This window comes from Bactrocera dorsalis, chromosome 1 (assembly GCF_023373825.1).
Source record: "Bactrocera dorsalis isolate Fly_Bdor chromosome 1, ASM2337382v1, whole genome shotgun sequence".
In the NCBI taxonomy this organism is placed as follows: Eukaryota; Metazoa; Arthropoda; class Insecta; order Diptera; family Tephritidae; genus Bactrocera; species Bactrocera dorsalis.
The window spans coordinates 60545961-60834318 of NC_064303.1; the positions used below are offsets into that span (position 1 = coordinate 60545961).

At 36.6% G+C, this 288358-nt stretch overlaps 4 protein-coding genes and 3 long non-coding RNA genes across 11 annotated transcripts; 2 read left to right on the top strand and 5 right to left on the bottom strand.

Annotated features, from left to right (window-relative positions):
- Positions 1-24508: 24508 nt before the first annotated feature.
- Positions 24509-25165, bottom strand: LOC125777807 (uncharacterized). Its single transcript, XM_049453532.1, has one exon. It carries the CDS (start codon positions 25163-25165, stop codon positions 24509-24511), a length of 657 nt encoding a protein of 218 aa, XP_049309489.1.
- Positions 25166-26415: 1250 nt separating this feature from the next.
- LOC125777809 (uncharacterized) lies at positions 26416-27981 on the bottom strand. The gene has a single exon (XM_049453542.1). The coding sequence runs from the start codon at positions 27979-27981 to the stop codon at positions 26416-26418; it is 1566 nt and encodes a 521-aa protein (XP_049309499.1).
- Positions 27982-116629: 88648 nt separating this feature from the next.
- LOC125775637 (uncharacterized) lies at positions 116630-155135 on the bottom strand. The gene is made up of 2 exons (XR_007421215.1): positions 154967-155135; positions 116630-118397 (listed from the first exon to the last, which is right to left on the bottom strand). It is a non-coding gene; the product is annotated as an uncharacterized LOC125775637 (long non-coding RNA).
- A 351-nt stretch (positions 155136-155486) lies between these two features.
- LOC105222656 (uncharacterized) lies at positions 155487-238500 on the top strand. 4 transcript variants are annotated; one of them, XR_007421253.1, is made up of 5 exons: positions 155487-155753; positions 155842-156426; positions 165993-166412; positions 233083-233456; positions 233552-238498. It is a non-coding gene; the product is annotated as an uncharacterized LOC105222656 (long non-coding RNA). The 4 variants fall into 4 exon arrangements; XR_007421252.1 differs by lacking the exon at positions 165993-166412 and having other exon boundaries at positions 155842-156693; positions 233512-238500; XR_007421254.1 differs by lacking the exon at positions 165993-166412 and having other exon boundaries at positions 233552-238500.
- LOC115065945 (uncharacterized) lies at positions 156850-158101 on the bottom strand. The gene is made up of 2 exons (XR_003845619.2): positions 157320-158101; positions 156850-157000 (listed from the first exon to the last, which is right to left on the bottom strand). It is a non-coding gene; the product is annotated as an uncharacterized LOC115065945 (long non-coding RNA).
- LOC125780325 (trichohyalin-like) lies at positions 179180-186865 on the top strand. Of its 2 annotated transcripts, none has more exons than XM_049462338.1 (2): positions 179180-180643; positions 180833-186865. In XM_049462338.1, the coding sequence occupies exon 2, from the start codon at positions 181790-181792 to the stop codon at positions 186614-186616; it is 4827 nt and encodes a 1608-aa protein (XP_049318295.1). In that variant the 5' UTR covers positions 179180-180643; positions 180833-181789; the 3' UTR covers positions 186617-186865. The 2 variants fall into 2 exon arrangements, with proteins under 2 accessions (XP_049318295.1, XP_049318296.1); XM_049462339.1 differs by having other exon boundaries at positions 180833-186854.
- On the bottom strand, positions 188838-196606 carry LOC125780253 (uncharacterized). The gene is made up of 2 exons (XM_049462186.1): positions 195109-196606; positions 188838-195045 (listed from the first exon to the last, which is right to left on the bottom strand). Exons 1-2 carry the CDS (start codon positions 195546-195548, stop codon positions 189087-189089), a joined length of 6399 nt encoding a protein of 2132 aa, XP_049318143.1. The 5' UTR covers positions 195549-196606; the 3' UTR covers positions 188838-189086.
- Positions 238501-288358: the final 49858 nt, after the last annotated feature.

The window sequence follows — 288358 nt, forward strand, 5'->3', positions numbered from 1 at the left end:
GGAGGAGCGCCTACGGGAAGCTCTCATAGGCAAATATTGTGTTAATTGCCTTGCGATAAACCACAGGTCAGCGAATTGCCCCAGCGACGCACGGTGCCGGCGCTCCAACGAAAAGCACCACACAATGCTCCATATCGGGGAAAATACGCGTCGCCGCCCCACAGTGCCTCAAAACCCGTCGTGGAGCGAACAAATGAGCTCCGACGATGCTCTATCTATCTATGCGTCAGACGCTGGAACGGAGACTAGGCCTCTCCAACCAGCACCGGAGGGAGAATCATTGGAAACTGGAGCGGAAACACGGCCTTTCCGCCCATCCCAGCGAGGGGAAACGGAAACCCGGACTTTCCGCCCCTTCTGCGACATGAACGTCGCTCCCACCAACGCCGTCTGCACCGTCGCCAAGCGCACAACCCGGCAAGACTGGAGACCAGGTCTCTCCAGCTTTACCGGGCTAGCTCCTTTAGAGCCGGGCTAGCGGATCGAGCCAGCATAGCGACTCCTTCCTTGCTGCCAACGACAGCCATTCTACCGACGGCGGTGGTAAAGATTGAGGCAAGCGGACGTCTACACTTGGTCAGGGCTCTGATAGACGCATGCGCCCCTACGTCGCTGATTGCACACGACCTTGCAAGGGAACTCCAACTTGTGCAGACCCATATCGGTGGTCAACGCGGCTGCCTCGTAGTACTGCGAGGCAGACATGGGACAAATACCCGAATATCGACGCATGTAAGGGTAATGAATGATTATATGCGCATCAGCCCGACCACTACGTTGGACTCGGCCATAGCAGCTCCATACGCTCACATCAAATTGGCGGATCCAAACTTCCACAAGTCATCGCCGATACGCTTGGTGCTCGGCGCGGATGTCTACTCACGCATTATGACCCAACAGGTCATGCCACTGACGTTTGGGCAGCTCCTCGCTCAGGGCTCCATATTCGGTTGGGTGCTTTCGGGTACGGCCCGTTACTAAGTTAAGTCATGGCTGTCGTTTTTTATTTGTATTTTTAAAATAATTATAATAATAAATAAATGAATTTATAACATATTTCCTATATTTATACATTTTCTATTTAGCTACTAAGATTGTACATTTGTATATCGTTATGGTGGTCGATGGACATTTAATTTTTTTTTTGTGTTGCTCACCGCAAGGGGGCCGGTATGTTTAGGCCAGCGCCTAATTTCTTTTTACCACCCCCTAGTGAGTATATAACAAACCATTGCCAGTTAGCTGTTAATAGCTTTCACTCAACTGGCAATGGTTTCGCTGAAAACTCCCACTTAGCAAGCGATTCTGCTAGTGAGGCTGAAGTACTTTTGTTTAGAGAGCGAGGCGAGGCAAGACGTTTTTCCACCGGCCTCCGCAACAAGCATCACCACAAGCACAAACCATAAATGGAAGTAATTTTTGGTAATCACAAATTAATAAAATAAAAATCTCAAACATTTTAATTTGTTATATGAAACACAAACTTTGTGGTTTTATTCACTAATACACTTCTGTTTTCCCGTTTTTCATATTCTCAACGATCGACGCATCGTCCATAAATTGACTCGTCGAACGTTCGAGAAATATTCATGGTCCTTCGAGCCGGATTAAAACAAATATATTTTTCAAACAAGTTTTTGGCACTGTACACCAGCGGACAATTAACACCGATCTCTGTTGCACAAACACAAACGAGGCGCTGCACACCAACGGACAATTAACACCGATTCTTGTTGCACAAATACAAACGAGGCGCTGCACACCAACGGACAATTAACACCGATTCTTGTTTCACTTCACAGCAACGCAGGCAAACCAGGTACGTGATTGATTTAATATCACTGGGTTACAAATCGTTTTAAAAGAAAAAAAATAAAATAAAAATAGTTGGTTTTAATCGCATTTATTGGTGACAAATCGTTTATAAAAGTGACAAAGTGACTAGTGTTTTTAGTGTTTCAGTGGGATAATTACAAAAGCAAAATCATCCGTAAGTGCACGGTTACGTTTACCGGATTTTGTGCGGTAATATTTTTGCTCGTATATTTTTTCATATACATATCAATTACGGCACTAATTTTTTTGATTTTTATCATTTTTTCGATTGCCGAATGCGGTAATACTTTTTCACATATTTTCACATATCACTTACGGCACTAATTTTCGATTTTTTCAATTTTTTGATTTTGTGCGGTACTATTTTTTTTGACATATCGCTCACCGCACTGATTTTTTGATTTTTTCTCTATTTTGTTCAAGAAATTTCTGTTTTTGTTTCTTTTTTTTCACTGAGACACTGCACTTTTTTCACTTTCAAACACTTTCTTTCACAAATTGATTTGCGTTGGCGTATCTTGGGTGGCGAGCCATATAAGGTGGCATATTTATACATACGTACGTACGACAACATATATATATTCTCGTTTTTTGTTGGCAGTGGTGTGCTGCAACTCACATTTATATTAAATAAAGTACCAAAGCCAGATATACTGCGATATCGGCTACTATAGTTAAAAATTTTGTTTGCTAAAATATATCCAATAAATTAAATATTATTGATCAGCCAGATATACTGCGATATCGGCTACTATAGTTAAAAATTTTGTTTGCTAAAATATATCCAATAAATTAAATATTATTGACCAGCCAGATATATTGCGATATCGGCTAAAACAGTCAAAAAATTTTCTTTTTCCTATTTTCTTGTTTGGTTGGCAGTGGTGTGCTGCAAATAAAAATTTACAATAGTGGGGAATTATTTCCAAAACGATTCCCATATTCTTTAGATCAAAGTCTGCTCAGTCTTGAGTATTACTCTATTCCTTTAAACTTAAATTTGAATTTTCAATTCTTCTTGTCACTTATATCGAAACCATGGAAGCTTTCATGCGCTTAGTAGGCTACGTTGTCGAATACGAGTCTGAATTCAGTGCTGCATCAAAGGACATCTCGAAGAACGCTCTTGTGATGCAACAAGACGAGCTGAGAGAGATGTGGTGCAAAGCGAAAGCTGCCCATGACGACCTCAACAGCAAAGGGGACATGTCCTCAAAGGACTATGCCCTTATTAAAAAAAAAATCAAGCTAGGTGGGCAATGCTACATACGTTGCATGGGGGCAATGAAGGATATGTCTGAGATCCTCTCAACCCCCAAAGACACCGAAAAATCTGTTGAGGTAGACAGTAACCACTCCCTTCCGCCTTGCGATACGGATGTTTTCAAAGGGGACTACCTTTCATGGCCAACATTCCGGGATATGTTCACGGCCGTATACATCAAAAGCAAGCGCCTGTCACCTGTTGTGAAATTATACCATCTCAACAAAAAGACACAAGGGGAGGCGAAGGTTATTGTATCAAAATGCCCGCTAACAAATGATTGCTTTGCAATGGCGTGGAAGGGATTGACTGATATGTACGAGAATGAGCGAATTCTTGTCGAAACCCAAGTCGACATACTGCTCGACTTACCGTCAATCGACAAGGAGTGCTCAAGCTCGATAAAGTGGCTACAGCGGGAGATCAACAGCTGCATCTCCTGCCTGACAGCCAATAAAGTGGACATTGGGAACTGGGACCCAATCATAATCCGCATTTGTTCTAAGAGACTGCCACAGGCAACATTGGCCCTATGGGAACAGTCTGTAAAGAACAAGACCAAGACATCGAAGTGGGAGGAATTGGACAACTTCCTCACGGGTAGATACCGTGATTTGGAGGCAATAGAACGTGCCAAGAAATCGTCCAATTCCGTAAAGCCTGTCAGTGCACCCACACAGAATAAATACAACAACAATAGCCATCAGAACAGAGTCGGCGCCTTCCAAGTAAGCGTTGAGAAATCAACATGTCTGATGTGCAAAAGTGCAGATCACAAATTAAGATCTTGCCCCATGTTTCTTAACATGGCACCAGCGGACAGGATCAAGTTCGCTAAGCGCAACAATCGCTGCATCAATTGCCTCGGCTTTGGGCATTTAGTGTCGCAATGCACCAGTGCATTCAACTGCAGCACGTGCCACGCGAGGCATCACACACTCCTACATTTGAGGACAGTGCAGCCTAGCAGCCAAAGAGGCTTATCTACGCCATCGGACGAGATTCCGTCTACGTCCAGGCAAGCGCAGCAGAAGCGCAACTTCAACAAGTCGAAAGACAAGCCAACGACTCAAGTACAGTCGTGCTTCGCTAACAGCGACAAAGGTGTCTTTTTAGGAACGGCACAAATAAATATAAATTACAGCGGCGTTACCTATGCCGCAAGAGCACTCATCGACTCCGGGTCAGAGTGCTCTTTCATCACAGAAAGGCTGAAGCGTAGAATCAACTTGCCAGTGAGGAAGATAAATGCCCAGGTGTCCGGCATCAACAACACCGTATCTGCGCAAGTGAAGGAAGCATGTTGTGTCGAGTTGCGGTCACCAATTGACCCACTTGTATCAATCACAACGAACATGATAGTTCTGCCGAAATTAACGGGAAACTTGCCGACTTGCCATATTAGCGCACTAACTCGGCAGGCTTTCCCAGATCTCACGTTGGCGGATAAGAGGTTCTTCGTCAATGAACCCGTGGACGTCATACTCGGTGGTGACGTCTATCCCCAGATTATGCTGGATGGTATACGCAAGAACGTGCTGGGATAACTCCTTGCGCAAGAGACCGTGTTCGGTTGGATAGTCACAGGGCTTGCTAATACAATTAAGCCAACCAACACTTGCGTCTCGTATTACAACGAAATATCGCTGGAAAAGCGGTTAGCTTCGTTCTGGGAGTTGGAAGAGATGTCCAAGGAGAGGAAGTTAAGCGAGGAGGACAGGTATTGCGAAGAGCTCTATAAGAACACAACGAAGCGAAATGAAGACGGGAAGTACGTTGTATCGCTACCATTCAGGAAAGACTATCCGGTCAACATTAGTCTAGGTAGTTCCTTAAAGATTGCGTACTCCCAGTTTTATCGCAATGAAGCTCGGTTGTCAAGAGACGAAAACCTGAAAAAAAGAATACATCAGGGTATTAAACGAATATGTTGAGCTGGGTCATATGGCAAGGATACATACCAATCAAACGGCCGACTCTAGTAACAACTATTACCTGCCTCACCACGCCGTAAAGAAGGAAGAGAGCACATCGACAAAGGTGCGTGTGGTGTTCAATGCATCGCAAGCGACTTCAAACGGCACTTCGCTGAATGACATCCTTCTCCCCGGTCCAGTTCTTCAAGCAGATCTGACCATCTTAATTCTGCGATGGCGTTTATTTAAATACGTCTTCAATAGCGATATTGAGAAGATGTATCGCCAAATCCTGTTGAAAGCTGATCAAACGAAGTACCAGCGAATCGTTTTCCGCAACCATCCGACCGAACAAACCAATATTTTTGAATTGAAGACGGTGACGTTCGGAATCAACTGCGCTCCTTATCTGGCAATAAGGACGTTACTCCAATTAGCTGACGACGTTGAAAGCTCACTACCAGTAGCCTCAAACATCCTCAGGAAATGCATGTATGTTGATGATGTCTTAGCAGGTGGACACTCTATAGAAGCTGCAATTAAAGCTAGGAATGAGATTAGAACAGCATTGGAGTCAGCAGGTTTCCCATTAAGAAAATGGACAGCCAACTGTGGAGGAATTTTACAAGGCCTTCCAAACGACCACTTGCTAAACAAAGAGTTTTTAGACTTCGAAAACACAAGTGATGTCAAGGCTCTTGGGATAAGGTGGAATGCGCACACAGACTTCTTCTATTTTAAAACAAAACGTATACTCAGCCCAGAATCATATACAAAGAGAGCTATCCTCTCAGATATCGCCAAACTGTTTGACCCATTAGGATGGCTGGCACCGATAATAGTCACAGCCAAAATGATAATGCAACATATTTGGTTAGAAGGAACACAATGGGACGAGGTTGCATCTCCTACCACATTGGATCGTTGGCACACATTCTTGGATAACCACAAGTACATAAACAACATTAAAATTCCACGATGGGTCCACTTCTCGCCAACGAACGATGTCTCCATTCATGGTTTCTGCGATGCATCAGAGAAAGCATACGCAGCAACGGTCTACCTGCGCGTAAGGACAAGCAACGAAGTTTTCGTCAGCCTACTATTGGCAAAAACCAGATAGTCAAAACTATCTCTTTACCGCGTCTGGAACTGTGCGGCGCCGTATTACTGGCCGAAACAGTTGAATCTGTCGTCAACAACCTGGAGCTGAATCATCTTAAACTTAAACTATGGACGGATTCGACCATCGTTCTCGCATGGATTCGCAAGCCACCATGTTCATGGTCAACGTTTGTATCCCATCGAGTGACAAAGATTATAGAAAAGGTTGGCAACGCAAATTGGAATCATGTCGATTCAGGATCTAACCCTGCAGACTTAGCCAGTCGGGGACTTATGGCACAGGATTTGGTGGAAAACACCTTGTGGTGGCAGGGACCTTCTTGGCTGCAAGAAGATCAATCCAAATGGCCATTACGACAAAATGACTACGAGACGACAATAGATTAAAAACAGGTACGTGTACATGCTTGTACAACAATACAGGGGAATTCTAACGACATTCTTGACCGTTTTTCTAGTTTGCCGAGAGCTTTGAGAGTGTTATCATATGTTATGAGATTCTCTCGAAGAACTCATCCAAACACAAAGGCTTCTTTTCAACAAAAGTCTTGCTTAATTTCATCCGAAGAAATTAAAGCAACGACAAGACGTTTGATAATAAATACGCAGAAGTAGAAATATGGTCAAGAGTATGGTTGTTTGAAATCCGGTAAGCCCATCGATGTAAAAAGTGAAATCCTCTCTCTTAATCCATTCCTCGATAAAGATCAAGTGATGAGAACTGGTGGCCGTCTCGGTGCGTCTCTCGACTTGTCATACAATGAGCGCCATCCAATTATCCTTCCATACAACTGCGTATTGTCTCGTCTAATAATCCAGTTTATTCATCAAGTCTCCTTACATGGAGAAAATCAGCTGATGTTACGGCTAACGCGGGCTCAGTATTGGATTCCAAGGGTGAAAAACTTGATCCGATCCATCATCCATAACTGCAAGACGTGCACGATCTTCAAAAAACGCGCTCAGACGCAACTTATGGATGCACTTCCGTCCGAACGATCCACATTTTCACGCGCTTTTACGAATACGGGGGTAGATTTCGCGGGTCCGTTCGAAATAAAAAGCTACCGTGGAAGAGGATGCCGTGTATCCAAAGGGTATGTCTGTCTGTTTGTCTGTTTTACAACAAGGGCCATACACCTGGAGGCCACTACCGATTTATCAACACAGTCATTTTTAGCAGCTCTCTCTATATTCGTTTCTAGAAGAGGTTGCCCTAAGAATATTTATTCTGACAATGGTACAAACTTCGTTGGAGCATCGAGATCCCTAAGGTCCGAATTAACGAAAATTTTCGTTTATTATTAACTACGTTAAAAAATAATAGAGTGAAATTAAAAGCAATAATTGATTGTAATGAGAAAAAAGTGCGCGAAAAAGTTAAGAATATTGAAAAAAATATTAAAATTTGTTTTTGTTAATATACTTGCACTTATTTAATTAGCAATATAAAACTACTTAGCTTTGATGCTGTAAACACAAAGGAGGCGGCAGACTTCAAGCGACATCTGTCAAAAAATAGCAAAAATCGGCCAACTTTGAGCAGTGTTCCCTACTCAAATTTGGTAAATTCAGCTAAATGAACGAAATTCTTGTTCATTACAAATTTGCATTAACATGGGTCAAATGCGCAAATAAATGTAAATTAATAGCCTTGACCGACGAGCAAAATTAATAGGCATTAAGCAACGCTAATGCGCATTGCAATTTTATGGTGACAGACGGCAGACTTGTGCATTTAGACAGCTGATTGTGAAATTTGTTTATTTATTTAAAAAAAGTGAAGTAAAAATTAATAAGAGAAATTATTAATAGAAATTTCAGTATTTTTAGAAAACCGATATAAATTTAACGAAAACATTCGTTTATTATTAACTACGTTCAAAGATAATAGAGTGAAATTAAAAGCAATAATTGATTGTAATGCGAAAAAAGTGTGCGAAAAAGTTAAGAATGTTGGAAAAATGGATAGCAAACTGTGCGTTGTTTATTTTCTGCCATCTAAAAATATTAAAATTGTTTTTTGTTGATATACTTGTACATAATTTATTTAGCAATATAAAACTTCTTACCTCTGATGCTGTAAACGCAAAAGAGTCAGCAGACTTGTGCATTTAGACAGCTGATTATGAAATTTGTTTATTTATTAAAAAAAAAAGTGGAATAAAAATAAATAAGAGAAATTATTAATAGAAATTTTGGTATTTTTTGGAAAATCAATATAAATTTAACAAAAATATTCGTTTATTATTAGCTACGTTCAAAGATAAGAGAGTGAAATGAAAAGCAATAATTTGTTGTAATACGAAAAGGTTAAGAATGTTGGAAAAATTGATAGCAAACTGTGCGTTGTTTATTTTCTGCCATCTAAAAATATTAAAATTTTTTTTTGTTATTATACCTACACATAATTTGATTAGCAATATAAAACTGTTTACCTCTGATGCTGTAAACGCAAAGGAGGCGGCAGATTTCCAGCGACATCTGTCAAAAAATAACAAAAATCGGACATTTTTGAGCAGTGTTGCCTACTCTAATTTGGTAAATTCAGCTAAATGCACGAAATTCTTGTGCATTAACATGGGTCAAATGCGCAAGTAACTGTAAATTAATGTCGCTAATGCCAATTAGCGCTTTCGTCTGTCAGGGTTATAAATCCCAACCGTTATATTCTTAATCGAGCAAACATTCACAATCCCCCAATCCCATTTGAATCCATATTCAATGACGGGCTTTCTAAAACTTTGCATATTTACGAGTATATATACTTTTTTTTATATTTTTTCACACATACGTTGTTAGAAAAACAAATCAACAAAACAAGTGTCTATCTAAATATATGCTTATTTACCATTATTTCGATTAATTTCACCATCATTTATGACAAACTCAATACGCTTCCCTTTATGGTCTTCAGATTTTGCTATGTCCATTTTAATAATTTCTTTAATTTTACACTTTATACACTAACCAGAGATAAAAGGATGTCCAACTTTCTCCAGTGTGAAAGCGCCTCAAATTTAGCTTTTTGCATATTGTTGTGTATCCATTTATTCACCACACCTTATACATTATATTTTATACGCTTTCCAACACTTAACCTCTCTCTATTTCTGATTATTCCTTTTTCTTAAATATTTTTTTATCTCGCACAGCACCCGAAAAGTTGTAATTTGATTTCGTCAGTTTTTCAATAAAGTCAATTACAACTCAACAAACGTAGTCGACATTTTTTCCGAACCACGCAAAATAAAGACCCGTGTGGCAATATTTTGTAAAGAAAGAAAATTTCTTTAACATTAACATTTTTTCCGAACCACGCGTTTAAGAAAATTAGCTTGAATCAATAAAATACATTTAATAAACAAATTAAAACTGTTCAAAACTTAAAGAATTTGACCAAAAATCGGGTGGGGCTGTGCCGGGGCACACGGCCGTTGGTTTCAACGTGAAACGTGTATGTTAGCGAATCGCTTAAGTATTTTAATAAATAATCTATACCAAATTTCGTGAATATAACTTGTCAAATGTGAAAGTTTTCCATACAAGAACTTGATTCCGATCGTTCAATTTGTATGGCAGCTATATGCTATAGTTAACCGATGTGAACCATTTCTTCGAATATTACATTGTTGTTTTAGAAAATAAGCTATACCAAATTTCGTGAATATATCTTGTTAAATGTGAAAGTTTTCCAGACAAGAACTTGATTCCGATCGTTCAGTTTATATGGCAGATACTGTTTTGTTCGTTGAACGCCAATGATTTTGCATTGCTTCACTTCTACTGATATTGACATCTCTCAGTTCTGGGCAGATACAATATATCGATCGTCTGCTCATTCGTTATGTCCATAAGTATAGGTATTCCTATGGTAGAGGTACTCGCGAGGTCGGCAGCAGCAGCTTTGCGACGTTCCCGAAACCGTTTTGCTCTCTCGACGCCGGACATTGGGTTACCTATGCGTGGCCCATATCCCCTCTTTGTAACGATAGTCGTAATTTATATTTCTGGTTGGCTCTTGTACGAGCTGAGGCCGACATACCATGCTTTCTGGTTATTTTAAATATAAATACTGTCCAACTTACACTTATTTTTGTATAAATCAATCGGTTTAAATAAACTTGACAAACACACGAAAGAATCACCGCGTTATATAGTCGGAGTCACGAGTTACACTGAATAGAAACAAGCGAGAGAGACGGTTTCGCACAGTTAACGCAGTATGCCTTCCCCGCCGCCCATCTCGACCCCGACACCACAGTATATACAGTAATAAACCTTTACATTATCTACATACATATACTCAACTCTAGAAAATCTTAGGTTGTTGTGTAACACGTTTTTTTCCACTTTCATGGTAATCAGGGTGTTGCATTGTTTTGAAGCTACATACAAATTTAAAATTTTGATGAGCAACACTTTAAAAGATATTAAATAATGCAAGTGTTAACGCTATTTATAATCACTTAAATGAATTACTTTGCATATCAGTTCACTTTTATCGGGAAATTATTTGTTGTTTAATGTTAAATCAATTGTTTTTTTGTGCAATTTTTGAACACGCTTCAAGTATTTCTAAATTTTTTGCATGCAATAGGATACAATCCTGGGTGGTAACTTGTCGTTTGACATATACAAATTGACAAATCGTTAGCCGTTATATGAAAACATCAATTGGAATTATAATCCATATTAGTGTTGTTGCTGAAATAAAGCAAGATTGTTAAGGTAAGATGTATAAATATTTTTTTAAATATGTCGAAAATTTTAATAAGTTTGTGTTTATAGCAGAATGCTGAAATATTGTGTGCGGGAGCTGAATCCTTTTGTAAATTCCCATCGGAAAGAAAACTAGCATCTATAGTGGGAGCTTAGGAATCTCTATTAATTATTAAATTCTTTAGTGCAATGTTTTTGTTTATATAATTTTTATTTAAATTTTTATGTAAATTTTTAATTCTTCTTCTTAATTGGCGTAGACACCGCTTAGACGATTATAGCCGAGTTAACAAACGCGCGCCAGTCGTTTCTTCTTTTCACTATGTGGCGCTAATTGGATATTACAAGCGAAGCCAGGTCCTTCTCCACTTTGTCCTTCCAACGGAGTGGAGGTCTTCCTCTTCCTCTCCTTCCCCAGGCGGGTACTGCGTCGAATACTTTCAGAGCTGGAGTGTTTTCGTCCGTCCGGACAACATGACCTAGCCAGCGTATCCGATGTCTTTTAATTCGCTGAACTATGTCAATATCGCCGTATATCTCGTACAGCTCATCGTTTTATCGAATGCGATATTCGTCGTGGCCAACGCGCAAAGGATCATAAATCTTTCGCAGAATTTTTCTCTGGAAAACTCGCAACGTCGACTCATCCGTTGTTGACATCGTCCAATTATGAACGACTTATAGATTTTGGTTTTTGTTCGTCGAGAGAGGACGTGTTGGCAAGAGTAATCCTGCGGCGGATTTCCAGGCTGACATTGTTGGTGGTGTTAATACTGTTTCCTAAATTGACGAAATTATCTACAACTTCACAGTTATGACTGTCAACAGTGACGTGAGAGCCAAGTTGCGAGTGCGACGACGGTTTATTTGATGACAGGACATATTTCGTCTTGCCCTCGTTCACTGCAGACCCTTTTGCTTTGCTTCCTTGTCCAGTCTGGAGAAAGCAGAGCTAACGGCGCGGGTGTTGAGACCGATGATATCAATATCATCGGCATATGCCAGCAGTTGTACACTCTTACCTTCTCTATTTAGTTCTGCAGCTTGAACTATTTCTCCAGAAGCAGGTTGAAAAAGTCGCACGGTTGGGAATCGCCTTGTCTGAAAAGTCGTTTGGTATCGATCGGCTCGGAGAGTCCTTCCCGATTCTTACGGAGCTTTTGGTATTGCTCAACGTCAGCTTACATAGCCGTACTAGTTTTGCGGGGATACCAAATTCAGACATCGCGGCATAAAGGTAGTTCCGTTTCGTGCTGTCGAAAGCAGCTTTGAAATCGACGAATAGGTGGTGTGTGTCGATTCTCCTTTCACAGGTCTTTTCCAAGACTTGGCGCATGGTGAATATTTGGTCGGTTGTTGGTTTGCCAGGTCTAATGTCACACTGATAAGGTCCAATCAGTTTGTTGACGGTGGGCTTTAATCTTTCACTCAATACGATCGATAGAACCTTATATACGATATTAAGGAGGCTAATCCCACGGTAGTTGGCGCAGATTGTGGGGTCTCCTTTTTTATGGATTGGGCATAGCACACTTAATTTCCAATCGTTGCGCATGCTTTCGTAGGACCATATTTTACAAAGAAGCTAATGCATGCTCCTTATCAGCTCTTCGCCGCCGTTTTTGAATAGCTCGGCCGGCAATCCGTCAGCCCCTGCCGCTTTGTTGTTCTTCAGGCGGCCAATTGCTATTCGAGCTGCTTCATGGTCGGGTAATGGAACGTCTGCTCCATCGTCATCGATTGGGGAATCGGGTTCGCCTTCTCCAGGCGTTGTGCGTTAACTGCCATTCAGCAGGCTGGAGAAGTGTTCCCTCCATAATTTAAGTATGCTCTGGGCATCGGTGACTAGATCATCTTTGGGGGTTATACAAGAGTATGCTCCGGTGTTGAAACCTTCTGTTAGCCGCCGCATTTTTTCGTAGAATTTTCGAGGATTACCCCTGTCGGCCAGCTTATCAAGCTCTTCGTACTGACGCATTTCGGCCTCTTTCTTTTTCTGTCTGCAAATACGTCTCGCTTCCCTTTTCAATTCACGGTATCTATCTTATCCCGCACGTATTGTGGTCGATCGTAACGTTGCGAGGTAGGCAGCCTGTTTTCTCTCCGCTGCGACACGGCACTCCTCGTCGTACCAGCTGTTCTTTTGCACTTTCCGAAAACCAATGGTTTCGGTTGCAGCTGTACGTAAAGAGTTCCCTTATACCGAGTTGTTGACGAGTGCTCTCAGAGAGCAGGAGTGCAAGCCGAGTAGAAAACGTTCGGCTGTCTGTTGTGTTTGTTGACGTGCGTTTTTTGCTGCACAGAGGCGTGTGCGAATTTTGGCTGCAACAAAATAGTGGTCGGAGACGGCAGTGATATTAGTCTTTATCTTTACGAGAACTTCTACCAGCTGGGCAGCGGCACCTTCCCAATTAAGGGAGCGGACATTCCAAGTGCATGCCCTCAAATCATAGTCCTTATTTCGTTTGCCATTGTCGTCATCAAAAGGGTGGTCTCTCATCCGAGGCTGTTGTTGGTTTTCCATTGGGAGTGTTTTTTGTTTACATGGCGGGTTCCAAACCCAGCGCACAACCCTACGCAGGGGATGTTTCGCCTTCTCACTTTAGCTCGCCTTCAAACGGATGTTCTTAGGCTACCCAGAGGATACTTGGTCAAAGACCGGAAGTCGTAAGCTGCTTGAGTCATATGCAAAAGAATCGTTTCTGGCCACTCCCAAGTGAATGGCGATCAGAGAACTTTCCTCACTTGCGTGAACTTCTACACGTGACTCCATCCTCCACACATGACTCCATCCTCCTATTAAATATACATCATTAATAAATAATTTCTTTTTATATTCCCGACGAGAGTTTAATGCACACGGGTAGCTGTTCTTCGTTTGAGTCACATAAAAGTTTAAACGCGTTTTTCTAGAAACTAATTTTCCCGGCACGTTCTGCGTGATAACTCAAACAGTTTTCAACATTTTTTGATACGATTTTTTTTAAATATGTGTTCGAAAATGTTTTCTCTATAGTCTATCGAGGCGGATTTTCGATACTTTTATTAAAAACTTTTATAAACATAATTAAAGTGTGATATTTATGACGCATACTTTTTTTTCTAAATTCCGTAAATTGGAAAATTTTTCGAAATTAAAAAAATCGGCTCGACAGACTATAACCACAACTTCATTTTACAAGACTTTTTTTATTATTTTTACATATCCATCAACATTTCAAGGATAAATGATGCAGACCGTGGAGCAACATTTTTTTCATTGTACTGTGGGTCACATGATATTTTATGTACTAATTTTTGTAAAGAAAAATTAAAATACATTTTTTTTATAAACTTTAAGTACCAATAAACATTGCATAAAATATATTTATATTTTTTTCTATTGTTATCCCTTCTGAAAAAAGTTTTTCTTTTAGAGCATTTTTGGTGCTGCTGGACGTATGTGACCCCTTAACATACAATGGTAGTTTCAGAAAAGCAGGATTTGTAAAAGTTGGCACCACAACGAACAACAGTGTGCCTTGGCACGAAGAAAACTTTCTACCATTATCCCACTTCACCTTTTTAGGGTCTTCATTTCAAACAGTTGCTAATATTAATGCATCATTTAAAGACTAGAACAATGTTGACTGTGATGTCATTACTACACACAACCCTTCTGTTCAAAATTGAACATGTTCATTGCTGCCAAAGGACGGACAACAACATTATATTTAAAAACTTTTATATATTTCACATTTGTTAAATCTTACTATTGATACAGTCCACTAATACAATACACTAATACAATATTAGATATAATATATTGAACATACGTGCATACCAGAGACCTGCACGAGTAATTAAAAAAGTAACATGTTAGCAAGCAGCGATGCCGATGCGGCGAGTACACGCTACGTAACGGTACTTTGGCATCGTAGACATCGGCATCGTGGGTATCGGCATCGCGGTATCGCCGATTACTAACAAGTTACTCAATTAGTATTGTGCGCGAAGAAAAGAACTGGCATTTTCGCATTAGCAAAGTTTTTGCATTTGTGCTATTATGTAAATCTATATAATGGAATATCTATATATGGGAGGATGGAGTCATGTGTAGAAGTTCACGTAAGTGAGGAAAGTTCTTTGATCGCCATTCACTTGGGAGTGGCCAGAAACGATTCTTTTGCATATGACTCAAGCAGCTCACGACTTCCGGTCTTTGACCAAGTATCCACTGGGTAGCCTAAGAACATCCGTTTGAAGGCGAGCTAAAGTGAGAAGGCGAAACATCCCCTGCATAGGGTTGTGCGCTGGGTTTGGGACCCGCAACGTAAAAAAAACACTCCCAATGAAAAGAAACAACAAGCCTCGGATGAGTGACCCCCCTTTTGATGACGACCATGGCAAACGAAATAAGGACTACGAATTGAGGGCATGCACCTGGAATGTCCGGTCCCTTAATTGGGAAGGTGCCGCTGCCCAGCTGGTTGATGTCCTCGTGAAAATAAAGGCTGACATCACCGCCGTCCAAGAAATGCGATGGACGGGACAAGGACAGAAACGAGTAGGTCCTTGTGACATTTACTACAGTGGCCATATAAACGAGCGCAAGTTTGGTGTTGGATTCGTGGTGGGAGAGAGACTCCGTCGCCGAGTATTATCATTCACTGCGGTGAATGTACGTCTAGCCACAATCCGCATCAAAGCGAGGTTCCTCAACATATCGCTGATTTGCGCCCACGCCCCGACGGAAGAGAAGGACGATGTGACCAAAGATGCCTTTTCTGAGTGCTTGGAGCGCACTTATGAGAGATGCCCCGCCACGATGTCAAAATCGTGCTTGGCGACTTTAACGCCAGGGTGGGCAGAGAAGGTATCTTTGGCACTACGGTCGGTAAATTCAGCCTCCACGAGGAAACATCCCCAAATGGGTTGAGGCTGATCGACTTCGCCGGGGCCCGAAATATGGTTATCTGTAGTACTAGATTCCAGCATAAGAAGATACATCAAGCTACCTGGCTGTCTCCGGATCGAAAAACCACTAACCAGATCGATCATGTTGTGATAGACGGAAGACACGTCTCCAGTGTTTTAGATGTGCCTGCGCTCCGAGGTCCTAACATCGACTCGGACCACTATATTGTTGCAGCCAAAATTCGCACCCGCCTCTGTGGAGCAAAAAATGCACGCCAACAAACACAAGGAAGGTTCGACGTCGAGAAGCTGCAATCACAACAGACAGCCGAACGTTTTTCTACTCGGCTTGCACTCCTGCTCTCTGAGAGCACTCGTCAACAACTCGGTATAAGGGAACTTTGGGACGGCATTTCAAACTCTTTACGTACAGCTGCAACCGAAAGCATTGGTTTTCGGAAAGTGCAAAAGAACAGCTAGTACGACGAGGAGTGCCGTGTCGCAGCGGAGAGAAAACAGGCTGCCTACCACGCAACGTTACGATCGACCACAACACGTGCGGGATGGGATAGATACCGAGAGTTGAAGAGGGAAGCGAGACGCATTTGCAGACAGAAACAGAAAGAGGCCGAAATGCGTCAGTACGAAGAGCTTGATAAGCTGGCCGACAGGGGTAATGCTCGAAAATTCTACGAAAAAATGCGGCGGCTTACAGAAGGTTTCAAGACAAGACTCTTGTAGAACCCCCAAAGATGATCTAGTCACCGATGCCCAGAGCATACTTAAATTATGGAGGGTACACTTCTCCAGCCTGCTGAATGGCAGTGAAAGCACAACACCGGGAGAAGGCGAACCCGATTCCCCAATCGATGACGATGGAGCAGACGTTCCATTACCCGACCATGAAGAAGCTCGAATAGCAATTGGCCGCCTGAAGAACAACAAAGCGGCAGGGGCTGACGGATTGCCGGCCGAGCTATTCAAAAACGGCGGCGAAGAGATGATAAGGAGAATGCATTAGCTTCTTTGTAAAATATGGTCCTACGAAAGCATGCGCAACGATTGGAAAATAAGTGTGCTAAGCCCAATCCATAAAAAAGGAGACCCCACAATCTGCGCCAACTACCGTGGGATTAGCCTCCTTAATATCGCATATAAGGTTCTATCGAGCGAGTTAATTTATTTACTCGTTATGAATAAAATAAATATATAATTTTAAGTCAGCCAATGAGATTGGTTCTGACTGATCCTTTATTTGTATAATATTTCAACGTATACACATGTACTACAATATTGAATATATTACACTTATCTGTACAAGTGTTAGAAGTAGTAACTTGTTACTCGGCAGTCGATAATGGTAAAGTGACCTCGAGGCTATTGTTCCAGTTGCTTATAGAGGCTATGCTTATCGCTGCTCATACTATTGAGATGCTAGTTGTTTACTAGTAAATAACTATTTGGGTTGTTATTGTTTTTTGTACTGATAGTGCGCTTCTATTGTTCTAAGATAAAGTTGTTTTGATGATTTTTCTTTAATGTTTACTAAAAGATAAGGTTGTGGTTAAAGGTTAAAGTATTAACTCTCCCCTCTCTTGTGAAAAATAGATCTCGTGATCTATACTTGAGTCTTGAGTAGATGAGTCATTCCTACACGTTCTATGGTAGCGTTGTAATTTCTTAGATATACAGTTGTTTGATAAATTATATATAGTTTGAATATTACAAATATACTTAATCCTAGGACTACAAGTACTCCTATAGTTATGAACATATTCTTGATTGGGTGTTCTTCAAATGGTATTAAAAATTTGTTTAATTTTTTAATGTTGTCAAATTGATATGCGTTTTCTGATTTCAATATTTCAAGAATGTGAATTCTTTCGTTTCCATTAGCTATAATATAATCTTTAATTTCTTGTTCCTGGTTGTGGAATACTTCTGAGTCAATAATAATTGTTTTTAAATTGTATTAAATTCAATCCTTCAATTGATTTTCCGTTTAAAATATGTTTTCCTTGTAATACGACATTACCATGTCCGAAATCTATAATAGGTGCGTTATTTTCTTGGATAACATTACAATGGGCTTCGTAACCGTTGATCATTGGTATTGTACAATTGTCATTAGGTTCTTGTTTACAAATATATTTACTTAAATTACTTTTACATTTAGATGCTAATATTATTTTATCTCCACATTTACTTACGATTTTATTCATATCCAAAATGCCTTGACGATAGGATAATGGAGTAACTTTGTATGTTGTGCATTTCTTTTCAATGACTGGATATTTATAAATTACAATGAAAGTGTCGTCTAATCTACCTACATGCGTGTCTGCATATTCGAGTATGTCAATAAACTAGTATGTTTGTCCCTTTCCTAATATCCTTTCAATCTCGTCCGTATTTATTGCTGCTGAATAAAAATTTCCCGTCTTCGCGAAATTAATTGTCATAGTTAAGTCAAATAACTCCTTGTATAATTCCTGCAATACAACTTTTTGTTTAATTGTCTTAATATTAAATGTTTTCATCATTATTTCAAAGTTGGAATTAATTTGTCTTTGTTTGTTATTATTTTCAATTATGTCGTTGAGTATTGTTTTAATTTCAATCAGGTCGACGTGGTCTGGGACTCCTGTGATAAATTTCAAAATCGATCCTAAGAAATCAAGAGATCTTGAGCGTCTGGCTCGTCCATTATTCAGTAGTGTTTTCTGAGGATTTCTATTCTGTTGAACAATGCTGTTTCTGTTGCGTCTTCACTAGGCATCTCTCCTTTATGTTCGGCGATTTTGTAGTATGGTTTAAGTATTTTGCTTAAGTTCGTCATATGGAATAGGTACTCATGTTCTTGATACAAAAATTATGGGTCAGTCTCGGTTAACACCTACTTGCGATCTTGTAAGTCGGTTATTTCCTGAGCTAAGGATGTTGCTAGGATTAATGTTAGCGTTATCATCATCATTGTTTCTGAGGTTGTCCTTGTGTACGATCTTCCCCTCCGTTGTTAAAATTGTGTCCTCACGATTCTCTTGTACGGTTTTCTTTAAATAGTGTGGATTTGTTTTATTTCGTTGGTTTTGTTTCACATAAACTGTTTGTCCTGTTTTATATTCCTTTTGTGTTCGTTTTTTATTGTGGTATGATAGCATATACTCCTGCTTATTTTCGATCAGTTCTTTTATTCCTTCAGTCTTGCTCCTTTCAAAAAATAATTCGATAGGTTTCCTTTTTGTGGCGGAATGTATTGTCCTATTGTATTCCTTGATTGCGTTGAATAGTTCTTCAGTCGCAGTTGATTTATTTTGTTTAATGCGAATTCTAGTAATTTCCAGTATGGTTGAATGCAGCCGTTCAACTTGAGCGTTCGATGTTGAATGGTTTGCTGCGGTCATTGAATGTTCAATATATAGCCGTTGGAATAGAGCTTTTGCTGCTATGCTATTAAATATAGTCTCGTTAACAGTCATTAGTTTATTACAAAATGGGAATATTTGTATGAGTACTTCCTGTAATATTTTGTAGAATTCTCTTTTGTCGTTTAATTTTCTCATATATGCGTATTTTGAGAATCTATCTATACATGAGAGATACATTGTTTTATCGATTTCAAATATGTCCATTTGTATTTGTGTGCCTATACCTTCAGGTATGGGTGTTTTTGCATAAACTTGTTTTGTCGGGTGGCGTTCGTATTTGTTCTCTTTACAAATGCTACAATTTCTAGTTAGTCGGATTACATCATTTTTTATATTTGGCCAATAGCAAGTTTCTAGTATCTCTAATGTATTATTTTTTGCGTTTCTATGTGCTCTTTCATGCGTATGTTTAATTATATTTTCTCTATCCTCTTCACTCGTAATGTCCTTTAATAGATTTTGACAAAAAACCTTTTTCTCTATATTAAATGAAAAGTTTACAATATCATGAATTTCATACCAGGTTTCTAGTGTAGTGTGAAATGCGGTCGTGATATTGGGTTTGATAATTTTCGTTAGTGTATCTATCAAGTCTTGTGATGTGACGTAATTAACATAAAATCTCTCGTGGTTTGCAAAAATTGTTGCTCTTTCTAATGCATTTTGTTCACATTTTTTTATCACAATTTGTGTTTTAAATTGGTTCAGTGGAGCGCTGACATCTTTAATTCTGATTGACGAGGATGATTCCTGCGAGTGTATTGAGTCGTTCGTTGTTACGTTTACTTGACGGCTGAGTGCGTCGGCTACTACATTTAAATCTCCTTTAATATATTTAATTTTTGCTCCGTATTCTTCTATAAAATGTTTCCATCGTTTTAATTTTGAATTTGGGTTGTCCTCTGATATTGAAAAAATTAGAGATTGATGATCGGTGTAAATAGTAGTATTACTAGTGAGACCATACAGATAATTCCTAAGTTTCTTCAGGGCCCAAACGATTGCTAACATTTCTTTTTCGTTTGTTGAGTAATTCTGTTCAGTTCGCGTTAATGTACGTGAAATGAATGCTATAGGTTTCTTGCCTTGTGACAATACAGCTCCAATCGCATGATTGCTTGCGTCTGTAGTCAAATCAAATCCTTTTCCAAAATCTGGTTGGAATAATTCTATTTGTTCTTTTAGTTTATTTTTTTAGTGTTTCAACTGCTTTAAGTGCTTCGTCATCTAATTTTACATGTACTGAGCTACTTTTATTCTTTGAAATATTACCATTCTCTCCTCGTAGGTAGAGTCTTAATAGTTTCGTTATGGATGCAAATCCTTTTATAAATTTTCTATAATATGAGGTCATTCCCAAGAAAGATCTTAAGTCTTTCAAATTTGTAAAGGTTTTGTACCTATCCATAGCTTCAATTTTTCCTGGATCTACTGTAATTCTACCGTTTTTAATTATATGTCCTAAAAATTCTGTCTGTCTTTGAAAAAATTTTGACTTTTCATCCGAGATTTTCATATTGGCTGCGTGTAAAGTGTGTATTATATTGGTGATATCTTTCATATGTTGTTCAGGGTTAGCTGAATATATTAGGACATCATCTATATACACGTATGCGCATACTCCTATGAATGGTCTGAGGATGTCGTCAACGCATCTTTGAAAGATCGACGGTGCGTTTTTCGGTCCAAATGGTAGTCGTAGAAATTCATATTTGGCGTTATTTATTGAAAATGCTGTTTTTTCCCTGTCTTCTTTTTTTATTTTAATTTGATGAAATCCTGATTCTAAATCTAACGTCGTGAAGTATTGTGCTTCTCCTAGGTTTTGGAGCATAATGGTGATGTCCGGAATGGGATATCTATCAGCGATTGTTTGCGCATTTAACTTCTGGAAGTCAATAACCATGCGTCTTTTTGGGTTGCCTTGCTCGTCATTCCCTTTTTTAGAAACTGTCCATATGGGTGAATTGTACGGGCTTTTGCTTGGCTGTATTATTTCATTATCTAATAATTTTTTTATTTCAGTTTCTACAAATGCTCTATCCGCTTGGGAGTATGGATAATGTCTGACCCAAATAGGATTATTGGTTTCTGTTCTGATTTCTGCCTCTACTGTAGTTACGTAGGGTAATGTTTTACTCTTGTCATTCCTTTTCATTAATTCAGTTATTTCTTTTTTATACATTTCTTCTCCTATCATATAATTTATTCTTGTTAATTTATTCTTTTTCACAATTAATACATTTCTTTCTGTATCTATCATTGCTTTCATTTGCTTTAAACCTTTAATTCCTATCAAGAAATCGAAATCTTGTAAGGTATCGAGTTCTAAAAATTCCATACTGAATCCTATTATATTCATTTTCTTTTTATATTTAATTAATGATTTACCGTGTAAAGTAGCGGCTTGTTTTTTACTTTCTACTTCTATCCTTTCTGCGTGAGGGAATTTTGGATTAACATAATTTTCTTCTGCACCACTATCAATTAAAATATACACTGAGTTACCTTCTTCTGTGGTCCTTACAAGCGTTGGTAACCCATGCCTTAGAATAAAAAATATTCTTCATGTTCGTATTCTGTATTTGATTGTTGATCGTGTGTAATTTGGTTGATCCGTTGATTTTTCGGTTGTATATTAGCTTGACTTGTATTATCTCGTTCTCGTTTGTATCCCAATGCACCTGCTACTTTCTTAAATGGATTTTGATAATTCTGTCGAGGCTGCGGATTTCGTGGTGGTTGTTGCTGATTCTTGTTGTAACCTTGTCTCGTTGGTCTACGGAATATGGTAGATGAATCGATATCCATTGGTTCAACTGGGGGTTGTTGTTGATAAGAATAATTATTCTGATGATGATTGCTGAAATTATGATTCTGATGATGGTTGTATCGTGGAATGTACTCGAGGTTCTGATGGCGTGAATCATGTTGCATTGTACGGGCGATACTGTAGGCATCTGCTAATGTTGTGCAGGCTCGTGCATAGATGGCATTCTTCATAGCTACACTTCTCAGTCCAGTGACGAATGTTCTGATTGCTTTAGCTTGGATTTCTTGTGTCAATACTTGGATTATTCGTTCTTCCTTGTGTGTCATCTTAATCTTGGATAGCACTACATTCAATGCTTGGTTCAGATTGTCATAATATACATGCAGTGGTAGTTCTTTTTGTTGTATTTTCATCATATCTTCCTCCAGAACGTATATTGGTCGTTTGTCGGCATAGGAATCGTCTAGCCTATCGATGATGTCTTGGAAGTTTCTCTTTACGTTGTGGTTGATCAGGATCTGTGCTGCTTTGCCAGTAATTTTTCCTCTGATCATTATTAATGCTTGGGCATATATATTATGTCCTTCGAATTGTCGTATGTCTTCCATTAATGTGGTTGCTACTTTCCTCCAATTCCTGTATTCGTTGTAATCACCATTAAATTGTGTTAGTGTTTTAAACATATTCAGATCCACTTCTTCTGGTCTGGTGTAAGGACATATTTGTTCGTTGTGGAATGGTTGCACTTCTTCCTAATTGTAGTTCGGATAACTGTCGTTGCAGATCGGCGACTACGTGGGTTAATGCAATTAAATTTGCTTGTTCTGTCATCTTGCTGGTTTATTTGTTGATTTATTTTACTAAAAATCGGTCTCCAGTTGTATTCTTGGAGCGCTGCTTGATATGGTATTCTTTCTATGAAAGCGTGTTGTTTGCTAAGGATGGTATATTGATCCTTTACTTTCAATTTGTTGTCGTATTAGGATTTTTATGTGAATCCCTTTTGATTGACGTTGTGTGGGATGATGCACTGGTAAACTTCTTGGATGGTTTAAAATAATCCTTTTTTTGTTTCCAGGGACTAGGTTCTTCCCTTTCAGGCAGACTGACTAAGGATATTATTGATGATCCTTTTTTGTTGCTGCCCCACGTTGGGCGCCAGTTAACTTATTTACTCGTTATGAATAAAATAAATATATAATTTTAAGTCAGCCAATGAGATTGGTTCTGACTGATCCTTTATTTGTATAATATTTCAACGTATACACATGTACTACAATATTGAATATATTACACTTATCTGTACAAGTGTTACAAGTGGTAACTTGTTACTCGGCAGTCGATAATGGTAAAGTGACCTCGAGGCTATTGTTCCAGTTGCTTATATAGGCTATGCTTATCGCTGCTCATACTATTGAGATGCTAGTTGTTTACTAGTAAATAACTATTTGGGTTGTTATTGTTTGTTGTACTGATAGTGCGCTTCTATTGTTCTAAGATAAAGTTGTTTTGATGATTTTTCTTTAATGTTTACTGAAAGATAAGGTTGTGGTTAAAGGTTAAAGTATTAACTAGCGTATTGTGTGATAAAGCCCACCGTCAACGAACTGATTGGACCTTATCAGTGTGGCTTTAGACCTGGCAAATCAACAACCGACCAGATATTCACCATGCGTCAAATCTTGGAAAAGACCCGTGAAAGGAGAATCGAGACACACCACCTCTTCGTCGATTTCAAAGCTGCTTTCGACAGCACGAAAAGGAGCTGCCTTATGCCGCGATGTCTGAATTTGGTATCCCCGCAAAACTGATACGGCTGTGTAAACTGACGTTGAGCGGCACCAAAAGCTCCGTCAGGATCGGGAAGAACCTCTCCGAGCCGTTCGGTACCAAACGAGGTTTCAGACAAGGCGACTCCCTATCGTGCGACTTTTTCAATCTGCTGCTGGAGAAAATAGTTCGAGCTGCAGAACTTAATCGAGCAGGTACAATCTTTTATAAGAGTGTACTGCTGCTGGCGTATGCCGATGATATTGATATCAGCGAAAAGAAGAAACGACTGGCGCGCGGTTGTTAACTCGGCTATAATCGCGTAAGCGGTGTCTACGCCAATTAAGAAGAAGATATTGTTAAATAATTTAATTTTACCAGCGGGTAGAGTTCTCAACGCTTTATTAAGATGAGTACCATCTGCACTAAGTTACAATCAGAGAAGAGTTCTTACATACATGTCCTCCGGTATTTATAGGAGTACAAAGGAATTTCAAATACCGTAACTTCGAAATATTAACAAACAAAGATAATAACAAACAGAAATGTATGATAAAAGAGAGATGAGAAATAGAAAGCTTAGATAAAACAGTATTGCCAGATCAGACTTAACATTATTAGAAAAGAAACTTAAAACTAACGTAAATAATCCTAAACATCCTGCCCGGTCGAGTCGGTCGACTCGAAATCCTCCTTCTCAAGCAACAGACATAGTTTCTGGACGGCTCGTTTTATGTATCCTCTAGCGGTTTTCAACGTGACATTGCGGACCACTCCATCAGCTCCGGGATGTACTATTGTCACTCGACCCAGACACCAGTGGGTTGGAGACAGGTTCCCTTATATTCTTCGTGCGCCGAAGCCATTTGTTTCGTCTCTGCAGAATGGTTAGATACTCCTCACTCCATCGCTTCCAAAATCCTTGTTGTATTTGACGTACCAATTGCCATTGCTTCAGACGATTGCTCGGGATTTGTTTGATATCTGGTTCGGGAACCGCCAGTAGTGGAGACCCAATCAGAAAATCACCAGGCGTTAACGCAAGTTTCTCCTCAGGATCGTCGTAAAGTGGTGTAATAGGACGGGAGTTGAGACAGGCTTCTATTCTTACAGCCAACGTCTGCAGTTGACTGTACCACATGACCTGCGTACCTACGCAGCGTACCAAATGGTGCTTAGCGGATTTCACTGCCGCCTCCCAGAGGCCTCCTTGATGCGGAGCACTGGGTGTTATAAAATGCCAATGTGTGCCCGAATTTGCTAACGATCGCTGGTTATTCTCACCCTGCCATGCCGCAAGGTCTTCCTTCAAGAGTCGGTTGGCACCAACAAACGCTGTACCGTTATCACTATATAAATCCCGACAGGGACCGCGTCGGCTGACGAAACGAGTGAAGGCATCTAAAAAGGCTTGTGCCGATAGATCATCAACCATCTCAATATGTACAGCCTTGGTGACCATGCAAATGAAAATTGCGAGATACGTTTTGATAAGCGTTCACAATAATCGACACCAGATGAGATGAACGGTCTAGCGGCTCTAATCCTCTGCCCGGGTAAGGAAGCCATTTGCTGCTTCAGGACTTCCCCTCTATGACGCCGACACACTACACAGTTATGGATGAAACCCTTGACTGCTTGCCTGGAACTCAGAATCCAGAAGCGGCGACGAAGAGTGTGCAGCATGAGTTGTGTTCCTCCATGCAGTGTAGATTCATGTGCCTGATGTAGTAAAAGCTTGACCAACAGCGTCGATTTCGGCAGAATAATAGGGAATCGTTGATCATGTCCTAGTTCGGCCTTGTGAATGCGTCCTCCAACACGTAGGATTCGGTTTTTATCTATAAAGGGATTTAAAGGCCTTATTCGACTGGAAGATGCCAAACCTAAACTAGACTTCAATTGACGGATTTCATCTGCAAAATGCTCCTCTTGCTCTAAACGGATTATAGTGTATAGTGCGTCGTCTAGTTCCTGAGCACTGATAACCGGTTGGCGAAGGTGTCGACGGTTTCTTAACCAACGTAGAATAATGGCCACCGTTCCCAACAATCGAGTGATATTACTGAACCGTTCAGTTAACAGAATAGCATGTCCGTTTGGACGACGAGTATATAACGGATGTGACACGAGTGTAATCAACTTGTACGTATTTCGGTTTTCGGTGAGTAATATATCTGACTCATCCTTGCTGAGAGGAACGTCACCGCTGTCCAAATAGATCATCTCTGCTTCCTTAGGTCCATGCCACCAGAGTGGATGTGCTAGTAGCTCTCCAGGGGTGATGCCTCTACTGGCACAATCAGCTGGGTTATGAGCAGAACGAATGTGATTCCATCGCGTGGGGGATTTCAGCTCCTGTATTCTACGAATACGATTTGATATGAATGGTTTTAATGTTGTTGGATCCTTTCTCAACCAACATTATACGATAGCTGAGTCCGACCATAGATAGTAGGGAACGTCAACTAGTCCCAAAGAGTCCCGCACGTTCTGGAATGTGTTAGTAAGAAGTAGCGCTGCCGCAAGTTTTAGGCGTGGGATGGTAGTAGCTTTAAGTGGTGCTACCCTGGTACGTGCCGTCAGAAGAGTGAAACGTACAGAACCGTCTGTGTGCAACGTCTTCGCATAAATCACCGCTGCATACGCATGTGAGCTAGCATCGCAAAACCCGTGAAATGATGTTTAAATGCGTGGAATCATGCCCATCCACCGCTCGATTCGTATTTGATTAAGCTCTGGAAGCTGTGCCCGATACTTCAGCCATTCGCGGCAAAGATCGTCCGGTAATGGTGAGTCCCAAGATAGACCGGCAGACCATAGTCTCTGAATGAATATTTTCCCAGTTACGATAACAGGCGCTAACAATCCAGTAGGATCAAAAAGTCGTGCCACCTCGCTGAGTACACGGCGCTTCGTGGGTATCTCTCCTCTTTGACGTAGATCGACGCGAAAGAATAACTGATCCGACAGTGCGTCCCATCTTAAACCCAAAACGGAAGCCTCACCAGGATGGAAGATATAACTAGAAAGATATTGCTCATTAGATAAACGCATCATCACCTGACCATCGTTCGAGTTCCATTTTCTTAGGGTGAACTTTCCCGCGGATAAAATGGCGTCCACATTTTTAGCCAGCTTCACTGCATCGATAACGCTGTCACAACTTGTCAAGAAGTCGTCCACATAAAACGAAGTTAATATCGCAGTTCGAGCGCGAGCCGCCTGTTGTACGTCAGGAACCACAGCGGAATTGTCACGAGCACATTGTTGTAAAGTTCGTACTGAATTGTAAGGACTGCATTCCATACCATATGTTATAGTCTTCAGGCGATATACTCGGATATCGTCTGCAGGAGACTCACGCCATATAATTCGTTGATAGTCGCGATGTTCAGGTACAACCAGCACTTGCCAGAACATCTTCTCTATATCTGCTGTTATCGCCACTCGATAGCGACGGAAACGTAAAAGAATACTACTCAACGAATCCTGAAGCGTTGGACCTACCAGTTGGACATCGTTCAGTGAGATTCCAGTGCTGGTAGGTGCCGATGCGTTGAACACTACGCGAAACTTAGCTGTGACCGCATGATGTGGAATGTAGTAGCAATTGGTGTGATTACAAGGTGGTTGTACTGTCTCCATGTGACCAAGTGCTGCATACTCCCTTATAAACGAAATGTAGTTTTCTCTAAGGACTGGATCCGCAACCATACGACGCTCTAGTCTATGAAATTGCTGTAGTGCCAGTGTGTACGAGTCACCCAGTTCCGTTGCCTTTTGCCGCAAGGGTAACTGTACCATATAACGGCCGTCTGGGGTACGGCTATGAGTGGTATCGAAAATCTGCTCACACTCGTTCTCTGGCAGATTGTCAACCACCGCTATTTCCTCCATTTGCCAGAACTTTGACACCAGTCCCTCCAACCGGTGGTCCTCCCTGTCTAGCGAAGTGGTGAGTGTGAGCAATGATTCCTTTGCAGGAAGGGTCACTGCTGCTGGACCAAACACCACCCATCCGAAGCGGGTACGCTGGGCAAAAGGTTCGTCTGGTCTTCCACCGATGACTTCACCCTCTATGAGACGCCCCCACACGTCCGCGGAAATAAGAACGTCGATAATTCCAGGCGTACCAAACTGGTTGTCCGCCAAACCTATGCCTCTCAAGTATGGCCATTTATTCATGTCAATCTTCACTGCTGGAGTCGGTGAAGTAATGGACGATAAAACCAAGGCGTCAATTCGCATTTCAAAATTAGATGTTGTTGATCTCAGAGTGAACGTAACGCTCCCTTTCACTCGAGTATTGATGGTCGCACCTACACCTTCTACCATCAAGTCACATTTTCGTCGATATAGCTGCAAACAGTTTGCTAGACGATCCGTTATAAAGCTAACCTGTGATCCGGGATCACACAGAACACGTGCCACTCGCTGCACCGATGCTTTTCCAAAGGCATATGCACGCGCTGTTGCTAAAAGAGTTATCGGCTTTGAATTGGCAGCGAGAGGCTTTGCTGGTGCGGCTAGTCATGCTGTTGTGGCTGTCGGCACCTCCGCAGGTACCTCATTGCATACGGCTGACGTAGTTGTAGAAGAAAGCGTTGACGTGTTGTTGACCTTGTCTCGACATAGGATTGTGTTGTGCTTGCGTCCACAATTTCGACAATTACCAGACGAACACTGACGATAGGAATGACTCGAACGTAAACAGTTGTAACACAATTTCAATCTCTTAAGGGCTTCAAATCGTTGCTCGATACTAAGAGCCAATATTGCTGGACACTTGGCAAGCCGATGCGCTAACCCGCAATGAGCACACAGAGCGGCATCCGTGGTAGCTACATGCGCCCTTAGTGGTCGTTGCTGACGGCAAGCCGTTAGTGAGACCGATGGTTCAGGAGCTAGGCTATGAGCACGTCTTTCCAGAAACTTCAATAGATCTTCTAGCTGGGGTATCTCTGTAGTTGAGCACCTCATACACCAGTCACGCTTAGTTACCGCTGGAAGCTTAGCCACCACGATTGGTACAGCCAATGCGTCCCACTGATCTATAGGGATGTCCATAACACGCAATGCACGCAGCGACTCATGAACCGTATCCACAATACTCAGTAACGACTGCGATGACTCGTGGGTAGCTGTTTTGAGGTTAAGAAAACGGGATACGTGTATTTCCGCTAGCTGCTTTTTGTTGTCATAGCGGTCCTTGAGAGCCTTCCAAATCTCCTGATAGCCACCTGAATATATTCCACCAATTAAAGGAACAGTAGCCGCATTTACCGCCTGCCGGAGTTTTCCCAACTTAAACGCTTCTGGATATGTAGAATTGTGTACCAGTGTTTCAAAGGCATCTTTGAACGCTAACCAATTACACATGTCTCCATCAAACAAGGGGATAGCTAACGGGTCCAATTTGAGGTCAACTAAATGCCCATCCAGAGATGTCGTGGGGCAATTCCGCGTTCCGTCAGCGACATTAGACTCAACCCTTGACGATGCGATGAGACGATTAAGTCTGCTGCATGCCGCAGTATACAGCTCCTCTACTGATTCCATAAGTGCATCATGTGGCCCCATCTCGGTGGACGTAGCTCCTCCAACCAAACGATTATGGTTCTCCATGAAACGTTCAAAATGTGATTCAAGCGACTTAAGCTCTTGTTGGAGATGAAATACATCACGGCTTTCCATGGCACCTTCCGAGACACGTGCATGTATGCGCTTTATTGCTTTCACCGCCGATGATCGCCAATTAAGTTCCGCCATGAAACCACACAACCGCAATAACAAACAATTACAAAATAAATTTAAAAATATTTGTCCTCACAGGAGGCACCAAAATGTTAAATAATTTAATTTTACCAGCGGGTAGAGTTCTCAACGCTTTATTAAGATGAGTACCATCTGCACTAAGTTACAATCAGAGAAGAGTTCTTACATACATGTCCTCCGGTATTTATAGGAGTTCAAAGGAATTTCAAATACCGTAACTTCGAAATATGAATAAACAAAGATAATAACAAACAGAAATGTATGATAAAAGAGAGATGAGAAATAGGAAGCTTAGATAAAACAGTATTGCCAGATCAGACGTAACATTATTAGAAAAGAAACTTAAAACTAACGTAAATAATCCTAAACAGATATAATTGAAATTTTACAACGTATTAAAAGTGGTGTTTATGAAATTAGTGATGCATCGGTTTCAAGTGACATCTGGAAGTTGTACAATAAAATTGTGGATACCAAAACGGGGGAGAATGTACCCTATGTTATATGTTCAAATTGTGAAAAATATTCAAATTTGGTAAAGGGGCTAGTTCTTCATATTTGAAAAAGCACACATGCTACAAACGCCAATCCACAGAAGAAAGTGATTCAGTTCCAATGAAACGGTAACCAGTTAATATCAGTGACCAATTACGGGAAGAAGTCCTACAGAATTGTTTAAAATTCACTTGCCGTGATTTACGATTTTTTGAAGCTGTTAATGGCGAAGGATTCAAGGAATTGGCACGTTGCTTAGTGGAAGTTGGTGTTAAAATCGGCACGAAAAACTTTTCAATAGAAGACATTTTGCCTCACATTTGCACCTTAGCGAACGTGAAAAGTTTATCGGTGATATACGTCCATTCATTGAGAAAGGTTGGTAAATCTCTCGGTATATTTAGATGTATTATTACTTGTCTGAAAAATTTTTACAAAATCCTTAGGCATGTGTGCGTCTACGGTGGATATGTGGACAGATAATAAAATACAAAGAAATTTTATTGCTTTTACTGTGCATTATATGGATGATAAATGGCAGCTTAAGAAGTATGTTAAATTGTGTGTTCAACAAGCACAACTGTACTACATATAGTGTGTTTGTTTATGTTTATATTTTTAGCCGTATTTTGTTTACCTCCGAATTAGAATATTGTGATGACAATGGGATTGCTGTGAAGAAAACTGCGGAAAATAATTGGACTCAAGTTTGACGAACTGAACTTAGATAGAAATTTGTTGGAAAAAATTACTTTTACTACAGATCAGGGTTCAAATATCAAAAAGGCTCTACAACATCATTCAAGAGTAAATTGCGTAGTACATGTGCTCAACATTATTTTGAAGCACACATTCGATAAAGAAACACTTAAAAGTTGTGCTCCTAATGTTATCTAATCTAAAGCGAACAAGCAGAAACCAAATGCTTGAAACTACCGTGAAGCAAGAGTGCTCTTCCAGATGGAACACTAAATTTGAAATATTGTGCTCTATTCGCAAAAATTTCAATGCTATTGAAGATATTTTAGAGAAATCTGGTGAAACACATCGTTTGTTCGGAATTGAAAAGTATTTATTGGACAGGATAATAAACGTATAGAACCATTCAAAAATCTAACATTGTTGTTGGAAGGTGAGAAAAATTCAACTATCATATGCATATCCTAAAAGAAAAGTTGTTTAAATTGCTACATGAAGAAAGTAACAATGAAATCCGATCTATACTTACAAACTGTTTAGATAATATTTTTGATACGAAATTCTGTCCAGACAAAATTCATAAGATTGCTGCTTTTCTATGGCCAGAATATAAGCAGATGCGATACTTAAGCGAGTTTGAACGTGATGAGGTGTATAATTTAGTGAAAGTGGAATTGAACAAAATCTTAATGAGCATGTCTGCGTAAATTCCTCAAGATTCTCAATCTGAAAGTGTAGAAATGGAGCATTGTATCGGGGATGATATGCTTTCAAAATACAAAGACGTTCATTTGCTGACTGGCTGTGAAAGCCAAATAAATATGCAGATTGAAATATACAAAAATGCATGTTATACAGAAAATTGCGTTTTGAATTGGTGGCGGCGTCATGAAGATGAGTTTCCATTGATGGCTAGACTAGCACGACAAATTTTATGTATTCCGGCGTCTAGTGCAGCAAGCGAAAGATGCTTTAGTTTGGCAAACCGTATATTAGAAGAAAGAAGAACAAATTTGAAAGGAGAAAATCTGGACGCCATTTTATTTTTGCATTCACAACAAAATATTAAGTTCATATTAAATATAACCAAATATATTTAATTTATTTTTATTTATTGAACTAATTTATGTTGTGTTATGTTATGTTATATTGAATTAATTTATGTTTAAATGAAGAGAATTTTTTCCTAATAGTTATAAGGTATATACGAAAGAAAAATCACAAGAATTTGCTTTTATGTATGTACTTCGTTTCATTTGCCATTGACGATACCAGATAGTAATCGTACGATGCCACGATGCCGCGATGCCGGTGCGCAATGTTACCTTCGCATCGTGGTAATCGTCAGAAGTCAGTGTTACTTAGTAACGTAATCGTACGATGCCTACCTTAATCGTGCAGGTCTCTGGTGCATACACATATACATAAACATACTTAAAATGCATTGTCATGCAAAACAATAGCATTCAATAGACAATAACACAAACATTACTAAGGATAAAATGTTTACATATGATAACCCATGGTTTCTTAGAATACATTTTAGCAACTGTCTGTAAATGTACTCACATTAACAGCCCTATTCTCATGCCCTCACAAAAGTCACCAACCTCACTACAGTGATGTTTCTCACTATAGTGAGGGTTACTTTATTCTGGCGAAAATTCAAAAGCTCAAATGCTCACTATTACACTATTACTATTACAAATATCTGTGACGTGTGAAAGCAGCCATCATAATACAAAACATCTGTGTTTGTTTTTATACTCTCGTAACAAAGTTGCTAAAGAGAGTATTATAGTTTTGCTCACATAACGGTTGTTTGTAAGTCCTAAAACTAAAAGAGTCAGATATAGGGTTATATATACCAAAGTGATCAGGGTGACGAGTAGAGTTGAAATTCGGATGTCTGTCTGTCCGTCCGTCCGTCCGTGCAAGCTGTAACTTGAGTAAAAATTGAGATATCATGATGAAACTTGGTACACGTATTTCTTGGCTCCATAAGAAGGTCAAGTTCGAAGATGGGCAAAATCGGCCTACTACCACGCCCACAAAATGGCGGAAACCGAAAACCTATAAAGTGTCATAACTAAGGCATAAATAAAGATATTAAAGTGAAATTTGGCACAAAGGATCACATTAGGGAGGAGCATATTTGGAAGTAATTTTTTTGGAAAAGTGGGCGTGGCCCCGCCCCCTATTAAGTTTTTTGTACATATCTCGGAAACTACTATAGCTATGTCAACCAAACTCTATAGAGTCGTTTCCTTCAGGCATTTCCATATACAGTTCAAAAATGGAAGAAATCGGATAATAACCACGACCACCTCCCATACAAAGGTTATGTTGAAAATCACTAAAAGTGCGTTAACCGACTAACAAAAAACGTCAGAAACACTAAATTTTACGGAAGGAATGGCAGAAGGAAGCTGTACCCAGGCTTTTTTTTTAAATTGAAAATGGGCGTGGCGTCGCCCACTTATGGACCAAAAACCATATCTCAGGAACTACTCGACCGATTTCAGTGAAACTCGGTTTATAATATTTTTTTAACACCCTGATGACATGTACGAAATATGGGCGAAATCGGTTCACAACCACGCCTTCTTCCAATATAACGTTATTTTGAAATCCATCTGATGCCTTCTCTGTATAATACGAGTATGTATACACATTAGGAACCAAAATAAAAAAAATATGTAAATGACGGATAATGAAATCTCGATTATCACCTTATCATGCGAGAGTATAAAATGTTCGGTGACACCCGAACTTAGCCCTTCCTTACTTGTTACATCAATATTTGACATTTAAAAAAAAAATGAGAATTGAGTGTTATAATTATGTACTATAAATATATATATATAAATATATATACATAGATACATATAAGTAAGTTACTTACTGTCTCTGTACATTTTACTTCTTCTAAGAATGAATAAAAAGACATCTACATATGTTTAAATAATTCATTTTATTTTATTTCATTTTAGTATTTTTTTTTACATTTTTATTTCATTTTTTTTTATTTTTTTACATTTTTATTATTACTTATTTAATTTTTCTGACAATTTAGCTATAACCTCAATGACTAGGGAAACATATGTATTTTAATAATGTGAAGCATACACAAGCATTTATGAACTTACCTCCCTCCACTTGGCTTAAATGCCTCTTAAAGCATTTAAATTATCTGCTAACTCCGACCAAAGTACTTGCAACTCTTGAGGGTTGGTCGGAGTTAGCTTCCCGCTGCTTGCAAAACATTATGTAATGTTGCAGCTGCTCCTGAATTGTCCTTTCCGTTTTTGTTCGCCTAGGAATATATGAAATTATTGTATATATATGTATATATATATTTAAAATTTGCAAAATTACTTACATATGCTGATTATCCATTTGTGTGTCCATTTTTGTTTGCTTAGTTTTATTAAAACAGCTGTTTGACAGCAAAAAGCTTTTTACCTCACCTGGTGACTTTTTTAAGGTTTTTTCGTATGAGGTTTGAGCAAGAATAACCTCACAAAATATGCCTCACAAGAAATCTCTCAAATTTTTCCTCTCAACTCAGTTGAGAGGTTTTTTCAGAATAGGGCTGTAAAACAACCCCAAGGTCACACAACATGTGCACTTGAAAACAATATCATACCATGTAGCATAAACAATATGCTACATACATATGAGCATACACACATACACTTATATTAAGTTGGTTCTTAAAATTATATATAAATACGTGAAATTACTAAATAAAATCAGGCTAATAGGGGGATTCTGTAACGAGTCTCTAGTCTCTATTTGAGTCATTTTGAGGCAAAATCTCAATTTGTGACTAGTTATTATTCACTAAACAGTCTCTAGCGTTAGTCACAAAATATTGAGACCTGGAAGTTAGCAGGTCACAAAACTAAAAAGAGCTCTTGTCTACCATTTTGAATATACTGAATAGAGATCATTATGTTTTTTGACTTAGTTATAGAAAATTTAATGTTTGTTATCGACATATTTATTTTCATTCAAGTGTAAAAACAACGCACAGTTTGCTATCCATTTTTCCAACATTCTTAACTTTTTCGCACACTTTTTTCGCATTACAATCAATTATTGCTTTTAATTTCACTCTATTATCTTTGAACGTAGTTAATAATAAACGAATGTTTTCGTTAAATTTATATCGGTTTTATAAAAATACTGAAATTTCTATTAATAATTTCTCTTATTAATTTTTATTTCACTTTTTTTAAATAAATAAACAAATTTCACAATCAGCTGTCTAAATGCACAAGTCTGTCTGTCACCATAAAATTGCAATGCGCATTAGCGTTGCTTAATGCCTGACTTCATAATACAACGCTTCAAACAGATGCGTTTACGTGGCAAAGTGCTTCACTGCAACACTGTTTTGTAAAATAATTCAATGACATTTTAAACGTTTATGAACGCAAAATTGGTTCGCCGAACATCGTTTGTTGTATTTAATTAAATTATTGTGAAGTGAATTTTTCAGCAGTCCTGCGCTTTTGTTTTACAAAGCGCTTTAGAATTGGCTGAAACAAAAAATACAAGCAACCCCACGTTAATTAAAATATATTATATAAAAGAAAACGCCGGGCTATTACATTATTAATGAATCGCGATTCAAAAAGAAGGATTCCTAAAACCTCAAATTTTTGCAAAACCATTGAAATTATGCAAGATGACGGGTTTTTACTCGCACTTTCGTATGACGAAGATCACATTTAAAATATTTGCTACTAAATGCTATTATTTATAAAAAATAATTCATATTTTTGGGTTAATGATATTACAGAGCATGATAAATCCTTGGTGGCCTCCGCACAGAACAGGTCGAATTAGAATTTCATTGGAAAAATCATTACAAATAATGATTTGGAAGCTGGGCAACAATTGCTCTTTTAGAGACGTCAGCGATCGTTTTGGTGTAGCAATTGGCCTAGCATATAAAATTTTTGTTAAAATAATTAAGATGATCTGCCGCTTAAAAGGAGATGTTATAAAATTTCCAAAGACTGCAGCTAAAAGCAAATCAGTGAAGAATTTTCAATTCTGCGTTTCAATCCATTCCCCTTTGTTCTAGGGTGCGTCGATGGAACACGTGTTCCAATTTCACAACCAATCAAAAATGAAATCAGTTAACGCAACCGAAAGGGAACATACTCAATCCTTGCTCAAGTAAATATTTGAAGTTTTTTACCCTAACTTATAATTTTTTAAGTTGAATATTTTTTTTTGCTGGCTATTGAGAGACTGTCGCATGGAATTCATAGATGTATTTATTGGTTGCCCTGGTGCATGCCATGACACATCGGTATGGCAAATGAGTTCTATCAGGAAGGCCATAATTAATAAAGAAATTAATATTTATTTCAATTACTTATTTATTTCATTACCATTATCAATGGATGAAGGTTAACCGTTGGAAAAGTTGATTATACTTAGTACCTTATCGTGATAACGGGTTCTTAACACCAATGCAAATGAAGTATAATCTAATTCTAAGCTCAACTCGGGTTATTGTGGAATAGGGTGGGTCGATTCCGGACTTTTTTCGATTCGGGATTTCTAATAGTGCGGAAAAGTTGCCTTAGTACTTCCTGATTCCAATGCAACTTTTTGTTTTGAGATCGGATTGCATCTTCAACCCCAACTCCGGCCTTGAAATTTCGGAAATTCGCCTAAAATCGTGAAATTGTCTACCTAGCGCCTGAAATACGCATCTCATGGCAAAATGTATAAAGCAAAAGTTATTTGTCACGTCATTTGCTACCGAAATGGCCGTGGGACGAACCGTTCCCGAGATACGAGCGAAAATGCGGCGCGCCACAGCGCAAGGTGAAAATCGGCTTGCGGCCACACTTCTTAACGTTGATTTCGCCGAGTGCTATCACTCACATTCATTCACCTACGCCAAAGGACACGTTCGGATAGGTCTCTACCAAAATATTTTTTCATCGAGTTCCTTCACTCTTGTCGGTGATTTCGAGTTTCCGAGTTCTATCACTTACATTCATTTCCCTGCACCATACGACACGTTCGGACTGGTCTCCACATAAATAGTTTTTCATCGAGTTCCTTCACTCTTGTCGTTGATTTCGCCGAGTGCTATCACTTATAATCTCTCAACAGAACACAGAACTCAAAATTAAATTAAATTTAAATTTAGATAGAAATGTCCTGTGTTTGGCATTTGGCTTACCAGGATGTTCTTTTGTGTTATCAGTTTGAAAGATTTCGTATAGGGCGACTCCGAGGCGACAACTAAGAACCTAGGAGTAAAGAGGTTACGGAAATAGTTGCAAAAAAAATTGAAAATACTTTCAAAAAGTCATCTATTCCGATAGTTTCACAAACCAAAGTTGTACAAATGCTCACCACATACCATAAGAAATTTCTGACTCTTAAACAAATGTTTTAAAGGAACCCAATAGGTTTGAGCTCTAAAAGAGACGAATTTGTCTCCTCTGCCGGAAAATTATTTGACATCGCTGCTTGTAAATGCATTTATTTTTCTTCTTGCACTTGTCCAAAGGAAAGGAAAGTTCCTATCAATGAACAACCATTTCTCTTGGACCGGAGAGCCAGAAGAATTGGCATTGGAAGTGTTGATCTACGTGAAACAAAAAAGATTACAAAGAAAAATGAACGTAAAGGAAAGCTTTCAAAACGTCATTCAACATCAACACTTACCAGAAAAGTATCAGCTAGAACACGTGACCATTCAGATCAGCCAGACTCTCATACAGACGACAACAATGTAGGTGCGTCGCACATGGATTCTTCCAAAAAAATGCTGATGATGAATTTTCTCTTCCATCCTCTAAAACCAAACAAAACACACTATTATTAGAACACACTGCTTTAGCTGCCCAAAGATTTGGAGTAAGTGATAGAGCAGCGGCCTTGATTGTTTCATCTGCTTTTCTGGATGCCAAAAAAGCAGGTTTGATAACAGAGGATCAAGCTAGCTTTGTCACTGACAAATGCAAGATTAGTCGGGCCAAAAAAGTGTTGGAGTTAAGCTCCAAAACACCGAAAGTATTGACTCTGTATATGGGCTGTATTTTGACGGCCGCAAAGACAATACACTTACACAAGTCAGCGAAGGTGAAAAGTACTACTGCGACACTGTCAAAGAGGAACATATTTCTCTTATAGCGGAACCTGGTTGTCATTACTTTGGCCACGTCACCTCTCCTTCAGGGTCAGCTGAGGATGAAACGCAAGCTATATGGCCACATTTACAAGACAATTCAGTTGATGTGGAACATCTAGAAGTTGTCGGTGCTGCTGGCACCAACACGAACAAAGGTTGGAATGGTGGAATCATTCGGAGACTAGAAGGAAGAATAGGTAGGCCATTACAGTGGGTTGTTTGTCTTCTACATTTCAACGAACTTCCATTTCGTGTTCTTTTCGAACACATAGATGGTGTCACAAAGAGTCCAAATACATTCTCTGGCGACATAGGTAAACTGACCCTGATTGTGAGAAGTTGCCTGTTGTCAAATTTGAAAGTTTTCCATCCTGCCAATTACCTTCTGAGGTTATTAATCCGACCCAAATTAGCACAGACCAAGCTTATCTCTATAAAATATCAGAAGTTGTTATTTCCGGTCAATGATCCTCAGATTTAGCGTCGATGCATCCAGGTAACATGTCAAATCTCGCTGGCTCACCTGTGCAAATAGAATTCTGAGATTATACATTTCTACTGACAAACCAAAAAAGGAAATAAAGATTCTGGTCAAGTACATACTTTCAGTTTACTCACCTTTGTGGTTCTCAATAAGATTCAACAGTTCACTCAAAGATGGCTCGCGCCATCTCTGTGCTGCAATTCAAAGGTCGAGATCCTTACCTGCTAAACTGCGCAAGGTTGTCGATTCATCCATTCAACAGAATGCTTTCTTTGCTCTTCCAGAAAACATTCTCCTTAGTATGATGACTGACGAACGGATAGAAGTCAGAAAGTTGGCCCTTGACCGTCTTCTGGCAGCCAGAGAAGCAGAGTCTGACACTGTAAATGGAAGGGTTAGATGTAATAAAGTGCCAAAGCTGAATTTCAAATCTAATAATTATTACGGTACGATTAACTGGAAGACTATTACCTTGACGGTTCCACCAGTTCTTTGTTCAGTTTCTAACGAAGAACTCATAAAAGGGCTGTCGTGAGACACTGCAGAGGTATGGAAATTTAGTGAATTCCCCTCTCACACCGTGGCAGTCGAGAGAACCGTCAAACTGGTGACAGAGGCATCTTCTAAAGTTATTGGCCCCCAATCTCGTGATCGTTTTATACACTCTATGTACACTGAAATCTAGGCAACAAGTGCTAAAGTTTAGTACAAAATCTGATTTTATCAATAAATTAGACACAGATTCAGACTAAAACAAGCCTGACATATGGTTGGTTGGTTGGGTTGGGCTTGGGAGGAACCCGAAGAGCAGCCACATCCCCGCGGTGGGTTCTGGGTGACCAATACAGGATAGCTGAGAGCTGCAACAATTTTCACCTTGCTCTGTGGCGCGCCGCCTTTTCGCTCGTATCTCGGGAACGGTTCGTCCTACGGCCATGATCACATATACCATTTCGGTAGCAAATGACGTGACAAATAACTTTTGCCATGATATGCGTATTTCTGGAGCTAGGTAGGCAATTTCACGATTTTAGGCGAATTGCCGAAATTTCAAGGCCGGAGTTGGGGTTGAAGATGCAATCCGATCTCAAAACAAAAAGTTGCATTGGAATCAGAAAGTACTAAGGCAACTTTTCCGCACTGGCGTTTTAAAAAAGAAATTTAGAATAAAAAATAAACTGAAGTTCAACGTTCATATATGCCAAAATTAATAACAATGGCATGTATGATAATTCATAATATAACTTAAAAAGACGTCAGCCTATTAGAGTAAACAAATTAAGAATTATTGTGAATTTTCTACAATTCTCTGGAATAAGGTACGAATTTCCTTTAACTCAGCTACTTTCTCTTTTTCCACCTCAATTTTTTCTGTTTCCATGTCCAGCAGTTTCTTCATAATTTTGGCATCTGCCTCAGATTCTATGTTCAAAAAATCCAGAACTTCGCAACGTTCTCGTTTTATTACACACCGTGGAGTTGTGATATCTGCAGGTGTCACATCTGAGTTCATTGTCGAGTGGCTATCGGTCGGTGTCGAAGGGCCATCACTTGTTAAATCTTCCATTAAATTATGAAGTGAACTTTCGACCATTTCACTTGGCACTAGAACGCTACTGAGGCTGCCGAAGACCTCGTCTAAGGCATCGAAAAATTTCCAGTTTGTAGAACTCCCACCAGATGTGTTGTTACGTTTCTTGATTATTTTATATGCGGCCATTATGTTGATAAAAGTCGCTTCATCTTTAGAAAATCGAAATGTGCTATCAACATCCCAATTCTCCCGCATTATTTATAGGGGTGCAAACATCGTGAAATGAAACATCGATGTATCGAGACATCGATGGATTTTTGAACTTTTTAACGTATTTTATAAGTGAGCATATAAAGCTTATTTCCGAACTATAAATAAGTGAAATACAGTAGTACGCCCTTAATTGATATATATTTTAGCTAAGCAGAAGCAGACGTCTTATATCAGTTAAATATGTTAGAACAATCATATAATTACGGCCCAGATATGATTCTCTAATGCTTTCCTAAGAAATGTGCCAAATATATGTATATACCAACTCCCAACAAAACTATTTAATTCATCTCTCATGCAAGGCTTATTTCCATCCATATGGAAAAAGTCATTTATAATTCTTTTACATAAGAGTGGATTAAGGTCATCTATTGAAAACTATAGGGGAATAGCAAAGTTGTCAGCAACACCTAAACTTGTTGAAGAAATTGTAACAGTTGACATAACTTCCGGATCTCTCCACTAATTTTTCGTAATGGAAAATCTACAATAACTAATTTGTTGAATTTGTATCACATGTATCAACGGGCTTTAGGGAGAATAAGAATACTGATGTTATATACACAGATTTTAGTAAAGCTTTTGATAAAGTAAACCATTCAATTGTTTTGAATAAACTTGATCTTCTTGATTTTCAACCAATATTTCTAAAATGGGTTACTTCTAGGAATGCAAACATCGTGAAATGAAACATCGTTGGTTCGATTGTTCGATGTTTCTTCAAATAACATCGAAATCAAAAACATCGGCCATTGAAACATCAATGGATTTTTGAACTTTTTTAACGTATTTTATTAGTGAGCATAAAAAGCTTATTTCAGAACCATAAATAAGTGAAATACAGTAGTACGCCCTTAATTGATATATATTTTAGCTACCTATTAAAACCTTTTCTCAATAAATAAAGGATGTAAATAGTTTTTGAACAAACAACAAATTATTAATTTAAAACAGAATTTAAAATAACAATTTGGAAAGTCTTTTCCCTGTCAAGGATTTCTTTGCTGTGTGATCGTTGCTCCAGCTTTAGAAAACAGTCGTTCACTAGGGGCTGAAGTGGCCACAATGGATAAATATTTGGAAGCTTGTTTATACAATTCAGGAAATACATTTTTCATATTATCCCATATTGCTGTTGGATTCTTATTGATAGAAGCAACAGCTGATCCAAGATACATTTGCACTTCAACTTCCGTTGTTGTAATAGCAGAAAAATTGGAAAACTTAAATTTCATATTTTGGTGGGCCAACTGTTTATGATGGCTCCAAATATCAAACGGGTTTTCTGTTGCCCACTCATCCGAAGATTCCGACGTACTAACGCCATTATTTGCATCCTTTATGAAACTATTTAAATACAAAATTTTAATCTCGGATCCAATACAGTAGCCAACGCCAGAACTGAATTAAATTAAAGTTTGTCAAATCTCTTACTCATGTTCTTTTGCAGTTCACTTTTTAGCTCCCCTCCAATAGCGTCTTCAGCTGAAATTTTTGTCAGAGCTTCAGTTAAACAGCTTACTAAAGGTATAACCTTGCTAATGGTAACGTAGGTATCAACCGAAATCTCCTTGGTCACAATTTCAAAACACTTTAATAATTCAATCACCTCCTTAATTTTGTTCAGCTCCGAGGCATTAACCATAGAGAGTGCTTCTGGGCGAGTGAGCAGTACCTCACTTAAAATAGGGGCTAACTGGACAAATCTCTCTAACATATAAAAACATGAATTCCATTGTGTTCTTACGTCAAGAATCATTTTCTTGGTATTACTTGTAGAAACCCCGGTGTCTATTTGTTTCTTCCGCAATTTATCACTGGCATTAACACTTCTTTTAATAAACTTAACAATGTCGCGCACCTTAGTTATCAAAGCTGATACTTCCGTGGACTTATCTATTGATTGCGTTACAACCAAATTAAGCGTGTGTGCGAAGCAGGGTATTATTTTTTTTCGCCAAACAAGCTTCTATTTAATTTCATCATGGTTGAATCATTATCAGTTACAAAAGCAGAAACTTTATTTATGGAAACGTTCCACTCGTTGAAAAGTTTAAACATAGTTTCTTCTAAGTAAGCAGATGTATGTCTTTCGTGCAGTTCGATTACTCCTAACGTCCCACACAAACAAACGTAAATTGTCCAAAAAATGAATTGTTACCCCAAGGAACGACTGGTTTTTCATTGTCTTCGTCCCTTTGTCATACGTTAGGCAATAACTGTCGCACTTACGAATATACTCTTTGAAAATTGAAGATAGCGCTTCATATTTTTCATCCACCAGTAATTTTATTGCTTCTCTACTTGAAACTTTAAAAATCGGAACCCGTTCTTTCATCATCTGCAGAAAACCTTTTCCTTCTACAGTGGAAAATCGCTTGTTGTCCATTATAATATATTTTATAATTGCTTCAGTAATTTTCATTGATTTAGGGCCATCTTGGTAAGAAATACTTTTGACCTGCTCAAAAAAGTCTTTCACATTAGGTTGGATTAGCGCTGGCAACTGACCCGATTTATTTTGCAGTACTGACGGAGTACATGTACTAGGAGACGATTCAATACATGCAGTCTTTTTATTACCATTGTCGGATAACTCACTTGACGCTGTCGTCCCAGCGCACATAGGAGCATTTACCCTCAAAAACCGGACACAATTATTTTAAGTGATTTTATGAATGAAAATGCATGATTGAATAAAATAATGCAATATATTAAAATAAAACAAGTAAGGAAGGGCTAATTTCGGGTGCAACCGAACATTTTATATTAAATATGTATTAAAATAAAATGATAAAATAAAATTATAATAAAAAAATAAGAACTCCCCCCTGCGTGTTGTTACAAAGCCTCTTCTGATTCATCAGAATGTTCAGGCAACCCTGTTTCAGTGTCGACGTGGACCTCTGGTTCCTGTGACTCGAAGAGCTTTATAGTTTCACTCAAGGAGGGTTGGCTTTTACTTCGTTGGCGTTTTCGCTCGCAACTTAAAAATGGATCAGATGTGAGAAGAAGCCTGTTTAAAACATCTTCTTTGCACTGAACCCGTGAAAATTTTCTTGCAAAGTCTTGTCGATATAGACGATAATGCTTGTTTCAAGCCTCTGCTGCCTCTTCTGAGAGCTGACCGATAGGTAAGATAGCGTATTTTATGATTGTTGGGCCATGTGCAAGTATTGGGTTGTCAAAAAAGTCTTGCGGTATTTTTATTGAATTTTATATATTTTTATTTTATTTTTTTTCTACTATGCCGGTCTCTTTCAACCAATTCAGCGATTTTATCGCCTTCCGGAGCGTGGCGCATCTTCGACCACCTCTACACCAGAACGAAAACGTTGAAACCATCGTTGTGCGGTAGAAATGGAAACTGTATCGGGTCCGTAAACTGCACAAATTTTATTGGCGGCTTGAGATGCATTTTTGCCTTCATCGTACTGTAAAATATGCCGTATTTTCTCTTTATTTTGCTCCATGTTTGCGTCGCTATAACTCACGAACGACTTAAAAGAAACGACAATCAATCAAACACGTGTTAGCGGGTGAAATGAGCTTTCCAAAAATGTATAGCATGACCCGATGCGACGAATAAAACTAGAACTACTCGCTTTCACCGCCAACTAGCGAAAATACCGCAATACTTTTTTGACAACCCAATATTTTATGAAGAGTGGGCGTCATTGGATGCCAGGAGTAGTTCTCTACGTACAGTTTTGCTGTATCTTTGCAAAATATTTGAAATTTCATTACATTAATTTTATGGCCAGATGACATTGCTTCTATAATGACCCTAAGTTTGATTATGAAATCTTTTTTTATTCCTGTAATTTCAGCAGCTAAATCTGGATCGCTGAAGCATCTTCGAGATGTGTTACCCGAATTAGAATTTCCGAAACCAGCTTTTGGCATGTCTATTAATAGTCCAGTCCTTTCCCAGTATGCTTTTTGGATTCTTTCCTTATTTTCTATCAAAAGTTTTTTCTCTTCTGTGGTTCGGACTTGCCATTTCTTCAAAGGAAGTTTAAGCAAGGTGTAATATGGTTTCAAATAAACGGATTCTAGCGTGAAGAATTGACAAACCAAATTTTAATGACTTGGGATCTTCCTCATTAGTACTTTCAAAGTTATTTAAACTTTTTGACGTTTTCCCACATATGTAACATATCATGGTAACGGATGATTTTTTTGAGGTTAGGATTTTCATGCATTAGTATTTGACAGATCACGTGGGATTTCAGACATGGTGTCAAAGAGAAAGATGCTCAGTATGCTTTGACATTTCATCATGAATAGACTTACTAACGAGCAACGCTTGCAAATCATTGAATTTTATTACCAAAATCAGTGTTCGGTTCGAAATGTGTTTCGCGCGCGTGTTTTGTTCAGCGATGAGGCTCATTTCTGGTTGAATGGCTACGTAAATAAGCAAAATTGCCGCATTTGGGGTGAAGAGCAACCAGAAGCCGTTCAAGAACTGCCCATGCATCCCGAAAAATGCACTGTTTGGTGTGGTTTGTACGCTGGTGGAATCATTGGACCGTATTTTTTCAAAGATGCTGTTGGACGCAACGTTACGGTGAATGGCGATCGCTATCGTTCGATGCTAACAAACTTTTTGTTGCCAAAAATGGAAGAACTGAACTTGGTTGACATGTGGTTTCAACAAGATGGCGCTACATGCCACACAGCTCGCGATTCTATGGCCATTTTGAGGGAAAACTTCGGACAACAATTCATCTCAAGAAATGGACCCGTAAGTTGGCCACCAAGATCATGCGATTTAACGCCTTTAGACTATTTTTTGTGGGGCTACGTCAAGTCTAAAGTCTACAGAAATAAGCCAGCAACTATTCCAGCTTTGGAAGACAACATTTCCGAAGAAATTCGGGCTATTCCGGCCGAAATGCTCGAAAAAGTTGCCCAAAATTGGACTTTCCGAATGGACCACCTAAGACGCAGCCGCGGTCAACATTTAAATGAAATTATCTTCAAAAAGTAAATGTCATGAACCAATCTAACGTTTCAAATAAAGAACCGATGAGATTTTGCAAATTTTATGCGTTTTTTTTTAAAAAAAGTTATCAAGCTCTTAAAAATCACCCTTTAGAAGTGGTATCGGTAGCCGCATTGCAAACTTTTGCGTCAACCATTGTTGAAAGCAATGTATGCCGCACGAAAATATCTCGTATTGGATTAGGTATTTTGGTCACCTATTGCCTGATTCTCTATGTAATATATCTTCTGTTGTGACATTGACAGTTTCATGCAAAAATCGAATTCGAATTGTCCGGCAGAAACGAATAGATGAAGGTGCAGGATTTTGCCACAGAACTTTTTTGGTGTCACCTATATGTGACTGCAACCTCAAGGGAACCAATGAGCGAGTATTTTTGTTGATATACAACTTGATGTGAACCATCGCAACCCCATTTCGAAATAAGTTCAAGATTCTCTAATTCGGCTACCGTGCAGTTTTGAAGAACGTCCTCAGTATAAAGACATAGCCTTATAGTAGTGTGGTTGAGTAAATCTTGGAGCACAACTTCAGCACATCTCTCTGTAACTCGTATTGAATCTTGTTTTGGATAAAAGCTTTTCTTTCCTTCTCTAATAAGCGTATAACAAGGAAAAATACCCTTGTTTGATTCTTGTAATAACTCCCACTGTTTTCTTGTAAAATCACCTTCAACAGAGATTTGTAATGCTTCTGAGCTTCTATTATTTTTTTGTATTTTATGACTCTTGTAGGTGTAGAAGTTACGTCTATTATAGGTTTAGACGCAGCAACATTACCTGACATCCTTTGACTAACGCTAGCAGCGTAAGTAAGCTCCTGGACAGGTATCTGCTCGCGAAGGTCTTCAGTTTTCCGGCGTTGACTACGATCAGACAACTCTCGGAATTGTATGCTTGGGCGCCCAGAGTTAGTATTCGGCGTCCAGTTGTTTACTAAAATGGAAGCGTTAAGCCATTCTTCGTATTTTTTGACAAATCTCTTTTCAGTATAACTGGACAACACCCATTTCTTTTTTAAATCCCATATGAAATACTTTAAATCATTACTTAAAGTTTGAAATTCGCCTTCTGGACACTTCATCATTTCTTGAAGCTTTCCCTACTATTTATGCGAGTAATATTATATAAACACATGTATTTATTTTTACAAGTAAATCGTATATTCTTACAGGTGAACCGTTTATTGTTACAAATGAATTGAATATGTTTACAAAGGAGTTGCATAGGTTTACAAATGAATGATATATGTTTAAAAATGAATTATATCTGTTTTAAAAATGAATTGTATATTTTTGCACTTTATGGTAGTTTAGATGATAATTAATGTATCAAAAACCAAAGTTAAATGAATATAAACCGGGTAGAAGCCAAATAACAAACGAATGATCTCTATATAAAGTGACCGGAGGGTGCAAAAGATGCAAAGTTAAAAAAGTTTTAAATAGACGGTGCGGTGCGCGTGTGGTTCGGCGAACGTGACTTCTAGAACTGTGTAGAACAAAAAACGGCACAGCGTCACCTTCTCGTTGGTATAAAATGAAAAATGGAACAAAACCAGTTTGGTGTGGAGATGATCAATGATGCCCTGTTTTTCTAATTAACATGTTGATGTGGAGAGTGTTGTATTCACTGATCAGTGATGCCCTTTAGTTAAATTAGTTCCGGCGACTGGAGTTCATTTCAACACCTACAAAGCAAATATAATGTTTTTAGAGACATCTCTATAACTTCTGATTTTGAACCTGAAAAAAAACGAAATAATAGAACAAATTCCTAACGTACATAGTTCTTGCACATTTTCAATTCCAGTAATTTTGGGTACTACTCGAAAAATGTATACCCTCTCCCCACCCGTCTAGACTAATTTATCAGGATTTCAGTATTCAATTAAAAAAGTAGTACAGTGAAACTTCGATAAGTCGTAACCTCGATAAGCGAAAAACCTTGATATTTCATAGTATTTCTTCGGTCCCTAGAAAAATTTGCGAAAAATGCATGTATTTCGGTCCCTTTGATAACTCGTATTTTTCTTGAGACAAAAATTGAAAAATGTGTATCAAAAGCCTCTACAACTCGTATTTTTTTCACAAAATTATTATTAGATTATTCCATTTCGATTAATGATGCAATGAATATTGCTCATAAAGCCTGGACAAATATCAGTAAATCGACTATTAAAAACGGTTTTCGAGCTTGCGGTTTTGTTAAGGATCAAAATGTAGTCATAATCAGCGAAGATGTACTTCACATCGCAGAGTGGGCTCGTGTTCCACAAAATGCACGTGTTTCTGTAAGCTTTGATGACTACATTCATGTTGATGATGAGTTAGTGATTACTGGAAGCCTCAATGATGATGAAATTCTGGGTTTCGAAAACATCGACGATGAAAACGATGAAACTTTTGAAATTCCCTCAGTTTCCACAAAGGTTGCAAAAGCTTCAATTGAAAATTTGCGTCTTTTTTTCACGGCATCAAATGTTGAAGACACTATTTTTTATGACATTGTAAATATTGATAATGCCATAGATAAAATACGCCAAAATAAGGTCCGTCAAAAACATATTACGGATTTCTTTAAAATGAACACTTTTCCTAATTTTTTTGTACAATTTTTCAAAATACATACATACATAACATATGTACTTTATATTTTAAAATTTAAATATGTACAATCATTTCTTGTTTTTTATGTAAAATTGAAAAAATAAATAAAAAAAACTCTATAATTCGTATATTCTGTATGTTGCATCTATAAGTTGTATAACTTGATAACTTGAAAAACTCCATAACTCGTATTCAAATTGTGGTCCCTTGCAAATACGAGTTATCGAAAATTCACTGTATTTTTAATTTCTTGTTGCAGAGTTGCATGCGCCGGAAGTTGTGATTGACAACAGATGAATTCGAAATAAAACTTATATTAAACGCTCAAAAACAACTTCTAACACACATAGCACGAAAGAAACTGTCACACAAAATGAATTTTCGATTTTTTGTAAAACTTATTTCGCATTAATTCATAAGCGAATTCTCAGTAATATTAAAGTGAACGTTCAACCAACGAATTCTCCGTATTTTACAACAAAACACATGAGAGTTTGCTAAAGCGTTTCGAAGCAGATGTTTTCGCAAATGTCTCTGCAAAATTTGAAAAAACATTGACATAAAACATCGATCCAGGCAACATCGATGTATTAATATTTTTAGGATCACAACATCGATGGCAAACATCGATGCTTTTGTTTCTGAAACATCGATGCATCGTTTGCATCCCTAATTATTTGTTCCCAAATTGTATTCCCTTTCTTATTCTTTGCAGTAAATTCTGGTTCATGTCGCAAACGTACTTCTATAAGGAGCCTCTCGTGACTCCACTTCTTTTCGCTATAAGTATACATTTCATCACATAACTTCAATTATTATAATTTTATGTGAATTAAGACTTAAATAGATATTTCTTGTATAAAAATTTAACTTACCATAATATGTCCGTCATTTCAACCGCCAAAAAAACCATAAGCATCACAAGCGAAAACAATGCACAAATTCGACATCTGTTGCGCATTGAAAACAGTTGCCATGCAATAATGAACTCAAGGCATTGCCAAAAATAAGGCAAAGGCATTTGTGAACTCTATGCATTCCAGTGTTGCATTGAAAACTGCGTTTGTGCAGTCAGCCCTTGTTACAGGCAATGCGACACTACCAATTTATTTTAGTGAAGAAGAAGAATACGAAGTAGAGAAATGTTTCTAAAATGAAGATTTGCAGGTATTTAGTTGTCAAAACGAATTACGCGTTAGTGCATTTAATAGCACATTTGTAAAACATTTAAATTCAAGGGATGAAGCGACATTAAAAGAGATACTGAACGATTACCAAGACAGATTTTATGAAGAAGGAAGCAATTTACCGTTTACTAGTGTTATACAATACAACATAGGATTAGAACTAGGACGGATTCACCGATTTATAGCAAACTTACCCAATAGACAAACAACTTGACACAACCCAGATGTACATCGGGCTGAAGTAGACGGACAAATAAATGCAATGTTAAACCAAAATATAATAGGTCAGAGCAATTGTCCTTATAATTGCCTTTTATAGTTCGTACCAAAGAAAATTGGCGACGGCGGCGAACAAAAATGGCGACTAGTAATAGGCTACAGAAAACTACACGAACAGACGAATGATGACAAATTTCCAAATTCAAAATATGGAAGACATATTTGACAAACTAGAAAAATGTAGCTAATGTAGTACAATAGACCTTGCTGAAGCTTCCATCAAATCGAGGTACATCCACGTACATTCGACAGCAAGTGGCTACTCCGAGTTTAATCGTATGCCCTTTGGGCTAAAAACAGCTCCCGCAACGTTCCAAAAACTCATAAATCGTGTTTTAAGAGATTACATTAATAAAATTTGTGTCGTATATCATTGTGGAAGATTTTTGAGATTATTGTCTGGGGGGTGAGAAATTCCAAGTCAGGGTGATGGTACTAGGTCAGTATAGTAAAACCCTCAAAGGGTTTGGCGTTCGTATGTGTCAGTTTTTTTTATAACCTTTTAAATTTTTTCCTTATCTTGATGTTTTTTGCGAACCACTTGTCCGATTTTGATGAAACAAATTTAGAAAAATTAAGAATTACAATTTCTATTTGTTTTTATTTGTTTTTATTCAAAAAGTGTCGTTTATCGCCTTTTTTATAAATTTTCCCCAATAACTTCAGACTTCTGGCCATAAACTACTAAAAAACTAAAGTAAACACTTTTATAATTTTTTATTTTTATTTTATTTATTTATTTTTATTTATTTTAATAAATATTGCCTAAAAAAATGATAAAAAAGGCTATAAATGACACTTTTTTAAATAAAAACAAATAGAAATTGTAATTCTTAATTTTTCTAAATTTGTGTCATCAAAATCGTACAAGTGGTTCGCGACACATACGAACGCCAAACCCTTTGAAGGTTTTACTATACTGACCTAGTACCATCACCCTGACTTGGAATTTCTCACCCCCCAGATTAGTTGTTGTACTGTGTATGTGGACGATATTTTAATTTTTTTCTACTAGCTTCATACCACATATCGACTCCATAATGAAAATTTTTAAGAAATTAAGAAAATCAAACTTAAAAATTCAAGGCGAAAAGTGCTATTTCGCAGCATTTACAACGAAATTATTAGGTGATGTCGAAAATTAAAGCAATCGCAGCGATGTTACCGCCATCCAACACGAAAGAAAATAAACAATTCCTGGGCATTAAAAGATATTATCGGAAATTCTTGCGTGATTATGCAACGGCTGCCTATGTAATGATTTGGTATTAAAAAAAACATTGCGCTGTTAACAATAAAGATAGTAAACTTTTAAGTTAATGTGAGCCGGTTTTCAACTACCAGTTTTCAATAAAAATTTATGCTAACAACTCACGCATCTCAGTACGCCATTGGGTCAGTTCTTAGCCAAAGCGGCCATCCAATTTGCTGTGCATCACGTACTTTAGTTTACCACGAGATTCGTTATTCGTCTATAGAAAAAGAAATGCTGCTGTAGTTTTGTCAAAAAACACTTCTGAACCAATCTATACGGTCGTAAATTTGTATTTCAAACCGATCATAAACCATTGACGTGGTTAAATAATATTATATCAAAGAACCTAACATGAAACAGCAAAGGTGTAAAATTTTCCTTAATGAGTATGATTTTGATTTAACCGATAACTTAAGCAGGTACATAAAGAATGAGGACTGCAAAACCTCAGTCGTATTTAATAATGAAAATTCTTTAAACGATAACGGTGAAGAAAAAGGAGAGACGTGTACAAGAAGATAACTTAACAATACAGAAAATTCGGTTGACTTTTACAAAAATCAAGAAGAATACATTGAGACTCATGTAATCGCCCCATGGCATAAAACTGGTAACTCTGACATCGAACGCCTAAACGGTACATTAAATGAACATTTGAGAATAGTAGAAACAGATAAAAGCAATAGGATAGAAAATTTAAATTTTCAAACATTTCAAAATATTTAACTCCTATAATAATACAATACATTCAACAGCAAAAATAAGGCCCATTGGTTTTATAATTAAAAATTATTCAGAATTTATCTAGAAAATACGAAAACGATTGCTTAACTTAACCAAAAAATTAACAGAAAAACTAAAAAAAAATTAACCTAAATATTTATAAGCAATTAAATACACAAGAGCGTAACGGTAATTTTGTGGTCGACATATCAAACAAAAGAAGAACAAAATATTATAAAACGCAATTAAAGTGCAGGTACAAATTCCAAACGAAATAAAAAAATTAAAAAAAAAAAATTATTAATTAATTTAAGAAGCTTATGAAAAATAATTTAAGAATGTTTAAAACAATCAATAATTAGTTTAAAAAACGTATGAAGAATTAATCAGAATAATGTTAATCACGGTTATTAATTAATTATGAAACTTATGAAAAATTATTTAAAAATTTTACATAAAGAATTTGCAGAGACCCAAATTTCTTGAGGGTGGAGGTGTTATGTATCCATTTATTCATCATACCTTATACATTATTTTTCATACGCTTTCCAAAACTTAACCTATATAATCTCTATTTCTCATTATCATATTTATTCTTTTTCCTTAAACATTATTTTTTCTCGTACTCCATCCGCCATTGGGTTGTATTATGTTATAAGCTTTACATTGCGATTAAATTGGACGCCCAAATTAGGGGGAAACATCCACCACTTAATTTTTAATTTAGTAAGCACCCAGTAATTACGCATAAGTGAACACAATATTTTATTATTAAGTATTAAACACTTTAAGGATTAACTTTATTGCATTTTAGTGAAAAGAAGTTGTAAAGTTGTACGAAATGATTGCACGATAACGACAGCGATTTCGCGCAGGATCGCTGAGAATTTAGTTGTATCTCCGATGCGCACAGGATCGGTGTTGATCGAAGTAGAGTAACGTAGGTGTCGACACGGCGTAGTGTATATGTTAACGTGCGAATTGTGTCGAACGAATTGTGTCTGCTATCTCGTTGTCCATCCTTTTTATTTAATGAGTTGGTGTACAAGTCTGGTGAGTTGTGTTGGTTTTGTTTAGTGTTAAAGTGTCATCGGTTGTGGTTATTAGCTGGGTAGAGTGGGTGGATGCTTAACACATTTAAACATCCTGGGCCCCTAGGCGAATATTCTCCCTCGTATTACAGGTATATTCGGTTGCATGTATTTCGGCGTACTAATGGTAGAGTTGCCGAGGGTGCAGAATATATGCTGTAAATCTTGAAGTGCCTTTGGTTTAAACATAGTATGTGGTATGTATTTACTTTTAGGTGCGTATGGCAAGGTACGAGTGTATGCGTTGTTTGCTTTTTTTAATTTCATTAAGAGCGAACTGTTTTATTGTGACGCCTGCTTGACAATTTTTGTGCTTTTGATAGTTCTGGATAGTTGTTGTAAACGACGGTAAACATGTCCCGAAAAGACGGCCATTCCTCATAACATCCATAGAGGTCACATGCGGGGACCTCGAGGTGGATGCCTGAGCTTGCCTCTTGATATTGTTGCATTTGTGGCAGCTCTACTCTCGGATGTGGAGTAGGTGCAATTGCCTTTATTAGCTTTAATGGATGGCAGATCATAGCTTTCGTTTCTTCATATTGGTGTAAGCAGTTTTCGTATATTGTGTCTGAATCGTCAGATTCTACTATGGCGTCATGAGCCGCTTGGAGACGATTTTGTATTTTTTTTTTTGTTTTGGATTTTATATCTAAATTCAGAGTTTTCATGAATTGGTAAAGAAGCAAATCTAGTGCGGTATCTTAAAAAACTGTCACTTTGTGAAATGAATTTAATAGCCTGTTTTGAGCGTGTAGCTCCTGCAGGTGTATTTTGATTTTTGTTGTTACTAACCAGTTTTATTACATTATGTATTAACATATTTGTCGAAACGAATGAAATTTGTCTCAGTGTAAACTGAATAATAGAATCTGTATGCAACGATAAAGTATAATACTCGTAAAGTTAATGCTTTTTTTCGGATTATATCGGTTAAAAACGTATTTTTTATTAATATCGTTTTGTATATGGTTGCAACGATGTTATTTTTATTTATATTTTATTTTGAATATACATATGTTTCATTTTCTTTTGTATTTAGATACACCCTAATACGTGGACTTGTATAGTACGTATAGTACGTATATGCGTATGTACTTATGTTTTGTGCAATTGAGAGCTCGTTGAAGAGATGAGTTATACCTTTTTACCTAAGCACGCACGAATTGTTTGTGTGTTTATGATTATGATTTCTTATTCTTGCCCAATTGAGAGCTTGATAGAAAGATCCTTTCTCCGTTTGTATGCAATCTTGCTTGTTTTTGTTTGCCTAATAGCAAAAACAGCCAAAAACGTAGAATCGTGGTCCGTGTCAGCTGATACGACCTATCTTATGGGCGCACAATGTAATTGAACAGCGAAAAACGCTACTCCTTTCTCTCTTTGCCGTAGGATGCCGTAGGAATCCACGGAATTTTGTTTTTTTCCGTAGAAACGTGTCAGCTGATTGCTCTCTCACAATGCAGGATTATCAATCTCGATATACTGTAGTAATTATAAAAGTTGTCATCAATATGTTTGAAATTTTCTTAAAATAATTCAAAATCAGAGTCGAATGCTATTATTTATAAATATATAAACTATTTTTAATACTTTGTTGTCAGTTTTGATATTTTATATTATGAAAAATTATAATTGAAAACTTAGATGTGTACAAAACTATATATGCGTATTGAGCAATGGCAACATTGTTCAAATGGAAACAAATAAATATGGCTGATTTCTGCGTTTTTATCACGGGCTCAACTTTTAACATATTTTCCTAAGGAAGGAAAACGAAGACAGGGAGTGGCCTTTGTGGCTGTTTCTGCTATAAGAACAAGGGGTATTGCCAGATAGTTACCAATATGGACTATGGAATATGTGTTAATATGTAATATGTTGACATTTTGTTTAGTGTCACATGCAGATTCTTTGCCGTATGTTTGTATACACATACATATGTAAATGATATAATATTTTTTTTTTTGAAAAAGTGAGAGAGAGATTTAAAACGGAATTGAAACAAGAAAAAACGGTTACTTCGGCTGCACAGAAGCTAATATACCCTTCACAGGTGCATTTCATTTAGTAGCTATGTGTCCAGTTTGTATGGAAGCTATGTGCTATAGTAATCCGATCTGAAAAATTTTGTCGGATATTATGTTATTACCTTTAGTAGTATTCCATGTAAAATTTCGTGAAGATAGCACGTTAAATGCGAAAGTTTTCCATGCAAGCCCTTGATTCCGATAGTTCGGTTCGTATGAAAACTATATGCTATAGTGAGCCGATCTGAACAATTTCTTCCAAAATTACATTATTTATATAGAAAATAACTCATACCAAATTTTGTGAAGATATTTCGTTAAATGAGGAAGTTTCCCAAGCAAGCATTTGATTCCGATCATTCAGTTTGTATGACAGCTACATATATGCTATAGTTAACCGATCTGAACAATCTTTATTACATTGTTATCTTAGAAAATACCCTGTGCCAACTTTTGTGAAAATACATTGTCAAATGTGAAAGTTTTCCATACAAGAACTTGATTCTGATCATTCAGTTTGTATGTTATAGTGGTCCGATATCGGCAGTTCCGACAAACAGCTTTTTGAAGAGAAAATGACGTTTACAAAATTTCAAAACGATATCTTAAAAACTGAGGGACTAGTTCGTATGTATACAGACAGACGGACAGACAGACAGACAGACGGCCTGGGGGGTTATTTGTAATTTTATTTAGCTAGGAGGCCTCTGAGACAACGACTACAAGTCGAGCTGATGTAGCGCATGCTTTGAGCTTTTGAAAAATTTATTTTATCACTTGCGACATGACGTCGGGTGGGTAGCTGATGTAGCGCACGTTTTGAGCTTTTGAACTCCTTAAATCTTTTATGTGGAAAATAAAAAAAGGATAAAGATCCTTTTTTTTACAAATGTATTGCTGGGAAAAATAAGATAATACGAAAAGGAGAAAGATCCTTTTTTTTACAAATGTATTTCTAGGAAAAATAAGAATTCATATTTTTGGACTACTATATAATAATTGTGTTTAAGCATTCCTACATAAACAATGTAATATTTATTTTATATTCATTTGTGGATTTACGCGCAATAGATGAGCATTACTTACGCCTACACAACTCGCGAAGTTAAACGTATTTTTCAAAGCAATGTCGGAAGTAAAAAAGAAGAGACGGAATACATTAAATTCGGATTCATTGAAAATCCCACAAACCCTTTATGTCTTCTATGTTTAAAAACATATTCGAATGAAGCAATGAAGCCTTCAAGACTGCAAGATCATTTGAATAAAATGCATCCAGATAAGAGAGACAAGAATGTAGCATATTTTCAAGACCTAGAGAAGAGGCATTATACTCAGCCAAGTGTAGCAAACTTATTTTCGGCGGCTGCTAAGCAAGATGACGACGGACTTCGAGCTTTGTACAATATCTCTTTGTTAATTGCTCAAAAAGGCAAACCACATAACATCGGAGAAGAGTTAATATTGCCAGCAATAAATGAAGTAATAACTAACGTGCTTCATAAATCGGCCGCAGATATTATTCGAAAAATTCCTTTGAGTAATAATTCTTGGCAAAGACGAATTGATGAAATGGCTGAAAACATTGAAGAATCATTGTGCGATCACCTGAGGACAAGCCAATTCTCAATTCAGCTCGATGAGTCCACTTTACCAACTAATAAGGCATTGTTGTTGTATTACGTGAGGTTTATTAAAAATGAGAAAATGCATATGTATGTGAAGAACTATTATTTGCTAGAAATTTAGAGACCGATATAAAAGGCGAAACCATATTCAATATGATAGGGTGCCATAAAGGCTTAATAGCGCACTTAAAAAATAAAATTCCAGATGTCCTTGGTGTACATTGTGTTATTCGTATACAACATTTAGAAACTTAAGTGAAAAACTATTTCAATCACTGCAATATGTCATCAAAGCAGTCAATAAAATCCGCAACAGCTCTTTGAATGATAGATTATTTCATTAGCTTTGTGTTACTAATGACGAGGATTTCAATCGTTTGTTGCTTCATGTTCATTGGCTATCAAGAGGCAATTGTCTGCCTCGATTCTACAACCTGTTTGACTCTGTTATAGAGTTCTTGGAAACTAAAGATACAGAATTTCAAGACAAGCTCATAACATCAAAGAATGATATAGCTTACATGACAGACCTGTATAAATTGTTCAACGACATGAATCTCCAACTGCAAGGCGATAAACTAAATTTAATTAAAACAAAAAACGTCGTTGCTGCTTTCGCAGCCAAACTGCTTCTAAACAAAAAGAATCTGGGCAGACGTGAGTTTCACAATTTTCCAAATTTATCAGTATCATGCAGTAACGACGAATTGTTTGCCTACTGCCAACATTTGGAAAACCTTCACATTGACTTCACCGAACGATACCAGGACATTTTTAATTTGGAAATACCAGACTGGGTGTTGGATCCGTTTCCAAATGTCAACACAGCAATGTCACCTCAGCTGGAAGAAGAACTTATAGAATTGACAACAAACGAGGAAATAAAAATCAAGTTCAAAAATGGTTACCAAGAATTTTGGCTAAAAAACCGACCTCGCAATTGTACCCTGGATTGTGGTCAATCGTTCAACGATTCTTGATAGCATTTCCATCGTCATATTTGTGTGAACGTAGATTTAATGCTGTGACAACACTGCTTACTAAAAATAGAAATCGTTTGCTTGTTACCGAACGTGACGACTTGGGACTGTTCTTGAGTAAATTGGAACCTGATATTAACAAAGTCATTAAACAGCATCAGATTCATCCTTCACATTAGTTTTTATATATGGATCGATTATTTTAGTTTTATTTTTAATAATACTATAAAGTTGTGTTTTAATAATCATTCTTATTGGCAGGTGGAGCCCGTAAGAGCTAACTTGAGACCTAAGCGCCGTTGTATGTTACCTACTGCGCTCAGGTATCAAGTTGCTGGTTATAGTAAAAGTTTCGTTTAGAATTCTCCGTTAATATACATATATAGGTAACAATGATTAATTTGAAGTTATAGTAGTTTTTAAATAGGTGAAAAAATGGGGGCAGTAAAAAAATATTTATTCTCAAAGTGGGCGGTAGAAAAATAAGTTTGAGAACCACTGCTTTACAGGGTCTCCGACGCTTACTTCTGGGTTTTACAAACTTCGTGACAAACTTAATATACCTTCTTCAGGGTATAAAAAGGGTGCACTTTTTTATATGTGAATATGCACTTTGTAAATATATGTATCTTCTTCTTCTTCTTTACTGGCGTAAACACCGCTTACGTGATTATAGTCGAGATAACAACAGCGCGCCAGTCGTTTCTTCTTTTTGCTACGTGGCGCTAATTAAATATTCCAAGTGAAGCCAGGTCCTTCTGCATTTGGTCCTTCCAACGGAGTGGAGGTCTTCCTCTTCCTCTGCTTCCCGCGGCGGGTACTGCGTCGAATAGTTTCAGAGCTGGAGTATTTTCGTCCATCCAGACAACATGACCTAGCCAACGTAGCCGCTGTCTTTTAATTCGCTGAACTATGTAAATGTCGTCGTATATCTCGTACAGCTCATCGTTCCATCGAATGCGATATTCGCCGTGGCCAACGCGCAAAGCACCATAAATCTTTCACAGAACTTTTCTCTCGAAAACTCGCAACGTCGACTCATCGGTTGTTGTCATCGTCCAAGCCTCTGCACCATATAGCAGGACGGGAATTATGAGTGACTTATAGAGTTTGGTTTTTGGTTCGTCGAGAGAGGACTTTGTTTCTCAATTGCCTACTCAGTCCGAAGTAGCACCTGTTGGCAAGAGCTATCCTGCGTTGAATTTCCTAGCTAACATTGTTGGTGGTGTTTACGCTGGTTCCAAAATAGATGAAATTATCTACAACTTCAAAGTTATGATTGTCAACAGGGACGTGAGAACCAAGTCGCGAGTGCGACGACTGTTTGTTTGAAGATAGGAGATATTTTGTCTTGCCCTCGTTCACTGCTTGACCCATTTGTTTTGATTCCTTGTCTAGTCTGGAGGAAGCAGAACTAACGGCGCGGGTGTTGAGGCCGATGATTGCAATATCATCAGCTTTAATCTTTCAGACAATACGCTCGATAGAACCTTATATGTGATGTTGAGGAGACTTATCCCACGGTAGTTGGCGCAGATTGTGGGGTCTCCCTTTTTGTGGATTCGGCAGAGCACACTTAAACTCCAAGCGTTAGGCATGCCGTGTTTGAATAGCTCGGGCGGCAATCCATCGGCTCTCGCCGCTTTGTTGTTCTTCAGGCGGGTAATTGCTATTCGAACTTCTTCATGGTCGGGTAATGGAACGTCTGCTCCATCGTCATCGATTGAGGAATCGGGTTCGCCTTTTCCTGGCATTGTACCTTCACTGCCATTCAGCAGGCTGGACAAGTGTCCCCTCCATAATTTAAGTATGCTCTGTGTATCGGTGACTAGATCACTTTTGGGGGTTCTGCAAGAATATGCTCCGGTGTTGAAACCTTCTGAAAGCCACCGCATTTTTTCGTAGAATTTTAGAGCTTTACCCCTCCATATTCTCCATATTCACGCATATCAGCTTCTTTCTTCTTTCTTTGAAATGCCGTTCCACAGTTTCCTTATACCGAGTTGTTGACGAGTGCTCTCAGAGAACACGAGTGCAAGCCGAGTAGAAAATCGTTCGGCTGTCTGTTATGATTGCAGCTTCTCGACGTCGAACTTTCCTTGTGCTTGTTGACGTGCGCGTTTTGCTGCACAGAGGCGGGTGATTATCTTGCCTCCAACTAGAAAGTGGTCCGAGTCGATGTTAAGACCTCAGAGCGTACGCTCGTCTATAACACTGGTCACATCGTCCTTCTCTTCCGTCGGGACGTGGGCGCAAATCAGCGATATGGTGAAGAACCTCGCTTTGATGCGGATTGTGGCTAGACGTTTATTCACTGGAGTGAATGATAGTATTCGATGACGGAGTCTCTCTCCCACCACGAATCCCACACCAAACTTGCGCTCCTTTATATGGCCACTGTAGTAAATGCCACTAGGACCTACTTGTCTCAGTCCTTGTCCCGTCCATCGCATTTCTTGGACGGCGGTGATATCAGCCTTTATTTTCGTGAGGACATCAACGAGCTGCGCAGCGGCACCTTTCCAATTAAAGGACCGGACATTCCAGGTGCATGCCCTCAATTCGTAGTCCTTATTTCGTTTGCCATGTTCGTCATCAAAAGTCTCAGACTTTTCATTGGGGATTTTTTTTTACGTGGCGATTCCCAAATCCAGCGCACAACCCTATGTAGGGGATGTTTCGCCTTCTCACTTTAGCTCGCCTTCAAACGGATGTTCTTAGACTACCCAGAGGATAATTGGTCAAAGACCGGAAGTCGTGAGCTGCTTGAGTCATATGTAAAATAATCGTTTCTGGCCACTTCCAAGTGAATGGCAATCAGAGAACTTTAATCAGTTGCGTAAATATATGTATTTGCCGATATAATTGGGGTACTTACAACATGTCATAAAGCATCGTAAAATCATAAAATTATAAATTTTGATACGAGTTTAAAAAATTTGTTGTTGCATTGCATACAAAAATAAGTTTACGGAAATACAACTCTGAACGCTATGTATTCGGTTCGTTATAACTGATCAGCAGATTTCTGTTTACATCAGTTTGCTTTTGTGTTGTGGTTACATTTGTGTTAAAATTTTAATTTCTTTCAATTTTCTATTGTCGAGGGTTTTTGGAAAAGTGGAGCAATATAATGTTTTACAGATAATATAAAAACACATAATAAATAGGATTTAACTAATTAAATGTGCTTTTAGACAAAAGCAAAGCGGGTGTGTTTCAACCCAACCAGAAAGTGGCTGTTTGAAGAAGAGAAATCATTGAATAAAATTTTGACACAAAGCAGGGATTTTGAGGTATATCTATTAATTAAAATTCAACTTAGAAGTAATCTATTATAATTTTTATTTTAGAAGCCAACGTGTCAAATGTATTATAAACGATTTGCAAAGGAGAATAACATTGCGTTGGACTGAAAGGTGGCACGTTCGATGGTTCGTTAAACCATAAAATAAAGCGTGTTTACTTACTTCTTTTTAGCCACCACTCACCTTGGAACTCGGTACTGGTTATTTCACCGGCAATAAGTATTTAAATTAGAAAAATATACAGTTTGGGTTTTTTTGTTTGATTCAATGACGCTGCGTGACACGTTCGCTCGATGCGAGATCGACGAAAAAAAGGGGCCTCGTCCTCTGGAGCGGTCGCTTTTGATGTTTGGGTAGTGTAGAGTTGTGGTGTGATGTTCGCACGTGTGGTATATATTCGTGTGTGTAGTAGTGTGTGGTGTCTTCATTTGGAATGTCTGCATGTGTAGTGTCTTCATATGTGGATCGCGTTGGTGTGGTGTGTTGTCGTGTGGTCGTTCAGTGCCGTGTGTTGAGAAGGGAGAGCTAACTCATCTAGCGAAAGCGGAATGACTAGTAAATCGCATCAGAGCTTGAGAATTTAAATATTATTCATTCTTCTAGTGTTACTAGAATAACTAGACTTTTTTATTTCAGCCGCTTTACTTAAAATTTGTACGTTTTTTTTTTATGAAATGGATAAAATTTTCGGCGGTAGAGTGGTTGAGTCAGCAGTGATCAACAACAGTTTGGATAACAACGAAAACTATTCAGAAGTAGACCTACACGAGTCAGCGTCTTTTGCGGCTATATGCGAAGGCGAATGTATAAATAAGACGATTCGTAAAGGAATATATTCCAGAACTGCGGAATCAGATATTCTGCCATTTCAGTTTGAAATGATACAGCTGAAAAAGCAGAAAATTGAATAAGAAATGAGTTTTAAGGAGAAGGAGATGGAATTAAGAAGAAGGGTGTTTAAATGAGTTAAGCATCCACCCACTCTACTGGGAAAAACGGGCGCACACTAATAAGAAAGCTTAGTTCCCCACAGCTGACGACATTATAATACAACTCACCACATCAATCAAACCACTCAACAAAAAGGATGGGCAGAAGGGAAAGCGCACGATTTGATCTACATAAGCCGCACATTACAATTCGTTTACTCACTATCCGCATACGTACATTCGTTCGACACACTGCGCACATCAACCTTCGTCCTAAACAATTCGCCAGGATAATTCGACCCTCAACTTTTTCGATTTCTACGCGCCACATCAATATCTTCTATCATCGCTCAGCGGTCCGGTTTGCGAATCATATTCACTCGCTTCATACATTCGGTTTTCGAATATAACTTTATATTTTGTATACATACATACGTCTTAAGTAGACAATAAATTAAAATGATTATACATTTAAAACGTGTGTGCATCTTTATTTAAGTGCGAAAGTGGTTAGTATTATTATCAACTTAAATATGGTCCTTCGAGCCATAGTGAGAGGCACTATGGATTATTAAAATAAGAAAAAACAATAAATTGTGTGGTGAACAAAAACCAAAAAAGGAGCTGCTGTGCAATGACTCAAACAAAAAACAAAAAAAAAAAAAAGCAATCAAACAAAAAGAGCGCAGGGTGCAAGAATTAAAAACCAAAAAGTGCAGTGAGCCAAACAAACAAGAAAAAATATATATTATATATAATAACAATAACAATATACACATATAATAGTGTGGCGACCAAATAAAAAACGAAGTAATAAAATTTAAAAAAAAAAAAAAAAAAAGCAACCCAGCGAACAAAGCAATGTGCTAAGTGTAAAAAACGAAGAGTGTCCCAAACAGGAAAAAACCTATATACTTATACAAAGACAAATAGAAATAAAAAAACAAAAAACTAAGAAAAACACAAAACTGTGACATAAAACATAAACTTACAAAACCAAAATTTACAAAAGTTTAGAACACAAAAACAATAAAATAAATATAAAAAAAGTGGGCGCGAAATCAAACCATAAAACAAAACATAAATAAAAACAAAGTTAAACAAGAAACGGGCGCGAAAAACTAAAGCACCTTAATATAAAACAAAACCAAATATTCGGGCGCGAACAAAAAAAAGATAATAAAACAAATATAAAGCAACAAAACTACAAAGCCATTGTTGTATCCAGCAGACTGCAAGGAACTGGGTGGAAATAAGGAAGGAGGAATTGGTGACAAAAGGGGCACATACATATATACATACATGCAAACATACATAAAAGTGCAGTGCAAAACAATAAAACTATAATAAAAGAGCGGGCGCGAAATGCAAAACTAAAATAATATTTTGCGCGCGCGAATCGCAAGAAAAACCAACAAATACATAACTGCAAAGAGCGGGCGCGAAATAATCATACAGAAACTGAGAACATCAAGCAACAACAAGCACAGCAAAGGACTGGAAGAGAAAACCAAAAGCACAAGCACAAGCACACGCACGTACAATATCCACATACAGACATACCCTCATAGTCCCCTGGCGGAGAGTGAGTTGTATTGATTCCCTTTAGTATTTATATATTGTAATATCTATATATATTTACATACAATAATATATACAAAGTGCATACGGGAGAATACTCGTACGTGCACTTTATTTATTTCGCCTTCGCGCTCTCTTCGTAGTGCGAACATAGTATATGTATATAGACGGCAAACAATCAGCCGGTGACATTACACCCTACAGTGGGTATTGAAAAAAAAAAAAGAAAAAAATTCAAAACACGGTAAAAGCAAAAAACCAATACCGCTTAACGCATTAAATATGTATATACATTTATGTATAATTTAATAAATATTAATTGAATGCCTATATATGTACATAAGTACGATTGACTTCGTGTGGTCTTAACACAATTAACCCTCCAACAATACTTGATTAAGTAATAAGCAGGATTGCTTTAAATTATTAAGCGAAGACAAAAATTAAAATCAAAGCATAAAAAGCAACACAAAAAACAGGCATACATACATATCTTTCCATATACTTATATTCTAAATTTAATAACAAAAATATATATGTACATACTTACTTACATAAGTGCATAAGCATAACTCTATAAAACAATTGCGAAAAGAAATATTTGAAAATATAAAAACAGAAACAAAATATATATAACCTACGCGGTTATATATGTACCAGAGGCCTGCACGATTAAGGTAGGCATCGTACGATTCCGTTACTAAGTAACACTTCTGACGATTACCACGATGCGAAGGTAACATTGCGCATCGGCATCGCGGCATCGTGGCATCGTACGATTACTATCTGGTATCGTCAATGGCAAATGAAACGCTATAGTCTTGCATGATGTTAATTCGTTGCTGGCTCGACAACGACTGAACGATAGAGCGTAAGCGTACGTGTGAAGTTAGTTTCCACAATTGTTTTAAGAAATGCCGACCACTGGTAACATGTTAGTAATCGGCGATGCCACGATGCCGATACCCACGATGCCGATGGCCACGATGCCAAAGTACCGTTACGTAGCGTGTACTCGCCGCATCGGCATCGCCGCTTGCTAACATGTTACTTTTTTAATTACTCGTGCAGGTCTCTGATATGTACATACATATGTATATCTATATTGCATATTAGACGCCGGGTCTAATACATAAGAGCAGAACGAAAAAAAAGGAAAAACACTTTTTTTTCAATTCCGTTTTAAATCTCGCTCTCATTTTTTCAAACAAATATATTTACATTTATATACAAACACACGGCAAAGAATCTGCCTGTGACACATATTAGTACAAACAAATATCCAAAGTCCAGTTTGGCAACTATACGGCAATACCTCTTGTTCTTTGGCAAACAAAAACAAGCAGGATTGCGTACAAAAAGCGAATTGATCTCTCTACCAGCTCTCAATTGCTTAAGAATATAAGAAAAAGCATAAGTACAAAGCATATTGATCTCTTCGACGAGCTCTCAATTGCACAAAAACAAGTACAAACAAGCCAATTATTAGGGTGTACCTAAAAATAAAATCATTCGGACATCAAAAATTTTGATAAATAAAAAACTAAAATATAAAAACTAAAATATAAACAAAAAAAAATTATTATTTCGCAAAAATGGTTAATAACGACACCAATCAAAATACACCTGCAGGAGCTACACGCTCAAATCAGGTTGCTAAATTCATTTCACAAAGTGACAGTTTAATAAGATACTGCACTAGATTTGCCTCCTCACCGATTCACGAAAACTCGGAATCGTTACTAGAAATCAAAATTATAAATCTTAATAATTTTTGGACACGACTCCAAGCGGCTCATGACGCCATAGTAGAATCTGACGATTCAGAACTACCTCAAAATTTTAAATCATCGGCTTACGATATTTACGAAAACTGCTTAGACCAGTATGAAGAAACAAAAGCGATGATCTTCGATCAATTAAAACTCATTAAAGCAATTGCACCTACTCCCCACAGTGGAGTAGAGCTGCCACAAATAGAAAGTCAAAAGGCAAGTTCCGGCATCCACCTCGAGTTGCCGCCATGTGACACAGAAACATTCTATGGAGGTTATGAAGAATGGCCGTCCTTCCGGGACATGTTTACAGCCGTTTACATCAACCATCCAGAACTATCAAAAGCACAAAAATTGTATCACCTCCGATACAAGACAAAAGGTCAAGCAGGCGTTATAGTAAAACAGTTCGCTCTTAATGACGATAATTTCAATTTGGCTTGGGAAGCTCTAAAAGCTAGATACGAAAATGAAAGAATACTGGTCGATAAACAAGTAACGACACTACTAAACTTGCCTAAAATCAAGAAAAGAACAAGTGAAGAATTTGTAACACTACAATCCACTGTTTCTAATTGTTTGTCGACTCTGTCGACACAAAATATTCCCACAGACAGCTGGGACCCAATTCTGGTAAACATTTGCAACGCCGCATTACCAGAAAAGTCGTTACTTCTATGGGAGCAATCGCTCTCATCTCGAAAAAAGTGCCCAACGTGGCAACAAATGAAAGATTTTCTCACCACCCAGTACGAAATTGCGGAGAGGTTAGAAGAAAACATAATAAAAAATAAGAACATTAAACACGACTTAAATGCAAGCTTCAATAGACCCCAAGCTAGAAGCAAAAGCAAATAATCATAATTTTTAACAAAACACAATCGTTCACATCTGAACAACGAAAACATACGTCATGCGAACTATGTAAAAGAGGGCATAAACTTAAATCTTGCGAGAGGTTTAAAAACTTAAATATTAACGAAAGGAATACTTTTGTCAGGTCAAAAAGACTTTGCACAAATTGCCTGTCATATGCGCATACTTATAAAAATTGTAAAAGCAAATTTAATTGCTTACATTGTCACAAAAGACACCATTCGATGGTTCACTACAGCACAATTCCTAGCTCACCTCAAAGAAGCTCTTATGCACAAAGAACCACAGATTTAATTGCAAAAGCAAATCCTGAAACACAAAACACTAAAAATTGCCAAGAGACACCATGCTGCTCAAAGGCACAAAAATCTCAAACGCTGCACAGCGAAGCACAAAATGGACTAGTCACAGAACTAGTCACCACCATACCAACTCAAGTTGAGTATCATAGAAATAAATACCTTAATTCACAATTAAGGAAATGTGAAAAGTTAAGGAAACTTCCCCCCATAACTACTCAATCAAATAATGGCCGGTACGTCGTACGACAACCACTAGAGCCACAATTTTGCAAGACCATACATAAAGGTAGAAAAAGCAAGGTCAGATTCCTTCTGACAACCTCATAAAAAACACAAATATATGTTCGTAACCTTTCGACCCCGCAGGATGGCTTTCGCCAATAATGATACATAAATCCTGATCAAAAAAACACAACGCCAAATTAGTGTATAGGCACTAAAACATAACAAAATTATCTAAAAAAAAAAAGAAAAGCGACACTTTTCTTACAATATTGCCCCACAGAAGCTTAAATTTTCAAAAACAAATAAAATTTTAAAAGCAAGTTAAGGGATCACCATACCCCCAATGCGATACATGGACGCACCTACTCTTACAAAGCTAAGGTTGCTCTTATCGCTCCTTATATGGGTGGTCTATGTGAATCAGTTATACAAAGCATTAACTTTGTTAAGAAGAATTTTCTACTTTATGAATCGAAGCCGTTCTCCATTCACGGCCATTCTCTCGCAAGACCCCTCTAATGCCACAGTCCTAACTCCAGGGCTAAGGAGTACCCATTCTGGCCATATCTGACCAGGCGTGGAGTAACTATCCTTCATAACGCGAGAATAAATAAAGTCCAAACATTGCCGATAATACAGAAAAGGCATATAATAAAATACCGGTATGCCAAACCGATATAAATTAATAAAAGCAAACAACGTTTTTGGTATAGTAACACAATAAGTCGTCAAAGCACGCCAAATCAATTATTACCTCAAGTACCAATATTACACAAAATACAATTGGCTATTAAAACCAAAAACCGATTTACAGCATTTATTCTGCGCCCTCGGCAACTCTACCAGCAGTACGCCGAAATACATGCAACAGCATATACATACGCAATACTAGGCAAAATATTCGCCTAGGGGGCCCAGGATGTTTAAATGAGTTAAGCATCCACCCACTCTACTGGGAAAAACGGGCGCACACTAATAAGAAAGCTTAGTTCACCACAGCTGATGACATTATAATACAACTCACCACATCAATCAAACCACTCAACAAAAAGGATGGGCAGAAGGGAAAGCGCACGATTTGATCTACATAAGCCGCACATCACAATTCGTTTACTCACTATCCGCATACGTACATTCGTTCGACACACTGCGCACATCAACCTTCGTCCTAAACAATTCGCCAGGATAATTCGACCCTCAACTTTTTCGATTTCTACGCGCCACATCAATATCTTCTATCATCGCTCAGCGGTCCGGTTTGCGATTCATATTCACTCGCTTCATACATTCGGTTTTCGAATATAACTTAATATTTTGTATACATACATACGTCTTAAGTAGACAATAAATTAAAATGATTATACATTTAAAACGTGTGTGCATCTTTATTTAAGTGCGAAAGTGGTTAGTATTATTATCAACTTAAATAAAGGGAATTGATGATTAAAGAAAAAGAAGTAGAGCTAAGCGAAAAACAAGAATTATTACTAAAAGGCAAAGAAATGGAGATGAAACTAAAAGAATTGGAAAGTCATGAAAAATTAAAAATAATGGAAATACAAATGAAAGAAAGATTGGCAATTTAGGAATTGAAACACAAATACAAATAAGTGAGAGATAATATAGTGGTGCAAGTGAATTTTAAATTACCTGAAGTGAATTAATGTACCTGAAGTTTTTTTTAATAATTACTTTTTATTTTAACTTTTAAATAAAAAAAAAAACATTTATATATATGTATTAATTAAAATAATATTTTTCAGCATTTCTTTACACCAATCCACAAGAGCCTTTTTTTGAGCGATTGTCAAATTGGCCAGGATCCAACGAGAACAAACCTTTTTTACGGCCAGGTGTTCATGCAATATCGAATGTATTGGGGGGAGAAATGCAAAGGCATTCCTCTATCTGAAGGTATGTTACATGACGGTCTTGCGTTATCAGTTCACGTACGGCATCGATGTTTTCTGGCACAACGGCTGTTTTTGGACGACCTTCACGGAATTCGTCTTTGAGCGAGCGTCGGCCACGATTGAATTCGTTGTAACAGTTTTTCACAGCGCTATTGGATAGTGCTTCATAGCCATGCAAAGATTTTAGTTCATCGATGCACTCTTGTCGTGATAATCCACATTGAAAGTTGTAAAAAATGATCGCAATAAAATATTCACGAGTTAATTCCATTTTTTGGCCGAGATGATTTTTTTAATTCCCTGTAAATAAAACAATTCACGATTAAATGACAAAACGTTCTGAGTGATGTTATGCTAAAAAATTTCAAACTTTCCAATGGAAATGTCAGATTGCACCTGGCAACACTTAGTGTTGCCTAGTCCAGAAATATATATAGCAGCCTATGTATATGATTTTGTATGAAGTCAAGAAGGCTGGATCTTGTGATACTTCCTGGTGGTAAGCTATATAGAGGTGGGTTAATTTCAACCCTTTTCAATTTGGAAATTGCTTTATTTTGCTCATTTTCATTCTAAACTTCAATTCCTACCAAAGCTACCGAATTTTTCTTTTAAAGTGCCAAAACATTTCTCAATTCGCACACGATATTTTGAAAAAAAGTTATTGAAACTTTCTCTTTCTTCCGTAGTGTAATCCATACAATTTTGCCTGAACGGTGTCAATAAAAATTGCTTAGGTGAATAAGCGCTATCTCCAGCAATTCACTGAGAGATAGATAAAAATCGTTGAGGATATTTTGCCTATTGTCACAAACAGCTTTCATTTTAATAGGATATTGGCGTTTTCGTGAATAAAAAAGTGCATGTTTTTTGTCTTACGCTTCAGCCAAATTTAATTCGGATCCATCAACATATCCTATACAACCCGGCACCTCTTTCTGCGTTGCAGTAACAATTCAACCCTTCATTTTCATTTGGCCAAAACGGAAACTTCTCTTTTAACCTCAATATTTCTTTAAATACGCGCTTAGTTATATTTTGAATAGCACCCACATCACCCACGCGCAACAATGAAGCCACCTTTCGTATAGATAACACCGGCCGACATCATTTTCCTTGTTCAAGTTCTAATTATTTTTTTCTACTAATTCGGTAGTGCTGATCACGAAATTATACTTCATTATATCGTATCACATCAGGTTTTTTTCTTCCAGATTTAAGTTCTTTGGAATGCAGTCCTGCGCATAATTAGTAAAAATCTGATGTGATAGGGAAAATATGTAGGTGTTTTCGTGTTTACATTGTAAAAATTGGTGATATTTGTGGCTCAAATGCAAACAAAGTTCAAAACAATTTCATTTGTCGGCCGGTGTAATCCATCTCCGGAAGATCCCAACCTAAATAGCACTATTTTTAATTGCATATCTAAAGAAAGTTGTGCTGAATTTGTGTTAAATACACTATCGTCCTTTATACCCTTTATATAATCTAAAATGCGGCGAAATTCGTCCGGGGGAATACGAATCATTTCGTTGAAACGGCTGCCATCAAAGTTTCTAAGTACATCATGTCGCCATTGGGATGACTTTGGTATTCCGAGATGAATACTTCTACGAGTCTTTAATAAGCAAAGTAAGCTCAATGAAAAATTTTGAAACATTTCGTAGGCACCTTCGTCGTCGCCTGGAAAGTAATTTTTACGTAAATAAATATGAAAGTGAGACTTGTTTATAATAGTAAAATTCACTTGAGTCACGTATCATCAGGTTTAATGATTTTTGCACAGCGCATCCATTATTTTAAAATTCTATTCATTTCACTTCTTCTTGGCATTTTGACTGCGAAATATTTATATTTGCAAATATTGTAATTTATGTTTTTTCCAATCAGCTGATTAATAAATGATTTGCGACAACAAATTTATAACGACGAGTTCACAACCATTGTGGTTTTTTTAAATTTTGTTTATGACTATATGAAATCCCTAAATATATTTATTTTTTCCGTTTTTGTATTTTATTATATATTTTCGACTGCTTTGACCGAAAATATGTTGCAAGTAAATATTTGATTGTTGTTTTTTTTTTGATCATTTAGCGTGTTTTGAGAACACAAAGTTATTATTTTTTTTGATAAAATTTTAATAGCCTTTGAAGCGGATTTTAATCACAAGTATAATATTAACTACGACTGTAATTTTAGGCATAGACATGCATATGTGCATAAATTAAAGTTTTCGGGGATAATGCGGCTGTAAATATTTATGTAAGTATATCTGTCTGCGTTTATTCGAGCATCTGATGTCAATTCCTTCTACTCCGCTTCCAGTTGGTTGTCTTTAGTTTTATCGTTTTCTTTTTGTTTATTTTAAGTTGTTTTAGACTCGCGCCCGTTTAATTTGTTAGTTTATATTTTGTGTTTAGGTTTCGCGCGAATTACGTGTTGAGTCGCGGTGAACGGATTTTTAAAAAAAGTCAAAAAAAATCAAAGTGAATTGCAACGAGGTGAAGTTGTTGGCGATCAAGAACAGACTACTTTATTTCATAAAATTGACTTAAAATTAAGCTTATTCAAATTACAACTTGCTTATTAATAATATTCACTTACTTTTAACATATTATTGCTGAATTAGTATACTTTTATTAATTCCAATAATTCTTATTAATTTCGCTTGTTAAATTATATTTTGGTTACTTCATTTGTTTAAGCAAATTGCAAAAGCCGGAAGTGTTGTTATGTTGCAATTTGCTTTATATCGGTATTCTGCGTGAGACGATTGTCTCATGTCTCTAATTGTCACAATAGTAATTTAGTGACCCTGTTAGTCAGGAGTCTCATTTTGGTATTCTGGCAGACACAGTAAAGTAGTACACTGTATAGTAATAAACTGTATCTGCCAGAATACCAAAATGAGACTCCTGACTAACAGAGTCACTAAATGAAGATTGTGAAAATTAGAGACATGAGACAATCGTCTCAAGCAGAATACCGATATTAATCGTATTTGTCAAATGCATTGTCAGGTGTTTTTACATACGTACTCGTACATCCCCCCTTTATAGTAGAATTCTCCTGAATTCTTTTATTTAATGTTATTTTTATATATTTGTGTTTTTTGATAATGACAATAGCTACTAATATGATTGTAATTATGCTTAATATGTTGCAAATATGAGATATTTTCGTATGTATTTTCAATTTAAAAATGTTTTCTATATTTGATTTATGTTCTTCTACTATTTCGTCAAAAGTAATTTTTTTCGTGAATTTCTGTCTTTGTATTTTAATGTTACAATATTTTCTTTTATATCTTCGACAAAATTTGAAAAATAATAGTCATTAATTTTAATTGAACAGTTATTAAACCTTATTACATAGTTTCCACTTATTAATGGTAATTCTTGATTACATGTATTATTAATTTTTAAAGTGTTTGCATTTTTAATAAGTAAGAACTGTTTTTACATTTAATGGTATTATTTCGAGTTCTTTACATTTTACAAGATTACAATTATTTCTTAAAATACAATGTTTGCTTATTTTCATTTGTTCTAATGATTTATTATCTTCAAATATTAATGTTTTATTTTTGTAGGTAAATATTTCTTCTATTTTTGCAACTATTTCATTATTTCCTCTGTTAGGTATTGGGATAATTTTTGCTATTTTTATTCCAAATACTAGAAATGTATTATTAACAATTACTGTTCCTAGTTGTAGATATTTTAGCTTATTATAATCGATGTTATATTTGATAATTTCTTCATTAGTTAAAATATTCGGGTGTATTATCTATATAATTTAGAATTTATTTGCTCTTCTGTAGTAGTTTTTATTTCGTGTTGAATTTCCGTAGTACTTGTTAATTTTTCTCCTTCTTTAAATAAAAGGTTTTCGAATTTTTTCAATAATTTCGTGATTTCTCTAAACTCTTCTGCATTTAGATGATCTAATTTAATTTCTTTTAATTTCTCATTTGTTGCTTCTAGGGTACATATTTCACTGAAATTGAATGGTTTATTTAAAAATTCTGATTCTTTTTTATTTAGTGAAAATTTTCCATCTATTAGATTTATCATCGTGTTTAAATGATTTAATAAATCAATTCCTATTATGAAATTATATTTTCTATTTTTTAATTATGTCGATCTCCATCTTATATACGCATTTTCAGGTAAATTGAATTCTTTTGGTGCTTCCGTATGCACTTCATGGGTAACTGTTTCCTTGCTTGTTAGCTGATTGTTATCTTATTTTTAAGTGGAATTTTTCGAAATTCGTTCAATTCAGAATCCACTAAACTTATATTCGCTCCCGTATCTATTAACGCAATGTATTTTTTATTTTTAATTGTTATTACTCTTCGTCGTAAGCTCTCCGAGGCCTCCTAGTAAAAAAGATTGATTCATTAACTTCCCTATAATCTTCAAATTCTTTATAGCTTTGCCTAGCCGTTTGCAAGCGACTTGGCTGCTACTACTGCTAGGGTGTCCTGCTATTCGGGATCTCTCTTGATCTGAATTATTAGCTTCTCTATAACCTTCAAGTTCTCTATAGCTTTGCCTAGGCGTTTGCCAGCGATTTTGGCTGCTCCTGCTACTAGGGTGTCCTGCCATTTGAGATCTCTTTTGATCGAATTCTATACTATCTACTTCCATAGGCTCTCCTCTATCTAGCCTTAATTGGTGTGAGTTTATATTTCTCCTCTCTCTACCTGAATTATTATCTCTATATGTTGGGAATCTTTGCCCATATTGGTGAGAATTATTATCTCGACTTCCTCTCTGTTGGAAATTCTGCCTAAATTGATGAGAATTGTTATCAACATTTCCCTTATTTTGTGAAAAATTTGGAACATTTAGCCTAACTTGACCTGGTCTATCATCTTTGCCTATATATTTCTCATTACTATTATTATAGTATTTTTTATTGTTGTTGTGTTGTCCGTACTGTCCATATGCTAGTTTGATTTTTTTAAATTCTGGCCTAATACATGTATCCTCATATCTTCTTTTTGTCATTATCTCTATAATATTATAAAGGTCAAGTTCCTCGTAAATTTTGTCTAATAATGTCCCTGTGTCATTTCTTTAATTGTGTTCACTAAAAGATTGTCCACGTTGCTCATGTCTATCCCTACATCGTCCTTATAATATATTGTAAGTTCATCAGCTTTGTATTTGATATTTTGTATAAGTATTGCTAACTCACTCACCGTGTTTGCCTTTATACTGCATATTCTTCTGTAGACTTCATGGGGTTCCAGATCAGGTTTATATCTTAACTTCAGCGCTTTCTTGATTTCCGTCCAGTTGTCCGGGTTCGGAAGATTTATTATAACGTCCTTTGCCTCCCCTTGTATCATCCTATAATATATTGCCCTTCCTTTTTGACCTCTTCTTCTCTTATATTTGACAGCATATATTCAATGCTGCTCATAAAAGAATTTATTGTTATTTCACCTTTTCCCGTGAATGTGGGTATATGCTGAATATTTTTTATAATTCGTTGTAGTTCATTTTCCTTGGTTGTTAGACGATGTTGGAGTTCGACACACGCTTGTCGAAGTTGCTCCAACTGTTGCTCTCTTCTACTCAGCTGCTCGGTGAGCTCTACGTTGGGTATCTGAATCTGCTCCTGTTCCATTATTCTGTTGTTATCGAATATTTTTTGCCGCCTCGATGATGATGACTCCACGCTTTGTTTTTTTTTTCTCCTTGCTCACTGCAAAGCTTGTTTTTTCGGTTATTCTCGGTGGGTTAACGCCTATATATGGTCGTTTCCACTGCGAAAATCAAAAGGTTTTTTTTGGTTATCTTCGGTGGGTTAACGCCTTTAATTAAGGTCGTTTTCACTGCGAAAAATTATTTTATTATTTTTGTTATATCCTGAAGGGTCTGGTCAACTTCCGGAGTTGGCTACAGATTCGCAGGATTTGTTTGGGGTTACGTTTATCACTATCCTTGTAAGGATACCGACTGCGCTAATTACGTGTTGAGTCGCGGTGAACGGGTTTTTAAAAAAAGTCAAAAAAATCAAAGTGAATTGCAACGAGGTGACGTTGTTGGCGATCAAGAACAGACTACTTTATTTCATAAAATTGACTTGAAATGGAGCTTATTCTAATTACAACTTGCTTATTAATAATATTCACTTACTTTTAACATATTATTGCTGAATAAGTATACTTTTATTAACTCCAATAATTCTTATTAATTTCGCTTGTTAAATTATATTTTGGTTACTTTATTTGTTTAAGCAAATTGCAAAAGCCGGAAATGTTGTTATGTTGCAATTTGCTTTAACAGTTCATCGTATTTGTCAAATGAAGTGTCAGCTGTTTTTACATACGTACTCGTACATGTAACTCGCGCGTTTAATTTGTTCGTAACGGGTGATTTTTTTGAGGTTAGGATTTTCATGCATTAGTATTTGACAGATCACGTGGGATTTCAGACATGGTGTCAAAGAGAAAGATGCTCAGTATGCTTTGACATTTCATCATGAATAGACTTACTAACGAGCAACGCTTGCAAATCATTGAATTTTATTACCAAAATCAGTGTTCGGTTCGAAATGTGTTTCGCGCTTTACGTCCGACAAATTTTGTTGAGCGATGAGGCTCATTTCTGGTTGAATGGCTACGTAAATAAGCAAAATTGCCGCATTTGGGGTGAAGAGCAACCAGAAGCCGTTCAAGAACTGCCCATGCATCCCGAAAAATGCACTGTTTGGTGTGGTTTGTACGCTGGTGGAATCATTGGACCGTATTTTTTCAAAGATGCTGTTGGACGCAACGTTACGGTGAATGGCGATCGCTATCGTTCGATGCTAACAAACTTTTTGTTGCCAAAAATGGAAGAACTGAACTTGGTTGACATGTGGTTTCAACAAGATGGCGCTACATGCCACACAGCTCGCGATTCTATGGCCATTTTGAGGGAAAACTTCGGACAACAATTCATCTCAAGAAATGGACCCGTAAGTTGGCCACCAAGATCATGCGATTTAACGCCTTTAGACTATTTTTTGTGGGGCTACGTCAAGTCTAAAGTCTACAGAAATAAGCCAGCAACTATTCCAGCTTTGGAAGACAACATTTCCGAAGAAATTCGGGCTATTCCGGCCGAAATGCTCGAAAAAGTTGCCCAAAATTGGACTTTCCGAATGGACCACCTAAGACGCAGCCGCGGTCAACATTTAAATGAAATTATCTTCAAAAAGTAAATGTCATGAACCAATCTAACGTTTCAAATAAAGAACCGATGAGATTTTGCAAATTTTATGCGTTTTTTTTTAAAAAAAAGTTATCAAGCTCTTAAAAAATCACCCTTTATATACATATATACATATGTATATTTTACTGCTGAGTTTCGCGCCCAGTGTTTTTTGTATGCAAATTAATATTCACGCGAGATTCTCGTGAGCAACTGCCTCGTTTTCTTTATTTTGTATTCTTATATACAATATTTTGCTTAATCCTAGATACAAAGATTAATTTTACATTCTAGGAAGTAGAAGTAGAAGACAGACCATATGTTATAAGTGGAACGGCCCATCTTACAATCTACGAATTACATCAAGTCCACTTAAGGCTCACCGTATTGGGAAATTGGGCACCGTATCCAATCCACTTCAGGCGGACCATATGGGTCGTAAGTGCCATGTTACATATTTATGACAAACTAATAGATATGTTCATATCACATATAACTGGTGGTATTAACTCCCTCACCTCTAAGTAGAAGCGTCCCGATTCAAAGAGATATAGTACGATATTCTATAGACTAATTTATTAATTTGAACGGTACCATTTTCAAATTTTAATTTATATTTACAATTTATTTTAATTTGACTCTTAAATGTATATTCGATAAATTTTATATTATCTTAGACTTCTGTTATTTTTTGCTGGAAGCCTTTTTATATGTGACATCATTTAGACAAAAAATTTCTTTTTCTTGTATATTGAAGGTAAAGGATTTAAGATTTGATACTATCTTTATGAATTATTCTGTTTCTGTTTTGTATTTTAATTGTATTTCCTCAATTTTCTATTACTACTTGTTTTTTGTATTTGGGGTTTAATTTATTTCTTTTCTATTTCTATTTCTATTTTTTCATATATAATATATCTTTTTTTGAAGCCTTTTCTTGTTATGATGCTCTAGCATTGTTTTGTGCATTTTACAACAAATTTTTCATATTTTCGTGAGGTTCTTTATTAAATAAAATCTTTCAATGTTGTTTACCGGTTACAGAATGAATTGTTTTATTGTACTGTTGAGCTGCTTTCATAATCGATTCAATATTACTAATTAAGCTGTGTTCTTTCTTTAAACATCTAGAAATTTCAAACAGTGTTGAATGTACGCTTTCTATTTGGCCATTATTTGTACTGTGACGTGGTGTACAATAGTAAATTTGTACATTTATCATTTCCATTAAAGACGTGAACTGTATCGTACTTAAGTTTAGTTCATTATCAATAACTATGCTTTTAACATCTGGAAATATTTGTAACAGTTTCTTTTTCTTCCAAGTTTTATTTATCTTCTGTATGTTTTACGATTACAAATATGGAATATGAATCGGTACATGTAAGAAATGTAAGCTTTTGTGCGAAAAAAATATCTATATGGATTTGTTCTTCCTCTTTTTTTGGTATTGGTGCTTCCCCTATTGGAATTAGTTTCAGAAGGCTTTCATATTTATTACTATTACATATGCTACAATTTTTTACATACTGTTTAAATTGTTTTACATTATAGGCCAATCAGGAAAAGTCCTCTAACTCGTAAAAGCCCTCCATCTTTTCATTTTAACATTCGGATTTTGCAAATCGGACATTGCAAATGCTAATGGTTGATGATCCGTGTGAACTTCTAAATTTTTTACTGCATACAGATAATGGCGTAATTTCTTCAATGCCCAAACTATGGCGAATAATTCTTTTTCGTTTGTTGCGTAATTTTGCTTGATAGAGTTCAGTGTCTTTGAAATATATGTCATTGGTCTTCCTTCTTGGAATAAAAATGCACCTACAGTAACATTAGATGTATCAGCAGTTAGAAATAATTCTTTCTCAAAGTTTGGTTGAACTAATTCGACTTATTCTTGTAACGCTATTTTTAAGGTTTCACAAGCAACTATTCCTTCTTGATCAAGATTAATAATTGTTTTTTTTTTTTTTTGGAATTATAGTGCAATATGTATTTTACCATTTTCTTCCTTTAAGAGTTTTGTTAGTGGTTTAGCTATTATTGCAGAGTTTCCTATAGTATCCCATTAATCCTAAAAAAAAAAATAGAATTTCGTAACGTCTTTTGGGATCAGTTTTTATAATCTTATGGGAAACAACGTATCCTAAAAATTCCACCTCGGTTTCTATAAATTTAGATTTTTCTATAGATATTTTCATATGGGCTTTTTGGAGGGCATGTACTACATATTTCAAATGAAATATATGTATGTTCTTCTAGAGTTTTTGAATATACTATTATGTCGTTAACATATACGTGACAGAATTTTCTTAAAAGCCGTGTAAATAGGTATTTTGACTTTTTTCTTTGCAAGTAGTGTTGCCTGCACTAAAAACTTTACTTTTTTGAAGCACTAAATGTAAATTATTTTTGTGTAATGGCAACACTAAAACAAAATATCAGTTTATGAAGCAAATACGCGTCGAATTTGCCTCATAGTTTTATACGAAACGCGTAAACTTCTTTTCATAAAAATTTTGACAGCTCATTTATAAGGCACAGAATTTTACGTGTTTAAGAACTTTATGAGGCATTTACGAGTTTGCTGGAATACCCTAAATATACTTGGAGCATTTTTAAGTCCAAATGGCATTCTTAGGTGTTCATATTTTCCGTTATTTACAGAAAATGCTGTTTTTTCTATGTCGTTTTCATCCATCAATATCTGATGAAATCCAGACTCTAAATCTATTGTGGAAAAATATTTTTATTCTCCCGAATTAAAAAGTATCACCTCGTGGTTATTCATTGGGTACCTGTCGGTTATTGTATTCTCATTTATTTTTTTAAAGTCAATGACCATTCTCGATTTCGGACTACCAACTTCATTTATTCCTTTTTTAGGAACAACCCAAACAGGAGAATTATACGGAATTTTACTATGGCGTATAATACCTTTTCCAAGTAAATTTCCTTATTAACGAAATTATTTGCAGATATAAAGTAAAGATATTGTTTGGGATCATATAGTTTTGTCATTCTCAGTTCTAATTTCTGCTTTAATATCTGTTATAAAAGGTAAATCCATGTTCACGTTTTGATGAGCTTTATTTATTACTCGTATTTTAATAACATCCTCTCTTAGCAATGGAATGTTGATATCTTTTGATTCATTATTATTATATTTATACATATCAACAAGTTCGTTAGACATTTCAACATTATTTATTTAAAAAAAATTATGAGCAATTGCTTCATTTATTTCTCTAGGAAATTTAGGAAATTAATTCCAATTAAAATATCGCTCTCTAAATTGTCAATTTCATAAAAACGTTTCTGTATACCCAACAGATTGATATTATGAAAATGTTTTATTGTGGTCGAACCATGAATGGTTCTAACCCTCTTCTTAATTACTAAAATGTTTTTATTATTATAGATACCAGCCCGTATATATTTGTTACATTTGTTACATTTGTTACTGGTTGCTCCCGTATCTATTAGAATTCTAAAGATTTTCCCAGTTTTTGTATCGGTTGTAATAACATACGGCAAATCGGAGTTTACCGTAAAAAATAGTTCTCACCAACATTATTGATTCTTTGAATTTTTGAATTGAGGTTGTGTGCTTATTTGTGCACTGTCAGTTGACCTTTTTGTTATATTTGTTGGTTGATAATTGGTTTGCCAATTATACCTGTTACTCCTAATATGTGGTTGATTTCTTTGCACAGGACTGCGTTTATTTATTAATTGGATTGATTGATCCCTTTCCATGGGTTCTGTATGATTGAAATACATTTGGTATGCATTATTATTCGTTTGGAGGTACCTTAAGTTATTCTGAAAATTCGGATATCTTCGGTTAGCTTGAGGCTGGTTTTGTGAATCAAGTTTATGGTAGTTTTTAGTAAATTACAAAGAAAATTGTCATCGTATTTGATTTGAATGAAGTTCTTGCGCTTTAGCAAGAGCATTTGGCAAATCGGTGGGTGTTAATGTAAATAGTATTCGGTTTCTTCTTCTTCTTTACTGACGTAGACACCGCTTACGCGATTATAACCGAGTCAACAACAGTGCGCCAGTCGTTTCTTCTCTTCGCTACGTGGCGCCAATTGGATATTCCAAGCGAGGCCAGGTCTTTCTCCACTTGGTCCTTCCACCGGAGTGGAGGTCTTCCTCTTCCTCTGCTTCCCGCGGCGGGTACTGCGTCGAATACTTTCAGAGCTGGAGTTTTTTCATCCATCCGGACAACATGATCTAGCCAGCGTAGCCGCTGTCTTTTAATTCACTGAACTATGTCAATGTCGTCGTATATCTCGTACAGCTCATCGTTCCATCGAATGCGATATTCGCCGTGGCCAACGCGCAAAGGACCATAAATCTTTCGCAGAACTTTTCTCTCGAAAACTCGCAACGTCGACTCATCGGTTGTTGTCATCGTCCAGGGCTCTGCACCATATAGCAGGACGGAAATTATGAGTGACTTATAGACTTTGGCTTTTGTTCGTCGAGAGAGGACTTTACTTTTCAATTGCCTACTCAGTCCGAAGTAGCAGCTTTTGGCAAGAGTAATCCTGCGTTGGATTTCCAGGCTGACATTGTTGGTGGTGTTTACGCTGGTTCCAAGATAGACGAAATTATCTACAACTTCAAAGTTATGACTGTCAACAGTGACGTGAGAGCCAAGTCGCGAGTGCGACGACTGTTTGTTTGATGACAGGAGATATTTCGTCTTGCCCTCGTTCACTGCCAGACCCATTTGCGTTGCTTCCTTGTTCAGTCTGGAGGAAGCAGAACTAACGGCGCGGGTGTTGAGACCGATGATATCAATATCATCGGCATACGCCAGCAGCTGTACACTCTTATAAAAGATTGTACCTGCTCGATTCAGTTCTGCAGCTCTAATAATTTTCTCCAGCAGCAGATTGAAAAAGTCGCACGATAGGGAGTCGCCTTGTCTGAAACCTCGTTTGGTATTGAACGGCTCGGAGAGGTCCTTCTCGATCCTGACGGAGCTTTTCGTGTTGCTCAACGTCAGTTTACACAGCCGTATTAGTTTTGCGGAGATACCAAATTCTGACATCGCGGCATAAAGGCAGCTCCTGAAATCGACGAATAGGTGGTGAGTGTCGATTCTCCTTTCACGAGTCTTTTCCAAGATTTGGCGCATGGTGAATATCTGGTCGGCTGTTGATTTACCAGGTCTGAAGCCACACTGATAAGGTCCAATCGGTTTGTTGACGGTGGGCTTTAATCTTTCACACAATACGCTCGATAGAACCTTGTACGCGATGTTGAGGAGGCTTATCCCACGGTAGTTGGCGCAGATTGTGGAGTCTCCGTTTTTTTGGATTGGGCATAGAACACTTAAATTCCAATCGTTGGGCATGCTTTCATCCGACCATATTCTGCAAAGAAGCTGATGCAGAAGCTTATCAGTTCTTCGCCGCCAAGTTCGAATAGCTCGGCCGGCAATCCGTCGGCCCCTGCCGCTTTGTTGTTCTTCAGGCGGGCAACTGCTATTCGAACTTCTTCATGGCCGGGTAATGGAACGTCTGCTCCATCGTCATCGATTGGGGAATCGGGTTCGCCTTCTCCTGGTGTTATGTGTTCACTGCCATTCAGCAGGCTGGAGAAGTGTTCCCTCCATAATCTAAGTATGCTCTGGACATCGGTGGCTAGATCACCTTTGGGGTTCTACAGGAGAAAGCTCCGGTCTTGAAACTTTCTTCAAGCCGCCGCAATTTTTCGTAGAATTTTCGAGCATTACTCCTGTCGGCCAGCTTATCAAGCTGTTCGTACTCACGCATTTCGGCCTCTTTCTTCTTCTGTCTGCAAATGCGTCTCGCTTCCCTTTTCAACTTTCAGTATCTATCCCATCCTGCACGTGTTCTGGTCGATCGTAACGTTGCGAGGTAGCCAGCCTGTTTTCTCTCCGCTGCGACACGGCACTCCTCGTCGTACCAGCTGTTCTTTTGCACTTTCCGAAAACCAATGGTTTCGGTTGCAGCTGTACGTAAGGAGTTTGAAATGCCGTCCCACAGTTCCCCTATACCGAGTTGTTGACGAGTGCTCTCAGAGAGCAGGAGTGCAAGCCGAGTGGAAAATCTTTCGGCTGTCTGTTGTGATTGCAGTTTCTCGACGTCGAATCTTCCTTGTGTTTGTTGGCGTGCGTTTTTTGCTGCACAGAGGCGGGTGCGAATTTTGGCTGCAACAATATAATGGTCCGAGTCGACGTTAGGACCTCGGAGCGCACGCACATATAAAACATTGGAGACGTGTCTTTCGTCTATCACAAGATGATCGATCTGGTTGGTGGTTTTTCAATCCGGAGACAGCCAGGTAGCTTGATGGATCTTCTTATGCTGGAATCTAGTACTACAGATAACCATATTTCGGGCCCCGGCGAAGTCGATCAGCCTCAACCCATTTGGGGATGTTTCCTCGTGGAGGCTGAATTTACCGACCGTAGTGCCAAAGATACCTTCTTTGCCCACCCTGGCGTTGAAGTCGCCAAGCACGAGTTTGACATCGTGGCGGGGGCATCTCTCATAAGTGCGCTCCAAGCACTCATAAAAAGCATCTTTGGTCACATCGTCCTTCTCTTCCGTCGGGGCGTGGGCGCAAATCAGCGATATGTTGAAGAACCTCGCTTTGATGCGGATTGTGACTAGACGTTCATTCTCCGGAGTGAATGATAGTACTCGGCGACGAAGTCTCTCTCCCACCACGAATCCTACACCAAACTTGCGGTCCTTTATATGGCAACTGTAGTAAATGTCACAACGGCCTACTCGTTTCTGTCCTTGTCCCGTCCATCGCTTTCGAGGACAGCGGTGATGTCAGCCTTTATTTTTACGATTACATCAACCAGCTTTGCAGCGGCACCTTCCCAATTAAAGACCGCACATTCCAGGTGCATGCCCTCAAATCATAATACTTATTTCGTTTGCCATGGTCGTCATCAAAAGGGGGTCTATAAGTGGAAAGGCTCATCTTACAATCTAAGAATTCCATCTTGAGTCCACTTAAGGCGCACCGTATTGGCAAAGTACTGTGTTTCATCTCACATTCTAAAAACTATATATCCAACCCATTTAAGATGGACCATATGGGTCGTAAGTGTCATGTTACCTATTTATGACAAACTAATAGATATGTCCATATTACATATCACTTGTGGTATTAACTTGCATGAATTTTTAATTTGGCGATTTCACGCCCGCCTTATGTTTTTTAGTTTATTTCTACTGTTTTTATATAATTTTGGTTTTGTTCCACACACTTTTAATATGTGTTAATGTTTTTCTTTTTTGTTTAATTAGGATTTTTTTCCTACACTTTTGAATTTGTTTTGATATATGTACATATGTACATACAAGTATGTGTATATGTAGAAAAGCACTATTTTTCTGCTTGTTTTTTTTGGTTTTTTCGACACCACTTTGGTTAAGTAATATACAGATCTGTGTGTAAATATATACATTTTTTTTGCGATGCACTGTTTTTTGTTTTGTTTTAATTTTGTGGTTTGTCTTTCTATTTAAAATGTTGTCATCACAATTTTAAAGCATTAGTTTCTTGGACGAAACCAATAGTGCCATTCGGTATGATTAAAATGGATACCCAATTTGGGAAACATCCACCACTTAATTTTTAGTTTAATAAGCACCCAGTAATTGCCAAAACAAAAGAAACTTGGGGTACTCACAACGTGTCATAGAGCATCGTAAAATCATACATTTTTATACTAGTTTGAAAAATTTGTTATTGGATTGCATACTAAAATAAGTTTACGGAAATACTACTCTGAACGCTATGTTTTCGGATCGTTAGCAGTTATATAACTTTATGAGACTATCTGAAACCCTTAACTATTTTCTTATTAAGTATTAAACATTTTAAGGGTCAACTTTATTGCGTTTTAGTGAAAAGAAGTTGTAAAGTCGTAAGAAATGATTGCACAAGATATGGTCGTCATATCGCGCAGGTTCGCTGAGAATTTAGTTGTATCTCCGAAGCGCACAGGATGTATATGTTAACGTGCGAATTGTGTAGAACGAATTGTGTCTACTATCCCGTTGTCCATCCTTTTTGTTTAGTGGGTTATTGTACAGATGTGGTGAGTTGTGTTGGTGTTGTGTAGTACAATATAATGGTGTCATCGGCTATGGTATATTAGCTGGGTTTTGCTAGGGTGCGCCAGTTTTTCGAGGGTAGAATGGGTGGTTGCTTAACTGTTTTAAACACATTGTGACGGCAGAAGTTGTAGTATGACTTCGGTAGTGTTCCAATAAAGTCGATTATAACTTAACTATATCATTTTCCATTGTAGTCAGATCAGACAAAATAATAATTTTTGGGCATTTAAATTAAAACTCCCAAATTTTTTACGATTAAAAATTATTATATATTGGACGTTTAATATATGGCGAAACAATTAAAACTTTTTTTATGATTTTATAGTCTATTAACAACTGACTTTTGAACTTTCAATTCTTAATAAAGTGAATTAAGAATGTTAACTTTCAACAGAGAAAGGGAATTATGGAGAAGGTTCAATTTCGGACAGGCATGCGAATTTTCAAGAGCTTTGTATTTTCTATTAGTGGATTTCACCACTATCGGCTTGGAAGGAGAAATATTAACAGAAATGAGTGAACAGAGCTGAATATTCTATCATTAAATGTTGACCCAATTTATTCGGTATTAAGTGTTTCAATTTGTATTCATCTCGCGCGAGGGTTTAAAAAAATCGGGTGGGGCTGTGCCGGGGAACACGGCCGTTGGTTTTAACGTGAAACGTCTATGTTAGCGAATCGCTTTTAAAGTAAAAGATTGAAATGAAAACAAATTGACGTTGTTTTAAGTATTTTAATAAAAAAGAACAGGTACATAATAGAAACATAAATTACTTATTATTACGATTAATATTCGACAACAACTTTATTTAACATAGGTCTATGATATGTGAAATAAGCAACATACGGCATAATGTCAACATGAATATTTCTAGTGAATGTACAGTCTATAGTGGTATTGCCTAATGTTGTCGGTGATGTTTGAGTAGTTGAGGCCGAATTCATTCCTCATTAACTCAACGTTCTGTTGTGGATCGCAATTGAAATCGCCGCATAGAAAAATTGGGGTCTCCAAGTCTGGCTGTGAGTTCGGTATTAATTTTGTTAAGTTTGCTGAATATGGTCACATTTCCATCGGGTAATTTTGTTTGAAGGAAAGAAATGTTGCGATGACATCTCTCGGATATATCTATCGTCTGTTCATTCGTTATGTCCATAAGTATAGGTATTTCAGTGGTAGAGGTACTCGCGAGATCGGCGGCAGCAGCTTTGCGACGTTCCGGAACCCTCTCGCTCGCTCGGCGCCGGACATTGGGGTATCTATGCGTGGCCCATAGCCCCCTCTTTGTAACGATCTGATGCCGACATAGCAAAATTTATATATTTATTATCACTTTATGGTTATTTTAAATATAAATGCTGTCCATATTACACTTATTTTTGTATAAATCAATCGGTTAAAATAACTTGACAAACACACGAAGGAATCACCGCGCTATAAAGTCGGAGTCACACGTTACACTGAATAGAAACAAGCGAGAGCGCCGCTTTCGCAGAGTTAACGCAGTATGCCTCCCCCGCCACCCCGCTCGACCCAGACACGAACTCAATGTCATAACAGCGAGCTGACTATACGAGGTGTGTTCAAAAAGTATCGCGAATTTTGTGTTTTTTCAAAAATTATTTATTTATTCATGAATATCTATTTTGTCCCCTTCAAAGTAATCCCCATGAGATATTATACACTTGTGCCAACGGTTTTTCTAATCTTCGAAGCACTTCAAAATCGGCATCATTAGTGTGTTGTTTTTGGCCAAAAAGTCGCGCACAAACAACGATGTGTGAGCAGGGGCGTTATCGTGGTGCAATTTTTTTGATAGGTAAAAATCGAAGACGATCCAAAACACGTGCAAGCAAAGCAGCTGTCAACAATTAAATGAGCATTCAAAATGCCGAGCTTGTCGGTATAAGTGAGAGACATGAGTACCAACATAACGCCACTAAAAATTCGAAATTCGAATATACGTAATCCGCGAAAATTCAGAATTCGCGATACTTTTTGAACACACCTCGTATACGCGTAATATTTAAATCACTTTTTTGTTTCTAAGACTAATAGTTTTTTAATTATTAAGGTACAATGATACAGACCTTTTCGTTTCAGTCCACTTTTTTAACCTGGTACCCGTATGTTTTGGATCGATTTTAAAGACGTTTTACGTCAAAAGAAAAAGCAGTGTATTTATGAAAAGCACAATATATTTATAATTATCTTTTATTTATTCAAATGGTTCTGTGTGATATTATTATATAAAATTGTATTGGAATCGAATTACTCTTCAATGTTTTGGATCGCTATAAGTCGGCGCGGGCGGAACGCTGTCGATCGGAGCCAAAGGCAGTGTTGACGCAGCGCAGGATGTATAGAATCGAAGGTTCATGGTCGAGTTGTGAGGAACGAATTGTGTTGAAAGGTGTCGACGCGTTGCAGTGTATCCAATCCAATCCTTTTGATAGTTGACATCTTCTGTGGTGAAATCCAATGTGTCCCAAGGTGAGGTGTATTGGTGTTGTGTTGTGTCTAGCTCATTTAAACATGCTATGAAAATTATTCTCAGAAATGTTGGACCTTTTGGCTAATATTTTTATACATTTACATGCTATATGAATGTCATTTTCCGATTTTTTATGAATACATTCGAAACTAGATTATAATTAAATTATGATCTTATGTTTTATAATTTAATATAATTTCAAATAATATGTATAAATTACAAATAACCGTCTTGTTTTTGTTATATTGCTTTATTGATCAGACAGACCATCCTGTCTGATGAGTTCTCTGTTTAAAAACTAAACTTACATTCTAAATGTCTTAAACCTGCACCTTGTCTCATTTGTTGTGGAGTTATTGCAGCGGATACGACGCCGACGCTTGCGTTGGCAGTTTGCCGCTACCGCTGTGCCTTACCTGTCAGCGTGGGAATGTGAATTCGCTGACTCAGGCCACGTGTGGACTTTGTTCTTGACGAAATGCTGCTTATGTTGACTGCTAGCTGCCAGCGTGAGAATGTGAATTCGCTGACTTAGGCCACGCGCGGACTTTATTGTTGATAAAGGGCAGCTTATGTTAACTCCTCCCCTTCTAAATGAAGGCCGTCCACGGATTTCTTAAGATTGTTTATGACGTTCTGAAGATTCTGGGATTTGAGTCTTCTTTTTCGCTCTCGGTATAGTTTAATTAGACCGTAACAGGTAATTAGTATGACAATGCTAGTGAGACCTGATATTGTTGGTCCCATCATAGTCCTCCCTTCGATTCTCCCGATAAAACGCACGTTTTCCATACTTATCTTGTGAAGGTATGGAAGACTCAAAATCTCTTGATGATTGGTGATATTGAGGAGCGCCGTCGTTGCTGATCCTGGTAATTTTTTAAACATGCCGTTTACGTTTTTGAAGTAGGATCCATTAATTTGAATCTCATTTTCGAAGGAAAGTAAATAAGTTCCCTTTATGGTCTTCTCGGTGTCTGCGGTAGTCTTGACTAAAGCGGTATTATCGTTAATGATGATTATGCCATCATCGACCACCATAATTGGTTCAAGGTGGCTAGGGCGAGTGCTGCAGTGGGCAAAATTACCAGAATGAAGCTGCTGCGCGCACGTTGGATGTTGTAATTTTTTGCAAAACGTTGATGTGAGCGTTGCGCTGCAATTTCCAATCGCCAAAATTTGATTATGACAATCGGCAACATTGTTGTCATTCCCAAGGTGCAGGATTGTTCCGTTGTGTTGGACAGGAAAAATAATAATTCTCTTACAGACTAGTACTGGCTTGGGATATTTGATAATAAAATGTAGAAGATTACCATCTAATAGAACCTTAATATATGATACCTCCATTAAATCAGTGATAGTTGTGTTTGTAGAGTGCATTTCAATAATGTTTTTTATATCATTTGAGTTTAACAACATGGGATTTATTATCCCTATCTTTGCAAGGGTAGTAGTTGAAATTAAAGTTTCAATTTCATTTATAATGATCCTATTTCTTGCAAGCAACATTTCATACAAGTGACCAGTGTCAATCTGTCCAGCTTTTGAGTTTTTAATGATGTGGTTAACCGTTTCCGTCAGTTAATTTATCTTTTCTTGTATCCTTGTGTTTATTTCTACCTGATGTCGCTCTGAGTCTACGAGTTCCTGTTGTCGGAACTTTAAGTTTTCAAAATCGTCAAAGTCAGGCGTACCTGCGATAACCTTTAGGGCAGTACCCAAAACGTTAATGCTCCTAGCCTGCCTGTGATGGATGTCCAGTGTTGTCAGAAGCACCTTTATATGTGCAATGTCTGCGTCGAGTAACATTCTCATATGGGATAGAGGGAATTGCGTTGTTAAGCCTTTGGTTTCCTCAACTATTCCCTTGTATACTGTAAGATTAGTTGTATGTCTTAGATAGCCAAATTCCTCCCAAATAGTCGCGTCACCAACCTGAATCGATATGTAGTCGGAAGTCGAATAGTCGGTCAATTTTGCCGCCGTCGTTTGAATAAGAAGTATCGCAATCAGTATCCTGAAAGATAGTGTGAAAGAAGCTTAAATAATTTACCCTATGCTATTTAAAGAATTCTAAAATATGCTAAGAATTTTCCCTTACTTTAGGTTGTCCTTGTGGACCACTCTCCTTTTTATGAGAACCGTGGTTCCCAAGTCTGCTTCAACTTCCTCCTCAACATATAAAGGGGTTAATTTATTTCCGAGTCGTCTGTTAGTCTTTACCAATACTCTTTCCCCCACGTCGAATACTCTATTCCGTCTGGAGGGGTTATTCCTGTCCATTTGTACTTGTTGGGCCTTCATTATTTTCATGGTTATCTCATTCCTCAGTTCGGGTGGGTTAGCGTGAAGTATTTCGATTGGTTTCATGTTGGTCTTTGGGAAATAGTAATCGCAGAGGATTTGTTTAGTATTCTCCTGGGCTGCTCTGTGAGCTCGATTGTGCTCAGCAACAACAATCTCCCTCCGCTGGTTTTTGTTGACAATATCAGACACCATGTTTTTGCAGTGCCAAAATTTTGTTGACGGAAAACTCCTTACCAATTCATCTTGTATGCTGGCCAATGTTGGTAGATCGCAATGTATGGCATTAACCACATTTGGGTTTACAGCTATTTTTATCTCCTCAATAAGGTGCTTCCTATTTGTAAATTGAATTATATGACGAGTTTTATTGCCAAAGTATATGAAATTCCGTCTTAAAGTCATGTCTGCTTCTTCTAAAACGATTTGGTTTCGGAAGCAATTTAATGGTTTCTCAGTTCCTTCTATCGTATAGGATAGTGACATTTCGCTGTGGACTGTAGCCAAATCTGATTGGGCATCCTCCTCTAGAGCGTGGATGTTCTGTCGTGACAGCGCGTCAGCAACATGATTTTCCTTACCCGGTTTGTAAAAAATTTTAGCGTTGTGCTCGTCGATAAACGCTTTCCAGCGTTTAATTATGGCATTTGGGTTTCGGTCTGAAACCGCAAACGTAAGTGGCTGATAGTCTGTAAAAATGCTTAAATTTTTAACGCCATAGAGATAGATTCTAAGGGTTTTTAGGGCCCAGACTATGGCAAGTAACTCGCGTTCGTTAGTTGCGAAGTTTTGCTCACGATCTTTCAAAGTCCTTGAAATAAAGGTGATTGGCCTATTGTCTTGTGACAGTACTGCCCCTATACCCAAAGATGAAGCGTCTGTCGTTAGATCAAATGGCTTCCTGAAGTCTGGGTAGAGTAACATAACATCCTCCGATGTAAGGACTTCCTTCAATTTGTTAAAAGCAAGTGATTGTTTTTCGTCTAATTCCACTTTAATCTTTTTCGATTGTGTGGCGCTAACCTTGCCGTTTTCTCCTTTCAAAATATCTGTTAAAGACTTTGCTATTGCCGCAAAGTCCTTAATAAAGCAACGATAGTAGCTTGCTAAACCTAGAAAGGATCTGACATTGAAAAGAGTGGCGGGCTTCTCGTAGTTATGTATAGCATCTACTTTGCTGCGGCTCGTTTTAATGCCTTCCTTAGACACAACAAAGCCTAAGTATTCAATGCTTTCCTTAAAAAATTGTGATTTCTCGCGCGAAATTCTCATATTAGCTTCATGTAACCTCTTTAACACCCACTCGATATGCTCGACATGTTTTTCTTCGGTTTCTGAAAAGATAATAACGTCATCGACGTAAACGTAACAGGACTTTCCTATTTGTTCTCTCAGTACGTCGTCGATAGCCCTTTGAAAAATGCTGGGCGCATTCTTCAATCCAAAAGGAAGCCTGCAGAATTCGTATTTTCCGTTGCCTACCGAGAAAGCGGTCTTTTCCCTATCGGATTCTGCGAGAGTTATTTGGTGGAAGCCCGATTTCAGGTCGAGTGTTGTGAAATACTTGGCCTTTCCTAGATTTGATAGTATTACGGTTACATTGGGGATGGGATATTTGTCATCGATGGTTTTTTCGTTTAATTTTCTGAAGTCTATTACAAGACGTTTCTTCACATTGCCTTGTTTGTTCATTCCTTTTTTATCTACAACCCATATTGGGTTGTTGTATGGTGACCTAGACGGTCGAATAATACCATTTTTTAGTAAATCGCGAATTTCAGTATTCACGAATTCCGCTACACCCATTGGATAAGGGTATAGCTTAGAATACACCGGGTCGTCACTTTCGGTGCGAATAGTGGCGACAATATTTGTGTTAAATGGTAGGGCCTCATTAGGATCAGAAAAAACGCGTAATAAATTTTTCACCATTTTCTGAAATTTGCCCTTTACAACCTCGGGGACTTCTATGTCCTCTACTCGTGTGAAATTCACATTTGCACACTTTAAAAACTTTATTTCTTCTGAGCCATTATTAGTTATTATTCTTTTTGATTTTAGATCTATTGTTGCGTTTGTTTGCGTTAGCAAATCCAGACCTACTATTCCGTCGAACGTTGAAAGAGACGGGAGAATAAAAAAGGTACTGTTTGTGTCAAAAAGGTTTACCGTGCATTTTTCTTTAATGTGAGTAAAGCCATGGATTGACTTTACCAAGAAAGAATTCTCGACAGGTGCTATGTGCTTAAGCACTTTTAGAGGCTTTATATAGTTCTTTGATGCCCCCGTATCAATCAATAATTTTAGTTTTCTCCCTGCAACTGTTCTTTCAATGAACGGTAGCAAGGAGTCCTGTCTAAAAAATTTAACTGGTTAGGTTCAGTAAGGTCGTCTTCGATTGATGAGGCCTCTGAGTTTGCTACCTCATGATACGTCGTATCTTCTTGATTAGAAGTAGAATTTACGTTTGGCAGGTAGTTAACCCGTTGTTGTTTTGGTCCTGTGAATTTTGCAGAATCATTACTTGGTCTCTTCACTCTCTGTCCGTATTTTTGATTTTGATTATTAGGATATCGAGATGAGTATCCACTATTTTTCTGTTGTGCTGAAGGTTCTCTGAAGCGTTGCGAGGTATCAACGTCCATTGGCTGTACTGGCTCTAGTTTCGGCGGAGTCCTGCTGTTGAAGTCCCGCGTTCTGTTAAAATGGGGATTTTTCGCAAGATACGTGTCATTCGTCTGATATCTACTACTTGTACCTTTTTGCCTAGATTGCTCTATATTTAGCCTTTGGGATTTGTCTTCCAGGCTCCTGGCATATGTGCTTGCGAACTGGTATCGCTCATGGTTAGATTCCACCTCCTGTGCTAACGCTAGAGCCGAAGGTAGATCTTTAGGCCGGGCTGAGAATAACACATCAATAAGGGGTTTCTTAGTCCCTGAAATAAATACGCGTAATGCATCCATTCTGTATTTTTCGTTCAGTGATGCAGCAATTGATTTTTCGTAAGTCATTATCGTTTTGTTAGTTAAAAGGGTTAACTTTTTCTCTACCTCGTCGTAATATTGTAGTAGTGACAAACTTCCTTGGCGGAGAGTTGACATCTCCTGTTCGATCAAGTAAATTGGTCGTTTGTCGGAATAACTAAAATCGAGTCGATTAATTATGGCCTTAAAATTTAGAACGGTATTAAATGAGGCCAGAACCATGTCGGCCGGGCCTTTAACTTTATTCCTAATGATAGCAACAGCCTGATAATGTTTGCTGCTACCCTCATAGCCCTCAAAAACTTTGAAGGCGGTGTGTGCCGCCTGCCGCCACGATACATAATTCTCCTGCTTACCGTCGAAGACCGGTAAGGACTTTACAATATCGAGTGGCTCCTCACAACTAATCCCGGGTACAATTTCTGTTTCCCTATATGTTTCTATGTTCGGTGTGTCAATTTTAACGTCATTTAGTCGTTTATTAATAATTGCAAGCTTTTGTTCGAAATTTTCTCTTTGTGTGGCAAGTGCACTACAAACTGCACTTTCCACTAATGCCCTTAATTGGTCTGGTTCCAGCGCCATTTCTTGTCTTTTGTCTGCCACTCTGTATTCTGTCCACCAATTTTCAGTATTATCCCTATTGTTGCACTGTTTTTTACTAACTTCTATTCCGTTAAGTCTCTCAAATATTTTGTCCAGGTCCTGATCACTCATGAGCTTGAAGTAAAACCGATACCAATAAGCTGGCCTGCGCAAAATTTATTTCTCAAAAACTCGTGCAAAGATTTACAGTTATATTTAACACAAGTTTTCTTTTTTATCTACTTTTTTTTATTAGAGCAATTCAACATACTATATTTTTTGCACTCTACTTACATATTTTTGAATCTTAATTCTATTGTCTAATTTTTGTAGAAATTTTCGATCCCCTCTGGTCCGTGATTCCTTTTTTTGTGACGTCTCCTCCTTGATGGTCCGTACAATTATTCCCGAATAGTTTTTTTCTATTTTTTATCGAACTTTAATTTTTGTTCCCGAATAGTTTTTACTATTTTTTAACGAACTTTAATTTCTTTTATTCCCATATAGTTGGGCGCCAATTACAAATAACCGTCTTGTTTTTGTTATATTGCTTTATTGATCAGACAGACCATCCTGTCTGATGAGTTCTCTGTTTAAAAACTAAACTTACATTCTAAATGTCTTAAACCTGCACCTTGTCTCAGTTGTTGTGGAGTTAATGCAGCGGATACGACGCCGACGCTTGCGTTGGCAGTTTGCCGCTACCGCTGTGCCTTACCTGTCAGCGTGGGAATGTGAATTCGCTGACTCAGGCCACGCGTGGACTTTGTTGTTGACGAAATGCTGCTTATGTTGACTGCTAGCTGCCAGCGTGAGAATGTGAATTCGCTGACTTAGGCCACGCGCGGACTTTATTGTTGATAAAGGGCAGCTTATGTTAACTTATACAGTGAATCAACAAAGTTTACATACACCTAGCTCTATTAAATTACGACACGTTTATTTGTTTTATAAATAATAAATTTCACAATATCCGGAAATAATACTAGTGGGGAGCATGCGTCGACGTCTAGGTACAATAATTGCAACAAAATGTAGGCAAAAAACCTATTGTAATTACTTTTGATTTATATAAATAATAATTGGTGTACGTAAACTTTGTTTTTATGAATTAGGCTAATTTTAAGCTTTAGCATTGATTATTTTTGTTTGTGTAAAAAAAAATATTTGTATATGCTAAATTTAATGTTAAATATACAATTTTTAGATGGGTAGAAAAAAAACACAAAATTTATTAATTTTAAAACAAATAAACGTGTCGAAATTTGATAGAACTAGGTGTATGTAAACTTTATTGGTTCGCTCTGTATGTTTATTCTTCATTTTATGTGCATTATAAATTTATAAAATGTGAATTTAAGTTTTCAAGTTTTCTTTCATACAAAATGATATGCATTTCTGAATATCACTAAGAAGTATAACTTCTTCCGCGCGTAAGGACTCCACGCACCTTTTTTTTTGTGTAAAATCTTGGAATTCATTCATTAAAATCACTACTCAGAAGTCGTTTTATCCGTTGTAAGTGAGCGATTTACGAAGAAACATCACTTCTAATATGCCACAAGACAAAATTAGAAATGAAGTTCATAAACCTCACGATGTCAGATAAAACGATATACCTCGTCATAGGGTTGTCGAAAAAATATCGATACATCGATATAATTTTTTCAATTTAACAATATTTTTGAGCGATATTTATTGTTTCGATATATCGAGGTATCGATATAATATTATAATTATTGAAAAGGTATAAAAACGATATTTTTATGATCAAAAAATTCTAAATCCTTTTTTATACTAACTGTTTAATCCAAACAAATACTCCTTTGCATTACTCCCACAAATTACATAAAGTAATAGAAGCGTAATGCAGAGGAATATCAACCACGCCAACTTCACTCAACAGGCGAAAGAGGAGAAAAAGAAAACATCTTTTCCCGCGTTTTTTATAAAAGGATTGTGAGCACACTGTTCGTCAATTATTCTTCTTAGAAATTCACAGTTTCAACTGAATACTTAATTCGTAGTTTCTAGAAGCGTCAGTTATTGTTCAGAGCAGAGATAAAGAGATCCCCAACTCTCCTGTCACTGGAAATGTGAGAGCCGCTCACCTACCGAACTTTGACAGTTGACTGGATTGGGTAGGTGTTGACGTTTTACAATTGGAATGACTGGAACGGACAGATTGAAATTATACCAAAAATATATGTGAACGGAGGAATTTGTTGCCGCCGTTCAAGATCGCTAATAAAAATTTAAAACAATGGAAATCAAAGAAAATGCGAAATTTAAATATATTTCATGAAACGTTTTGTAATTTGATGCATAATAGAATTAATTTTCTATTACAATTGATAAAAAACATTTATTAATTGAGAACTAACAGGCTTAATTCACCTTATTAAGTATTGAAAGATCGAAAGTCAGTTGTTTTAATATACCATAAAATCATAAAAAAAGAATTAAGTAGTTTCGCCATATATTAAAAGTCCAATATATAATAAAGTATTTTAATTTAAAATGCCCAAAAATTCTTATTTTGTTCGATCTGGCCATAATGGAAAATGTTATAAAAAACTCTTATTTTGAGGCGCTCTCACACTGGAATAAGTTGGGCATCCCATTATCCCTGGTTCAGAGTCTGAATTGATTTAGCAGCTAAATTCTTCACAGCAGGAATAAAGGGATGTCTTAAACTATTAATATTAATTAACCACCCCTTTATAAAATTGAAATTATTTATTGTGTCGTTTCCTAACTCATCTACGACCCGAATTGTTTTCAAAACTTTTTCTGCCTCATCTAAAAACCGGTTTTGCTCTGGGGAACTTATAAAAACTTTTTTAGTGGGTACAATGGCCTCAGTGAAACTACTATTAAAGATATCGAATAATTTATTGAAAAAAGAAACGAAATCCGCGGTATTAATGAAGCTCATACTATTTGAGCTTAAGGCTCCCGAGCTGTAAAGAGAAAGCATACCTGAAGCGACCGTATTACTTAAAACTTGAGACGCGAATGTAACTTTCATTTTTTGAAAGGTATTGGGGTAAATATGAGCATCGGTTAATTTATGCGCACACCGATAACTCGACTTACAGTCCTGTTTATAAAAATGGACTATATCTGACCAACATACGCGACTATTTTTAAAATCAACTTTATTTTTCATATTTTGTAAGCAGTTTCGACTACATTTCAATAAATGGGGGCTATCGTAAAAAAAACATACACCATTATGGTCATTGCAGTTGTGGCTATTCTAGATGTGCGATTTTCATCGCCATAATCTTCAAGACCTATCACCCTATCAAATTTCCTATCATACTGCAAATGACATTTCAGTGACATTTCATCACAAGAAACTGATATGAACTTTTGTTCGAAAGAAAATCCCTTACTCCTAATTTGTAAAGACTTTATGCTGCTTTGGGTGCAACCTGGGAAACGAGGCCAATCTGCGACAAAATTATGTAACGTAATTTCCGAGGGAAAACTAAGTTGGTGCTTTAGGTAGCGGTAAGCGATTGGTGACAAAAAAAAATACACCCAAAGCTAAAGTTTTAAGAAAAGTTTCATATCGCCGACCGTGACTTTGGCGATTGCTATTTAAAAGACTACTCCTAATACAAGCACCTAACTGAAGAGGAACTTTGCTGCAAACTATCTCAAGAGGATCTGACTCTTCCCTAATTGAACTACTTCTTAACATTTCCATACATCTTTCTAATTCAGTTGCCATTTGGACCAACTGAGCTTTTAAACTCCTATTCTCCTGTTCTTTTTCGTTTAATTTTATTTTTAAAATCCTATTCTCTTCTCTCAATTTTTTTTTCTATCTGTCCCTGCTGTCAGATCCCTACCTGTTTGCGCGGCTTTTTCACTACTCTTTACTAGTTCCTCCTCAAGAAGTGACAGAGGATCTAAAATATTTTCGCGGTCTTCCCTTTCTAAAAGTGGAAGCAGCTGCCTCGATGCACCGTTTGCATTTGAGACAGATCCTTACATTTGGGGAAAAAAATCTTCAACGCCCATTTGAATTGGGTTTTCCAAAAAAGAAGGCGTTAAATATTGGCTCATTAATTAAATTTATGTCCGGAACGGCTCTCGGACGCAATTTTTTTGCGTTACGCATTTCAGTGGAAAAATGCCGCTCGCACGCAAAAATGTGTTTAGGTGTTTTTTCATTTGAATCTTCAAAAACACCTAAACGTTTGAGCCAACATTTACGCCTATTAAAAGAAACAAAATAAAATACAAAATGTTATATATAATTATAAAATATGTATGATAATAATAATAGTGCAAAAAGTGCATCATACTTAATGAATATTTAAAAGCACAGTTGTTTTTTTATGACTATCATAAATTCAAAGATAAATCGTTACTTTAAAACAATTTATTTAGTTAATTAACGGCAATAGCAATAAATTGGCAGTTACGCTCTGAACAAGTAGAGCGCGACAGACTGCAAGCGACATTTGTCAAATATTAAAATACACATGTTCTTAAGTACACAGTTATTGAGGTAGCTGTACGACTACATAACTGTGTCCATAAGAACGTGTGTATTTTAATATTTGACAGATGTCGCTTGCAGTCTGTCGCGCTCTACTTGTTCAGCACATCACATTTAAAAAGACACGGGAATTCAATTTCATTATCCAAAATTACTCATTGCACAATTGAAACACTGATTTTATCAAAATTTTTCACAAACACTTTTTGCACTATTTAATGTTTTTCACTCACCGTTCGAGATCCGTTCCACTGTTTGGAAAGCTAAATATTCTGCCTCCATCGCTGCAGCCAGCAACACATTTCTTCCAACTGCTGGTTGTTTTCGGCATTTTATCTGTAAAATACAATAAAAAAGTATTAAATAAATGCAAATTTACTTAACAAAAATTAGAATATACTCACGTCTTTCAATCTGCGTGCTGTTTCGCCTTCGGCATTCTTCGAACTAATGGCCGTTACAAATGGAGACAAAAAAATGAAAAATGTCTCCATTCAAACAATAATTTGGGGGGATTTCAATCTGGCCATCGCTCGTTTCCAATTGCTAAACGTCAAAACCTACTGAACTCGATTAGCTGTCAAAGTTCAGTAGGTTTTGACGTTTAGCAATCGCTCTCTCACTGGAAGTGAGAGAGAAGTTAAACATCTCTTTATCTCTGCTTCACAGTTTTGTCGAATCGTCGTTGAGTGTTGGTGAACGTGTCGCGTGTACGCGTTGTTGGCGTAAATTTAATAAAAATAAAGTGATGTATATTAATAAAAATATAAGCATTGCATAAAAAATATAAAAAGTAACCAAACTGCGACATAACGGGCTGCATGCACTCTAATTTAAACGTCTATACTAAAATGTATGTACGAATATCTGGCTAAACGTTTGTATAAATAAATTTCGTAACGTAGACGTAAATACTTCTCGGGCGTTCGCGAAGTCGTAGTTTACAAGTTTTCACATTGTAACAAATCAGCCCATAGTTACATTTTTGTTAATTTCGTGAAACAATTGTGGGAAAATATATGTTTATTAAGAAATATATAACAAAAGTTAGCAGATAAAAATCATTTCGGGTTGATAGCGACGTAAACGAACGCCAAGAAGAGGTTATCTACGAAGAAGAGTGCAAGTGTTCAAAAATTCGCTTCAATAAATAATAAGTAAAAGTGTTGGTTTTAATAAAAGTAATCTTAATTTTTACAATATAGGAGTGAAAAACAGTGAATACGGAAAACAACAGTGCGACATCCCACGATAAAACAAAACCTTTTTATATCTTTTTTCTCAAATACAAGTGAAGTTTAATTCGACAAACCAACAGTGAGACATTCAACAAGTGAACACACATTTCGATCAATAACAACAACACAGGATAAAGGAATTATAATCCACTGCAGGTAATAAGACTTGCGTTAACTAATCTAGCATTACATATATTTACACATTAATACGATTAACCATTAATGCTAATACACACACACACCCATATATTTATATACTATATACATTTGTGCATTTGCAGTTTTACCTTACCTAAGACTAATACATAGTTGGATATCCTTTATTACGTAGCACTTCAGTTTGGACTAAAGCAGCGTTGTCCACGGCCTATGGGCACAATAGCGCACGGACAGTGCCAGACACCTCACACCAACATGTCGCGACAAGTGTCTGTGAAAGCACGATTGTGCTACTGTATTCAACTTCGTAGGCAAGCAAAGAAGAATTTTGCGATCAGTTGACGCTAGAATAACCAACACAAGCATAACGTGCACACAGTCACGTTGGACAACACTGGACTAAAGGCATTATCGCTTAGGCATTGTTTGGACTAAAGTAGCACATTGAGCGAGACTTATTTTGTAGCACTCTGCCTGTATTATTTCCCATAAATAATCTTTGTTGCGATATACGGCTCTTTTTATAATCCCCCATAGGTTTTCTATGGGGCTTAGGTCCGGACTTTGACCTGGCCAATCCAGAATTTTAATATTTCGACTACGTATCCAAGAGATTTATAACGTTAAAACTAAAGCAACTGTTTTTTAATTATTCGTAATCGGCCTCATACGTGGCCAACTTCAATAGTAACATTTTTTAACTTTTTTGTTTATGGTCGACTCGATTTCCTTCTTTTTAATTTAGTACTAAAGTTGGCAACTTTGTCTGTCAAGTGTAAATGTCAATTCAACTGTCGTCTGTCAAAGTCAGTCTGTTATCCGTCCCGAGCATTCCAGTCATGTCTAGTGTTGTATGGAATTTTTTCAAAAAAAATAGACAGACAAAACGTTTCATGTAATGTGAGTGGAAAAAATTATAAAACCAGTGGCAATATAACGAATTTATCTACACATCGAAAAAATAAGCATCACCATGCGTTTTTGCAATTTAAAAATAAAAACGCAAAGTCAAGTAAAGTGAATATTACACCAAGAACCAGTTCACCCGTTGCGGTTACTAATTCAACTAGTCCCGTTACTAATAAACCTGCTGAGATAGAAAATAACCTCATGGAATTGTCTGAATCTGCGATTAAGTAAGTTTGCAGCTTTAGAATCTAAATATTTGTTCTTGTTCATAGCCAATAACTAGTCACCTAATAATGTGTAATTTTATTTTAGTATTTTCACTTAACCTTAATACTATTTATGACGACAAGTGTAATGAAATATATACAAAATGTTCAATATTTTTTTCAGACTGAAATCTCCAAAGGTAGTCAGAGCAAAGACTTGTGGAAACAAATTACACTCATAGATGTGTTTGAAAGAAGTTCAGGCTATGAAGGTATTTTTTATTGATATCAGATTGCTGTATTGTTAACTTTTTAATTTATAAGAATGTTCTAATTTTATTTATTTTTTTTCAATTTAGCAGAGGGTCATAAAACAAGCCAAATAAATCAAGCTTTGGTCTACATGATTTGCAAAGACAACATGCCTCTATCTTGTGTGGAAAAATCAGGACTGAAAAGATTTATGAGCGTCATTTGTCCACGCTATAAGGTTCCATCACGAACTACAGTAAGCGAACTATAATATAAAATTATTATCCGTTCCCACGACAGTCGGGTCTATGAAACCGAAATGACCCGGATTTTTATCCGGCCATGGACTGTCAACTAGGCAGAATTTCTTCCATTACAACAACAACAACAATATAAAATTATTATCTTATCCTTTTTATTTTTAAATGTTATTTCATTATTCATTTCTCATAACAGATAACTGGCTTAATGGAACAACGATATGACACTACCAAAGCCATTGTAAAACAAAAATTAAGTAAAATAAATAATATTGCTTTAACAAGTGATATATTAACTCTCATGAACTCGACACGAAGTTTCATCGTAGTAACAGCGCATTTTCTTAACACAGCAAATAACTGCACTCCTGAATCTGAACATGAGATGGTGACATTGACAGCACGAAGAATGTATCATGTAAGTAAAGTATAAAATAAATGCATCAAATTAAAAAAAATAGTAAGTTATAAAAAATTTCATAAAGTGGACTAATATTGATCTTCTTTCCTGTAAGCGCACACTGCTGATTATATAAAAGAATGCTTTCAAAATATTACCGACGAGTTTTCAATAGAAAAGGGTTGCATCTTATCAATTACCACTGTTGGTGGTGCTAACCTGGTTGCTGCAGTGAAGAAATTTTAGGAAGATGGAAAAAGAATTCCTTGCGTGGCACATTTGTTGAATTTAATAGTGGATGGCGCAACAAGAGATAATGCACCAGTTCTTCAAATTGCCAATCGGGTCAAAGCCATTGTAACATATTTCAAACAATCTGTGAACGCAATGGATGATTTGCGAGCAGAACAAAAGGGACAAAAGAAAGAGGAAGAAGAATTAACACTTATACAATCAGTAAGCACAAGGTGGAATTCTTGTCTTGATATGTTGGAAAGATTCAATACACTATCAGCTATTGTGGCTAAGATTTTGGCAACCAGGCGGAACGCACCTGATATGATAACTTCTTCAGAGTTAGATGTCATACGAGATCTGACAATATTGCTTACCCCATTTAAGCAAGCTACTGAAGAAATTAGCGGCGATCAGTACGTGACTTCAAGTTTGGTGATTCCCATTGCAAACTTACTTCAGAGAGGCCTTGAACTAGTAAAACCTTTCACCGAATTTAGTATTGCTGTTCAGAAGAGTTTGCTAAATTTAGTTACATATTGCAAAACTAGAACCACCAGAGCGACATTTACATCTGGCCAAAGCAACAATTTTAGACCCACGCTTTAAGCGTATTCATTTTAGTTCAGCGCTAGCTGTTTCCACTGCAATAACCGAACTGTCAAAAGATATACAACTTTCGCCTGAACTAAGAACCACTCGCACTACCATAATTCCAAATTCCGAAAAATCTTCGCCGTCGTTGTGGTCCGGACATGAAAAAATTATGATAGATATTGCTGCAGCTTCAGCAAACTCTTTACTCTCTACTTCAACCGGTGATGGTATACCTAGCGAACTAAAGCCATATCTAGATCAGCCTATAATACCCAGAAAAGAGAATCCAACAAAATTCTGGTTTGATTGTCGTCATTTTACTCCAGTTCTTTCCGACATAGCTCTAAAGTATTTGATATCGCCTGCGTCCTCGGTTTCCTCGGAGGGAGTGGCATCTGCTGTGAATCTCGCAGTACCCAATAACAGAAGTCGGCTTACAGCCGAGCAATCAAAGAGTTTTTCTAATGTCTGTGTCAGATAAATATTGGTTTGAATAAGAAATAATTAATGTTTTAATTGTTGTTCTTGATTTATTAAAAATTATGTCTATTGGTAAGTATTTATCTAGTAAGGTAAGATGATTAAAGTAGATTAGGCCAAATATTTTTTTTTCATATCATACCGATATTTTTAAATAAAAATATCAATGTCGATATTGATATAATCAAAAATGACCGATACAATATATATAGATACTTTATTCCATTTCCGACATCCCTACCTCTTCATCGCGGGTCGATTTCCAAAAAATGTAAATGAAGACTAACTACAGAAATGATCCTGATCTAGCCTTAATTTTTCAACGACCAACGCAGAGTATTTCAACCAAAAGTTACACAAAATAGTTGAGAATTCGCACAAATGAAAGACAAGCGAAAGAAAAAGAAGTATAACTTCAATAATGCACAAGCATACAAACATACATATGCGCACGCATGTGAATATGTCACCAACCAAAAATTGAAACATTGTTCTACAAAAACAACAACAGCATAAGCATGGCAACATTGTGTTGTTGGTAGAAAAGCCGAGCTGTGCCGAAAGAAACGAACAAACGATCGCCGATTGTCACCGCTTCACTTGCTGCTCGAACATCTTCGCAGACAAGGTTGCGCAACTTGCATTTAACGCAACCTTTTCCGAACTCGTATAAGAAGTATAACTTCAAAATGTGTTAAGTGTACATGTATGTAAACATACATACATACATATTAATATTTTGTGTGATGGTGAAGTGGATATCATAATTATTAAGTTGTACAGCTACTTATGTCACGGTTCTAAGGTTAAAACAGAGAACGTATAATATAGAGAAGGTCCAACTACGGACAAGCGTGTGTACTGTCAAGAGCCATGAATTTTCTATTAGTGGATTTCACCACTTTTGGCTCGTCAGGAGAAATTTCAACAGAAGTGAGTGAACAGAGCTGAGAATTCAATGAAAATTATACTCTGAAATATACATTGCTTTTACAGACGCATGTTAACCTTTTGGCTTATATTTTTATACGTTTACATGCTATCATATCAATTGATATGAATATAATTTTGCGAATTTTTGTGAATTCATGCAAAATTGATAACATTATTATTCAATTGCAATTCTCCAAGCAATATTTATAGTTAATGGGCAAATGAGCTACTCTTTAAATATTTCTTATTTTTAATAATGTAATGTCGTTTCATATGTATGCATCTATATGAAATATTATCATAATTTTCTAAACAACTTAATATATTACAACAATAATATATATGTACATTCATATAAAATATTTTATCATTAAAACTTTCATACGCATCTATCCTGCAGATATGTATGTACAAATGCAAGTACAAATCAATTTCAAATCAAGATATTACCGTTTATCAGTAATATGAAAAGCGCGCGCTTCTCTATATTTACGTACACACATCTGTATGTAGGTGCGTATGACATTCTCACACAAATAATACATACATATATGCGTACGCATGTAAATAAAAAAATACAAACATTCTTCTGGTAATAGTCTCAAAAATCATCATATCGCTCATTTGCTGCAAGACCGGCATAATTCAAAAAACGTGATTTTTGAGTTAATGCTGCAGAATTGTTCGTTATATCATACTTCATGTTGAGTGAAAAATTCATATGAATACCTCTTATATGCTCCGCTTGAGAAGAGGTGTAAGGTTGGAGTCACCGTGTAAGGTTGTAGTAAGTTGAAAACTTTAAACGCGTTTTCTGGCGAATCGATTTTTTTCACTTATGCCGGTCTTGCAGCAAATGAGCGATATATACTTACAATATGAGTACACATGTAAATATGTGCGTATGGCATTCCCACACAAACAATGCATACACAATATACATACTTACATACATGCATTCACATGTGGATATGTCACCCGCAAAAATTACAAATATTGTTCTACAAAAACAAATATCGTTTGAAAAAGCATCAGAAACCAATATGGCAGCCAAATTGCCGACGTCGAAATTTTCATTATATTAAAATATGTTAGAATAAAATTGACAACATAGTTTATTTGTCGATTTTCAATTCAAGAAATATTTCAAAGAAAATATTCAATATTCCTCTGATGCATGCGTACAGTCAATCCCGGTTAAGTAGTACACCGCTTAAATGAAAATCAAATTCCTCCCTCATCACTCTTAACAGCATATATTTATTATATTTTGCTGCATCTCACGGGCTTTTTTTTTTTTGAAATACATAAAAATTATTGTTCTAAGTACCACTCGCTTAAGTATCCACACTCGCTTATGTGCCATATTACATTTTAATTTTTACAAACCACAAACATTTGTATCTTTGATTGTTGCACATAATCGGGATTGACTGTATTTGTGAAGGAATGTAAAAAATATTTTGTAATTTTGAAATATTTTTACGCAGCTGCGTCGATATGTATGCAAGCTCACGCACAAACATACATATTTACCCTGCTTTGTAGGCGGAGCTCAACAGCGGCAAAGGAAGCGGTGACAATCGGCGGCCATTCGTTTATTTTTTTCGGCACAGCGTGGATTTTCTACCAACAACACAATGTTTGACTTTTTGATAAAACGTGAAGTTCGGCAATTGGTTGTCCGTGACAACGGAGTTTTTGTATTAAACAATGGATGTATATAACGGGTGATTTTTTTGAGGTTAGGATTTTCATGCATTAGTATTTGACAGATCACGTGGGATTTCAGACATGGTGTCAAAGAGAAAGATGCTCAGTATGCTTTGACATTTCATCATGAATAGACTTACTAACGAGCAACGCTTGCAAATCATTGAATTTTATTACCAAAATCAGTGTTCGGTTCGAAATGTGTTTCGCGCTTTACGTCCGACAAATTTTGTTCAGCGATGAGGCTCATTTCTGGTTGAATGGCTACGTAAATAAGCAAAATTGCCGCATTTGGGGTGAAGAGCAACCAGAAGCCGTTCAAGAACTGCCCATGCATCCCGAAAAATGCACTGTTTGGTGTGGTTTGTACGCTGGTGGAATCATTGGACCGTATTTTTTCAAAGATGCTGTTGGACGCAACGTTACGGTGAATGGCGATCGCTATCGTTCGATGCTAACAAACTTTTTGTTGCCAAAAATGGAAGAACTGAACTTGGTTGACATGTGGTTTCAACAAGATGGCGCTACATGCCACACAGCTCGCGATTCTATGGCCATTTTGAGGGAAAACTTCGGACAACAATTCATCTCAAGAAATGGACCCGTAAGTTGGCCACCAAGATCATGCGATTTAACGCCTTTAGACTATTTTTTGTGGGGCTACGTCAAGTCTAAAGTCTACAGAAATAAGCCAGCAACTATTCCAGCTTTGGAAGACAACATTTCCGAAAAAATTCGGGCTATTCCGGCCGAAATGCTCGAAAAAGTTGCCCAAAATTGGACTTTCCGAATGGACCACCTAAGACGCAGCCGCGGTCAACATTTAAATGAAATTATCTTCAAAAAGTAAATGTCATGAACCAATCTAACGTTTCAAATAAAGAACCGATGAGATTTTGCAAATTTTATGCGTTTTTTTTTAAAAAAAAGTTATCAAGCTCTTAAAAAATCACCCTTTATAATTCGCATAATTTATGTTTTTTTTTGAGCGCAAATTATAAGAAGTCCATGTTTCTGCTATATTATGCTGCTACGCATTTTAAGTGTGTTTGGATCGTATCTAGAAATTTGTATCCACTTTGCAGCAGTTATTTTGCACAAAGGATTTCTATATAAATGTTTGACTAGCATCTCGAAGTTTTTAAATTCATACAGAGCCATTTGATGAATCTGCAATGGATTCGAAGGCCTTGCAAAATGAATCATATGACACACATCTGCCTGTGTATAAAGTTCAGCTCTTTTTTCTCTTTTTCGATAAGTGCAAAATCCCGGTCGCATGGCAGAAAGCTGTGCCCTGAAGTAAGAAATTTTTGATTCACTTCAGAAAAGTATTTGATCAGAAGGCTGTGGCACAAAGCAATCATAGTCCATGACTACGGTATTTTGTGAATTTTTGCCAGCGTTGGAATCATCTCGAAGTTGCGCATATGCTTTATCTGCTTGCTCGTGATGAGCTGTCGCCAATTTTTGAATATTTTCAAATCGTTCCGTATTTTCAGCGGCAATCATATCAATAAAATACTTGTCACAAACCTTGCAAGTATCACTTCTTGGGAAACCAAATCGTAGTTTGTGTTCTGTATGAAAAATGTGCTTACTTATATGTGCTGTACGAAATTTGGGTATCCGGATATTTAACTTTGTATAACTCGTACATTGTTTTAATATTTAAATTGGGGTTAAGACAATTTTTCGTGATGTTGAACGACCATAGTGACTTTCTTGGCTGGGAAAGCTTACTATGTGTTCATCAACGCTCAGTTTTTCCTGTTCTATGATTTTGTGGGGACGATTTTCATGTTTTCCTCGCTGATCATCAATGTTTTTCCCATATTTTACTTTTTCAACCAAAATTTTAACTCTGCGCTGCGTTATCTTCATATTTTAAAATAAAAAGTAAAGTAAAAATCAACGAAAAACAACAACAAGAAAATATTTACCTGAAATGTGTGACAAAACATTTTTTTGCACACTCTCTTTCTTTTTCCGTTTGAAAGCACCAAAAAATAAAATACTGTTGTATTTCGTATAGAACTCCCCTCTTCAACTCTTCTTCTTTTAGGCTCGCTCAATTCAAGAAGTGAGGATAGAAATAAACATTTCTCGTTATAATTGTTGCTATAAAAGTTATCAAAAAGGTTCTTCATTTGTTCATTATCAAGTTTTGCACAATGGAAATTACAATGGCAATCAAAAATCTATTACAAAATAGTTCAAAATGTATATGAAATAAAAATTATGTACTTAAAACGTTTTTCCACTATACCTGCTTTGGGACATTTTTTGCTGGTATAACTTGTTTTTTTCTATTAATATAAGATTGCTCACTATTTCTTAGCTTTTTATTATTGAAATCTTTCCAATTTTCTAAATTTATTTTCCTTTTGGAGCCTCTAACACACTTATCAAGCACACGAGAACACTCAGTTTTTGCCATTGTACACACAATAAATAAGTCACTTGAAACGTTATTCCACTGAGTGCTTGTATTAAAATGCGATTTGAATACGAACAAGTGCAATAATATGCCTAATTTTGATTTGGATTGATTGAAGAGAGCCATTATAACAGTAATCTGCAAAAAAAACCGGTTTTGAAAAAATTGTCGCTTACAACGTTATTCGCGAACATGCTTCAATTTACAAACATTATGTGAATGATTTTTTCAAATTTGTTTACGTGCACATAAAATTACATACATATGTGAACATTATGCGTATGGTTTTATAAAATCTTTTTATATGCTTATGTGAATCTGTGCGACGGCATGGTATTTTAAAACGTTATCAAAACCTTTAATGCCCAAAGCAAACAAATACATAAATGTGCATATAAATATACACTATATAATAACTTAACAAAACTTTATTAATTATAATATTTAGGTAATTATAGAAACATGATTAATGGAATTCATCATTAATTAGGTCAAATTGCACATACATATGTGCATGAATACTTATGTGCTTTGATATCAAATATATGTATGTATATATCTTTCATAATATCTACATATACATACATAAATGATATCTATAACCGTTTGCGCATTGTAAATACGCGAATCTGTAAGCGTACATTTGTAAACATTGAAATTAGCATCACTTTTCTCATTTAACAATGAAAATGCTCAATTTTGCTATTTTCGACCCCTTCAAGTTAAATATTGGTGAAATCCACTAATAGAAAACTCAACCCCTCCAAAAAGAGGTACATTTTGACAATCGGCACACCATGAACCTTCTCTATATTATACGTTCTCTGGTTAAAAGACCAAGCAGTCACACAGATTCACATATGCATGTATTTGATATGTCATACTTGGTGATTGTGTAAAGTTTTTTGTGCGGTCCAGTGTTTTCAAAGTTTTTTCCAAGTGTTTTGAGGCAGCTTTGGCTAGATTTGTTTCCCGTGTAACGATATGGTGACGGACGCAAGTGGGCGATTAAAATCAAAATAGATAAGTACAATTTGTGTATCTTATATTACATTATTTTACGTACCTTCCCATTTCTTCCGCGGCAAAATTTTTTTTATTAAAATTGTTTCCCCTGAGAACAGCAATCCAGGCACAACGTGGTTATAAAATTTTGTTTTGCCGTTGTGGTTGGAGACATCAGCTGTTTTTCCCCTTTCTTTTCCTTCTTTCTCTTTTTTGTTTGTTTTTTTTTTTTTGCATTCCCTTTCGGTTTGGCGTTGCCAACCATCGGAAATTTAAATTAGACTTAAGAGGAAGAGACTGAACGGACTAGTTGGCAGGTGTTCCCAAGTGGGAAAAAAGAAGAGGCCCATGGAGAAGAGAATTAGGTCGAAACCAGACGCTATAATTCTAACAAAAAAGGACGGAGCCTCGTATGCAGACATCCTCCGTAAAATTAAAGGTGACAGTGGCCTCGAGGAACTGGGTTCAAACGTGACCTACATCAGAAAAACTCTCAAAGGAGACCTGCTCATAGAACTAAAAAGCCAAGGAGACAAAAGAGCTGAAACCTTTCAAAGCGCCCTAGAGGGAGTGGTTGGCGAGATGGCAGTAGTACAGCCAAAAACACACAACGTCACTATAATGTGCAAAGATCTGGATGAGATAACTACACCAGAAGAAATTTGTTGCGCATTACAACAGGAGTGCGGAATACAAAACATAGGGCCAGCAAATGTTAAAAATATGAGGAAAACAAGAAGCGGCACTCAAATAGCCCTTATATCCCTGCGTGCCCAGGATGCCAAGTCTGCCCTTAAAGTTGGCAAAGTAAAGATTGGGTGGTCAATCTGTCGCCTCCGGGAATACTCCCCTGTTTCCCGTTGTTACAGATGCTTCCATCCAGGCCACATGGCGCGGAAATGTTGCAGTCTGATCGACAGGTCCTCTCTTTGCACACGCTGTGGAAGCGCGGGACATTACAGACAGAAGTGGAAAAGCAGCAATATGGTCCTGCAATGGACAAACATTCACATCTTGCTGCAGAGAAGCAAAAAATGGTTTTACGTGGGCGCAAATAGGGGGAATTTATTACGTAAGCTGCTATGCTCGTCCCAGTGCGTCCGTTAGAGAATTTGAAGACTTCCTCCTGGAACTATCCCTAGAAAGCAGAGGAAAATCGCCGATAATAATGGCAGGCAATTTTAACGCATGGTCTACTGCCTGGGGAAGTAGAAGTTCAAACCACCGTGGGCGCCTAGTTTTAGAATTCCTGAGCCAAACAACCCTCACAATAATGAACAGTGGCACAAAAAATACTTACCAAAAAGGAAATAAGGGCTCTGTAATAGACCTGATGCTTGCAAATGACGCACTAAGTAGACACATTAAGTGGAAGGTGTCAGATATGTTCACAAATAGTGACCATATGGCAATCATCGCAGAAATTTTATTCTCTCGAGACCAGGAACCCCCACGCAGTAACACTACACATAAACGAAGCTGGAAGCAAACAGATTTTGACACTGACGTTTTTGAGACAGTCTGGAGTGCAGCAATAGCACCAGGCGAAGGCGGCGTCCACTTAGTAAACGCATTGCAAAAGAAATTGGTAGCAGCATGTGACGCTACAATGCGAAGGACAAAATGTCACAATAAGCGAAGACCTGTATACTGGTGGAATGAAGAAATTGCCACGCTGAGAAAGCTCTGTCACTCAGCCCGACGTCGCCTACAACGCAATCAAAGTGGCGAAAACGAAAACCGTCTTAAAGAAGATTTTAAAAACCATAAGAAGCTTCTAAAGTCAGCTATAATCCGTAGCAAGAAAAACTGTTTTGAAAAGATCTGTAAAGAAGCAAATATAGACCCCTGGGGGACTGCTTATAAAATCTGCATGTCCAAATTCAAAAATAAGCGACAGCAACCCCAATGCGCTCCGTTCATGAAGAAAGTCGTCGAGGCATTATTTCCGACGCACGAACCGATTACTAACGCTGAACAACGAAACGAAGCTGCTGTATCACCCCCACTCGTTACAGAAGAAGAGCTATTGACCATAGCCAAAAAAATCAAAAACAACAAAGCGCCTGGTATCGACGGAATACCAAACAGAGCCCTAAAGGTAGCCATAATTTCGAAGCCCACTCTTTTTGCAAACATGCATGCATAAAAGAAGGGATGTTCCCCGATCCCTGGAAAGTCCAGCGTCTGGTCTTAATCCCAAAACTCAAAAAACCACCAGATGAACCTTCTTCGTATCGACCTCTGTTCTAGGTCCTCTCTTATGGAATCTAGTTTATGATGGGGTGCTAAGAATTCCACAGCCTACAAACGTTAAGCTAATCGCATACGCGGACGACCTTATAGTGGTAGCAGTAGGTAAACAACTTGATGACCTACAACATAAATGTAACGAATGTATAAATAGTCTACGCCAATGGTTTTCTTCCAAGAGTTTGGAACTGGTTGAGCACAAAACAGAGGTATTGCTCATAAGCACCAGAAAAATTGAGGAAAAAATAACTCTCATTATAGGAGAGTGCGTAATCACTTCACAACCACAGTTGAAGTATTTAGGGGTAATATTGGACTCGAAACTGAAATTCAAGCAGCACTTGGAAAACATAGCAAATAAAGCAAATAAGATTTATAACGCCTTGTCAAGAATGATGGCAAATAGAGGCTGTGTGCGCTCCAGCCGCCGACTTCTAATCGCAAAAGCTACGAGCTCAGTTATACTATATGCAGCTCCAGTATGGATACAGGCACTAAACATAAAAGCATATGCCAAACCAATAAATGCGGTGCATAGACTCACAGCAATAAGAGTAACAAGTGCTTTCCGAACTATCTCCAGCGAAGCATCTGAAGTACTAGCTAGTATGCTGCCCATAGACATCCAGGGTGACGAGCTCACGAGATTATATGAGCTATCAGCGCCAATTACAGAAATTCAAAAGAGAGAAGAGAGAAAGAAGAGCATAAATATATGGCAGCAACGGTGGCAAACCTCAACTAAAGGACGGTGGACCCACAGACTTATACCTGACATCCATACGTGGATAAGTAGACGACATGGGGACCTGAATTTCCACCTGACCCAAATATTAAGCGGGCATGGGTGCTTCAGAGGCTATCTATATAAATTTCAAAATGACGTCAGTCCGTATTGTTCGATGTGTACGGAGTCAATAGAAGACTCTGAGCACGTGTTCTTCCATTGTCCTCGGTTTCTAACCATAAGGGGAAGGCTAGAAACAGCACTAGGTGGTAGTTTAACGGTGGAAAACTTGACTGCATATATGTGTCAGTCCTCTGAGAAGTGGAAAGCTGTTCACGAAGCGGCTACTTCCATCATGACAATATTAAGACAGTTACAGCAGAATTGGCGTCAGTCCGTCTGTGCTATAGAGGAGACGTAAGATGTCTTGTCACTCCCATGAAGTAATACCTTATCTGGTGGTTCCGTGGGAGAGTCTTGAGTTGGGAGTAGGTTAGGTTTAGCGGGTTAAAGTCCCGCACTCCGGCTTTCGATGCTTCCTCCTACTATAAAAAAAAAAAAAAACAGTCATCGACTAAACGCCGCCGTGTGCATACGTTTGCTCTCTTTCGCGGATCTCGTCTGACTTTCTCACCCGCTTCAGTGCAGTTATCTTTAATTATTCTTCTTTCGCGCTCTATTCCACGTGTTTCTTTCGTTTGTGCGAAAAAAGGTATAATCTACCAAGTGACTAATTATCTAAAAGTGCAACATGCCCCCCGGGGCCACTCACCTAGGGGAAAACAGGTTTGCCCTGCTTTCCTCTAGTCCACAATCAAAAAGGAAAAAAGCCAACAAATCTGTTGAAGAGTTTCCTGATCTCCCTCGTGTAAATATTACAAAGAACGACGATCCTAAGTTCATTGTATTAAAATCGTGCGACAACAACAAGCCCCTATCACGTTTTTCATGTTTTTTAGTACATAAAGCCCTTAACGCCATAAGCAAAGATGTGAAAATCACAGAGATGAGAGATGGAAATCTCTTGCTACTTGCAAAAAATAAAAAAATTGCCGAAAAGTTCATCAACATCAAAAATCTCTCAGGCATCTGCCAAATCGAAGCAAAATACCATGAGCAACTCAATAGTGTCAAAAGCACAATTTTCGCTCCTTTCCTCAATCACGTCCCAGACAACGAAATTGTAGAAGGCTTAGAAGCATATGGTGTAACATCCATTTACAGATTTCAGAGAAAAACTGAAGGAGTTCTAACACCAACAGGTGCGTTACTTTTAACCTTTGAAAGCTACAAACTTCCCGAAAAAATAGATGTTGCATGGAGGAAAATTTCAGTTCGCCCATATTTCCCCAACCCAATGCGTTGCAAATCTTGCCAAAAGCTTGGCCATACACTAAAGCATTGCAAAAATCTTCCATCATGCGTCAATTGCAATTTCCCTCCGCACGAAGAAGAAAAATGCTCAAGATTATTGTGCGCAAATTGTTCTGGTGAACATCCCGCGTCATCAATTAGTTGCCCAAAATTCCAACAAGCGAAAGAAATATTAAAAATAAAAACGGAAGAAAAGTGCAGTATGCGCGAAGCAGCAAAGAAATACAGAGCGCAAGCTCCCTCCCCCACTCCTTTTCAATCATTCTCTGAAATTACCAAGCGACCTGCTCCCACAGCAATTAACAATATCAACATACCCACTGAAAAAACTACAAAAACAAACAATAATGATAACATCATTTCTATATCTCCACCAACCGATACACCATCCACCTCTTCATTAAAATCAAATGCAATAAGCCTTACCGCTTTATCCCCATCCCCCCAAAGTACTAATACCAATCTTCCCACATTTCTAAACTCTCAGCTCAGCGAAGCAATGCATTCCACCTTAGCAAGCGCTAAGTTAAATGTCATTGCGCAATTCGCTAATAGCTCAAGTCTCAAACATTCTTCTTCACGCGACTAGACGCGCTATGCCAAGCATAGCTTACTCACAGTTGCCAAGACTCAATGTTCTCTCCCCACTTACTAGCTATTTATATTTCTCCCTTTTCTGTTTCTTGTCTTTACCTTTTTCGGTATGCTGTCGATCATACAATGGAATATGAACGGTTATGCCAACAACTATCACGAACTAGAAACTCTTATCAATTCTTACACTCCATCCATGATCTTCCTTAATGAAACTCATATTCCACATAATCAACCTGCTCACACGCCAAAATCCTACGTAGGCTATTTTAACAATCTCCCGCACGTAACAACAAAAAAACAAGGCGCTGCTATTTTAATAAGAAGAAGCATACCCCACAAAGTACTACCTGTTCGGTCTAATCTCTCAGTAGTTGCCATTGAAATTAATGCACCAACAAAACTAGCAGCAGCTTGCATCTACATTCCACCCACACAAGATTTTGCTTCTTCTGATATTCTGCAATTGATAAACCAATTAGATAAACCACTTATTTTAGGAGGAGATATAAACGCCTGGAGTACAATATGGGGATCTACGCACACAAACTCAAGAGGCGAAAAAGTTGAAGATGCGCTACTTGCATCCAATATTATCTATCTTAACGATGAATCCCCCACACATTTCTCCACCCACAACTCCTTCTCCAATATTGATGTCACGTTTTGCTCTTCTAATATAGCGCCCCAATGCACATGGCAAGTTCTAAATTCTTTGTTTGGCAGCGACCACTTCCCAATATTCATACAAACAAATCCGCGCAACAATCAAAATACAAGTACTTTTAAATTTTCATCTAAATTCAAAACTGATGAGGCTGATTGGAAAAAGTTCAGACAAATATGCAACAATCTTTGTGAGACCACGCAAGTTTCCTCCAACTCGAACCAGGAGTCTGCCAAAATTTCGAGAATCATACGTACTGCTTCTCACTTTTCCATCCCTCGAACGCTTCCCAATAAAAGTAGGAAAAATATTCTTTGGTGGAACGCTGACTTGTCCAGACTACGGCTCACCAAGCAGAATTTATGGTATGAATACAAGCGAACACGCTCAGCTGAAAACCTGCTCCTTTACAAAAAGGCAAATGCGTTATTCCGACGTTCTGCCAAACATTATAAAAAGAAAAAGTTTGAAGAACTCACTGAGACCATAAACCCCCGCACTAGCCCAAAGAAAATATGGGATGATATCAAAATGCTAACCGGATCTCCTAAACGGCCCCTATTTTCCTACATTCAAACACAAAGCGGTCCATTAACGGCTCCCGTAGATATTGCCAACCATTTTGCTTCTTTCCTGTCACTCTCTTCTTCCGATGCAAGCTTCTCAGACACGTTCCGCAACCTAAAATCTCAACGAATAAGTATTGAACCACCTATTTTGTACCGTTTATCTCCTCCCGCTAAGCAACTAGAGTCGGAAATTCTACTAACCGAACTCGAATTCGCCCTTTCGTCCGTTAAAGGCAAAACCCCTGGTCTTGACAAAATTACCTATCCAATCATTCAAAACTTGCCTATCCAGGCTAAGCATCGTTTACTCAACCTCTATAATAATATATTTGAAAGCGGATGCTATCCTCATGCCTGGAAAACTTCGTGTATAGTTCCTATCCTGAAGCCCAATAAGTCAGCGCTTGATGTCAACAACTATAGGCCGATATCGCTCTTACCCTGTTTGGGAAAACTTCTTGAAAAAGTTATAGTTAACCGGCTGATGTGGTATGGCAACAAAAGAAAACTCATAAGCCCCAACCAAACCGCATACAGAAAGAATTATGGCACCATCGATGCTCTTCTGCACCTAGATCACTTTATATCAAGCGCTCTTTCCTCTAAGAACCATGTCTCAATTTTAACAATTGATTTTCAGAAAGCATTCGACCGTGTTGGTGCCCATATCGTTCTGAGACAATTAGATAAGTGGAAACTAGGCCCTAAAATCAAGAAATTTATCAAGAACTTCCTCAGGCACAGGCAATGCAAAGTAAAAATAAATGGTTTCTTATCCTCCATAGCTTCACTTGACAACGGAACCCCGCAAGGGTCTCCATTATCCGCCTTCCTTTTTATAATAGCTTTCGAAGAGATTACTCAACTCACTTACAACAACCATCGCGGTATCGAGTGCCAGCTTTATGCTGACGATGTAATTTTCTACACAAAGAATGCAAACCTCACCAATACAGCCCAACTGTTTGAGAATATCTTATCCGAAATTTCGACATGGTCCCTATCATCAGGAACTACCATCTCTTACGAAAAATCAAAAACTTTACATATTTGTAAAAAACGAACATGCTCAGGTTTACTAACCTATTCTAACAATATTAACATTAGTATGGTAAATGAACTTAAAATCTTAGGGTTAGTACTAGACTCTAAATATAGCTTTAAGGCCCATTGTAAGCATATTAAGGACTGCCTCTTAACGCGACTAAATATAATCAAATATCTAACGTCGAAAAAAAGTTTAATTCATCCATTAACACTTATCAACGTCACCAAGGCTCTAGTGATCTCCAAGATAGACTATGCTCTACCTATCTACGGCAACTGCCCGGCTTCTACAATGAAAATACTCTCCCCCCCTTACCTTGTGGCCATGCGCAGAAGCATTAGAGCATTTCCAACAACACCACTAAAGAACCTCTTTGCTGAAACTGGCCTGCCAACTATAATAGACAGGACTATCGACTGCACCAGACGTTTACTACCAAAGCTTCTGTTCACGACCAACACTATTCTCGCCAAAGACGTCCAAAATGCTCTCTCGAGGAAACGGAAACCTAAGTGCTTGTCAGCAATCGCGCGATGCGTTAACTTCGCCAGGGAACTTGAGTTACCTTCCTATAAATGTTCTCTTGGACCTGAAACTCGTCCACAATGGATGATAAAAAAATCTTCATTTGCTATTAAGACCCTGCAACTGCCGAAGGATAAGACCTCAAGCGAAAAATACAGGCAACTCTTCGCTTCGGAGAAGTCTAAATACTCCAGTTACGGTTGGAACTTTATATACACCGACGGCTCAAAAACAGCAAACAGCTCAACGTTCGCAGTCACAAAAGAAAATGGTGACTTGATTCGACACGGCACTCTCCACACAATATGTTCATCATTTACGGCCGAAGTCGTCGCTTTATTAGAAGCAGTTACTTATGTAAATCACACCAGGGGAAAGTATATCGTATGCACCGATAGCAAATCTTGCATCGAAGCCATAGAATCGCCGGAAAACACACAAAATGAAATAGTCGCCATACGCAACAATCTTTTAAAATATCCAAACAAACTGAAACTGATGTGGATCCCGGGGCACACAGGGATATCTGGTAATGAAAAAGCAGACGCAGCTGCGAAAAATGCAGCAAATACACCAACCATAACTTTTCCTTATTTCACAAAACAAGACATTATAACTGAGATTACACGCCTAAGGAAAAAATCAGCAAAAGATAATTGGAGTGGATATATTCATCACTATTCGAAAATCAACCCGTTCAGAATTAAGCCGACCTACACTGCCGATATCACCTTACGCGCCATCAAGCCCTTTACCCGCTTACGTCTGGGACACACCATAATTACACACGCTTATTTATTGCAACGTGCCCCTCATGGAAACTGCCCATTCTGCGACGAAAACGCAACGATAGAACACATATTAACCGCTTGCCCTATAACTGCAACAATTAGACATGAGATTTTTAATTCGGCCGATCCATTCCAGCTTCTGAATGAGCCCACCGCCAAAAATGTGAATATGATTTATAATTTTCTTAAGGAAACAGATCTACTTCGACGAATATAAAGATAATTAATTAACTCACTAACCCTACTTCCTAAGTACTAATCTATCCTTTCACTTCTGCTTTAATATTAAATTAAACATATATTTACATGTATATACATAGCTTAACAGACAGCCGAAGGCCTCTGCTGCTAGTGCTGCTAGATATTTATTTGTAGAATATTAAGTATTGTACAAATAATTTATAAAAAAAAAAAAAAAAAAAAAAAAAACATATGCATGTATTTATGTGTACATGTAAAAAGATTAAAAAAAAACTATACGCATAATGTACACATATTCACATATGTATGCAATTTTGTGTGCACGTAAACAAATTTTAAAGAATCGTACGCACAATGTTTGTAAATTTGTCGACACACAACTTTGATGTAAACCATTATTTCATACCTATGGCCGAACTTCACGTTTTGTCAAAAAGTCAATGTGTCGAAGGACTGACGCGACGACAAAGCGTCACAACATTGTGTTGTTGGTAGAAAATCCGAGCTGTGATGAAAAAAAAAAAAACGAACGGCCTCCGATTCCCTTGCCGCAGTGACAACTTCGCCTACAACCAGTGTAAATATGTATGTTTATGTATGAGCTTGCAGACATATCGACACAGATTTTTGCAAGCCGCGTGAAAATATTTTTGAATTGTAAAATATTTTTTACTTTGCTTGACAAGTACAGTCAATCCCGGTAATGTGTCACAATCAAACAAACAGATGTTTGTGGTTTGTTAAAAATAAAAATATAATACAATAAGCGAGTCGTACTTAAAACAATAATTTCTATGTATTTCAAAAAGCAAAGCTTGAGATGTAGCAAGGCATACAGAACGTTAAGAGGGATTGGAGGGACACTTAAGCGGAAAACTACTTAACCGGGATTGACTGGACACATATGTATGTATGTACTGTGAGCGTCAAAAATAAGTAAACAGCGATTCTATCAACATTTAAGTGTTTATTACAACGCAGTTTTTAATACAATAATAAAAAGTTTTATTATAGAATTCAAGGTTTATATTATAAGTGTTTATCTTAACTAATAAACTAAAACAAAACATAGCCAAAAATAATTCACTTAAACTAAAAATACTCTCGTTTTTCGTGTCAAAAAATTAATGAATCAACTTTGTGCATGCGTTCATGAATGAAAATTATGTGGTTGTGTAATTTTCTATAAATTTTGACGTCGGCAATTTGGCTGCCATATTGATTTCTGATGCTTCTTGAGACGATTGTTGTTTTTGGAGAACAATGTTTGTAGGGTTTTCGGGAGACGCATGTGTACGCATACTTGTATGATGATCTTTGAAACGATTGCTCTTTTTGTAGTACAATATTTGTATGCATATATTGTCTGTGTGGGATTGAGCAGTGAGCGGACATTTTATTTCTGATAAGTATTAATATCTTGATTTGAATTTGAATATATTTAGTCTTTGAATGATATTATGACAGTAACATTTAATTTAATTTTTTTTAAATAAATATTTTTTGCGTTGATTTTTTTTAAGCTTAATATTTATTTGTTAAAAAAGGAAAGTAATATTTCAATATTTGTTAAATTTTTAATTATTAATATATTGTTTGATTTTTTATTTTTATTTTTTTTTGATAAAAATATTTTTCGTTGATTAATTCAAAGTTTATTACTTATATGTATAAAAATATATATTTTTATTTATTTATATATTACGTATATTTTTTATTTTTATTTTGTTGTTTTTTTTAATTTATTGTTTTTTTACATTTTGAATTATTTATTTGTATTTTTTTATTAACATATTTTTATTTTTTATTTATTATTTGTTATTTAACATTTTGTTTTATTTTTTTTTTCATTTTATTTTAAATTTTTGTAATTTAATTAAATTTTTGAAATTTTTTTATTTAAAATTTATTTTTTAATAATTTGTATTATATTATTTATTATTTTTATTATTATATATTGTGTTTTGTTTTGTATAAATTGCGTGTATTTTTTACATTTTAAATTATATTTTTTTATTTTGTTAGTTTGTATACGTTTAGTTTTCATTTATATTTTTTTTATTTGAATTTAATTTTTTTTTAATTTAATTAAAATTATAAACAATTATTCTTGATAATTTGTTCAGAGTTTAATGTTTATATACAAAAATAAAAAAATGTAAATTGTTTAATGTTTGTTATTTCAATGTTTAAAATTATATATGATCATTTTTAGTATTTTTAATTTTTTATATATTATATTAAATTTTAATAATTTATTTTATTGTTTATAAATTTTTAATTAATTTTTATTATTAAATTTCAATATTTTTTTTCAAAATTAATTATTTATTTATAGTTTAATGTTATTGATTAAAAAAATAAATTAATAATTTATTTTATTGATGTTGTAATTAAATAATTTTTTTATTAATTACACAATTGAAATTATTTTTTTTAATTGTGAATTTTTTTATAATTTAATATTTTGATTTAAGATTTTATTTTATTTTTTTTAATTTCATTTTTTTATATTACATAAATTTTTTATTTTCCATTATAAATGTTAATTTTTCAATGTCAGTGTTCAATTTAGCACAATTACATTTTTGTACATTTCCAATCCCAACAGAATTTTATATCACAATTTTCAGCGCCATCATCGTCGTCGTTGTCAGCGTCCACCACATCAAGCCATCCATAAAATCATCACGCCGTCGGTGAAATCACCAACAGCTATAGTATCATCATCGCCAGCATAATTGTTATTGTTGCGTTTGTTTGCGTCGTTAAAGTGCGTTTGGTTTTCAGAAGTGTTGTTTTTATTGTTATTGCGTTCGGCACCATGCAGCGATTGTCGACACCATTATTAATTTGTTGTTATTATAATCGTTGTTGATGTGTCGGTGTGTTGGTTCAGCAGATTGTTTCAATGTCATTAATTGGCAATTAATACAAGCGAAGCGAGCAAGTGGAGTTGTTTCGTTGGGTTGAGTTGTGTTTGTGGGTTGACGTCGTTGGTTGACAGGAGTTTTGTAAAGAAAGAAAATGAAGCAAATACGTTTTGTTAGTATGTAATAAGTATTATAAATATTTTTATTGCATTCTATGGTTATTAGTTGTTGTGAGTTAGTTTAGAGGCAATGTTTAAATCTCACAATATTTCGAAAAAATGAAATTGGTCCTATGTTACTTTTTTGTCTTTGTAAAATATTAAAATATTTTGAAAAGAGTCCTCTTAGTTTTTGCAAGCTTTTCCAATTCTTTCTGTATTTAAATTGGTAGGCTCAGGTTCCATCTTTAGGTTTACGAATAAATAGTAGAAAGGCTAACTCATACATATAGCTCTTAATATTTGAGTAAAGAAATCTTAAGAAAATGCAGGTAAAATGCAAAAAGTGCTAATGCTGGAAAATTGTGTGACCAATCGTGGGCTATAACTTTACTCGTAATATAGATTAGCAAGGAGATCCCATCTTGTTATCAGCACCGCCTGATATACATACTCGATACAACGTGAAGACTACTTAACCCTATCCGAAGCGTCATTAAAAGTGTAGAAGTCGCAGGGCGTAAATGCCCCAAATACAAACGAATAGATCTTTTAGCGACTTTAGACGTTCGAAACGGCTTCAAAAGAAAGAACTCTATCATAAGGAATATGCCTACCTCTCTTTGCTGGCATAAGTGGAGCATTCAACAATGTCTTCAATGGCGTAATCGTCATAAAGCCCAACTGGAGCTCGCTATCGTAGCATGGATAAAAGGTCTAATGAGCTGCATGGACAGTATTGGCCAGCCTAGAGGTTAATGCCGATAAGAAGCTTAAGTACTTTTTACAAGGACGTACAAAATTTCGACATGGCAACCTGAGGCTCTACAGAGTTGACGTTTGGTGGACCTCTGTCTGCCAATTATCATACAGTATACCGTTGGAGCGGATATCAAGTCACATTAGAAGATAATACGAAGTATGACAATTAAGTAGTGAGACTGATTCCATAAAAACCGTATATTTCAAAATTATTCTACAACTCTGCCATCTCCTTCAAAGTATGCCCCTTGGGCAGCTATACAACGATTCCAGCGCGTTTTCCATGCTTCGTAACATTTCTGGAACGCTACGACTGAGGTGTCCGCGAGTACCCTCGTCACGGCCGCCTGGATGTCCGTAATCGACTCAAAATGGGTTCCTTTGACCACCGATTTTGTTTTAGGAAACAAAAAAAGTCACAGGGTGACATGTCGGGCGAATAAGGCAGCTGTTGGAACACGGCGATCCCTTTAGAGGCCAAATACGTGTGGCACGGCGCGTTGTCGTGATGAAGGATCCAGATACGAGCGATGTCTGGGCGCACCCTGTTGACTCGTTTTCGCAATCTTTCAAGTACTTGGCAATAGTAGACTTGATTCAAAGTTTTTCCCGGTGGAACGAATTCTTTGTGGATGACTCCACGGCTATCAAAAAAGGCAATAATCATCATTTTCACCTTCGACTTGCTCATGCGAGCTTTTTTCGGGCGGGGGGCGCACGGAGACAACCATTGTCGAAATGGAAACACCTGGACACGACTAAAAGTACTATCACCATACACTCTTACAATTTTAGCGTACGTTTCCGAACCTGTTTCGCCCAATCTGGCGCAAAATTTTATCGCGACGCGTTGCTCTTGATTTCGTTTTTCCATTTTCGTGACGAGCACTACAAACACACGTCTACTCAACTTGACACAGCAGGCGAACTAAACAAGCTAAAGCAATGGTGCATATATCAATGGAGAGGAGAGGGTTGCTTAATAAATAAAAAGGGAACTTCAAGGTCACAGGTTCACCACAAGCGCGGCAATAAAATCAGTCTCATTACTTAATTGTCAAACCTTGTAGATGGCGCAGAAGCGCTGGTGAAACTTTTAACAACTAAATGGACAGATCGAAACAGTCTGATGGAATCCGCACCGTGATCTATTGCGCGGAACTAGGTTCTTTGCGATCCTTCAATCTTAAAGGCAGAAATCTGCGCATTCAAAAAAGCTGCTGAGATAGCTTACAATGCTGCAAATGACCTAAACCATATCAAGAATGCTGCAAATGACCTAAACCAAGCCAAGAAGCAATGAAAGCAATAATCTCATATCGTAATTCGTCAGAGAATACACTTAGAAGCAGGGAGGAAGTGATAATTTACTGACCTCATATTTCAGCAGGATAAGCATTAGTAATGACGATACATGCAGAAAGTGCAGAGAAATAAGCATGAGAGCGCCTTCCATGCCCAGCCTTATTATAAACTCGTCTTAGATGTCTAGCAGCTTCGCTGTACAAGATATGAGATGAACGATCAAAGTTAGATATCAAGTCGCTCTTAAAGTTAAAGAGAAGCGTTGCCGTCCTATGTGACGAATACTTCAGCTCGTATTATACTTAACTTCTGTTCAGTAACACTAATGACAAGTAGGTCTATATATTTCGTGATAGATGGCCAGTATAACCTAATCAAACCTTTTTGGAAAATTTGTTATTAATATCTTTCAATACCTAATATGTTAAGAAATTTAATATATATGTAACTGAAAAGTTATTTGACTAACTAGAACTTTTGATAATTGTTCTTAAATACAAAAACCTTGAATCAAGGTCAATGAACTATTTTTATTACTGTGTGGTTAATTTTATTTCGTCCTGCTCTACTTTTCTGTCCATGTCCGCGGCCAATGAAAAAATATTTGTGAACCTATCCTCTCAGTAAGTTCATAAAACCATATAAATATATTTTTAAACAACTATACTTTTTTGAAACTTTCTTCCTAGCCTATTAGTATCTTATTTCAACGAATTTTAAATAAATTTTCCATATTTGTGAACACATGCTTTATGCATGGCCAGCTTACTGAATGCGGCGCGTGTTGTAACTTTTTCAATAATTTACAACAAAACTTCGTGAGCGCGTCACATAATCGCCATATACTTACGCATACCATACATATTCATATATTTATAATGTGTTTTCAGTTTTTATTTCTGAAGGAAATTACATACACACACAGTAACTTATATGTTAACACGTTCGCGGACGCAAAAAATTTTAGGGAGCTGCAAAAATATACAGGCAATTATTTTTGAAACTAGTTGTAATATCCGAAATCTAATTAGACATATATTATAAGAGTAGTCAGAACATCGTATTTTAACCGTTATATACAATGAATGCTATAGCATCCACGACGATATAGATAGTATTTTTCAACCAGAATGACGTGAATAAATTTGTAAATACACTGAGAAAAGATAAAATAATATGAAAGTATCTAATGAACCAATTGGTCATTATTTCGAAATGTGTATTAATTTCAAAAACTTAAGATTATATAAAATTAAATGAATAAAAATTGGCTTTAAAGTTTGAATGCTATAGCATTCACGTCATTTTGCATCAGTATGAAAATGAATGCTATAGCATTCACGTCCGCGAACGTGTTAATATTATATATGTAAGTATTATTCCACATTTTTGGCTGACACCTGCGGCCATGACTTTTGCCGCCATTAAAGTAGCTGCTGAGCGCAATTTTGTACTAACAAAAACACATATTCACACACACATAAACACATGTGTGTGCGTTTTGTAGAAATTTAGCATTCGTTGTTTTTGTTACTTATTTTTTCCATGTCAACGGAAGGCGAACAGACCGTTGCGGCCGGAAGTTGGAGATCATGGCGACAAACAGTAAACAACAAATCACGCGGCAGCGCGACAGTTGCCAACAACAAGGATAACGTTGATATTGTGGAGTGCATCTGTAGCGAGCAATAATAACCGCGGTCACAGCGCAGCGCGACGGTAGTGCTGCCATTAATATAGCGAATTTGCCGCTGTGCTATTGTGCAGGAAGACAAGGGAGGTCAATTGTCGGCTAGTCGCTGGGAAATCAGTAGTCGCTCGTTTGGTCGGCGGAGTGGTATGAAAGTGGCCGCAATTATGCGGTTAAATAGTGCAACCCGAAATTGTGGCGAGTGACGTGAATGGCAAAAAAAAAAATGTCGAAAGTGCTGGAGGGCTAAGTGTTTGAGTGCGAGTTTGGCGGCGCTGTATTAACAGTAGTTTGTGTGTTCACACACACACTCAGACATACTTTTTGGTTTGTTACTCATATAAGCTGTGCAAACGCGAAGAGATTATCATTGTAATATTTTCATTATGTGCTGCATAGGAGCATATGTGGAGATTTTGTGCTTATACAGTAATTGCAATCGCATTAGAGTGAGACAATTTTTTTTGAATAATTAAAATATAAAATTTTTAAATGATTGTGGCAGATAGAAGAATTAAAAAAAACAAATTTAAAATTTAATTTTTGTAGAATAGTCTTAATAAATAAAGATTTTTTCATGCGAAAATTTGATTTTGATCGATGACAGCGTCGTGCGATCTCAAAAATTTCTTCAACTATTATAGCGTTGCTTTGAGTGATAATTTATACCAAGTTTCGTGGAGATATCATTGCAGAACAAAAAACTTTTTTTACAATTATTTGATTTTTTTTCGTTCATTTTGTATGACAGCTATATGCTATAGTACACCGATCGAGAAAATTTCTTCAGATATCATAACCTTATTTTAGCTTATAACATAGGCCAAATCTTGTGAAGATATCTTACCAAATGAAAAAGTTTTTCATACAAGCATTTAATTTCGACCGTTCAGTTCGTATGGCAACTATAAGTTATAGTAATCCGATCTGAATAAATTCTTCAATAATTGCATTATTTCCTTAGATAATGCTCCAGGCCAAATTTTGTGAAGATATCTCACAAAATGAAAAAGTTTTTCATACCAGCATTTAACTTCTATAGTTCAGTTTATATGGCAGCTATATGATATAGCGGTTTGATTTGAAAAATTTCTTATTATTTATTACTTTATTATGTCGTTGTCTTAGAAAATAATCTATGCCAAATTTTATGAAGATATCTTTCGAAATAAAAAACGTTTCCATACGAGTACAAGCACTTGATTTTGAGCAGTCGGTTTGTATGGCAGCTATACACTATAGTAGTCCGATATCGGCGGTTTCCACAAATAAGCAACTTTTTGAGTCGAAAAAGATGTGTGCAAAACTTCAAATCGATATCTCATAAACTAACGGAGTTTCTCTCCTGGTGTTAAAAACTTGGAGGCAAATGCTATATACAGGGTATACATAATTATACCGGTACATTTAGTAAACAGGACAAGTATTTTTACAATTTACTATAATTTTATTAAATATTTCCGGCTCGAAGGACCATGTACATTAAACTCACCTTATCGGCCACTCACAATTATTGTTGTAAGGAAAAATGCACTAAATTTCGAAAATCGTTATAAACTTTTTATTTCCTTCAAATTAACTTAAGAGTATTATTATAAAATGAATTTCAATTTACTAAACACTAGGTTTCAGACCGTTAAATATATATTATATGTACATATATACACATTGAGGAAAGTTATTATGAAAAGTACTTTAATATTAAGTGAAAAACTTTAAATATTTAAATGCGGGTAGCGGACGGGAACCGGGATGCTGCGATAAGCGAAGAGCGATGCTGCTTGGACGACGTCGTATCAACGAAAGGTGCGCGAGCTGCTTTCTCTATTCCTTTTGTTCTAATTAAACTGCGTTTGGGTGCATGTGCGTGTATGTGTGTTAATGTGTGGTGTTCGCTCGCGTGATGAGGTGAATAGGCGATCCGGTGTGATGAATTGATGCAGATGTGATGCGACGTCGCTACTCATTTAGCCACCATATATTATATAAAACTTTAGTATTAAAAGATCGGAATACTCCTACCTCCCTTATGTAGCACATATGAATATATCGAGTTGGCGGAATTTTTCCGAAAAATAATAGAGAAAATGGAATATAAACGTACGAAAATGGAGAATATAATGTAGACAAGGAGAAATGAGGGCAGATATTTGGATATGGGAAATTAAAAGTTGAAAGACCGTTAACTAGTACAGTAACACAGTAAGGGGGAGCATAGTAAAGTAAAATATATATTATATGTTGGCTGCGGCTACGACCCAGATGGTCCATACGTTGAGTTCAATTTTCGATGTCTCGTTCGAGCATTACAACTTTTAACTGGCGAATGACACGCGCGATGTTTTGCTCCAAAGTCTGAATCGAAGCGGAATTGTTCAGAAAATATTGAACAAAAATAGCACGACTGCTTAACACGACTGATGCGTGATCTGTCAAAAAAGAGACTATTGGAAAAAGTACCTCTACTTGGATCATGTTATCAGGCTTATAAGTAGACTATGATGTCGAAGCTGTCAAACTGGCTAATGAATAACGCTGCAAAACTTAGCCAAGAACTCCACTTCAAAATCGGTCAAAAATCAACGCGATGTAGCGGCTCACAATAAATTCATTCCAAAAAGTCAAACGATCAATGGAGAACACTGCTTGGAAGTTTTGCGGTATCTAAGCGGAGCAATTGTTTCAAAAGATCCTTGGACTTTTCATCACAATAATGAGCTGTCCCACTTAATCATGAATGCGATGGACTTTTTGACTTAGCACACAACGAAAGATATCGGCTCAGCCACTACGAGGTGTGTTCAAAAAGTATCGCGAATTTTGTGTTTTTTTCAAAAATTATTTATTTATTCATGAATATCTATTTTGTCCCCTTCAAAGTAATCCCCATGAGATATTATGCACTTGTGCCAACGGTTTTCCAATCTTCGAAGCACTTCAAAAAATCGTTTTTTTATCTTCCTCAGCTCCTCCTTCGATGCCGTCTTTATCTCGTCAATAGAAGCGTAACGTCGTCCTTTCATGGGCCTCTTCAGTTTAAGGAAGAAGAAAAAGTCACAGGGGGCAGATCTGGGGAATACGGTGGCTGCGGCATCATTAGTGTGTTGTTTTTGGCCAAAAAGTCGCGCACAAGCAACGATGTGTGAGCAGGGGCGTTATCGTGGTGCAATTTTTTTGATAGGTAAAAATCGAAGACGATCTAAAACACGTGCAAGCAAAGCAGCTGTCAGCAATTAAATGAACATTCAAAATGGCCGAGCTTGTCGGCATAAGTGAGAGACATGAGTACCAACATAACGCCACAAAAATTCGAAATTCGAATATACGTAACACACGAGAATTCAATATTCGCGATACTTTTTGAACACACCTCGTATTTTGCTTTCTGTTTTTACTATTGTTTTCGTATTTAAGATTAAGAACTTTTGCAAACTAACTCAGTCATATTTCTTGATTCAATAAAGCAAGAGCTATTCTAAGAAAATTAATAATTGAAGCATGTTCGCGAATAACGTTGTAAGCGACAATTTTTTCAAAACCGGTTTTTTTGCAGATTACTGTTATAATGGCTCTCTTCAATCAATCCAAATCAAAATTAGGCATATTATTGCACTTGTTCGTATTCAAATCGCATTTTAATACAAGCACTCAGTGGAATAACGTTTCAAGTGACTTATTTATTGTGTGTACAATGGCAAAAACTGAGTGTTCTCGTGTGCTTGATAAGTGTGTTAGAGGCTCCAAAAGGAAAATAAATTTAGAAAATTGGAAAGATTTCAATAATAAAAAGCTAAGAAATAGTGAGCAATCTTATATTAATAGAAAAAAACAAGTTATACCAGCAAAAAATGTCCCAAAGCAGGTATAGTGGAAAAACGTTTTAAGTACATAATTTTTATTTCATATACATTTTGAACTATTTTGTAATAGATTTTTGATTGCCATTGTAATTTCCATTGTGCAAAACTTGATAATGAACAAATGAAGAACCTTTTTGATAACTTTTATAGCAACAATTATAACGAGAAATGTTTATTTCTATCCTCACTTCTTGAATTGAGCGAGCCTAAAAGAAGAAGAGTTGAAGAGGGGAGTTCTATACGAAATACAACAGTATTTTATTTTTTGGTGCTTTCAAACGGAAAAAGAAAGAGAGTGTGCAAAAAAATGTTTTGTCACACATTTCAGGTAAATATTTTCTTGTTGTTGTTTTTCGTTGATTTTTACTTTACTTTTTATTTTAAAATATGAAGATAACGCAGCGCAGAGTTAAAATTTTGGTTGAAAAAGTAAAATATGGGAAAAACATTGATGATCAGCGAGGAAAACATGAAAATCGTCCCCACAAAATCATAGAACAGGAAAAACTGAGCGTTGATGAACACATAGTAAGCATTCCCAGCCAAGAAAGTCACTATGGTCGTTCAACATCACGAAAAATTGTCTTAACCCCAATTTAAATATTAAAACAATGTACGAGTTATACAAAGTTAAATATCCGGATACCCAAATTTCGTACAGCACATATAAGTAAGCACATTTTTCATACAGAACACAAACTACGATTTGGTTTCCCAAGAAGTGATACTTGCAAGGTTTGTGACAAGTATTTTATTGATATGATTGCCGCTGAAAATACGGAACGATTTGAAAATATTCAAAAATTGGCGACAGCTCATCACGAGCAAGCAGATAAAGCATATGCGCAACTTCGAGATGATTCCAACGCTGGCAAAAATTCACAAAATACCGTAGTCATGGACTATGATTGCTTTGTGCCACAGCCTTCTGATCAAATACTTTTCTGAAGTGAATCAAAAATTTCTTACTTCAGGGCACAGCTTTCTGCCATGCGACCGGGATTTTGCACTTATCGAAAAAGAGAAAAAAGAGCTGAACTTTATACACAGGCAGATGTGTGTCATATGATTCATTTTGCAAGGCCTTCGAATCCATTGCAGATTCATCAAATGGCTCTGTATGAATTTAAAAACTTCGAGATGCTAGTCAAACATTTATATAGAAATCCTTTGTGCAAAATAACTGCTGCAAAGTGGATACAAATTTCTAGATACGATCCAAACACACTTAAAATGCGTAGCAGCATAATATAGCAGAAACATGGACTTCTTATAATTTGCGCTCAAAAAAAAACATAAATTATGCGAATTATAAAGGGTGATTTTTTAAGAGCTTGATAACTTTTTTTAAAAAAAAACGCATAAAATTTGCAAAATCTCATCGGTTCTTTATTTGAAACGTTAGATTGGTTCATGACATTTACTTTTTGAAGATAATTTCATTTAAATGTTGACCGCGGCTGCGTCTTAGGTGGTCCATTCGGAAAGTCCAATTTTGGGCAACTTTTTCGAGCATTTCGGCCGGAATAGCCCGAATTTTTTCGGAAATGTTGTCTTCCAAAGCTGGAATAGTTGCTGGCTTATTTCTGTAGACTTTAGACTTGACGTAGCCCCACAAAAAATAGTCTAAAGGCGTTAAATCGCATGATCTTGGTGGCCAACTTACGGGTCCATTTCTTGAGATGAATTGTTGTCCGAAGTTTTCCCTCAAAATGGCCATAGAATCGCGAGCTGTGTGGCATGTAGCGCCATCTTGTTGAAACCACATGTCAACCAAGTTCAGTTCTTCCATTTTTGGCAACAAAAAGTTTGTTAGCATCGAACGATAGCGATCGCCATTCACCGTAACGTTGCGTCCAACAGCATCTTTGAAAAAATACGGTCCAATGATTCCACCAGCGTACAAACCACACCAAACAGTGCATTTTTCGGGATGCATGGGCAGTTCTTGAACGGCTTCTGGTTGCTCTTCACCCCAAATGCGGCAATTTTGCTTATTTACGTAGCCATTCAACCAGAAATGAGCCTCATCGCTGAACAAAATTTGTCGGACGTAAAGCGCGAAACACATTTCGAACCGAACACTGATTTTGGTAATAAAATTCAATGATTTGCAAGCGTTGCTCGTTAGTAAGTCTATTCATGATGAAATGTCAAAGCATACTGAGCATCTTTCTCTTTGACACCATGTCTGAAATCCCACGTGATCTGTCAAATACTAATGCATGAAAATCCTAACCTCAAAAAAATCACCCGTTACTTTGCCAATGCTCAGGAATGATACAATAAAAGTAAGTGATGAAAAGAAGTAGGACCTTCTGGCAATGGCGTCGTATTTACCAGAAAACTGTGCACAGTTTTATAAACAGTTGCCATGAAAGATAAACCAATACATATATTGATACTCTGTACTATTTACTACATATCCGTTGTGAATTACATTTTGCGGAAATATCGTTTAAATTTATTTGAAATAAAAGATTTTCCGTTTTGTTTATAACCTTCTTTGTTTGTTTGTATTACTGAAATACAATTTTTTTGGTTTTGAAACCTTTACTTTCCAAATACGTTGACGGAAAAACGTTTCAAACGCCATCCTACTATATGTTATGCATAGTGGAATAACATCCATTTAATTTTTGATATAAAACGTTTTTCCATTTAAAGAGTTTAATTTTGTTTTTTTTTATTAGTTTAACAATTTTATTAATTTTTTATTTCAATTTATTCATTCTAAATAGACAGATTACTATTGAAAAAATAAAAAAAAAAATCCAAAATAGATAAAACTTTAAGCTTTAAACGTTTATTTCATTTCCTGCACATTTCTAAATCTGTCGCTTACAACGTTATTCGCGAACATGCTTCAATTGTCTTCTTGGAAGAAATGTTTTAATTGGAGACGCGGAAAAGTGTCTTTGAAAAATCAAGGACTTTTTTATTTCTATAATTAACGCGTACCAAATAAATTAAAAAAAAAGAAATAATGATAAAATCCTTAAAGAATTAAGGTAGTGAAATACACTATAAAAAAAAACTCCTTAAAGAATTAAGGCAGTATACTATCCTTAAAGAATTAAGGTAGTGAAAAGTAAAATTTTAGTGAACAAATCAACAATTAATAAAAAAAGGGCATCAAAGTTAAGAAGAAGCCGAGTCAACTAACAATTTTCAACAAGTAAAGCGAAGAAGACATTTACGAAAAATCCTACATAACAGTTTTCAACAAGTAAAGCGAAGAAGACGTTTACGAAATTCCTACATAACAATTTTCAACAAGTAAAGTGAAGAAGACAACATTTACGAAAAATCCCACATAAAGTGAGTTATTTGCATATATTATAAGTATAAGTTTTACAAAGTTATTGTTAAAAAAAAAACTAATCATTTTGACAAAAAAAAGGAGAACCATTAAGATTATTAAGCGAAATTGCAAAGTGAAATTTTAAGTGTTACATATAAAAATTCATTTTATTTTTAATCATGACCCAAGCACCTTCTGTTATCCTTGACCTTATCAAATACCTCAAAACATTACCTGAATTTAACGGAACACGAAATGTCCTTTACAACTTTACTACTCTTATAGATAGAATACACCCCTTACTAACGCAATATGACCAAATGTCCCAACTTCTCTTCTCTGATATAATAAAAAGTAGGTTACAAGGTAGAGCTAGGGAAATAATATAAATAAATTGTCATGTACAGTCGTGGGTGGACATTAATATCGGTATTCTGCGTGAGACGATTGTCTCATGTCTCTAATTGTCACAATGGTAATTTAGTGACCCTGTCAGGAATCTCATTTTGGTATTCTGGCAGACACAGTAAAGTAGTATACTGTATAGTAATATATTGTATCTGCCAGAATACCAAAATGAGACTCCTGACTAACAGAGTCACTAAATGAAGATTGTGACAAATAGAGACATGAGACAATCGTCTCAAGCAGAATACCGATATAAAATGTCCTTATAAATAATTTTGGAGAAAAATTGAATTTTGGAAAAATTTAATAAACAAATTTAAAAAAATATTTTATTCAGAAAATAGCGATTTAACTTTTACCAATGCAATAAAACATGAAATAAGGACTGTAAATAACATTCCAATTAATACAAAAACTTATCGAATCCCATACATTCATAAGGAAGAAGTGGGTAGACAAATTAAAGAAATGTTGAATGCCGGGATAATCAGACCCAGCCATTCACTATATTCAGCTCCAGTATGGATTGTACCGAAAAAACTGGATGCAAGCGAAAAGAAAAAATGGAGATTGGTGGTTGACTATCGTAAGCTAAACGAAGTCACCATTGATGATAAATATCCTATTCCCAACATCGACGAAATTTTGGAGAAATTGGGAAGGTGTCAATATTTTACGACCATTGATCTTGCTAAAGGCTTCCATCAGATTGAAATAAATGAAAAACATATTCCAAAAACCGCATTTAACGTAGAAGGCGGCCACTACGAGTTCCTTCGTATGCCGTTTGGACTAAAAACAGCACCAGCCACTTTTCAAAGGCTGATGAATAATGTCCTAGGTGATTTTATTAATAAAATTTGTCTCGTATACCTCGATGACATAATAATATTCTCAACCTCACTTCAGGAACATTTGGAATCTATAACAAAAGTATTTAATCGTTTGAAAGAAGTAAATTTACAGATCCAGTTAGATAAAAGCGAATTTATGAAAAGAGAAACTAGTTTTTTAGGGCATATAGTAACTGAATCAGGAATAAAACCAAACCCAGATAAAATTTTATGCATACAAAAATTTCCATTACCAACAACCCAAAAACAAATTAAGCAATTCTTAGGTCTCGCAGGATATTACCGCAAATTTATTAAAGACTACTCGAAAATTGCACGACCAATCACAAAGTATTTAAAGAAAGACGCTAAAATCGATGATAAGGATCCTGATTATAAAGAAAGTTTTGATACTCTAAAAAAATTATTACCTATTTCCCCTGTCTTTGCATGTCCAGACTTCAATAAAAAGTTTGTTTTGCAAACGGATGCAAGCAACTTTGCAGTGGGAGCACTGCTGTCCCAAGATGGACATCCTATTTGTTTTGCTAGTAGAACACTTAATGATTATGAGCAAAACTATAGTACTATAGAAAAAGAATTACTAGCAATTGTATGAGCTACTCAACAATTGAGACCATATTTGTTCGCAGGCGATTTCTGATAGAAACGGATCATAGACCATTAACGTGGCTATTTTCTATTAAAGAGCCGAATTCAAAATTGGTCCGATGGAGACTTCGTTTACAAGAATATGATTATGAAATAAAATATAAAAAGGAAGTTTTAAATGGTAATGCAGATGCCTTATCAAGAGTTGAAATAAATATTAATGAAGAAACCCAAAATACTGAAATGGATGAAACTGCCGAAATGACTCAGAATGAAAATATCATTTTAGAAACTAATTATCCAATAAATTTCTATCGACGGCAAATAATTTTTAATAAAACAGTATCGGGATCACTAAAAATAAAAAAACGAAAATATTTTTAAAAACAAAAGAAAAACAATAACTGCAAAAATATTCGACGAACAAACACTTATCACCATAATAAAAAAACATTTTAATCCTAATAAGACTAATGCCATATTAATTACAGAGGAATCTTTATTTAATATTTTCATTGAAACAGCCAAGAAATATTTTAACGAAAATAGGCAATTCAAAATCATTAGATGTAAAAAGCTACTAGAAGATATCGCAGATGAAAATCAGTTAACAGAAAAATTTGAAAAAGAACACAAACGAAATAATCACAGAGGAATAAATGAAAACTTTGTTGAATTGAAAACAATAATCTATCACCCCCAACTAAGAATACGAATAACCCAATATATAAATAACTGCTATATTTGTAACAAGGAAAAATATGACAGGCACCCAATCAAACAAGAATATAAAATAACTGGAACTCCTGAGAAACCTGGAGAAATTATTCACGTATGTAGATGTTTTTATAGTTTACAGAAAACACTATTTTTAACGTTTATCGACAAATTCTCGAAATTTGCACAGGCAATTAAAATTAAAAATAGATCTTGGATTGAATTTAAATTAGCCCTAACGCAGTATTTGTCAATAGTGGAAATATAAAGAAATTGGCTGTAGATAATGAACTAGGTTTTAAATCTCTACCTCTACTGGAATTTCTTAGAGGTCAAGAAATTGAGATACATTACACGTCAAATAATAATCATTCATCTAACTCAGATGTAGAGAGGTTACACAACACTATCAATGAACATATTAGAATTTTAAAACATGATCCTAATAAAGAAACAGAAAATACAGAACAAAAAATATACAAAATAATTATGTTTTATAACAATACAATCCATTCAAGTACCGGAAAGAAACCAATTAATTTTAGAAATGGAAATATAGACCCAAGCGAATATCAAATAATTAGAGAACTAATAATAAAGAATAAAGAAAAAGCTATTAATAAACTCAACAAAACATGCGAAAATGTAGAAATTCAGACAGGCCCTGTTTATTTAAAGGATGAAAGAGGAGATAAAAATCATTCTAAATTTCGAAAAATAACCGTCAGCGGATTAGATAATGAACACGTTATAACAGATCGAGGACATAATTATTACAAATCACACATTAAAAGAAATAAAAAATTTCAAAATTTAAATAACGTAATACTTCAAAACTCCTAACATACCACCTTTTCAGATGATTTTTCTTATATTACTTTACGCATCAGTGCTACTCGACACAGGAGCACAATACTTAGAAGTTGAAGACTTGACAGACAACCACGGTTATATACCAATTAAGCTGAAGGACACGGAAATTATTGAAAACTACTTAAGAGTAATACATATTATTAACACTACTCAATACTTTGAAACAGTAAATATTTTACAAGACAATATACATAAACTTTCGGACACATATACAAATGTTACTCCTCTGTTAGGAAGCGTTAACAAAAGCATGGACATACATATGTAAGACAAAAATTAAAAACTTAATTCCTAATTTTAGACAGAAACGAGGACTAGTAAACGCAATAGGGAAAGGACTTAAATTTGTAGTAGGGACAATGGATAGTGATGACGAAAAAGAAATTATGGACAAAATTCAAACTCTAGAAAAAAGTAAGACTGAAACAATCATCGCCCTAAACGAAATGAATTATCTGGGGAGTTCCATAGAAAACAAAATATTAAATATCACAAACCATATTAACAAACAACAGAAAACTATTCAATAATATATAAATAAGTTTAAAACCGAAATCCGAAACAAAATTCTCAATTTAGAAGACACACCTACACACAAAAGTATCCGTTACATATAAATAAAAGTTAGTAATTTTGACATTGAGCATCCCAAAATTTTTAAATGAAACATTCGCTGAAGTTGTATTTGAACCACTACCAAACATCCGAAATAAAACTGTAGTTTTAAACGAAAATACTGTCTTAATATATATACTTGAAATATATGAACCGAACATAAGAAATTAACAAAAATAAATGATAACTGCTTAACAAACATTGCAAAAAATTGAGAACCTAATTGTAATACGACTTAAATGAAAAACCAAGAAGAAAAAGAAATTTATCCAGGCTTACTTATATTTAAGAATTACCATGATAAAATTATTACCAATTGTGAAAAACCACGAATATTTGAAAATTTAAAAACATTTTTGATAAAAATGAAAATTGCTTTGTAGAAACTAATTTAAAAATCTATGAAAATTATAAAATAAATGTAAAAGAAATGTTTATCCTAAACAAACTAGCATTAAGAGTTAAAGAAAATAATATATCACTCCCGAATTTAAATCTTAACGAAATACATTTTAACGAAACAATAAAGGCTGTAAAACATAATCTTTTTAGAAATGCTATATATAATAAACACTGGGAGTAATATAGGAATTCTAATGATTTTTATCTGTACTATTATAATAATCTGTATAAAAAACAATAACTGAACTTATGTAATCTCTTTGTCGGAGCCTCAGGCTAACGTTGGGGGAGTTATGATATCCACTTCACCATCATACAAAATATTAATATAAACATACATGTATGTATGTAAATATGTTTTTACGATCGAAATTCTTAAGAGGCGTTGCACTTATTAATTTTGCTGATAAGAATTCTATAGAATTTTAATTGTATTTTGCTTTCTGTTTTTACTATTGATTTCGTATTTAAGATTAAGAACTTTTGTAAACTAACTCAGTCATATTCTTTGATTAAACGAAGCAAGAGCTATTCTAAGAAAATTAATAATTGTCTTCTTGGAAGAAATGTTTTAATTCTTAATCTCGTGACTTGGGCACTCAATGATAATCAGTAATGTATTTTGTATGGAAATTTAAACTTTTAAAACGTTTTTTTTTTATAGAAAAGTCAATATTTCGCTTGTTTATGCAAATAATTTAATGAAACTTGGGTTAATCTAGAAACACATGTATTTTTATTGAAAAATAAGAAAATTAAATAAAGTTTTAATTTCGAACTGCTCAAATGGGTGAAATTCTTCTCTGTCTTTTTGATATATTTTGATTGTGTGTAGACGTTTTTGGAGTATTGCCCACATCTCCATCATTTTCTGAGTCCGTGTCAGCTTCGGCATTGTATTTTGCAAAATAGCACTTTTCACACGTCCTTATGTTGTGTTTGGAGCATGTCGGAATAAGGCAATGATCACAAGCTACTGTTGGTTTATTATTGATTTTAGCAGTTTGAAAATGAACTAGTTTTGAAATAAAATGAATTATGAAACCTTACCTGTATATAACCATAACCATGTATGACTTATATACATATATGTACACTTGTGCTCACATAATTAAGCCATTGCTAAAACTACGTTTCTTAAAATAAATTCACCGAATTAGCTTTTCATTTGTATAACGGTATGCAAAAAATTTCCATTATATATTGGGCAGTTTTTAAGATCATATTCAGAGAAATAAGTATCGTGGTTATCGAAAAAATTAAAATAAATTCGCAGGTGATCTAGTCGGGTGTGCTCATATAATTAAGCCAGTGTAACGAAATCTTAGCAATCACGATCTGTGTAAAAAAAAATATTAAAAAAGTGAAGAGTTTACTGGTTTCATTTAATTTAAAAGTGTTTTTTGAAAGTTTTCTAAAAAAATGGGTAAGAACAAGAGTTCAGTTCCATGTGAAAGAAGAGGCATATGGAAATATTACCAAAAGTTCAAAAATATTGCGAAAACAGTGGAATATTTAACATTTTCTTGGGGAAAGGTTAATAATGCTTTACAATTTTTTAAAAAACATAAGTTTTTTGAAAATCTGCCCTTCAAAAAACCCAGAAAAACAACTCCTAACGACGACAAGCAGATAGTACGGATGAGCAAGGTGGATCATTTTTTGACCTCGAGCGAAATTAGAGCCCAAATTGAGCAAAATCATGGTGTACGGGTATCAGCACAGACAGTCGGCCGAAGATTACAGGAAAATTCCTTAAATGGGCGAATTGGACGAAGCAAACCGATCGTTACAAAAAGAAACATCAAACGAAGGCTAGCGTTTGCGAGAGAACATCTGCAAAAGGACTCAAAATTCTGGGATCTAGTGGTATGGAGTGATGAATCTAAATTTAATGTGTTTGGGAATGACGGTAGACCCTATGTCAGGCGACCACCACTACCAGAACTGAACCCAAACTGTCAAACATGGTGGATCATCAGTCATGGTATAGGGGTGTTTTACTTCATGCGGAGTATGACCACTTGTACAAATTGAGAGCAAAATGACTGGCAGTATATACAGAGACATTTTATCAGAACATCTAAATGGAGATTACGCCGATAACTTACCACTAGCTTGAATATTTCAGCAGGATAACGACCCAAATACTCTTCAAGGGTCATTAAGGACTGGTTTGCGATGAACCGTATCAAGTGTCTTGAGTGGCCTGTCCAAAACCCGGATTTAAACCCCATAGAGAATCTATAGGGGATTATTAAAAGGGCAGTTGCGGCGAGCAAACCGCCAAATAAGGCTACATTGTGGCAAATTTTAAAGGAAGAATGGAGCAAAATTACTCCGGACCAATGTAACACACTGGTCCATACAATGAACCAACGCTGTAGGGAAGTAATTTTGCAAAAGGGATTCCCAACAAAATATTAGTCTAAATAAGACAAGTTTTTTTGAACAAAACATCGAATTCTTTTATCCGACAGCTTATTTTTACAGGTGGCTTAATTATATGAGCACGGAAAATACATACCAATGAAGAAGAAGACAGATTTTTGCTTTTACATTAAAATTTACCTTTACAAAACTATAAGTACAATAAAGTTTAAGTACCTAATTTATTTTAATTTTGTGAAACTTTTTTTTCGATTTATCAATAAAATTCATCTTTTATGAATTGGTACACCATAATGTTTAAGTGGCTTAATTGTGTGAGCACAAGTGTATGCATATAATACCCAACGATTACCCTCCTCCCGCCCAACCGACGCGAGGGGCCCAATCCGCGAACTAGCGGAATTAGCCGAGTCATAAAAGGCAAGATAATTTTAAGCGTTGCGATCTTAAGCTGCTCAGCTACAGAAACAAAAATTTCAACAGCCAAAATGAAGAATTAAATTAAAGTTTATAATTTTTAAATGTTACTGGTTGAGAGTAGATGAGATAATTTTTTAATGGTAAAGAGTGAGTCTGTTAGGTCAAATGTGCTAGAATGAGAATTGAAATCATGAAATATACGGCGGAACGGTTCGTTTAACTCAAAATTTGTTCTAGAAAATTTTAAAAGTAAGGGTCTAAACTGCCTGGTAGAGCGAGCGGGGACGTTAAAATTAATATCAGATAAGAGAGATGGGCTATAGACTGAGCCATTCATGAGTTTTACAAGAAATATTATACCAACATCTCCCTACGACTAGCGAGTGTCGGGATATTTATAAGTTTTAAGCGGTTAGTGTAAGAGGGAAGATTTAAATTGGAATCCCAATGCAAATAATTTAAGGCGAAAAGTAAAAATTATTTTTGAACGGATTCTGACTTATCTGAATGGACTTGGTAACTAGGGTTCCAAACCACAGAAGCATACTCTAATATAGGCCTCACCAGAGATGTAAAAAGAATTTTTGTGGTAAACGGATCTCTAAATTCTTTAGACCAAAGTTTAACAAAACTAAAAGCGCCTTTAGCTTTAAAAACCGTGGAAGATGTGTGAAGATTAAAATTGAGTTTGGGGTCCATTGTTACTCCTAGATCAACAAAACTACATACTTGTTCCAACCTAAAGTTTTGTATTGCGTATGAAGTAGGGTCTACAGATCTACGTTAAAAGCACATCGTTTTACATTTTTTAAGGTTCAATGGCATGTCATTTCTATCACACCAAGAAACTAGGTTGTTTAAGTATACGTTTTAAAAAGTTTTACATCGTCAGCATATAATAAAACTTTTGAAGACTTAACAACAGATGATATGTCATCAATAAATAACAAGAACAGAATTGCACCTAGATGGCTACCTTGAGGAACGCCTGAAGAAACATTGATTATGTCAGAAAAATGATCGTTAAATATGACTTGTTGAATTCTATTACTAAGATAACAAACAACCCATTTTAGAAATATTGGTTGAAAACCAAGAAGATCAGATCAAGTTTATTACAAAGAATTGAATGGTTTACTTTATCAAAGGCTTTGCTAAATGCTGTGTATATAACATCAGTATTCTTATTCTCCCTAAAGCCCGTTGATACATGTGATACAAATTCAAGCAAATTAGTTATTGTAGATTTCCCTTTTCGAAAACCACGCTGAGAATAAAAAATTAGTGGAGAGATCCGGAAGGTTATGTCGTCTGTTATAATTGCTTCAAAAAGTTTAGGTATTGCAGACAATAGAATTTTTTATATTCCTCTATAGTTTTCAATAGATGACCTAAATCCACTCTTATGTAAAGGGATTATAAATGACTTTTTCCATATGGATGGAAATAAGCCTTGCATAAGAGATGAATTAAATAGTTTTGTTAGGGGTTGGTATATATATTTGGCACATTTCTTAAAAAAGCATGAGGGAATCATATCTGGGCAATAATTGTGTGATTGTTCTAACATATTTAACTGATATAAGACGTCCTGCTTCGGAAATGGTAGGTGCATTAATGACAGAAATCGGACATAACTTGTGCTGATGCGGAACATTTTTTGGAGAATTTGGAGAGTAATTGGACTTAAAAAATTCAGCGAACATATTAGAAATGGTGTGATTGTCAATAGACATACTAGACTTATATTATTTTTTACTTTATTTATATAATTATTATAACATATTTTGTTAAGTTCAGCAAATTGTCGCCGAAATTTAGAATATTTTGAATAGTCAGCAACTAAACCAGTTTTTTTAAAAAGTTTAAATGCAAGAGATTTTCTATTTTTTAATTTTCATAATTCTTTTGAAAACCATAAATTAGATCTTATTCTTTTAGTACCTAACAACACACTTCGGTACATATTTTTTGAATAAGTTTAAAATAGTTTCATTAAAGTGGGAAGCACTAAATTCTATATTGCCACTGTAGTCTGGCCATGTTACTTTAGAAAGTTCGTTATTAATCTTCTTAAAATTAGCTTCCGCAAAGTTGAACCGAAAACAAAGATTTTGTGTATTATTATTAGGAAAGTTAGCTATGATTTCGATGTTAATTTCCAAAGCAGGATGATACGGGTCCTCTGGCCGAACCAAAGGATCACATCGGACAACGGAGAACATTGAAGTGTTATCAACATAAACTAGAGCTAAGATCTTACCAAAGTCGTTTTAAATTATTTTGGTTAAGACCCAACTCCGACATTTCATTTAAGAACTCGTTAAAACATAAGCGAGTACTAATCGGAATGGTGTAATCATCAATAGAGTTCCATGATACGCACGGTAAATTGAAATCTCCCAAAACAATCATGGAATCAGTATTATTAGCCATCGAGAAAACATTATTTATTAATGAAGCATGTTGCATATATAGATATATATCCGACTGAGGCGGTATATAAGATAAAGTAAAATAGATATGGCCACTATTAGCGCAAATACGAATGCACTTAAATTCTATGAAGTCTGCATGCGGAACATCAACTTCTTCAGATGGAATTGAAGAATGAACAGCAAACAAGACACCACCTCCTTTTCTGTTCAGCCGGTCATATCTAAATATTTCGAATTCGCTGTTCAACATTTCATTATCAAAAATGTGTGGCTTTATCCAAGTTTCTGTGAAGGCAATGATTTTAAAGTTGCAATGAGCGCTATTTAAATACAAATCGGCAAGTTTTGTATTAAGACCTCTAACATTTTGATAATAAATATTCAGCGAATTATTGTTAATTAGTTTTCTGTAATCACAGGACTTCTTGGCAATTTAGAGATAACTACAGCGGGCTTACCGCGTTTGTGCTCGAATTCGCGCACAAAGACCCCAGATGGCCAGAATGAGTTATCAAGTATCGCTCGAAAATTGTCAGCGGATACGTCGATCTTAAGTGACGAAATATCCCTGTTGTATTTGAAATTAAATTTACGGATGTCTGTATTTTCCGTTTTTAATTTCGACGAGATGTAACTTTTTATATCCTCGACTGTCGTATCCGCAGCAAGTCTCGAGATAAAAATTGCCTTTTTCCGTGGTATTACAACTAAGTTGTTATTAGCTGACTTGGAGGTATTTGGAGACGGATCTTGCGAAGTTTTCCGCTTACTGTGTTCAGTAACAGTTTTCTCTGTGTCTTGAGGTGGAGGCATTCTCTTTAAGGAAGATACAGTGCTGTCTTCATCGGACGGACGTTTACGTTTAGATAAAGGTTTTGTATTCTCTTCCCGCACGTTTAGGCATTGAAATGATTGAAACAGCGTTTCATAATGCCTAAATTTTTCAGTAAGGGTTTCAAGCTCTCGACCAATCTCCTCTTTAAAAACTTAAAAAAATTCTATTTCTGTTGGTCTGCATTTTAAGCAAGACCAGCGCAACCCTTACTGTCGAGAATAGAATCAAATATCTTACCTGTCAGTCCAGCACATTTAAGATGGGCAAGCCCATCACAAAGCCAGCAAGAAACAAAGACTCGCCTTTCACAGAGCAGTTCGGAAAGTTACAAGTCATAATGAACAAAAAACAATATTAAATAAAAATAAAAAAATGTTAAATAATAAAAGTAAAAGAGCAATGACAAAAATATTTATAACAAATTAGTGCAATAAAAATAGTTGGTTATCAAAGATAACAACCAATGTAGCTAGCAGTTTGAGATGCACTGTAACACACGAAAAGTAAGAAACTCGCGAACAGCTGTGGACAAAGATGGAAACGAATAAGAATAAGAAAGAAATTTAAGTAAGGAATATAAATTAACACTAACAATTGCACTATTTTAAATGTAGCACAAAAACAAATTGAAAATGACTCGGTGGAATGAATTAAATTTAGCCAACACACAATTACAGTAAATTTCAATTACTTTAATAGAACAATATTACAGTGATACTTATCTTAACGGATCACTCAATTCGGATAATTTCCACAAAGTTTTAAATATTTTATAAATTAAACAAATTTCTGAGTTTCTAAGAGCACGAAAGCACAGCTGCACACGAGAAAAGTTGCCAGATAGTTATGGTTTTTTTGTTACAGGATTAACATCTTCGCTGGCATGAGCAGTTGAAAGCACTAGCACATTTTTCTTCGAATGTGTTGTAAAGCTTACTAATTGCATTGATTTTGAATAACAAAACATAACACCACCCACAAACACCCCTTGTTTTTGCTTCTTCAGAGGACGTAAATAGTTTTGGCAATTGTGGCTTACTGTATCGTATTGTGCCCATACGTGCCCATACGTGCTATTCCGAACAAGCTAATCTTCTGCCAATTCATAACTTGTGAAAAAGTTGCCCATCGTGATATTCACACCACTGTCTAAATATTGGTTGCTGAGTCGCATAACAAGATTGCGCGAGTTAATTCATATACTTATGAATGGTTAAAAAAATATATGCTTTCTTTTGCAGAATATGATCTTTATTCTAGAAATTCACATACTTAATGAACATGTTGTTTATTATGCTATGGGTTATATATTATTCGTTAAGCTGATAACATATTCATGTTTTGTGGTTTAGGTCTAAAGTCTAATTTTAGTATTGTAAACAAGTGCTTATTATGCGACCTATGCATGTCTTGCATTCGGGTATGGTGTGGTATGAGTTCAAAGTCTTGTGTTTGATACTCTTGTTTATTTGATTAGGGCAGAACTGGCTTTATTAGCGTTTCTCATATACTTGTATAAGTGTCGTTGATACTTGTATTAACTCTCCTCTCTCTTATAAAACAAAAAATAAAATGTCCTCATTTTTATAATGTAAAGGTGGCTGTGAGTTGTTGAAGTTCGTGTGGTTTCTTTCTTTCTTGAGTAACTTGTGGTAGTTTGATTAATTTGAGTAGTCCCCAAATTATCAAGACTATAATTCCAAAGGTTGTGATTGTGTAGCATAAAGTTTGGGTCGGGTGATCTTCAGTTGGAACGAGTAGTTTATGTAACTTTCGGATATTCGTAAACTTAGTTTCTTCATTGGAGTTGATTACTTCATCAATTTTTATGGTGCCTTCATGTTGGATTAACTGCTTTATTGTATCCCGTATGTTTGTATACTTTAGTCCATTTATTTTAAGGGTGTCATTGAACTGGATCAAGTATACTCCTGAGATAGTTTCGTTATTAATTTCATATTTTCCATCTAATATTATATTACCATAATCTAATATTGTGATATTTGCATTTGTTTCTTCAATAGTTTTAAAATTTGCTTTTTGTGTTAGCACTAATTTCGAAATACATTCATTATCCTTAATGGTTTTACATATAAAATTATTTAGTGATTGCTTACATTCTTTTACTCTTAAATAATTATTTATATTACATTATTATTTGTCTAATATATAAAAGGTGATTTTTTAAGAGCTTGATAACTTTTTTTTAAAAAAAAACGCATAAAATTTGCAAAATCTCATCGGTTCTTTATTTGAAACGTTAGATTGGTTCATGACATTTACTTTTTGAAGATAATTTCATTTAAATGTTGACCGCGGCTGCGTCTTAGGTGGTCCATTCGGAAAGTCCAATTTTGGGCAACTTTTTCGAGCATTTCGGCCGGAATAGCCCGAATTTCTTCGGAAATGTTGTCTTCCAAAGCTGGAATAGTTGCTGACTTATTTCTGTAGACTTGACGTAGCCCCACAAAAAATAGTCTAAAGGCGTTAAATCGCATGATCTTGGTGGCCAACTTACGGGTCCATTTCTTGAGATGAATTGTTGTCCGAAGTTTTCCCTCAAAATGGCCATAGAATCGCGAGCTGTGTGGCATGTAGCGCCATCTTGTTGAAACCACATGTCAACCAAGTTCAGTTCTTCCATTTTTGGCAACAAAAAGTTTGTTAGCATCGAACGATAGCGATCGCCATTCACCGTAACGTTGCGTCCAACAGCATCTTTGAAAAAATACGGTCCAATGATTCCACCAGCGTACAAACCACACCAAACAGTGCATTTTTCGGGATGCATGGGCAGTTCTTGAACGGCTTCTGGTTGCTCTTCACCCCAAATGCGGCAATTTTGCTTATTTACGTAGCCATTCAACCAGAAATGAGCCTCATCGCTGAACAAAATTTGTCGATAAAAAAGCGGATTTTCACATTTCGAACCGAACACTGATTTTGGTAATAAAATTCAATGATTTGCAAGCGTTGCTCGTTAGTAAGTCTATTCATGATGAAATGTCAAAGCATACTGAGCATCTTTCTCTTTGACACCATGTCTGAAATCCCACGTGATCTGTCAAATACTAATGCATGAAAATCCTAACCTCAAAAAAATCACCCGTTATTTTCCATGTAGATGTACATCGTAGACGTAACGATGTTATTTTAAATAATTTACATTTTTGCTTTATTAAAAGATATTTATAAATGATTACATATGTATCCTTGACTCTAATTACATTTCGTGTAGAATATTCCATTACATTTAAAACTGGAGTATCTAACTTTTCATTTCATTTTTTATTATTTGTTTTATATTATTTAAATTTAAAGATTTAGACAAGAAATTTCCTGTCTTTACAGAATTTATATTTTCAAATAGAGTTTCTAATTCCGTTAAAGTTTCTGATATGATCAGGCTTGTTGAGATTGATTGAGGATCAACCTTTGAAATTAATTGTTCAAAGTCTGAGTTAATGACTCTTTGTTGATTATTATTTTCTATTGTTTCATTTAAATGTGTTTTTATTTCAAAAAGATCGTCATGATCTGGACTACCATTAATATCCTTGACAGACGAGCCAAATTAATACGCATTAAGCAACGCTAATGTGCATTGAAATTTTATGGGGCAGACGCAGACTTGTGCATTTAGACAGCTGATTAAGAAATTTATTTAAAAAAAAGTGAAATAAAAATAAATAGGAGAAATTATTAATAGAAATTTTAGTATTTTTAGAAAATCAATATAAATTTAACGAAAATATTCGTTTATTATTAGCTACGTTCAAAGATAAGAGAGTGAAATTAAAAGTAATAATTTGTTGTAATACGAAAAGGTTAAGAACAGGCACGTAGCCAGGGGGGGGGCTAGAGGGCTGAAGCCCCCCCCCGAAATAAGGAAATTTTTTAAATAAATCGCAAATAAAAAAGATTTATCACTGACTGAATCTTTTGAAACTCTTATACACAACTCAGCTCAAACCTATAACAGTCGTACGCAGCTACACTAGACGGTGACTGAAAACTTATCAAAAGTCATACTTAAGCGTTGTACAGATCTCCATCTTGATATGGCGAAGTTGGTTGGATATGACGGAGCAGCAAACATGTCAGGGCATTTAAGTGGAGTGCAAATCAGGATAAGACAACTGTATCCAAAAGCACGATATGTTCATTGCGCTAGTCACCGATTGAACCTTGCGCTTTCTAATACTATGTCATTACCTTCAATACGGAACTGCCTTGGTATTGTCAATGAAATAGCAAATTTATTTAGAAACCATTCAAATGCAAACGCGACTTTCCAGGACGTTATACAGAAGCACGCACTAGAAAGCAAAAAAAGACGACTTGTTCGCCTTTGTGAAACAAGGTTTATAGAAAGGCATGAAAGCATTATAAGCTTTGTGGAGCTTTTCAAATTCATTGTACTAAGTTTGGAAATAATTTCGAGTAAGACATGGTCCATTTCGTCTAAAGCATCAGCCTTCTTAGTAGCGGTAGAGAAAAGCGATTTTTTGCTTAGTCTATTCGTCTGTGAGCAATTGTTCAGCTTAACGCTGCCACTGTCTGTGCAACTCCAAGAAAAATCTATGGATTTTGTATCAACAATGAACCGAGCCAAATAATTAATAAGAACTCTGCACCAGATAAAAGAAACAGCGGATGGTTTTTTCAACGATATTTTCCAAACAGCACAAATGTCTAAAGATATTTTTGACACAGATCTTGTAGTGCCTAGAGTGACTTCGCGTCAAACTACTCGTGCTAATCCACCTTGCACAACCCCTGAAAGCCACTTCAGAGTTACAATATTTATTCCATTCGTTGATGCTCTGATTCAAAACATGACAGAACGTTTATTAGTGAATGAGGATATACGTTCGTCATTTCAAATTCTACTCCCAGGTTTTGCTGCAATTGATAATGCCGAAGAATTAAAAAATTTAACTATTTACTTCGAGGATTGACAGCATTAAAATCAGAGTATCGATTGTGGTGTGCCAGCTTATCAACAATAGATCCAACCATAGAAGTGTTGAAATTACTGCAACATTGCGATGCAACGTATTTTAAAAATATTCACTACCTGCTTACAATTTTAGCAACTCTTCCAGTGACGACCGCTTCCTTTGAAAGAACATTTTCAACCTTTAAAAGAATAAAAACTTTACCACGCAGTGTGATGGGCAATGAGCGGCTGAGTGCACTTGCTGTTATTACAGTGCACTGGGATATTAAAATAGATCCAGATGAAGTAATTAATGATATGGCAAACAAGAAGAAAAGAAAATATTACCTATTTAAGTTATAACTACCAAATAATTTAAGTAATATGTATATGAATTTATATTGTTTTTTTTTAATAAACAGAAAATTTAAAGTTTATATATGTTTTTACTTCAGCCCCCCCCGAAATGAAAAGCTGGCTACGGGCCTGGTTAAGAATGTTGGAAAAATTGATAGCAAACTGTGCGTTGTTTATTTTCTGCCATCTAAAAATATTAAAATTTGTTTTTGTTATTATACCTACACATAATTTGATTAGCAATATAAAACTGCTTACCTCTGATGCTGTAAACGCAAAGGAGGCGGCAGATTTCAAGCGACATCTGTCAAAAAATAACAAAAATCGGACATTTTTGAGCAGTGTTGCCTACTCTAATTTGGTAAATTCAGCTAAATGCACGAAATTCTTGTGCATTAACATGGGTCAAATGCGCAAGTAACTGTAAATTAATGTCGCTAATGCCAATTAGCGCTGTCGTCTGTCAGGGTTATAAATCCCAACCGTTATATTCTTAATCGAGCAAATATTCACAATCGCCCAATCCTATTTGAATCCATAATTCAATGACGGGCTTTCTAAAACTTTGCATATTTATATATACTTCCTTTATATTTTTTCACACAAACACTATTAGAAAATCAAATCAACAAAACAAGTGTCTATCTAAATATATGCTTTTTACTATTATTTTGATTAATTTCACCATCATTTATGACAAACTCAGTACGCTTCCCTTTCTGGTCTTTAGATTTTGCTATGTCCATTTTAATAATTTCTTTAATTTTACACTTTACACACTAACCAGAGATAAAAGGATGTCCAACTTTCTCCAGTGTGAAAGCGCCTCAAAATTAGCGTTTTGCATATTGTTGTGTATCCATTTATTCACCACACCTTTTACATTATATTTTATACGCTTTCCAACACTTAACCTCTCTCTATTTCTGATTATTCCTTTTTCTTAAATATTTTTTTATCTCGCACTGCACCCGAAAAGTTGTAATTTGATTTCATCAGTGTTTCAATAGAGTCAATTACAACTCAACAAACGAAGTCGACATTTTTTCCGAACCACGCGTTTAAGAACAATAAATTGAATCAATAAAATACATTTAATAAACAAATTAAAACTGTTCAAAACTTAAAGAATTTGACCAAAAATCGGGTGGGGCTGTGCCGGGGCACACGGCCGTTGGTTTCAACGTGAAACATGTATGTTAGCGAATCGCTTAAGTATTTTAATAAATAATCTATACCAAATTTCGTGAATATAACTTGTCAAATGTGAAAGTTTTCCATACAAGAACTTGATTCCGATCGTTCAATTTGTATGGCAGCTATATGCTATAGTTAACCGATGTGAACCATTTCTTCGGATATTACATTGTTGTTTTAGAAAATAAGCTATACCAAATTTCGTGAATATATCTTGTTAAATGTGAAAGTTTTCCATACAAGAACTTGATTCCGATCGTTCAGTTTATATGGCAGATACTGTTTTGTTCGTTGAACGCCAATGATTTTGCATTGCTTCACTTCTACTGATATTGACATCTCTCAGTTCTGTGGCAGATACAATATATCAATCGTCTGCTCATTCGTTATGTCCATAAGTATAGGTATTCCTATGGTAGAGGTACTCGCGAGGTCGGCAGCAGCAGCTTTGCGACGTTCCCGAAACCGTTTTGCTCTCTCGACGCCGGACATTGGGTTACCTATGCGTGGCCCATATCCCCTCTTTGTAACGAGAGTCGTCATTTATATTTCTGGTTGGCTCTTGTACGAGCTGAGGCCGACATACCATACTTTCTGGTTATTTTAAATATAAATACTGTCCAACTTACACTTATTTTTGTATAAATCAATCGGTTTAAATAAACTTGACAAACACACGAAAGAATCACCGCGTTATATAGTCGGAGTCACGAGTTACACTGAATAGAAACAAGCGAGAGAGACGGTTTCGCACAGTTAACGCAGTATGCCTCCCTCGCCGCCCACCTCGACCCCGACACCACTGTATATACAGTAATAAACCTTTACATTAGCTACATACATATACTCAACTCAGAAAATCTTAGGTTGTTGTGTAACACGTTTTTTGCCACTTTCATGGTAATCAGGGTGTTGCATTGTTTTGAAGCTACATGACCTAGCCAACGTATCCGCTGTCTTTTAATTCGCTGAACTATGTCAATGTCGTCGTATATCTCGTACAGCTCATCGTTTCATCGAATGCGATATTCGTCGTGGCCAACACGCAAAGGATCATAAATATTTCGCAGAACTTTTCTCTCGAAAACTCGTAACGTCGACTCATCGGTTGTTGTCATCGTCCAAGCCTCTGCACCATATAGCAGGACGGGAATTATGAGCGACTTATAGAGTTTGGTTTTTGTTCGTCGAGGGAGGAGCTGTTGGCAAGAGTAATCGTGCGTTGGATTTCCAGGCTGACATTGTTGGTGGTGTTTACGCTGGTTCTAATATAGACGAAATTATCTACAACTTCAAAGTTATGACTGTCAACAGTGACGTGAGTGCCAAGTCGCGAGTGCGGCGACTGTTTGTTTGATGGCAGGAGATATTTCGTCTTGCCCTCGTTCACTGCCAGACCCATTTACTTTGCTTCCTTGTCCAGTCTGGAGAAAGCAGAACTAACGGCGCGGGTGTTGAGGCCGATGATATCAATATCATCGGCATACGCCAGCAGTTGTACACTCTTATAGAAGATGGTACCTTCTCTATTTAGTTCTGCAGCTTGAACTATTTCTCCAGAAGCAGGTTGAAAAACTCGCACGGTAGGGAATCGACTTGTCTGAAAAGTCGTTTGGTATCGAACGGCTGGGAGAGTTCCTTCCCGATTCTGACGGAGCTTTCGGTATTGCTCAATGTCAGCTTACACAGCCGTATTAGTTTTGCGGGATACCAAATTTAGACATCGCGGCATTAAGGCAGTTCCTTTTCGTGCTGTCGAAAGCAGCTTTGAAATCGACGAAGAGGTGGTGAGTGTCGATTCTACTTTCACGGGCCGTTTCCAAGATTTGATAAGGTCCAGGCAGTTTGTTCATGGTGGGCTTTAATCTTTCACACAATTCGCTCGATAGAACTTTATATGCGATATTAAGGAGGCTAATCCCAGATTGTGGGGTCTCCTTTTTTAAAAATAGGGCAGAGCACACTTTAATTCCAGTCGTTGGGCATGCTTTCGTACGACCATATTTTAGAAAGAAGCTGATGCATGTTCCTTATCTTCGCCGCCGTTTTTGAATAAATCGGCCGGCAATCCATCAGCTTCTGCCGCGTTGTTGTTCTTCAGGCGGGCATTTGCTATTCGACCTTCTTCATGGTCGAGTAATGGAACGTCTGCTCCATCGTCATCGATTGGGGAATCGGGTTCGCCTTCTCCTGGCGTTGTGCCTTTACTGCCATTCAGCAGGCTGTTCCCTCCATAATTTAAGTATGCTCTGGGCATCAGTAACTAGATCACCTTTGGGGGTTCTACAAGAGTATGCTCTGGTCTTGAAACTTTCTGCAAGCCGCCGCATTTTTTCCTAGAATTTTCGAGCATTACCCCTGTCGGCCAGCCTATCAAGCTCTTCGTACTTACGAATTTCGGCCTCTTTCCTTTTCTGTCTGCAAATACGTCTCGCTTCCCTTTTCAACTCTCGGTACCTATCCCATCCCGCACGTATTGTGGTCGATCGTTACGTTGCGAGGTAGACAGCCTGTTTTCTCTCCGCTGAGACACGGCACTCCTCGTCGCACCAGCTGTTCTTTTGCACTTTCCGAAAACCAATGGTTTCAGTTGCAGCTGTACGTAAGGAGTTTGAAATGCCGTCCCTCAGTTCCCTTATACCGAGTTGTTGACGAGTGCTCTCAGAGAGCAGGAGTGCAAGCCGAGTAGAAAATTGTTCGGCTGTCTGTTGTGATTGCAGCTTCTCGACGTCGAACCTTCCTTGTGTTTGTTGACGTGCGTTTTTTGCTGCAAAGAGGCGGGTGCGAATTTTGGCTGCAACAATATAATGGTCCGAGTCGATGTTAGGACCTCGGAGCGCACGCACATATAAAACATTGGAGACGTGTCTTCCGTCTATCACAACATGATCGATCTGGTTGGTGGTTTTTCGATCCGGAGACCGCTAGGTAGCTTGATGAATCTTCTTATGCTGGAATCTAGTACTACAGATAACATAGACAGATAGATAACAGATATTTCACAATCGTTCAAAGGGGATGCTTCGCCTTCTGACTTTAGCTCGCCTTTAAACGGATGTTCTTAAGCTACCTAGAGGATATTTGGTCAAAGACCGGAAGTCATGAGCTGCTTGATCCATATATAAAAAAATCGTTTCTGACCACTCCAAGTGAATGGCAATCAGAGAACTTTCCTCACTTGCGTGAACTTCTACACATGGCTCGATCCTCCCTCCTACTTGTATAAAAAATTCACCTAGTATTTAAGACCGCAAAGCATTGCTACCAACAAGATGGCTGCTATTCATACCGAAAAGGTTTTCTAGTTTTTGTACTGTGTTCTCAAACTACCAGTCCAAATTGAAGTAGCTCTCACCACAAATTTGTGTAATTTATTTCTGTTAAATTGCGATTACTGATTCGTACAATTCGATTTAATTTATTTACAGAGTTAGTGAAACACTTATGATTTTTGTACTTCAGGCTGATGAAAAGTTGTTTTTTTGGCTAATTTTCTTGACTATAATAAGCAAATCATGAGATGTGTTGTTTGATCATTTTTTTTTGTTTTTTATTACAAACATTTTTAAACTTTAACAATGTTTGATATCCTACAACTAGTTTAAAAACGAACGAGCAGTTTGATTTGAATAACTTAAAAACGAATTACATAGAAATTAAAATTAATAGTAATATTCATACATAGATGGTAAATAATTCATTCCTTTATATTTTAGCTTCCAACTAAGCTATGTGGTTTTTTGCGACATAATCGACTAGGGCGGCATGTGTCTAAAAGAAGATTTCTCGCCTCCTCGTTCACATGTGCATTAAGCCTTTTGTAGTGGGCATCTGCCTGACTCCTTATTTCTTCGGTGACTGTATTCATCCTTAGGTCTCGATGAATATCCGCATTTCTGCAGTACCAGGGAGCATTTACAATGCCTCTTAGCACCTTGTTTTGAAAACGTTGTATAATATTAATACTGCCATCATTGGCACACCCCCACAGTTGCGCACCATATGACCATACCGGCTTGATTTTTTGTTTATAAAAAAGTAATTTGTTGTATATGGACAGGTTTGACCTTCGCCCAATTAGTCATTTCATTTTCGACAATTTCAGATTAAGTTCAATCCTTTTTATTTTCATATGCTCTTTCCAACATAATCTAGCATCAAGCATGTTGCCAAGATATTTAGCTGTATTTGCGTATGGTATGCAGACATCTAGAATACATATACGTTGATAAGTGATTCTTTTGTTTGTAAAATTTACATGAACCGATTTGCCACCGTTTAGTTTTATTCTCCATTTTTTAGTCCAACTTACTACAGAGTTGATCGCATGTTGCAGGTTTAGCACAGCTTTTTCTGCTGTTTTTTCGACGCATAGTATTGCGCTGTCATCAGCAAAAGTGGCAGTCATACTGTTTGGTGCTAACGGTAAGTCTCTTGTATACAGAATATATAAAAGTGGACCTAAGATACTTCCCTGAGGAACTCCTGCTTCAATTTCTTTAAGTTTTGAGAATTCATTTCCTTGTTTTACATGGAAAAATCTCATGGTGATATACAATTCTAAAAGAGCACAATACTCAACCGGAAGACATGATTTTAGTTTTTGCATAAGGCCTTCGTGTCAAACGCTTGTGCAACGTCAAGAAATACAGCTGAGCATACGTTTCCCTCCTCCAGGAATTTTCCTATTTCTGATGTTATTCTGTGAATTTGTTCTATTGTTGAATGCTTATATCTAAAACCGAACTGATGCGATGGGAGTAACTGCTTTTCGTCAATTATAAATTTTAATCTTAGATAAATTAATTTTTCTAAAAGTTTTGAGATTTATGGAAGTAGTGAAATTGGTCTATATGACGAGACTTCGTGAAGATCCTTTCCTGGCTTAGGAACCATAACAACTTCGGCAAATTTCCAAAGGCTTGAATTGCTGTATTGTAAAGATAGGTGAGCTTCCGTAAACATTTGTCATTTTTGGAAAACATAATTTTGAGAAAAATGCGTTTAAAGTATTATGTATACTCACACCTGCGGCAAATCAACTTGAAACTTAATTTCATAACTATAAAGCATAGTTTAGGCAAAAAATAAATAAATGATCAAAAATTCTACAGTGAAAATAATTCTTAAAAATCTGCAAAGGATTTAAACACAAGTGAATCACCAGCGGGAGAGAAAGAGGAACCACTTGAAGAAACCAATGCTCAGCCTGCGAGAAGCCAAATCGATTTTTTAAGGGTAAGGTATATGTCTATGTACATTACGGGGCAGACTTCGGACTTCTATCTTGAAACGCTACTACTTTCGAAATCACACACTGAAAATTAGTTTTACGAGTATTAGACACGGGAAAACATCAACCCAGTTTGGATTGGATGTAATACGTGCGTTACCTTTTATATTTCGGGATTAGAGAAGAAAAACAAGTATTAGTAATCGAAAATCGCTTTATGATCAAAATATTAAAAAGATCTATATACTTTTGAATTTTGAAGATCTTTTTCCAGAATGAGGTATCTTCAAACAAGCGTTCTGAATTAACCAACCGATGTAGAAGAGCTTATTTTTTTACAAACGGGAAAAAAGAAGTCATTCGGTACCAAATTAAAACTATACTTAAAACTATGCTCAAAAATGCAATTGCTTCATTCGGTGGTTGGTTTTTCTAATTTCTTGAAAGACAACTGGCGAACAAATCGGTATCAGTCATTTATTTGTAGTTCTAACATTATGATTGCGACATGTTCAGTTTTCCAAAAAAACAGTCAACCGTTTGCTTAGAAGTGTTTCGAGTGCTTTCGCCCTTTTTAACAAATTTTTTTTTGAGTAAATTTTCCATGCAATATTGAGTGTACTCGTATGCTGGTCCCACTAATGCGTATAGTTGTCTCTATCTCTCAAGAGAGAGCAGTATTAATTTGCGTAAAGTTTTAATACTATTCGGAACAAAAACTGTCTTTGAACGACCTTCATCTTGGAGTGATCTGATAAGGATTGAATTCACCATACTCATTTTTTTGGATGAACTTTTTAAGTAACTGTAAATAAAGTAAGTTAATTTTTTTGCAAAAATTGTCAAACTTTACGGTAAAGTAGGGAGTTGCAAGATTGCAATACAAGGGTTGCCATATAAAAGTATTGTATATTTTTTTTTTAGAAAATGCTATTTTTTAACGCGCTGTGTGTTTGAATATCAAACCAAGGCTAAAAATTCACACAAAAGCTTTGACAAACAAGTGAAATTGAAACAGCTAACCAGAGCACACATCGCAGAGAATCATGGTCAAATGACAACAACTAGAATATGTAAAAGAATAATGCTAAAGACAGATATATGGTGGACGTACTACAATGTGTACAAGAAAAGCTCAGGAAACCGATACAATGAGGTCGAGCTATCTTACATGATTATTTCGATAATAAACGTCGTTCTTGCATACATATATCTTTCCATAATGAAATTCTAAACTAAACTGAATACAAGGATAGAAAATGCAGATCATAACATATTAAAAATGGCCAAAACAACAATAAGAAATCAAATCAAATTCATCAAATTGAAGAGTTATGCAAGCCGTAAATTTTAACTGCTTCGTGAACTAAAACGTTTTGTTATGTTATGCTTATGTAAATTAATTATATCGGATTTGAATGTGGAAAATTATACTTTTTTCCCTAAATTCCATATTATTCTGTTTAAGTTATTCTCCATAAATTTTCTTAGGCATTGTATTATCGCCTAAAATTCAAGGCCGTATTTTTTACCATTTTAAAATTTTGTACATTCACACAATGATTAAAAATTGAACTCTAAAACCTAAGTAACAGGAGTTTCGTGGGTTCATTAGTTTTACATATAGTAGTAATTGATATACATATTATTATGTCAGACCCTTTTTCACCATTTTAGTAACATATACTATACAATAATATATAATTATATTTATAATGCGCTCAATTTCGAAATTCGAAGAAAAGTATTTTGATTTGGTCTATCACACAGCCGAGTGGTGCATAGTTATTCACTGTAAATAAATCATTTCGTATTTCGTCGGGTGACAAATAATATTGAAACAAAAATCTGCGGTCGAGAGATTAAAGAAAATTTAGTCTTCGGTACGCTGCAATTTTTTATTCAGGTACAAATAACCAAGTACATATAAATTTTATAGCATAAATATTTTTTGACTTTTAATTCGCTAATATTGAAGAAACGTGCTTAAATAGGAAATTCAAATTATGTGTGTTAATCGCCGCTTCTTGCTCCATACTTCTTTACATTCCATATGATATTTTCAGTACTATCGAATGCAAGGAAGAATGGAACTAAACTGGCAACAATAGATTTACAAATACCTTATATATGATAGAATACTCTTTAAATACTATAATAAGAAAATTGTCTGCAACGTTCATCAGATTACACTAAACTATTCGGATCGAAAAATATATATTCCTTTTACTATTTTAAATAATGTTAATACGACTTTAAAATAAACCAAACAAGATGTAAATGGCGCAATACAAGACATATACAGGGTCCTGCTTATGGTTGGTTGCTCACAACGTTTACGGGATTAAATAATTCAACTGCTGTTGAATCCTCATAAATATATTTTTTATATGATTTTTTGACTGTTGTCAATATATGAACCAGTTTGCTGTTTGTTTCAGTTCCAATTTGGACATTAATTGGCGCGTATTCGTATTCGATTTTGAATTAAGTTTTTTAATTCACTTTTAAAAGCTAGAAAAGAAATCGCTTCTAATGCAAGTATATACTATTATAAAGAATATTCTTCACTATTATTTGTAACGGTAAAAACTTCAATTTCTATAATTAAACTTTGTGAGCAATTTTTATTATGTTCTTACATCACGAGACATTAAGCAAATATGGTTAAAAATTCAGCTTGTGTAACATTTTAATATTTGTTTCGATATTTTTAAATTTGCTGTATTGCTGTCTTACATTTATAGAGTATGTGTTAAATCACTGAATGCCAATAAAAATATATGCAAATAAAAATTTTTAATAAAAGTAACTTTATCTATCTTTAAAAATGAAGCCGACGACTATATAATGTTGCGTAATAAGCGTATTGTTTATATTTCTTTTTTAGTTTTTCATCGGACTTTTTTCAGTTTTTTTCAATGTTACTAATTTATATACAAAAAATTAAAACTTTTAAATGGGGCTTTACAAGATTAGTTAAAAATTTAAGAAGATAAATAATGAACTTTTGATAGAAGTTTTCTGACTGCCACCACCATGTTATGTAACATACTTACATTCATATATGTGATGAATACTTTACTTTAGCTTACACTTTTACTTGCTCTAGAATATTGAATATCTGTTATAAATTAAATATAATCAAATACAATGTACACCGATCGCTAGAGGAAATTGAAATTCACTAAATGATGTAATGTTTTCAACTTAGCTTTCAACTATAGACTGTACCTTCATATTTTTGAAAAACTTATTGCATGTAGCCACTAGAACAGAGATCTACTTCGAAACTGAAAGTAAAAAATACAAACTGTTAACATGACTACAGATTTGTTCTCACTCACACACGTATGATTATTGGCGACAAATTGTATTTTTATATGTTGTGAAATAATTGTGTGTGGATAAAAAAAATTTCATGGTGATTCGATCTATGATTTTTCTGCGCAGTCGCGATATCTTCAAGTGATTCTATACATAGAACACTAAACTCAATGCCCCCATCGTTCTCTTGCTTTTGACAATATTAAAAATATCATTGCGTATTAACAGAAATACACTTCTGAACAAGCAATTGTAATGCAATCAGAATTCCCCATGACTTCGTTTTCGTAACCTGTAGCAGACGAAAAATAATATTCCAAGAATTTTACTTATATTTAAAAAACGGTTTGAACAAATCTACATTATTACAAGGAATTAGAAAAATGTGCTTCATCGTCGTTATAAGTATTGATATGACTTATACTGAAATTCAATAAGTAATATACATTACTGATTTACGAATAAATGCATTTAAATGATTTTAATTCATTAACAACAACTTGGCATTAAAATTGTAGGGTATAAAAATAATAATTTTAGATATTTTATGATTAATGATTTCTATACTGACTATATTTATTTCTAATTTATATATACCACACATTAGTTCATCAACAACAGATCTCTTGCGGATAAGAAATATGCAAATATGTACATACATCCGTCAAAATGTACTTTTCTGTTAAATTTAATATGATTCACAGATTTAATGATGGGAGGTTAAGGGAAATTGGGAGCCTCACAACAACTTATGGTCACAAAAATATGGTATACGTTTATTTATAATATATTATATAAAGAACTAAAAATTTAAGCAAAAATAGTTATGTTTGATTTAAATATTAGGAAATCAATAATTAAATAAAAACAAAAAGTTTGAATATGTATAGCTACAAGCAAGCAAAGCTAATCTTAGACACAGCAAAACCTTAGAACATATTAAATATTAATCGATTGTTCATACATTTTTCACATAAAAGTTTCTTATCCCATAGCTGAAATCTTACTTGGATGAGCTATCTGTAGAATATTCGAAATATTTCTCTAAAAATGAAGCAAGATAATAGAAATTAAATATTTCGTAAATGAGAGCAAGAGGAGGTGTTAAAGCGATAACTGCAGAATATTATTATTTTTAACTGATGCTGGTCTATTTCAAAAGAAACAATTGCGTATAATCGGGATATCAGATGTAAGTAGATGTTTGTGTGACAAAAATGGTGAATTCAAATGTCGGACAAAAAAAACCAGGTACAAGTAAATTAGAGAGCGCGTATTTTGATTAAAGTACTCGATGAAAAGTGAAATTCGGGAGATTTGAAATAATAAAATAATAATTACTTGTATGTGTTTGTCTCTAGATATGCTTAATAGTATGAAAGCTTGGTGACTGTGGATAATTCTTGGAATGCAGAGAAAAATATACGCAAGAGTTTCAATAAACCTACAAAGTAGCTTGGTAAAGTTTTCAATATGTTTTTTCAAAATCATTTTGTCAATATGATTGTCCATTTTGATAACGCCTAAACAAAGACTTCCACAACTGTTGCAATCAATTCCTAACAACCGATTTTCAGATTGTTCTGAAATTCGCTTCCGGTTGTTTGCAATATGATTGCCTTTATATATGTACATATGTACATATGTATATTTTATATTAACTTTTCATTTATTGACACAAACGAATAACTAAATACATAATAAATATGTATGTGAATATATATAAATTATACCGCTATGATCAGCTTCGTGGTGATGTTGGTAATCTGAAAAAAAAAACAAATTTCTCTGATTAACGTTTTTGATGCTTTGTAGCATTTGAAATGTTTGAACAAACAGCCTTATCTGCCAAACTAATTTTTTATTTATTTATTGACATACCACTCTTGTATATTTATTTAAATTAATATATAATAAATTACATATTTATTTAAATTACAAAAGTGGTATCGACTAAAAATTAAAATAAGAGTTTAAACAAAATTGTTTTATCTACTTAATTATAACAATGTTATTATGATATAATCTTAATTGTGACAATATATAATTAGAGGGCAAAATTAAGGAATTTAGCTATATACATACATATATGGTAGTCGAAAAAGTCTCGGCGAAAAACTGCGGCAAGTAATTTTCATAGGCTACTCTTGAAGCCAACTTCACTCCATTAAAAAAGTTCTGCATTGACCAGAACAAATGGTGCAAGGTCAAGGGTACATGTCCAGCGAAGCTCTACTAGTTTCTGCCGAGTCATCAAGAATGTGTGTGGTCTAGCGTTGTCCTTGTGGAAGACGAAGCTTCCTCTTGATTAGTTCTGGTCGTTTTTTTATTGCTTGCTTCAATCTCATCAGTTGTTGACAATAAAATGTGGAATCAATCCTTCGACCAGGGTGGAGCAGATCATAGTAAATTATTGCTTTCCAATCTCACCAAACACTCAGCATGTCCTTTCGAACGGCCAATCCTGGCTTTGCGACCATTTGTTGAGCTTCACCACGCTTGAACCATGATCTTTTTCGCACATTATTGTCGTATTTGATCCACTTTTCGTTTCCTGTTACTACTCAATTCACAAATTTTTCGATTTAATTTCCTTTTAGCAAAGAATTGCAGATTGATTTGGTTCATTAAATTGTTCACAGACGATTCATGTGGTACCCAAACACCGAGCTTTTTTTTGAAGTCAGCCTTTTTTAAATAGTTCAAAAGCGTTTGATGATGAATGTTAAGTTCCTTAGCGATGTCATGGTTGCTTATGTGACTGGTCAATCTTTTCCATAATATCATCGACTTTTTCAACGATGAGTCGACCAGAGCGAGGTGCATCTTTCACATCGAAATTTTCAGAACGGAAGAGAGCGAACCATTGTTGTGCTACACGAACTGATACAGCGTGGTCTTAGTGGTTTGCGTGGGATTCTTTCCTTTTTATATACAAATTTCAAAATATAGCGAATTGCTTCATTTTTTTCACTCATTTGTTAACAGCTGTAACTTTTTTCCAACTTCCACGAATTTAATTTTTTTTGGTTAAATGAAGCCTAAAATCTCACCTTTCCAACAGTATATGGTATGACACAATGTGATTTGTAGCACTGGAGATATACGACTAACGACATCTATTCTACTGTTAATAATATAAGAAACGTGTTGTTTATAAATTAATGTTGTATGAAGAATAATTCCAAGGAACAGTAAAATTGCTTAGTGCAAAACAGCCCCCACCACAGCTATCCTAGAAGTACTATGGACGGGACAAAATCGTTTTGATTTACGTGAGTACCTGTCGGCGACGGCCTAACCTCACATTGCTTTCTTCGACCCACATAGATCAATAATTTCTTCATTATTTTCACACATCTGATAACAGCTGTAACTTTTTCCAACTTCCACAAATTTTTTTTTGTTAAATGAATCTTAAAATCTCACCTTTCCAACACTGTATGGTATGACACAATGTAATTGGTAGCACTGGAGATATACGAGTGAAACGACATCTATTGACTGTTAATAATATAAGAAACGTGTTAATATTGCATCATGAATAATTTCAAGGAACATTAAAACTTCTTAGTGCAACACAACTCGGTTATCTAATTGGGAAAATGCCGTTGCCCAGCTGGTTGATGTCCTCATTAGACTGACGTCCAAAAAGTACGATGGACAGGAAAAAAACGTTGTGATTTACGTGACTACCAACCGGTGACGGCCTAACCTCACAGTGCTTTATTTGAAATACATATGTAGATCAATACATTGCGTCGATCAACGTCCCAAAGTATAAATGCATTTTGTACGTATTTTTTAGTTCCAATTGGTTTAGGTGGATAGGGACATCTGTTCCATCTTGGTCGAGTACGAGGCCCATCTAAAAATTCTGCCGTATTTTGGATCCGGAACCCGGCCGAGGTGAGACTCCACACTAGATTGAATTTTTTAACCCTACCGGTTTATACCACAGCCATCACGAATTTCCACAAAGGGCCAAACCCAATGAGCAGTACCACCCCGTAGTACCAGATTAAAGTCTCTGGTAAGACCTTTCAGCTTTTGGTACCTCCAGTTAAGCGCCTACATCGCAACGACTGGTGATATTTGTCGCTTGAACTTCTAATGTCTTTTTATAAGGAAATCCTTTCAAAATATATAATACCCTTTCAAGCTGAGTATTATATCACTATTTCTGACATAGACTATGCTGACATTTTAAGGCAAGCCCAAAAGAAAGACATAGTGCATATGGATTTTAGTCGTCTCTTATGTCATCACGCTACTTGGCAATATCTGGATCAAAAAGCCACCCAACAGATCGACTAATGGTGTGATAGACGCAAGATACCTGTACGTCACCAGTGCTTTAGACAGGTCCTAGCCTTGAGTCGGACCACTATCTTTTGTAGCCATGATATGCACCCTCCTCTGTGCAGCAAAATCGCACTTCAACAAACGAAAAGAAGGTACGACGTCGAGAAGCAGCAATCACAACAGATAGTCGAACGATTCTCTACTCGACTTGCACTCCTCCTCACTGAGAGCACTCGTGAGCAACTCTGTATAAAGGAACTGTGCTCCTTACCTGCATTTGCAAACGATTCCATTGGTTTTCGGAAAGGCAAAAAAAAGACAGAGTAAAAAAATTCTTATCTCGCAACATTACATTCGACCACAATACATGTGGGATGGGATAAATACCAAGAGTTTAAAAGGGAAGCGATTCGCATTTGCAGACAAAAAAGAGATAGACCAAAATACGTGAGTGAGAACAGCTTGGAAAGCTGGCTGATAATTTATAATTATAAATATTTGTTATTTTATTTTTCGTTTACGATGGGTTTCATCCTACTACGATTTTTTTATTTTCAAAAAAATATGAGAAGATTGTGTGATTAAATAGCGAGTGAAGCTAAAAGGTACAAATAAATTCGGAAACGTAGTTCAGACACCGTTTTATCCATATAGATGCTGAGAAAAAAAGACTACATAAAGAAACGATTTCTCACTTTTTAAGATTGTTACGCAGAAATAAGCAAATCAATTGTTGCTTTAATTTGCTAATATTCACAATTTGTAAATCCAAAATACCCAATTCACTTCACTTAAAAGCTAATTACGAATAATCTTCCCGGAAGTTTGATGGCGTTTTGATGGCCTTTACATAGCTCAAAATCCTTCATTTAATTAATAAAAGAAGCTTGATTTTTCAAGTTGCCAACAGGTGTTACTATGCACCTGAGGAGCAAAGCCCTCTCTCGATGAACTCATAGAGTGCTCTCATTATTCCTTCGCATTATACGGCGAAGAAACATGGACTAGGCAAGATAGAACCACGAACTGTATGAGCTATACAGCGACATGGATATAATTAGGCACATACAAATTTAACGACCATGAATATTTCATATCGTGAACCAAGTTACATATTCTATAAATAGTAGTATCGATTTTTAAAGTGATGTTGAAAGAAAATTTTAATAAAAACAAGCTACTGGGTTTTAAGGGGAGGATTTTGAATTTTACGCTTAAAACTGTTAAGTTGGGCTTTAAAGAATGTATTCTCTTTTGACGTAGAAAGTTTCACATTTTGAGGGCATGATGAGAGATTTTTCAAGAAAAACGCAGAACTGTTCAACCTTTCATCAGTCGATTGTTTGTATTTATAGGTAGACTTTAAATATCATGAGAATCATTTAGGCATTTAAACGTTTGAAATAATGTTTCGCAATACCTTAATTTTTTGGTGAGGGTTTTGAGTTTAGAACTAATTTCATTGAGAACATTCTGTTTTTTTTATAAACCTTAAATGAGTAGATTTCAGTCGATTTTCATTTTAATCAGTCCAGCACATTTAAGATGAGCAAAGGAAGCCTAAAGTCAGCAATTAGCGATCCGACACGAATTTAAGATTAAAAGTTAAAAACAAACAGCAACTTAAAAGAAAAGTTGTATATATTATAATAGTTATCAGCGAAAAAAATAATTAGTAAGGAAGTCCTCATATCGGGTGAAACCTAATATTTCATACTTTACCAATTTGCAAGAATCAAAGTCGGCTTCTTAGAGTCACAAAAATCATTACATGTAGTCGACTATAATTTCAGATATTTTCGGCATTAAACTATAGTATACATAGTGTATACGTTCAGTTAATTTTAGTAAGATATCTTACATATTGACCGAGTTGAACGGTATACAGCCAACCGGAAGTTTGAAAATCTTATAGCGGGTATATGGGAGATAGAAGTAATATTGACCCATAACTTTATTTTACATATTCTTTGCATCACTGCATACTTTTAAAAAAGATGATACTCATATAAGAAGTAAAGTCAACTAGATGTTGAACCATAAAATCCTGATATTAGTCTATTGCAAATTATCATCCTATTGTATCCATTTTCGGTGCAAAGATACACTGCTGTTGGATTAACACGCAATTTAATTGATTTAACTAACTTAATGGCCGATAAATAAGATATAAATTCAGCCGGAAGCTGCTGGTACGATGAGGGATGCCGTGTCGCACTGGAGAAAAAAACAAACTGCCTACCTAGCAACATTACAATCAACCTCAACACGTGAGGGATGAGATAGATATTGAGAGTTGAAGAGGGAATCGAAGCGCATTTGCAGAGAAAAAAAGAGAGACGCCGAAATGCGTGAGTACGAAGACCTTGACAAGCTGGCTGACAGGTATAATCCTCGAAAATTCTACAAACAGATGCGTTGACTAAAACAATGTTTCAAGACCGGAGCATACTCTTGTGGAACTCTCCGAGGTAATGTATTGACTCATGCCCAAAGCTTACTAAAATATGAAAGGAACACTTCTCCATCCTGCTGAATGGCAGTGAAAGTGTAACCGATCGTTTTATTGCCCGGCCAAGAAAAATTTTGAATAGCAATTACCTGTCTGAAGACAACAAAGTGGGGGGCCAATGGATTCCCGGCCGAGCTTTTCAAACACGGCGGCGAAGAACGGTTAAAGAGCAGGCATCAGCTTCTTTGTAGATTGTTGGACGAAAGCATGCCAAATGATTGGGATTTAAGTGTGCTCTTTACAATTTACAAAAAGCGAAACCCCACAATCTGCGACAATTACCGCGGGATAAGACTCCTCAACATCGCGTATAAAGTTCTATCGAGCGTAATGTGTGCAAGATTAAAACCCACCGTCAACAAACTGATTGGACCTTATCAGTGTGGCTTTAGACTTGGCAAATCAACAACCGACCAGATATTCACCATGCGCCAAATCTTGGAAAAGACCCGTGAAAGGAGAATCGACACACACCGCCTCTTCGTCGATTTCAAAGCTGCTTTCGACAGCACGAAAAGGAGCTGCGTTTATGCCGCGATGTCTGAATTTGTTATCCCCGAAAAACCAATACGGCTGTGTAAGCTGATGTTGAGCAACACTAAAAGCTCCGTCAGAATCGGGAAGGACCTCTCCGAGCCGTTCGATATTAAACGAGGTTTCAGAAAAGGCGATTCCCTATCGTGCGACTTTTTCAACCTGCTTCTGGAGAAAATAGTTCGAGCTGCAGAACTAAATAGAGAAGGTACCATCTTCTATAAGAGTGTACAACTGCTGGCGTATGCCGATGATATTGGTATCATCGGCCTCAACACCCGCGCCGTTAGTTTTGCTTTCTCCAGACTGGATAAGGAAACAAAGCAAATGGGTCTGGTAGTGAACGAAGACAAAAGGAAAAATCTTCTGTCATCAAACAACCAGTCGTCGACTCGCGACTTGGCTCACACGTCACTGTTGGCAGTTATAATTTTAAAGTCGGACATAACTTCCTCTGTCTTGGAACCAGCACTGACATCAAGAACAACGTCAGCCTCTAAGTCCAACGTAGAATATCTCTATTAAGAAGTAAAGTCCGCTCTCGACGAACAAAAACCAAAGTCTATAAGTCACTCATTATTCCCGCCCTGCTATATGGTGCAGGGCAGGCGACTTTTACGCTAAGCATGTTTACTGGGGATCGCGCCTAACGACAGCTAAAGGGCGAGACTTATTCCAGGCAGCTCAGGAAACCGGGTGTGAGTTTGTATCGACCGGAACTCCATCTTATTGGCCAACGGACACCAACAAAATACCAGATGTTATAGACATCTTTATAACCAGGAAAATATCTCGAAATTTCATAGAAATAGAAGGTGGGTTAGATCTAAGCTCTGATCACTCCCCATTATATTTAACAGTAAGTGAAACAATAATTCAAAGAGATACTAGTCTGAAGTTATACAACAAAAATACGGACTGGACTTCGTTCAAACAAATACTTCAGACTAAAATAAAGTGTCCGAAAATCACAACAATTGAACGACTAGAGTTAGAAGTTAACACATTTACGATAGAAATTCAACAAGCAGCTTGGGATAATACTCCGGAGATAAAGCGGAAAATTATAGGTTCAAATTACCCTAAAGAAATAAAAATCCTTCTAATTAAGAAAAGAAAGTTACGACGAAAATGACAACAAACCCGCTCACCTCTCGACAAAACCAACCTTAATAAGGCAACTGCAGAATTAAAACGAGAAATTGCTCATATTAAGAATGAATCAATTAATAAATATTTATCTCAACTATCCGCTGACAAAAAAGATGATTACTCACTCTGGAAAAGTACAAAGTATCTGAAACGTCCAATAAGTCACGTTGCACCACTAAAAGTTGCTTCAAATACATGGGCTAGAAGTGATTGTGATAAAGCTAATGCATTTGCAAAACACCTAGCTGAAACTTTTCGTCCAAACGAGGATAGTGAAATCGCGTTCCTCAGTAGTATTCAACAGGATCATGCAACAATCCCAGCAATCACCATTTGTGAACTTAAAAGTGAAATTAAAAAGCTTAAAGTTAAGAAAGCAGCTGGCTTCGATTTAATTACAGCTGAAGTGTTAAAGCAGTTACCATACAAATGTTTACGGAAGCTCACCTATCTTTACAATACAGCAATCCGTCTGACACATTTCCCAACCCTCTGGAAAGTCGCCGAAGTTGTTATGGTTCCTAAGCCAGGAAAGGATCTTCACGAAGTCTCGTCATATAGACCAATTTCACTACTTCCACAAATCTCAAAACTTTTTGAAAAATTAATTTATCTAAGATTAAAATCTATAATCGACGAAAAGCAGTTAATCCCATCGCATCAGTTCGGTTTTAGAAATAAGCATTCAACAATAGAACAAATTCACAGAATAACATCAGAAATAGGAAAATTCCTGGAGGAGGGAAACGTATGCTCAGCTGTATTTCTTGACGTTGCACAAGCGTTTGACACGAAGGCCTTATGCAAAAACTAAAATCATGTCTTCCGGTTGAGTATTGTGCTCTTTTAGAATTGTATATCACCATGAGATTTTTCCATGTAAAACAAGGAAATGAATTCTCAAAACTTAAAGAAATTGAAGCAGGAGTTCCTCAGGGAAGTATCTTAGGTCCACTTTTATATATTCTGTATACAAGAGACTTACCGTTAGCTCCAAACAGTATGACTGCCACTTTTGCTGATGACAGCGCAATACTATGCGTCGAAAAAACAGCAGAAAAAGCTGCACTAAACCTGCAACATGCGATCAACTCTGTAGTAAGTTGGACTAAAAAATGGAGAATAAAACTAAACGGTGGCAAATCGGTTCATGTAAATTTTACAAACAAAAGAATCACTTATCAACCTATAAGTATTCTAGATGTCTGCATACCATACGCAAATACAGCTAAATATCTTGGCAACATGCTTGATGCTAGATTACGTTGGAAAGAGCATATGAAAATTAAAAGGATTGAACTTAATCTGAAATTGTCGAAAATGAAATGACTAATTGGGCGAAGGTCAAACCTGTCCATATACAACAAATTACTTTTTTATAAACAAATATTCAAGCCGGTATGGTCATATGGTGCGCAACTGTGGGGGTGTGCCAATGATGGCAGTATTAATATTATACAACGTTTTCAAAACAAGGTGCTAAGAGGCATTGTAAATGCTCCCTGGTACTGCAGAAATGCGGATATTCATCGAGACCTAAGGATGAATACAGTCGCCGAAGAAATAAGGAGTCAGGCAGATGCCCACTACAAAAGGCTTAATGCACATGTGAACGAGGAGGCGAGAAATCTTCTTTTAGACACATGCCGCTCTATTCGATTATGTCGCAAAAAACCACATAACTTAGTTGGAAGCTAAAATATAAAGGAATTAATTAATTATTTACCATCTATGTATGAATATTACTATTAATTTTAATTTCTATGTAATTCGTTTTTAAGTTATTCAAATCAAACTGCTCGTTAGTTTTGAAACTAGTTGAAGTGATATCAAACATTGTTAAAGTTTTAAAAATGTTTGTAATAAAAAAAAAAAAAAAAAAAAATATATGGTGCAGGGGCATGGACGATGACATCAACTGATGAGTCGACTTTGCGAGTTTTCGAGAGAAAGGTTCTGCGAAACATTTATGGTCCTTTGCGCGTTGGACACGACGAATGTTGCATTCGATGGAACGATGAGCTGTATGAGATATACGACGACATTGACTTAGCTCAGCGAATTAAAAGGCAGCGGATATGCTGGCTAAGTCATGTCGTCCGAATGGAAAAAAACACTCCAGCTCTGAAAGTATTCGACACAGTACATAGGCTGCTATATATATTTCTGACATTTCCATTGGAAAGTTTGACATTTTTTAGCATAACATCACTCAGAACGTTTTGTCATTTAATCGTGAATTGTTTTATTTACAGGGAATTAAAAAATTCATCTCGGCCAAAAAAGGGAATTAACTCCTGAACGTGGATTATCATGACAAGAGTGCATCGATGAACTAAAATCTTTGAATGGCTATGAAGCACCATCCTATAGCACTGTGAAAAACTGTTACAACGAATTCAATCGTGGCCGACCTCGCTCAAAGACGAACTCCGTGAAGGTCGTCCAAAAACAGCCGTTGTGACAGAAAACATCGATGCCGTACGTGAACTGATAATGCAAGACCGTAACATGTAACATACCTTCAGATAGAGGCATGCCTATGCATTTCTCCCACCAGCATACATTCGATATTGCATGAACACCTGGCCGTAACGACTGGCACGTTCTTGTTAACTCGGCTATAAAAAGAGGTTTCTACTGCAGTAAAAAATAAGAAGAAGAAAACTTTGCAGGTGATGTATATAAAATAGAAATCCAAAAGTTTTAGTAACTTGTTTTAACTTATCGTAATTTTAATCAAAAACAATGATTTCAACGTCAAGTAAATGAAAAGTTATACTTTTACGCCATGTCATTCCAATTGCCCCTAGGTGGTAGCGTTCAAAATGGTTATCATCGAAGTCTCCTAATGGTAGTTTCAGGAAACGTTTTATTTCTAAAGAGTCGGTATATAGGGAGGGCAGTGCTAGATAAGTGGGACTCATTTTTCATGCGAAAAAGTGATTAGACGGTTATCGACTGTGATATTAAGAACCAGTCTGTATTCTTTCGTCCATTTCGTTAATATGGTTGCTTTGGATTTAGAGGGGAAGATTGTGAGAATCTTTGCAGAAAACTAGAGAAAAATCGTTGAGATATGTAGCTGTCTACTTCGACCGTATGTCTGACGTCAATGTCGTACAATATTCTGAGGTGATGAAAATTCCGTATGTTGGTAGTGGACTCTTGAAATAAAGAAGTTAAACTGCTCGCTGGTTATTCAAAGAGAAAATTTCGTGAGGAGTGGTTAAAAGTATTCGATTGTCTTGAAGAATAAATGTAAGAAGAAGGGTGAGCATGTGGCCTCTAAGTTTTACCGATATGTACATATTTTTCCAAACATGTAAGCTCAATATTTTAATGATAAGAAAATTTGTTAGATTTGCAACAGATCAGAATATATGTAGATACATAGATGTTAAAGATTTTCTCAAGTAGCAAAACTGATCACCACTAGCTGGAACTACGAGGGCTGTCCGATAAATAACCGACCTCAACGTGAAGCTAGCGGCACATCTGAAAAAAAAGTTTCTACTTCAAATTGTGCATATTTTAATAGCTACTCGCCAACATTTCAGAAATTTATCTTGCGCAATTATCTGCTGACAGTCGTTTTTGTGAGTCTATTTCGGTGATTTCCCCAAAATGGAAAAAATTGAATATCGAGCTGTAATTCACAAATCAAAGATGAGTTGGACTCTGTGTATGGTGACTCTGCACCATCGTTTACCACCGTAAAATTTTGGGCAGCTGAATTTAAACGTGGTCGCAGGAGCTTGGAAGATGATGAACGTCCTGGGCGTCCAAAAACTGTAACCACTAACGATAACATCGCTAAAGTTCATCAATTGGTACTAGACGACCGCCGGATTAAAGTTAGGGAAATAGCTGAGATTATGAAGATGTCAAAAGAAACTGTTTGTCACATATTAAACCAAGATTTGGGCATGAGAAAGCTGTCCGCGCGTTGGGTGCCGCGTTTGCTTACGCTAGACCACAAACGTGCGCGGATGAACATTTCCAGCGCTCTGTTGGCTCAGTTTAGAGGCAATAAGACCGAGTTTTGGCGCCGATTGATAACTGTAGACGAAACTTGGATTCATCATTATACGCCCGAAACAAAAATCCAATCTAAACAGTGGATTGAAAAGGGGGAACCAGCCCCAAAAAAACCTAAAGCTGTGTATTCGGCTAAGAAAGTGATGGCGAGTATTTTTGGGACAGCCATGGAATTATTTTTATCGACTATCTTGAAAAAGGAAAAACTATAACAGGAGCATACTACGCATCATTATTGGACAAGCTAAAGGAAGAAATTTCGAAAAATCGGCCACATTTGCAAAAAAAGAAAGTCTTGTTCCACCAAGACAACGCACCATCTCACACCTCAACAGTCGCCATGGCAAAAATCCACGAATTGCGGTTCGAACTGCTTGACCATCCACCTTATTCACCGGATCTAGCACCAAGCGACTTTTTTTTGTTTCCTGAACTTAAAACTGCGCTCAGCGGCCAGAGATTTTCGTCAAATGAGGAGGCAATCTCTTTCGTGAACTCGTATTTTGCAGACAAAGACGCCAAGTACTATTTGGAAGGGTTGCAGAGATGGGAGCATCGCTGGGAGAAGTGTGTGGAGTTACAAGGACACTATGTAGAAAAATAAAAAAAAAATGTTGAAAAAGTTGCGTGCATCATGGTTAGGTCGGTTATTTATTGGACAGCCCTCGTATATTCTTTAAATCGATTCGAACAAAAAAATTATCCAATGTGGATTGTCAGTATTCGGTAATTCGATTGTCATATTTCCAATACTACTCGTATTTTCGAATAAAATACATTTTCGAATCGAGAGACAAAATAGGGCCCAGATCTGCAAAGGCCTCAACATTTGGAAAAAAAAAAAATTTCAAAATCTGATATATTTCCACAAAGCTTTCACAGGCGGTAAAATGGGTACGTTAATTCCGTAGTGAAAAAGTATGCAACTGAGTGCTGAGTTGGACGTGCGCATTTGCATGCAATATATGGAGAGACACTGATCCGTACTCTTCCGGAGAAGATTCCAGTAGGCCAGTTCTCAACTTTTTACATACAGCAAAAAAGAGGAATGTAAATATAGCGAGGTGTAAAGTATAATGAAATATCAAAATCGATTGACAGAGGAAAAATCTCGGAATTATGTAGCGCAATAATTTTCGGTAATGAAAGGAACTTAAAAAAAAGCAGCGAGATAGTGCATGTATTTTAAATGAAGATAGCTTCCATCAAAATAGATGTTTGCTTTGCTGTCTTCAGACGGGTAATTGCTATTCGAACTTCCTCATGGTCGGGCAATGGAACGTCTGCTCCATCGTCATCGATTGGGGAATCGGGTTCGCCTTCTCCTGGCGTTGTACTTTCACTGTAATTTTCGTATGCTCGGAGCATCGATGACTAGATAACCTTTGGGGGTTCTACAGGAGTCTGCTCCGGTCTTGAAACATTCTGTTAGCCGCCGCATTTTTTCGTAGTTCTCGCATAAATGCTATCACAAAAGCAAAAACCGCGGGAAAAACCGAATTTTGCAACAAATATGTATGTTCTATGTTAACCATCAATAGAATACTACGAAAACAAAAATAAATTCGAACTAATAACCAGCAAACTAAACGGTGCAGAAGTGGTAAATCATGAGAAATAGATAAGGCAATGTTATTTTGATTTAATCAAGTTAGTTAATGCTGGAGCAATTACCTCTGCAAATATGGTTTCAGAAAAATCTAAACAGTTGGCTGTGAAAAGGAACAAAGATTTTACTCCAAACGCTAGTTAGTTGGAAAAGCGATACGAAGTTACTATAAAAAAATACATGGGAAAAGTAGTTCTGAAGGTAAGGAAGCCGCCGACGATTTTGTGAAACTACCGAGTTTGATAAATAACTGTACAAGTAAAACGGAGGATATATAATATTTTATGCATATGAGAGTAGTCTTTTTTTCAAGGCACTACCATCACCAACGCTTTCGGGAAAATGTGTCCAAACAAGGGGATTCAAAGCACAGAAAGAGCGTTTGACAGTTTTTTTTTTATATAATGCTACCGGATTATTTAAAACGGTGTTTGTTATAGGTGATTATTTGTGTACCCAATTCAGCGAGAAGCACAATCCACTCAAGGTTTTTGATGCGTCACTTACTAATTTTAGAAGTTAAAAAACGTTTCAATAATGAAAAGGGCGGAAATTTATTATAAATATAAATTTTCACTTGACTGATAACACTAGTTTTAAAAACGATAGTATATTATAACAACAGCAAATGGTGGCTTGATGGTAGTCATACGACGAAGCGGCCATTATCTGCCTTGAAATTTCCTTAATTGTAAATATTTGTTTGAATTTTTCTCAACTTGAGATGGGATGGTGGTAACAGGTTCTAAAATTTTGTATCTATTTGAGTTGGTTTTCGTTTTTATGGATACGCCAAAGGTGGGTGTAAATCTTCAAAAGAAATTGTGGGCCCGTACCAAATTATGACCGGTTCACGTATACATTCCACCACTACGTGATCTGCCATGTAATCCAGTCTCTAATATTGGATACCAGAGAGTGAGCCACCTTCCCTTCATTGAGGTATTCCATCTTTCTTGCCACTTCTGGAGGCACTTTTCATCGATTTTTGCCCGTTCTTGTTTATATTGGCTAGCTGATTTGTTAGCCCTTATGTCTCGGACTGATGAGCAACGCTCTGCTGCTGTGTCTACGGGGAGTCTTCAGCCGATACTGTTCTGAATGCGCAGCAAGTTCTTAATGACCCTTGGCCGGTATGGCCGCCAGTATGCCGGTGCAAGCCTTTTGAATAGCCTCTACGTCTGCACAACGCTTTCTTTTCATAGCCAAATGCATTTTTCCTAAAAGGAAAAGGTCGCACGGTGCCATATCATGTGAATACGTCGAGTGTTTAATGGTTAAAATGTGACAAATAATCGGTCACAAGCGTCGATCGACATTAACGTTTTGGCCGAGTGGAACAAATTCTTTGTGGACAATACTCTTGGAATCATAAAAACAAATCAGCATTGTCTTCACTTTTGACTTCTCCATGCGCGATTTTTTGCGTTTCGGCCCGTTTCGGTGACTCTCATGCAGCACTCTGACGTTTCGTTTCGGGATCATATTGAAAACACCAAGTTTTGCCACCAGTCACAATATTGTAAAGCAATTGTGCGGAACAAACCGTGCACACACCTTTTGTAAGCCCAAAGGTTCGGTTCAAATACGATAAATCGATGTTTTGGAGATGTTAAATTTCATTTTCATGAATTTCAAGATGATTTCGGCTGATTTTTGATAAATTCACGCACAGTTTCGATGGAATTTCCGGAGATCACGGATTTTGATTGGCCCACATGTTGATCGTCATTCATGTCCTCACGACCACTTTGAAGACGTTGAAACCACTCGTGCACTCTGCTACGGGATAGGCAATTATTGCCTTAAGCTTGTTTCATCAATTTAAACGTTTCGGCAAAAGTTTTACCAATTGTAAAACAAAAATGTTGGCTCTTTGTTCGATGCCCATTTTCGCACCGATAACACAAACATACTGACACTTAAAACGCAATAACTTCACTTCCAATAGATGAAATGTCATGAAATTCTCCCTGGATAATCGATGAAGATAGCAACTATTTTTTCCCCTATTATTTCCGCTATTTCATATTGGGCAGTTAGAAAATTTTGTATATGTTGGCAAGTTGAGCACTTCTTTTGTGAGGAGAGCGGCAGTTACTAGAAACATAACGATTTCTATAGAACAAACAAACATTTTTTAACAGTGGATTCTAGTTTATGAAATTCTTCACTTGTTTCCTTTTGAGTTTTTGTCAAGCTTATTAGTGCCGTTACTGGTTTATCGACCAGTATTCTTTCCTTTTCGTATCTTGTTTTAAAAGTTTCCCAATCCACGTTAAAATTGTCGTCGTTAAGACCGAACTGTTACTATTATATCTGCTTGAACTTAAGTTTTGTATCGGAGGTGATAAAATGTTTGTGCTTTTAATAGTTGTCCCGGAAGGACGGCCACCTCGATGTGGATGCCTGAATTTCCCGTTTGACTGTCTACAAGATGCCAAAGAAAATAGGACTTTTTGAATCTAGCTCCCCCTGATGGCGCCATCTACATCGATTGGAACTGAAATTATTGCGTTTTAAGTGTCAGTATGATTGTGTTATCGGTGCGAAAATGAGCTTCGAACAAAGAGCCAACTATAAATTTGGTTTTAAAATTTGTACTGTTTTGAGAGTGTAGCTCCTGTATGTATATTTTGATTTTTATCGTTATTCATCATTTTGGTTTTATTTTAAATGTGTGCAAAAAAATAATTAAATTTTTTCTCAGTGTAACTAATTTCAGTAAGGCCATAACTCTATTGCTTAAAACATTTTTAGGTCCGACCGTCCGTCCGTACAAGCTATAACTTGATAAAAAATTAGATAACTTGTGGGTTCCTTAGTACAAACAAAATTTTGAGTTCGTAGACGGGCGTAATCACCGCCACGCCCACAAATCGCCATTAACCGATAACATACAGAATACCATACCTAAACACTTAATTAAGATATGAAGATGAAATTTGGTACAGAGGATCATAGTAGAAAGAGGAACCTGTGGAAATAAATTATTTGAAAAAGTGGGCGTGGCCCCACGCTCTAATAAGTTTAATGTACATATCTCCTAAATCCCTAAGGCTACAACAAATTTGTTGTGTACAAATCGTATAAGAACTCCTACCGACAGTGTGAAAGTGGGTGAAATCGGAGGACAACCCAGTTTAGTCCCCATATAATATTATAAATTTTATAATATAATAAAACTACTAAAAGCGCAATAAATCAATACGCCAAAACATAAAATTTTACTACCAAGATGGTATGAGAGAGCTTTCTGAGAAATCCCATATCCCGGGACCTGACCAACCGATCTCAACAAAATTTAATAGATGGCATTTTGCTTACATTTTTATATCACGGTGCGAAAATCGGCGAAATCGGACTACAACCACGCCTACTTCACATATAGCACAATGTACTGTGACTAGTTGTGTGCCCAATTCAGCGTGAAGCACAACCCACTCAAAGTTTCTCATGTATCACTTAGTTCCTAATCTTACAAGTAAATGCGATTAGTTTTATTCAACAAAAAAGGGCGGCAATTTATTTTAATTTATTTTGATTACAGTTCTCACTTAGCCAATTACATTAATTTAAAACCGATAATACAGTGCGTTTTGTAATTAAAAGTATATTTGGGATAAATAAATGAAAAATTTTGCGCGCTAGCTCGCTTTCGTATTGAATTGCGCGTGTATAAACTGAGAGTGACCGTGAATTGCGAACGGCTTCATTTGGAATAATTTGGTAATTGCCAGCTATTTTTTATTTTTATTTTATTTTATTTTTTTTTATGGAATTTTCAAGTTTCACGCTAACCTACTCTTATGAGGGTCGCTTATGTAGGGACGATAAGAGCGACCTCTGCTTTTGTTATGCTAGGTGTATTGATTTTATTTTTTATTTATTCTATTTGCGAATTTATTAAACTACTTATTGAACAATATTCTAAGAGAAGTGCCGATTCTCTTTAGGATTTGGTCAGAATTTTTTTTGCTTCATTATTGGTGAAAGCCATCCTGCGGGGTCGAAAATATAAATTTTTTTGTATTTTTATGTGAATTTGTCAGAGGGAATCTGACTTTATTTTTTCTGCCAAATAGTGGTGTGTTACAATGTTGTGAGTTTGGAGGCAGTCGTATGACATACCTGTCATTATTTGATCGAGTAGTTGTGGCTTTAAAAAATACTTCACAATACTGATCATTTATAGTTTTATTTGATATGGGTGAATTATCGTATTTGTTTGCATTAGCCTCAACTTGAGTAGGTATGGTGGTAACTGGTTTTGTAACTAGTTCACTTTGTGTTTAGCTTGTCTGGAAATTTTTAGAATTTTTGGTTTCGGGATTTGTTTTTGCAATTAAACCCTTTCTTTTTTTTTTTGTATATGCGCCTCTTTTGGGGTGAGATGGAATATTTGCTTTTGCAATTTGTGTATGTATGCGCATGTGACAGGCATTTGTGCAAAGCCTTTTTGACGTCACAAAATTATTTCGTTCGGTAACTTTCAAGTTTTTAAACTTCTCGCAAGGTATAAGTTTATGCTCTCCTTTACATACTTAGTTCGCATGACGTTTGCTTTTTCTGTTCGAATATGAGCGATTGTGTTTTGTTTAAAATTCTTGTTTATGCGACTTCATGGTATCTCGCCCCTCCACACAACATTCATCCCGCAACTCACATTCTTCACACCACACAACATTCGTCACCCAACACAACATTCAGCACACAACACAACATTCATCGCACAACCTACATCAGCATACCACACAACCCCACCCAACAAACCAACCACACTACACACACACCATCATCGTTTTCACTACCCAACCCATCAAAAAGGGGCTCAGTGAATAAAGGCCTAACGAACTAACGCCTAATTTTTAAAAATGAAATAATGCCTAAACAAGAACGCCTAACAAGAAAGTGAAAGAACGTCTAACTTTAAAAATGAAGGAAAGCCTAATTTTAAAAATGAAAGAAAATCTAAATTGTTAGGGTTTCTTTCATTATGTAATAACCCCTAATGAAAAAGACCTAACAATTCGAATTAAAATGCTTAGAACTTTAAGAAAATATATTTAGAAAGAAAAAAATGTATTTTTAAATTATATTGAACTATAAGTTATGTAAATACAGTTAAATTTTCAACAACTATAGCTCTACATAGAGAACATTTCAAAAAGTTTTCAGCTGCGCTAACTTTTAGCTCATTATGACAGTTCGAGCAAATTTTTAAATGCCGACATGGCAAATATAATATATTTGGCTTTGGAACCAAACACACTAGGGGTATTCTCTTGCTCTTGCAAAACCCGGTGCACGGTGCAAGCATTGCAGATTTACAACGGCACAACAACAAACACACGCAGAAAAATATTTGCAAGGGCTGTGAAATATGTCAGACCAAAACCCGTGTATATTAGCGTGCATTGTCACGCAAAAATAAAATTGCAACCCTGTTGTAGTTGCCATTTTACATAAAGTCATATTTTGACGTTAAATTGTTGAGAAAGGTAAATTTTAATTATATTTTACAATTTCTATTTAAATTATAAAGTTTTGTTACAGTTTTTTTGTTAAAAATGTATGCAGAAGGTGCGCCGATTCACAATAGCCATGCACAATAGTCATTTACAATAAATTGACTGAATCAGTCGCTCATATATCACTAGATTCTGCAATGGGTGCTCTCGTGCCCTTGTATATTTCGGTGTAGTATTTTTGCAATCTGCAATCTTGCAAGAGCAAGAGAATACCCCTACTATGCACACCGCAGCATTACTTTCGCCAAAATAATTGCTTGCTATGTTTGCAACAACAGTCTCGTCGCCATCATCATTTTCATCATTATCATCCTCGTTATTACTGTCATAAGGAAGACTATTTGCTTCAAATATGTCCTCATCTGGTTCTAGGTCAACAGAAATTTTAGTTTTTTTGAAAACCATTCTTTGCAAAATTTCTTTGGGCGTAATTTTTCCCTGCAAGAGTACATGACTGGCTTCTTCAATCTGACTTGATTTTTGCTCATATACGGTCTTTTTTTTTGAAGTACCATGGGATCCACCACTGCATATAAGAAGATCAAAATCTCTACTCTTATTAAACTCTTCATCAATAAGAGCTTCAACAAATTTGAAAAAATTTCCATTTTTTTGAATGATGCGGCCAATAACGCCGTTATAGGCCTCGACAGCTGATGTAGTCCGTGTTCTTGTTAAGAAAACCGGAAATACTTCGGGTGTCACCTTGAAAAACAACAACAAATTGCTTTTTTGATTTTGAAATCTTATAATTTTCCCTTTTACAGAATGTTTACAAGGTGGTGTATGCATTTTGTAAAAGGGAACTTACCTTTCGCAACCATTGCTTTTCATAATAAATCATGAATGGTGTAAATAATTCTTGCTTATTTGTATTCATCAATTCTTCTTTTATGTTCCCAAAAACCGCATTTATTTGTGTAGCTGGTAACAGAGGTAGAGCAAGGATTTTATGGTATATCGTAGAGGCATTTTGATTGCTTCTTATTGAAGAAGCCAATTGTTTCCACTTATATGAAATATTTTTCCTTATTGCTTGGCAATAATGAAACCAACAACCGTAGATTTCACCAACGGTGAGTTTATTTCTTATTGCCATTTGAAGACTGACTTCGAAATCAGTTAGAAAAATTTTGACGCTTAATTCAAATAAATTTTCATTAATCTATGAAAATATATCTTCATCGTTTTTTTGCGATTTTTTATCCATAAGTATAAAAAAGAATGAGAACGAGAGAACTTTATAATGTAAAATATCTATAATATCACATTTTTTATTTTATACCTTTCCGAAGTATTCAATATGAATTATTAAAAGCTGCTTAAAACATCCATTTGGAACAACTGAAAATGTTTCATCTACTATACGAGTATACCTATGTCTATTCATTTTCTTCAATTTTTGGCATAATTTTCTTTGAAGCAAATATGCAAAATGAACCGTTATTCCCTTGGATGCAAGCAATAAAAAATTGATGTTTCGGATCTCCATGCTTCGTTAAACCAAAGTTCGTATAAATGGATTCCAACTGAAATGCCTCTACTACTTCTTGCGCACATTTCGGAGATTTCACAAATGTCTTTGCTACTAATAATTGTAAACCTCTTTGCATCTTGTGAAAATCTAAATGTTGAGATTGCTCTTGGTTTCTGCAATAATATCGCATTTAATTAAATTTAGATATTATTAAACTAAATAAATATACGTCTCACATTGCACAAACATCGTAGAAACTTCTTTTGATTGTACTTAGCGCATTCATATCACTCAAAACTGAGGACGAATTCAAACATTCACTTTTAATTTTACTTACACACTTTAATTCATTTGCCAGGTTTTCCGACTCACTATGATTATTTTCAATGACATAATACGTCATTCACTAATTCAACCTTTGCCTTGCATTTTTATACTCTCGCAACAAAGTTGCTAAAGAGAGTATTATAGTTTTGTTCACATAACGGTTGTTTGTAAGTCCTAAAACTAAAAGAGTCAGATATAGGGTTATATATACCAAAGTGATCAGGGTGACGAGTAGAGTTGAAATCCGGATGTCTGTCTGTCCGTCCGTCCGTCTGTCCGTCCGTCCGTCTGTCCGTCCGTCCGTGCAAGCTGTAACTTGAGTAAAAATTGAGATATCATGATGAAACTTGGTACACGTATTTCTTGGCTCCATAAGAAGGTTAAGTTCGAAGATGGGCAAAATCGGCCCACTGCCACGCCCACAAGATGGCGGAAACCGAAAACCTATAAAGTGTCATAACTAAGCCATAAATAAAGATATTAAAATGAAATTTGGCACAAAGGATCGCATTAGGGAGGAGCATAGGAGTAATTTTTTTGGAAAAGTGGGCGTGGCCCCGCCCCCTACAAATTTTTTTGTACATATCTCGGAAACTACTATAGCTATGTCAACCAAACTCTAAAGAGTCAATTCCTTCAGGCATTTCCATATACAGTTCAAAAATGGAAGAAATCGGATAATAACCACGCCAACCTCCCATACAAAGGTTATGTTGAAAATCACTAAAAGTGCGTTAACCGACTAACAAAAAACGTCAGAAACACTAAATTTTACGGAAGAAATGGCAGAAGGAAGCTGCACCCAGTCTTTTTTTTTAAATTGAAAATGGGCGTGGCGTCGCCCACTTATGGACCAAAAACCATATCTCAGGAACTACTCGACCGATTTAAATGAAATTCGGTATATAATATTTTCTTAGCACCCTGATGACATGTACGAAATATGGGTGAAATCGGTTCACAACCACGCCATCTTCCAATATAACGCTATTTTGAATTCGATCTGATGCCGTCTCTGTATAATATATACATTAGGAACCAATGATGATAGCGGAATAAAACTTTATACAAATACGGTATTTAAGCTGAGGTATCCCTTGTGGAAAAATTGTCGTGATCGGACTATAACTTCACAACTTCAAGGTCCCTGATATCGAACACGAAGAACTCAGTGCCTAACCTAATTTTTCACCAAAAATATAGGTAAATCTCTGAGATATTTTCATGTAATTCAGAGGGCATCATTTTTATACTCTTGCAATCTAGTTGCTAATAACGGTATATATCGTCAGATATATGGTTACATATACCAAAGTGATCAGGGTGACGAGTAGAGTTGAAATCCGGATGTCTGTCTATCCGTCCCTGCAAGCTGTAACTTGAGTAAAAATTGTGATATCTTGATGAAACTTGGTACACGTATTTGGTGGCACCATAAGAAGGTCAAGTTCGAAAATGGGCGAAATCGGAGCACTGCCACGCCCACAAAATGGCGATAACCAAAAACTTATAAAGAGCTATAACTAAGCCATAAATAAAGATATGAAAATAAAATTTGGTGCAAAGGATCGCACTAGGAAGGGTCATATTTGGATGTATTTTTTTTGGAAAAGTGGGCATGGTCCCGTCCCTACTAAGTTGTTTGCAAATATCTCGTAAACTACTGAAGCTATATTAATGAAACTTTCAGAAGTAATTTCTTGAAGGTGCTATCTTAAAACGGAGGAAATCGGATTATAACCACGCCCACCTGCCATACAAATGTTATGTTGAAATCTACTAAAAATGCTTTAATTTAGTAAGGAAATACGCAATAAACCTTAAATTTCATGGCAAAGATGACACAGAGGGATTATATTCAAATTTAAAATGGGCGTGTCTCTGCCACTTAAGGGTCTAAAACCATATCTCAGAAACTAATCGACCAAATTCAGCGAAATTCGGTTCGAACCATTTCCGTAGCATCTATGGTTCGAAATTGGGCGAAATATATTCACAACGACGCCTACTTCCCATATGCCACAATTTTGAAGTCCATCTGATTCGTTCACGTTATAGTATATGAGTTCAACACCAGTGAAGATAACGGACCAAAACTTTGCACAAATACTGTATTTCTAGTGTAGCATAGCTCGAATAAAAATCACCGAGATCAGACCATTTTATTGAAAATATCGGTAAATATCTCAGATATTCTAAACATATTCATAGGAGATGTGTTCCTTCCAACAGTGTTCGCCTGTGCCAAAAATGGGCAAAATCAAGCCAATATTTCTTCTTGCCTCTTATTTGATTTTCACAATTCTAGTGGACTTTGTGCCGAATATATTGGTCAAATTTTGAATAACCTTAATAAATTTGCATGGAAATATGTTCATACTTTAGTCAACGTGTTGGCCCCCATATACATATGTAATAACACGATTTCTGCCTTTTCTTTTTACTTTACGACGAATATATTGCGTATTTCCTAAGATATCTTTAAAATATTATAAGAATATATTATACATTAAATTTTTTAGGCGCATGTAAACTATATTTGAAAATCAGTAAGAAATACTAACGTAAATTAATAGTAGTCTAGTATCAAAGGCACGCAATTAGAAAACCTGCTTTTCAGATGGACCAAATGCGACGCTTAAATGTTAAACTGAGCTAAACTTCAACCTCAGTCAAATTGTAATTATTATTAATTGTTTTAATTTTGTTTTTGCGAAAAAATCGCGATTTACAAAGCACCATAGATAGCTTATGGAAGGTTTAGGTATTAAGACACAGATGTTTACATAGACGTAATAATTTACAATATTTAGCATACATATATATTTAATGGGAATTAGTATTTATTCTTTAAAATTGTTTTCAATGTATTTGGCTACAAATCCCCTTACTCAAATGTTATTGAATAATTTTTAAAACAAAAATGGCTTACCTACCTATGTCTATTCACAACAACTCAAACTTTCAACCTTGATATATGGTATACTTAAAAATTGTTTTCACAAATTTTCTACCTAGCTTAGCCTTCACGAGCGAACATTTACGGAAGATGAACTCCTTTGTTTCAGAAAGCATTAAAAAATGCAATTTACGTAGTAGTTTTCCATGTAAATACTTTCAAGGCTATTAAGCAAATTACTAATTTCTAAGATATATATATTTGTATGTACTATATATGTATAATATATATATATTATTATGCTAGATGTTTATACTTTCAGTTACACTATATAACTTGAGTAGTGAAGTCTACATTTTTAGCTGAAATTTTAATTAATTAAGTGAAAATTTACCATAGTAGTGTTAGCATCATCAATGATATCAATAAAATAAAATATACTACGAAACTATATCAACATCCACTTGAAAAGAAGACTGAAGGAAGACCAGCAAGTTACCCTAAAAAGAGAACACAGGAGTCATTCGGAAGAAAAATCAGAAAGTATTTAAACACTTATTTTAATAGATTAAGATTAAATTATTTATTTTCTTTAGTAAGATTTAATTTTAAGAAATTATGCCTAGATTAAATAAAAGATCTGTTGTACAAAGTCGACTTGAAAATAGAAGACGTATGCAGATTCTTCGGGCTAACTCATTATATAGAGTTAGTGAGCAATCACATAATACTCAAAGCCATGCTAATCGCAGATTAGATCCAGAAGTCCGCCTGTCAGAACAAAGTATCAATACAGTTCAACATAGGACAAGGCGACAAAATCAAGAGTTTCGGTCTGCTGAGCAAAGTATAAATACTGTTCAGCAAAGGTCTCGGCGGGAAGATCCCGGAATAAGGTTAGCTGAACAAATCATAGATACCAATCAGCATAGAACCCGGCGACAAAATCCTCAATTTCGCTCTGAAGAGCAAAGTAGGAATACCCGAGAACATAGGTCACGGCGGGAGAACCCCGACGTTAGGTCTGCTGAGCAAAGTATAAATACTGTTCAGCATAGGTCTCGGCGGGAAAATCCCGAAATAAGGTCAGCTGAACAAATCATAGATACCATTCAGCATAGAACCCGGCGACAAAATCCTCAATTTCGCTCTGAAGAGCAAAGTAGGAATACCCGAGAACATAGGTCTCGGCGGGAAAACCCAGAGCTTAGGTCTGCTGAGCAAAGTATAAATACTGTTCAGCATAGGTCTCGGCGGGAAAACCCAGAGCTTAGGTCTGCTGAGCAAAGTATAAATACTGTTCAGCATAGGTCTCGGCGGGAAAATCCCGAAATAAGGTCAGCTGAACAAGTCATAGATACCATTCAGCATAGAACCCGGCGACAAAATCCTCAATTTCGCTCTGAAGAGCAAAGTAGGAATACCCGAGAACATAGGTCCCGGCGGGAGAACCCAGATCTTCGGTCTGCTGAGCAAAGTAGAAATTCAAGGCAACATAGAATTAGACGCCAAAACCCTATTATTCGGTCAAATGAGCAGTCTCATAATACCATAGTACACCGAGAACTTAGAAGAAATCCTAACTATAGACATTTAGAGCGCATACGTGATCAAACACAAAGAGAACGTTCGAGAAGAAATCCTGAAACAAGGAGAGAGGAACGTTATAGAGAAACGCAACGACGACAGCTTATCAGGAGTGGTGCAAGGGAACAAATTTTAAATCAGAGACGTCAACAACAAAATCAGGTCCGTATTCATAGAGAAAACTTGGCATATAGGCAAATTCAAAACGAAAGGCAGTCCCAACGAAATCTCTGATATTTTTGCAAATGGTGGCATTTCAAGAGATTTTCGAAGCATTTATTTTGAAAATATAAAGAAAGGTCCCACCGAAATATGTATTTGCTGTGGGGGATTATGGTTTCCACATCAAGTACGCAAGTTAAATTTTCGGAACTATAACTCAAGTTCACCCAGATGCTTCATCTGCTTTCTTTTTAAAGCAAAAGTTTCCTTCTGAAGATGGAAACTACAACTTTTGCTTAAGTTGCAAAAATGGGATTACCAAAAATAACATACCAAAAATATGTTTGTTAAATGGTCTAGACTTTCCGGATATACCAGATTGTTTAAAAAATTTAACCCCTATTGAAGAAAGGCTAATAATGCCTCGATTGCCTTTTATGACCATTCGTCCTTTGGGATATCAAGGCCAAAGTTCGATTAAAGGTGCCGTTGTCAATATACCTATTTCTGTTAATAATGTTGTGACATCTCTACCGAGGACTTTTGATCAAACTCATGTGATACAAATTCACTTAAGAAGACGTATGGAATACAATCATGATTATATGACTGATACCATACGGCCTGCGAAGGTTGTGGAAGCTTTGCGATTCTTAGTGAATACTCCTCTGTATCGTGAGCATAATATACACATAAATGAGAATTGGATTTCAGGCTTTAATAACCAAGAAGAAGTTCCCTTTGTTGCATCTGCTGAAGATGATAGATTGGTTCAATCTCTTTATGAGGAACAGACTTCCCATAATAATCACTCAGACATTCCCATAGCACCTGTACCTGCAGAACTAAACCCAGGTGGTCAAGAGACTCTTTTAGACAATATTCCTGTAGAAAACATGGAATATAACCGTTTAGTTATAGCGCCAGGGGAAGGTCAAAGGCCAATTGACATGGTTCAAGATAATAATTCGGAAGAATTGTCATTTGGAACAATATACGTTGGGCAGAAACGTACATGCTCTGAAACATATAGTAAGATAGTACGTTCCGAAATTCGCCGCTTTGACCGCAGAGCGTGTACCATTCCAAAGTTGTTCTACGACTATAAAAAATTAGAATTACTGCAAATTAAGAATAGTACATCCATTTGCCTTCGAAAGTTTTCTGGTCCTAACCGTGTTACGGCGCAAAATGTATTAAATGAAAACTTTGTTCAAAACTTGATTCAACATGATGACGGTTACAAAGTTTTGAAAGGTGTTAGATCCTCTCCTGCTCACTGGGAAGCTGAGAAAAAAAAAGCAATTGCAATGATTCGCCAATTTGGGCTTCCAACCTTTTTCATAACTCTATCGTCTGCTGAATCTCAGTGGGTTGAGCTGTTGGTTATTCTGTCGAAAACTGTTGATTCAAAAGATATTTCACAAGAAGAAGCCAACATTTTATCAACCCAAGATAGATATCGCTTAATCCGCTCAGATGCGGTTACTTGTGCTAGATATTTTGATTACCGTTACCGGCAAATCCTTAAACTTTTTAAAGATAATACCGGCATTTTTGGAACACATTTTGTAAAAAACTATTACTGGAGAGTAGAGTTTCAACAGAGAGGTTCTCCGCATATACATGGCATGTATTGGCTTAATAATGCTCCCAAGATCAACCTTCAAAATCCTGAGACATTCTCCGAAGTCATTGATTTCATTGACACTTATGTTTCAACAGATGGTTCAGTAAGCCACTTGGAACATTATTTAGATTATCAAAAGCATAATCACAGTCGGTCGTGTACTAGAGAAATAAGAGGACAACAATTTTGTCGGTTTGGTATACCATATCCACCAATGCCTTGCACACAAATATTGCTTCCTTTTCCAGACACAACCCAAGATTTGGAAAGGCATAAGGGAAACTTTTCTAGAATTCAAAATATTTTAAATTCAACTCTGACTACAGAAGATATATCGAATTTAGATAATTTTGAATATTTCTTGAGCGATAATAGAATAAACATGTCTTTTGATGACTATTTGCTAGCTCTGAGATCAAGCTTATCGAAACCTAAAATTTTTCTGAAAAGAAAAATTAAAGATCGATTTATAAATGCTTATAATCCTCTTATTTTGGAACTCCATAGGGCTAATATGGATATCCAATATATACTGGATGCATATGCTTGCTGTTCCTATATAATTAATTATATTAACAAATCGAACAGAGGAATTTCTAGGCTCTTAAATGAAGCTATATCAGAAGTAAATGCCGGAAATTATACAATAAAGCAAAAACTTCAACATATAGGTCATAAATTTATATCAGGCACGGAAATATCTGCACAAGAAGCTGTTTATTGCTGCATTGGGCTTCATCTTTCGGAAGCTAGTAATGGAGAAATATTTATAAATACCTCACGACCGGAGGAACGTGTTCGAATGGTAAAACCTAGGGCGGAACTTCAGAACCTTCCTTCAGACTCTACTGAAATATTTGTAGCTGGTATTTTAGACCGTTATGTGCAGCGGCCCGATCAGTTAGAAACTGTTTGCTTAGCAGATTTTGCATCTATGTTTAAATTTGTGAAATCCAATAGAATAGTGCAAGACAGTGATCATGAAGAAGAAGAGAGGGAAGATAATAACGTACCAGATATTGGGGTACCCATTGCACTAAGAGACGGTAGCGGTTTTGTTAAAAAACGTACCAAACCAATTATTATTCGGTACAGAAGGTTTAGTCCTGATGTGACCAAAGATGAGTATTTCCGCGAAATGGTAATGCTTTTCTATCCATGGCGGAATGAACAGCAAGATCTTATTGAAAATGATAATGAGCTAACTTGTATAACTCACCGTATTTTAATTGAGGGAAATCGAAAAAAATATGATGTTTTTGATCAAAGAGAACTGGAAAATGTCTTAGAAAGTCTTTATAATGAGACAGACCTAGAAGAAGCTGTGCAAAATGAACTACCTGTTGTGGAAAATGAGTTTCGGGTGTTAGCACTTCCAGAAATAAGCCCTAATATTAATTTGCTGGATTTGCATGGCGAACATACAACAGATAATGGTACTGAATCTGATTGCAATATTAGGCTTATTAAACTACCCCCTTTAATTTCGGTTGAGGAACTATTTTCTCTAGTTCAAGGTTTAAATATTAAGCAAAGAACATACTTGACTCATTTGATGCATCAGATTAAAACAAATCGACCATTTTATGAATTCATTGGGGGCGGAGCAGGTGTTGGAAAAAGTCGTTTGATATCTGCAATATATCAAGCTCTTAACCATCGCTTCAATTCTACACCTGGATCCAACCCAAGTTCTTTAAAAGTTCTCCTTTGTGCACCTACGGGTAAAGCAGCATTCGGGATAGGTGGACTGACACTTCACTCAATATTTTCTCTTCCTGTAAATCAGCTGAATAGAGAGTTGAGGCCCCTAAGCAGTGACATAGTTAACTCTTTGTATTCCAAACTTGCTGACTTAAAACTAATCATAATTGATGAAATATCAATGGTGGGCGCTCGAATGTTTAGCTATGTTGATGCTAGGCTTAAACAAATTTTTAAAACAAACAACCCATTCGGTGGCATACCGATTATAGTGTTTGGAGATTTGAAGCAACTCTCACCTGTTGGAGATAGGTGGATATTTTCTTCTAACCCTAATGATGCTTACAGCACTTTAGTTGGTTCTCCTTTGTGGGACTTGTTCAAATATTTTGAATTAACAGAAATAATGAGACAAAGGGACGATCAAGCTTTTGCTATTGCGTTAAACCATATGGCATCTGGCACTATGACAAATGATGATATATCATTAATTCAAACTCGGGTAGTTAATTCTGAAGAAGTCCCCGATGATGCGATCCATTTATTTTGGTCAAACGAAGAGACAAATAATTTCAATGCCCTTAAGCTCAGTCGAATTACAACTGAAGCTATTTCTTCAACTGCCAAAGACTCTGTAAGAGGAATGGGTATAGGTGATCAACAAGAGAATATTTTGGAAAGAGTTCAACTTTTCAAAACTTCTGAAACACAGGGACTTCCTTATGAGTTGACACTAAAAACCACTGCAAAATACATGATTACAGTGAATATAAACACATGTGATGGTTTAGTTAATGGGGCAACTGGAGAACTAATGCAAATTGATTATCCAGTAATTCTTTGGATTAAATTCTTTGAACCTTCTGTTGGTTTGATAGCACGATCCAAAAAGCCTCATTCTCTAGAAAGTTCTTGGACCCCAATTGAAAAAGTTGTTAGATCTTTTCAATATAAAAGAAATGAGCAAATTACAATTGAAAGAAATCAGTTTCCAGTTGTTCCAGCTGAGGGAATAACTATTCACAAAAGTCAGGGTGCTACATATAATAAAGTTGTCGTTCATACTCGACCCAGAATGCCTAGAGCTTCGATATATGTCGCTTGCAGTCGAGCTACTACGGCAGTAGGTCTTTTTATTGTCGGAAATTTTATTCCTCCTAATAAATTTTCCGAATCGGATCCAGTATTTAGGGAAATGATGGAATTGAGCACATCTAAAGCCCTGATTACAAGTTTCAATTTTATGATTTCTCGATCATCAGCACTTCAGATTTTATTTCATAATGTTCAGAGTCTCCACGCTCACATTAACGATATAAAAGGCGACTGTCTGCTGCTATCTTCAGATATTTTATGCTTCGTAGAAACCTGGAGCATTCCTGATGAACATTTTGAGATACCAGGATTTACTCTTATAAACGAGCTGAGGATAGATAGCACTGAGACAAGCAACCGAAATAAGCGGGGCCTTATAATTTATGCAAAACATAGTGTTGCCAGCTCTATAGAACCGAAGATTATAAAGAAAATTTATTCAGGCCGCAAAGTTTTAGAAGCAGTTTTGTTTAAATGTTTCAACAACAATATTCTGGTTCTTTACAGAAACTCAGCTTTTCCCCTCAGGCTTTTAATTGCAGAACTTCAAGAAATTCTTACTACAGAGTTGTGCAATCAAAATGTCTTAATTGTTGGAGATTTTAACATTTGTTTGAAGTCTACAGGGTCTACAATAAAAAATCTTCTTCAAGATAAAAACTTTAGTTCCCTGCTTAGTGTAGAATATTCAACTACACCTGTGGGGACGCAAATTGACTGGGCATTTTCAAACATGGATCATTCTCATGTTGATGCTATCACTTATGAGACAGTGCATAGCTATCATGATGGTATTTGTGTCTCTATTTCGGACTAAGGCTATGTACAATAGTATCTTTTTCACACATAAGGGCATTAGAATAGGTTAAAAATATGACATTATGAATTAATAAATAAATATTTAAACTAAGAAATTTTAAATCATTTGTGTAATTTGTTAATATTTAAGAATTTGTATAAATATAAGGTAGAATTAAAATAATTTAATAAATCTTTCAAAATTGTAATATTATATAATAAAATATACATTATTATATATTAAGAGAAATGCAGTTTTTTGAAAAAAAAAATATTGTTTTAAATAAAATATATTATTTGTTAATATATAAGAATTTGTATAAATATAAAGTAGAAGTAAATATTTTAATAATAAATGAAATGTACGTAGGATACATTTTGCTATTTGTAAAAACATATCTTTAGAATTTAAAAATATAACATTTAATTATTAAAATATATAATACTTATTACTTCTAAGTCAAACTTGTATAATCTTATTCATGTAAGAAATAAAATGTGCATTAACTTCGAAAAACGATTGTTTTTTTACATAGTCCTCAATACAGTTAAAATAAATGAAAATACAATTCAATACTCAAAGTACACAAATTGATATAATCTAATTAATTTTACAGCAAAATAAAAAAATATGTAAATGACGGATAATGAAATCTCAATTATCACTTTATCATGCGAGAGTATAAAATGTTCGGTGACACCCGAACTTAGCCCTTCCTTACTTGTTATTTTTTCACTTCTTATATACGTTTGTGGAGTTTTATTTTAGGTGCCTTTCTGAGAGGCTCGAAGGACCATTTGCTTGTTGGAGTTAGTTTCACTATGTATTTTGCGGGGTATACTTACTTTACCTTTAATTAGATATCCCTTTGTGTTTTAAGTTAAATGAAAGATTTCCCAATTTTAGTGGATAAAAATGTAACAATTTATATATAGGTATGTATTTCCCTTTGTGGGCGAAACTTCAATATTTTTATAATACAAATTCCAAGATATTCAAGATATTTACAATTCTTTATTTTTTTTTATTACACTGTTCACTATTCACTACTGATGCTCTTGATGCTCCTGCACACACACACACACGCGATCGGATGGAGAATCCAAATTTGGACTAGCACTTTAAACTATTATAAATTGGCGGATCGACGTGAACGAGTTGGCGACGTATATTCTCGATACGGGCGTAAAAAGCGAATTGGGGGCACCCCGATCTAACCAATCCTTTTTGAGGCTCAGTGAATAAAGGCCTAACGAACTAACGCCAAAAAAAAAAGAAATAGTGCCTAAAAATTGCATATAGGAATTAGGCGGTTGTTCATAATGAAAGAATGCCTAACATTTTAGGAATTTCTTCATTAAAATTGTTAGGTAATTAATTCTTCATAATGAAAGAAAGCCTAACAATCAAAAATGAAGAAACGCCTAATTAGGTATTTATTCATTTTTGATTGTTAGGCTTTCTTTCATTAATGTTAGGCGATTTTTCATTTTGCTGAAAGTGTGATTTTTATTACTAGTATGAAGACTGACGGTTGTACTTACGGTTAGACAAATGTTTTAGCATTTTGTTATCAGTTGTCATTCGGTAAACTTCTATCAATACGAGCAAGTCATTCATAAGTGTTGGACATTGAAATTTATATTATAGTTAAAAATGGATTACGAAATAATTTCTGGCAAGAGGATTAATTCAAAATTGCTTTATGTAATATCAGAAAAGCAATAGTATAAATTTAAAACATTAATAAGAAATAAGAAGTATTATGTATGCATAAATAAACAAGTAAGGAAGGGCTAAGTTCGGGTGTCACCGAACATTTTATACTCTCGCATGATAAAGTGATAATTGAGATTTCATTATCCGTCATTTACATATTTTTTTATTTTGCTGTAAAATTAATTAGATTATATCAATTTGTGTACTTTGAGTATTGAATTGTATTTTCATTTATTTTAACTGTATTGAGGACTATGTAAAAAAACAATCGTTTTTCGAAGTTAATGCACATTTTATTTCTTACATGAATAAGATTATACAAGTTTGACTTAGAAGTAATAAGTATTATATATTTTAATAATTAAATGTTATATTTTTAAATTCTAAAGATATGTTTTTACAAATAGCAAAATGTATCCTACGTACATTTCATTTATTATTAAAATATTTACTTCTACTTTATATTTATACAAATTCTTATATATTAACAAATAATATATTTTATTTAAAACAATATTTTTTTTTTCAAAAAACTGCATTTCTCTTAATATATAATAATGTATATTTTATTATATAATATTACAATTTTGAAAGATTTATTAAATTATTTTAATTCTACCTTATATTTATACAAATTCTTAAATATTAACAAATTACACAAATGATTTAAAATTTCTTAGTTTAAATATTTATTTATTAATTCATAATGTCATATTTTTAACCTATTCTAATGCCCTTATGTGTGAAAAAGATACTATTGTACATAGCCTTAGTCCGAAATAGAGACACAAATACCATCATGATAGCTATGCACTGTCTCATAAGTGATAGCATCAACATGAGAATGATCCATGTTTGAAAATGCCCAGTCAATTTGCGTCCCCACAGGTGTAGTTGAATATTCTACACTAAGCAGGGAACTAAAGTTTTTATCTTGAAGAAGATTTTTTATTGTAGACCCTGTAGACTTCAAACAAATGTTAAAATCTCCAACAATTAAGACATTTTGATTGCACAACTCTGTAGTAAGAATTTCTTGAAGTTCTGCAATTAAAAGCCTGAGGGGAAAAGCTGAGTTTCTGTAAAGAACCAGAATATTGTTGTTGAAACATTTAAACAAAACTGCTTCTAAAACTTTGCGGCCTGAATAAATTTTCTTTATAATCTTCGGTTCTATAGAGCTGGCAACACTATGTTTTGCATAAATTATAAGGCCCCGCTTATTTCGGTTGCTTGTCTCAGTGCTATCTATCCTCAGCTCGTTTATAAGAGTAAATCCTGGTATCTCAAAATGTTCATCAGGAATGCTCCAGGTTTCTACGAAGCATAAAATATCTGAAGATAGCAGCAGACAGTCGCCTTTTATATCGTTAATGTGAGCGTGGAGACTCTGAACATTATGAAATAAAATCTGAAGTGCTGATGATCGAGAAATCATAAAATTGAAACTTGTAATCAGGGCTTTAGATGTGCTCAATTCCATCATTTCCCTAAATACTGGATCCGATTCGGAAAATTTATTAGGAGGAATAAAATTTCCGACAATAAAAAGACCTACTGCCGTAGTAGCTCGACTGCAAGCGACATATATCGAAGCTCTAGGCATTCTGGGTCGAGTATGAACGACAACTTTATTATATGTAGCACCCTGACTTTTGTGAATAGTTATTCCCTCAGCTGGAACAACTGGAAACTGATTTCTTTCAATTGTAATTTGCTCATTTCTTTTATATTGAAAAGATCTAACAACTTTTTCAATTGGGGTCCAAGAACTTTCTAGAGGATGAGGCTTTTTGGATCGTGCTATCAAACCAACAGAAGGTTCAAAGAATTTAATCCAAAGAATTACTGGATAATCAATTTGCATTAGTTCTCCAGTTGCCCCATTAACTAAACCATCACATGTGTTTATATTCACTGTAATCATGTATTTTGCAGTGGTTTTTAGTGTCAACTCATAAGGAAGTCCCTGTGTTTCAGAAGTTTTGAAAAGTTGAACTCTTTCCAAAATATTCTCTTGTTGATCACCTATACCCATTCCTCTTACAGAGTCTTTGGCAGTTGAAGAAATAGCTTCAGTTGTAATTCGACTGAGCTTAAGGGCATTGAAATTATTTGTCTCTTCGTTTGACCAAAATAAATGGATCGCATCATCGGGGACTTCTTCAGAATTAACTACCCGAGTTTGAATTAATGATATATCATCATTTGTCATAGTGCCAGATGCCATATGGTTTAACGCAATAGCAAAAGCTTGATCGTCCCTTTGTCTCATTATTTCTGTTAATTCAAAATATTTGAACAAGTCCCACAAAGGAGAACCAACTAAAGTGCTGTAAGCATCATTAGGGTTAGAAGAAAATATCCACCTATCTCCAACAGGTGAGAGTTGCTTCAAATCTCCAAACACTATAATCGGTATGCCACCGAATGGGTTGTTTGTTTTAAAAATTTGTTTAAGCCTAGCATCAACATAGCTAAACATTCGAGCGCCCACCATTGATATTTCATCAATTATGATTAGTTTTAAGTCAGCAAGTTTGGAATACAAAGAGTTAACTATGTCACTGCTTAGGGGCCTCAACTCTCTATTCAGCTGATTTACAGGAAGAGAAAATATTGAGTGAAGTGTCAGTCCACCTATCCCGAATGCTGCTTTACCCGTAGGTGCACAAAGGAGAACTTTTAAAGAACTTGGGTTGGATCCAGGTGTAGAATTGAAGCGATGGTTAAGAGCTTGATATATTGCAGATATCAAACGACTTTTTCCAACACCTGCTCCGCCCCCAATGAATTCATAAAATGGTCGATTTGTTTTAATCTGATGCATCAAATGAGTCAAGTATGTTCTTTGCTTAATATTTAAACCTTGAACTAGAGAAAATAGTTCCTCAACCGAAATTAAAGGGGGTAGTTTAATAAGCCTAATATTGCAATCAGATTCAGTACCATTATCTGTTGTATGTTCGCCATGCAAATCCAGCAAATTAATATTAGGGCTTATTTCTGGAAGTGCTAACACCCGAAACTCATTTTCCACAACAGGTAGTTCATTTTGCACAGCTTCTTCTAGGTCTGTCTCATTATAAAGACTTTCTAAGACATTTTCCAGTTCTCTTTGATCAAAAACATCATATTTTTTTCGATTTCCCTCAATTAAAATACGGTGAGTTATACAAGTTAGCTCATTATCATTTTCAATAAGATCTTGCTGTTCATTCCGCCATGGATAGAAAAGCATTACCATTTCGCGGAAATACTCATCTTTGGTCACATCAGGACTAAACCTTCTGTACCGAATAATAATTGGTTTGGTACGTTTTTTAACAAAACCGCTACCGTCTCTTAGTGCAATGGGTACCCCAATATCTGGTACGTTATTATCTTCCCTCTCTTCTTCTTCATGATCACTGTCTTGCACTATTCTATTGGATTTCACAAATTTAAACATAGATGCAAAATCTGCTAAGCAAACAGTTTCTAACTGATCGGGCCGCTGCACATAACGGTCTAAAATACCAGCTACAAATATTTCAGTAGAGTCTGAAGGAAGGTTCTGAAGTTCCGCCCTAGGTTTTACCATTCGAACACGTTCCTCCGGTCGTGAGGTATTTATAAATATTTCTCCATTACTAGCTTCCGAAAGATGAAGCCCAATGCAGCAATAAACAGCTTCTTGTGCAGATATTTCCGTGCCTGATATAAATTTATGACCTATATGTTGAAGTTTTTGCTTTATTGTATAATTTCCGGCATTTACTTCTGATATAGCTTCATTTAAGAGCCTAGAAATTCCTCTGTTCGATTTGTTAATATAATTAATTATATAGGAACAGCAAGCATATGCATCCAGTATATATTGGATATCTATATTAGCCCTATGGAGTTCCAAAATAAGAGGGTTATAAGCATTTATAAATCGATCTTTAATTTTTCTTTTCAGAAAAATTTTAGGTTTCGATAAGCTTGATCTCAGAGCTAGCAAATAGTCATCAAAAGACATGTTTATTCTATTATCGCTCAAGAAATATTCAAAATTATCTAAATTCGATATATCTTCTGTAGTCAGAGTTGAATTTAAAACATTTTGAATTCTAGAAAAGTTTTCCTTATGCCTTTCCAAATCTTGGGTTGTGTCTGGAAAAGGAAGCAATATTTGTGTGCAAGGCATTGGTGGATATGGTATACCAAAACGACAAAATTGTTGTCCTCTTATTTCTCTAGTACACGACCGACTGTGATTATGCTTTTGATAATCTAAATAATGTTCCAAGTGGCTTACTGAACCATCTGTTGAAACATAAGTGTCAATGAAATCAATGACTTCGGAGAATGTCTCAGGATTTTGAAGGTTGATCTTGGGAGCATTATTAAGCCAATACATGCCATGTATATGCGGAGAACCTCTCTGTTGAAACTCTACTCTCCAGTAATAGTTTTTTACAAAATGTGTTCCAAAAATGCCGGTATTATCTTTAAAAAGTTTAAGGATTTGCCGGTAACGGTAATCAAAATATCTAGCACAAGTAACCGCATCTGAGCGGATTAAGCGATATCTATCTTGGGTTGATAAAATGTTGGCTTCTTCTTGTGAAATATCTTTTGAATCAACAGTTTTCGACAGAATAACCAACAGCTCAACCCACTGAGATTCAGCAGACGATAGAGTTATGAAAAAGGTTGGAAGCCCAAATTGGCGAATCATTGCAATTGCTTTTTTTTTCTCAGCTTCCCAGTGAGCAGGAGAGGATCTAACACCTTTCAAAACTTTGTAACCGTCATCATGTTGAATCAAGTTTTGAACAAAGTTTTCATTTAATACATTTTGCGCCGTAACACGGTTAGGACCAGAAAACTTTCGAAGGCAAATGGATGTACTATTCTTAATTTGCAGTAATTCTAATTTTTTATAGTCGTAGAACAACTTTGGAATGGTACACGCTCTGCGGTCAAAGCGGCGAATTTCGGAACGTACTATCTTACTATATGTTTCAGAGCATGTACGTTTCTGCCCAACGTATATTGTTCCAAATGACAATTCTTCCGAATTATTATCTTGAACCATGTCAATTGGCCTTTGACCTTCCCCTGGCGCTATAACTAAACGGTTATATTCCATGTTTTCTACAGGAATATTGTCTAAAAGAGTCTCTTGACCACCTGGGTTTAGTTCTGCAGGTACAGGTGCTATGGGAATGTCTGAGTGATTATTATGGGAAGTCTGTTCCTCATAAAGAGATTGAACCAATCTATCATCTTCAGCAGATGCAACAAAGGGAACTTCTTCTTGGTTATTAAAGCCTGAAATCCAATTCTCATTTATGTGTATATTATGCTCACGATACAGAGGAGTATTCACTAAGAATCGCAAAGCTTCCATAACCTTCGCAGGCCGTATGGTATCAGTCATATAATCATGATTGTATTCCATACGTCTTCTTAAGTGAATTTGTATCACATGAGTTTGATCAAAAGTCCTCGGTAGAGATGTCACAACATTATTAACAGAAATAGGTATATTGACAACGGCACCTTTAATCGAACTTTGGCCTTGATATCCCAAAGGACGAATGGTCATAAAAGGCAATCGAGGCATTATTAGCCTTTCTTCAATAGGGGTTAAATTTTTTAAACAATCTGGTATATCCGGAAAGTCTAGACCATTTAACAAACATATTTTTGGTATGTTATTTTTGGTAATCCCATTTTTGCAAGTTAAGCAAAAGTTGTAGTTTCCATCTTCAGAAGGAAACTTTTGCTTTAAAAAGAAAGCAGATGAAGCATCTGGGTGAACTTGAGTTATAGTTCCGAAATTTAACTTGCGTACTTGATGTGGAAACCATAATCCCCCACAGCAAATACATATTTCGGTGGGACCTTTCTTTATATTTTCAAAATAAATGCTTCGAAAATCTCTTGAAATGCCACCATTTGCAAAAATATCAGAGACATTATTTTCTCTGTTTAATATATTTCGTTGGGACTGCCTTTCGTTTTGAATTTGCCTATATGCCAAGTTTTCTCTATGAATACGGACCTGATTTTGTTGTTGACGTCTCTGATTTAAAATTTGTTCCCTTGCACCCCTCCTGATAAGCTGTCGTCGTTGCGTTTCTCTATAACGTTCCTCTCTCCTTGTTTCAGGATTTCTTCTCGAACGTTCTCTTTGTGTTTGATCACGTATGCGCTCTAAATGTCTATAGTTAGGATTTCTTCTAAGTTCTCGGTGTACTATGGTATTATGAGACTGCTCATTTGACCGAATAATAGGGTTTTGGCGTCTAATTCTATGTTGCCTTGAATTTCTACTTTGCTCAGCAGACCGAAGATCTGGGTTCTCCCGCCGGGACCTATGTTCTCGGGTATTCCTACTTTGCTCTTCAGAGCGAAATTGAGGATTTTGTCGCCGGGTTCTATGCTGAATGGTATCTATGACTTGTTCAGCTGACCTTATTTCGGGATTTTCCCGCCGAGACCTATGCTGAACAGTATTTATACTTTGCTCAGCAGACCTAAGCTCTGGGTTTTCCCGCCGAGACCTATGCTGAACAGTATTTATACTTTGCTCAGCAGACCTAAGCTCTGGGTTTTCCCGCCGAGACCTATGTTCTCGGGTATTCCTACTTTGCTCTTCAGAGCGAAATTGAGGATTTTGTCGCCGGGTTCTATGCTGAATGGTATCTATGATTTGTTCAGCTGACCTTATTTCGGGATTTTCCCGCCGAGACCTATGCTGAACAGTATTTATACTTTGCTCAGCAGACCTAAGCTCTGGGTTTTCCCGCCGAGACCTATGCTGAACAGTATTTATACTTTGCTCAGCAGACCTAACGTCGGGGTTCTCCCGCCGTGACCTATGTTCTCGGGTATTCCTACTTTGCTCTTCAGAGCGAAATTGAGGATTTTGTCGCCGGGTTCTATGCTGATTGGTATCTATGATTTGTTCAGCTAACCTTATTCCGGGATCTTCCCGCCGAGACCTTTGCTGAACAGTATTTATACTTTGCTCAGCAGACCGAAACTCTTGATTTTGTCGCCTTGTCCTATGTTGAACTGTATTGATACTTTGTTCTGACAGGCGGACTTCTGGATCTAATCTGCGATTAGCATGGCTTTGAGTATTATGTGATTGCTCACTAACTCTATATAATGAGTTAGCCCGAAGAATCTGCATACGTCTTCTATTTTCAAGTCGACTTTGTACAACAGATCTTTTATTTAATCTAGGCATAATTTCTTAAAATTAAATCTTACTAAAGAAAATAAATAATTTAATCTTAATCTATTAAAATAAGTGTTTAAATACTTTCTGATTTTTCTTCCGAATGACTCCTGTGTTCTCTTTTTAGGGTAACTTGCTGGTCTTCCTTCAGTCTTCTTTTCAAGTGGATGTTGATATAGTTTCGTAGTATATTTTATTTTATTGATATCATTGATGATGCTAACACTACTATGGTAAATTTTCACTTAATTAATTAAAATTTCAGCTAAAAATGTAGACTTCACTACTCAAGTTATATAGTGTAACTGAAAGTATAAACATCTAGCATAATAATATATATATATTATACATATATAGTACATACAAATATATATATCTTAGAAATTAGTAATTTGCTTAATAGCCTTGAAAGTATTTACATGGAAAACTACTACGTAAATTGCATTTTTTAATGCTTTCTGAAACAAAGGAGTTCATCTTCCGTAAATGTTCGCTCGTGAAGGCTAAGCTAGGTAGAAAATTTGTGAAAACAATTTTTAAGTATACCATATATCAAGGTTGAAAGTTTGAGTTGTTGTGAATAGACATAGGTAGGTAAGCCATTTTTGTTTTAAAAATTATTCAATAACATTTGAGTAAGGGGATTTGTAGCCAAATACATTGAAAACAATTTTAAAGAATAAATACTAATTCCCATTAAATATATATGTATGCTAAATATTGTAAATTATTACGTCTATGTAAACATCTGTGTCTTAATACCTAAACCTTCCATAAGCTATCTATGGTGCTTTGTAAATCGCGATTTTTTCGCAAAAACAAAATTAAAACAATTAATAATAATTACAATTTGACTGAGGTTGAAGTTTAGCTCAGTTTAACATTTAAGCGTCGCATTTGGTCCATCTGAAAAGCAGGTTTTCTAATTGCGTGCCTTTGATACTAGACTACTATTAATTTACGTTAGTATTTCTTACTGATTTTCAAATATAGTTTACATGCGCCTAAAAAATTTAATGTATAATATATTCTTATAATATTTTAAAGATATCTTAGGAAATACGCAATATATTCGTCGTAAAGTAAAAAGAAAAGGCAGAAATCGTGTTATTACATATGTATATGGGGGCCAACACGTTGACTAAAGTATGAACATATTTCCATGCAAATTTATTAAGGTTATTCAAAATTTGACCAATATATTCGGCACAAAGTCCACTAGAATTGTGAAAATCAAATAAGAGGCAAGAAGAAATATTGGCTTGATTTTGCCCATTTTTGGCACAGGCGAACACTGTTGGAAGGAACACATCTCCTATGAATATGTTTAGAATATCTGAGATATTTACCGATATTTTCAATAAAATGGTCTGATCTCGGTGATTTTTATTCGAGCTATGCTACACTAGAAATACAGTATTTGTGCAAAGTTTTGGTCCGTTATCTTCACTGGTGTTGAACTCATATACTATAACGTGAACGAATCAGATGGACTTCAAAATTGTGGCATATGGGAAGTAGGCGTCGTTGTGAATATATTTCGCCCAATTTCGAACCATAGATGCTACGGAAATGGTTCGAACCGAATTTCGCTGAATTTGGTCGATTAGTTTCTGAGATATGGTTTTAGACCCTTAAGTGGCAGAGACACGCCCATTTTAAATTTGAATATAATCCCTCTGTGTCATCTTTGCCATGAAATTTAAGGTTTATTGCGTATTTCCTTACTAAATTAAAGCATTTTTAGTAGATTTCAACATAACATTTGTATGGCAGGTGGGCGTGGTTATAATCCGATTTCCTCCGTTTTAAGATAGCACCTTCAAGAAATTACTTCTGAAAGTTTCATTAATATAGCTTCAGTAGTTTACGAGATATTTGCAAACAACTTAGTAGGGACGGGACCATGCCCACTTTTCCAAAAAAAATACATCCAAATATGACCCTTCCTAGTGCGATCCTTTGCACCAAATTTTATTTTCATATCTTTATTTATGGCTTAGTTATAGCTCTTTATAAGTTTTTGGTTATCGCCATTTTGTGGGCGTGGCAGTGCTCCGATTTCGCCCATTTTCGAACTTGACCTTCTTATGGTGCCACCAAATACGTGTACCAAGTTTCATCAAGATATCACAATTTTTACTCAAGTTACAGCTTGCAGGGACGGATAGACAGACATCCGGATTTCAACTCTACTCGTCACCCTGATCACTTTGGTATATGTAACCATATATCTGACGATATATACCGTTATTAGCAACTAGATTGCAAGAGTATAAAAATGATGCCCTCTGAATTACATGAAAATATCTCAGAGATTTACCTATATTTTTGGTGAAAAATTAGGTTAGGCACTGAGTTCTTCGTGTTCGATATCAGGGACCTTGAAGTTGTGAAGTTATAGTCCGATCACGACAATTTTTCCACAAGGGATACCTCAGCTTAAATACCGTATTTGTATAAAGTTTTATTCCGCTATCATCATTGGTTCCTAATGTATATATTATACAGAGACGGCATCAGATCGAATTCAAAATAGCGTTATATTGGAAGATGGCGTGGTTGTGAACCGATTTCACCCATATTTCGTACATGTCATCAGGGTGCTAAGAAAATATTATATACCGAATTTCATTTAAATCGGTCGAGTAGTTCCTGAGATATGGTTTTTGGTCCATAAGTGGGCGACGCCACGCCCATTTTCAATTTAAAAAAAAAGACTGGGTGCAGCTTCCTTCTGCCATTTCTTCCGTAAAATTTAGTGTTTCTGACGTTTTTTGTTAGTCGGTTAACGCACTTTTAGTGATTTTCAACATAACCTTTGTATGGGAGGTTGGCGTGGTTATTATCCGATTTCTTCCATTTTTGAACTGTATATGGAAATGCCTGAAGGAATTGACTCTATAGAGTTTGGTTGACATAGCTATAGTAATTTCCGAGATATGTACAAAAAACTTAGTAGGGGGCGGGGCCACGCCCACTTTTCCAAAAAAAATACTTCCAAATATGCTCCTCCCTAATGCGATCCTTTGTGCCAAATTTCATTTTAATATCTTTATTTATGGCTTAGTTATGACACTTTATAGGTTTTCGGTTTCCGCCATCTTGTGGGCGTGGCAGTGGGCCGATTTTGCCCATCTTCGAACTTAACCTTCTTATGGAGCCAAGAAATACGTGTACCAAGTTTCATCATGATATCTCAATTTTTACTCAAGTTACAGCTTGCACGGACGGACGGACAGACGGACGGACGGACAGACAGACATCCGGATTTCAACTCTACTCGTCACCCTGATCACTTTGGTATATATAACCCTATATCTGACTCTTTTAGTTTTAGGACTTACAAACAACCGTTATGTGAACAAAACTATAATACTCTCTTTAGCAACTTTGTTGCGAGAGTATAAAAATGAAATGAAATAAAAATTAAAAAGTGAAGAAAATTGCGGGCAGATATTAACAAATAGCATTCAACGGGCCCGTTGTAACATAAAACAAAGGTCAATAACCTCAACTCTGCGGAATACATAAACGGGCGCGATATAATACAAATTAGCTAACTAAAGAAACTAAAAACTAAAGCGCGGTACCAAAGTGAAGTGACAATAGAGTATAGAAACAATACTAAAAAGTGCTGTGAAAAGAAAACAAAAATATATAAAATACTCAATAGCATATAACTAGAGTGCAGTCCAGAAGAAATAACATCGAAAATACGTACATACATACATGCATACGTATTTAAGTGACAAAAACCCCAAAACATACGAAAGAGCAGACAAGGATTACCAGCAACGTGGGAAGAGAATGTCGGCTACTATACGAAGCAACTTTTGTTGCTAATTCTCGGGCGATTCCCTTTTGCTGTCGCCCATTACCTTCACACGAGCAACTTGTGTTGCACAGCTCTGTTCGAGTTTTTTTCTCATTCTCTTTCACTTTACTTTAACCCATTGTCGTTTCTTTTTCCTTATAGGTATTTGGGGCACTTTATCACATATATTAATCAGTTCTGTCAATTAAGAAATACATTTTATTTATAATTCAAAATTAAAACAAAGATTATATAACAGACCTTCACATATACAATATCACCCTTTTCACTATCCTCCATACATTTCATAATATCTTTAATTAATTAGATTTTTTCGTCATAATCCATTTTCTAAAATATTTATATTGTATTATGTATATCTGTATACATATTTGCAAATTACTTACCAAAAGATGAAATTAAATTTTTTAAATATATTCAAAATATTAATTTCAAAAAATTTTCGCAAATGCAACTATGTACTACGAAAGAAAGAACACGAATGCCGAAAAACGTAGCAACGAACTGTTACGAATAAGAACACAAAGCGTGTTGCTGAACACTGGAAATTCGGCGCGATTCTCCTCTCCTCGTCGCCCCCTCGCCTATAAACCAAGAGTTGCCGCAACAAAAGTTGCTTCGTGTAATAGCCGACAATACAAACTCAACACGGAAAACATCAAAGAAGAAATAAAAACCAAAAAGAGAAAAACGACAAAGAGAGTACACATAAGTATTGCACCAAAACCCTTGGCGGAGAAATAAGTGTGTTCTTTCCAATTAAATTTTTAATAAAATTATTTATGCGCATATGTATGTTTAATATACGGTTTAAGCTGTAATACGACGTACAGCTACTTAGAAATAACCCAACTGTATGTAAACAGGTACCGAAATAAATGAAAAAATTACGGTTACTGCAGGCCCGTAGCCAGCTTTTCATTTCGGGGGGGGCTGAAGTAAAAACATATATAAACTTTAAATTTTCTGTTTATTAAAAAAAAACAATATAAATTCATATACATATTACTTAAATGATTTGGTAGTTGTAACTTAAATAAGTAATATTTTTCTTTTCTTCTTCTTTGCCATATCATTAATTACTTCATCTGGATCTATTTTAATATCCCAGTGCACTGCAATAATAGCGAGTGCACTCAGCCGCTCATTGCCCATCACACTGCGTGGTAAAGTTTTTATTCTTTTTAAGGTTGAAAAAGTTCTTTCAAAGGAAGCGGTCGTCACCGGAAAAGTTGCTAAAATTGTAAGCACGTAGTGAATATTTTTAAAATACGTTACATCGCAATGTTGCAGTAATTTCAACACTTCTATGTTGGTTGGATCTATTGTTGATAAGCTGGCACACCACAATTGATACTCTGATTTTAATGCTGTCATTGATATTTGCTCCTCGAAGTAAATAGTTAAATTTTTTAATTCTTCGGCATTATCAATTGCAGCAAAACCTGGGAGTAGAATTTGAAATGACGAGAGTATATCCTCATTCACTAATAAACGTTCTGTCATGTTTTGAATCAGAGCATCAACGCATGAAATAAATATTGTAACTCTGAAGTGGCGTTCAGGGGTTGTGCAAGGTGGATTAGCACGAGTAGTTTGACGCGAAGTGTCAAAAAGATCTTTAGACATTTGTGATGCTGTTTGGAAAATATCGCTGAAAAAACCATCCGCTGTTTCTCTTATCTGGTGCAGAGTTCTTATTAATTCTTTGGCTCGGTTCATTGCTGATACAAAATCCAAAGATTTTTCTTGGAGTTGCACAGACAGTGGCAGCGTTAAGCTGAACAATTGCTCACAGACGAATAGACTAAGCAAAAAATCGCTTTTCTCTACCGCTGCTAAGAAGGCTGATGCTTTAGACGAAATGGACCATGTCTTACTCGAAATTATTTCCAAACTTAGTACAATGAATTTGAAAAGCTCCACAAAGGTTATAATGCTTTCATGCCTTTCTATAAACCTTGTTTCAAAAAGGCGAACAAGTCGTCTTTTTTTGCTTTCTGGTGCGTGCTTCTGTATAACGTCCTGGAAAGTTGTGTTTGCATTTGAATGGTTTCTAAATAAATTTTCTATTTCATTGACAATACCAAGGCAGTTCCATATTGAAGGTAATGACATAGTATTAGAAAGCGCAAGGTTCCATCGGTGACTAGCGCAATGAACATATCGTGCTTTTGGATACAGTTGTCTTATCCTGGTTTGCACTTCACTTAAATGCCCTGACATGTTTGCTGCTCCGTCATATCCTTGTCCAACCAACTTCGCCATATCAAGATGGAGATCTGTACAACGCTTAACCCATTTTCGGCCGCACCTAGATCCACCGCATTGATTTCATTTCAACTTTTTATTTTGATTATAATAAAAAAACACTCGATGCTTAACATTTTTTGAGATTGTTACATTGAGCCGTTTAGCCACGGATTCAGAAAGTTGCAAAATCGCATAAAATTATTGATTTCACGCAGATCTCGTTCATTTTCGACTTGGTGATTTTTCAAATTTGCTGGTCGATAAATCGACCAATGGCTGCAAATGGGTTAAGTATGACTTTTGATAAGTTTTCAGTCACCGTCCAGTGTAGTTGCGTACGACTGTTATACTTATTTTGTGTTTCCAAGCACACTATAATCTTCCAAAACAAAAAAAAAGACGTGTGGCACTCGGGGACTGCCGCGGTAAAGCTATTGCATAGCATGCTGTATCAACTTAAGCAATTATAATCTTATTTTCATGAGTCATCCTGCATCCAGACACTACCGCCTTTGTGGTATGCAACATTTTTCGTCACCGCAATGTGTTTTTTACGCCACACAGCGTCACCTGTGTGTGACGTTTTAAGCGTCAGGTATACTTCCGTTACGAAATTTCTGCATTCGGTCCCCTCGCTCAGAAGCTGCGATAAAATCTATGCAATAGCTTAAAAAAAACGGAACAAAACGAAATCAAAGAACGTGTACATGGAGGATATCCATATCCAAACATTGAAGTGCTGAACACAATACGACGACAGACGACAAACGACAAACGACATCTGTCAAATATTAAAATACACACATTCTTATGGACACTGTTATTTTGACGACGACACGACTACAACGACAGTTGTCGTTCTCGCTAATTTCAATATTCTCCTATATTTGCCAACGACAGTAGGACGACAGTAGAGTTGACAGTAGAATGAAAGATAGAGAGATGAGGAAGAGTGGTGATGCCACTAATATGTAAAATGTAAAATTATTCACAGCTCTTACAAACTTGACGTTATTTTACAAATAAAAGCATAAAATAGCTCTATTATAGCTCTATTTTACCATTTGTAATAACAATTGATAATTTAAAACAAATAAATTTACCTATTTACTTATTTTTTGCATAAAAAATTTCACTTTGAACAAAATATTAAAATTTCATTGAAGTGCAAGGTATTAGTATGGCCACAACGAATTTGTGTACATGCAAAATGGAGAGCTGTGTTGTCTTGTTCATGTAGTAAGATGCACAACGCCATTTTCAGTTCACTGTCGTTCTGTCGTGTCGTGTCGTAAGCATTGTAAACAGCATATGAAAAATTAAAATTAACTAATATACATATGTACTCGTACATATTTCGTTGTATTGCATATACATACGTATTACATACATATGTACATACATATATAACAATTGTGCGAAAATAAAAGAGAAACGACATACAAACATAAAGCATAACTATATGAACATAAATACATACATATATAGTATAACATACGTATATTTTTGCGTTATTATTATTTTCATTCTTCTTGCGTTCTTATCTCAAAAGATACACGTACTAAGAAATAATAAACAAATTTATCGCAGATACGTTTAACTGATACACGTTAAAAAAAAGAAATAATAATAATCAAAGTGTATTCAACAAAGTGAACTAAGTATTTGACTTACGCTTATTTGACAATAAAATAGTAAACAATTCATGTATTTGTTTATATTAACCCGTGTTTTTTTTTTGATCTTGAACAATATGAAGCCACTTGCTTTACATACATACGATAATAGAAATAGAGACAACCAATTTATTTGTTTTCAACGTTATAATGAATTCATATTTATTTTACAAACAATTACATACGTGTAAAAAACCAAAACTATAGCACAGCATGTATAGCTTCCGATCAGTTGTTAAAATTTTCGCGCAAACAAGTTTGTCTTGAGACCTAATCAGTAGTAAAAACGTAAAATTTCTAGTTATCAAAATATGAGGGTTTATTACTTTTTTTCTTGAAGATTGGGAAGTAAGTTTAATGAGGGTACTGCATCGGGGCTTAGTCGTCTTCTTTTAAGGGGAGATTCTTTTATTTCCTCCGCCTTAAAATGTAGCCCACATATTCTCGATGAAAAACTGAGTTGTACGCCACATACTTTTTCCCATTCCTTCCGTTGCGATTTGTCAGTTGGAGCACAAAACATTGGTAAGTTGCTTCCATGAGTTGTTTTGCATAGGCAACAAGTATTCGGCATTTTATTCAGTTATTTAAAAAAATATTGTTTTTCGTTTTGAAATTTGCTTACTTTTGAATTTCCGAATTTGAATTTTTGAATAAATGTAAGGGTTAAGTCAATGACAACATTCATGTCAAATAAGCGTAAAGAAAAATTAAATTTCATATACTTAGTTCACTTTGTTGAATACACTTTGATAATAATTATATACAAATATTTTTGGATTTTGACAATTTATGCGGTGAATACGTGTTCGCAAATTTATATTATATCATTCAATTAATTAATAATAAAAGTTTCAATTCTATTTTTATTTTCATTTTTATTTACACACTAGCTGACCCGGCAAACTTCGTTCTGCCCAAAATAGATTTTTTTTTTCATTTCAAAAATTACACCGGTATTGGTTTTAATAGAATATGAACGATTTTTCCTAATTTCATTGTGTATACTTTAACAAAATTTTTACAAATCTTTCTTTTGTAAACATTGAACGGGCAGGTTTTCGATATGATCCAAACATTCAATATATCGCATCTGTTCAAATCGGTCAGATGTCAGTAGTTTGTCAATATTGCAATGCAGTCAAATTTAAAAATGAACCGCCAGGGTTATGTTGCGCCGGGGGAAAGACGATGCATTCCATGTATAATACCGAGGCATCTCCGAGTAAAGCAATGTTCTCGCGAACGGATCACTGGCGCAAGTTGCAAAGAAACTTGTTAAAGTGGTTGCTGGTGGTATTTCCGTTCGCTGTACTATGTTCTCTGCGTTGAAATAAACTCGCTGGCCATTCTCCAAATGAGCTGACAGATGCACAACAGTAGGATGGCGTTCATGAATTGCAAATGAAAATATTCTCCAGATTGCTTCATTGCAGTTCACATATCTGCCTATTTGAAATTTGCTAATTTCATCTCCTTTAACGCCAATAACCGCCATATCGCTTCCTTTGGTGACATATTTGCAAACATACTTAATTGATTGTATTGAACTGCAATACTCAACATTTATGTGTGTTTTAAATGTCTTAGACAAAATTGGCGAATATGGAACGATCCATGTGTTATCAACCACGAAATTCTTTCCTTTCAATTGAGTGATGAATGTTCTGCCATTGTCAGCGGGTGAGCGACGCCGATAGAGAAGGTATCCGTCGTTTCCAGTTTGAGTTTCCGAAATAAAAGCACGGGGACAGCGTTTTTTGCATTTACTGTCCGACATACAAACCGAAGATGGATCGTGTTCTCCGCATGGCCCATGAACCATATTGGCCATCACCACTTCGTGCAACTCTGGATCTATTTCGACATCAGGAATTTCGGCGGAAATGATGTCATCAATTTGGTCAGGTGTAATTTTCTCCACCATCCAAAGAAGAATGTGTGCGTGGGGCAAACCTCTCTTCTGCCACTCCAATGAGTACATTCAGCATCGAACAGTGCCATATACACGTTGTTTCGTAATAAAGTCCATCAAACATCTGACTTTTTGTTTAAACACGCGTGCTGTAACATCGTGGCGATCGCTTGGTGATTGACCGGGATGCAATAGATTCGTAATGTCTGGCCATTTTGGATTGCAAGTTAATGTAACAAACAAATCCGGCCGTCCATAATTGCGCACGTAAGTCATCGCATCCTGGGAGTAGGTAGGTAGGTAGGAGTGCAGCCCTATCGGGCTCAATTAGCACTGATGTGCCATTTTGATACACTATTCGTAGAACCTCCTGTATCTGCTGTTACGTTCCACCCTCTCTCTCAAACCATTTTGAGGTTTCGATGAAACTACTTATGTCCGATATGCTTTTGGTGGAAATCCATTCAAGGTTTGGTGCTTGGTGGATTCCGAGTGTTTTGTGTCGGATCTGTGCCAGAGCTAGGCATTCGCAGAGAAAGTGGAAGATTGTTTCCTTGTTCCCTGCGACTCCGCAGCTTCGGCAGATGTCGTTGTAGGGCATACCCATTTTGGACGCATGTTCCCCAAATGGCCAGTGCCCTGTTGTGGTAGCTGTTATTCTGTAAATACTTTTTCTTGACCTATTCAATAGGTCGTTGGTTCTTTTCCTGTCGTATGTTAGCCATAATTGTTTAGTTATGACGCATTTTGTACTGTTTTTCCACCTGTTGTTAGCAATTTGTTGAAATTGTTTATTGGTCTCTCCTTTGATCGATCCTAGCGGGCTCGGTATGAGCTCCGCCTCGGATTCATTGAGGAAAGCTCCTGCCTTTGCCAACTCATCTGCTTTTTCGTTACCGAAAATGTTCCTGTGGCCGGGAACCCAGATCAAGTTTAGCTGGAGCTTGTCTTTTATTGAGCTTAGTGCTCTCTTGCAGTTGTGAACTATACTGGAATTTGTCATGGGTGAAGACAATGCCAGGAGAGCCGCCTGGCTATCCGTAAATATAGTTGCTTCATGTATATTCCCGTGATTTTCTAATAGAACTTTGCAGGCTTTTTCTATGCCTAGTACTTCTACTTGGAAGATGCTAGCCGAGTTCGGTAGACGTATGGAGAGAGATATGCCCAGATCAGCGGAGAATACCCCCGTGCCCACTCCGCAGTCCATTTTGGACCCGTCGGTATAGACTGAGGTGGTACCCTCCTCTGCAATTGAGCCTCTTCTCCATTCTCGTCTAGATGGTATCCTCACCTGGAAGTGTCTATTGAAATCCAGCTTTGGGAGAATGTAGTCTGATTTATTAATAGTGAGCTTGTTTAGAATTACACTATGTCCGTAGTTCTGCTGATTCCAACCTCCCAATTCTTTTATTCTTATCGCCGCAATAGCTGCTGTTTTTTGAATAAAAATGTCCATTGGTAGTTGATGCAGGATCACATTGAGCGCATCAGTCGGACATGACCTGATTGCGCCCGTAACACCCGCACATGCTGCTCTTTGTATTCCATTTAATTTTCTAATGTTGTACTGTTTGTTTAGCGCTGGCCACCATACCAGAGCTCCATATGTGAGTATGGGTCTTATGACCGCTGTGTACATCCACATGATTATACTTGGTTTGAGGCCCCAATTCTTGTTGACGATTTTCTTACAAGTATAGTAGGCCATGTATGCTTTGTTTATTCTTTTTTCTATATTTATTTTCCAGGATAGTTTGGCGTCAATCTCCACCCCCAAATACTTAGCTGTTGGGGATAGAGTGAGTGTTGTGCCGTTAAGTACCGGAAGTTGAAACTGAGGTATTTTGGTTCTGCTAGTGAATAGCATCAGTTCTGTTTTGTTCGGGTTAACTCCTAGACTATTGATTTTAGCCCATAAGTTTAACCTACGAAGTGCTCTTTCCATAATCTCGCTGACTGTTGAAGGAAACATTCCTGATACCAACAACACTATATCGTCTGCATATGCTACTGCTTTCACTCCTCCACCGTTTAATTGGAGGAGTATTTCGTTCAGCGCTACAACCCATAGAAGTGGAGAGAGGACCCCTCCTTGAGGCATCCCTCTACTCACATAACTTGTTTGTGTTGCAGCGCCGTTTGAAGCTATAATCTTCCTATTCTCAAGTATCGATAGTATCCATCTGCACACAGTGTCATCTATGCCCCCATGCGCCAGAGAATTAATTATCGTATTTACTTCTATGTTATTAAAGGCGCCCTCTATGTCTAGAAAAGCAGCCATGGTGTATTGTTTGTGGTGTAGTGATTTTTCAATCACACTTATCACCTCGTGAAGGGCGGTTTCGGTCGATCGGCCCTTTATGTACGCATGTTGGGACTTCGATAACTTCTCCGCCATTATTGTTCTTACGTGTATATCTATTAGCCTCTCTAGTACCTTCAGCATAAATGAGGTAAGGCTTATAGGTCTAAAGTCCTTGGCATTCTCGTGTGTTCTTCTGCCTGGTTTCGGAAGGAACACAACTTTACTCCTTTTCCAACTTCTTGGGATGTAAGATAGTTGAATGCTTGCTCTGTATATATTTTCAAGCCTTAGAACCATTGGTTCTACCAGTTTCTGCAGCATTATGGGCATAATCCCGTCAGGACCTGCCGCTTTAAATGGTGCAAAACTATTTATGGCATATTTGATTTTCCTTTTGTCTACTATTTGGCTTCGATAGTCAGCTGCGTTCACCGGTGGTTCCGGTTGAACCCTCGTTGAAGGTGTTTGCTGACTCCCGGGGAAGTGTGCTGTCTCCTTTAGCCGCCAGTGCACTTTGGTTGGTGCTCATAGCAGCCTTGGTGGTTGGTAAATTTGATATTTTGTCTGCTGTATCTACCGGTGTACTTTGGTTGGTACGTCCGGTAGTACTCTTACTTGTCTCCTGGCTGGAGGCAAGCAGTTCGTCCTCTTCGGATTCCGTTATAGGATTCCTGTAACTCATGTCCGTGGTCGTCGCCGTTGTCGTCGTCATGGTTGTTGTTGTTGTTGTTATTGTTGTTGTTTTATTGTTGTTTACGTTCATGTTTTGGTCCCACGAGTAAGCCGGAAAGGGTTGGTCACTCGTCCGCAGAGCCGGTATACGGAGAGAAGGCGATTTATACCTCCGACCTCGCCCGGGCATCGGAGGGGACCGTTCGCGATCAGCTATTTATTACCCCCCGCTGACCATTCAGCCCTTGGCACGGGTACCTCGACACCTTGGCTTAGGGTGGTGTTGGTTCGGGTATCCTCACAATTCCACAATAGGAGATGGGCGTAAAACCTAGGGTTTATTCATCCATATCACTATTGTGGGAAATTATTAAGTGTCCCTCTTAGTTCGTAAGGTTAGAGTGCGTTTCCTTTGGGATGCACACTTTACTCTTACTTAAGCCCCTTCGCCACGGCAAGGCGACCAACGTCAAAGAGGGAGTACTCATGCATGTGTCTAGGACTGCCAATTTATGTCGATGGCAAAATATAGAGTCGACCAATATCTGTAATATCCGCATCACCATTCATTGCATCTCTTAAGTGAATATACTCTTCAGATCGCAACTTCGACTGATTGTATTGCATGTAATTAAGTCGTTCTGTCTCAACTTTAACATACATGTCAACTGCATACTGTTGAAATAACCGTCCATATCTCAGTAAATGGTTGTCATAGTTTTGGCGAATCATCATTCGATATGCGTAAAACTTCATTGAACTGACTTTTTTATTTGTCTCGACACCTAAAAGCTTAAATTACCTATATGAAGTAGCAAACAAAATTTTTTTTTTACTAACCATTCACCGGATTTATCATCTTATATCCTAAATGATATCCGTCTTCTCTACGGCAGAACATGAGCGGATATTGCATTGCGTCGTAAAACCGAACGTTTGATAACAATATCACGCGACTGCAAATTTTCTCCAACAACAACAACTGATATTTCGCTAACTGTAGGTGTATTATATTGTCTTTCATGTGACCCTGTTGGTCTTTTGTCCGCTTGTATGATTATACTATGATCATCTGTTGGCATACGTTCCAACGAAATCGTAAACAGTTTAATGAGGCCATTGTGTTCGTGTAACATTTGCTGCAATTGTTCGATTATTTCTCTTTTCATTGTATTGAAGATAGCACAACGCCGATTTACTTCATCATGTGAATCTCCCAGAAAGTAAATTTGGAGATATTTGTGTTCTTGATCTGGATGCGGCAACAGCGATCCAGCGAGATAACACATTTGGCCATGAACGTGTATAATTGGTGGAAAGCTCTGTAGTTTCTGTCGAATATTGTTTGGCAAAAATACCTTAAACGTTGGATTGTAGTTTTGTTCATTTACAATTTGCTTTAAGAAATGGCTCGAGTGAGGAGATTCACCGTAAAGCAGCTGGAACAATGGCTGTGGTGGTGGAAGCAATTCTGGCAACGGTTCATTTTTAAATTTGACTGCATTGCAATATTGACAAACTACTGACATCTGACCGATTTGAACAGATGCGCTATATTGAATGTTTGGATCATATCGAAAATCTGCCCGTTCAAAGTTCACAAAAGAAAGATGTTGCCGCTGTTATCGTCGAATAATCGCATGTTGTGATCTTACTTCATCACTTTGGCGAGCACGAACTTCCTTTCTTCTCGATCGTTGTTGCTGATTGTGAACTTCCCTTCTTCTCAATCGTTCTTGCTGATTGTATGTTTGGTTGACATCTTCTAACTGGTGCGTGCTACTCTCCAGCAGTCTATTTCGTGGTGATACCCTCTCAATAACACTTTCCCTTTGACGTGCTCTGCGGTTCATTTTCGTGCTCTCCTTGCAGCCTGGGAACTCCGAGAAGTGTTACCATACGTACTGATTCTTGACAACGTAACAAATATCTAATTGGAAATGATCATTCATTTGCATAAAGTTCATATAAGGTTTTACGGACCAATAACTTACCTTTGAAAACTCCAAAAATGAATGAATTAAACTAAGAAAGCAGATCAATTGAATGATAAATTCCAATGTACATAAATCGGTATTCGCCAACACGCTAAATCACTTTCACTAAATAACTCACTTTTTAAAACAAAATATATCAATATATCAGTAAAGCAAGGCGCATTTTTATTGCCCTCTAAATTTTGCGTGTTCGATTGCAAAGCAAAATTGACGTTTAATTTAATTTGTGTTTGTTTCATAAAACTGCCATTTCCATAAACCAAAAATAGCACGTAACACAACCAAAATTACCATATAACCGCTGCAGCAAGAACAACCAAAATGTCGTGCTAGGTGGAAAATGAGATAAATATATGGTGGATTAACAACCAAAATAATTAAAGATTGTAAGGGAGGTACCACGTCCCCTTTTTCGATAACGCCAAGCTTTATGGGTGAGAATGGTGTTGTTTCCTATAGCTCTATACCAATTTTCATGTTCCTACCTTAAACACTTTTGAAGATATTCACCTTAAAAAGTTCAGTTTGTATGGGAGGTGCCACGCCTCCTTTTCCGATTATCCCTTCTTTTATGTGTAAGAAGGCTTTTGATACCATATAGGTCTATACCAATTTTCAGGTCCCTACCTTGAACCCTTCTTCCCTTCACAGATATTCTGCTTAAAAAATTTAGTTTGTATGGGAGGTACCATACCACGCCCCCTTATTCGATAGCCACTGATTTTATAGGTGAGAGTGGTGTTGTTATCCTGTAGCTCTGTACTAATTTTCATGTTCCTACCTTAAACACTTTTGAAGATATTCGACTTGAAAAATTCAATTTGTATGGGAGGTGCCACGCCCCCTTAATATTTTATTCTGATTTTAAGACATGACCTGCGCGTGGTAATAACAAACAAATCCCCCAAAGGAAGTATTTCATTTGGTTCAGCCGTTTTCGAGTTTTAGCGTTACAACTATACACCATTTCATTTTTATATATATAGATTTGCTCATATTACCAATTTTTTAATTGTATTTCAAAGCTTACAATTTAACTCTATAAATGCAATCGGAGAAATCAAAAGAGGTTAAACCAAGAACACCTCAATTATTAGAAATTCCGAAAATGGCTGATGAAGATAAATCACAAAGCACACCTGCAGAAGCTACACGCTCAAAGCAGGGTGCCAATCAAAAAAGAACCAAAGATAATTCAGTGTCAAGGTTCATAACTGAAACAGACAGTTTTGTTAGATACTGCACAAGATTTACTGCTTCCCCTATTAATGACAACAGAATCGGTTCTAAATTTAAAAATTCAAAGCATAGATAGCATATGGGCACGCCTTCTGGCAGCAGTACTAGATACTGACGATGCTGAACGCCCAGAAAACATAAAAGCTTCGGCGTCAGTTAAATATGAAAACTGCCTCGAACAATACGAAATTACGAAGGCAATGATATTGAACCAAATAAATTTATTAAGGCCATGTAGAGTCACTACTCCTCCTCCGAGAGTAGTTACGACTCAAAGAGAAGAAATAGATACAGGTATATTCTTGAAAGTGCCAGCTTGTGATACTGAGGTTTTTCACGGAGGTTATGAGCAGTGGGCGTGCTTCCGAGACATGTTCACTGCCGTATACATTAAACATCCCAAACTTTCACGAGCTAGTTAATTTTTACATTAAGTAAAAATGAGTCAAAAGAATATATTTTGAGCTGCACCGAAATGTGTACTCTTTATTTATACTCTTAAGACTAACTTATTACATGGTTCTTACTTCTATTTATACTAACTAGTATGTTTACTTATGACTAGTTGATAGTGTGTTTAGATACAGATTATATTATTTGTTTAGGTTTGTTTACATATATATTGTTTGCTTAGATACATTTGTTTTGTTTTAAGATAAGGTTGTTGTTTAGGATTGTTTGTTGTAGTGATACCAAATTTCAATTGTTCCAACTCAAGGTTGTTTGCATTCTGTTTACTGAAACAAAAGGTTGTTTTGATTTTTGTTACTATATATAACTTAACTAGCTCAAATGCTGTACCATCTCAGATACAAAACGAAAGGGGAAGCTGGCAGTATCGTCAAGCATTTCGCTTTAAATGACGAAAACTTTAATCTGGCTTGGGAAGCACTGGTCGAAAGATACGAAAATGAAAGAGTATTGGTAGACAACCAAATAACAATTTTAATGAATTTACCAAAAATTCAACAAGAAACCAGCCAAGAGTTTCAAAAACTATACTCGTGACTAATTGTTTATCTGTGTTAGAAACAAAAAAGATTTCCACAAAATCGTGGGACCATATCCTAGTAAATATTTGTGCAGCAACACTGCCTGATGCTGGTTTGCTACGATGGAGCAATCACTAGTGGCAAGAAAGAAATCGCCAAAATGTCATCAAATGAAAGACTTCTTAACAACTCAGTACGAAATAGCTGAGCGAGTTGACAAAAAAATAGTCAAGCCAAAAAATAATCAAAATGAGTCGAATAGAAACTTTTTTAAAACCCAAGCCAGCAATAATACACAATATAATAGGCACGCTAGTAGAAGCCAAACATTTGTGACAAATCGAACAAATCATTGGCAATCATTATGTGAAATATTTAAAGGAGGTCACAATATAAGATCTTGCGAGAAGTTTAAAAAAATGTATGTTTCAGATTGGAACAATCTTGTCCGACAACATAAACTTTGCATCAACTGTCTGTCGAATGCTCATACGACAAAAGACTGTGAAAGCAAATTTAATTGTGTGTACTGTCAAGGAAGACATCACTCATTGCTTCATATTACAAATTTTCAAAATATGAAGCAAAACCAATTTCATAAAACCACCGGGTTAGTCACTACAACCAAAAGTGGTAATCCCGAAATCTCAAATCCCGAAATAAGGGCAGAACAACCATGTTGCTCTAAAGCAGTAAGAATTCAAGCTCTTCATTCAGAAAATGAAAGCAAAATTCTTTTACCCACTGCGGTCATCGCCATTGAACATAGAGGAGATTTATTCAAATTAAGAGCATTAATAGATCAAGGTTCTCAAAGATCCTTCATATCATTTTAAGCTCAAAATTGGCTAAAATTGCCTGTCAAAAATTCAGATTTCCAAATTTCAGGAATGGGTGGAAGAATTATACAAAATTCAAACAAAATCTGCCCAATCTTACAAATTTGAAGCTGTGAAGTAAATAAAAAGCAATGGGAAAAATGCTCATATCTCAAATTAGCAGATCCCAACTGCCATAACCCATTACAAATCGATTTATTATTAGGTAGTGTCTAAATACCTCAAATAATTCTTGAAGGTACAGAAAAAATATCCAATAAATTGTTAGCCCAAAATACAAGTCACAGAAAAAATTAATTCTTTTACCACTGAAGTTGAAAATATTTCAAACGAATATTTAAATGATGAACTCAAAAAATTCTGTGAAGTAGAAGAATTACTCAGACTACTCAACTTTCAGAAGAAGACCAGGCATGCGAAGCCTATTATAAGTCCACAACAACAAAAAACGAAAATGGTCGTTATGTTGTGCGACTCCCTTTCAAACCCACCTTCCCAGATTCTATAGCTCTAGGTCACTCTAGAATATCAGCAGTCAGCAATTTCTAAGCTTGGAAAAAAGTCTGATAAAGAAAAGTGAGCTCAAATCAGCATATGATAATGTGATGGACGAGTGTCTAGACCTCAATCACATGGAAGAAGCTGTACCATATGAAAAAGTATCTAAAGGTAAATATTTATCTTTTTATCTGTCATATCACGGGGTAATACGACCTGATAAAATCACAACAAAAGTAGATACGAGTTGTTTTCAACGCCTCAAAGTGTACAAGCTCAGGTAAATCACTCAACGACGTACTATATACTGGCCCAACCTTACAACCTGATCTCATGCTGCTAATACTAAATTAACGCATGTTTAAATACGTTTTTAATGGAGATGTTGAGAAAATGTACAGACAAATTCTAGTACATGAAGACTACCAAGATTTCCAGCGTATAGTCTTCTGCAAAGCAAGTAATAGTCCAATCAGCGACTTCAAACTTAAAACTAATGACATCAATTGCGCACCCTACTTAGCGATCAGGACACTGCATGAAGTGGCAAAAACGTGTGAAACAAATTTGCCCTTAGCAACTTCTGTGTTACAAACACAAACCCACGTTGATGATATTCTATCAGGTAGTCACAGTGTGTCATTAGCGTGCGAATCACTATCTCAAGTGATCAAAGCACTAAATTCAGCGGGATTCCTCCTAAAGAGAATTACATCAAATCATCCCAAAATAATAAAAAACATAAAAAAAGAAAACTTATTTGATATAAATTTCTTTAAATTTGAAACGGCCAGTACAACAAAAACCCTAGGCATTCAATGGAACGCGATAACAGATCAATTCTCATATACTCGTACAATTGAGTCAATATCTGCAATGTCCAATGCAACAAAATGGGTACAATTTGCTAACAATTTGCTAACAATTTGCATACTATATCAGAAATTCGAATCCCTCGATGGATAAATTTCACCCCTAACATTAACACAGATTTACACGGTTTCTGTGATGCCTGTAAAAAGGCTTATTGCAACGCGCAACAGTTTACGCACGCACACAGTACGATAACAAAATATCTGCACACCTCTTGGTAGCCAAAGCCAAGGTCGCACCTTTAAAGACACTCAGTCTGCCACGGCTTGAACTGAATGGTGCTCTTCTGTTAGCAAAATTTATTTCAATAGTTCCAATCTATCTGAACCGATCATAAAACGTATCTTTGGTCAGACTCAGAAATAGTTTTAGCGTGGTTACAAAAACTACCCTATTGCTGGAAGACCTATGTATCTAACCGAATATCACAAATCTTGGACTTAGTTGGCCCAGAAAAACGGCAACATGTTGCAAGTGCAGATCCCAGCGGATTTTGGGACAAGAGGTTGCAAGCCACTGCACCTCTCCAGCACTACACTCTGGTGGAATTCTCCAACATGCCTAACAGAATCACAAGAATTCTGGCCAAAGTCTCCCGCTCGTAATATAATACCACCGGAGAGTCGGAAAATTGAAAATTTTCATATCACGCCAGAGGAGGATGATATTCTCCACCGATTTTCTTCATTTCCTAGAGCACTAAGAATAGTCGCTTACATGCACAAATTTAACCAAAGACTTAAACAAAAAATGAAAGGGATACCAAATGATCCTTGCGTACGCATACCGATTTGCAACATGCCAAACTTAGTCTCATTACCTACACCCAAACTCGCTATTTCAGTCGAGAGAAAGCAAAGTTGGTCGAAAGACGAAAGCTCTCTTCTCGTCTTAAATCCATTCTTGGACGCTAAGGGATTAATAAGGTCAAATGGAAGATTAGCGAATTCCAGCCTGAGTTACAACGAACGGCATCCCATTATTATACCTGAGAAATCCGGTTTTACTCATTTATTCTTAATATATCTTCACCAGCTTACACTATATGGTGAGCATCGCTTGATGCAGCAAATGGTCCGACAAGAATTTTATATACCGCGACTTAAGACACAACTTAAAAAGACGATTTTTATGTGTAAACAATGTACCTTGTACAAACTTAAAATGCATACGCAGATCATGGCAGTTTTACTACGTGAACGCTGCAATTATGCTCTACCTTTTACTATCACTGGGGTTTATTTTGCTGGACCTTTCCAGATAAAGGCCTCGATGTTAAGGTCTTCTTCATTTAGAAAAGGTTATGTGGCTGTTTTTGTATGTTTTACGACAAAGGCGGTACACCTCGAGTTTTGTTCAGATCTGACAACTGCGGCTTTCCTCGCAGCATTTGCACGCTTTGTCGGACGACGCGGATTATGAGCGACAATGGAAAACACTTTATCGGAGCTCAAAGAGTTCATAAACTTCATGAAAGAAGTCTCCCCTGAAATTGTTAAAAAATATGCACCTCATGGGATCGATTGGCAGTTTATACCTCCATGTTCTCCACACATGGGTGGACTTTGGGAATCAGCAGTAAAAAGCTTTAAGTCCCATTTAAAGAAAACGGCTGGTAATCATAAATTCAATTAAGAGGAGTTTACTACACTACTCACTCGTATCGAAGCCGTATTAAATTCTCCACTCTCGCAAGATCCCTCCGATTTCACAGCTCTTACACCTGGACACTTCCTCAGAGGAGCTCCTCTTCTCGTCATATCTGAGACAGAAGGAGACTCACTCACTTTAATAAATCGATGGGAAAGAATCAAGATTCGCCACCATGAATTCAGTCACAGATGGAAGGAGGACTATCTTAAAGATCTCCATAAGAGATATCGATGGAAAACGATCCAGAAGGAACCCAGTACAGGCGAATGCGTCATCATACAGGACGAATGCCTTCCCCCAACCGAATGGCGACTAGGTCGCACTGAAAAGGTACATCGGGGACGAGATGGTTATACGAGTATAAGACTGGAAAAACAACGTAAACAAGCGAACGCAAACGCATACATAAAATCCAGCAATAATTAATTAAAAATACACCGTTTTACAATCCGTACGTACAAACCAAAAACCTAATGAACGCAACAAATATAAAACACATTTAAATAAAAGTATCATCTAAAGACATAAATACATATATCTATATATAAATACACATGTATATAATGAGTATCAAACTTCATACTACTAGCAAAACCATGCTTAATATACATATTCCAATCCACTAGAAATGGATGTTGAAGAAATCCGCAGCAACCCCCTATCGGTGAGGTCCGCAGTCACTGCAAATACAGTATCCGCTACACCCACCGCCGCACCAAGGAGGCAACAAGGCACAAGCTCGCCCAGCCAATCATCTGTTCAACCAGTCAGGGAAGCAGGCGAAGAGCAGATCGAAGAATATGTACCACCACGATGCAGTCTATGCCATCGACCTCATTTTTTGAAGAGATGCACGATCTTCACGACGATGACGCCCGTTCAGCGCCAACAGATCGCTAGAACCCACGGCCACTGCAAGACATGCTTGGCAGACACGCACGCCACGTTGGAGTATATGTCAGACGGGTCATGTCAGTACTGCCACCGACCGCATCACACCTTGTTTCACCGCTTTTCTCGACGCGGTGATCAGTCAACGCACGCCCGCGGCACAATCAACATGGGAATCAAGTGCAACGCCGAAGAGCCCATCGCTCTAAGCCGTCCCGAGATGCACGTTCGCAGACACCACCACATCATAATCATCGCAATCAGCGAAAGGCGACGGGTTTCAGCGCTGTAGTGAGCACCCTCCAAAAACTGCTGCGACTTCTAGGCAATTAATTCGCCTAGGGGGGCCGGCTATATAAACGGCTATAAACATGTCCCGGAGGACGGCCATTCCTCATAACCTCCATAAAATATTTCTGTGTCACATGCGGCCACCTCGAAGTGGATGCCTGAACTTGCCTTTTGTGTCTATTTGTAGCAGCTCTACTCTCGGATGTGGAGTAGAAGCGATTGCTTTTATTTTATTTTATTAGCTTTAATTGATCGGATTTCATGGCTTTTGTTTCTTTCTATTGGTTTAAGTAGTTTTCGTAAATATCGTAAGCCGATGATTTAAAATTATGTGACTGATCTGAATAGTCTAGAATCTACTATGGCGTCATAAGCCGCTTGGAAACGAGTCCAAAAATTGTTAAGATTTTGTCTTTTTATTTCTAATAATGAGTTTTCGTGAAGAGGCAAATCTAGTTCACTATCTTGTTAAACTGTCACTTTCTGAAATAAATTTAACAACCTGTTTTGAGTGTGTAGCTCTTGCAGGTATATTTTGATTTGTGTGATGAACCATTTTTGATATATTGTGTATTAAGATGTTTCACAAAACGAATTAAATTTTTGTCAGAGTAAACTAATTTATAGTATCTATATGAAGTGATAAAGTATACAAAATTATATACTCTTTTATGTAAACAAGAGTTTGTTATTTCGGATTATATTAGTAAAAAACTTATGTTTTATTAATATCGCTTTGTATTTACTTGCGATATTTATTATTTTTATTTATATTTTGTTTTGACTATATATTTCCATTGCTAATTATTACACTGGCCTGTACTTATTTTGGGCCTAAGTTTCTAGACCTGATTTTAGGTATATTTTGTGAGCTAATACGAAAATATCAGTCACAATTTTCATATCAGTTCTCGTTTATAAGAAATCTTGATTGCCAATTTCAGTACCAAAGTAAGCAGAATACATGCGAATTACAATGTCATTAATCGATTTCCGTTGAGTTTTCATCACATACTCGCTGATATATAACAAAACTTGTCAGGATCATTACTGCAACTACTGGACTTACTTTCCATAATAAATTTGTACTATAAATCTTATAAAAGTGATAATCAGATTGACAGACTTTGAATAAAACCGGAAAAAATTAAAATAAGACTTGTAGGTTGTATAATTTGTTGCCAAATTTGCAAATAAAAGCACTAATCACTTTCACTGTTCTTAAATAAAAATGCGTAAGGATGTAAAGTGCAGAGTGCAAAGTTAACGTTTATTTATCAGAAAATTACAATTGTATATTTGAAATGCGAGCACATATGTCCGGAACGAGGCAGATGGAACTCGCAAACCGGACCGCCGTAGAAAGTATTTGTGGCGCCGCGCAGAATATAAGGTTCAGTTTATTGCAGGATTGATTAAGTCCAATGGCAGCTTGCAGGAACCGTGTGAAGACGACGTTTTTTGTTGAACTTGCAGCGCGAATGGTGATGTGCGAAAATGTGTACACGAATTGTTGTCGGTCGGTATCAATTAGCGTAGAAAGCTACCGCGGCGCAGTGCACAAGCGAATGTGTTGTTCGAACTATGTATGACGAATTGAGTCGAGCGAATGTCCCTGCTTTCCCTTTGCCCATCCATTTTGTTAAGTGGGTTTGCTGGTGTGGTGAGTTATGCTGTAGTGTCATCAGCTGTGGTGAATGGCGATGTAGCATTACAATGCGCCAGTTTTACCGAGTAGAGGGGGTGGATGCTTAACTCATTTAAACATAGGTAAACCAGAGCTGTCAGCTGACATCTAGTAGCAGCAATATCGTTAATACTATGTACTTAACCGACTACAGATACGGACAGAGCTGCACCAAACAAAAATTTTTTTTTGTAGGCCAGTGTTATTAAAAAAGCTTGCTAATATTTTTGATGTCCGAATGTTTTGTATTTATGTACACCCTAATACTTGGACTTTTATGTATGCATGTATGTGCGTATGGAGTTATTTATGTTTTGTGCAATTGAGAGTTCGTTGAAGAGATCAATGCGCTTTTTACTCTCGCTTAACCTTTAATAATTAGTAAATTTCAAAATTATTTTTATTTTTGTAATCTAATTAAAATTTATAATTTTAATAATTTAGTATTTAGTCCCAGTGAGAGGTATAATTGCAGGCAGATTATATGTACAAATATATGTATGTATATACATATGTATGTACATATATGTATGTTCGCACCGATTTGCAGGAATGTTCCTTTTTCACTTTCGTATACGTATGTTTTTTCCAGTTTGGGGCACTGTACTTTTTGTTTTTTTAACCTTAGCGCACTGCACTCTTTTAGCGTGGTTGCTTTTTTGTGTGTTTTATACAATATTTTTTTTTGTTCACCACTGTACTTCACCGCATTGAACTGATTTTGTTTTGTTTTATTTTTGTGGTTCGACTTGTGGCTAATAATTTATAGTGACTGCCTTAGAGGATCGAAAGAGCATGACTAGTTGTGTGCCCAATTCAGCGTGAAGCACAACCCACTCAAAGTTTCTGTTGTATCACTTAGTTCCTTATCTTGCCAGTAAAAAGGCGATTAGTTTTATTCAACAAAAAAGGGCGGCAACTTATTTAAATTTATTTTGGTTACAATTTTCACTTAGCCAATTACATTAGTTTAAAACCGATAATAATTTTTTAATTGAAAGTATATTTGGGATAAATAAATGAATAAATGTAGCGCGCTAGCTGGCTTTCCTATATAATTGCGCGTGTATAAACTGCTTAAACGAGTTGATGTGCGATGAGTGTGTCGAATTGCTTAGAACGAATTGTGTCTGCTATCCCGTTGTACATCCTTTTTGTTTAGTGGGTTGGTGGACAGCTGTGGTGAGTTGTGTTGGTGTTGTGATGTCATCGGCTGTGGTATATTGAGCTGTGTCTGGCTTTTTTTCCCGAGTAGAGTAGGTGGCTGCTTAACTCATTTAAACATACTGAATACTTAGACTCCGGTTCCTATAGTTGATTTTTGATCGCAAATGTCGGTCAATGTGTGATATACAAGGTGCTTTCCACAGTAAACCGGACGTAAAAAAAAAGAACAAATAATTTTTTCGGCTAATCAATTTATTTTATTGAAAATAGTCTCCTTCTGCTTCCATGCAACCATTTGCACGGCCCAAAAGCATGTCAAACATTTTTCTGAAAAGGAAGAAGTCGCACGGTGTCATATCAGATGAATACGGGGAGTGCTTAATGGTTAAAATGAGATTTTTGGTCAAATAATCGGTCACAAGCATCGAATCGAATGTTGGATTCTAAGCAATTATTGGTCGTCAGTCAATTTGTGCAGAACAAACCTTTTGTAACCCAAAATGTTCTGAATTCACGACCACTTTGAAAAGTTGAAACCACCCGTGGACTCTGCTACGGGATAGGCAATCATCGCCATAAACTTGTTTCATCAGTTGAAACGTTTCGGTAAAAGTTTTACCAATTTTAAAACAAAATTTATAGTTGGCTCTTTGTTCGAAGCTCATTTTCGCATCGATAAAACAAATATACTGACACTTAAAACGCAATACCTTCACTTCCAATCGATGAAATGTCATGAATCACTGGACAATTATTTATTAAAGTATTCCCTGGATTCTGGAAAGTTGCAAGAGTATAAAATGTTTGGTTGCACACGAATTTAGTCCTACCGTACTTGTTCAATTTTAACTAAATACAAAGTTAAAAGTGAGTGCAATTTGTTTGATTTGTTTCGAATTATTCACTAAATATACAGTAAAAAATTTTGATTACAGTTAAATGGTTAGAAGAGCATAACTAAGTAACAAAATTAGAACAGAAATAGTGACAAAGTTTAACTTGGGTATTTTCGTTATACTATAAATATCACTGAAGAATATAATTTATCACGCCAAACAGTTTAATATCAAATTAAAGACTATAGAAGACACTCATAATTTACACCGATCAGATCCCTTTAAGACGCCAAAAATGGTCGCTTTTGAATGGAGTAAGGACAAAAATGTTTCAGTTAGTGAAAGCACAATTCGCAGGCGGTTTAAAGAAAATAACTTTAATACATATTTAGCAAGGACAATCCCCTTCATAAGCCTTAGAAATAAAATTAAGAGGTTTGCATTTGCTAAAAATTCATAAATAAGTCCCGTGATTGTTGGCTTAATATCCTTTGGACTGATGAAAGTTTTTTTTGAATGCCATTCATCGCCTAAAAAGGTGTTTGTAAGAATAAATTTCCACAAAAAAGGTACACCCGTTTACCAAATGGTTAGCCATGGTGGCTATGCCATGGTGTCATGTTTTGGGGATCAATATTTAACCCTCTATAACGTTAGGTAGACTTCAGGCAACAAACCGTTTCACCTTCCTAAATTCTACTCGTAGTAATTTGTTTCGTCTTGCCAAGCAATGTAGAATGTAGTCTACACTCCATTCCTCTAATCAAGCATTAGCAAAACAAACTAATATCGGTATTCTGCGTGAGACGATTGTCTCATGTCTCTAATAGTGACTATAGTAATTTAGTGATTCTGTTAGTCAGGAGTCTCATTTTGGTATTCTGGCAAATAGAGTATACTACTTTACAGTATACTACTATACTGTAACTGTCAGAATACCAAAATGAGACTCCTGACTAACAGAATCACTAAATTACTATAGTCACTATTAGAGACATGAGGCAATCGTCTCACGCAGAATACCGACATAAGTGACGTTACTTTTTTCCAATGAAGCTTTTTCTTCAGCGAAGTCAAATATTTCAAACAGTGAGCACGTGGTGAATTACAGAAATTAATAAAAAATAGTGTTTGCGTTTATTTGTGCTTCCTTTTATGAAAATCAAAAAGGTAAGTGTTCAAAGTTTACTATAAAACTTCTTTCTTTTCATATTTTCTAAGTAGTTTTGTATTAGGTGGTATTTATGGATTGTGTCTTCTAGGCTACATCATACAGGAACTATTTTGTATAAACACTGCGAATATTTACATAAAATTATTCTTTTTAGGATGGCTAAGCGACTTAGGAGTCTGGCAGACAAGAAGATCGCCCGTGCACTTGAGGATGATACTACAAGTGAAGGTGGTCTTGACTTTGACGACGACAGTTTGGCTGACCCTGATTTCGATCCAGATTTTGGCGAGTTGAATGAAGGGTCTTTGGGAGATGGAATTGACATAGATGATTTGGTAGACTACTTGAGCGATGACGATCGTAATTTCAATCCTGAGGAAGAAGTAGAACCGATGATTAGCAGCTTAGATACTCCAAATACCTCAGGACCTTCTACGAAACGTCGAAAGTCTGAAAAGCTAACACTACTGAAGAAAAAGAATCTAGAGCTAAATGAGCAACAGCTGGCTTTCACTGGTAACGAGTCATTGCGTTCTGATATCTTGGATCTCGAGGCTCCTATAGACTACTTCTTGTATCTATTTCCACCTGAACTAATAAGGAAAATTTCTGAAGAGACAAACCTCTATTTGATACAGAAAGATGCGAACAATACTTTTCATGTATCTGAGATAGAAATACGACAATTTATAGGTGTCGTTTATCTCATGTCACTAATTCAGCTACCTCGGGTGACTAACCATTGGGGCTCCATCCTGGGTACAAACGTAATTCTAGTAAATTTGAAAAGATTAGGCACCATCTTCATTTCAACGACAACTCAAAGTGTCTCCCAAGGAGCCATTGCGACGCCGATAGAATCTTCAAAATTGATGAGCAAATATGCTCTGCAAAAGCGCGAAATATGCTAAAACGATATAACCCTAAAAAACCTCATAAGTGGGGATACAAATTATTTGTTTTGAGTGGTGTTTCCGGTTTCGCTTATGAGACAGAGATAGAAACAGGTAAAGAGAATGATTCCACGACAACAAAACCACAGGATCTATTTCGATAACTCCTTTACATCTTTGCCTTTTTTGGAATATTTAGCAAAAGAAGGTATTCTTGCGTTAGGCACTATTAGAAGAAACAGAATTCCTGACTGCAAACTGTCGACAGAGAAAGCCATAGTGAAGAAAGATCGAGAATATTCAGAAGAATATGTGTCTACTATTAACGGTGTCGATATATCAACAGTTGCTTGGAAGGATAACAAACTTGTTACATTGGCTTCCACGTTTGCTGGCCAAAATCCTATATCCGAAGTCCGAAGATACGACAAAAAGAACTCGAGGTATATAAACATCTCACGGCCGAATGTTTTTGGCGAGTATAACCGACATATGGGCGGTGTGGATCTTATCGACAGCATTATGGGCATCTACAAGATACGACTGAGGAGTAAACGTTGGCAGATGCGCCTGTTCTATCACTACTTAGATCTAACTATGGCTAACTCATGGCTACTTTACAAGAGGGTCTGCAAATATAAAAATGCTACTGATAAGACCATAATTGCATCCGCAGATTTTCGTCTGGAAATTGTCGAAACTTTATGTAAAATGGGGACAAAACAAGGCTTGATAACCCGACGATAAATAGAAGGTGATCTTCTAGCAAAGAAACATAGGGGACCATAGGGGATCAAGTCGGGCACTGGCCTCAATGGGCGGAAAAAAAAATCCGATGCAAGTTCCCGAAATGTGCCGGGTTCACTCACACGGTGTGTGAAAAGTGCGAGTTAGCGTTATGCTATACCAAAAACAAAAATTGTTTCAAAAACTTTCATTTGTCCTGAAGGATTTCCATTTTACTCATAATTTTGTCAACTTTCTTTATCACTGTTACTCATTGTTGCCTGTAAGCTACACTCCCTTTTTTTGTGTTATATGTGTTATAAATAAAAAGTTTCAAAAAAACAAAATAATTTCTGTATATTTTTCCCATAAAACTAACCGATTCCACTAAAAATAGTTAATTTGGAGGTTTTGAGTTATAGAGGGTTAAGAACATTAAATATTATCTCATTTACTTCTGCCGATAAATTAATTGGGGAAGCTTTCATTCTCCAACAGGATAACGCTCCGTGTCATAAGAGCAAATTAATTAAAAAGGATTTATCAGAAGTTGTATGATCGTATGAAAAACGAAACCGGTCCGCTGATTTGAGAAGAACAAGAATTGAAACCATAACTGAAGTGCCAATTTATCGGTTTCAAATAGTTATAAAAGCAAATGGTGGTTTTATTTTTCATTAATTTAAAATTTAAAAAGTAATAAATAAAGGTAACTTATATTTAAATGTAAAAAAATCGCTACGTCAAAATACTTATGCCGCGCTTTAAATTGCCGTATGCCGTTAGTTATAAATAAAAAAAAAGAAATAAATATGTATAATTCCATATTGTTATTTTATTACATATATATTATTATCAACTATTATTATAAATTAAAAGTTTGGATTGTTATTGTTTATTTTCTAATTTAATTATTAAACAGAGAAACCTGTGGCGGTAATAAAACACCACATTTAATATTTAAACGATTATTTATTAAGATAATTCAAAAGACTTCTTCACTTGTTGGCATCTGTATAGAAGTGACGCTTCTTAAAACTAAAAAACTTAGAATTCAGTTGAAACTATAAATTTCCATGAAGATTATAAAGAGAATGAAATAATAGAATAAGTGACAAACAGTGCTGCCAGATGTGATACTTCTTGTCTGTGTGCCCACAAACCCTTTGCCATGTCAAAATACTTATGCCGACATGTGTATATATAAATGTCAAAGAGTCATGTGCCAAACATTAAAATAAAAAAATCATGATTTGATTTTGTATGCGTATGCATACATTCTTATGAGCATATGAAAAATTAGGCGATTCACGTGATTTTTTTTTAAAGAAAGTACTCTATCGAATGTTTCGAAGTTCTTTGGACATAATAAAGCAAAAAAAGTGCCTCAACTGCTGACATGATTGCGGCCGAATGAGTACCTGAAACAAAAAAATCAAAAAGGTTATTAAAAAGTTGTTTGATTTGTAAGATCAAACAATGAACCCAACAAAGAATCTTAAATTCTTACCGCTGGTGGCGGAAAAGTAAAGATCTTTCTTGAGTGAGAATATATTCATTATAATTTTTATTTTGTATTTTCATTACTTTTACACTATTTTAGGAAATATCTTAAATAACTAAATATATATGTATGTGTATATGTTTATTGCAGCATATTGTTTTTGTTGAATGATATGGGGTTGTTTTCAAGTGTACAATTCGTGTGCGTGTGTGTGTTTAATTTTATCTGATCTGTAAATTTATGACTTGTATTTATCCATTTAGTTTGCAATTCTTGTGTGCATTTGAATTTGATTATTATTGGATGTGTATACCATGAATTGCATGTGACTCTTGATGTACATGTCTATTAGAGAGCTGTAACGAGTTTGATAAAATCAGAGCAAACAAACAAGTATAACATATACATATTAGGCCGGGTTGATTTGTATGGGTGAAAAAAAACAACAAAGCAGCTAGCAAAAACGAAAACTACAGAAAATTCTAAGAAAGTTTTGCCAAGGAACCATGGGTCTAAAATTAATGCCCAGTTCGCGCAAAGCGACTTTAGATTTTGAGGTCATACTTATTAATAAATTGTACTCAAAAACGTATACTTTCATAAGAAGCGATCCGGAAAATTGTGCTTGGTTTCTTCGATTATAACGAAAGTTTGTGCTTCTATGTATGCAGCATACAGATATTCCCATATTTTATTAAAATTCTAAAATTGTGGAAAATACGGTGGATCGAAAAAGAAATTTTATTATTGTAATTACGTTTTCAAAAAATTAAATGTTTTTGTGGTGCAAGTTACAGACATTGGTTTTTTTGCTGATGACTGGGAATCTTTTCTAGTTTTAGTTTTTTTAGGTTTTAAAGTCTTTTTTGGATTCCATACGTGGTGTTGTAGTACGACTTTCTATAGTTACGGCCATGATATCATCTCTATTCTTTGCAATAGCGCGTCGGGAAACTGTTGTCAGAAGCTGTAAACAACGCTCAGTCGCTTGGGTATGACGTGGAAGCCCTGGGTCAGGATGCGGCGGATCATCAGGCTCAATAAACTGCAACAAGTGTTCGTATGGAATGTTTGCTGAGAATGGAGGCTCAGACAAAACACTGTCATCATCTAGGTCAACCAGATCAAAGTAGTCTGAGCATTCAAAATATATTGCGTGCTTTTTATCATAAGCCCTTAGATTAGTCGGATCACAAACTTTATCACTATAATGTAGTATCTTTTTTATGGATCTTTCGCGAACATCTTCCCTTATCATAAAGCGTTGCCAGTAAGATATTTTCAGGATGAGGAAAGTATGAATTATTTTGGATTACAGTGTTAACAATTTCTCGCAGCGTTGGTGGTAAATATCGCGAGGACTGTATAAATTTAAAAAACAAAAGACTGCCGTATACAACTGAGTTGTAGAACTTAATATTAAAGTACATCGGTACGTAAACTTTCATTGTGTATGTTGCCAAAGTTTTTAAATTCGCTGATGGTGGACTAGTTGTCACGTATAAACGTAAGAGTCTGCTTGCCTTTGTTAGCCATCGAGAGTGCACAATTTGTCCCGGTTTCATACTGACTAAATTTTCAGGGTAGAAACCATCACAAACTACATTTGCCATTCGATGCAAGTACTGAACGTCAGTCGAGAGCGTTTTTTCATGAATGGGTGGAGGCATGTCTCTCAACGAAATGGCCTCAAAGTCGAGTACGACCTACAGAAAGATTTTATTTATTTAGCTCAGATCAAAATATACATGTTAGGCTCTTTAAAACAATATTCGGTACCTAGGGGCGTGAAAATTTTTTGTTGGATTTGAACAATTTTTGGTTATAAGGTGGCATAAATTAAGAGCATTATTCGCGAAAAATGTATTCCCGTTACATTAATTGCTTTTTGATGGATTTGGTATCTAAAATTGTGCTATATGGAAAGTAGGCGTGGTTATTGTCTCGCTCGCTTACTTTCACAACATCATATAAGACTAGGAAAGAAATGCCACATACCAAAGTTTGTCGAAATAGGTCAGTCAGGACCCGAGATATGGAATTTCACCAAAAAGTGCGCGGTGCCACGCTCATCGTCCCCTTTTCACACCTGCTCCCATTAAGCTTTCTCATACCATCTCGGCGGCAAATTTTTACTTCTCTGACGCATTTAGTTATTTATTTATCGCGCTTTTATTAGTATTGAACAGTACCGTTATATGAGGAGTAAACTAAATTTTCATCCTTATTGTCCATTTTCACACTAAGCAGGAATTTTTGTAGTATTCGCGCTGAGCGAATTTTGTTGTTGTAGCTTAAGCGGTTTAAGAGATATGCACATTAAACTTATTAAAGGGCAAGGCCACACCCACCATCGCTATTGCGATCCCCTGTGCCAAATATGAGTTTTATATATATTTCGGTTAATGGCGATTTGTGGGCGTGGCGGTGGTTGATTACACTCATTTACGAAGTCGTTTTGTACTAAGAAACCTGTGTATTTCATCAGCATATCTTAATTTTAACTCGTCATCCTGAACATTTATATACAAGTATATATACGTATAACCTTATATCTATCTCGTTTAGTTTAAGGTGCTATGGACAACTGTTACGTAAACAAAAATATAATACTCTAAAGCAACTGGTTGCAAGAGTATAAAAATAATGAAACTCAATTTCCAAAGGACGCTGCTCAAAAGTGTTACGAATATTAACAAACAATGTTTATCGGAAATGGTGGTGTTATCAACACCATAAACATTAAGATATTAACGTAAGAAGTTAGAAAAATTACTTATTTTTACATAAACGTGTTAATTAATATGTTTAAAAATATGCCAAATCTGTTAATTAATTAACTTCCTGTCTAATAAATAAAATTTTATGTATTGTTTAAATATATATAATGGCAGATAAGATTGTAAAGCATACATCGCTGAGCAAAATATTTTTCCGATAGATTGATATTTGATACTCTTGACTAATAAGGTAGTGAGTGTGTGAAAGTGGACAAATTTCACATTTCAAGAAGCTATCTACAGTGTATACTCACTAAAGATCTGTCTCCCTATGGTTACAAAAATAAAATAACACAACTGTACAAAAACTCACCCTATTGGTCACTCACAATTTTTTATTTAAAGGGGAAAGTGCACAACATCCGAAATAATCGACGTCGTATCGACAAAAGATGCGCGAGATCCTTCCTCATTCCCTTTTGTTAGAAAAAGTATACTGGATGGTGTCATTAGGTTTTGATGCATGTGCGTGTGTGTGTTAATATGTACTGTTCTCTCGCAAGATGAGGTGAATGCGTGCTTTTGAATATGTGGTGATTGGTGTGTTTCGGTGTGGTGAAGTGATGTGAATGTGATGTGACGTCGCTACTCATTTAGCCAATAACAACTGAAGCCTAATGAACATGTACAGCTTGTTGAATAGATTATTCAGTATCAACAAATGGATGCTGTTTTTCGAGCACAATCTTCTTAAGTAATGAAGCACATTTTCACCTAGATGGATTTGTTAATCGCTAATATTGACTTTTCTGGGGTTCTGAGAACCCACATTGGATTGTATTGCCGAAAAACAAATGCATCCACACCGTGTTATTGTTTGGTGCAGAGTTTGGACTGAAGGCATAATTGGACTATACTTTTTTAAAAATGAGGCTGATCAAGCAGTGATTGTTTCTGGTGGATGATATCCGGACATGATAACACAGTTCTTTTTACCGAAATTGGATGATATTGATGTGGCCAATATTTGTTTCAACAAGATGGTGCCACATGTTATACACCTCGTTAAACACTTCAAATACTGCATGAGACATTTCCAGGTCGTATACTCTCTCGTTCTGCTGATCAGAATTGGTACCCCTGATCGTGTAATTTAACACCATTAAATTTCTTTGTAAGGGTTATTTAAAATAACATATCCATTGACACAACTCCACAACCACCCGTGACTTAAAGGAGGAAATTATGTTTTGCGTCTATGAATTCCAGCTAAATTTATGCACAATAGTTACTTGCGTAGACACCGCTAATACGGTTATGGCCAAGTTAACAACAGCGCGGCAATCGTTTCGTCTTTTCGCAGTGTGCACCTATTAGAGGCTATATGTGGTCAGTGTGTGTGTTGAAACAATACTGCTAAAGGTCGAGTGACTTATGAGTACATTCGGGACGTTGGGTTTGTTGAGGATAACCCATATAATTGCAGAATGCTCGATTTACTCGGGCATTAGAGATCTGGGAGGTATAGAGATTAGCTGGACTGATGGACGATTAAATGTTAGTGATGTGATCTCTACTAGGCGGAATGCCGATACCCACGTTAAAAACACTGGTCAACAGTGACGTGGGAGCCAAGTCGTGAGTGCGAGAACAGTTTGTTTGATTACCCGAGATAAACCCATTTGCTTCGCTTCCTTACCCATTCTGGAGAAAGCAGAACTAACGAAGCGGTTGTTTATGCCAATAACATAAATATCATCGCCCTATGTCAGCAGCTGTACACCCTTATAGAAGATGGTACCTTCTCTGTTTAGTTCTGCAGCTCGAATTATTTTCTTCATAAGTAGGTTGACATAGTCACATGAAAACGAGTCGCCTTGTCTGAAACATCGTTTGGTATCGAAAGATTCGGAAAGGTCTTTCCCGATCCTGACGGAGTTTTTGGGATTGCTCAACGTTAGTTTACACAGCCGTATTTAATTTGGGGGGATTCTAAATTCAGATACCGTGGAAGGCAGCTCCTTTTCGTACTGTCAAAATCAGTTTTAAAATCGACGAAGAGGGGGTGTGTGTCGATTCTCTTTTCATGGGTCTGATTCACCATCTCCTGGTGTTATGCTTTTACTGCCATCTAGCAGGCTGGAGAAGTGTTCCCTCTATAATTTCATTATGCTCTGGGCATCAGTCACTAGATCACTTCTGGGGGTTCTACAAGAGTATGCAAATACCTCTCGCTTCCCCCTTCAAGCGTCATTACCTCTCCCATCCCGCAAGTGTTGTGATCGACTGTAACGTTGCGAGCTAGGCGTTTTTTTATTCTCCACTACGACACACCACTTTACATCGTACCAGCTGTTCTTTCCAATTTTTCGAAAAACAATGGTCTTGGTTGCAGCTATATGTAAGGAGCTTAAAATGTCCCACAGTTCCTTTAGACCAAATTGCTGAGTGGTCCGAGTCCATATTAGTACCTTGGATTGTAAGCACGTCTTAAAAAACTGGATACGTGTCTTCCGTCTATCACAAGATGATCGATCTAGTTAGTTGCTTTTCGTTTCGGAGACAGCCAGGTAGCTTGATGAATGAATGATGATCAACCTCAACCCATTTGTGTATGTTTCTTCATGGAGGCTGAATTTGCCGACTGTTGTGCTAAACTGTGCCCTGGTGTTAAAGTCGCTATGCACGATTTCAACGTGGCAGAGGCAGCTCTCTTAGGTGCGCTACAAGCGTTCTTAGAAAACATCTTTGGTCACATCGTCCTTCTTTTCGTTTGGGCGTGGGTGCAAATCAGCGATATGTTAAAGAATTTCGCATTGATGCGTGTTATGGCTTGACGTTCATCCACCGGTGTGACTCCCAGGATTCTTCGACGGAATCTCTCCCCTACCACGAATCCCACACCGAATTTGCGCTCCTTTATATGACGACTGTCGTAAATGCCACAAGGACCTACTCGCCTCAGGCTTTGTCCCCTCCATCGCACTTCTTGGAGGGCGGTGATGTTAGCCTCTATTTTTACAAGGGCATCAAACAGCTGGGCAGCGACACCTTCCCAATTAAAGGTCCGGACATTTCAAGTGCATGCCCTTAAATTGTTATCCTTAATGCGTTTCCCATGGTCGTCATCAGAAGGTGGGTCACTTATTTGAAGCGGTTCTTTCCCTTTCAATATTAATATTTTTTTTCCGATGCGGGTCCCAAACCCAGTGCCTTTCTGTGCGGATGATGTTTCGCCCCCTCACTTTAGCTCACCTTCATACGGATGTTCGTTGGCTACCCAGAGGATACTTGGTCTAAGAGTTGCTTAAGCCATATGTAAAAGAATCGTTTCTGACCACTTCCAAAAGATTGGCAATCAGAGAAATTTCCTTACCGGCGTGAATTTCTACATATGACTCCATCCCCACATACCTGCATCGCTTTTTATTTTTACGGGGCATCTTTTACTATTCCAGACGTAAATTTTATTGAAGAAGACGATAAAGTTGACATCGAAATCAGCCGGTACTACATTGGCTCAATAGCGTAGCTACCTAGAGGCTAGGCGGGCCTTACCATTTTCCAAATAAATATAACAGATTGCTACCCCACTTTAATCATGACAATTCAGATTAGAGAAATTCAAAAGGGATTTCTCCTAAATTCTTTCTGTAGGTTGACAGTGTTGTCAATATGATGAAGATGAAAGGTGCGTTTTATTATTCTTCGATGTGCATTTTATTGTGAATTTGAGTTAAGACTTATTTTTGGAGAACGGTTAAAAAATTAATCTTGTATCAAGAGTAAGTAAGCTTATGCCAATAAACTTTTTGTTCTGGTCAATATAGTGGTTCAATTTTATTTGAATTTACTACTCATATTGATGTTCGTTAAGACAGTTAATCGTGCCAAATCTATAGATTTCGGCTACGTGAAATATAGTGAAAATGCAAGGTATACTTTCCACCGTTAAATGTGATAACAATTACCAAGCCAAGTAAATCTGGTCGAAATATTTTTTTATTGATAGTGACTCAAATAATGTGATAACTGCAGTGTTGGTTGAGAAGCTTACTAAAAAAGATTCGACAATAATAGCAGGTAGAGATAACTCCACCGTCTATCATGTGAACGTGAATGATGTTTGCATGACACACATGAGAGCGGAGGGTTTGGAGGAACCACAGATCTCTACATTTTTCGAAATGTATACGAAAAATCTTCTTATGACTTGGGAAGCTTTTCAAATAAATATTGATAATGAAGGCCTTTACAAGAAGCCCTGCAGGACTTTTTCCAACAGGCATCAACCAAAACAATTTTCAAATTCATACTACATACAAAAATATTAAAAATTAAAATAATAAGAGAGGGGGAGAGATAGGTGTAAAAAAAATGGCGCATCCTGGTGACATTGATCCTGACTCAAAAGAAATTCTAAATCAGTAAGGATGCTGTTATAGTCCCTACCACAGGGAACACGAAAAATTTTTTTTTGAAAAATGGCTACTGCCTGAAAATAAAAATAATTTTTTATGCTTTTTTGAAATTCCTGATTTTTTTAAAATATTAAAAACAAAGGATTAAAGGTTATATAAAGATAAAGGATTATATAAAGAAGGTTCACACAAAATTTCAAGTAAATCGGTTGTATAGAACTTGAGATAATGCCGGTACCGTGTGGAAAAAAGTAGTTTCGAGAAAAACCTACCTACCGGGCTAGGTACTGCGTCACTAAAGTAACTGTAGCTCTTAAAATAGTTTTAATTTTTAAAAATCCTTTGGAGGATATATTCTTAAGTGTCTAAACTTTAAATATATGAAAAAAAATCGAATTTTTCAAAATTCTAGAGTAGAATACCCCCTTAATATGGGCCAGTTAATTGATTTTTGATTGTGTTATTCCAAAATACTAGTTGCTGCATATTGTCAACCCTGTTGGTTATTTGCTTCACAAAGGAATAGTGTTTGGTGTACGGAAATTCGAGATTGGAAGCGCTAATGAGAAAGAATTAAACAACACAGTTGTTCGTGTGGCCATTTGGACGCATGTGCTGCATCATTTTTGGAAAAAAAGATGCTAATATTATCGACAAGGAATTTGAAAATGAAATTCGCAAGGAAGCATTAGTTTAAAAAGGTTATCTTCAAAGGCTATTCGATATCTTACTTAACCTAGCAAAGAATTATTGGTTTTGAAAAGACAACAAGAAGACTTAAGTCAGGAAGGATACCACGAAAATTATCAATCATGTGTAGAGCTTGTCGCCTGGTATATTCACATTTTGCGGTATGTTTTAGATATATCCAAAGTTAAAAATAACTATTTCTAATTTTTTTTATAGTTTTATTTTGTTTATAAATTTTAACTGTTTAATATATTAGGATCTACAAGATAACTGAGTGCAATAATTCAAAATGAAATGATTGAGAGCTTGTGGACCAAAGTCAAAGAAAGAGTGTTATAGAATCCCAATACAGATGAGCATGGTGAAACAGAGAGTATTAAAAAAATCCTAAATTTCGAGTTCGTGTACATCCAAAAATTTACATAAAACCGACATCAATTTGGGCGAGGCGAGTAAAATTTTAGCAGAGACCAAAGCAAAGTTACAAATTTATAGAAATGATTTCGAATTATTCAAGCACAAAGTCAGTAAAATTGCAAGAAAATTTGGTATTGATAAAAAGAGGTAAACAAAAGTTAAAAACTATTTTGACGAATAAGTTGCCGATCACCGATTTACAAATCAAGAAAAATGTTTAATTTTCAATCATGTCCTAACACAGTAATATCTCAATACACGTTTTATTGGTATGATTACAGTGTGTCATGTATTCGATTTTCTAACACCAACATTGTTATTACATGAACACAAGTTGCTACTTTATTGTAAAAGTGTGACAAATTACAAAAAAATAAAATTGTTCAGATATAATAGGCCCTAGTTATTCATTTCAATTTATTAATATTTACCACTTAGTTTTATCTCAACTAACGCAAGCATGAATAAAAGAATTACCAAATATGGAATTAAAAATTATAAAAAATTAAAAACAAAAGCGCATGAAGCTTGGATTTAAATGAAGTCATTGTTACTTTTGCGCAAACCAAAGCTAGGAAAAATTGTAAATATAATTGTTATTTAGTCAGTTGGTAGGCCCGATCTTTATGTAATAAGCCCTGGAACTTTGGAAATGGCTTGATCCAGCTGATGAGTTTTTCGGTCATAAAACTAAATTATTAGAATATTTTGTGACAGTATCTTTAGTGTTCCAGTATTTGGCCTCTAATGGGATCGCCGTGTTGCAACAGCCGCCTTATTCGCCCGACATGTCACCCTGTGACTTATTTTTGTTTCCTAAAACAAAATCGGCGGTCAAAGGAACCCATTTTGAGTCGATTACGGACATCCAGGTGCCGTGACGAGGGTACTCGCGGACATCCTAGTCGAAGCGTTCCAGAAATGTAACGCGCTGGAATCGCTGGATGGCAGAGTTGTAGAATAATTTTCAAATATACAGTTTTTATGGAATCAGTCTCATTACTTAATTGACATACCTCGTATGGCTTAAGCCGCTCTCGACTACCGGTCTTAGATCAACTATTCTTTGTATAGCAAAAAAAAATATTCGCTTAAAAACGAACTAAAGTATGAAGGTTAAAAATCCCCTCCTCAGGGGAGCCTAAAAATGAAAAGAAAGCAACAGCCTCGGATAAGTGAACCCTTTTTCGATGATCACCCTTGCAAACGTGTTACGGATAATGATTTAAGGGCATGCACCTGGAATGCCCGGTCCCTTAATTGGAAAGGTGCCGCTGCCCAGCTGGTTGATGCCCTTGTAAAAAGGGCGGAGCATACTCTTTTAGGTGATCTAGTGACCGATGCCCAAAGCATACTTAAATTATGGATGGAGCACATATCCAGCCTGCTGAATGGCAGTGAACGTACAACGCCAGGAGAAGGAGAACCCGATTCCCCAATCGATGACAATGGAGCAGACGTTCCATTGCCCGACCATGAAGAAGTTCGAATAGCAATTTCCCGTCTGAAGAACAACGAAGCAGCGAGGGCCGATGGATTTCCGGCCGAGCTATTAAAATACGGCGGCAAAGAATTGATAAGGAGCATGCATCTACTTCTTTATAAAATATGGTCGGATGAAAACATGCCCAACGATTGGAATTTAAGTGTGCTCTGTCCAATTCACAAAAAGGGAGATCCCACAATCTGCACCAACTACCGTGGGATAAGCCTCCTCAACATCGCGTATAAAGTTCTATCTAGGGTATTGTGTGAAAGATTAAAGCCACCATCAACAAACTGATGGAAGCTTTTCAGTGTAGCTTTAGACCAAATATTCACCATGCGCCAAGTTTTAGAAAAGACCCGTGAAAAGAGAATTGACACAAACCACCTCTTCGTCGATTTTAAAGCTGCTTTCGGCAGCACGAAAAGAAGCTGTCTTAATGCCGCGATGTTTGAATTTGGTATCCCCGCAGAACTAATACGGCAGTGTAAACTGACGTTGAGTAACACCAAAAGCTCCGTCAGGATCGGGAAGGACCTCTCCGAGCCGTTCGATACCAAACGAGGTTTCAGACAAGGCCCTTTCGTGCGAATTTTTCAATCTGCTACTGGAGAAATTAATTCGAGCTGCAGAACTTAATCGAGGAGGTACAATCTTTTATAAGAGTGTACAGCTGCTGGCGTATGCCGATGATATTGATATCATCCGCCTCAACACTCGCGCCGTTAGTTCTGCTTTCTCCAGAATAGACAAGGAAGCAAAACAAATGGGTCTGGCAGTGAACGCGGACAAGACGAAATATCTCCTGTCATCAAACCAACACTCACGTCATTACTTTGAAGTTGTAGATAATTTCGTCTATCTTGGAACTAGCGTAAACACCAGCTACAATGTCAGCCTAGAAATCCAACGCAGGATACCTCTTGCCAACAGGTGCTACTTCGGACTGAGTAGGCAATTGAGAAGTAAAGTCCTTTCGCGACGAACAAAAACCATACTCATATTCATAATTCCTGTCCTGCTATATGGTGCAGACGATGGACGATGTCAACAACGGATGAGTCGACGTTGCGAGTTTTCGAGAGAAAAGTTCTGCGAAAGATATATGGTCCTTTGCGCGTTGGCCACGGCGAATATCGCATTCGATGGAACGATGAGCTGTACGGGATATACGACGACATTGACATAGTTCAGTTAATTAAAAAACAGCGGCTACGCTGGCTAGGTCATGTTGTCCGGATGGATGAAAACACTCCAGCTCTCAAAGTATTCGACGCAGTACCTGCCAGGGGAAGCAGAGTTGGAAGGACCAGGTGGAGAAGGACCTGGCCTCGCCAAGCGAAAAGAAGAAACGACTGGCGCGCGGCGGTTAACTCGGCTATAATCGCGTAAGCGGTGTCTACGCCAATTAAGAAGAAGAAGTGTATATGTTTGTATGTATTGCATCCTATTGTTTATGTTGAGTGATATGGGGTTGTTGAAGCAGGGATAATGGGACGCCCAACTTATTCCAGTGTGAGAGCGCCTCAAAATAAGCCTTGTTTATAACATTTTCCATTATGGCCAGATCGAACAAAATAACAATTTTTGGGCATTTAAATTAAAACAACCAACACTTATTACGATTGCAGATTGTTATATATTGGACTTTTAATATATGGCGAAACTACTTAAATAATTTTTTATAGTTTTATGGTATATTAAAATAACTAGCTTTTGATCTTTCAATACTTAATAAGGTGAATTAAGCGTGTTAGTTCTCAATTATTTGATAAATGTTTTTAATCTTTTTTAATTGAAATATAATTCTACTATGCAAAACTTTTGATGAAATAAATTCGCATTTTCTTTCATTTTCATTGTTTTAATTTTTTATTACCCATCATGGAAGGCGGCAATAAATTTCTCCGTTCACATAAGTATATTTTTGTTATAATTTCAATCTGGCCGTTCCAGTCATTCCAATTGCAAAACGTCAAAACCTACCCAAGCCAGCCAACTGTCAAAGTTTGGTAGGTGAGCGGTTCTCATATTTTCAGTGACAGGAAAGTTGGAGATCTCTTTATCTCTGGTTTGAAGTAGGCGACGCATTGGCGGCATATATTAAGGCACTTTGAATTGTAAATGCGCGAATAAGTATAGTACGAGGGCTGCTATATATATTTCTGGCCTAATAATGAAAATAAGCATATTTATCAACGAAAATCGTTTTTTTTTTGTTGGATTTGGCTCGTCGTGGAAGACCCACACGGTCGATTGCTCTTTTGTTTCTGTCTCATACATGATTCCATGATTCGTCACCTGTAACGTTCTTATAAACGTCTTTTGAAGCACCGCGATCGTATTTTTTCAGCATTTCTTTACACCAATCCACACGAGCCTTTTTTTGAGCGATTGTCAAATTGTGCGGGATCCAAGGACTACAAACCTTTTTTACGGCCAGGTGTTCATGCAATATCGAATGTATGCTGGTGGGAGAAATGCGTAGGCATGCCTCTATCTCAAGGTATGTTACATGACGGTCTTGCTTTATCCGTTCACGTACGGCATCGATGTTTTCTGGCACAACGGCTGTTTTTGGACGACCTTCACGGAATTCGTCTTTGAGCGAGCGTCGGCCACGATTGAATTCGATGTACCAGTTTTTCACAGTGCTATAGGATAGTGCTTCATAGCTATACAAAGATTTTAGTTCATCGATGCACTCTTGTCGTGATAATTCACATCGAAAGTTGTGAAAAATGATCGCACTAAAATGTTCACGAGTTAATTCCATTTTTTGGCCGAGATGATTTTTTTAATTCCCTGTAAATAAAACAATTCACGATTAAATGACAAAATGTTCTGAGTGATGTTATGCTAAAAAATGTCAAACTTTCCAATGGAAATGTCAGATTGCACCTGGCAAAACTTAGTGTTGCCTAGTCCAGAAATATATATAACATGAATAGAGAAAATGTTATTGAGTGAGGTCTGATCGTATTCGAATAGAGAGAGGAGAGGCGAGCAGCCTTAGGTACTTTTAGAGTAATGAAGGAGTGCGAAATAATTACGTGCTGTGTCCTCGCAGAATCGGTTCAAAAAGAGGCATCGATAGGATCAGAACTTGCTGTGCTATATTAGTAAAAATATAAAGTGAAGATATTGTTCAGGTAAGATAAAAGTGTAAAGTGATACAAAAAAAAGAATCATCTACGAACAAAATCTCCGACATACACATTTTTCTCTGTTAAAAATGGGATATTAAAGAACTTATTTTATCTTCATATTCATATTCTTGTTCTTTGGTTGAATAAGTGAGAGAGCAGTAAACAATGTTAAAATAACCATCGTTGTGAGGTGAGTTTCACGGTTGAAATATTACAAATGTTCGATATCATTACCTTCTCATTGTTTGATGTTCTCTACCTGGAAAACGTTTTAAAATTTATGTGTTTATTGGATTTATTTGCATTATATTTGGAGAACAGCCTACGCGACGAATTAGTGCAGTTCGCGGAGTTGCAAAAAAAAGAACCTTTCGTTTTTTTGTTTCAATATCTTTTTATTTATTGAATCTGCTTTTTGTTTTAAAAGCCTAACAATAAATTATAAAATCTTTAATCTATTTAAAAACTAGACACGCTCAAGCAAGGTATTGAGCTGTTTTGGTGATACATTGCTCCTCAGTACGCGGGTATATCTCTTCTTTTAAGGCGTGTGTGATCGCAGGAATGTACCAAAGCATTAGACAAAGGGTTTGGGTGATCATGGTGTTTAGATGTATATTTAATTCTGCTGTCTTCTACTTCTTTCCTTACCATTGAAATACCAAGTTCTTTACGATATTTTCATTACGCATGTACTATGGCGAACACGTGATTGATCTAAGCATTTTTGATTAGAACCTTTGTATTATGTCTATATTAGTTGCACAGGTTGTACCCCACCGTTGAATGCCATACATCCAAATCGGCTTAATGACCGCATTATATAAAAGCTCTTTGTTGTCTAGGCTAAGTTTGGAGTTTTTATTTAATAGCCAATTTAAATTTGCAGCTCTTATCTTCATGCAAGTTATTTTACAAGATATGTGTTTTCTCCACGTAAGTCTTCTATCTAGGTGAATACCAAGATAATTTACTTCATTTGCTTGGGGTACTAAAATATTGTTTATTTTTACTGCCGGACACATTTTTGCCCTAAGCGAAAATGTAACATGCTTACTCTTTTGTTCATTTACCTTTATACGAGTATGCCAGTTGGATAGCCATTCTTCGACAAACTTTAAGTGCTCGGCTAATATTCTTGATGCCGTTATATGGCATTTGTTATGGCTCACTATTGCTGTATCGTCCGCAAAAGTTGAAGTTAATACATTGTTAGCTGTTGGAAGATCTGCTGTATATATGATGTATAGTGTTGGGTCTAAAATACTGCCCTGGGGAACACCAGCCCTTATCTGTCGTTCATCGGATATAAAATCTCCCACTTTTACCATAAATTTTCTATTTTTTAAATAAGATTCCAATGTTTTATACAATTCTGAAGGTAGAATATTTTTAATCTTATATAAAAGGCCCTCATGCCATACCTTAACAAACGCCTGAGCCACGTCTTGAAATTTAGCTGAACAGTACTCTCTGTGCTCAAATGCTTTTCTTATTTCGTTAGTAACTCTATTAACTTGCTCTATCGTGCTATGTTTTTCACGAAACCCGAATTGATGCATTGATGTTATATTATTTTCGTGGAGGAAAGGAGTCATCTTTGATAGCAACAATTTTTCAAATATCTTAGAAAGACAGGGTAGAAGACTGATTGGTCTGTATGAAGACGGTTGTGTTAACTCTTTCCCAGGTTTGTCTATCAAGATAATCTGCGACTTTTTCCATGAATTAGGATAGTGCACGAGATTAAGAATTGCATTGAAAAGCAAAGAAAGCACTTCTACGGCAATATTTAGTAACTCAATTATCATTTTTGGGGTTATATTATCATGTCCTGGTGACTTTTTTGGGTTAAGTTCTTTTATAATTCTAGCAACTTCAGAAGTAGAAGTCCTAATAGACACATGCGACTCGTTTGCGGTATTAGGCAAGGTTGGCAACTCAAAGTTGTTCTTTGGGCAATTGGGTTTAAATACCTTTTCTAGGTGATTTGCCATTCCCGCCTAGCTCGCCTAGCTCGCCTTTTCTCATTTACAAGTTTCTTTATTTCATTATTGGTGATCTTTCTAAAACCAACTGGTTTGTTGTGTCTTTTTGGTGTTTCCAATACAGCTGCATTAGTTATTAAATCAGTAATTTCTCTTATATTTTCATCAATGTCTCTTCCTGTATTTATTTTGCAGTCAATATTGATGTGGGTGCTGATATACTTTCTATATTTCAACCAGTTAGTTTTATGTGATGTTAGAGAAACTTTTGGTTCAAATATCATGGGCTGTTCGTATAACTTTATTAGTACAGGAGAATGATCAGATGATAGGTCTGTACATGTATCAGCTGCCATAAGCGATCTATCTATATTTTTGACTACAGCAAAATCTATTAAGTCTGTTATTTTTCTGGTATTTCACTGGGCCAGTATGTCGGCTTACCAGGAGATATTATATCCAGCTTATTATGCTTATTCATAATAGTGTAGTACAACTGTCGTCCTTTCGGATTAATAAGACGTGAGCCCCAATACGTGTGTTTTGCGTTGTAATCTCCACCTGCTAGAAATTTTTGACCTAGTGTTCCAAAAAAGTCTTTAAATTCGATTTCTGTAATTTTAAAACGAGGTGGACAGTATATAGCAGTAAGGCTTAAGTCACAACCCCGATTTTTGAGTGAAATTGTTGTAGCTTGTAACTGTGGAGTAGCATGCGATTCTAGGGCATAGTGGTGTAAACGATTTCTAATCAACACTGCGGTGCCACCATGCGCTTTTCCATCTGGATGATTTGTGACATAGACTCTAAATCCCGGAATATTGAAATTATTTTTATTTGTTAAATGAGTTTCTGATATAAGCATTACATCAATATTCTTTTCAGACAGAAATCTGATAATCTCTAATTTATGTTGGTTAACACCGTTGGCATTCCATATACAGATATTTAGTAAGCTCATTTTTTACTTAATAATTTTGCAGCATTTGATTTTGTGATTTTATTAAATTTTGGATCATGTTTTGCATGGTAGACATAAATTGTGTCATACACTGTGTAAGATTTATAATCATAGTTTCAATACCTCAATTTGGAGGATTTTGCGGCAGTTGCATTTGCACAGTGTTGCCTTTCACCACATTTGCATAGCTTCCTTGCATATTATTATTGATAGAAGTAATAGGATTTGAACTTTTCTCTGAGGTTACTATAATTTCATTACGGGGTGTTTGTAACATTTGGTTACGACGTGCTTGAATGCCCTGTGACAACTTCGATTTCAAATCTTTATATACAGGACAAACCCTGTAGTAAGCAGTGTGATTTCCTCCACAATTGCTGCATTTTTTATTTAATTCTTCTTTCTTAAGGGTGCATTTCGATGTGGGACCGTTTCTTTTATGTGCTTCTTCCACAGTTACTCTGCGATGCAGCAAATATTTCAGATTGTAAGTTAACTCAAATAGCTCCTCCACAGACGGAGAACTCACTGGACTGGAACCCAACAAAAACAAACGGATTGGAATATAATTATTATAAATAAATAAAGAAGCATGTAAGTAGAGTGCTTATTAAACAAAGAAACAAATAGAATCTGTGCGAAAGGTTAATTAATTTTCATTAAATGTTGTAATATTTTTACGAGTGATAGTGAAGTAGAGTAATCAGACCATATAAAATGTCGCTTAGAGAATCAGAAATAAAAACGCTTATTGAGTTTGGGGTTAACTCTGCACTTTCAAATCAAGCTCAAATTTTTGATCAAAGGGTAAAAACTTTAGAAAATAAATTTGCATCATTAACAGTACCTGAAGTAGAAGTATTTAGAGATGCTGAAATCTTCTTCTTAATTGGCGTAGACACCGCTTACGCGCTTATAGCCAAGTTAACAACCGCGCGCCAATCGTTTCTTCTTTTCGCTATGTGGCGCCAATTGTATATTCCAAGCGAAGCCAGGTCCTTCTCCACTTGGTCCTTCCAACGGAGTGGAGGTCTTCCTCTTCCTCTGCTTCCCCCGGCGGGTACTGCGTCGAATACTTTCAGAACTGGAGTGTTTTCGTCCATCCGGACAACATGACCTAGCCAGCGTAGCCGCTGTCTTTTAATTCGCTGAACTATGTCAATGTCGTCGTATATCTCGTACAGCTCATCGTTCCATCGAATGCGATATTCGCCGTGGCCAACGCGCAAAGGACCATAAATCTTTCGCAGAATTTTTCTCTCGAAAACTCGCAACGTCGAATCATCCGCTGTTGTCATCGTCCAAGCCTCGGCACCATATAGCAGGACGGGAATTATGAGAGACTTATAGAGTTTGGTTTTTGTCTGTCGAGAGAGGACTTTGCACCTGTTGGCAAGAGTTATCCTGCGTTGGATATCTAGGCTGACATTGTTGGTGGTGTTTACGCTGGTTCCAAGATAGACGAAATTATCTACAACTTCAAAGTTATGACTGTCAACAGTGACATGAGTGCCAAGTCGCGAGTGCGACGACTGTTTGTTTGATGACAGGAGATATTTCGCCTTGCCCCCGTTCACTGCCAGACCCATTCGTTTTGCTTCCTTGTCCAGCCTGGAGAAAGCAGAACTAACGGCGCGGGTGTTGAGGCCGATGATATCAATATCAATAATTTCAATATCTAATAATTTTCTCCAGCAGCAGATTGAAAAAGTCGCACGATAGGGAGTCGCCTTGTCTGAAACCTCGTTTGGTATCGAACGGCTCGGAGAGGTTCTTCCCGATCCTGACGGAGCTTTTGGTGCCGCTCAACGTCAGTTTACACAACCGTATCAGTTTTGTGGGGATACCAAATTCAGACATCGCGGCATAAAGGCAGCTCCTTTTCGTGCTGTCGAAAGCAGCTTTGAAATCGACGAAGAGGTGGTGTGTGTCGATTCTCCTTTCACGGGTCTTTTCCAAAATTTGGCGCATGGTGAATATCTGGTCGGTTGTTGATTTGCCAGGTCTAAAGCCACACTGATAAGGTCCAATCAGTTCGTTGACGGTGGGCTTTAATCTTTCACACAGTACGCTCGACAGAACCTTATATGCGATGTTGAGGAGGCTAATCCCACGGTAGTTGGCGCAGATTGTGGGGTCTCCTTTTTTATGGATTGGGCATAGCAGACTTCAATTCCAGTCGTTGGGCATGCTTTCATCCGACCATATTTTACAAAGAAGCTGATGCATGCTCCTTATCAGTTCTTCGCCGCCGTGTTTAAATAGCTCGGCCGGCAATCCATCGGCCCCTGCCGCTTTGTTGTTCTTCAGGCGGCCAATTGCTATTCGAGCTTCTTCATGGTCGGGTAATGGAACGTCTGCTCCATCGTCATCGATTGGGGAATCGGGTTCGCCTTCTCCCGGTGTTGTGCTTTCACTGCCATTCAGGAGGCTGGAGAAGTGTTCCCTCCATAATTTAAGTATGCTCTGGGCATCGGTAACTAGATCACCTTTGGGGGTTCTACAAGAGTATGCTCCGGTCTTGAAACCTTCTGTAAGCCGCCGCATCTTTTCGTAGAATTTTCGAGCATTACCCCTGTCGGCCAGCTTATCGAGCTGTTCATACTCACGCATTTCGGCCTCTTTCTTCTTCTGTCTGCAAATGCGTCTCGCTTCCCTCTTCAACTCTCGGTATCTATCCCATCCCGCACGTGTTGTGGTCGATCGTAACGTTGCGAGGTAGGCAGCCTGTTTTCTCTCCGCTGCGACACGGCACTCCTCGTCGTACCAGCTGTTCTTTTGCACTTTCCGAAAACCAATGGTTTCGGTTGCAGCTGTACGTAAGGAGTTTTAAATGCCGTCCCACAGTTCCCTTATACCGAATTGTTGATGAGTGCTCTCAGAGAGCAGGAGTGCAAGCCGAGTAGAAAAACGTTCGGCTGTCTGTTGTGATTGCAGCTTCTCGACGTCGAACCTTCCTTGTGTTTGTTGGCGTGCGCTTTTTGCTGCACAGAGGCGGGTGCGAATTTTGGCTGCAACAATATAGTGGTCCGAGTCGATGTTAGGACCTCGGAGCGCACGCACATCTAAAACACTGGAGACGTGTCTTCCGTCTATCACAACATGATCGATCTGGTTGGTGGTTTTTCGATCCGGAGACAGCCAGGTAGCTTGATGTATCTTCTTATGCTGGAATCTAGTACTACAGATAACCATATTTCGGGCCCGGCGAAGTCGATCAGCCTCAACCCATTTGGGGATCTTTCGTTGTGGAGGCTGAATTTACCGACCGTAGTGCCAAAGATACCTTCTTTGCCCACCCTGGCGTTAAAGTCGCCAAGCACGATTTTTACATCGTGGCGGGGGCATCTCTCATAAGTGCGCTCCAAGCACTCATAAAAGGCATCTTTGGTCACATCGTCCTTCTCTTCCGTCGGGGCGTGGGCGCAAATCAGCGATATGTTGAAGAACTTCGCTTTGATGCGGATTGTGGCTAGACGTTCATTCTCCGGAGTGAATGATAGTACTCGGCGACGGAGTCTCTCTCCCACCACGAATCCAACACCAAACTTGCGCTCCTTTATATGGAAACTGTAGTAAATGTCACAAGGACCTACTCGTTTCTGTCCTTGTCCCGTCCATCGCATTTCTTGGACGGCGGTGATGTCAGCCTTTATTTTCACGAGGACATCAACCAGCTGGGCAGCGGCGCCTTCCCAATTAAGGGACCGGACATTCCAGGTGCATGCCCTCAATTCGTAGTCCTTCTTTCGTTTGCCATGGTCGTCATCAAAAGGGGGGTCACTCATCCGAGGCTTGTTGTTCCTTTTCATTGGGGGTGTTTTTTACTTGGCGGGTCCCAAACCCAGCGCACAACCCTATGCAGGGGATGTTTCGCCTTCTCACGTTAGCTCGCCTTCAAACGGATGTTCTTAGGCTACCCAGAGGATACTTGGTCCAAGACCGGAAGTCGTGAGCTGCTTGAGTCATATGCAAAAGAATCGTTTCTGGCCACTCACAAGTGAATGGCGATCAGAGAACTTTCCTCACTTGCGTGAACTTCTACACAGATGCTGAAATAGTACCAGGAATATGTTGCGATGAATCATTAGACATGGTAAAATCACTACATGATTTCGAAGGGAAAAACGAGACATATGTCTCATGGCGTAAGGCTGCTCATGCGGCTTATTAACTATTTGAGAGTTATGTAGGAAGTTCTAAACACTACCAGGCAATAGGCATTATTAGAAATAAAATAAGGGGCTCCGCTGATATGGTGCTGTCCTCATACGATACACCGCTGAATTTTAAAGCTATTATCAACAGGCTAGACTTTACCTACGCTGACAAACGACCTATTTACCTTATTGAACAAGAGTTATCGACTCTACATCAAGGAAACTTGTCAATAATGCAGTACTATGAGGAAATCGAGCGTAAGTTAACGCTCCTCATTAATAAAACTATAATGACACACGACAGCCCCTTAGCTTCCTCCCTTAACGACAAATACAGAACACATGCACTAAGAGTATTTATTTCAGGCACGAAAAACCCCTTAAGTGACATTCTTTTTGCAGCACGTCCAAATGACCTGCCATCAGCATTAGCCTTAGCTCAAGAAGTTGAGTCTAATCATGAACGTTTCCAATTCGCAAACAATTTTGCTAAAAGCTTAGAAGAAAGAGCTCATAGAAATGAATATCAGCATCAAAAAAGCTTAGATCCAAACAATGAAAACGTGCAACTGGCTAAAAATCCATTTTTTGGCAGACAAAAAACACAAAATAGAAGACCATTTTCAAAACAGGATACACCCCACCCTCTAATCAGATCATTAAAAGATCATATAATGGCACTGCACGGTATACGAGACCAAAGCAACAAAGGATAAATCATCTTTTACAAAATAAAACTACACTTGCTCAAGACGAATCTGATTATCAAATTACAGCCGAATTAGAGGCAAATGATATTACAGATAAAACTAATCAATATAATGAATTAAATTTTTTTAGAAATTCCTCCCTGTTACCGTTTGTAGAGCGAACGATAGCATAAAGCTTCTTATTGACATAGGAGCTTCAAAAAATTATATTAAACCTTTAACTAAGACTTTCTGCAAGAAATTACCTTTCACCACTTGCGCTCAACAACTACACTCCGGTGGCACGGCACATTGCAATACTCGTCCCAGCCACCTACAACCATTGGAAGTAATAGACGATGGTATCATCATTTTAAATGATGCATCTAGCCACCGATGCCCAGAGCATACTTAGATTATGGAGGGAACACTTCTCCAGCCTGCTGAATGGCAGTGAACACATAGCACCAGGAGAAGGCGAACCCGATTCCCCAATCGATGACGATGGAGCAGACGTTCCATTGCCCGGCCATGACGAAGTTCGAATAGCAGTTGCCCGCCTGAAGAACAACAAAGCGGCAGGGGCCGACGGATTGCCGGCCGAGCTATTCAAACACGGCGGCGAAGAACTGATAAGGAGCATGCATCAGCTTCTTTGCAAAATATGGTCGGAAGAGAGCATGCCCAACGATTGGAATTTAAGTGTGCTATGCCCAATCCATAAAAAAGGAGACCCCACAATCTGCGCCAACTACCGTGGGATTACCCTCCTCAACATCGCATATAAGGTTCTGTCGAGCGTATTGTGTGAAAGATTAAAGCCCACTGTCAACAAGCTGATTGGACCTTATCAGTGTGGCTTCAGACCTGGTAAATCAACAACCGAGCAGATATTCAGCATGCGCCAAATCTTGGAAAAGACCCGTGAAAGGAGAATCGACACTCACCACCTATTCGTCGATTTCAAAGCTGCTTTCGACAGCACGAAAAGGAGCTGCCTTTATGCCGCGATGTCTGAATTTGGTATCTCGCAAAACTAATACGGCTGTGTAAACTGACGTTGAGCAACACGAAAAGCTGCGTCAGGATCGGGAAGGACCTCTCCGAGCCGTTCGATACCAAACGAGGTTTCAGACAAGGCGACTCCCTATCGTGCGACTTTTTCAATCTGCTGCTGGAGAAAATTATTAGAGCTGCAGAACTGAATCGAGCAGGTACAATCTTTTATAAGAGTGTACAGCTGCTGGCGTATGCCGATGATATTGATATCATCGGTCTCAACACCCGCGCCGTTAGTTCTGCTTTCTCCAGACTGAACAAGGAAGCAACGCAAATGGGTCTGGCAGTGAACGAGGGCAAGACGAAATATCTCCGGTCATCAAACAAACAGTCGTCGCACTCGCGACTTGGCACTCACGTCACTGTTGACAGTCATAACTTTGAAGTTGTAGATAATTTCGTCTATTTAGGAACCAGCATTAACACCACCACAATGTCAGCCTAGAAATCCAACGCAGGATTACTCTTGCCAACAGGTGCTACTTCGGACTGAGTAGGCAATTGAAAAGTAAAGTCCTCTCTCGACGAACAAAAACCAAACTCTATAAGTCGCTCATAATTCCCGTCCTGCTATATGGTGCAGAGGCTTGGACGATGACAACAACCGATGAGTCGACGTTGCGAGTTTTCGAGAGAAAAGTTCTGCGGAAGATTTATGGTCCTTTGCGCGTTGGCCACGGCGAATACCGCATCCGATGGAACGATGAGCTGTACGAGATATACGACGACATCGACATAGTTCAGCGAATTAAAAGACAGCGGCTACGCTGGCTAGGTCATGTTGTCCGGATGGATGAAAACACTCCAGCCCTGAAAGTATTCGACGCAGTACCCGCCGCGGGAAGCAGAGGAAGAGGAAGACCTCCACTCCGGTGGAAGGACCAAGTGGAGAAGGACCTGGCTTCGCTTGGATTATCCAATTGGCGCCACGTAGCGAAGAGAAGAAACGATTGGCGCGCTGTTGTTGACTCGGCTATAATCGCGTAAGCGGTGTCTACGCCAGTGAAGAAGAAGAAGAACTGCTGTTATAAAAATGGACAACAGTTCCGGAAAAACCATCTATGGTACATTTCTGGTGACATTCGATGAAGAAGTCGAAATAAATGGGTCTCTATTCTCGAACATGAAGAATATTGTTAGACGACATCCCAGCTCAGCGCATCGGCGTTCTTGAATATCACTGGACACCAAGAAATTCTAAGTCTATCATACCTACAAAGGCTTAACATCAAGAATCTACAATACATTGGAGAAATAGATAAAAAACTGACAACAAGGCCCGCAACGTTTAGCGTGGCTATCCTCCTCATCATAGCTATTGTATTTTCTATTTTGAAGGTGCTCCAAAAATTAAAAGAAAAGAGACGCCCATCTTCCCTAAAGATTGTTATTGACAGCCTGAGGAAGCCCGAGGACGGCCTACAACTAGAAGGGGAGGAGTTAACTCAAATAGCTCATCCACAGACGGAGAACTCACGCGTGGCGTGAGTTAACAAAATTCTTATCTCACGTCAGCCACTGCATTGGTCGCCTGATGCTATTAATAGTGAAACAATACAAAGCCACGTAGCTAATAGTAAATAGGCTCTAGATATACTTTTCTTTAGATTTAAGTTTTAGTTATAAATTGTAGCTCATAAGGTGCAGCAGTAGCTCACCAAATTATTATAAAATAAATAATTAAAAAAATAATAAGACTTGTTCAACTTATTTAACTTGTATATAGGATGGGTCTCATTTTTTTTTAGCTGATTCGAATTCGGCAACAATTCAATTTTAAACATTGGCTGTGGTACTTTGTTTCTATTAAATATATTTACAACTGTTTTAATTCCAAAACCACATTCCTCCAATGCTTCTTTCACTTCACTAGAGTCTACGGTGGACTCTATACCCTTGATTACAACAACTAGGCCCTTAGAGCTTTTCAGTTGATACGAATAATAAAATTTGTTTTTATTCGACAAAAATTTAATGATTTCCATGAAACTTTTTTCAGTGTAAGACTGAATTTTTGTTAGTGCCAACAATTTCACTTAAATTCGCAATAAGAGTATTACTGCTACGCTCGCGCAAGTACATTGGAGGTGGTTTGGCATTAACGACCGTGGTGGTACCCTTCGCATCGTCGTCTGAACCATTGCTTAGTATGGCAAATCTGTTGCCATTTAAAACTTCCGTTTTATTTTTATTTGGTGTGCCGCCTTAAAATTTTTTAGGATTGACCGCTGATTTAGAAGGACTTAATTTCCTTTTTATATTGACGTAGCGGTCAACGCCTGTTTGTACAGACGGGCCTTTTTTTGTTGGTACACTCTCACCTTGCTTTGTGATTTTCTTCGTTGCCTGCGCGTTTGCTGGTAGCTGCAGGCTGGTTGGTGTCAGGGCATTTGTTGTTGCCCGATTGTTGTTTTCGGCTGCTACTGCTGACTGCGTTCATTGCTTCGATTCCTTTTCAGCTGATCGCCGCGATGACTCATCATCGCCGTTACACTTTTTATTGCCAGTAGTTGTGGTTGTTGTTGAGTCGACAAAACTGAAGTAGGCATTTAAGGAATGCCTACGGCCTTGCTGATGAGGCTGCGAGGCACTCATTATTGTTTGTTTGGTTTTTTGTTTTTTTGTTTTCACTTGTTGATTCGTGCACTAATTGTTTATGTTTATTATTATTAATTTGTGTGCACTGTTTTTAATGTTTGTTTCTTCTTAATTGGCGTAGACACCGCTTACGCGATTATAGCCGAGTTAACAACCGCGCGCCAGTCGTTTCTTCTTTTCGCTACGTGGCGCCAATTGGATATTCCAAGCGAAGCCAGGTCCTTCTCCACTTGGTCCTTCCAACGGAGTGGAGGTCTTCCTCTTCCTCTGCTTCCCCCGGCGGGTACTGCGTCGAATACTTTCAGAGCTGGAGTGTTTTCATCCATCCGGACAACATGACCTAGCCAGCGTAGCCGCTGTCTTTTAATTCGCTGAACTATGTCAATGTCGTCGTATATCTCGTACAGCTCATCGTTCCATCGAATGCGATATTCGCCGTGGCCAACGCGCAAAGGACCATAAATCTTTCGCAGAACTTTTCTCTCGAAAACTCGCAACGTCGACTCATCCGCTGTTGTCATCGTCCAAGCCTCTGCACCATATAGCAGGACGGGAATTATGAGAGACTTATAGAGTTTGGTTTTTGTCTGTCGAGAGAGGACTTTGCTTCTCAATTGCCTACTCAGTCCGAAGTAGCACCTGTTGGCAAGAGTTATCCTGCGTTGGATTTCTAGGCTGACATTGTTGGTGGTGTTTACGCTGGTTCCAAGATAGACGAAATTATCTACAACTTCAAAGTTATGACTGTCAACAGTGACGTGAGTGCCAAGTCGCGAGTGCGACGACTGTTTGTTTGATGACAGGAGATATTTCGTCTTGCCCTCGTTCACTGCCAGACCCATTCGTTTTGCTTCCTTGTCCAGTCTGGAGAAAGCAGAACTAACGGCGCGGGTGTTGAGGCCGATGATATCAATATCATCGGCATACGCCAGCAGCTGTACACTCTTATAGAAGATTGTACCCGCTCGATTAAGTTCTGCAGCTCGAACTATTTTCTCCAGCAGCAGATTGAAAAAGTCGCACGATAGGGAGTCGCCTTGTCTGAAACCTCGTTTGGTATCGAACGGCTCGGAGAGGTTCATCCCAATCCTGACGGAGCTTCTGGTGCCGCTCAACGTCAGTTTACACAGCCGTATCAGTTTTGCGGGGATACCAAATTCAGACATCGCGGCATAAAGGCAGCCCCTTTTCGTGCTGTCGAAAGCAGCTTTGAAATCGACGAAGAGGTGGTGTGTGTCGATTCTCCTTTCACGGGTCTTTTCCAAGATTTGGCGCATGGTGAATATCTGGTCAGTTGTTGATTTGCCAGGTCTAAAGCCACACTGATAAGGTCCAATCAGTTCGTTGACGGTGGGCTTTAATCTTTCACACAATACGCTCGATAGAACCTTATATGCGATGTTGAGGAGGCTAATCCCACGGTAGTTGGCGCAGATTGTGGGGTCTCCTTTTTTATGGATTGGGCATAGCACACTTAAATTCCAGTCGTTGGGCATGCTTTCGTCCGACCATATTTTACAAAGAAGCTGATGCATGCTCCTTATCAGTTCTTCGCCGCCGTGTTTGAATGCTCGGCCGGCAATCCATCGGCCCCTGCCGCTTTGTTGTTCTTCAGGCGGGTGATTGCTATTCGAACTTCTTCATGGTCGGGTAATGGAACGTCTGCTCCATCGTCATCGATTGGGGAATCGGGTTCGCCTTCTCCCGGTGTTGTGCTTTCACTGCCATTCAGCAGGCTAGAGAAGTGTTCCCTCCATAATTTAAGTATGCTCTGGGCATCGGTAACTAGATCACCTTTGGGGGTTCTACAAGAGTATGCTCCGGTCTTGAAACCTTCTGTAAGCCGCCGCATCTTTTCGTAGAATTTTCGAGCATTACCCCTGTCGGCCAGCTTATCGAGCTGTTCATACTCACGCATTTCGGCCTCTTTCTTCTTCTGTCTGCAAATGCGTCTCGCTTCCCTCTTCAACTCTCGGTATCTATCCCATCCCGCACGTGTTGTGGTCGATCGTAACGTTGCGAGGTAGGCAGCCTGTTTTCTCTCCGCTGCGACACGGCACTCCTCGTCGTACCAGCTGTTCTTTTGCACTTTCCGAAAACCAATGGTTTCGGTTGCAGCTGTACGTAAGGAGTTTGAAATGCCGTCCCACAGTTCCCTTATACCGAATTGTTGATGAGTGCTCTCAGAGAGCAGGAGTGCAAGCCGAGTAGAAAAACGTTCGGCTGTCTGTTGTGATTGCAGCTTCTCGACGTCGAACCTTCCTTGTGTTTGTTGGCGTGCGTTTTTTGCTGCACAGAGGCGGGTGCGAATTTTGGCTGCAACAATATAGTGGTCCGAGTCGATGTTAGGACCTCGGAGGGCACGCACATCTAAAACACTGGAGACGTGTCTTCCGTCTATCACAACATGATCGATCTGGTTGGTGGTTTTTCGATCCGGAGACAGCCAGGTAGCTTGATGTATCTTCTTATGCTGGAATCTAGTACTACAGATAACCATATTTCGGGCCCCGGCGAAGTCGATCAGCCTCAACCCATTTGGGGATGTTTCGTCGTGGAGGCTGAATTTACCGACCGTAGTGCCAAAGATACCTTCTTTGCCCACCCTGGCGTTAAAGTCGCCAAGCACGATTTTGACATCGTGGCGGGGGCATCTCTCATAAGTGCGCTCCAAGCACTCATAAAAGGCATCTTTGGTCACATCGTCCTTCTCTTCCGTCGGGGCGTGGGCGCAAATCAGCGATATGTTGAAGAACCTCGCTTTGATGCGGATTGTGGCTAGACGTTCATTCACCGCAGTGAATGATAGTACTCGGCGACGGAGTCTCTCTCCCACCACGAATCCAACACCAAACTTGCGCTCCTTTATATGGCCACTGTAGTAAATGTCACAAGGACCTACTCGTCTCTGTCCTTGTCCCGTCCATCGCATTTCTTGGACGGCGGTGATGTCAGCCTTTATTTTCACGAGGACATCAACCAGCTGGGCAGCGGCACCTTCCCAATTAAGGGACCGAACATTCCAGGTGCATGTCCTCAATTCGTAGTCCTTATTTCGTTTGCCATGGTCGTCATCAAAAGGGGGGTCACTCATCCGAGGCTTGTTGTTAATATTCGCTGGGGGTGTTTTTTTACGTGGCGGGTCCCAAACCCAGCGCACAACCCTATGCAGGGGATGTTTCGCCTTCTCACGTTAGCTCGCCTTCAAACGGATGTTCTTAGGCTACCCAGAGGATACTTGGTCAAAGACCGGAAGTCGTGAGCTGCTTGAGTCATATGCAAAAGAATCGTTTCTGGCCACTCCCAAGTGAATGGCGATCAGAGAACTTTCCTCACTTGCGTGAACTTCTACACATGACTCCATTTACAATTTATAAATTGTTTTTTTGTTTTACTTTTTGCTTGGTTTTATGATTATTTTTTTTTTTTTGTAAAGTTTGAATTCACGGAGCGAGTTAAATAACACGTCCGTACTCTTTGGACACTCTCTAACCGTGAACTTTTGGAACTGCAATTTTATAAACTTCTTTTAAATAATTCTTTAGAATCGTTTCTCCAAAACTTAGAAAATGCCTTGCGTATTTACTTGTCTCTCATGATCACTAATTTCTCTGGCGAATGTTCCTTTTCAACGATAAAACGTATTAATTAAAAAAAAACGATGGATCAAAAACGTCTTAATCATTTTATTTCGTCTTGCTTACAGAATATGGTATTAAAAATGTTGTTTATAAGTTTACGCATATTAATTAAATGAAGAAATAAAGAACCTTTATCAAGCCATGGGCTTCTTGGCAGCATTTGCTACAGGCCCCGCGTTGCTTCGATATTGTCATTTGAACGAAGTAAACACGATTCAGACACTATTTTGTATGATATTGAGGCCGTCAAACATCCGCTAATTTTGGAAAATTATTTAGTAATGAAGACACGCTATTCTATCGTGTAACACTCCATTTTAACTAAAAAAAGCCTAACCTATCAACTGTCGATGTGTTATTATATTTACAGGGTTGTCAACAAATACTTTAGCAAATTTAAATCTTGCGTTAATTTTGGGACACCCTGTAATAAGTGCAAGTTTATTGAATATATATTAATGATTAGACCTACAGCATAAACGTTCTTTTAATCTATTTTATTTTATCTACCTGATAATTCGGGTGGTGGAGCACGGTGTGGCTCGTTCCATAATTGTGGTTGGCCGTGGAGAAACGGTCGGCGCAAATGATTCCACAAATATTAAATAAAACAAAAGGTTTCATATAATATATATTAGGGTGATTCAAAAAAAAAATTTTTTGTTTTTTTTGATTGGTACTCGGAAAAATGGGTTCCTAGACACCTTTAAGAAAGCCTCTCCAAATATGAGTTTTTAATTGTAACGGGAAGGTCCTCCGCCTAACGGTTTTCTATTTTTTCTTATTATCAGATAGAAAAATTTATATCTTGCTTCCAACTACTTGAAAAAATATCTTGTTAATTAGGTTTTGTAGGAAATTGAATGCTCTAAAATATAGTCTCTTATGATTTTTTTGTAAACCCAACCGTTTAAAAGATATTAACGGTTGAAATTTGACTATTTTTGGAAAAATTCTTTATTTCTTATTAATTTAATAACTCAATGAAAACAAATTATTATGACTGATGAAACTCATAGTTTTGTAGGAAATTTACTGCTCTATAAAAATGGTCTACTGTAATTTTTCGATAAAGTTAAGCGTTTACGAGATATTCATCGTCAAAAATCAGTGCATATTAGGGTGGATCAAAAGAAATAAATTTTTTTTTTTCGTTTGGTACTCTGAAAAATAGGTTCCTAAGCACCTCTAGGTTAGCCTCTCCAAAAACCTATTCGTAATAATTTTTTTTCATTGAGTTATAAAATTATTAAGAAATAAAAAATTTTCCCAAAAATCATCAAATTTTAACTGTTAATATCTTTTAAACGGTTGGGTTTACAAAAAAATCATAAGAGACCATATTTTAGAGCATTCAATTTCCTACAAAACCTAATTAACAAGATATTTTTTCAAGTAGTTGGAAGCGAGATATAAATTTTTCTATCTGATAATAAGAAAAAATAGAAAACCGTTAGGCGGAGGACCTTCCCGTTACAATTAAAATCTCATATTTGGAGAGGCTTTCTTTGAGGTGTCTAGGAACCTATTTTTGCGAGTACCAATTGAAAAAAAAATAAAAAAAAAAATTTTTGAATCACCCTAATATATATATATTTGCTGTCGCAAAAGAAGAGAGTGCACAACTTTTTTAGTTAACGTTTAGTTGCGTTCGAATTAAAACTTCGAAGCAAAGATTGCTCTGCCGATACAGACGTGGCAAAGAAATTGGGCGGGGCGGGGTCAACACTACCTTAGAAAAAATTCAAGTTTACTATTTTCTACTGAGTTTAAATCAAATGTTTGTTTTTTGCATTTAATGGACAAAAATATTGATATCCACCAAACATTTATTTTTGTCATATATTCAGATTATTTCCTACTAAACAAACGATTAGTTTGTTTCACAAATATACTAATTTTATTGACTTTATTTATTTTTCAATATTAAATTACAAACAGATACAATGCATTCATTATTAGAATAAAAAGGATTGCTTTTGTGGAGACTTACATTACTACACGTTCTTTATTTAATTCACTTTTGTTATATATTTTCTTATAATTAATACTGAAGATTTAAATTGAGTTTTATGTAAATGATTTTGTGTCTTTTTGAGTACGCGTGAGTTATAGAAGAAATAGAAATTCTTTGAAAAAACTAGCTTAGGATAATTGTAACAATGTAACATTTGTAACGCTTAGTATATTCCCTCGAATGTTAATGTCAAGAATAATGGTATATGCAATTGTTAGGGTTACCATATCAGGTCTCAATCAAAATCAGTTCCATTGCATACGAGGTTTGACAATTACGAGTATATAAATAATGAGACTGATTTTATTGCCAGACTTGTGGTAAACCTGTGACCTTGATACTCGTATATTTAGTTCGCCTGCTGCGTCAAGTAGAGTACACGTGTGTTTGTAGTGCTCGTCACGAAAATGGAAAAACGAAATCAAGAACAACGCGTTGCGATAAAATTTTGGGCCAGATTGGGCGAAACAGCTTCGGAAACGTACGTTAAAGAAGCTGGTTTTTCCAACAATACGACACGGAAACCAAACGCCAAAGCTCACAATGGTCGTCTCCGCGCGCCCCCAGCCCGAAAAAAGCTCGCATGAGCAAGTCGAAGCTGAAAACAATGATTATTGCCTTTTTTTGATAGCCGTGGAATCGTCCACAAAGAATTCGTTCCACCGGGGAAAACTGTGAATCAAGTTTACTATTGCCAAGTACTCGAAAGATTGCGAAAACGAGTCAACAGGGTGCGCCCAGACATCGCTCGTAACTGGATCCTTCATCACGACAACGCGCCATGACAAACCGCCCTCAGCGTGTCCCAGTATTTGGCATCTAAAGGGATCGCCGTGTTGCAACGGCCGCCTTATTCGCCCGACATGTCGTGGTTAAAGGAACCCATTTTGAGTCGATTACGGACATCCAGGTTGCCGTGACGAGGATACTCGCGGACATCCCAGTCGAAGCGTTCCAGAAATGTTACGAAGCATGGAAAACGCCTGGAATCGCTGTATAGCTGCCCAAGGGGACTACTTTTAAGGGGATGGCAAAGTTGTGGAATAATTTTCAAATATGCGGGTTTTATGGAATCAGTCTCATTACTTAATTGTCATACCTCGTATATGTACCCCCCATACATTAATCGAATTTGACTACCAACTTTCACCCAACCGCCGTTTTTTTTCTTTGTCATATGGTGTGCGTTCCAAAACTCAACCGAGTGAATGATATGATTTATGTAAATCCATCCTACGCGGTGCGCGCAAATTCAAAACGCTCAATTAGAATAAAACGCTGTGACGCTCCAGGGAATCAGTGCATTTTTCACGAAAATCAGGGAATCCCCTGACAAATTAGGGAATATGGGAACCCTAGCTATCGTGCTGCCAGGTGTGTTAGGTCTCCACATTTAATACCTGTACGTGATACAGTCACAAGTCTCTAAATATGAGATTTTAAGTTAGAGACAATTTTTGAGACTTGAGACGTTTTTGCTATTCTGTAAGTGACAATCACAAAATCTTTTACATTTCATTATTCAGAGATATTTTTTTACACTTCAGTGAAAATAAATATGTCGATAACAAGTATTAAATTTTCTATAACATAGACAAAAACGTTATTATCAATAAAAATATAAATATATGTTCACTTTGCTTCTTAATATTTACGAAATTTATGTAAAATTTATTTATTTTTATCCTTTTCGTGTTTGAGCTGCATACAAAATATATAAAAAATTACAATCGATTAATAACTATGATGATCTCTATTCAGTATATTCAAAATGGCAGAGTTATTTTTAGTTTTGTAACCTGCTAACTATCAGGTCTCAAATTTGAGGCAATGTTTTGAGACTAACGCTAGAGACTGTTTAGTGAATACTAACCAGTCACAAATTGAGACTGTTTAAATGAGTTAAGCATCCACCCACTCTAGCCGGGAAAAACTGGCCCATCCTAGTAAGACACAGCTAATATACCACAGCCGATGACACCATAACACATACATTACCACACAACTCACCACACTTCTACATCAACCCACATAACATAAAGGATGGTCCGCTGAGCAGGTTTATCAATTCGATCTATACAAGCCGGGCATCAACATTCGCTTCTTCACTGCGCCGCATCGGCACCTTTCGACACAATTCCTTCTAAACAAATCGATCAACAATATTCGTTCCCGGCTATACATTGCGCTGCGTCGACACATAATTCAATAGGACTTTTGCTAGACTTCGTCACAACCCGGTTCCTGTGAGCAGCTTTCCTTCATTATATAAACAACAATTTCGCACTGCGATTATTTAAAACATCACAGTTCCTTCGATTTAGACATATTTAAAATTGCATTGTATGCTACATGTATAAACAATTAAAAAGAAAATTAAAAATCAACAAATTATACACGAAATCGCTCGCGAATATTCATTTGCATGCTTAATCGCGGGTATAAGTGAATTGTGCATATCCTTGCAAATTGGGGATTTGTTCAGAGACTTTACCTCAAAATGTCTCAAATAGAGACTAGAGACTGGTTACAGAATCCTGCTAATAGTCTGGGTAGTTTTGAGTTAATGAGAAACTCGTAAACCATTAGTTAGCTCCCGTATTTAATCCCTATGTGAGCACCCGGGTGTCCACCACCACACTTTTCTGCTAGCAATTCGGTGAAATAATTTTTTATCAAACTGAGCTTTTGAATCGTTGCAATTTAACATCCAACAAAGCTATTTCAGTACTTAAAATTGAAAAAATTGTATGAAGTTGAAAAATATGTTTGAAATTAGGTAACTCGCGGGGAGCACCCACTATATGAAAATCAATGCAATCATCTGTAAATGAGATTCAATACAGATAAATGTTTCAACTATATAATTTGGGATGACTAATTACTTGAATTCGCAACATAAATTTATTAAAATCTTCATTAATTATTCAGCACAATCAGGACTTAGTACTTTCGATATACAAGCATACAGTTTATTTTTCTTCAATGTACCAGTGATTGTCAATTTCCATGGGAGCAAGCGCTTAGCTAAAGGCAAAGTCGTAAAATAAGTTTCCATTGTTATATTTCGGCCACTTCCTTTGAATGGAGCTGCAAGTTCTTTTACGACTCTCTTTCCTTGATTTTTTTCTCGAACATTGGCAGCGTTTTCAGCATCGCAAATCCAAACAAATTTTTTTTGCCGTATTTAGCGGGTTGTGTAAATTTTGTGTGCCTACGATAAGTATAATTTTCCGTAGTTCGTTTGTGAACTTTACCCAAATTTGCATTGAACATTGTCCATAAATCACGTATAGGAGCAGCTTTATCATTTTCTGTACGTGCTTGGTGTGTGTTGGCATCATCAAAACGAATATAACGCAAAAGAAATCGAAATCTTTTGAAACCCATCGCCGCACGATAAAGATGATACGAGTTACTCTTCCACATATATTATTATTGGCGTCATAGCAAATCAGAATCCCAATGAACGCATTTATTTCTTGCACAGTTACCGAACGCCACGCTCTATTCGAATTAAAATTTTACGCGTACAACGAAGCGAATTAGAATTTATAGACGCTTAGAGCTTTCTGGTTAGTATACCGAACAATAAAATCAACCATTTCAACTGAGATTATAGTCTTAAATCTCCTATGGACAATGTTTCTGTAGATCTAGCAGGGCCACTTTTCTGTCGCAAAATATTGTGAGAAGCAGTTTGTCGAATTTCAGGCGGTTTCTTACACCAGACAGACATCGTATTCATTGCCATATTCTATATCTCCTTCTTTCCCTCTCGTCGATACACCTGCGTCTATATCGTCTGCTTCACTCACTTCTGACTCACTGGTCATCTCCCCCGTACGGTGAAAGTCGAAATATTATTGGACAAAATTTTGCTCACCATCCGAATTGATAAGGTGTTAGATTATCTTCCATTAGGAACTGTCAATTATTATCTCTCATAAATGCTCGATTAAGTCCACAAAGTGTTCGAAATTGTTCGATTAATAGTTAAAAATGTCGATTCTAAAGCAAAGCCGCTCTATGCTCATCGACGTAGTCGACTTTCCGATTTCTCTTCCAGAAAAATAAAATGTGCGACAAGAGTCAAGCATAGGTAAAATACTTGTTATATTCTCCTAAGAGAATTATTAAATTGTTTTTTCAGAATTTCGTTCGCTTGCAAACTTCGAAAGTGTTTTATTATAACGGGTGATTTTTTTGAGGTTAGGATTTTCATGCATTAGTATTTGACAGATCACGTGGGATTTCAGACATGGTGTCAAAGAGAAAGATGCTCAGTATGCTTTGACATTTCATCATGAATAGACTTACTAACGAGCAACGCTTGCAAATCATTGAATTTTATTACCAAAATCAGTGTTCGGTTCGAAATGTGTTTCGCGCTTTACGTCCGACAAATTTTGTTGAGCGATGAGGCTCATTTCTGGTTGAATGGCTACGTAAATAAGCAAAATTGCCGCATTTGGGGTGAAGAGCAACCAGAAGCCGTTCAAGAACTGCCCATGCATCCCGAAAAATGCACTGTTTGGTGTGGTTTGTACGCTGGTGGAATCATTGGACCGTATTTTTTCAAAGATGCTGTTGGACGCAACGTTACGGTGAATGGCGATCGCTATCGTTCGATGCTAACAAACTTTTTGTTGCCAAAAATGGAAGAACTGAACTTGGTTGACATGTGGTTTCAACAAGATGGCGCTACATGCCACACAGCTCGCGATTCTATGGCCATTTTGAGGGAAAACTTCGGACAACAATTCATCTCAAGAAATGGACCCGTAAGTTGGCCACCAAGATCATGCGATTTAACGCCTTTAGACTATTTTTTGTGGGGCTACGTCAAGTCTAAAGTCTACAGAAATAAGCCAGCAACTATTCCAGCTTTGGAAGACAACATTTCCGAAGAAATTCGGGATATTCCGGCCGAAATGCTCGAAAAAGTTGCCCAAAATTGGACTTTCCGAATGGACCACCTAAGACGCAGCCGCGGTCAACATTTAAATGAAATTATCTTCAAAAAGTAAATGTCATGAACCAATCTAACGTTTCAAATAAAGAACCGATGAGATTTTGCAAATTTTATGCGTTTTTTTTTTTTTAAAAGTTATCAAGCTCTTAAAAAATCACCCTTTAGATACCGGGTACCCTGGGTTAAGGGTTAATAAACATATGTAGGAGTAATTCGTTTTGAAATGCATGACAATTTTCTTTTTATGGATTGTTGTTTCAAAAGAATACTATAAGAGAAACAATGAAAGATAAATTTCAATAAAAGGAAGTAAAACAAAGTCAATGATTTGACTTAGAGAAGTCGCTGGTACATCGACAAGTCGAAGCTCGTAGGACTAATGTCATTGTCATGAATAATTTTACATCTCGACCAGCCATTGAAGCCTTGGGTAGTCTCATTTGCACCAAATACAAGCAGCGTTCTAAATGTAAAAAAGTCGTGCAAAATATTCTATAGTAATGATAAATTGCATACTCGTATAACGTAAAATTGTGCTTGGCCTGAGCAGTTAGCTTACCCGTAATGCGTCAGTGGCGCACAAAATATAAGATTATCTGGTTCAATGAGAACATGTGGATGGTTTTTTGTAATAGTATTTTTTTCCTTTTTATATTGAAATAAACAATTTTTTACCATACAAAAACTATGATAACGTTCAACTCTGACTCTTCATCACAACTACTAGAAGGAATGTAGTCCTTGCCTCTATCAACATAATCATCGTCTTCTAAGTCACAAAAATCTGACAGATCGGAGAGATCAGCTTTTAAAGTTTCATTTATCTCTTTACTTCTAAGTTTTTTCCTTGACATCTTTTATTTTTTTCAAATAAGTTGAATTAATTCGTCTAAAGCAATAAAGAAAGAAAAAGACTTTAAATGTGTACCGGTGAACACGCGGCCCCAAGAAGTAAAATTACTTCCTGATGGCCGCGTGATCACCGGTGCACACACGGAAAATTGATGAAAAATCAAGGAAAAAGTGAAAAATTTCAAATATACAATAAATGGACATAAAAATAGTGCTCTCAGAAAAAATATGTATTTTGGCCCGAATGAGTAAATCGCGATTTTGGGGCTTGGCGCGAGATGTGTTAAATAATTGGCAACAAAATATTGATAAATTCAATAATTTATATTTCTGCACTTGCATACTATGCAATTATACAATTAATATTACAATTTTTGCTAGTTGCACATTGGTCTGGTCAGGCCTAAAGAGTACGGTAGAAGGTGTATGAAACATAAATAAACATAAGGGTTAAAAAGTATACAATTATACTAAGAGCTTAGCGCTGAGTATGAGCAGCGTAAGTCAAGACCTTGGTCTAAACCTCATATAATAATATTCAATTCCGATTTTCCCGTTTTCGCTTTGTATATCAACTCAGTATAATAAATTTAGCCTCTTCGGTTGAGTTTATCTTATAAATATCCCAAAAAGATTGAATGATTTAAATTTAATTTTAGCTGACGCCAAGTAAAATTTAGCAATAAAACTAAGTGAGTCTGTGACTTATTATAACGGGTGATTCAAGTAGATGCACTGGTTTTCATACCTTTTTTTGACAGATCACGCGTGAGTGGTGTCAAGCTTTCATGTTATTTTTGTTCGGTATGGTTTGATATTTCGCACTACATCGCATGACCCGCCTCTACGTGACCAAAACCGTAGACTCGACATATTTTATGTTTGATGGAATGTGCGGCGCGGCCACATATTGGAGCAGACTTGAATTACTGATCTGACGGCAGAGTCAATCTGATTCGGTGCAATTCGCAGCAACTCGGACTGACGTTTGGAAGAACTTGGCGTATTTTACTTTGATATCTTAAATTGAAAAGTACAAAATACAGCTTGTGTAAGAACTGAAGCCACTCGATCTTGCCGGTGAGAACATAACCGTCAATGACGACCGTTATTGCCCCAAGATAATCCACTATTATCTTGGTGTGATCTCGGCGACATTTGATGTCAACAAAACGGTGCCACTTCCCACAAATCGCATCAATTAATAAATTTATTTAGAGCACACTTCGGTCAGCACGTTTTGGGTCAGTCAATTGGCCACCAAGAACGTGTGATATTATAGAGTTAGCCTTTTTTCTGTGTGGATATGTAAAGTCTAAAGTCTGTGCGGACCTGCTTCGATTCAGGCCTTGGAACAAAACATCACTCGTATCATCCCCCAGTTACCAGTCTAAGTGCTCGAACTAGTCATCGAAAATTGGACTCATTGGATGGACCATCTAAAACGTAGCCGCAGTCAACATTTGAAAGAGAAAATCTTCAAGAAAAAAATGCCAAAGAATGTTCTTTTGAATGATATTAAACACTCCCCAATAAATTTGACGTTTCAGTATTTTTTTAAGTAGGGATCCTCGATTCTAATACCTAATTGATTTAATTCATCTCCAATCGAACAATAAATGTTGAATTCTTTCGAAACATTTTTCTACTCTTGCAAAAGTGACGTGACAAATAACTTTTGTTTTATACATTTTGCCATGAGATGCGTATTTCAGGCGCTAGGTAGACAATTTCACGATTTTAGGCGAATTTCCGAAATTTCAAGGCCGGAGTTGGGGTTGAAGATGCAATCCGATATCAAAACAAAAAGTTGCATTGGAATCAGTAAGTACTAAGGCAACTTTTCCGCACTATTAGAAATCCCGAATCGAAAAAAGTCCGGAATCGACCCACCCTAACCTCTACCCCAACACAATCAACAAAAGGAATGGACAACGCGAAAGCACATTCAATTCGTTATAAGCAATTCGTCACACACTCATCGCTGATACGCACTCGTTTATACGGGGCATCTCGACAGGATAAAATTTATATATTGCCGTGCCTATTACATGTGGAGACTCCCTATTGCTTATTGCTTACAATATATGGTATATTAATTAGTTTGCCATATATTGTAAGCAATAAGCTGTCACTTCAGCAGTTTGACAGCGCAGTTTTCATTTCTATGAAAATTTCGAAGAGGCAACATATCCCATTTGCACATATGCCGACGGCTTTTTCGTTTCGGTAATATGAACATTAGTAGGGCAAGTATTAAGACGACTGTGTTATATTATGAAAATAAAGCACATTTTCAAAATAACATTTTTCCCAAAAAAATATTGTTAATTTACAGAAAAATTATGCAAATTGGGTTGGGAATGAGGGAAGTCTTAAATTTAATAAACTTATACAAGCATAAATCAAAATATCATTGCTCACATTAAATTTATTATTTTAATTGGTATATAAAAATTATGTCACTATTATTATATAGTAGTCCAAAAATATGAATTCTTATTTTTCCCAGAAATACATTTGTAAAAAATGGATAGTAATCCTTTTTTAATTTTTCTCATAAAAAATTTAAATAGTTCAAGAGCTCCAAGCATGCGCTACATCAGCTCGAACCTACCTACCCTACGCCTTTGCGTAAATGATTTTATTATGATAACAAATGCCCACATACAGATTTGGCAATGGCAATAGCAATAGATTTAACAGTTAGTAAGACATAGATTTTATCCTGCCGAGATGCCCCGTTATGGAAAGCAATACACATAATATGTATAAGCATAGTAATTAGCCATACATTGAAATCAATAAGCTATCACTTCATCAGTTTGACCAGCGCAGGTTTCATTTCTACGAAAATTTCGAAGAGGCAACATATCCCATTTACACATATGCCCATTGTATAAACCTACAAGTAACCAATCCTTCATTTTTCACTAATACATACGCAAAAATATACTACAATTTGGGCACTTGGTACGGGTTGCCCCTAAATATTCTACTACGAATTAGGCACTTGGTTCGGGTTGCCCCCAAGTATTCTGCTACTAATTAGTCACTTGGTACGGGTTGCCCCCAAATATTCTACTACTAAAACGTTCAAATGACTCAAATCTGATATAGTGTGTTGCCGTGTTCGGTTTTAAAATTTATAACTTTAACAATATTTTTATTAAATATTCAAATATTTTTCGATTATTTAAATTCCTAAATATTAAATTTAATCAGTTTTGTCCAAAATATTAATTATTGTATCAATATATTATTAAATGTTTCCAATTTTATAAAAAAATATTTATATAATATTTGTGTAAAACTATGTATTTCGTGCAACGGTGTAATGTGTCAAATCATTTCAACGGACATTTTTCTAAGCTTAAGAAGCTTACAAAAATTTCAATAGTATTTTTAAGTTTGATTTTTAAAGCAAATTAAAACATTTTCAAAGAGATATTCAGCGTATGTAAGTATAGTAACATTAATTAATTAATTAATTTGTTAATATTTGTTGTTTGTTTTCGTATAGGATGCCTTGCAGAAAGTGTGTTGCTGGTTGCAGTTTGGGGGTGCCGCTGTATCCCTTCCCATCAGAAGGGGAAATGTCCAGGTGAGTTTTATGTATAAAAATAATATAATTATGTACATAATATTATCATATGTACATATATAAATATGTACATAATATAAATAAGTGAACAAGAAGTGTCCTAAACAGTGATTTTATAAAAAAAGTGAAGTTTTAAAATGAACAAGAAGTGAATAGGGTCGTCCTAAACCGTGATTTTATAAAAAAGCGAAGTTTTAAAATCGTGTTAAATGTTAAAAAAATTAATTTAAAAGTATGGCACAATGGAAGTCCTCCTGATTAAAAAATATATATGGTTATAGGGACCGCAAACGCTTAGTTTACGAGATATTCGATCTTAAAGTTCGAAAATTCGCCAAATTGGACCAATTCAAGAAGCTATTTCACCAAATTAAACGCACTTTATTCACTTCAAATTAATTAAATTACACTATAAACTTTTAAATAAATCCACATTTTACACTTATATTAGGTATTTTACCTAAAAAAACTTTATTTTAAAATTACATTTTACACTTGTTTGAACCTCATTTGTTTACCAAAAATTACGACGAAATAAGTAATATTATATAATAATATGACGTAATTAAGTGTAAAGTATATGAGTACAGTACGAAAACTCAAATTTTGTTTCAATATAAATATCGTCACCTAAAATACAAAACAATGTATAATCAAAAATAAATGGAAATCGCTGACAGATATAAAATCAAAATTTATCCATTTTATAACGAAAACTTAAATTTTGTTTCTAATATTGTATTGTAGTTGTGATATTTTTGATGCAACTGTTTATTTTTAAATTGTTAGTTTACTAGTTTAGTTAATGTAGGTTTTTTTTGTTTAATTTCAATTAGGCGGCACGAATGGATCAAGCTGTTGGACGTAAGAAATCCAGGGGCTAAACATTTATTTGCGTGCCAAAGACATTTTTCATTAAAGATGAGGAAGGGACGGCTTATCTCCAGATCAGCTACACCAGATTTAAATTTAAGAGTATTATCACCTGCAGTTAGAGTAGATAAGGCAATAGGTTGTAGTGGACAAGTAGGTAGTGTATTTGACCAACACGAACAAGACATTATAGAATTAGGTAGTGCAGATTTCAACCCGATGCATCTTAGCTCTTCTCCAATTAGAACTGTCTCGACTTCAAACACTAATATGTTTGAAGTTGAGACTTTGGGTAAATCCCTTCAACCCCTACATAATGAAGATGATACATATTCTTCTTCTTTAGGTAACTCTCAAATAGTTAGCACTTGGGCAAATAGTAGGCAAACGCAAACAGAAAAATATTTAACAGAAGGGACACCTAGAAAAAGAATGTATCGGGAGGAGTTAGACAAAAAATCGCAGGAAATAGAATTTTTACGCAATAAGGTGAGAGCTTTAGAGAATAGAATAGAAATTTTAGAAAATAATAAAAATTTGTCTATGGTAGGGCAGGAAGAAAATAGACAAATTTCAGAGCTATGCGGCAAACTTCCTCCACATCTTGCGATATGTGTGAGAAATTGTTTAAAAAATGCACCCCGTACTTCGAAGGGTTATAGATATGATAGGGAATTAAAAACATTAGCTCTGGCTGTAAAATTTTTATCACCTATTGCGTTCAGGTATTTACAGCCCATTTTTAATTGGCCATCGCAAGTGACCCTCGAACAATTTGTTCAGGGTTGGCCACGTAACCCTGGCTGCAATTTTAGCAGCATTAAAGCCCTGGAGTTGAGAAGCCGTGGTTTCACTGACGCACAGAGATATGTTTCGATATGCTGTGACGAAATGTCTCTGAAAATTCACCTTCAGTATGAAAGAAATAGGGACTGGATTATTGGGTTGGAGGATTACGGTGATGAAAATCGTACCTCTCGAGTAGCTTCTAGTGTTTTAACACTTTTCGTCCAAGGTATTGGTGGAGAAACTTGGACCCACCCTTTAGCATATTTTTTTGTGCACAAAGCTTGCAAAGGAGATATAATGAAAAAATATATATTCGAAGCCATAGGTCAACTCCAGGGTATTGGATTGCGTCCCTGCCAAATAGTTAGCGACCAAGGGTCAAATTTTGTTAATTTTGCTAGGCTATTAGGAGTATGTAAAGAAAGACCCTATTTCGAAGTGAATGACTCGGAAGTCATTTACTTCTTTGACTCTCCTCATCTTTTAAAAAGTACACGAAACTGCTTAGAAAATAAAAAAAATAAAGTCGTTGTAAATGGGCGTCCAGTTGAATGGTCGGATATCGTTCATATATACGAAAATGGTACCCCAAACGACATTAGTTGCACCCATAAATTGACCTCGGCACACATAGCCCCTAAACCCTTTCAAAAAATGAGCGTGCAATTAGCTTCCCAAGTTTTTAGTCATTCTGTTGCAAGTGCTATATTCGCCATTTATAGCTCCGGGAAACTTAATACTTCTAAGTCTCCATCTTTTATTAACACAGCCGAGTTTGTCCTTTTTTTTGATAAATTATTCAATATTTTTAATAGTAATGTCTTTGGAGCAGTAGGGAATTTTAAAGAACCCTTTTCGGCAACTGCGGACCAATTAAAATTTCTTAAAGAAGCCGAGGAGTTTCTTAACTCCATGAAAGTGTACGATTCTTTCGGTCGCGAAATAACAAACATTTTCAGTTTTATAAAAGGTTGGCTTCTAAATATAAGTAGCTTAAGACGTTTGTGGCGTTTCTGGTCACATAAGGGATTCACACATTTAATGACTAGAAAACTGACTCAGGATAGACAGGAAAATTTTTTCGGACATATACGAAGAGGGGGGGATTTGATGTCTCATATCTTTTCAGACAAGCCTGGGGCATAGGATATATCCGTTGTGTAGATAAAGGGAACTGCGAACTCTTGCCAGTTGACCAGTGTGAGTCATTTTCGAATAGCTCCCTCGAAAGCGCCTGCAACGACGCTTTGGTTCAAAATACCTCTTGGCAAACTTTTCAAAGTTTACCAAGACCTACCAATTCTACCTCATTTCAAAATATACAAATCGAGGTAAATGTGGACGTAGATGAAAGTAGCTTTCTACATAAAAATGCTTTTGTGTATTTTTGCGGTTATTTGTACTATAAATATTTTAAACAACATAATTGTTTAATGCCCTTGCCAAGGTTTGATGGTGGTATTACTGAAGAAGATTTTTTCTTCACTTCAGAAAAGCAATATAGTAATTGCCAAATAGTAAAACCACCCCTTGAATTTATAGATTTTCTATCAAAAATCGAAGATATTTATACACAACATTTTGATTCTACTTGCCATAGGATCGGGTTTTCCCAAATATTATTTGAAAAAATGGTTAACGTAGACCCGTACTATTGTTGTGAAAATTGTAATTCCGATATTATAAAATGTCTATTCATTAGAATTAGAACATATTTCTTAGTAAATGCTTTTAATAAAAAAGTAAAACAAAGTGACTTCAAAAACGTAAAGTTCTTGTGTGTTACACATAAATAGTAATCACATCCGTTTGTCTGTTTATATGAGTCGGAATTTATTTGTATATATGTATGTCTGTCAGTCTGAATTATTTTATATTTGCCAAAAAGTTTATCTGTCGAAGGCCGCATTTCCATAGTTACCTTTATCTGTGATTTTGAAATGAGAATTTTAGCGATTACGTTTGTACGCTTATTATTATTTATATATATTTTTTTTTTTGTTTTTTAAGTGTTTTCGTGTACCAGGTATAGGACCCTTCTTTCCACCACTATTCCTTTGTTAGAGTTTTTAATAAGTATTTCGCTGTGGGTGATTTAGAATATTTTGTAAATATTATTTATTACTTAGTGATTTAGAATATTTTGTAAATATTATTTATTACTTAGTAGATTGTTTTGAATATTATTGTTGTTGTTCCTGAATTGTACCTGATTTTTTATATTAATTTTTGTTTTTGTTAAAATTAACACAAGTTGATTGTTTTGACTTGTATTGTTAATGTATACATACAATTGAATTGTACCCGATTTTTTATATTTATTTTATTTTTTATTTAAATAATTACAAGTTGATTGTTTTGACTTGTATTGTTAATGTATACATACAATGGAATTGTACCTGATTTTTTTATATTTATTTTGGTTTTTGTTAAATAGTTTCTAGTTGATTGTTTTGATATATATTTTCAATGTTATATTTTTTATAATAAGTAGATTGTAAACTGTATATATAAAAAGGGTGAAAATAGGCCTCCTGGGGAACCGAACACCCAAAAAAGATCGGTAACGCGCCTGCATTGCAACCTCAGAGGTGGTGAGGAAGAGCAATAAATATCCAATAAACTTTTGTTTCAAAAATATTCTTGAAAGTTTTTATTAATGTTTTCCGTTCCAAATATTTTTTCACAAAAAAGTTGATCGACTACATTCTTTTAATTACATCTCTGTGCCTAAAAAAGGCAGATTTCGATCAGGTGATCTCAGCTGTGAAAAATTCCTGGAAAACAGCTGATTCTTTTGTTACTTGGAGGGTTATACAATGCATATGCCGATATGCCATTTTCATTTCGGTAATATTAAATTTAGTAGAGCGAGTACTAAGACGATTTTGTTATATTATAAAAATAAAAAGTGCATTTTCTAAATAACATTTTTCCAAAAAATTAATATTTAGTTTAATATTGGTAATTTACAGAAACATTGTGCTAAATGGGTTGGGAATGAGCGAAGTCTTAAATTTTATAAACCTATGCAGGCACAAATCAAAATATCATTGCACATATTTAATTTATTATTTTAATTGTTATATAAATCATTATAAAGTAGTCCAAAAATATGAATTATTATTTTCCCAGAAATACATTTATAAAAAAGTGATCTTTCTCCTCTTCTTATTTTTCCCATAAATACATTTGTCTCTTTTCCCTTTCTCCTTTTTTTTATTTTCCAAATAAAATATTAAAACAGTTTAAGAGCTCAAAACATGCGCTACATTAGCTCGAATCTACCTACCGGACGCCTTTTCGCAAATGATTATGTTATGATAACAAATGCCCACATACAGATTAGGCAATGCCAATAGCAATAAATTTGACAGTTAGTATAACATAAATTTTATCCTGTTAAGATGCTCCGAAAGATTCGGTCCTACGCGGCGCCTCTTTCGTTAATTCAGTGATACAGGATCTAACTTATATCCACCCCGCTCCGTACATCTACATACCTTCGTCGTCTATTAATTAATATAAATTAATATTGGTTATAAGAATGTAATAAACATTATAATAGATGATTGTACATTTTAAAGCGTGAGCATTTTTATTAAAGAATCGTTGGAGTGGCTGGTAAACTAAAACTAAAACAAAACAAAAATCAGTGCAGTGCAGTGAAGTACAGTGGCGAAAAAAAAACAAAAAAGAAAACAATATGTATGTACATACATATATAACAATCCAAACAAAAAACCAAAGTGCAGTGACCTAAACAGATACAAAAAATGCGGTAGAAAAAATTTAGGAATTTTTAAACATAATAGGGGTATTCTCTTGCTCTTGCAAGATTGCAGATTGCAAAAATACTACACCGAAATATACAAGGGCACGAGAGCACCCATTGCAGAATCTAGTGATATATGAGCGACTGATTCAGTCAATTTATTGTAAATGACTATTGTGCATGGCTATTGTGAATTGGCGCACCTTCTGCATGCATTTTTAACAAAAAAACTGTAACAAAACTTAATAATTTAAATAGAAATTATAAAATCTAATTAAAATTTACCTTTCTGAACAGTTTAACGACGTAATATGTCTTTATGTAAAATGGCAACTACAACTGGGTTGCAATTTTATTTTTGCGTGACATTGCACGCTAATATACACGGGTTTTGGTCTGACATATTTCACAGCCCTTGCAAATATTTTTCTGCGTGTGTTTGTTGTTGTGCCGTTGTAAATCTGCAATGCTTGCACCGTGCACCGGGTTTTGCAAGAGCAAGAGAATACCCCTAATAAAAATCAAATTAGAAATAAAAAGTGCAGTGCTGACAACAACAAATTACTTCGAAAATAAAAATACACAGTAAAACAATTCCAACAAACCAAAAAAAAACCAACACAAACCGGGTGCGAAATCAACAAATGAAAAAAAATGTAATAAACAACGGGGCGCGCATTTAACAAACAAACCAACAAGCAACACTTTCAAGAACCGCGTAAGCAGCTGAAAGAAGGAAAGACGAATTGGAGAATACGAGCAGGCATGCCATACTCAGCAATATACCCTACAAAACCAAAGTGAGCGTATTCAGTTCTTTTAATCCTATGCATATATGTATGTAAACATTTCGGTTTATGTACATACATATACTTGTACAATTCTATAACGCTACTTTAATACGGTTAACAAACATTTCGGATTTAACGAAAATAAGCCGGAATTATATATTAACTAATTAAAAACTTATTGAAAAAAAAAGAAGAGAAAGGATCTCGCGCACCTTTGTTCGTTACGACGTCGATCAGCCAACATCTCCGCTTTTCGCAGCATCCCGGTTCCCTTTCGCTACCCGCCTTTATATATTTAAAGTTTTCCAATTTATATTAAAGTCATTTTATAATAACTTTCATCATTGTATATATATATGTATAATATTTAACGTTTTTAAAACTGTTTCAATTTTAATAATTTTCATCAGCTAAATACATTTGTTACAACAATTCTGAAGTGAATTTCGCAACAAATAAAAAGTGTTATAACGATACATAGCGTTTTATTAAATTATTAAAAATTCGTTAATCGTTAATTCTAATCGTTAAATTCCGTACACAAGTAAAAGCGGTAAAACGAAATAAAAACATTTAAAAACATCTCGTAAAAAACATTACAACACAATAAACATTATTTGTGAGAACTATAGAAAATACATATTAACACATACTATTTATACAACCACATATTCTAACTCCACATTGGCAATTATCCGGCAATACCTCTTGTTCTTTGGCAAACAAAAACAAGCATGATTGTATAGGTTAACACAACAAACATTTATTTCAACATAGCAACATTCATTGCAACAATGTCGTTGTTAAAGTTCAACAACATACAGAAATTTGTTAAAACAAACATCCGTTGCATCTCCCAGAATCGATCGACATTATTATATTATTATATAATACTGAATATAAACAATTATCCATTTCAATATATTGTAAATTTTGCTGACCACTCAACATCCGCTAAACTCTGCCATTAAGAACGCCGACGCCGACGCCACTGCCGTTGAACCACAGCTAGTTTAGGGTATTTTTAAGATACTATGTTCAGTTACATTTCTTAACTCAACAAAGCAAAACTTAACCGGCGCCCGACCAGGGACCAACGAGGCTAGAAAAACTTAAAAGTTGAACTTTGTTGGCCATCGGTGGATTGCAAATCTTGTAAGGCAAGGCTGCAGGACACCTTCTACTCCAGAGTAAGTTGCAGGATCCCTAGTAGGGACAATATGAACCAAACGGGAGAGATCCGGACTACCAAGAAGGGCAGCCACACCAAAAAATAGCAATGTACATACGTTAGATTTAAGTCAAAATTAAGTGTGAAAATTTAAAACTTATAAAATCTTGGTACTATATTAAATCACAAATTCAAATTAAAAAGTAAATATTGTGTGGAAATTTTTAAATTCAATATAAAAAATTAAATTATATTATTTAGTGAAGTGGAAATTATTGAAAAAGATCGAATTGCATTTGGAAGCAATTAAAATCATAAATCATATATTTCTAAAAAGGGCGTAATGCGATAATAAAATAATAACCCCTAATTTTACAAAAATTAACTTCACGAAGTTTTGTACGCAAAAGTCAAGAATGATAGAAAGAAAGATTGCGCAAGTCATTGCACGTCAGAGTTCAAATTTTGTTCGTTCTGCGCATCTACGTTACGGTTGACCCACATACAATCAGCTGGTTTTCAGTTGTTTGTTTTTACATATGTTCAATTAAGTTTTTATTTAAGGAACGAATCCTAAAATACATTAATTCCTTCAACAGTTTCATCACCGGCTCTAGGACACCTGGAGCTCCGTCAATTTTCTTTGACCACCATTGCAGAGTGCGCACACCTGGTAGAGGAACGTTGTTTCTCCTTAAAAGTTTGTACGCTTTTGGGCTCGTTGAATATAGCGTGATTGACTTAGCTATGTCTTCTTCTTTCCAAATCCGCCGTTTGTTTCCATCCCTTAATTTTTCAATCTATGTATGTGTGATGAACTATAATATTTTTTGCAACATACTTTCTAGAATTTGGGCACTTACCTGGCCGTTGGTGAAAATGCAGCTAAGTTTTTGCTCCAAATTATTTCTGCGAAATTCCGCGGTTTTAATGGAAATCCTAAGGCGTTTAATTTCTGCTAACTGCTCTTTTTTGCACTTTTTCAAAGTTCTAACAAGACTATTCAGCCTTTGTCTAAAATAATAAGAAATACACTTACTTATGTAAGAAAAAGATACTTCATCAATATCAATTAGGACTAACATTTCTGTTTCCAAAGGCAGTATTTTCTCGTCTTTCTCATCGATGATCTCCTCTCTTGCAGTTTGAGGTGCCTCTCCAACCTCGTCTTCTTGAATTACTTCAACAACTACTTTTTCTCCTGGAGCAAAAATATATAGCGCCGACGGTTTGCCGACTCTCGAGCACGCGACGTACAACTGCCCATGCGAAAAATACGGCAATTCAAGGTTTATTCCACATACTTTTAATGATTGACCTTGGGATTTATTAATCGTCATTGCAAATGCAACTCGCACTGGAAACTGGACACTTAAATTCGAAAGGAAAGTCTGTTGGCATCAGTGGTTAATTTGGAATAAGCACATCCTCGCCTTTAAACTTTCCTATGATTATAGTCGCTTTAATCAAATTGTTCATAATTTTTTTAATGGCTAGTCTTGTTCCGTTGCACAATTTTGGCTGATTGAGATTTCGTAGCATAATTACTACAGAGCCAACCTTGAGCTGTAAATTGTGAGGCGGTAATCCAGGCAAATCCAAAGAGTTAAGGAATTCAGTTGGATAATTGACAACTTCATTTGGATCGGTAATAGAATCGATGGATTTAAATGAATGCACTTAATTTGACTCTGAGTTCTTATATTCAAATCATCCACATCCTGATTTTTCGCTGCTAAAATGGCTCTTTCGCTCAACCAAGCATGGTTTTTGTAATTTACACCTATACTTGGGAAAACTTTTGAAATTAATTCTTCCTTTGACGTTGTAAAATGACAAAAATTTTGGGGGAAACGAAATAAGGCCAGTATTTGGGTCAGCTTGAATTTTCCCATTGCCCATGTCTAATAATGCCTTCGAAAAGATTTCCGCCGATACGTCATGTTGTAACACTACTCGCATAATCGTTGTTAATTTGATATTTTTTACGTAATTGGCTTAAAGCATTTCTATCGTATTGCCGTTCTCGTTAAAATTCACTATTGAGTGCATCGTGCATAGGGCGATTAGGCGCAGGCATTCCTAATTCGTGCAACATCTTACCGGATATCATCACGCACAAATCCTCTAAAGTTATTAATACCTTATTGTGTATTTCCGTGCAAATTGCAAGATCGGGATTTGCCGTTGTTACACGTATTTGAAGTAAAATGTCTTGAGCCATATTGTCTTTGTATTTGTTCCACAAGTTTTGTGGACTCGATGGAAAGCATGCTGAAATTATGATAGCAAAAAGTGATCGAATCTGATGAGAAGTAGATGAAATAACAGCATCAGCGAGTGTATGATCCCAATGAATATCATCGTCCAGTAAATGTAAACGTTGACAGGCTTCTCGATATGTTGTGCACAATTCACCATTGACAGTTTGTAGAAATTTAAATGAAGTTGGTCCACGAACATTAACTAAAAACAAACGCAGGTAAAAACATTCGTCATTTCTCGGATGAACTGTGTAAATGCGCCCTAAAGCATCGGTTGAATATACATTTGCATACCCCGGTACAGGCTGTCCTTGTTTCCTACGTTGGAACTTTTTGGATAATGCATTCCATGTAAAATATTTTGGCATTTCCGAGTAAAACAATATTTTTGCAAATGGATCACTTGCGCATGTCTCGAAGAAACTTGTGAGCGTTGTCGCTGGTGGTCTCTCAGCTCTTTGCGCTGCGTTCTCTGAAATAAACTCTTTGTCCATTTTCCAGGTGAACTGCTAAATAGACTACGGTGGGATGACGTTCGTGTATAGAAAAGGAAACGATTCTCCAAACCGCTTCATTGCTACTAATATATCTTCCCATTTGATATTGTGAAACTTCATCGTTATTAGAATCTGCAATACCAAATACAGCCATGTCGTTTCCTTTGGTGACGTACTTGCAAACATACTTTATTGACTTCACCGAATTGCAGTACTCAACTTCGCAATGCGCTTTAAAGGTTTTGGAGAGCAGCTGGGAATACGGAACAACCCATCTGTTGTTAACTACCACATCCTTATTTTTTACTTGCAAAGTTATTGTTTTGCCGTTATCTTCTACAGAGCGGCGACGATACAGAGGGTAACCATCATTGCCTGTAATTGTATCAGCCGACAAAGCACGCGGATAACGTTTTGAGCATTTGTTGTCGATCATACACGGTGATTCATGATTGTGTTCGCAACACGGTCCATGAATCATGTTCTTCTTTACTACTTCATACAATTGTGGATCTACTTCCGGATCAGAAATTTTTGCACAAATGATTAAGTCTATTTCATCTGGTCTTATTTTTTCGACCATCCACAGGAGAATATGTGCATGAGGTAGTCCTCTCTTCTGCCATTCTACAGAGTACATCCAACATCGTACGTCTCCGAAGACATGACATTTTACAATGAAGTCCATCAGCGCTTTGAGTTTCTGTTTGAACACTCTTGCTGTTATGTCGTGACAATCGCTGGATGACTGATTTGTTATTTCGATCCATTTTGGGTTGCACGTGAAAGTAATAAATAAATCTGGGCGACCGTACTGGCGCACGTAGGTCATAGCATCTTGCGCGTATTCGTGCGTGTGTCTCGGTCTTCCTATATACGTTGCTGGTAAAATCGTAAGTCGACCGATATTATTTCCATTTCCATCTCTGTTCATGGCGTCGCGCAAATGAATGTATTCTTCTGATCGTAATTTTGTTTGGTTTAATCGTATATATGTATGTCAGACGTTCCGTTTCAACTTTAACATACATATCAACAGCAAACTGATGAAATAATCGGCGGCACTTCAAAATGTGGTTATCCTCGTTCAGACGAATCATGAAATGGTATGCATAAAAATTCATTGAGCTGACCTTTTCATTTGTTTCTTGACCTGTAACATAATAATTTATATTCATTCAATTATTAACATGAGTGATTTTTTTTAGTAAACTTGCATGTATTTGTTATTTGTTATTGCGTTGATACATACCAGTCGCTGGATTAATCATCTTGATTAAAAAATGATATCCATCCTCTCCTCTACAAAATAATAGAAGGTATTGTAATGCATCATATGAACGATGTGTTTCACAAATACGCTGAAGGTTGCCACCATCACGCCGTTGAATTACAATGTCTCGAGAGTCCATATTCTCTCCAACCACCACAATAGCAACTTCGTTTAACACAGGTGCATTGAAGCGTCTTTCATGTTCACCTGCAGGTCTTTTATCTGCTCTGATTACTATTTTATGATCATCTGATGGCATCATTTCTAACGCTGTTTTAAATAATTGAACCAATAGGTTATGCTCATGCAATAGTTGTTGCAGTTGCACAATGATCTCTCGCCTAGTTGCTCGATTAATGCCACAGCGCTGATTTTTTTCAGTTTCAGAATTTCCAATAAATAATAATAAATAAATCTGAAGATATTTGTATTCGCCATCAACTGATGGCAACAATGCTCCTGCACGGTGGTGAATTTGTCCTTGAATCTGTAATATTGAACATTAGTGAACATTTTGTGCAGTTTAAGAGTACTCTTCGTTCAATCCCCGTAATCAAACCAGCGCGTTGGTGCAATAATACAATATTGTCACCTGACTTTCATACATATGCCAACTTATAGGTTGTTTAGATAACGGAAATTAGATCAAATTTAACTTGCAAGATGTGACTCAAACTAACAGCATTATTCTACATACATATCTACATATACATAGGTGCACTGCAAATGAAATAAATTTTTTAAATTGTATGCTTTAGCCTCAATAGATTTTGCCCATCTATGGTTATGTAGGTTTGTATGTGATGTGTGTGACAGAAGAAAATAAATACCTTAAAAGTTGGATTAAATCCCCGTTCCTCAATTATGTTCGCACCAAATAATGTCATTTGAAACACACTGTTATACTTTTGAATATTCTGCAAGAAATGCTTTGATAGAGGTTCGTGTCCTAAAAGTAATGAATTCAGTGGTTCAGGTGGTGTTGTTAGTTGTGGTAATTTGACCTTTCCATTCGCACAACATAATCCTGACGGTTCTAGTGGAAACTTTAATGCATTGCAATATTCACAAATAGAAGTCATTGTCCCAATATTGACTGATTCATCGCCGGCATAATCGACTTTTGGTTCATATCTAAACGCCAAACGTTCATAATTAATTGTACCGGTTGATCGTCTGCTTTGTAGCCTCCTGCCTGAAGTCGATGGTATAGGTTTTTCCGTAGTTGTTGTAAAGGGTGATTTTTTAAGAGCTTGATAACTTTTAAAAAAAAAAAACGCATAAAATTTGCAAAATCTCATCGGTTCTTTATTTGAAACGTTAGATTGGTTCATGACATTTACTTTTTGAAGATAATTTCATTTAAATGTTGACCGCGGCTGCGTCTTAGGTGGTCCATTCGGAAAGTCCAATTTTGGGCAACTTTTTCGAGCATTTCGGCCGGAATAGCCCGAATTTCTTCGGAAATGTTGTCTTCCAAAGCTGGAATAGTTGCTGGCTTATTTCTGTAGACTTTAGACTTGACGTAGCCCCACAAAAAATAGTCTAAAGGCGTTAAATCGCATGATCTTGGTGGACAACTTACGGGTCCATTTCTTGAGATGAATTGTTGTCCGAAGTTTTCCCTCAAAATGGCCATAGAATCGCGAGCTGTGTGGCATGTAGCGCCATCTTGTTGAAACCACATGTCAACCAAGTTCAGTTCTTCCATTTTTGGCAACAAAAAGTTTGTTAGCATCGAACGATAGCGATCGCCATTCACCGTAACGTTGCGTCCAACAGCATCTTTGAAAAAATACGGTCCAATGATTCCACCAGCGTACAAACCACACCAAACAGTGCATTTTTCGGGATGCATGGGCAGTTCTTGAACGGCTTCTGGTTGCTCTTCACCCCAAATGCGGCAATTTTGCTTATTTACGTAGCCATTCAACCAGAAATGAGCCTCATCGCTGAACAAAATTTGTCGATAAAAAAGAAAAGAACCGAACACTGATTTTGGTAATAAAATTCAATGATTTGCAAGCGTTGCTCGTTAGTAAGTCTATTCATGATGAAATGTCAAAGCATACTGAGCATCTTTCTCTTTGACACCATGTCTGAAATCCCACGTGATCTGTCAAATACTAATGCATGAAAATCCTAACCTCAAAAAAATCACCCGTTAGATCTCATTTCTGAAATTCTCACTCTGTTTGCTTCCTAACGCTGCCTACGCTGTTCATCGATCTCATAGTTCCGAAGATTATGCACTCGACTTGTATTACGCGTACGCCGACCGATATTGTGACGCTTTACTGATGGCATTTTCTTTTAAATAAATAACACGACAATTAACCTCCACAACACAAAATACACTATTTTGCTTTTGCAAAAAAACTGTAAGTAATTAATGTAAATAGTTTTCTTATAAATAACACCACGATAAACCTCTAAACACAAATTTATAAATTGTCACTCGATAAAACTGCAAAAAAAAGTAATAATAAATAACAAAAATCCATTCATCTGTCCGTTTCAAAACATTTAAATATGCCAGTATTGCTATTGAAAGTTTTCAATAAATAATTTTTAATAATTTTTCTTTTGAATAGCCGGAATAAAAAAGCAATCGACCGAAATTGAACTATTCAAACAATTTACAAATCAAAATATTGGAAAACAAAACAAACAAAAATTGAAAAAAAGAATCTTAATGGAAAAAAGTTACTTTTTGGAATTATCCAATTTGCCGACTTTTCATGAAAAGTATAAGATATTTTTATATTCTAATTATATTCCTTAATCCACAACGAACAACCTCTTAAAATTTCATGAACATTCATTCGTTTGTATGAGAAAAAGAAAAGGGCTATCTTTAGGTCCTTTCGATTATCATCTCAAATGCAATTTTCACGGGAAACGGAATACGTTTGAACTGAAATGGCAAATCGTTAGAACTCAAAGGATTTCGTAGAATCAAGCATTCTGCCCCTTGTATTCTATAGGTGCGACACAATCAGTCGGGTTCCATTACACAGTTTCGGCGCATGAAGATTGCGAAACACAATAACGACAGATCCAACTTTGAGACGCAAATGATGCGATGGCATACCAAGTCTCTCCAAAGAATTTAGAAATTCCACTGGATAATTCACGGCGTCGTCTTCATTGTCAAGACGATCGATGGATTTGTATGAGCGCAAGTCTACCGGAATTTGACTTTGAATCTTCCAGTTTAAGTCATCAACATCGGTATTTTTGGCAGCTAACATTTCGCGTGCACTTAAGGAATTATAGTTACGATAATTTGGCCAATGTTCGGATAAACATTCGTCATGAGTTCATCTTTCGTGAATTGATAAGAGGCAGATGGAATTGATAGCAAACTACCGGAAGTATCAACCGGAATTGACCCATTTCTAATTATTAGCGAATACGATGTAAAATGTCTTCGACAATGCCATTTTTGTTCGTATCCCATAATAGACGCGGATTTGAAGGCATTTGCATTCCAGTGATTATCATTTTCCCGCAATTGTAATTGCTGGCTTTCTTCTCAAAAAGTTGCACGCACCGTATCATTCACAGTACGCAATGACTAAAATGAAGTCGAACCGCGTACATTTATCAATAGCAACCGAAGGTAGAAAGAATCGTCGCCAAAAAGAACGCCAACCGATGTTAGCGCGACCTCTGCATGGCATCGTGACAAATTTCAATCTGTAATTGATCACTTTGTGTGAAAAACACATAACATTTTCACTGAATAATTTTCAAAAATTTTTGAAGCAAACGACAAATTTGAACGATTCAAATAATTGAAAAATTTTTATGGAAAAAATTAACTTTTTGGTATTGTCCAATTTTTCGACTTTTCCTCAAGAAAAGCATATAGGTTTTTTTATTTCTAAACCTTCCCCAATCCACGCAGAATATTCTCTGCAAATTTCATCAAGATTGGTTCAATCGTTTCTTAGCGTTGCTAATAAACAAACATTCTTTCGTTTCTATGGGAAAAAGAAAAGGGCCGTTTTTAGGGGTTTTCCGGCAATTTTTCGAGTTTTTTTTCTCCGCATAAACCATCCCTGAACCTCAACGAACATTTTAAAAAAAGAATTATCAAATTTGGTTCAGTCGTATGAAAGTGATGAGCGTACATACATTTTGGCGATTCATTTTTATTTATATAGATATATTGGTACTGTAAATATAAGTAACGAAATATTTTTAAAAGTACGTTTTCGTTACTATTGAGTATTCTTATATTGAAAAAATCCTTCAGAGATAATATTTATTGTGACTTTAAAAATGTGCTTCTTAAAAAATAACGGATCATTTACACTAATTTTTGTACGAAACGGTTACAAATCATTTTGAGTTTTGTGTAGCAATTTTTTAAAGAGGTGGATGCTGTTTTCGCAAAATGTGATATTTTTAAATCCAAAATATCATATAGAACGTCAACATCAAATTTAAAAAAACATATGTAACAGAGGCATCCTACTGAGAAAATGCTTTTGCAGTTGGAAATCACGTCAGCGCCGCAAAATGCGCCTGTTACTATTGACGAAGATATTCCATCAACTTTGACTGCATTAAGAAAAGCTATAAGGGGAGAGCCTGGTTTAGAGGCTTCAAAATATCGATTTTTTTCAGGAAGAAAAGGAATAAGTGATTAAATCAAAATTTCTAGAGTTTATAGTTATATATTTAAACATCATTCACAAATTTTTTGGATACGACATTTTTGATATTCTGCCTTTGGCATGCAATTGTCCGATGCATCTCGCATGTGCATGCAAAGATATTCATATTTTTTAATAATTTATTTTTTGGTTAAACTAAAAAAGTTCCCAAAAAAGTGTAAAATTTTAGAAACTTTTTAAAAATTGAAAAAAAAGTGGTTGACTCTTTTTAGTTTTTTTCAGTTTAAAAAGAAGATAATTTAATGCCAAAGATATTAAACTTTGCCCCAAATTTATATGACGTTTAGTTTTTTTTCTATCCTGCCCGCAAATTAAGAAAAATCGTTAAATTGAAAAACCGTGAAATCGCGCGTCAAAGGTTTCACTTTCTGCCCAATCGCTCATTTATTGTATCTGCTAGACACTCGGTCACTATTTTTCTTCTAGCTTCAAAAATATTTCAAATTCCCATCTAAAACTTTATTTTTAAAGAGATTTAAGCAAGGAGAAACATCAATTCTTTTAAGCTTAAGATTTTCGGGAATTTGTAACAGCCCTAAATCCATCTTATGACATTCCACCTAACATAAGGTGCGAGAAATGATTAGGAGCGGGAAAAAGTTTTGCATCACCACTGATTGTTGGACATCGCGGAACACGTCTAGTTTCATTGCTGTAAAAGCACATTATGTCTCCCAAAATTTTTAACTAACATCAGTACTTTTATCGTTCCCAACTAACAAGTAATTGAAAAATTGACGACAAAATATTGCTACGTATAGCTGTTGCAGATAATGCTAGTAACATAAAAAATGCCATAATTAATAAGTTAGGTTGGTATCATTTTGGATGTATGGCTCACACAATTAATTTAATTGTAAAAGAAGGATTGCGCATTCCTGAAGTAGAACAAGTAACTGATAAAGTTAAAATAATAGTTGCTCACTTCAAGAAAAGTACTTTAGCGAATGAAGCGTTTGAAAATTACCAGCGCCACACTGGCAATGTTGGAGCGTTTTTCGGAGTTGGAGGAAGCGGTGAAATGTACTTTGGTAATTATAAACAGAAATTTGAAAAATTTGATATGAACCTGCGACGAGTGGGCGACTGTTGCTGCTTTGTGCAAAATTTGCAAACCATTTAGAGATGCTACAGTAAACATTAGTGGTGAAACATATTGCACAGGTTCGCTGGTAATACCAATCGCAATTGGTCTATTAGATGCGAACTGAAATATTTTCAAACACCATGCAAAAAGTGATTGAAATTTTTTTAAATGGAATTAGGGAACGTTTTAGCAGTTTACAACACAGCAATACACTTATGGTAGCTACTTTACTCGACCCCACATTCAAATTCATGGCGTTGACTGATGAATTGGCAGCTCATAACACAGAAAAACGTATAAAACGTTATCTAATAGAAATGCAAAGGGAAGAAATAGAATTTCAGACTGAAAGAACACAAGAAAATGTTGAAAAATCAGTGTCAATATGGAGTTCTTTCGATAAATACGCTAATGAACATAAGCCACATAATAGCGTAGAAGCAAAAGTCATTATTGAAATTCAGCGTTATTTGAAAGATGGCTTGGTTTCACGTAGTTGCGACCCATTTCATTGGTGGCTTGAAAGTAAATACAGATACCCTAAAATGACAGAAATAGCAAAAAAGTATTTATGTGTTTTAGCCTCCTCCGTTCCTTGCGAGAGAATTTTTTCCAAAACGGGGCAAATTGTATGTGATCGTCGGTCAAGATTAAGCGAAAGGAATACTGAAATACTGTTTGTTTTGAATACAAATGGTAAATATTTATAGTAAACATAATATTCCTTCCTTTCCATTTAATGTAAATATTTTTAGCACTATTTAGTTTTATCTTTTATGCATATATTTTGTATTTGCTGATTTTCTAAAAATGAATTTACTATGTTAATTTCTATTTATTCTAATAAATATGTACATTGTACCTACAAGAAAATGGAAACAAAGTCACAGTCACAAGTAGCAGTGTTCCTTAAAAGTCACAACATCGCCCATCACTAATAGCTTTATCGCACGCTTAGCAGTTTTTAATAAATCAGGAAACATGCGTACCAAGTTTCTTCAAAGACAGATAGTCACTCAGAATTTAACTTGTGACATTATTCTTATCATTTATAATTTACTAGTTTAAAACCTGGCTAAGTTATGTTCTCCGGATGGATGAAAACACTCCAGCTCTTAAAGTATTCGACACAGTACCCGCCGCGGGAAGCAGAGGAAGAGGAAGACCTCCACTCGGGTGGAAGGACCATGTGGAGAAGGACCTGGCCTCGCTTGGAATATCCAATTGGCGCCACGTAGCGAAGAGAAGAAACGACTGGCGCGCTGTTGTTGACCCGGCTATAATCGCGTAAGCGGTGTCTACGCCAGTAAAGAAGAAGAAGAAGAAGTTTAAAACCAAGGTTCCGCTCGCTCAGGGATCGTCTCAGAGTGAAATTTTCGAGAAATAGATTTTTTTTGTTGCTTTTATTTTTTTTTAATTTTACTTTTTTTTCTATGAAAAACTGTCGAAAAAAGGGTCAAAACTCGATACTTTTTGTTCAAACCGCCGCCATTTTGTCAAATTTCAAAAAAAAAAAAAAAGCTTCCATTGCGCGATAGCAACTTTTCTAGAGATTAATAATTTTTTTGAAATTTGCTGCCGCAATCGTGGACATCGTATAGAACCTTTTTTCTATTGTGCACCCAATAAATAAAAATAAAAAATTAATTTTGTATTCTTTATGATCGTATTTATTTATAAAAAATAGGACTGATTAGATAATTCCAACATTAAAAAAAATAAAGAAAATCAGTGATTTTTCGGAGGGTCACACAGAGAGGATCCCTTAAGGGGCTAGGGGTAGTCAGAATTTTCCAAAAAATTTTTTTTTGCATTTCGTTAAGTGTAATATCTTAAAAATATTCTTTGAAAATTTCACGTTGATCCGATAATTAGTTTTTGAGTTATTAGACAAATAACAAAGAGAGCTCGGGCACTTCAAAGCTAGTGTGAAACTTGAAACGAGTTTTTCTCAAAACTATGTTTTTTGAACTGGTGACAACTGTAACTCGAAAACCGCTCAGTAGATTTTAATGAAATTTATACAGTTTTTATAATATATAATAAACTCGGGCCTGATCGAAGGATGTTTATTTTTCCAAAAATTTCGATTTTTTAAAACCAATTACCTGTTGATTTTTTCCCAAAAATTTAGAAAAAAATTTCCTGAGGCCGCCATTTTGTTAATTTTAGAAAAAAAAATAAATCTTTCAATCAGGCCCAGGATTATCTATTTATAAAACTAATTTTTTTATCCGATTGGTTTTAGATGAATCTCCAAGGACTTATGGTTGTCAACGCAAGTACCTTTTTTTGGAACTGGGTCAACTCAAACAACTTTAACTTTGGAAATTATTTTTTTCGAAATTTACGTGACTTCAAGTTAATACGTTCTATAATAATGCCCTATTACTACCTTTGTAAAATAACACGATTTAATAGAAACAAAATACTGAAAATTCTAATTTTTTCGTGCCTCTGACTACCCCTAAACCTTTAAGGAATAGTACGTACATAAATATGTATGATGCAAAAACATCTTAACAGTTTTTAGTGAATAAGAGTGCAGGATTAGAGAAGAGCGGGCTTTTCACGCCCTAATTTTTGTTGTTTATGAATAACACAAAACAATAGAAAGTAGCATGTGCCCGTCCCGAGATTCCAAGCTACCTCATCACCAATTTTCAGCAAAATCGGTTTAGCCGTTCTTATGTTATAAATATAGACATAAATTGCGAAATCGAGGGTGATTTTGCTAAAAAGGCCACTGTTACGGCCTTCTCTAAGACCAAAGGAATACCCGTGCAAATTTTCACGTCTTTCTATGATGTGGTTCGGGCGTAATGAGCGGGCCAGAGAGCTGCAACGATCACAATTTTTTCAATCATACCCGATCATTGACTCAGATTTGTTGTGATGGAAAACTTTGCTTCAACAAAAATGAATGATCGTAAGCGAGCATGATCAAAGCGAACAATCAGTTTCGACCACTGTTGCTTGTTTCGTAATGATTTTTCTCGATCGAACGCCTTGTGTGAGCAGCAAAGAATGTTCGAGAATGCTGCTTGCATTCCGATCGATCACAATCATACCGTTTGGTCATACCGGGTGGTTACTGCCAGCAGCGCAGTCGCTGAGCGTTCTTTTTCTTTAGCTGGAAATATTATAACTGAAAAAAGAAATAGGCTCTGACCATGTTCAGTTGACAATTTATTGTTTTTAAATTCATTTTTTTTTAAGTTTTAGCGATTAAGAAACCAAGTTTATTACCTTCTTTTAATTTTAAATTTTTGTTGATCTCAATGAAGAAGTGATAAAAATTTGAAATTTGTGTTCCCTAATATTTTAAGCATTATCTTTGTTTATTAATTTTAAGCATTAATTGAATTTTAGTTAAAAATGAAGAAATAACGGGTGATTTTTTTGAGGTTAGGATTTTCATGCATTAGTATTTGACAGATCACGTGGGATTTCAGACATGGTGTCAAAGAGAAAGATGCTCAGTATGCTTTGACATTTCATCATGAATAGACTTACTAACGAGCAACGCTTGCAAATCATTGAATTTTATTACCAAAATCAGTGTTCGGTTCGAAATGTGTTTCGCGCGCGTGTTTTGTTCAGCGATGAGGCTCATTTCTGGTTGAATGGCTACGTAAATAAGCAAAATTGCCGCATTTGGGGTGAAGAGCAACCAGAAGCCGTTCAAGAACTGCCCATGCATCCCGAAAAATGCACTGTTTGGTGTGGTTTGTACGCTGGTGGAATCATTGGACCGTATTTTTTCAAAGATGCTGTTGGACGCAACGTTACGGTGAATGGCGATCGCTATCGTTCGATGCTAACAAACTTTTTGTTGCCAAAAATGGAAGAACTGAACTTGGTTGACATGTGGTTTCAACAAGATGGCGCTACATGCCACACAGCTCGCGATTCTATGGCCATTTTGAGGGAAAACTTCGGACAACAATTCATCTCAAGAAATGGACCCGTAAGTTGGCCACCAAGATCATGCGATTTAACGCCTTTAGACTATTTTTTGTGGGGCTACGTCAAGTCTAAAGTCTACAGAAATAAGCCAGCAACTATTCCAGCTTTGGAAGACAACATTTCCGAAGAAATTCGGGCTATTCCGGCCGAAATGCTCGAAAAAGTTGCCCAAAATTGGACTTTCCGAATGGACCACCTAAGACGCAGCCGCGGTCAACATTTAAATGAAATTATCTTCAAAAAGTAAATGTCATGAACCAATCTAACGTTTCAAATAAAGAACCGATGAGATTTTGCAAATTTTATGCGTATTTTTTTAAAAAAAAGTTATCAAGCTCTTAAAAAATCACCCTTTACTTATATGTACATATATTTGCATACATTGTCGAACAAATAATGCACAAGCATACAAACATACATATGCGTACACATATGAATATGTCACCAAAAAAAATTGACCTTCACAAGTCAATATGGCAGCCAAATTGGCGAAGAACAAGTGTAGTAAATTTTACAACAAAAACGATTTCATTCATGAACGCAGGCGCAAATTCCACAAGCGATCTCGCTTCATTCATAAAAACAGAGGGCGTAACATCGCCCCGAGCATGCCTTTGCCAACAAGTTGTCTTTTCGCGACGATGGCAAAGGCTAAAAATCGTAAATTACTTTCTGGTGCTTCTCGCAAAAATCTGCGTCGATATGTGTTCACGATCATACGTATATGTACATACATACATATTTACGCATGTTTGTAGGCGAAGCTGCTACTGCGGCAAGGGGTGACAATCGGCGGCCATTACTTTACTTATGCCATAGAAATTCTAATGCTACGAATATGGAAATGACAACGAAATAATGCAAATATGCATATTTCTAAAGGTCATTAATTTTTTTGAAGAAATGAAAGGAAGAGAAGTACAGTCTTAACTTTTCAACGGCCAACGCAGAGTATTTCAACCAAAAGGAATTTATTCATTAAAATCACCACTCAGAAGTCGTTTTATCCGTTGTAAGCGAACGATTTTCGAAGAAACATCATTTCTAATATGCCACAAGACAAAATAAGAAATGAACTTCTTAAACCTCACGCTGTCAGATAAAACGATATACCTTTGGCCCACGCAACTGCCGTTAGGCATTACATCGTGAGACCAAGCTTAGCCATTCGGCTCTTCATTCACACATTTTCGCTCTAATTCCGATTCATCCTTCTGTTGTGGCTGCGTTGCCACTCTTTCTTTCTTAACTCTTGCATAGCTATAGCTGCCCACGCTCTCATTTTGTTCCAGACCACCTTCGATTCGATCATGTAATCTACTATATTCTCCGGAGTCGCGCGATCGTTTATCACACTCTCTATTTCTTGTATTTCCTTTTCATATTTTGGCCAGGAAAAGAAGATATGTAATGCATTTTCATTGCTGTTGCTGCAGAAGAAATTTGTTTCGTCGTCATGTCCGTATTTGTATAGATATTCTCTATAACATCCATGAGCTGTTAAAAACTGGGTAAGGTAAAAATCAGTTTCCCCGTGTTTTCGTTCTATCCATGGTTGTATGCTTCTAATAAGTCTGTGCGTCCATCTCCCCGTAGCTGCTTCGTCCCATCGTTTCTGCCATTCCTTTAGGCTCCTTTGTCTTTCCTGCTTCCGCTCTTCATTCGTTAAGCGATCGCCAGTGCTTTTCGTTTTGTCGAATACCCGCTTTATTTCCATGGCCATTATGTCTGGTGGCATGAGGCCTGATATGACTCCAGCCGCCTGGTGTGATACAGTGCGGTAGGCACAGCAACTCTGATTGCATTCAGTCGTACTATCGATTTCGCCTTTTCTGCGTATGTTTTCTGCTGCAGTGCTATCCCCCATATGGGTGCGGCATACATAAGTATAGACTGATTCACTTTGGTCAGGAGGACTCGTCTATTTTGGTTTGGTCCACAAATGTTAGCCATTATTCTCGTTAGCGCCGCCGTCACCCTAGATGCTTTTTCACAGGCTTTGTCTATATGCGTCTTGTAACTTAACCTCGAGTCTATCATCACTCCTAGATATCTCAAGGATTGCTGTGTGGTAATGTTATATCCGTCAATATTGAGAGTGGCTACCTCTAGTTTCTTCCTGCTTGTGATTAGCTTCCGTCTTTTGTCCAGCTAGTTGAAGCTTTGTTATCATGAGTCATTCTTTGATTTTTTCCGCTGTATGATTGCACAGGCGCTCTGTTTCGTGAATTTCCTTCGCTACCACAGTCACCGCGATGTCATCCGCGTATCCGATTATTTGCACCTGCTT

Coding starts and splice junctions, on each gene's coding strand:
- LOC125777809 (XM_049453542.1), bottom strand. CDS start 27,981: ATGCGAATTGACGCCTTGGTTTTATCGTCCATTACTTCACCGACTCCA.
- LOC125777807 (XM_049453532.1), bottom strand. CDS start 25,165: ATGGTTGATGATCTATCGGCACAAGCCTTTTTAGATGCCTTCACTCGT.
- LOC125780253 (XM_049462186.1), bottom strand. CDS start 195,548: ATGCCTAGATTAAATAAAAGATCTGTTGTACAAAGTCGACTTGAAAAT. Junction 195,046..195,108: donor ATAAATACTGTTCAGCATAG/GTCTCGGCGGGA, acceptor TGTTCAGCATAG/GTCTCGGCGGGAAAATCCCG.
- LOC125780325 (XM_049462338.1), top strand. CDS start 181,790: ATGCCTCGATTGCCTTTTATGACCATTCGTCCTTTGGGATATCAAGGC.